General features: G+C 40.0%; 2 protein-coding genes across 8 annotated transcripts; one reads left to right on the top strand and one right to left on the bottom strand.

The window, feature by feature from the left end:
* Positions 1 to 39,709: 39,709 nt before the first annotated feature.
* Positions 39,710 to 70,667, bottom strand: ZNF658 (zinc finger protein 658). 6 transcript variants are annotated; one of them, XM_037128696.2, is made up of 7 exons: positions 70,453 to 70,667; positions 62,269 to 62,295; positions 57,376 to 57,502; positions 56,983 to 57,078; positions 52,397 to 52,452; positions 51,025 to 51,094; positions 39,718 to 46,201 (listed from the first exon to the last, which is right to left on the bottom strand). In XM_037128696.2, exons 2-7 carry the CDS (start codon positions 62,281 to 62,283, stop codon positions 43,206 to 43,208), a joined length of 3,360 nt encoding a protein of 1,119 aa, XP_036984591.2. In that variant the 5' UTR covers positions 62,284 to 62,295; positions 70,453 to 70,667; the 3' UTR covers positions 39,718 to 43,205. The 6 variants fall into 6 exon arrangements, with proteins under 6 accessions (XP_053512447.1, XP_053512446.1, XP_036984593.2 ...); XM_053656469.1 differs by having other exon boundaries at positions 62,269 to 62,328; positions 70,581 to 70,667; XM_053656471.1 differs by lacking the exon at positions 62,269 to 62,295 and having other exon boundaries at positions 39,717 to 46,201.
* Positions 70,668 to 133,740: 63,073 nt separating this feature from the next.
* On the top strand, positions 133,741 to 275,072 carry FAM120A (family with sequence similarity 120A). Of its 2 annotated transcripts, XM_037128694.2 has the most exons (18): positions 133,741 to 134,443; positions 153,566 to 153,812; positions 157,608 to 157,690; positions 189,266 to 189,394; positions 190,144 to 190,240; positions 210,114 to 210,211; positions 210,447 to 210,727; positions 225,660 to 225,747; positions 227,585 to 227,812; positions 231,504 to 231,678; positions 242,922 to 243,171; positions 252,177 to 252,291; positions 257,576 to 257,785; positions 259,543 to 259,726; positions 260,259 to 260,396; positions 262,444 to 262,585; positions 263,239 to 263,335; positions 273,186 to 275,072. In XM_037128694.2, the coding sequence occupies exons 1-18, from the start codon at positions 133,970 to 133,972 to the stop codon at positions 273,492 to 273,494; spliced, it is 3,345 nt and encodes a 1,114-aa protein (XP_036984589.1). In that variant the 5' UTR covers positions 133,741 to 133,969; the 3' UTR covers positions 273,495 to 275,072. The 2 variants fall into 2 exon arrangements, with proteins under 2 accessions (XP_036984589.1, XP_036984590.1); XM_037128695.2 differs by lacking the exon at positions 260,259 to 260,396.
* Positions 275,073 to 288,358: the final 13,286 nt, after the last annotated feature.

The raw sequence follows: 288,358 nt of genomic DNA, 5'->3' as shown, positions 1-288,358 counted from the left end.
AGGACAAGCTCTCCCAACAGTCACAGTTATAGCACTTGATAGATTTTAACTTTAAACTGGAGCTTTTAATAGACTTTTAATAGTTCCAAAATGTCTTTTAATTTAATTTTGTAACAAGGCATTATCTCCTTTATTTTACTTTTTCAGGGAAACTAATTAGCTCTTTAAATATTTATTTTAAATTTCTACTTTCCCTTCAGACAACAGTCATGACACCAACACCCCTGCCTCCCAAAGCATCTCTGGGTCTTTCTGATGACCACTCAGACAACTGTCGTGAGGACCTGTGCCAGTGGTTTTCAGTGTTTACACAGAGACTCTGAGGGTTTCTGTCCCCCTCTCTCCCCTCCACCCTGAGACTCCCAAGGGCTGTGGGCTACACTTTGGTTTGAGTGGAGCAAGCTTCAAAGGGGATGAAAATTTTCTGAAAGACATCAACAGATATTTGCAGCCCTTTATGAATCTCTTGCATGGTCATCAAATAAAAACAAATCAGAACTTAGATAAGGCGAGACTCTATCCAAAGACTATTGCAATAGGAAAAATGTTCCAGTCTCAAAAATATGCAAACATTTCAAGATCAAACACAATATAGCTTTTGTTTTATAAAGTAAAGAGGATGGAGCACTAAGAAGAAAGTTGGGCAAAAGAGGAAAAGTAAACAGACTACATGACCAGAGAGATTTGACTGATGTGTCTTCCTGTGACCAGCTGATTTTCATTCCTAGGAATATGCTGATAACAAGGCAGGCTCCACATTTTAGTGTTTGACGAGGCTTGGGGGTATGCTGAAGAAACCTGTGGGGAGGCGAGAAGCCTAAACAAGTTTGGGCAAGGCAAAGCAGAGGGTAAGAAATGGGCATTGAGTACTTGTTCATGGAATCTACAGAACTTTTAACACATAACAAGTCTATCCAAACTCTTGTCCTGAGATACCACCAAACTCTAGCATGATTTCTACCAGAATGTGGCCATATTCCTGGAATAAACTCAATCCCACTTAAAATTCCTGCCTTAAAAAACTCCATACTGTCAGGAGAATTTTACTGTTTGTATCAGCCAAAACCTGCTGATTGGGAAATAGACCCTGGAACCTCCAGCTCAGAACAGTTACTTTAGATAACTTGCAATTATAAATCCTTTATCTGCCTTTTGAGATGTAAATACACAACCTAGTGCTTTCTCATCTGGAACTCTAAAACTGTCTATTCGAAATTCAGGAATTCTGGGAGATAACTCTCAAAAAAAATATGAAGGATGCTTTGCTCCATCTGGCACCACTGTCTCCTTTTATGCTGTCAAAATCAATACATACTTTTTTTTCAAACCCAATGACAACCCATGATTATAGAGGTTACAGCATTTGAAGTCTATAATTACAAGAAGGTTGTAGAACAGCTTCCTAATAACAGGTAGACTACATCCTGAAGATTATGTGCAATAAAAGTATTGCTGGGAGATTACACTCATATTTCAGCTATCTATGGTCTTTATTTATCTCTCTTCTCATCCCAATCATTTATAGAGCCTTTAAAGGCAAAGGCCACACACTAATCTAAGTAAGGCATACTGTTTTTAACTTCTCTGGAGAAACTATTTAAAATGTTGAGGACAATCAGGTGAATATGGCACAAAAACTACAGAACTAAGAGATAAAGTGTTGGATGGCACACCTTTCTATGTCAATAACTGGTCATGTGACTTGGGGTAGGTCTTCTAACACTAAGTTCACCTGATAATGTGTGTCTCATTCTACAGGATCTCAGGACATTTTCCATGGGATTCCAACAACAACAACAACAACAACAACAACAAAATACACTCTATATAATTGTGGTTTCCAGATGGCCCTTCTCATCCTTTTTTAAAGATTTTATTTATTTCTTTAGAGAGAGGGGAAGAGAGGGAGAAAGAAAGGGAGAGAAACATTGATGTCCCAGAAAACAGATTGGTTACCTCTCACACATCCCCAGCTGGGGACCTAGCTTGAAACCCAGCCACGTGTCCTTCCTGGAAATCAAACTGGAGACACTTCAGTTAGCAGGACAGTGCTCAATCCACTGAGACACACATCCAGAACCCATCTTACTCCTTATGGCCTTTCTTTCTCACCACAGAAGCATAGTGCAGAAATGGACCCTGATGCTCAGCTGAGCTTTAGGTGGTTAGGTGCTGTTGATTTACAACCCTCAGCATCTATGTTTTGCTACAAGAAGCTCCACTCAACATAAACGAAAAATGTTTGCTTCCTCATTGTGTTCACTGATCTTAAGCAAAGTGGATCCAGATTCAGGGGCTTTTCCCCCTTTTAATTTACTTTATATTCAAACACAGTGAACCTCAACTGAAGCGAGTCTTACCCCTTCCCTTGTGTGTTCATAGGGCAGCTGCTATGCGAGAAAAATTGCTATAGGTGTACAAAGGTGAACTAAAAGACTGAAAGTATTAATTTACAAAAATGCTCCCTCCCCCCAGAACTCACTGTCTGGGAGAGAACTCAGACAGATAGAGACAAAACTTAACTGAACAACTGATCATAGGTGATTTAATAGAAGTTGGAGGATAAATTCAAGATAATAGTGGAATAGGTGAAAACTACACTCACCTCCCGGGACCAAACTGAAATTACAACTAAATTATAGGACAATCATCCTGAATAGCCAATTGAAGACTAGCTAAGCCTTACAATGAAAGATTTACAGATTAACCCATATTGAGACTGCCCCCAACAGGGTGCCCAGGACCAGTCACAGGCAACATGTAATGTTGATCTGAACCAGAGTCCTTCTCAAGAGGCCCAGAACCATACAATAACAAATAACAAATTCAAATAATAACAAATCAGGATCCAAGAAGCTTCACAAGCAACACATCAAAATGGAGATTTCAGCAAGCACCAAACCCTGCAGGGATGAATTTTGCTTCATGTGGTCAGAACCTGCACAGCAGTTTATACACTGTGGTCAGGATTGAGAATCACAGTCATCCAGCCCAGGGTTGATCCCACCCACAAGCAATCCAATAGAAATCAAGACTCAGTTACAATGGAGAGCCCATGTAACCCACACAAAGGACATTCCTGGAGCACCTGGCATAGATGATCAAGGAGAAAGCACCACAAGATCCCACAAAACACCTACATTGTACTAGACCGCTCTGCCTAGTTTTAGGAATTGTATCTCTACCCCTTGTGGCTAAGGGTGAGAGACAACCTTTGGAATGCCAGTCGCAGGAGACAAAGTCTGTCTCTGGTAGCAAAGGCTGCCTCAGTTCCTCTCCCTGCCCCCAAAGCTTGGTTGGAAGTCAATGAGAGGTAAGACCCCTCACAGCAGGGGGCAACCTAAGCCAGACTCGATCACTTGGGAGGCCTTCATGGAAGGAGTCTGGGTGGGGGCTGCAACAAAGGAAACAATGGACTCTCACCTCCTAGCTTTGACAAAGCCTGAGTCCCCATGTTCTCTGGAAGAAGCGCTTTCTGGCTCTAATCCCCTTAAGCCTGAATACCTGTTGGGGAGAGGTGCAGCTCCTTGCCTTGCTAGAGCATGTCCTAGGGGGAAATCTGGCATCACAAAGACTTCCTGAAAAACCTGTGAAATCTGCTCTGCTAAGAGTGTTTTCATTCATATGATAAGGGTCCAAAAGGAAATGAGTATGTCTCCCAAAGTTTCTGCAACTCTCTTCCTGACAGATACTGACTCAGACTCTGAAGCCCTCAGATATGTTTGAAATGTTATCTACTGTTTGATCCTTGCTGCCCTGTGTTCCTGTGTATTACAACCCAATAAAAGGCTATGGAAGAGGGCACTCAGGGCCTTTTTCTCCTCAAAGAAACTGGCTGCTGCTTGCCTTTGTCTCTCCTGAGAAACTGGCCACAGCCCACTCCTCCTCCCTAAACAGATCTCATCTTGTCTCAGCCATATTTATTCATTCACATGTGTCCATGGCACTGGGGGGACTTGTGAAGAAGTTGCCCCCACATTACATAAGGCAATCTTACCAAGACTGCAAATCATAGCATATCTACCTAATACATAAAAACGAACATAAAGATGTAGCCAAAATGGAGAGAGAAAGAAACAGGACCCAAATAAAAGAATAGAAGAATTTTCCAGAAAAAAATAAGAGCTAAATGAAATGGAGGCAAGCAACTTATTGGATATAGATTTCAAAGTAATTGTTATAAAGATGCTCAACAGCATAAAACAGGAGAGAGATACTATGAAAAGGCACCAAGCAGAAATGAAGAACAAATTAACTGAAATAAAGAATACACTTAAAGAAATAAACAGTAGGTTAGACAAAGCATAAGTTCAAATAAGGGATTTGGATGACAAAGTAGAAAACAAAACACCAAATCAGAGCACCAAAAGTGAGGAACAAATTAAAAAACATAATTTAAAGGACTTTTAAGACAACATAAAGTATAACAACATCTACATCATAGGGGTACCAGAAGCAGAAAAGAGAGAGCAAGGAATAGAAAACTTAGTTGAAGAAATAATGATGTCCCTGACAGGTGTGGCTCAGTGAGTTGGGTATCATCTTGTAAACCATAAAAAAAAGTTTGGGAGTCTGCTCTCTTCTTATATTTGAGCTGCTAGCCACAGCAATCAGACAAGAAAAAGAAATAAAAGGCATTCAAATTGGAAAAGAGGGAGTGAATTCATTATTGTTTGCAGATGATATAACAGTGTACATGGAAAACCCTATATACCCCCACCAAAAAACTACTTGCTTTAATAAGTGAATTTGGCAAAACAGCAGGATACAAGTCAATATTCAGAAACAAAAGGCATTTTTATACATCAACAATGAAATAACAGAATCAGAAAAAAATGCCCCTTTGGATATAGCAAGAGAAATATAAAATACCTAGGAATAAATCTTACCAGTAAGGTAAAAGACCTGTACTTAGAAAACTACACAACATTGAAGAAAGAAATTAAGGAAGACACAAATAAATGAAAGCATATACTGTGTTCATGAATTGGAAGAATTAACATCATCAAAATGTCCACACTACCCAAAGCAATTTACAGATTCAACACCATTCCTATTAAAATGCCAATGACATGTTTCATAGATATAAAACAAATATTTTAAAAATTTATATGGAACCATAAATGACCCTGAATAACCACAGCAACTTTGAGAAAAAAGAACAAAGTAGGGGGATCATAATACCTGATATAAAACTATACTACAGGGCCACTGTAATCAAAACAGTCTCGTACTGGCATAAGACAGACACATAAACCAATGGAACAGAATAGAGAGCTCAGAACTAAATCCATATCTTTATAGTTAATTAATATTTTACAAAGGAACTTCTGGCCAAGATGGAGGCATAGGTGGAAACACTGCATCTCCTTACACAACCAAATTTAAGGACAACAAAAATTAAAAAAAAAAACAGACAGAAAATTGAACTGTACAGAAGTCTGACAATGAACTATTCATACAAACTGGTAAGAGGGGTGGAGTCAGCGGCAGTGGAAGACGGTCACAGCAGGAGAAATCAGTGGTTGGGAGACACGGGCTGGGGAGGAAATGAGCAGACCCAACCCACTGAGGTGACCAAGGCAGCTGGCTGACTGAGGACACAAATTCATGTGTAGATAAACCAGGCAAAAACTGACAGTGAAACAAACCATGCAACCCAGGGCCCCAGCACCAGGAAATAAAGCCTAAAAGCACCAATTGAAAAAACTTGCTGGGTTGAGGTGCCAGGAGAGATTCCCAGTCTCACAGGAGAGTTCAATGGAGAGACCCACAGGGTCCTAGAACACACACAAGTCCACCCACCCAGGAACCAGCACCAGAAGAGCACAATTTGTTTGTGGGAACTGGCAGAGAGGACTGAAATCCGAGAGAGTGGAGCAAGCGCCATTGTTACCTCTCTGACTCTGCCCCCACATACAGCATCACATCCCAGCAACTGGGTTGCCCTGCCCTGGTAAACACCTAAGGCTCTGCCCCTCACTACATAACAGGCAGGACCAGAACCCCCCCAAAAATGGCTCAAATGGAAGAACAGATCAAAGCCCCAGAGCCACCCTGGCTGGTGTAGCTCAGTGGATTGAGCACAAGCCTGTGAAGCAAAGGGTCACTGGTTTGATTCCCAGTCAGGGCACATGCCTGGGTTGCAGGCGAGGTCCCCAGTAGGGGACACATGAGAGTCAACCACACATTGATGTTTCTCTCCCACTCTTTCTCCTTCCCATCCCCTCTCTCTAAAAATAAATAAATAAATATTTTTAAAAGCCCCAGAGCCAATACATCTAAGTGACCAAGAGCCAGCCAACCTATCAGATGCACAGTTCAAAACACTGGTGATCAGGATGCTCAAAAAATTGGTTGATTTTTGGTTACAATTAGATGAAAAAATGAAGGCTACGCTAAGTGAAATGAAGGAAAATGAACAGGGAACCAATAGTGATGGAAAGGAACTGGGACTCAAATCAATGGAGTGGACCAGAAAAAAAGAAAGAAACAACCAAACAGAAAAGAATGAAGAAACAAGAATTCAAAAAAATGAGGAGAGGCTTAGGAACCTCCATGACATCTTTAGACATTCCAATATCCAAATTATAGGTGTACCAGAAGGAGAAGAGGAAGAGCAACAAGTGGAAAACTTATCTGAATAAATAATAAAGGAGAACTTCCCCAATCTGCCAAAGGCAATAGACTTCCAGGAAGTCCAGGAAGCTCAGAGAGTCCCAAAGAAGGTGGACCCAAGGAGGAACACACCAAGACACATCATAACTACATTACCCAAGATTAAAATAAAGGAGAGAATCCTAGAAGTAGCAAGAGATAAGGGGATAGTAACCTACAAAGGAGTTCCCATCAGACTGTCAGCTGATTTCTCAAAAGATACCTTGAAGGCAGGAAGAGGCTGGAAAGAAGCATTCCATATTATGAAAGGCAAGAACTTACCTCCAAGAATACTCTATCTACCAAAGCTTTCATTTAGAATGGAAGTGCAGATAAAGTGCTTCTCATATAGGGTCCAGTTAAAAGAGTTCATCACCAAGCTCTTATTATGTAAAATATTAAAGGGACTTATATAAGAAAAACAAGATAAAAAATATAAACAGTAAAAAGACAGCAAATTCACAGTTATTAACAACCACATCTAAACAAAAGCAAACTAAGCAAACAGCTAGAACAGGAACAGAACCACAGAAATAAAGATCACATGGAGGGAGTGAAAGGAGGAGTGGGGGAAAAGGTACAGAGAATAAGTAGCATAGACAGTAGGTATAAAATAGACCGAAGGAGGGCAAGAATAGTATGGGAAATGTAGAAGCTAAAGAACTTATGACACATGGACATCAACTAAGGGGAGGGGGAATGGTGGGGGAGGGGTTGTACAGGGTTGAGGGGAATGAAGGGGGGAAATGGGACAACTGTAATAGCATAATCAGTAAAATATATTTTTTAAAAAGAAAATGAAGTCAATCTACTTAAAAGATATTAATATTTCCAGGCTCTATGTTCATTTTAATTTTGTTTTTAATAAGATGTACCTAGTGCAAACTGTATAATTTTTTACTCTTTATATATGCACAAAGGTAGGTATCAAAAATTAGAGAAAATGAAAACAAATATGCTTTATATTTTTTTAATTTACACCAAAACATTTGCTAAAAACTTTTAATCTGTAGACAAAAGAGTCTCTACATGATTAGGGATATATTACAAATTTTGATCTAAAATAAAACTTTGTTTAAAACAGATCTCACACTGATTTTAATAAAATGTGCACTGTAGAACACAATGTGGGGGGAGGCAATTATGTGATGACTTTTTAACACTTCAAAGGGTAGAGGTCATTTCCAAAGTCACTGTCTGCAGTGTTAACCCTAAGAGTGACTCTCCTTGATGAGTTACAATATTATTTTCAGTTTCATACACTTTAAACAAAATCCAACAAAAAAATTCCAAAGTTTCCCGGATACATACAGCTATACCATGAGCCCAGGAGGGAAGACTCACTTTTCAAATAACACAGGGTTTTCATAGCTGTGGCCATATCTTTAAGGTCAGGCAGATTCATGGCCATTCCTGGAGCAGGATCAGTCTATATGATTGTGCCCTTGGACATTTGAATTGTTGCATTTCCCAAATGAGCAAAAACTGTCTTCCTTGCTCAGGTCTGCCAGCAACCCCTCAGTCTTCACCCAGCTGATTCCACAGCTCTAGTGACCACAAGAGCCACTTCCCCAGGAATACACACTCCGTACCCTCCATAGCCAAGTCATCCCACAAACATGAAAGTAGTACTGATAGAACTTCCAGAAAGCTGTAAAATAAGATGAGGCTTTTGGACATGTTAACATCTTTTATAGAAAATATTGATAACACAATGCTCTAGTTCTAAGTATTTTTGTCTGTTAGCTGACTCCCTGGATCCAGCTGGGGAAATGCAGCAAATTTTAGAATTTCTCATCCTTCTTCACTGTAGTAATGAAATCTGCAGCTCTTCCTTCCTTCTCTTGGTCCAAAAGCTGGAGTTGACTCCATGTACTCCCTGTGATTTCACAATCTCCACCATTTGTCTTAACATCAACTCAACAATCCCTAGGTTCAAGTATCACTCTTAAACTTCAGGAGGAAGACCACTGCCCTTTTTTATTTCTACCTCAACTTTACATACCTACTGACAGTGTCAATAAATTTATTTTGTAGAATGTGGCCCCTAGATGGCACCTACTAGTTCTGTTACTTGAGAAAGTCATTTGTTGCCTAGATTTATTTTTAAAAATTTAAATATTCACCCAAGGACACGTTTATTGATTGTAGAGCAAGATAAAGACAGAGAAGAAGAGAGAGAGAAAGGATGGGAGAGAGAGACGGGGAGAGAGAAACATGGATATAAGAGAGAAATGTCCATCCATTCCCTCCTGTATGCACCCTGATTGGGGGTTGAATCACAACCTAAGTATGTGCCCTGTCCAGGAATCAACCCCGCAGCCTTTTGATGTATCAGACAACACTCCAATCAACTGAGCCACCCAGCCAGGGCTGAATTCACCAATTTTATAAGAGTACATTATATAGGGTTGGAAGATGGCAATGGAGTAGGAGGGAGCAGATTCCACTCCCCCCCCCTACATACATGAGAAAAACCTGGCCAATCTACTAAGGAACAGAGCAAACAGCCAATAGTACCCCAGCATATATGAAGAGACCAGAAATTGTAGTGGGCACTGAAAAACCAGAAGGTAAGGAGACTACTGCAGGACAATAAAGTCCCAGGGACCAGCACAGGGACGCAGCTGTAGCCCCAGGCCGGGTGCCCCCAGCCTGGTAACCTGTGCTCAGAGCCCAGCGCTGGGTCTACCACAGACTCTTTGGGACAGAGTGCTTGGGAGAGAGCCAGGTCAACTGCTCCCTCCCTTCCTGGCCAAGCAGGGTTTGAGTAGCACCTGGAGAGACCTTGTTGCTTGAAGTTGCAGAGGGGAATAAGGACAAAAAGTCAAACACACAAGGGCCATGATCACCCAGGGAGTCTGTGATCACCAGTTTGGGAGTGTTGAGAGCCACAAAGTGACCAGCACTGACCCTGATACCGGTCTGGCTGTGGAATTAGGATGTACTGAGCAGCAGGCTTGAGTAGGAGGAATTTCTCAAGAAGTAAAACTGTTTGGGGGATTCCCCTGCTTCGGCTGCTTGGCTTACTCCCCACCTAATCAGGCAGCAATCCCAAGGTTTAAGTCCCTGTGTTTCCACATAGCACTGGTAAGGATTCGGGGAACCCCAAGCCTGTGGAACTCAGGCAGCTTGGCCGGCAAGTGCACCCACCTGCAATCCAGCCCATGCTGATGACCCCTGGGGAAAGAGCCTTCTAAATAAGACCTGGATACCCCACCTAAGGTGCTGGGGAGAGGCACCACACTAGCACTTGGGAGAGTGCTTGCAAAACTGGCTGAGTACATAAGAAAGGCCACACCAATAGCTTCTCAGCCTGCTGCAGCCAGCAAGACCAGAAAAAACAGTTTGGCCAGTTTGAAACCAACACAGGGTGTGTTTTGTTTTATTTTTGTGTGTTTGTTTAATTTTTGTGTTTTGTTTATTATTGTGTGTTTGTTTAATTTTTATTATTGTTTATCATGCAATACCTTCTTCCTTTCTTTCCTTCTTTCTTGTTTTCTTCCTCCTTCTTTTCTTTACAATTTTATCTCTTCTTCCTCCCTTCTCCTGCCCTTTTTTTTTTTAATACCCACAAGTGAGACAAAAAACTTGGAACTGTGGAAGGACCAGAGTTGGAACCAAAGAAGGGGTATCTCAACAGTTGAGACAGTGAGACTAATTTCACTTTGCTATTACAGAAAAACTATAAGCTACTGCATATTTGTATTATTTTTCATTATTCGTACATCTTTTATTTTAATAGTATTTGTCAATTTCTCTTCTTTCTTTATAGTCTTCTAAGCTTGGCTGGTTATATTGTATCATTTGAAAGGTTTCCCCTTTTCTCTCTTCCACAGTGTATTGCTAATGTACTATCCTTAACATCATTTGCATTCCCATAGCACACTACTGAAGTTCTATACCCCCTATTCATGTTATCCAGATCACATAGATTTGGTAATATCACTGTTGCTCTAATATTGTTGTAAATAATAGCTGTTCCATACAATTGTAATACTTCACATCACCCCTCCCAGATCTCAGCCCACTTCACAGTATCCTGAACTCTACTACTGTAGTGGTTAACTCCATTCTCTCACACACTACACCTATTTACTATTCTTTACTCTCACCTTACCTCAGAATCAGACCTCCCACAAGCAGATTGCTTTCTAGATCCAACTCACAAGCCTTCTCTTCCCAACAAGAGTCTTATCTTCTGTCCATCCTTTCTTAAAAGTGGCTAGTTGGGTTGACAATCACAGTTATCACTATACATACCCAAACGATCTCCGATCTCTTCTCTACTGCTGCTACTGTAAATATAAAATACTCTCCTGCTGTCATGAACCATTTTGCTTTTCCCTCCAACTAATCACAAAAAAAAAGACTAAATGAAAGTTGTGAATACCAGGATACCCAACAAAAGAACCACCAACACATAACAACAGAAGAAGGTGAAGGAGGGAGTGGAAACCACAAAAAACTCAATCCAAGACCTATCTGGAAATATGAAAAAAAAAACAGTGGAGAAACTATCCAGTACAAACAACTGAATGAGAGCAAAAGAGAATCCTCAAAGCCTTGTACACATGGAAGAATTACCTTCAACACAACTTGCCCTCAGCACTACAACAAATTAAAAGAGGTGGTGGACAGAGGGAACCTCAGTTAATCAGCTGGTGGGAAGGACCCGCAAAAGAAAGATGCAAAACAACCAAAACCCAAAGACAAACACAGAGCCAACTGAAAGGACAGCCCAAGACCAGTGAGCTTGGGAGATCAAGGCGAACACGCCACTAAATCTCACAGGTAATCTACCACAGAAGTTCACACCATAAACCCAGGAAGCCAGAACAAATCAATTTAAGAAGCTGAAGCTAACAAGAAGAGTCTCACAAAAAAGTGGGAAGACAAAGAAGCAATCCCCAAATGAAAGGAAAGGAGGAAGCCACCGAAAAAATACTAGAGAAATAGACACAATCAGCTATCAGATATTAAATTCCAAGCACTGGTTATCAGGAAGTTCAAAGAGCTCACAATGAGATACCAGAAACTATAGGGAACTACAATGAACTCACTGCAAACTATATCAACATAAAAAAGAAAATAGAAACTATCAACAAGGGCCAAGGGGAAATACAGAATAAAATATCTCAACTGAAGAAAAACAGTTGAAGGAATCAAAAGCAGGATTGATGAAGTAGAAGCTCAGAGCAGTAGGCTGGAAACATAGTGAAAAAAGAGACCCAGAAAGAGCAAGAAAAGGAAAATAGGCTCCAAAAGAATGAAAAGGGATTAAGAGAAATATAATACAATATGAAATGTAACAATATCTGAATAACAGAGATACCAGAAGGAGAAGAAGAGCAAGGGATAGAAAACCTATTTGAAAAAGTAATGAGGGAAAAATTCCCTAATTTGATTAGAGAAAAAGTCACACAAACCCACGAAACACAGAGTCCCAATCAAGAGGAACTCAAAGAGGCCCACTTCAAGACACATCATCATTAAAATGGCAAAATTCCAAGAAAAAGAGAGAATATTAAAGGCAGCAAGGGAGAAATAGGAAGTAACATACAAGGGAGCCCTGATAAGGTTAGCAGCTGACTTCTCAATAGAAATGCTCCAAGCAATAAGAGAATGGCAAGAAATAATCCAAGAAATGAGAACCAGAGGCCTGCAACCAAGGCTACTTTACCAGCAAGGCTCTCAATAAAGGTAGAAGGTCAAATAAAGAGCTTCCAAGACAAATGAACTCTAAAAGAACACACCTCCACCAAACCAGCTCTGCAAGAGATGCTGAAAGAACTGCTTGAAGGAAAGGAAGGAAAAGAGAGAGAAAGAGTGAGGAACAGAGGTATGAAAATGGCAATGAATAAGTACCTGTCAATAATAACCTTAAACATAACTGAATTAAATGCTCCAGTCAAAAGACAAAGAAGAGCTTAATGGATAAGAAAGCATGACCCACACATATGCTGCCTACAAGAGACCCACCTAAGGACAAAAGACCATCACAGACTAAAAGTGAAGGACTGGAAACAAATTTTCCAAGCAAACACACAGGAAAAAGAAGGCAGGGTAGCAATAGTCATATCAGACAAAATAGACTTCCAAAAAAAAGGGCCATAAAAAGAGACCCAGAAGGTCACTTCATAATACTCAAGGGAAGAATCCACCAAGAAGACATAAACATTGTAAACATATATGCACCAAACATAGGACCACCCAAATACATAAAGAAAATCTTAGAGGACTTCAAGAAAGATATTGACAGCAACACAATTACAGTAGGGGATTGTAACACCCCACTGTCAAAAATGTACAGATCTTCCAAACAAAGTATCAACAAAGATATTGTGGCACTGAACAATGCCCTAGATGAAATGAACTTAACTGATACATATAGAGCCCTTCATCCCAAAGAAGCTAAATAAACACTCTTCTCACATGCACATGGAACATTTTCAAAAATAGACCACATGATAGGACACAAATAAAACCTCAGCAAATTCAAGAAAATTGAAATAGATCAAGCATTTTCTCTGACAACAAGGGACTGAAACTAGAAACCAACACCAAGGGAAAAAACCCCAAACACTCAAGATCATAGAGATTGAATGGCATGCTATTAAACAATGAATGGGTCAAAAATCAAATTAGGAAAGAAGTCAAAAAGTTTCTAGAAACAAATGAAAATGAACTCACAACAACCCAAAACTTATGGGACACAGGGAAGGCAGTCCTGAGAGGGAAGTTCATAGTGGTACAGGCCTACCTAAGAAAGATAGAAACATTTCCAACAAACAACCTAACTCTAGGCCTACAAGAACTCGAGAAACAACAATAAAGACAGCCCAGAGCAAGTAGAAGGAAGGAAATAACCAAGATCAGAGCAGAATTAAACAACATTGAGACTAAAAGCACAATTCTAAGGATCAATGAATCCAGGAGCTGGTTTTTTTAAAAGATAAACAAAACTGACAAGCCTTTAAGCAGGCTCATCAAGAAAAAAAGAGAGAGGGCCCAAATAACCACAATCAGAAATGAAAAAGGAGAGATTACACCTGACACCTCAGAAATACAAACAATTGTAAGAAATTACTATGAAGAACAGTATGCCAAGAAATTTAAAAACCTAGGTGAAATGGACAAATTTCTAGAAAAATGTAATCTTCCAAAACTCAATGAAGAAGAAGCAGAAAGCCTCAATAGATCAATAACAGTAGATGAACTGGAAGCAGGAATCAAAAAACTCCTGACACACACAGGCCCTGGACCACATGGTTTCACAGGAGAATTCTACAAAGCTTTTGCGGAAGAGCTAACACTATCCTTCCCAGACTATTCCAAAAAATCCTAAATGATGGAAGACTCCCAAACTTCTTTTATGAAGCCAGCATCATCCTAATCCCAAAACCAGACAAAGACACAACAAAGAAAGAAAACTTCAGGCCAATATCACTGATGAACATAGACGCTAAAATCCTTAACAATATATTGGCAAACTACATCCAACAATACATTAAAAAGATCATACACCATGATCTAGTGGGATTCATCCCAGGGATGCAAGGATGGTTCAATATTCACAAATCAGTAAATGTAATACACCACACAAACAAAAGCAAAGACAAAAAACAAATAATCATATCAAAAGACGAGAATAAAGCATTTCATAATGCACAGCACCCATTTCTGATAAAAACACTCAGCAAAGTGGGAATAGAGAGAGCATTCCTCAACATAATAAAGGCCATATATGAGACACCTACAGCCGAAATCATACTCAATGGGCAAAAACTAAAAGCTTTTACACTAAGATCAGGAACAAGACAAGGTTGTCCACTTTCACCATTTCTGTTCAATATAGTATTGGAAGTTTTAGTTACAAAGATCAGAAAATAAAATAAAATAAAATATAAAATAAAATAAAATAAAATGCATCCAAATCAGAAAGGAGGAAGCAAAATGTCACTGTTCGCAGATAATGTGATAAGGTACATAGAAAATTCTATACACTCCACCCAAAACTGCTTGACCTAATAAATGAATTTGGCAAAACAGAGAAATACATAGTCAATATTCAGAAATCAAAAGTGTTTTTGTATACCAACAATGAAGCAGAAATCAAGAAAAAATCCCATTTGATATTACGAAAAGAAAAATAAAATACCTAGGAATAAACCTAACCAAGGAAGTAAAAGACCTGTATGCAGAAAACTACACAACACTGAAGAAAAAAATCAAAGAAGACACAAACAAATGGAAATATATACCGTGTTCATGAATCAGAAGAATTAACATCATTAAAATGTCATACTATCCAAAGCAATTTATACATTCAATCAATCTCTATTAAGGTACCAATGGCATGTTTCACAGACATAGAACAAACACTTCAAAAATTTATGTGGAACCATAAATGACCCCAAATAGCTGCTTCAAGTTTGAGAAAGAAGAACAAAGTAGGAGGGATCACAATACCTGGTACCAAACTGTATTACAAGGCCACTGTAGTCAGAATAGCTTGGTACTGGCATAAAAACAGGCACACGGACCAGTGGAACAGAACAGAGAGCCCAGAAGTAAACCCAAGTCTCTACAGTCAATTAATATATGGCAAAGGGGGGCAGCAACATAAAATGGAGTAAAAATAGGCTCTTCAACAAATGATGTTGGGAGAACTGGACAGCTACATGCAAAAAAATGAAACTCAAGCACCAACTTACACCATACACCAAAATAAATTCAAGGTGGATAAAACATATAAATATAAGCCATGACACCATTAAAGTTTTAGAGGAAAACATAAGCAGGAAAATCTCAGATATTTCACACAGCAACATTTTTACTGATATGTCCCCTAGAGCAATGGACACCAAGGAAAGAATAAACAAGTGGGATTCATCAAAATAAAAAGTTTCTGCATGGCTATAGAAAACAGTATTAAAATAAAAAGAGAATCAACTGTATTGGGAAAACATATTTGCCAATGATACCTCAGACAAGGGTCTCATCTCCAAAATATATAAAGAACTTACACGACTCCACTCTAAGAAGACAAGCAGCCAATTAAAAAGTGGGTAAAGGGCTTGAACAGACACTTCTCCAAGGAAAACATACAGAGGATCCAGAAACACATGAAAAGATGCTCAGTATCACTAGCTATCAGAGTTGCAAATTAAAACCACCTGAGATAGTACTTTACACCTGTCAGAATGGCCATCCTAAACAAAGCAACAAACAACAAGTGTTGGAGAGGTTGTAGAGAAAAGGGGACCTGTGTACACTGTTGGTGTGATTGTAGACTGGTACAACCACTATGGAAAACAGTATGGAATTTTCTTAGAAAACTAAAAATGAATCTGCCTTTTGACCCAGCAATTCCACTGCTAGGATTATACCCTAAGAACCCCGAAACATCAATCCAAAGAAACCTATGCACCCCAATATTCACAGCAGCACAATTTACAATAGCTAAGTCCTGGAAGCAACCTAGGTGTTTATCAGTAAATGAATGGATCTAAAAACTATGCTACATTTACACAATGGAATTCTCTGCAGCAGAGAAGAAGAAAGAAGGAGCTCCTACCCTATGCAACAGCATGGATGGAACTGGAAAGCATTATGCTGAGTGAAATAAGCCAGGCGGTGAAAGACAAATACCATATGATCTCACCTTTAACAGGAACCCGAACAACAAAAGAAACAAACAAGCAAAATATAACCAAAGACACTGAAATATAGAACAGGCTGGCAGGGACCAGAGGGGAGAGGGGAAGGAATTTCAGGGTAGAAGAGAAGAATGGTTTATAGGAACAAGTATAAAGGACACATGGACAAAAACTAATAAAGGTAGAAATGGGAGGGAGGTGGGGAGCACTGAGGGGGTGATCTGGAATGGGAGTAAAAAACAGAAAACTTTACTTGAACAACCATGAAAATAAATATATATTTTTTTAAATATATAAATGTTCCCTGTATAAAATGGTATTTTCTTATTTTATAAAGTTGGCTGCTATTCTTTCAATATTGGAACTTATCTCAAATTTGCATATATACATATATACACACACACACATGCACACACACACACACACACATACATATATATATTGGAAATATGTTAAGAATTCAGATGTGGCCCTGACAGGTGTACCTCACTTTGTTGAGTGTCATCCCACAAAGCAAAAGGTAGTCCATTGATTCCCAGTCAGGGCACATGCCTGGGTTTCTGACTAGGCCCCCATTTGGAGTATTTGTGCAAGAGGCACCAAGTTATGTTTCTCTCTCTCATTGATATTTTTTTCCTTTCTTTCTCCCTCCCTTCCCCTATTTCTAAAAATAAATAAATGAATCTCTAAGAAAGAAGAATTCAGCTGTGAAGATACCAAAATTTTTGTTATTTTTCACTTTTATACTTATTTTTATATCAAACCTCTATTATTTCACAGCAAAGAATAAAGCTTTTTCCTTGGAAAACATCAGTCTTAAGGACTTACTAGGTTAAAACTTGTTATAGCTGAGGGTCACCTTATTTTTTTTTAAGCTCTTTTTCATGTATTGGTTAAAAAGCCATATAAGCATAGGAACAAAAACAAATTAGAATTAAAAGCCAAATCATTAAAATGAAGTTTGTCAGAACATTTTCTGTGTGGAGATGATGACTTCAGAGAAACCAGCAGGTCAGAATGTGCCCGGAATTTAGAATAGCTAACACCTTACAGGGTCCCTCACAGAGATGCTTTTACCCTGAGAGGTGACCACATTTCATTGGGGCACCAGGGAGAAGATGCAGAACATTAAATCATATTCAACCACTTGTTTACCTGGGTGGTGAATTTCTTGATATTTGTGGGCCAGACATTTTAAGGGACACTGGTGAAGGAGCGGTATGGGAAGAATGCATTGTTTTCTGAGTGACTTTGCAACCATGAAAGTGTTTCCAATCACAATGCTAGAAAAACCTATTTCCTATAAAATTCCTAGTAGAAAATATCCTACAGTGTATTTTGGGACAAAAACATGTATATGGAAGAATTTTTCACAAAACAGCAGTGATGGGAGGAAACGATGCATCTGGGCCTGGCTGGTAACATTATTCTTTTACAACTTTGTTGAGGTCTCTGCAGATCTTGTGTGGCTGTTGCCATCCCAGTCCCCAAGCTGTGGTCCTCACTCTCAGGCTCAGGGCAACCCAGTAAGCTGTTTGGCTAAAGGCAAGTCCTCCCTTCCACGCCTGCCCCCTTGCTGTCCAGATGGACATACGCTGTCATGTATAGCTGAGTGGTGTTTATTAACTACCTTTGTTACAAAAATACAATTCATATACTCTACAGTAATGTCTATCACTGCCTTTTATAATATCAAGGTAGAAGTAACAAATGTTAAAATCATCCTTCTTAAATAACAAAGCATGCAATCTTCATTAGCTATCGAAGAGATAGGTTAGCTATCTCTTCGTCACTTAGATTTATTGGTTCCGGGGGTTTGAGCTGTTCTTGAGCCATGATGTTTTGGTCTCTTTGCACCCATTATGTATGAGGGGCAGAACCTTAGGTGTTTACTAGGCACAGCAACCCAGGTCGCTGGGTTGTGACACTATGTGTGGGGGCAGGGTCAGAGAGGGGCAATGGCATTTGTTCCACTCTTTCTCAGATTTCTGTCCCCTCTGCCACTTCCCACAAACAAATTGGGCCCTTCTGGGGCTGGTTCCCAGGTGTGTGGGCCTGTGCACCCTCCAGGACCCTGTGGGTCTCTCCAATGAACTCTCTGTGAGCCTGGGAGCTTCTCCCGGCACCTCAACACCAAAAGTCTTTCCAATTGGTGCTTTCAGGCTCTTATTCCCGTCCCTGGGGCCCTGGCCTGAGCAGTCTGTCTCACTGCTCACTCCTTCGATTGGTTTATCTGTGTGCGAATGTGTGACCTTGGTCAGCCAGCCACTTTGCACCCTCACTGGGTCTGCCCATTGCCACCCCACACTTGGGATCCGCCAACCGCTGTCTGTGCTCCTGCTCTCCTGAGCTCCTGGGTCCGTCTGGCTGATCTTTCCTGCCTAGTCCTGCTCCGCTGCTGACCCTGCCCCTCTTACTGGTCTGGATGAATGGTTCGTTGTTGTTGGGTTTCCATACAGTTCAATTTTCTATGTTTTGGCTGCATTTTTGTTACTAAAACTTTGTTGTCTTTAAATTTGGTTGTGCGAGGAGGCAGTGTTTCCACCTATGCCTCCATCTTGGCCGGAAGTGTCTTTTTGTTTGTTTCTATGCATTAGACTGATCTGCTTAGTCTCCCTGTCTTTATGGGGTGAACTTCTGTAGTAGGAGTCCTGTGGAATTCAGTGATGCACTCTCCTCAATGTCCTGGACTGGATGCTTGAGGAATGGCCTTTATGCAGTTTATGTGGGCTCTCCTGTTGTGATTGCTCATTTGATTGTTATTGGTCCATTTGTTCATATGTTCTCCCCTCTGGCTGGCTGACAAAAGTCTCAAGCCTTGCTACATCTCGTATGCTGTCAGGTACAGATGCTGACAAAACAAAACAATACAGAATACAAAATCTACACAGCAAAACTACCCCCAACAACAAAAGCAATATCAATGACAAGTGAACATATATTATTAAGAGTGGAAATAAAATGAGAATATTATAAGAAAAAAAGAATACAAAATGACTAAAGGAAAGAAAGATGATTGTGAGAGGATTGAGGGAGGAGAAATGAGAGTAAGGACAAGGAACAAGAAATTGCCACAAAAGGTCAAAGAAAGGGAAAAATAAAATTTTTTAAATATTTTATTTTTTTATTTTTAGAGAGAGGAGAAGAAAAGAAGAGAGGAAGAGAAACATCAATGTGTGGTTGCCTCTCACATGCCCCCTATGGGCACCTGACCTGGCCCACAACCCAGGCATGTGCCCCAACTGAGGATCAAACCAGTGACCCTTTGATTTCTAGACTGGCCATCAATCCTAGCCACACCAGCCGGGCAGAAAAATAAAATTTAAAATGAAAATAAGAAAAGAAAGGAAGAAGGTAAAATAAAATTGAAGAAAAAGAAAAAATGTTAAAAAGGTATGCAAAAGAAAAAACAATGTAAATAATGCAAAAGAACAGAATGAAATTTGTCTCAGCAGAGTTTAGTGTTTGCCTCCTAGGTTCTACTCCTAGGTATGATGTTGGTGTTGTCTGAAGCTGGTGTAAGCCAAGGTCAGATGCTGTCCCCCTTTAGCTCTAGGCAGCCTGTGTGAAGTTACAAATGATCTCCAGTCTGTGACTGTGTCCTTCAGGCTTGGCTGCATCCAGGATGGTCCTCACCGTTCTTCATGGCTGGCTTTTTATCAGCCCAAGGCCCAGTGTTGGATCAATTAATGACCAAACTATCAGAGGTTATCACCTCCACCTGCCTCTGTCTGTGATCCTGCCATTAGTTTTAGCCTAGTTGCTGACCCATCTGTTTCTGAGAGGGCTTCTGGTGCACTTGGGAGGATGGGACCCCTGGATCTCCTTGGGAGGAGCTGTTCAGACTTTAGGGAAGATGGAGTGTGTGTTCCCCTGTCCTTGTGCCATATGTCTTGGTCTGACACTAATTTCTAATAGTGAATATTTTATAAAGAGTTAGCTGTCCATTTCATGAGAGAGGCCAATCTGTGTAAAATAGTCAGCTCTTTCCTGCATGGAGCTGACAACAGCTCTGTATAAGAGCTAAGGCTCCTGGGGTTAGCCTACTCCCTTCAGCTTCTCTGCCCTTTCCTGAGGCTGCCTGGTTTCCCTCTAGAGCTTTTTAGTGAGGGTCTATAAGTTGAGACCAGGTCTGCTGAGATAATGCTAGCAGGTTTCCACTTTGTTGGTTCTGCAGTCTGTACTGCACTCAGTGACAAGACAGTAGCCCCTATTTGGAGCCAACCTCTTCAGTCTTTGCCAGAGATTTGCACACTTGCTTCCTCAGGGGGACTCACTGCTGGTTCAGAATGGGTATATTCAACTGGTTCATTTGCAGGAATGAGCTCAGCAGCTCTGGACTTCAGGGAATAGATCAAGGGAGCCTCCCACTGATGTTGGGGCAAGTCCAGACTGCAGGTGGGGGCTAAACTCTCTTTCTCTTTCCCAGGCCTCAGTAGGAGGCTAAGTTCTCTGTCCTACATCCTGGCTCTATCCTCCCAAATTTTCATACTTTGAAAGTCTCTGTTTGGAGTTTTTCTTTCATCCTCCTGCAGAAATGCACCCAGAATGGAAATCTTGGACCTGGCAGGATTATTCTGAAGTTTCCCATTAGAAGTGATGCCTGCAACCCTGCAGGAGTTGGGTGGTCACTCCATTTCTTTCCCAGGGATTTTTTGACTATGAGGCGGCTTGCCTCCCTGCAAAGTTTCCCAGCTGCTCAACTGTCATCTGCCTAGCTGCCAGCCTACAACCTTTGCAAGCAACACAGATGAGAACTCCCTGTTCCACATAGACCATAGTTTGCCTTCAAGCTGAGCTGGGCAGGGCCCATAAAACCCCTCATTGCACAAATTTCTGATCTCTCTGCACAGATGTTCTCAGTAGGAAAGGACCCTCAGATCCAGCATGGTTTGGCATGGCTGAGAAAAGTTCAGAAAGGGCCAAAACACAGTGTTTCCATTCTACTAGGCTCCTCTCTGTAGCCTCAGTCCAACAGCAGGAGAAGTTCATGCCGGAAGGTTCAGTAGGCTCTGTTCACAGACTTGAGGATGGAGAAGCTGGCTTTTCTTTCCCTGTACACTGAGCAAGTTTTCTGTTTTGGTCTTGCCCCCTGCATTGCACAGATTTCCAAACTCTGCTCTTCTGGTCTCAGTGGGAAAGGACCCATTGCATGGCTTGTCTCATCCTTTCCCATGCATGGCTTGGCATGGGTGAGACAAATTCAGAATGGGTCAACAAACAATGCTCCCATTCTTCTAGGTTCCTTCCCTGAAACCAAAGCAGCAGCAGGTGTTCTTCACGTTAGGGGGTGGGGCACCATCCACAGACTTGTCAGTGGAAAAAATATGGGTTTTTTTCCCAATCCACTCAGCAACTTCTCTGCTTTTTTTTCTTTTGCTCCTGTGCCTCCCTTGCTGTCAGTGATTCCCTTTATGCAGCTGCTCTCTGACCCTCTCAGAAGCCCTGTTGCATCAGTGAAGGTTCTTTCTTAGTCTGAATTTATACAGTGAACTCTTCAGCCTGGTGCTCCAATTATAGAAACACTTCATGCTGAATTAAGATTTTTGATTTTCACAGATGTGGAGGAATCTCACTTCATCCAGCCACCAGAGATCCCTAGTCTCTCCTTCCCTCACTATTGCTGTATTTTTATGCAAAGTGGCGGGGTGCAGAGGGGGGGGACTCTATACCTGCAATTTCAATCTGGTCTCTTTGCTGGCAGAGCCACTAAGCAGGGGTCCTTGCCCAGCCACAATTCAATTTCTTTTAAAAAGTCTCTAAGTGGTATCCCCTCAGCCGTATTGAGTCATTGTCTGGATCTCTGCACATGCATCCTCCCCCAAAAAGCAAAATGCCTAGCAAAGTCATAGCTGTCTGCAGCCTGCAGGTGTGGCACCTGATCACCTTAGCAGTCTGCATCCCTCTCTGGAGCTCTCCAAGTTGGTGTTTCAGCTATGGAGGTGCTGCAAAGTGTGGTTCTTTGGGTCTCACAGACTCGGTAAAATCCTCCAGTTCAACCCTGGTTAGTGTTGGTGGGGGTCTCTGCTGGGACTGAGGAACCCTATTCTGGGAATAGAAAGAGCCCCAAAGCTGCAATTTCTGTCTGGTCATTCAGTTGCTACCAGAGCCAATCGCAGGGTATTTCCCCTTCATCTTACAAAATCCACTTTCTGAGGCCCAGGCCAGATAACTCAGTTGGTTAGAGCATCATCCCAATATGACAAGATCGTGGGTTTGATCCCGGGTCAGAGCACAGACAAGAACCAACTAATGAATGTGTGAACAAGTAGAACAATACATCAGTGTTTCTCTCTCTCTCTCTCTTTCAAATCAATAAATAAAATTTTTAAATAAAATGAAATCCACTTACTAGATGGTATGAAGCACCTTCTGTATTCCTTGGCTTCAAAACTTCATATCAGCTAAAATTCCATTGATTGTTCAGATTAATTATCCAAAGATCAGCGGAAAGTCTGGGTTGAAGGCATGAGCAAGTGGACTCAGCTTCCACCTACTCAGCTACTATCTTCGGTAGTCATCAGTGTTAACCTTTATTTAAAATTTATCTCCAATAAAGGTCACCAAGTACTCAATTGATGCAACTCTTGGATGGTGTTTCAAAATATATTGATTATATTTTCTTTTTAAAATATATTTTATTAATTATGCCATTACAGTTGTTCTATTTCCCTCCTTCATTCCCCTCCACCCTGCACACCCCCTCCCCACCATTCCCCCCTTTACTTCATGAACACGTGTCTCAAGTTCTTTAGATTCTATATTTCCCATACTATTCTTGCCCTCCCCCCTATTTTCTACCTACCATCTATGCTGCTTATTTTCTGTACCTTTTCCCCCCTTCTCCTCCTCCCACTTCCCTGTTGCTAACCCTCCATGTGATCTTTATTTCTATGGTTCTGCTCCTGATCTAGCTGTCCTCTTAGTTTGCTTTTGTTTTAGGTGTGGTTGTTAATAACTGTGAGTTTGCTGTCCTTTCACTGTTCATCTTTTTTATCTTCTTTTTCTTAGGTAAGTCCCTTTAACATTTCATACAATAAGGGCTTGGCGATGATGAGCTCTTTGTATTTGATCTTATCTGAGAAGCACTTTATCTGCCCTCCCATTCTAAATGAAAGCTTTGCTAGATAGAGCAATCTTGGATGTAGGTCTTTGGATTTCATGACTTGGAATACTTCTTTCTAGCCCCTTCTTGCCTGTAAGGTCTCTTTTGAGAAATCTCCTGACAGTCTGATGGGAACTCCTTTGTAGATGACTGTCCCCTTATGTCTTGCTGCTTCTAGGATTCTCTCCTTCATTTTAATCTTAGCTAATATAATGATGATGTGCCTTGGTATGTTCCCTCTTGCACCCAACTTCTTTGGGACTCTCTGAGCTTCCTGGCTTTCCTGGAAGTCTATTGCCTTTGCCAGATTTGGGAAGTTCTCTTTTATTATTTGTTCAAAGAAGTTTTCCACTTGTGGTTGTTCCTCTTCCCCTTCTGGTACCCCTATAATTCAGATGTTGGAATGTTTAAAGATATCCTGAAGGTTCCTAAGCCTCTCCTAATTTTGTTGAATTCTTGTTTCTTCATCCTTTTCTGTTTGGTTATTTTTTTCTTCCTTCTGGTCCACTCCATTGATTTGAGTCCCAGTTTCCTTTCCATTACTATTGGTTTCCTGTGCATTTCCATTCATTTCATTTAGTTCAGCCTTCATATGTTCCTCTAATTTGTGACTAAAATCAACCAGTTCTGTGAGCATCCTGATCACCAGTGTATTGAACTGTGCATCTGAAAGTTTTGTTATTTCTTCATCACTTAGATTTATCGGCTCTGCGGCTCTGAGTTGTTCTTGAGCCATGTTTTGATCTGTTCGTGCCTGTTATGTATGAGGAGCAGAGCCTTAGTTGTTCACCAGGGTAGGGCCACCCAGGTTGCTGTTTTGTGACTTGTATGTGGGGGCGGGGTCAGAGAGGGACAATAGTGGTTCCCTCTGCTGCTTCCTCCCACTGGGGCCTGCGCAGCCCATCTCACTGCTTGCTCCTTCACCAGTTTCTCTGCGTGCGAATGTGTGACCTTGATCAGCCCTCAGCGGGTCCGTGGCCTTGCTCCCTCAGTGGGCCCACCACCTTGCGCCCTCAGTGGGTCTGCCTGCTTCTCCACACCTGGGATCTTCCCACGGCTGCTGGCGCACCTGGGTCTTGTGCCCGGTCGGTCCGGTGGAGCTTTCCTGCCCGACTCCGCTCTGCTGCTGGCTCTGCCCCTCTTACCGGTTTGGCTGAAGGGTTAGTTGTTGTCAGACTTCCGTGTAGTTTGACTTTCTGTGGTCTGGCTGTGTTTTTGGTGCTAAAACTTTGTTTTCATTTTTTTTTCATTTTTTAAAAATATATTGTATTGATTATGCCATTACAGTTGTTCTATTTCCCCCTTCATTCCTCTCCACCCTGCACACCACCTCCCCCACCATTCCCCCCCACTTTAGTTTAAACTTGGTTGTGCAAGAAGAGTCAGTGCTTCCACCTACACCTCCATCTTGGTGGAAGTCCTCTGATTACATTTTCTAATAAAGAATATTGCACCAATGTTTCAAACAAAGAATCCCTTGAAGCATTTTTTAATCAATAAATTTGTCTAGATTGGAAATATTATCACAAACATAATTGACTTGGGGAGTATAAAACTGTTATCTTTACAGGTAAGATACAAGTGTACAACATCTTTTTTTAGAGTCTTATATATTTCTCCAGCCTAAAGGAACAATTTTCCATACTTTCAGTTCAGTTCACAGATAGTATGACACCCAGAACAGTTCACAGATAGTATGACATAGCAAATTATCCCCATATATTTCTTCTTATTCACCTAAGACAATGTGAGATTAATCAAATGACCATTCTCAAATCTAAAGATATACAACATCCCAAGGTATTTCTTAATCTTTATTCTCTTTTTAAAGTAAAAAAGAGAAAAGTAAAAAAATGCATTATTTGCATTTTTCTTTTTATAAACTTCTTTTGCAATGTTTTGAGAAATAAATGTTAGTAGAATTAGTATTTATAATTTTTTCTCACATTTTACCAAATGATAAAACAAAAAAAGGATGGCACATTTTATTAAACAGTGTGGGTGTGTCAACAAGTCAAGGCATGAAGTCTTTTTTAGGTGATAATTATTGTGGTTGTAACGTACTGGTAGTTGCTAATTTAGAGAGAGGGACAGTGAATGTTTATTTAAATATTTTATATCCAATCTTTTAAGAATATCACTGTTACTGGACAATTTACATAGGGCTATAAACATGAAACTGGTTCATGTAGATAAGTAAAATTAATATTGCATTTTTAGTTATTTTGAAATTGTTACAAGAGAACAATTTTTTCTTGGTTATAAATTTTAATATCATGCATTTTTAAAAGATTTAATTTATTTCTCTTAGAGAGAGGGGAAGGGAGGGAGAAAGACAGGGAGAGAAATATCAGTGTGTGGTTGCCTCTTGCATGCCCCCTTCTGGGGACCTGGCCCACAGCTTAGGCATGTGCCCTAACTGAGAATTGAACTGGCAACCCTTTGGTTCTCAGGCTGGCACTCAATCCACTGAGCCACATCAACCAGGGCTCGTGCATGGTTTATATTCTACATATATATAAGCTTCCAATTTTGTACACAAAACCAATTACATTCATTAGAAACTCAACCACTTAGGGTCAAAGACAGTAGTTTACCCTTGGAGTTGCCCAACCCCACAGCCTTTCTGTGCTTCAGGCTACCTAGTTCTTCTCCATAAATCATTCCTTTTTCTAAAAAATATGAGTCATTTAGATCCATGCCTTTCCCTAGATACACAATCAACACCTCAATCCCCATCCTTTTTATAAATATTTTATTTATTTATCTTTAGTGGGAATAGGAGGGAGGGAGAAAGAGAGGGAGAGAAACATCAATATGAGAGAGAAGTATCAATCATTTGCCTCCTATACTTCCCCATCAGGGTAAAAAATCCACAACCCAGGTATGTGCCATGACAGGAAATCAAACGGGTGACATTTTGGTTTGTGGAACAACACTCAGCCAAGCCATACCAGTCAGGGCCATCCTTATCCCTTTATAAGAACCCAGGTATAAACTGAGAGAGGATGGATACTGTCTTCCTCCTCTGCCTTTTTGAGTTAGAAGCCCTGAGAGTATAGGGTCATAATTTAACTCTGTGGTCCCAGTAGCATTAGGCATAGTTTCATTATTCTAAAGCTTTCTCTGATAAACTATTTTTCCTCAGATCTGAATTTTTATTATTTTTATTATTTTAATCATTGTTCAAGTACAGTTTGCTGTCTTTTACTCCCATCCCAGTCCACCCCCGTAGTGCTACCCACCTCCCTCCCATTTCCACACCCCCCCCCAGTATATGTCCATGGGTCTTTTATACTTGTTTCTACAAATCCTTTTCCCTTGAAATTTCCTCCCCTCTCCGCTCTGGACACTGTCAGCCTGTTCTCTATTTCAGTGTCTTTGGTTTTACTTTGCTTGTTTGTTTCCTTTGTCGTTTAGGTTCCTGTTAAAGGTAAGATCAAATGGCATTTGTCTTTCACCACCTGGCTTATTTCACTCAGCATAATGCTTTCCAGTTCCATCCATGCTGTTGCAAAGGGTAGGAGTCCTTTTTTCTTCTTCTCTGCTGCAGAGAATTTCATTGTGTAAATGTACCAAAATTTTTAGATCCATTCATTTACTGATGGGCACCTAGGTTGCTTCCAGCACTTGGCTAGTGTAAATTGTGCTGCTGTGAATATTGGGGTGCATAGGTTCCTTTGGATTGGTGTTTCGGGGTTCTTAGGGTATAATCCTAGCAGTGGAATTGCTGGGTCAAAAGGCAGATCCATTTTTAGTTTTCTAAGAAAATTCCATACTGTTTTCCATAGTGGTTGTACCAGTCTGCATTCCCACCAACAGTGCACTAGGGTCCCCTTTTCTCCACAACCTCTCCAACACTTGTTGTTTGTTGCTTTGTTTAGGATGGCCATTCTGACTGGTGTGAAGTGGTATCTCATTGTGGTTTCAATTTTCATGTCTCTGACAGCTAGCGATATTGAGCAACTTTACATTTGTCTCTGGATCCTCTTTGGAGAAGTGTCTGTTCAAGTTCTTTTACTATTTTTTATTGGGTTGTTTGTCTTCTTAAAAAGTAGAGTCCTGTGAGTTCTTTATGTACTTTGGAGATTAAACCCTGGTCTGAAGTATTATTGGCAAATATGTTTTCCCATACAGTTGGTTATCTTTTTTTTTTTAACACTGTTTTCTTCAGTTGTGCAGAAGCTTTTTATTTTGATGAGATCCCATTTGTTTATTCTTTCCTTGGTGTCCATTGCTCTAGGGGACATACCAGTAAAAATGTTGCTGAAATATCTGAGATTTTTCTGCCTATGTTCTCCTCTAGGACTTTAATGGTGTCATGGCTTATATTTAAATGTTTTATCCACCTTGAATTTCTTTTTGTGAATGGTGTAAGTTGGTGCTCAAGTTTCATTTTTTTGCATGTAGCTGTCCAGTTCTCCCAACACCATTTGTTGAAGAGGCTATTTTTACTCCATTTAATGTTGCTGCTCCTTTGTCAAATATTAATTGACTGTAGAGACTTGGGTTTATACCTGGGCTCTCTGTTCTGTTACATTGGTTTATATGCTTGTTTTTATGCCAGTACCAGGCTGTTTTGATTACAGTGGCCTTGTAATACAGTTTGGTATCAGGTATTGTGATCCCTCCTACTTTGCTCTTCTTTCTCAAAATTGCAGCAGCTATCTGGAGTACTTTGTGGTTCCATATAAATTTTTGAAGTGTTTGTTCTATGTCTGTGAAGTATGTCATTGGTACTTTAATAGGTATTGCATAGAATCTGTGAATTGCTTTAGGTAGTGTGGACATTTTGATTATGTTAATTCTACTGATCCATGAACATGGTATATAGTTCTATTTGTTCGTGTCTTCCTTGATTTCTTCAGTGTTGTGTAGTTTTCTGCATATAAGCCTTTTACTTCCGTGGTTAGGTTTATTCCTAGATACTTTTTTTTGCTATATAAAATAGGATTTTTTATTGATTTCTGCTTTTGCTGTTTCATTGTTGTTCTACAAATATGCCTTTGAATTCTGGATATTGACTTTGTATCCTGCTGTTTTGCCAAATTCATTTATTAGGTAGAGCAGTTTTGGGGTGGACTCTAAGATTTTCTATGTACACTGTCATGTCATCTTCAAATAGTGACAGTGTTGTTTCCTCCTTTCCAACTTGGATGTCTTTTATTTCCTTTTCTTGTCTGATCACTGTGGCTAAGACTTCCAACAGTACATTGAAAGAAGTTGCGAAAGTGGACAATCTTGTCTTGTTCCTGTTCTTAGTGGAAAAGCTTTTAGTTTTTGCCCATTTAGTATGATATTGGCTATGGGTCTCTCATATATGGCCTTTATTATGTTGAGGAATGCTCCTTCTATTCCCACTTTGTTGAGTGTTTTTAACCCACTTTTGCTGTACATTATCAAATGACTTTTCTGCATCTATTGATATGATTATTTGTCTTTGCTTTTGTTTATGTGGTGCATTACATTTCCTGATTTGTGAATACAGAACCATACCTGCATCCCTGGAATGAATCCCACTTGATCATGGTGTATGATTTTTTTTAATGTATTGTTGGATGTGGTTTGCCAATATTTTGCTGAGGATTTTACCATCTATGTTCATCAGCAATATTGACCTGAAGTTTTCTTTCTTTGTGGTGTTTTTGTCTGGTTTTGGGATTAGGATGATGCTGGCTTCATAAAAAAAAAGGTTAGGGAGTCTTTCAACATTTAAAATTTTTTTGAATAATTTGTGAATGATAGGGGTTAGCTCTTCCTTAAATTCTTCATAGAATTCTCCTATGAAACCATCCAGCCCAGGGCTATTGTGTGTCAGGGGTTTTTTGATTACTGTTTCAATTTTGTCTGCTGTCATTGTTCTGTTCAGGCTTTCTTCTTCTTCATTGAGTTTTGGAAGATTACATTTTTTTTGAAATTTGTCCATTTCACCTAGGTTTTCAAATTTCTTGCCATGCAGTTCTTCTTAGTAATTTCTTATAATCTTTTGTATTTTTGTGGTGTCCGTTGTAATCTCTCCTCTTTCATTTCTGATTGTGTTTATTTGTGTCTTCTCTTTTTTTTTTTTTTTTTTTTTTTTTTTTTTTTGATGAGCCTGCTTAAAGGCTTGTCAGTTTTGTTTATCTTTTAAAAAAACCAGCTCCTGGATTCATTGATCCTTAGAATTGTGCTTTTAGTCTCAATGTTGTTCAATTCTACTCTGATCTTGGTTATTTCCTTCCTTCTACTTGCTCTGGGCTCTTTGTAGTTGTTCCTCGAGTTCTTGTAGGCCTAGAGTTAGGTTGTTTGTTGGAAATGTTTCTATCTTTCTTAGGTAGGCCTGTATCACTATGAACTTCCCTCTCAGGACTGCCTTCCCTGTGTCCCATAAGTTTTGGGTTGTTGTGAGTTCATTTTCATTTGTTTCTAGAAACTTTTTGACTTCTTTCCTAATTTGATTTTTGACCCATTCATTGTTTAATAGCATGCCATTCAATCTCCATGATCTTGAGTGTTTGGGGTTTTTTCCTTTGGTGTTGGTTTCTAGTTTCAGTCCCTTGTTGTCAGAGAAAATGCTTGATATATTTCAATTTTCTTGAATTTGCTGAGGTTTTATTTGTGTCCTATCATGTGGTCTATTTTTGAAAATGTTCCATGTGCATGTGAGAAGAGTGTTCATTTAGCTTCTTTGGGATGAAGGGCTCTATATGTATCAGTTAAGTTCATTTCATCTAGGGCATTGTTCAGTGCCACAATATCTTTGTTGATACTTTGTTTGGAAGATCTGTACATTTTTGACAGTGGGGTGTTACAATCCCCTACTGTAATTGTATTGCTGTCAATATTTTTCTTGAAGTCTTCTAAGATTTTTTTTTTATGTATTTGGGTGGTCCTATGTTGGGTGCATATATGTTTACAATGTTTATGTCTTCTTGATGGATTCTTCCCTTGAGTATTATGAAGTGACCTTCTGGGTCTCTTTTTATGGCCTTTTTTTTGGAAGTCTATTTTGTCTGATATGACTATTGCTACCCTGCCTTCTTTTTCCTGTGTGTTTGCTTGGAAAATTTGTTTCCAGTCCTTCACTTTTAGTCTGTGATGGTCTTTTGTCCTTAGGTGGGTCTCTTGTAGGCAGCATATGTGTGGGTCATGCTTTCTTATCCATTAAGCTCTTCTTTGTCTTTTGACTGGAGCATTTAATTCAGTTATGTTTAAGGTTATTATTGACAGGTACTTATTCATTGCCATTTTCATACCTCTGTTCGTCACTCTTTCTCTCTCTTTTCCTTCCTTTTCTTCAAGCAGTTCTTTCAGCATCTCTTGCAGAGCTGGTTTGGTGGAGGTGTGTTCTTTTAGAGTTCATTTGTCTTGGAAGCTCTTTATTTGACCTTCTACCTTTATTGAGAGCCTTGCTGGTTAAGTAGCCTTGGTTGCAGGCCTCTGGTTCTCATTTCTTGGATTATTTCTTGCCATTCTCTTATTGCTTGGAGCATTTCTATTGAGAAGTCAGCTGCTAACCTTATCAGGGCTCCCTTGTATGTTACTTCCTATTTCTCCCTTGCTGCCTTTAATATTCTCTCTTTTTCTTGGAATTTTGCCATTTTAATGATGATGTGTCTTGAAGTGGGCCTCTTTGAGTTCCTCTTGATTGGGACTCTGTGTTTCGTGGGTTTGTATGACTTTTTCTCTAATCAAATTAGGGAATTTTTCCCTCATTACTTTTTCAAATAGGTTTTCTATCCCTTGATCTTCTTCTCCTTCTGGTATCCCTTTTATTCGGATATTGTTACATTTCATATTGTATTGCATTTCTCTTAATCCCTTTTCATTCTTTCGGAGCCTCTTTTCCTTTTCTTGCTCTTTCTGGGTCTCTTTTTTCACTATGTTTCCAGCTCACTGCTCCGAGTTTCTACTTCATCAATCCTGCTTTTGATTCCTTCTACTGTTTTCTTCAGTTCAGATATTGTATTCTGTATTTCCCCTTGGCCCTTGTTGATAGTTTCTATTTTCTTTTTCATATTAATATAGTTTGCAGTGAGTTCATTGTAGTTCCCCTGTAGTTTCTGGTAGCATTTTGAGCTCATTGAGCTTCCTGATAATCATTGCTTTGAATTCAGTATCTGATAGTTGAGTTGCTTCTATTTCATGTAGCATTCTTTCTGAGTCTTCCTCCTTTCCTTTCATTTGGGGATTGTTTCCTTGTCTTCCCATTGTTTGTGAGACTCTTCTTGTTACCCCAGCTTCTTAAACTGCTCTGTTTTGGCTCCCTGGGTTTTGGGTGTGACATTCTGTGGTAGAATACCTGTGAGATTCAGTGGTGCAGTCTCCTTTGAGTATCCTGGTGTTCGCAGCTTCCATCTACTCTTTTTTGTGATCAGTTGGAGGGGGAAGGCAAAATGGTTTAATACAGCAAGAGAATATTCAATGATATTTACAGTATCAGCCAGTAGAGAAGAGATAGTATATCCTTTGTCTATGTATAGTGTTAACCGTGATCCTGCACCCGACTACCCACTTTTTAGAAAGAATGGAAAGAAGGTAAGACTCTTGTTGGGGAGGGAAGGATTATGAGTTTGATCTAGAAAGCAGTGAGGTTGTGGGAGGTCAGAATCCGAGGTAAAGTGAGAATAAAGGATAGTAAATAGGTGTAGTGTGTGAGAGGATAGAGTTAACCACTACAGTAATAGATTTCAGGAAACTCCGAAGTGTTTCCTGAAACATTAAGACCTGGAAAGGGTGTTATATAGTATTTACAATTGTATGGAACAGCTATTATTTAGAATAATATTAGAGCAACAATCATATGACAAAATCTATGAGATCTAGATAACAAGAATAGGGATATAGGACCTTGAGTAGTGTGCTAATGGAACATAAGTAACATGAAGGACAGTAAATTACTTGTGGGTATGTAAGAAGAAAAAAGAAAACAAGGGGGAAACAGTATAAGAAGGAAGGAAGAAGAGACAAAATTGGAAAGAAAGGAAGAACAAATAAAACAAGAAAAGAAAGCAAAAGGAATTGAGAGTTAAACAATAATACAAAATTTTTTAATTAAAAATTAAAAATACTGAGAAATGAAAAGAAAAACAAAACCAAAAAACAACCTCTTGCTGGTTTAAAACTGGCCAGACCAATTTTTCTGGTCTTGCTGTCTGCAACAGGCTGAGGGACGATTGGGATCACTGTTCTCTCTTCCTGTTCAGCACTCAGTCATACTCCTGCCTACTCTCTCCAGAGCAAGCCTGGTACCTTTCTGCAGAGCTTTGGGCCCAGCCTTCCTCAGAGTTTAGTCTCCCAGGGTTTATGGTTTAAGGCTCTGGGCCTTCTGTGGAGCACCCTGTCTCCAGTTTATGAGTGTGGTCTCTGGGCCTTCCACAGAGAGCAAGCTCTCCACCTGTTGTAGGAGTGTGCTTGGCTAGGCCGCCTCTGGTTTCATGGGTTTATGCACTCTTCCCAGGGTTATGCATGGGTGTCCACAGCCCCAGTGTGTTTGCCACTTAGTCCTTCTTCCCCTCTCTGCAACTTCAAGCAACTAGGTCTCTCCTGGTGCTGCTCAAACCTTGTTTGGCAGGGGAGGGAGCAATTGACCCAGCTCTCTTCCAAGAGCCCTGTGGCAGTCCCAGAGTGCACCAGGCCTGGGGCTGTAGCGTCTCTGGTCCCCATGCTGATCCCCGGGCCCTTATTATCCTGAAGCATTCTCATTACTGCCTGGTTTGTCAATGTCTGCTACAATTTCTGGTCTCCTATTTTCATATATGCTGGGATACTATTGGCTGCTTGGTCTGTTCCTCCATAGATTGGCTAAGTTTTTCTCCCATGTGTATGTGGAAGTGGAATCCACTCCCTCCTACCTAGCGCCATCTTTCCCTCCTCTCTGATAAACTATTGATTGCTTCTAAACTGTTTCAAAATTTAATGTCATGGTGGATAAAGACATAAATAGAAATTATATTCAAAATATTTAACCCTTAATATGGAACAAGCAACAACCAATGAAAGAGACAGTGATGTGGGCTGGAGTAGAATGCTAGAGAAATTTAGCTACCTAGAGAATAGAAGGTGATAGATAGAGTCAGGTGAGAGAATAGAGTAACAGAGTGGCAGGAAGCACTTAAAGCTCAGGGAAGAAGCTGTTTACCAACCAGTATGAAGGTGTTGTAATTTTGTACAACTGGTACAGCCTCACCTCTGTGTGCCAACTACATATCAACCCTGGTAATATAGACATTGTTCACACTGTTTTATAATTTGCTAAAGGGTTTTACTGGAAATAGATATGAAGTTCTGTCAAATAATTTTTGTGTATCTATTCAGATTGATTTTTTTTCTTTTCAATCTATTTGTAAGTCTAATTTCAGTGATTTTTGAAGATCAAAGCAACCTGGCATTCCTAGGATAAAAACCACTTGTATATGTACTAGCCTTTTTAGTTACATATTGTTGGATTTGATTTGCTAAAATTGTGTAAATAATTTTTTCATTTATACAAAGATGGGCAAATGCAGCTTTACACTTGTTTGTATAGAAAGACAAATAATGCAAATATGAGAATGATAAAATAATTAATAAATAAATAATACAAGAATAAACCGTAAGCCTATTTTTGTACACCCCTGTATTCATGAGGGGCATTGGTCTGCAGCTTTCTTTTCTTTTAATGTTTTTAGGTTTTAGAGTCTGGGAAATGCTGGCCCCATAAATTGAGAGTAGTCACATGTCTTCCAGCTTTCTCTTTAATTACATGTAATTAGCATTATTTCTTCCTAAATATTTGGTAGAATTCTTCAGTGAAGCCATCCGGACCTAGAATTTTCTTTGTGGGAAGGTTTTAAACTATACATTTAATTTCTTTAATAGACACGAGGCTGGTCTGGCTATTTCTTATTGAATGAAATGAGGCAGTATTGTCTTTTGAGGAATTAGTTCATCCCAGTTATCAAGTCTGTAGGCATAATGGGTTTATAAGTATCTTATTTTTTAATATTTGTAGAACCTACTATGTTACTTATTACAGATATGCTAGTTTTTACATCATCTTTTCTGATCAGCCTGAGATGCTTATAAACAATATGGAATTTCTCCAAAAAAAGATTTACATTATTTTGTTTTTGCTTTTCTATTTTGTTGATTTCCACACTGATATTTTCTTTGTCAATATGACCCTACCTTAGTTTTATTTTTCATTAAATATATTGAGATATTGGTTAATAAAATTTTGTTTCAAGTGTACAATAATATATAATCAGTATACTTCACTATGTGACTACCACCCAAAGTCAAATCTTCCATCACCGTATACTTGACTCCCTTTACCCTTTACTACCCCCCACTCCTTCCCTCTGGTAACCACCATACCGTTGTCTGTGTTTATGGGTTTTTGTTTATTTTTATTTGTTCATATGCTTTTAGTAATTTGTGACAACATAGATAGGTGTTGACAATATTATGCTAAGCAAAATAAGTCAGAAGCCAAGAACCATATGATTTCACTCATATATGAAATATACTTATTTTTTCACTTCCTTCATATGCATCCTTTTGGTTATATCTGCTCTTCTTTTTTGGTTTTTAAGGCAGAAGCTAAGGTTGTTGACTCAAAATCTTCTACTGTACTATATTTCCCTCTAAGTACTCAATGAGGAAGATCCCACTAATCTTTTTTTTAATTACCTATTGTTCAATTACAGTCATCTGCATTCCCCCCCACCATCCCCCCCCAACCCCAGACAAACCCACCTCCCTCCCTTGCTTCCACTCCCCCCCACCGGATTTGTCCATGTGTCCTTTATAGTAGTTCCTGAAAACCCTTCCCCCCATTATTCCCCCAAATCTCCCCTCTGGTTACTGTCAGATTGTTCTTAATTTCAATGTCTCTGGTTATATTTTGCTTGCTTTTTTCTTTTGTTGATTATGTTCCAGTTAAAGGTGAGATCATAAAGTATTTGTCCCTCACCACCTGGCTTATTTCACTTGGCATAATGCTCTCCAGTTCCATCCATGCTGTCACAAAGGGTAGGAGCTCCTTCTTTCTCTCTGCTGTGTAGTATTCCATTGTGAAAATGTACCATAGTTTTTTGACCCACTCATTTACTGTGGGCACTTAGGTTGCTTGCAGTACTTGGCTATTGTAAATTGTGCTGCTATGAACATTGGGTGCATGCATAGGTTCTCATGGATTGGTGTTTCAGGGTTCTTTGTTGGAGAGGATGTGGAGAAAAGGAACCCTAATGCACTGTTGGTGGAAATGCAGACTGGTGCAGCTACTGTGGAAAACGGTATGGAATTTTCTCAGAAAACTAAAAATGGAACTGCCTTTTGACCCAGCAATTCCACTACTGAGATCCCACTAATCTTGAAATGCATATATTTTATTTTCATTCGGCTGAAAATACTTCTTAATTGTTTGGCTTTATTTCAACTCATGAGTTATTTATAAGTGTTTTACTTGGTTTTCAAGTTTGTGAAGAAATTTTGGAGATCTTTCTGTTATTGGCTTTTAATTTAACTCCTTAACTCCATTGTTGTTGCACTGAAATATAACCAATCTGATTAAATTTGGAGAAGTATTCCTTCCACTGTGACAACCAGCACATACATTGATACTGTTGTTCCAAGTAGATTATAAACTCAACAAGACATACTCCCAATACCTGGTATGATGTCTGCTATGTATGTGTTTAATAAGTGCTCATTATTTTAAATATTCAAAGGTCCCACATTTCAAATACCATTACATTGGGGACTAGAGCTTCAAAATATGGATATTGGGGAAATACAAACATTCAGTCTATAGGACAGGGGATGAAAAATGAATTCACATGCAAATCATTCCTACTTCCAACAATTTTCTTTTTCAATAGCAGATCTGAAAATCCCTATAATGGGGCTAAAATTAAGGCCCAAGAGTTCAAAACATTCCAAAACCAGAGACTATGTCTATTACTTACTTTGACTAATGTCAAGAATTCCAAAGGGACTGATCAGATGAACAGTCTCCTGTATTCCACCAAGTTGGACCTAACTGTACAAATGTTTTGTTACCTAGTGGGTAGGAGAGCCATATTTCACTGTACTTATCCAACCCAACCCTGTATGACTGGGGATGAGCCAGAGGAAGCCCTGACCATTTCATTGTGCTACCATCATGATCAGTGACTTCAAGAGGAAAGGCTGATTTTTACATTAATGGTAAATGCGGGCAATGTGAGATTGTTGTTCAATGGAGGGGAGCCAATAAATGGATGTCATACAAACAAATAATCTAAGATAGCATTGGTGCCTTAAGAGAGACTTAGAACAAATGAAAAATATACTGTTAGTTTAGACTCAAATGCCTCTTAGGACAAAAGACTGTGAAAATGTCCTCCACTTTTAATTAAATGAAAAACGAGCAATACAATGGCCAATCTAATGAACATACTTTCAGGATTGATCTATGTCCTCCTTCCTAACCAATAAACAGATGAGAGCTCAGATGATAACTATGTGGAAGAATACCAATGTGGTTTTCTTTTGAATCTCATTTCACAAAACATAATTATTAAACAGAATATGCTTAAAGAAGATTTAGACTTAAATGACAGGTTGATTAGAATTCTTAACTATTCAGATGTATACCATAAAGTTCAGATAGCTATAGATCAGGGAGCCCCCCCCCCAGAAAGGAAAATGTAAAAACATAAAACATGAGACAATTTGTGCCAGTATTATAAGATAGTTAAAATTACACAAGCCCTCACTGGTTACTACAACTCTCCACAATGTATATGTGTATTTTGATCATCTATTAGATTATATGTTGTTGAAAGGCAAATGACTGCTGTCAAACAAGAGTGGTGGGGTTTTTTGGTTGTTGTTTGTTTGTTTTTTGATAAAAGGCTTTAATCAAAATTCAGGGGGATTAAGTCCAGCATTCCTGGAACAGGCCTGAGCTGAAGTATCTGTACATCACCATTCATTAGTCAAGGAATGAAACACTAGTGTTTCTTTGTAACCATGGACTGAAGATATTCTGGGACAGGTTTTAACACCTTATCAGCAGTGTTTATTAAGAGTACAGTTGGTAATTTACACCCATTCTCATCAAGACCTCAGAGTCCTCTGCTGTTGTGGCTGGTTACCTAGCAAGAATATGCCTTCTATATTCTACATGCCTTCTATATTCCAACACAATAGAAGAAACCTCAGCAGTAAACCAATTTGTCGCTTCTGGGGAGTCCTATGCACATGTTTGGTTACCTGACAGTAAAATCATGTCTGTCCAGTGAAAGAAAATGAGAGCTTATGAGTGGCCCTTACCCAAATCCTTTGCTGTGTGGCAGCCTTTGGCTAGGATACAATGCACCCTTCTTTCTTAATAAATTGTAAATTTGTAAGTGTTGCCATTTTGGGACCTGAGTCTTCTTTAGCAACTTAACTCCACTTAACTGTCACTGGTAGTGCACCACATTTCTTGGAATTTGGCAGTTCTAGAGTTTTGGCCTTGTGGCCACTTCTTAATGTATAATCTTTTTCTCTCTCATGAGTATCTATCTGTCCACAAGGCATGTAAAATCTAGGTTTTCTTGTGTTGTTTATTCAGTGGTCTCTTGTTCCTTCCCTTATTTCCTATGCTTTTTCAGTATGCTTTTTGGTTTCTATTTCTCTTGGATTCACAGTGCACTCTGACCACCAACAATCTTCTTTGGCTCCCTGAGCAGTCTAACAGTGAAATCTTACTCCTGTTTATCACAGTAGGGACATGATTACATTCTTCTATCAGAGGGGCATGCCTGTTTTGAAAGCATGTTATCAATAAAGCTGTTTTCCACATGTACTCCAATTAATATAGTCCTCTTTCAGAGGCATTGCTTTTACAGTTCATATTAGATTTTCATCCACACTTCTATCTGATCGTATGCATTGTATGTGTGCAATAACATATGCCCATGTGTTCTTGCTTCATTAGTAATTTTTGCTGCTCTATAATCCTTCCATAGTTTATCTATTAAGCTATTATTTGGGAATGACCACCTGCTCCTAATCTTTTCTCTATCTATCTCATTATCTTCTGCTCATGGTCTATAGGCCCAAACTTAACTTTATAATAATAACGCACACATTCCTTTTAAAATCTTCATTCTAGTACCATACAATTTATGAATGCTTGAGAAAAAAGACCCTATGCAGGCATTTGGCTTTTGATACCCCATCTTACTCTCAAGCCTGACTTATTTGTCCTATAAGGACAAGTAAGTTATCATGGCTGGTCATTCTTTGTATCATGGCTGGTCATTCTTTGTATCTACTGTTATTTTGGGGGTTAATGTTATAGCCTCTGGGTTGATTGGCTAAAAAAATTGCAAACTTCCAGTCCTTTCATCACTCAAAGTCCAAATTCCAAGGATTAAGAGGTATAGAAGAGGTTGGTACCACTTCCATAATGAGCTGTAAGGATAAATAAAATCCTGAAGTTAAATCCTGCGGAACAAAGAAAAGGGCAATAATTCATCCATATTCCAATAAACACTAAAAACCAAAATGTGGGAGTATAAACTGGGTCAGCTTGAGGGTATTTTTAAATTCTGGATGTTTTAGGTTTTAAACCTACTTATACTGTTTCCAACATGAAAATTCAGAAGCATATAAAAAGGATTTTAAACTTATTTTATGTACAATTTGATAAACTAATCATTTATTACAGAAATTTTTACCAAGTAGCAAGCATGGACTTACATACATGCTTTTAAATTGGAGGACTCTACCTCAACCAGATGATCAAGCTTAGCATTGTAAGTGATCATTCAGGCCAACAGCATTTGCTATTAATATGATTAGAATGGTATTTTTTACCTCTGTAATCTTCCTGTAAAATAAACAAATCTGTAACACCAAACATAAAAAGATATCAGATACCAAAACTGAGGTAGTCTGCAAAACACTTGACAACTACTTCTCAAAACTGTCAAGTTAATCAAAAACATGTAAGGTATGGGAAATTGTCACACACCAGTAGAAGCTAAGGAGGCATGAAAATTAAATGTAATGCATATCCTGGATGAAATTTTGGAATAAACACTAGAGAAAAATTAGTGAAATCTGAAAAATAATGTGTTTTTAATGTTACTTATCATCAATGTGACATATTTATTATAGGGAACCAGTTTACCTGGCAATGGGAAATGTAGCCCATCCTTATTAGAAAACCAACAGGCGCGAGTCAGCACACAGGAGCCAAACCCACAGATTGGCTTTCTCGTGGGAAACCAGACCAGCATTATACCGAGGCTGCTTTGAGGCTTGCTCTTGCTAAAACTCCCTCACTCTGAGTTGAAGCAGTAAATGTTTACTATGTAAAGTAACTTCCTAAAGTCTGTGCTTATTCTCACAAGGACAGAGTGTAACCAGACCAATCACTCATCGTTCCTTTGCATTTGCAACATTTTTTCCTTCTTAATCTGTAAGAAATAATCAGTAACATCCTTTCCTTTGTTATCTGTAAAAGTAATCACCTAAAGCAAACCTGAACATAATGAAAACCTTCTTTACTGTATGCTATTAGAAAGCAATAAAAGCCTGTCCAGGCAAGGGTCGAGGCGCCCTGAGAGTAGCCCTGCCATCCCTTTTTCTCCACAGGACTTCTGTAGTCCGTATGAATTTGTCCATTGCATCCACAACATAAACACCCCACTGGACAAAGTCCGCATCCATTTATGACAAATGTACCAGAGTAACAAAAGATATTAACAAGGGGAACTGTGTCAGGAATATATAGGAATTATTGTTTTAGCTTTTCTTTAAATCTACAACCATTTTAGACTGAAGTTAACTTTTTTAAAACATAAAGTTCTCCAGGTTAGATAATTTCCACTAGCATTCTATAAATCAATAGTTTTTTTAAAAAATCAAGCATGTAGAAAAGAGATGTCTTTTCACTCATTTCCCTTTTGGCACCATGCAATTAAGTTTACATTAAATCAAAGTGTCAGGCTAGGGAGAGGCAAGCACATTCTTTTAGCTTTTATAACTCTCCTGCCACCAGAAGTACTGATCAAATCTCTGGTGTGATAGCCCTAGTAGTACTATGATATAGCCTTACCTAATGGTGACCTGGCCCTTTTCTGTGGCAGTAATGCCACTAAGGTAAGCAATAAGCCTGTATCAAAGAAATATCTGTTCTCCGATCTATGCTGGAAACATACCATTAATTTCCTTCACACAGTATCAATATAAGATAGGGAACAGAGGATTTACTTAGGTAATCAACTAATTTGTTGTCCACATACTCAATCTACCAGATTGCACTTTCAGAAAGCAACATGCCCAGTTGAAATTTTTAGTGTTCCAAGTTTTAAAAATAAGAATCTCACTTACTTCCTTCTCTATGCTGACCAAATCATGTAGCCTAAAATTATGGTAGATTTTCCAAATATTATGTTGGCTGAGACTACACTATACTGCTTCCCCAAAGAATTTTTCTTTTTCTAATACCAATGTGATGCTCCTGATAGGAAAGTAGCCCTGACTTCATTCCAACTCTAAAATCTGCTTTCCATGCAGGATAGAAATTCACTAGTTTGCAATGCTGCAGGATCATGGGGTTGGGAAAAGATCCTATACAGGATGCTCAGGGTACAGACATACAAGAGAGATAAGACTTGATTTATAGTTAGTGCAAAATGAACCACTAAAACAGCATAAAATGAAGTCAAAAAGAGCATATAAGCATCAACATTCACCACACATACACAAAGAATCCTTGGGAAATCTTATGGTCCTAGAAAAACAGGGCCAGACCGATATTCAGACATACCAGATAGGCAAAAATTTAACATCATCAAGCTGAGAGAAGCCAACAGAAGCAGCATGTCAATGGTCACTCAAAAAGTGAACAGGTCATAGCAGGCTTGGAAACTGCCTTCTACTGTTACATACTCACATGGGTACCACATAGCTCAGAAACTAGTCACAAAAATTTATTGGTGTTGTCTACACAATTCAAGTTATTCTTCCATCTTTAAAATTTCTACAATGAGTTTGTGTATACACCCATATATTTTCTATAAAACTTATAAACAAGTTTTTTTCTTTTTTTAATGTTTTATTTATTTATTTTCAGAGAGAGGGGAAGGGACGGAGAGAGGGAAATATCAATGTGTGGTTGCCTCGTGTGTCCCCCACTGGGAACTGGCCTGTAACCCAGGCATGTGCCCTGACTGGGAATTGAACCATGATCCTTTGTTCACAGGCCTGCGCTCAATCCATTGAGCTACACCAGCCAGGGCTATAAACAATTTTTAGTACATCAGTTCTGGTTGAAGATTTTACCTAAAATTCTGAAACTGATACATTTCCTTAGAAAATAATTATCTGATACAAATTCAATGTATTAAAATGTCATTTATCAAAATATATTTTAGTATAATATTATTTGATGTTTGATGAAGTTCACTTGGAAGTAAAGGCTTTTGTGGATTTCCCTGAGATTTCTCTCTTTTATGGTCATCAGCTCCTTTAGGACATTGACAGAAGTTGCCTTCATCATGTGAATGATGTCTCTGATGTACTGGTTCAATCCCGATAGGTCTTCTAATATTCATTATATTTAATATTGTTAGTGAACCCAGGAAGGGCAAAAGAACGAGATTCCAATAAACAAATAAAGTAAAAATAAACAGTAGAGTCTAGCAGCCATTTCTGCCCAGTGGTCTCCCACACTACACTGCATGGAGAAGCCTCTGCATTGAACTGCCTGCCTACACTGTGTTTCTGCCATCTGAGCAAACACTTACAAAGGTTTCCTAAAATCCTATTTCAACTAATAGGGCTGAGGCTTTCCCTATTCAATGAGAACAGCTCTATTCTGCCCAATAGGACAGTGCCTTTGTACCAAACTGTATCTGGACTCATTTGCATGAGGACCAATGAGGGACCAGGGGCAGAAACTTATGCCCATATAAGCCAGCTTCCCTCTGGCTTAGAGAGCATACTTTCCACCAAAGAATGAAGACCGTATTTCATGGCTAAGGCTGAAACATCAAAGATATCTCCCTGGTGCAAAGTGGAGAAGGTTGGCATGGAGTGGAGCAAAGCAGAACAGATCAGCAGACCACTGTGGGGGGCAGACTGGAGCTGCCTAGCCAAAGAAGGGCCTGGCCCCATGGCAGCCTCACAGCCAGGCTATTTTCACAGCTGTGCTGCTGCACAACTGAGCTGTTCCACAGCAGTGTTGTCTTCACAGCCACATTGTATTATCACTTGCACTGAATAAAGTTTCCTTCTTCACCACATCCCAAATTGAGGATTGCTGTTGCACTAAATTGATACTAACAACCCTGGGTTGACAGGTTTCACCCCTCTAATAGAGTTTGCTAAACTGTATGACTTAACCAGTAGACCAAAATCTGTAAGAACTCAACATAGTACAAATTAAATTCCTGTTAAAAAAAAAACAAAACAAAACTGGGAAAGAGGTCTTTCCTGTTAGTGGAGAATTGTTTCAGTTATTCAGATTCTAACTTCTTTCTCTCTGTGCTCTATTCAGAGCACCCAAGTCTGCCATGGAAATTTCCCCACTACAGTATTAACACAGAATAGGAGGAATGTAAGGTGACTCTTTAAAGCCAAATTTAGCTGAAATTTAATAGTGTTATTTCATGACCAGCCCCACCCAGATGAAGGACAAAAAGAGAATTTAGACAAGCTTGTGCCTACTAGAAAAATAAAATTTAAAAAAAAAGACAAAATTTGCAGTCTATGTGACATGAACTTATCCACTGTGTTACCTAATAATGAATAGGCTTCTTTAGGACTTCCCAAATTCATGACACGAAAGTTTTATCTCTGGTGTGTATTCTGTTGTGATGTACCTGAAGGGCTGCCTTCCGGACAAAAGTTTTCCCACATTCATCACATTCATATGGTTTCTCCCCTGTGTGAATTCTCTGGTGTATTCTGAGAGTTGAATTTTGGGCAAAAGCTTTCCCACATTCATTACACTTATAAGGTTTCTCCCCTGTGTGAATTCTCTGGTGTGCAATAAGGTGCGACTTCTGGAAGAAAGTTTTCTCACATTCTTTACACTCATAGGATTTTACACCTGTGTGAATTCTCTGATGTACTCTGAGTGTCGAATTATGGGTAAAAGGTTTCCCACATATACTGCATTCATAGGGTTTCTCCCCTGTATGAATTCTCTGATGTGCATTAACATATGACTTCTGGGAGAAAGTTTTCCCACAGTCATTACATTCATAGGGTTTCTCCCCTGCACGAGTCCTCTGATGTGCTCTGAGGTGTGAGGTCTTGGAGAAAGTTTTCCCACATTCATTACATTTGTAAGGCTTCTCCCCTGTGTGAATTCTCTGATGTGCCCTGAAGGCTGAATTATCTCCAAAAGCCTTCCCACATTCATTACATTCATAAGGTTTTTCACCTGTGTGAATTCTCTGATGTGCACAGAGGTGTGTCTTCTGGGAAAAAGCTTTCCCACACTCATTACATTCATAGGGTTTCTCTCCTGTGTGAATTCTTTGATGGACTATGAGGGCTGCTTTATAAACAAAGGTTTTCCCACATTCTTTACATTCATAAGGCTTTTCCCCTTTGTGAATTCTCTCATGCCCACTGAGGTATGACTTCTGGGAAAAAGTTTTCCCACATAAATTACATTCATAAGGTTTCTCACCTGTGTGAATTCTCTGGTGTGTACTGAGGTGTGTCTTCTGGGAAAAAGTTTTCCCACACTCATTACATTCATAGGGTTTCTCTCCTGTGTGAATTCTTTGATGGACTATGAGGGCTGCTTTATAAACAAAGGTTTTCCCACATTCTTTACATTCATAAGGTTTTTCCCCTTTATGAACTCTCTCGTGTCCACTGTAGTATGATTTCTTGGGGAAACTTTTCCCACATTCATTACGTCCATAGGGTTTCTCACCTGTATGAATTCGCTGATGTGCTCTAAGGGCTGAATTATGTGTGAAAGTTTTTTCACAGCCATTACATTGATAGGGTTTCTCTCCTGTGTGAATCCTTTGATGTGCTCTGAGGGCTGAATTATGGGCAAAAGATCTCCCACAATCATTACATTCATAAGGTTTCTCTCCTGTGTGAATTTTCTGATGTGATCTGAGATCAAATATATGGGCAAAAGACCTCCCACATTCGTTACACTCATAGGGTTTTTCCTCTGTGTGGATTCTCTGATGTGTCCTGAGGGTTGAATTATCAGCAAAAGTTTTCACACATTCATTACGCTCATACTGTTTCCCCCCTGTATGAATTCTCTGATGTGCACTGAAGTGTGTCTTATTAGAGAAACTTTTCCCACATGTCATACATTCATAGGTTTTTTTGCCTGTGTGAATTCTCTGATGTGCTCTGAGATGTGGTGTCTTGGAGAAAGTTTTCCCACATTCAGTGCATTCATATGGTTTATCCTCTGTGTGACTTCTCTGATATTCTTTGTATTGTGCTATCCTGGAGAATGAGTTCCCATATCCATTACTTTGATAGAGTTTAATCTGTGCGTATGTTCTCTGGAGTACTAAGAGTGCAGACTTCTTATAAGACTTCTCAAATCCACTGTTCTCATACAATTTTTCCTTTTGGTGAACTGTCAGATGTTCACTGAGGTTTGACATCTGACAGAAAGTTTTCCCACATTCATTACATTCATAGAGACTCACCCCCATATGAGCACCAGGATAATGACTAATGTATGAATTTGAACAAAAGGATTTCCTGCATTCCTCACATTCATAGGTTTTCTCTTCTGAGTGGGTCCTCTGATGGTAAATATGTGCTTTCTGGTAAAATAACTTACTGCATTCATTACTTTCAAATGATTTCTTAACTGTGTCACTTCCCTGGTGTACACTGAGGAGTGAGTTTTGATGTAAAGATTTCCCACATTTACAACACTGGTAGAATTTCTCTTCTGTCTGAGTTCTCTGATGTACTGTAAGGTCTAAGTTCTGGTAGGAGGAACTTGTACATCCACTAAAAACACAGGGTTTATCACCAGTTTGTATCTTCTGATATACTAGATGGGCTGAGCTTTGGCTCAAGTTTTCTTCACATTTACTGCTTTCAAAAGAACCCTGTCCTCTAACAGTTCCCTGAGGCTGAATGAGGGGTGAAATCCTGTTGAAGTTATTTCCACTTTCATTAAATTCACTGTGTGTCAAAGCCATGTGAACTTTATTGTATTCCACAATGGTGGTTTTGCCACGGTCATTAAGATCAAAGCATTTTTTCCTTGTGCCAGTTCTTATGTGGTTAAATAGAGTTGTCTTATCACAGTTTTTCCCAAATTCATCATCCTTACAGGATTCCTGTCCTATGGGAGAACTCTTAGCAGTAACACAGACAGCAATGTTATCATGTAGAACTTTTCCAAATTCATTACATTCAAAAGGTTGCTCCAGAGTTTGAAATTTCTGATGACCTTTCTTATGACTGAGAGCTTTCACATTTTTGCTATATTTGTAAGACCTCTCTCCAGTATGGGTTTTCTCATGTTTAACATCAAGCTGTAACTTTTCACATACATTTATATTATCGGTCTTCTTTCTTGAATAGTTCCTATCACTAACAATTAAGTCAGAAACAAGTGGCAAATTCATTCTACATGAGTCACATTTATAAGGCATTTTCCCTGAAAAATCTGGAGTTATTTCCAGATTAACTGGTTTTCCTAAAATTTTCTGTCCTTCTTCACTCGATATTTTTCTATCAATGAATATTACTTGCCACAGAGGTTTCTCTTGTTTTTCCTGGTTCTCTTCTATATGAAAATCAACTTTGCAATATCCTAAAATGAGAAAAATGGAAAACATCTTATGACTCTTACATTTCTTATTGGGAGGAGTTTAATGTTATGCATTGTATTGTTTCTGGTCATATTTCCAAAGATTAACAACTCATGCATACAGACAGAAAGACAGACACACATTCTCTCTCGGCTTATCCAAGTTGTCTAAAAAAAAACAAAAAACAAAACAGGTATTATTTACAGTGCTAACCAAGATGGAGCAGCCCCATTCTTCCAGCTCCTCCCCCTCTAGCAATTAAAATTTTCTGGGGGGAAAAAAGGATGCTACAAAATAAAAAGAAGCTAGGCTTTGACCCTTAAAAATTTTATGGCAGATAATTCCCAGATTTTCTTTCTGCTTCCCACATATCTTATATGAGTGGTTGGATTGCTGGAGAAGCCTGCAGTCGAAAGTGAATAATAGGCAAAGACAAAAGAGTGCCAACCTTTACCTAAAGACTAAGGAAAAGGTGATCTAACAGATAAGCTTTCTGACAATATCCATCATACTCAAGCCTCCCCCAACCCCCTCATCAAAGAAGGGGAAAAAAAAACATTTCTTTATACTCCGACTACAGATATAAAGCATCTGGACATTTCCCTCCATGAGCCAAACCAAGAGTTCATAGGAAAGATCAGACAGTATTTTGAGAAATTTCTGTTCATAAGATATTTTGGGAGATGGAAGCAGTGGCCACTGCCAAAATTCCACCTAGAACCATATTCCTATCTATTCTATAAAATCTAGGTGGACAAGAGCAACAAATGTGTTGGCTCAAGGTATTGGTAGCCAACTCAAAACAAGCAGGAGGAAAAAAGAGAAAACAAGAAGCACAGAAATAAGGAGCAGGGGACAGGAATACACTGTAGCCCAATACTACAGCTAGGAGAGATGAAACAGCACTACTTCAAAAGCATACTCTAAAAGATGAAGTGTGCTTTTGATGGTAAAAAGCATACAAAACCCATATACAAAAAACTAAAAAGCAGCTTAATTCACCTTATTCTCAAATGTACACAAGCACTTGTCAAGACAGACTACATTACAGGCTATAAGATGAATCCTTATAAATATAAAAGAAGTCATATAAAGTATAATCTCAAGCAAAAGAAAAACAGTACTAGAAATTAGTAATACAATATTATTTTGAAAAATACATTTATAAATTAATATGCTTATAATTAGACCATGGGTCAAAGAGGATGTCTCACAGAAAATTAAGGTATTTTGAAGTGAATGAAAATGAAAACTGTTCAAAACATAAAAATTTGTGGGATATAGTTATAGTAGTACTAAGAGATAAATTCATACCTTAAAATTTTTATATTACAAAAAAATTTTTTAAACCCACCCATCAGTTGCCTAAACTTCCACTTTAAGAAACTATACATGGGGGTTGGAAATGGGAGGGAGGTGGGGAGCACTGGTGGGTGGACTAGGATGGGAGTAAAAGACAGAAAACTGTACTTGAACAACAATTAAAATAAAAATTTTTTTAAAAAGAAAATATACAAAGAGAAGGTAAATCTAAACAAAGAACAAAATAATAAAAGTCAGAGAATATAATGAAATTGAAAATACCAGAAAAATCAATCAAACCAAAGCTCAATTCTTTGAAAAGATTTTTAACAATAAAAACCAACTGAGGAAAACAAGACACATTACTGATATCAAAAATAAATGCAAGAGAAGATATAACTACAGATACAGCAGACATTAAAGATAATACAAAAGTACTGAAATTCTATGCCCATAAATTTGACAATCTACATAAAATGGATCAATTTCTTCCTTTTTAAAAAAAGATTTTATTTATTTACTTTTAGAGAGAAGAAATGGGAGGGAGAAAGAAAGGGAGAGAAACAGCAGTGTGTGAGATACATGGCTCTGTTGGCTCTCACACACCCCCAACAAGCAACCTGGTACACAACCCAGGCATTTGCCCTAACCAGGAATCAAACCCTGACCTTTCTGTTCATAGGCCAGAACTCAATCCACTGAGCCACACCAGCCAGGGAAAAATGGACCAATTTCTTGAAAACAAGAACTACCAAACTCACCATGAAGAAATAAAAAACCTAAATAAATCTATTTAAGAACTCTAATATGTGGTGAAAAAATATGTAGCTCAAAAAAACAGTTCCAGGAACAGATGGTGTTAACTAGTGAATTCTACCAAATAGTTAAAGAAATAATACCAAGTTTACATAATCTCTTCAAGAAAATATAAGATATGGAAATATTTCCTAAATCATTTTATGAGGTCTGCATCATCCTCATAGCAAAACCAAGCACAGACATTCAAGAAAAGAAACCTACAGACCAATATTCCTCATGGCATAAATGTAAATGCAACACTGAAAAACAGTAGCTAATAAATCAAGATCAAGTGGGATTTCTCCCAAGAACACAAACTGTTGCAATATTCAAAAATCATATTGTCTAAGAGCTAGAAGCAACCGAGGTACCCATCAGTAAATGAATGGATAAAAAAATTATGGTACATGTACACAATGGAATTCTATGCAGCAGAAAGAAAGAAGGAGCTCCTACCCTTTGCAACAGCATGGATGGAACTGGAAAGCATTATGCTGAGTGAATAGGCCAGGTGTTGAAAGACAAATACCATATGATCTCACCTTTAACAGGGAGCTAAACAACAAAACAAACAAGCAAGCAAAATAAAAACAATGACAGAGGGGAAAAAGGGGAGGGATCTGGAGGAACAAGTATGAAGGACACAGGGATGAGGACTGGGGGGGAGGAAATGGGAGGGAGGTGGGGAGCATGGGGCAGGGGGGGCTGGGATGGGAGAAATAGACAAAAAACTGTACTTGAAAAATAACTAAATAAAATTTAAAAAAAAAACAATGACACTGAAATAGAGAACAGGGGGACAGCGACCAGAGGGGAGAGGGGAGGGAATTTCAGGGGAAAAAGGGAAAGGATTCACAGGAACAAGTATAAAGGACACATGGACAACAACTAAGGGGGGTGGAAATGGGAGGGAGGTGGGGAGCACAGGGGGTGGGCAGGCTGGGATGGGAGTAAAAGACAGAATACTGTACTTGAAAAATAATTTTTAAAAAAAATTTTTAAGAAAAAAAAATATTGTCTAAATAATCAATATCACACAACCACATCAATTAAAGTAAAATATTTCACTAAATTCAAAATCTACTCATTAACCTAATATAAAAGGAATCTATAAAAAGTGTATAGTTAACATCATACTTAATAAAGACTGAATGCTTTCATCCTAAGATTAGGTGGGAGAAGGTGTTTACTCTCAAAAGTAAACAGTTTTTGGAGTAGAAAAAGGTATTGGCTTCTACTCAAGATTGTAATGGAAGTTCCAATCAATGCATGAGGCTAAAATTAAAAAATACAGAGTAAGTCTACACAGAAAAATCACAAAATGAGCTTTAAAAAAAATCTCCTTGAACTAATAGGTGTTTTCAGCAAATGCAAAATACAAAGCCAATATACAAAAGCCGGTAATATACAAATAATAATTAACTGGAATTTGAAATCAGATACATAACATAATTTACCATTGTGCTAATACCCCCACACATACACACAAACTGGTATCTGTAGGCTGAAAACTAATTAAATAAATCCTAAATAGAGATGTAAATATTATTTATAGATTAGAATGCTCTGTATCTTATACATGTCAATTCTCTTTAATTTGATCTACAGATTTAATGCAATCCAAGCTGAAATGCCAGCGTGCTTTTTAAAAAATATCAAGAAATGGACTTCTGGCCAAGATGGAGGCATAGGTAGACACACTGCCTCCTTACACATCCAAAAGGACAACAACAAATTTAAACACAAAAAAACCCACAACTTCCAGAAAATCAAACTGAATGGAAGTCCAACAATCAAGGAGTTGAAGAAGAAACATTCATCCAGACCGGGAGGAGGGGCAGAGAGAGGCAGCTGGATGGAGGGAACTTGCAGCAAGGCAGTGGCTAGAGGACTGGGGTGGGCAAGGTGGCTGGTGAACTAGATAAGGCAGCAGCTGGCAGAGTGGGTGGTCCCACATTTGCGTGCAGATAAACAGGGAGGAACAACTATGGAGCGAGACAGATGACACAACCCAGGGTTCCAGTGTGGAGAAATAAAACCTCAAAACCTCTGACTGAAAAAACACATGAGGGTTGAAGTGGCAGGAGAAACTCCCAACCTCACAGGAGAGTTCAATGGAGAGACCCACAGGGTCCTAGAACATACCCCAAACCACACACCTGGTAGCAACATAAGTGACCCCCCCACCCCCCAAAAAAAGCCAACAGAGAGCTGACCAAGTGACACTGTTCCCTCTCTGACCCCTTCGCCACATATGGTGCTGTGGTTGCCCAGTCCTGGTGAACACCAAACTATGTAAGGGGCTCTGCTCCTTACTATGTAATACACATGCAGAGACAAAAAATGAAAAGACCAGATCAAAGTTCCATAAAAAATACAACTAAGTGACACAGAGATAGCCAACCTATCAGATGCACAGTTCAAAATACTGGTAATCAGGATGCTCACAGAATTAGTTCAGTATGGTCACAAAACAGAGAAAAAAGTAAAAGCTATGAACAGTGAAATAAAGGAAAAGGTACAGGGAACCAACAGTGACGGGAAGGAAACCATGACACAAATCAATGATTTGGACCAGAAGGAAGAAATAAACAGTCAACCAGAACGGAATGAAGAAACAAGAATTCCAAAAAATGAGAAGAGTCTTAGGAACCTATACTGGCTATATTAATACTGGCCAGGGGTAAGAGAGATCAGGCTCCCACCAGCCTTCTGTAATACTAACCACCCTGTATTTTATCAGGTGCCAGTGTACATAGTTCATCTTCATTCTTCTTTCCATCTGCACTTAGTGACTAAGAAGGAAGGAACATATTTACTACATCATTCCTCTGGTTAATGCTTTTTATATCTTATTAACTCCTTCCCTAAGCACAGTCATGAACATATTTTCCTTATCATCATTTAGAATATTTCTACTTTTGCTTTGAAAATCAGGTTTAAGCCACCTAAATCCTACTTTTTGTTTTGATCCATATGGTTACTTCAGGACTCTTTCCCCCCTGTTCTGTGGGGATAGTGCCATCTGCCAAAAACCAATTGTCTATAAAGCATGTTTTTTCTCGAGCTCTCTTTCACTAATTTATTAAACTATCTCAAAGCCCATCCCCACCCCCTCGCATTGCATATTACTTAACTACTCCAAGCTTTACACATATCCCTGATATCTGGTAGAGCAAGTCCTCCCACATCACTCTTTATGAATGGGATCTTGGTTTGATATTAAATCTTTATTAAGAATTTCCACTTGAACTTTTACATAAATTTCACTATATTTTCCTTTGTCTTTGTTAGGATTAGCTAAAGTTTCATCTACTTTATTGTTTTATTTTTCAGTTTTCCAGTTTATTACTACTTTCATTAGTATATTCTTATTATTATTCTTAGGTAATTAATTCATATAATATTTATCTCTGTTCACTAATTTACCTGTATCCTAAGGTTTCTAATATATGCATTTATTTTTAGCATTTTATAAGTGTCATGCAATTTTGGATTTCATTTCTTTTTATACATTATTTAAAAGAGACACTTTGAAAAATTTCCCTATCAATGTTTTTGTTTACTCATTTTACCATTAACATCTACATTTATCAAATAAACTATGTTGAGAGAATATTATTTGTGATGATGCTAACTTGGTGAATTTATTGGTGCTTTTTTTTTTATAAACTAAAACTGTATTTATACTACCCCATGATTATTTGATGGGAACCTGAAAGACTTGTCCTTTGATTTCAGCATACTTATACACAAACATATGGTTCACTTTAATACATATATCATTTATGTCCAATACAGGCATAGTTATTTAGTATCCACAGTGCTTATTATTTTATCAGATGAGGTACAGAAGGTCCTCAAATAACTTCCTTTCATTAAATGTCATTTCGTTATAAACTGATGAGAAAAAAAATCAATTCTGGGCCAGGGCCACTGTCTGTGTGCAGTTGGTATGTTCTCCTCTGTCTGTGTGGTTTCATCAGGGTATTCTGGTTTTCTTTCACATCTGAAGATGTGCATATTAGGTGAACTGAAGCATCTACCCTGCCCCCAGTTTGTGTAGTGTGTAAGTACACCCTACGATGGCATCTCACCTTAAGCTGCCTGGTTAAGCTTCGGCCACCTGCAACAGTGAACTGGAATGAGCAGGCTGAAAAACAATGATTAATTTTTCTTAAATGTATGTACAGCTCACATATCAATTTTTAATACAGAAAGTATTTTAGATCTTTATTTAGAGTTTGGTAATGTTTTTGCTGTAGGAATTTAACTCTTGTTTATATCAATTAGTCTATAATAAAGGTGGTTTCATTTTAGGTCATTACACTTAAAATCAGTATCCAAAACCCTATCAACGATGTTAATAAACACTTACTGTATAATATGATCTCCTAACCCAAGTGAATTTTATGTTCTTAGACATCTATTTGGGGTTTTATGATCATTGATATCATTATTTGGTGCAGCCATTCAAATGCTTAAAGGTTTACATTAACCTGTGCTCTTGCACAAGAGGGCCTTCTTTTAAGTTAAGGAATTTATTATCTATATTAAAATCTGAATAATACAAGATTAAACCCTAAATTATTTTATTTTTATTGCATTAATAACTTTACCATTCTTTTATTGTAATTTTTTCTAAGATACTTATTTAGGGATATCTGTTTTAGCCGATCAGTATGATCAAACTGTTTACATTTAGTGATTGGGAAATATGCTTGATCTAAATTATGTCAACCTTTATGTTAAACTACCTGTTTAAATGAATTCACAACAGAAACTTTCAGTGAAAACACAGAAAATGATTTTACTTTTTTTCTTGAGGAATTATACTGAAATTATGACTTCTGAAATTTCTGGAATTATTTATTAATTTAGACAAAGGCCAATAAGCACATGAAAAAATGGTTGGTGTTATGAGTCATCAGAGAAACTCTTTAGGGACTAAATTGCACCCCCCCTAAAAATTTGTATTTTGAAGCCTTAATCCCCAATGTAACTGTATTTAGAGATAAGTCCCTTAAAAGGGTGATTAAGATTAAATGAGGTCATAAAGGTGGGCCCTAATTCTATAGAACTACTATCCTAATAAAAATAGGAAGAGACATCATAGCTCTTTCTCTCTCCATGGGAGCACAGAAGAAAGGCCATGTGAGAAGGTGCTCATCTATAAGTCAGGAAGAGGGGCGTCACCAGAAATCAACCTTGCTGGCACCCTGATCTTGAACTTTCAGCCTCCAGAACTGTGAGAAGTAGCCTGGCCAGGTGGCTCAGTTGGTTGGAGTACTGTCCCACACATCAAAAATTTGCAGGTTTGATCCCCTGTCTGGGCACATACCTAGGTTGCAGGTTTGATCACCAACTGGGGCACATACAAGAAGGCAACTAATGGATGTTTCTCTCTCACATCAATGTTTCTCTCTCTCTCTTGCTCTAATATCAATAAACATATCCTTAGGTAAGGATTAAAAAAAAAGAACAGTAAGAAATACATTACTTAAGCCACCTAGGCTGTGGTATTTTGTTATGCCAGCCTAGCTAATACAGAAATGCATATCAAAGCCTCAATGATTAAGCACTTCACACTCATTCACCAGGATGGCTGCAATCAAAAAGTCAGATATTAAGTGCTGGTGAAGATGTGGAGAAATCAAGAGTCCTCAAGTGTTACCATTAGGAATGTAATATGGTACAGCAACTTTGGAAAACAGTCTGGCAATTTCACAGATCTACCATAAAACCCAGCAGTTCCGCTCCTATCTATAAACTCAAGAGAAATAAAAACATACATCCCTATGAATACTTGTAAATGGCCCTGGCTTGTGAGGCTTGGTGGACTGAGTGGCACCCTATGAACCCAAAGGCCACCAGTTCAATCAACCCAGGACACATGCCTGGCTTGCAGACCAGGTCCCCAGGTGGGGGCACATGAGAGGCAGCTGATCAATGCTTCTCTCATACACCCATGTTTCTCTCCCTCTGTTTCTCCCTCCCTTCCCTAAAAATAAAAAATAAAATCCTAAAAAACCCACAAAACTGTAAATGAGTGATTATATCAGCATTACTCAGTAACAGCCAAAAGGTAGGATCCCATATGTCCACTGAATGATGAATGAACAAAATGTGGTATAGCCAGACAATGAAATATTATTTTTCCATAAAAAGTATGAAATGCTAATATATGCTACAATATTAACCTTATAATCACAAAAAACATATAATGTGTGATTCCATTTACATGAAATGTCCAGAATGGCCCAATCTATGGAGACAGAAAGTAAATTAATGGTTGCTGAAAATGGACAGGCCAGAAGATAGGGAGGTAATAATAGCTAAATGAGATGGGGTTTCTCTGAGTTAAAGAAAACTGACTGTGGTGTTTACATATATATATGAATATAATAAGAGCCACTGAATTGTATACTTTAAATAGGTGAAATATATGTTATGTGAATTATATCCCAATAAAACTGTTTAAAAGGGAAAACAACTGCCCTGGCTGGTGTAGCTCAGTGGACTGAGCACAGGCCTGTGAAACAAAAGGTCGCTGGTTCGATTCCCAGTCAGGGCACATGCCTGGGTTGCAGGCCAGGTCCCCAGTAGGGGACACATGAGAGGCAGCCACACATTGATTTTTCTTTCCCACTGTTTCTTCTTCCCTTCCCCTTTCTCTAAAAAATAAAGAAAGAAAATATTTTTTTAAAAGGAAAAACAACTATCAAAGTACTTCCCTCTGGACTTCCGCCAAGATGGAGGTATAGGTGGATGTGCCGTGCCTTCTCACACAACCAAGTATAGGGACAACTAAATATTAGCATCAGAAAACACAACCAGAACACGGAAAATTGAACTTTTCGGAAGTCCGTTAACAACAAATTCTTCAGCCCGACCGGTAAGGGGCGAAACCGGCGTCTCGTGAGGAGTTGCACAGGACTCCGGTCGGACGGACCCAGGCGCGGAATCCAGACACGCGAATCCAGACGCACGGGTTCCAAACGCAGGATTGGACCTAGCGAGCGACCGAGCAACCCACCGGGTGAGCGACTGCTGAGGAGACAGTGGGGAGGCGGTGCTGCGTGTTGACTGTGGTTGCCTGTCTGCGGGCGAGCGGACAGGCGAGGGAGTGGGCGGTTGGACCGGGCCCTGCGGTCTCCGGTCGCCGTGGCGCGCGGCGCCGCCATTTCCCCGCTCTGACCACGCCCCCACATACAGCGTCACAACCCAGCGACCTGGGAGTCCAAGGCGCTGCTTCTCACATTTAAAGGGCCAGAACAGACCAAAAATGTCTCAGGAAGACCTCAAAGCCCCAGAGATAAATCTAAGCGACGAAGAAATAGCAAAACTCTCAGACGCACAGTTTAAAACACTGGTCATCAGGATCCTCACAGATCTGGTGGATTATAGCCACAAATTAGAGAAACATATGAAGGCTAAACTAAGGGAAATGAATGGAATTCCACAGGAAACCCATAGAGATGAAAAAGAAACTGGGACTCAAACGCTCCAATATCCGAATTATAGGGGTACCAGAAGGGGGAAAGACACAACCACCAGTGGAAAAATTATTTGAACAAATAATAAAAGAAAATTTCCCCAATCTGGCAAAGGAAATAGACTTCCAAGAAATCCAAGAAGCTCAGAGAGTACCAAAAAAGTTGGACTCAAGAAGAAACACACCAAGGCATATCATAATTACATTAGCCAAAATTAAAATGAAGGAGAGAATCCTAGAAGCAGCAAGAGCTAAGGGGATAATCACCTACAAAGAAGTCCCCATCAGACTGTCAGCAGATTTCTCAAAAGAGACCTTACAGGCAAGAAGGGGCTGGAAAGAAATATTCCAAGTCATGAAATCTAAAGATCTACAACCAAGATTGCTCTATCCAGCAAAACTTTCATTTAAAATGGAAGGACAGATAAGGTGCTTCTCAGATAAGATCAAATTCAAGGAGTTCATCATCACCAAGCCCTTATTATATGAAATGTTAAAGGGACTTATCTAAGAAAAAGAAGTTAAAGAAACATGAACAGTGAAAGAACAACAAGCTCACAGTTATTAACAACCACACCTAAAACGAAAGCAAACTAAAAGAACAGCTAGATCAGGAGTGGAAACATAGAAATGAAGATCTCAAGGAGGGTTAGCAACAGGGGAGTGGGAGGAGGAGATGGGGGGGAGAAGGTACAGAAAATAAGTAGCATAGACAGTAGATAGAAAATAGATGGGGGGGGGGCAAGAATAGCATGGGAAATATAGAATCTAAAGGACTTGAGACACATGGACATAAACTAAAGGGGGGTAATGGTGGGGATGGGGGGCAGGGTGGAGGGGAATGAAGGGGGGAATAGAACAACTGTAACAGCATAATCAATTTAAAAAAAAAAATGTATCTATTGGCCCTGGCTGGTGTAGCTCAGTGGATTGAGCACAGGCCTGCGAACCAAAGAATCACGGTTCGATTCCCAGTCAGGGCACATGCCTGGGTTGCAAGCCAGTTCCCAGCATGGGATGCATGAGAGGAAACCATACACTGATATTTCTCTCCCTCTTTCCTTCCCTTCCCCTCTAAACATAAATAAATAAAATCTCTAAAAATATATAAATTTAAAAAAAAAAAAAAAGTACTTCCCTCTGTGGGCTAAGTACCCCAGGAGGTTCCTTCTGTCTGAGCTCACTCACCTGGGTTTCTCTGGTTTAGGAATTCTTCCTCTAAGGACCAGGGATCTTCACCTTGCTCCAACTTGAAGATCACCTGGGGTTTGATAACACAATACCCTGTGGACATAACAATCGAAGGTACATATGGACCAGATTCATGGGCTTTTTAGTTTTTGAAGGTAGAGAAAGATACAATAGCAAGAGCAAAAAGTACCTGTTTGCAGTTTTTAATGGGAAAGTAATGATACAAAAATTGTTTCTATTTCTCTAAAGGTTTGTTACTCAGGACTCTTAATCAAAAGCCTAAACATTCATCTCTATAAAGGGTCTAGGTGTTCTGATAATTTTTTTAAAAAGGAAATGTATTACAGAGGGAAACACAGGATAAGGTCTCACAGGGTAAGGTCAGCTCACCCACAGAGATGAGGTGGCTATAGGTCTCCAGCATCACTTCTCTGTACAGGGTCCTCTGGGTAGAGTCCATCCATTGCCACTCTTCCTGGGTGACCTCCACAGTCACGTCCTTGAATGACACTGGTCCCTGTAATAACATATTTTGTTCAAAAGTTCAGAATTATGTGACAAATAAAATATCTTTGAGAACAACTCTTTTTCTACATACTCTTAAGGCTTTAAAACAGATATAAAGAATGTCATATTTTGACCTAATTTATCTTTAACTTTGGGGTTATATAGTTAGTTAAAAAGGTTTTTAATGTGCCATAATTCATTTGTATTTATGAATTATAGTTTTTAAGACAAAAGAATTCAGTGTAAAGACACTTCCTACAATTCTTTTTCTACATCCCAAGGAATTATTCTAATTATTCTAGAATTCTAGGATGTTCAATCTCGCCTTGGACATTATTACCATAAATAATGGCAGCAAGGAAGAATACATGTAAGCTGTGAACTTACATATAAATAAATGTATAAGACAGATAAATCTGGAACTCATGCAAAGAACAACTTACCAAAGAGTTGGAATCAGAGAGACCAGTATAAGAGAATACTATCTACACTAAAGTAACAACAAAGGCTACAGTGATAGGACAGAAGCAGCAACCAGTTTAATAACTTCTTTATTATATAGCTACCCAGTCTAGCAATATTGGGCTGTTTCTCGAATGCTGGTACCAAATACTGGTATTTGGGACAAAAAAGGAAAAAAGTATATTAGAATTTCTAGTGTGACACATCTGTTCATATTGCTACTGAAAGTTCTATGGAATGTAAAGTTGGAATAGTCCCTTAAACTAATATACACATAGTATTAAAACACAAAAAGGAGCTCTAGGATGAAGACAACCCTAAGGAATTACTAACAATATAGGAGGTTAACTGAAATTTCAGAGGCAGTCAGACAGCAATTTGAGCACGCAGAAATTGAGCAAGTAGTAAAAACAGCATTTGAGAAAGCATGAATACTAAAGAGGATGGCAATAAAAGTACTGGCCACAAAGCCAGGGAACTTTTTTAAAAAGTAAGAATAGAACCATGAAGAGCAGAATCTTGGAAAACAAAAAAAAGGGAAAGTTTCTACAACAAAAGATCTCAAAGGGACTGGGAAGGAGAAGTGGAGAGTTGCTATTCAAGGAGTATAAAGTTCCCCTTGTGAGAAATATTAAGCTCTAGAGATCTGCTGTACAATATTGTGCCTCTAGTTAGCAATACTGAATGTACACACAAAAACTGGTTAAAAGAGTAGATCTCATGGTGTGTTCTTATCACAATTAAAAAATAGAATCTGAAGTAGATTAAGAGGTAAGAGGACAGAAACAAGTTTTCTCCCACTATTTTGTATCCAGTTATAATCTCATTCATGTCTTCAGCATTACTGAGTAAATACCACCTCTATATGAAGCTTAGTACTAGTACCTGTGAATTAAAACAAATAAATAAAAGAACAGAAACACCTCTCATTAAATTTATTTTAATCTAAAAATTATAAATGAAATTTAACTGGGACTTCCGCCAAGATGGAGGCATAGGTGGATGTGCCGTGCCTTCTCACACAACCAAGATTAGAGAAAACTAAATATTAGCAACAGAAAACACAGCCAGAACACGGAAAATTGAACTTTTCGCATGTCCGTTAACAACAAATTCTTCAGCCTGACCGGTAAGGGGCGAAACCAGCGGCTGGCGGAGCAGGGTTGCACAGGAGGACTCGGCCAGACACACTCAGGCCCGCGGAATCCAGGCCCAGGGTCAGACCTAGCGAGCGACCCAGCGAGCAACCAGGCAAGCGACCGCAGGGGAGACAGCCGGGCCCAGGGCTGCGTGTTGACTGAGGTCGCGCATTTGTGCGAGGGTGGACAGGCGAGGGAGTGGGCGATTGGACCGGGCGGGCAGGTCCCCACAGCAAGCAGCAGTGGAGGGCGCCGCCATTTCCCTGCTCTGACCCCACCTCCACATACAGCGTCATAACCCAGTGACTCTGAGTGGCCCAGCCCAGGTGAACCACCTAAGGCACTGCTCCTCCGCACCCAGCTGTGAGAAGCGGCAGAGGGGGTCGCCATTTCCCCGCTCTGGCCACACCCCCACATACAGCGTCACAACCCAGCGACCTGGGAATCCAAGGCGCCCCTTCTCACACTTAAAGGGCCCGAACAGACCAAGAATGGCGCAGATGGATCTCAGAGCCCCAGAGCCAATAGATCTAAGCGATGAAGAAATAGCAAAATTCACAGACGCACAGTTTAAAACATTGGTGATCAGGATCCTCACAGAACTGGTTGATTATACCGACAAATTAGACAAATATATGAAGGCGAAACTAATTGAAATGAATGGAATTGCACAGGACACCAATAGCAATGAAAAGGAAACTGGGACTCAAATCAATGGAGTGGACCAGAAGAAAGCAAATAATGGCCAAACAGAAAAGAGTCAAGAAGCAAGAATTCAAAGAAATGAGGAGAGTCTTAGGAACCTCCAGGACATCTTTAAACGCTCCAACATCCGAATTATAGGGGTACCAGAAGGGGGAAAGACACAACCACCAGTGGAAAAATTATTTGAACAAATAATAAAGGAGAATTTCTCCAATCTGGCAAAGGAAATAGACTTCCAGGAAATCCAGGAAGCTCAGAGAGTACCAAAGAAGTTGGACCCAAGAAGAAACACACCAAGGCACATCGTAATTACATTAGCCAAGATTAAAATGAAGGAGAAAATCCTAGAAGCAGCAAGAGCTAAGGGGACAGTCACCTACAAAGGAGTCCCCATCAGACTGTCAGCTGATTTCTCAAAAGAGACCTTACAGGCAAGAAGGGGCTGGAAAGAGGTATTCCAAGTCATGAAATCTAAAGACCTACAACCAAGATTGCTCTATCCAGCAAAACTTTCATTTAAAATGGAAGGACAGATAAAGTGCTTCTCAGATAAGATCAAATTCAAGGAGTTCATCATCACCAAGCCCTTATTATATGAAATGTTAAAGGGACTTATCTAAGAAAAAGAAGTTAAAGAAACATGAACAGTGAAAGGACAACAAACTCACAGTTATTAACAACCACACCTAAAACGAAAGCAAACTAAAAGGACAGCTAGATCAGGAGTGGAAACATAGAAATGAAGATCTCAGGGAGGGTTAGCAACAGGGGAGTGGGAGGAGGAGAAGGGGGTAGAAGGTACAGAAAATAAGTAGCATAGACAGTAGATAGAAAATAGGGGGGGGCAAGAATAGCATGGGAAATATAGAATCTAAAGGACTTGAGACACATGGTCATAAACTAAAGGGGGGGTAATGGTGGGGATGAGGGGTAGGGTGGAGGGGAATAAAGGGGGAATAGAACAACTGTAACAGCATAATCAATTAAAAAAATAAATTAGAAAAAAAAGAAATTTAACTATATTTTGTAAAACTAAAACATTACTGAGAAAATTGGCTTTTCCCCCTATTTTTTGGCCAATTTCTTTAATATCTGATTTAATAAAAATCAGCTGGATTTTTTTAAATTAAGCTAACAAGTGATGTAGGTGAAAATGTTAAAACACAGATCTCAGAAAATTCTCTCCTCCACAAAAGCAAAGAAAAAACTGGCAAAAATGATACAAGTTAACAAATGCCCCCTGTGGAAATATACAGGAAAAACAGCTACATTGTGTCTGTATAATTTACCCTATTCCTATCCCTCTCTCTCCAGCTCTGATGTAGTTTGACAACCAACAGTCTGCAACCAGCATCCTGGCAACTACAAGCGGGTTGGAGTTCCATCAAAACCTCATTCCCATACTGTGGCCAGTGTGGCTCACTTGGTTGGTGCATTGTGCTGTAAACTGAAAATGTCTGTCGCAGTTTCAGTATCTGGTCAGGGCACATGCCTGGGTTGTGGATTCAGTCCCTGGTCAGGGCACATAGAAGAGGTAACCAATAAATGTTTCTAACACTGATGTTGCTCTCCCTCCCTTCCCATCTCTCTAAAATCAATAAGCATGTCCTCAGGTTAGAATTAAAAAAAAAAAAAACCACCTCATTCCCAGAAAACGGTCATCATTTGGCCCACTTAGAGGTTCTCTAAAAGACCCCACTTACAAGGATGTCTTTATTTGAACTATAGTTGACTTGGAGCTTACATGGTGCAAATAGTCTATACTCAGAGGCATTTGTCAAAACATTTAAAAACATTGGTTTAACTTAGTGGCTACCTGAGGTAATGGATAATAGCTGGGGCAAACAATGGTCAATAAAGAACCTTAAAAGGAAATGCTGGGGAATATTCCTGATAATCTAGAAGGCCACATACATGCATAGGTACTCAACATATATATTAATGCAGAGTAATTTTAAGGATACTTAGTCGATTCATCAGCAAAATATCTTAACCTCTGTGTTTGAGTTTCTGAAAAATAGTAGTGACTAAATTTACATATAGCATTAAGTTTTCTACTTTCATTGAAGAATGAGTAGAGGCAGCACTCTATATTACTTTAGGGTTATTACTGGAAAAATTTTAACTAAATCACCTACTCGGAAACAACAAAGGTTATTTTTATCTTCAATTGTCTTTAAATTCTCTGATGAATTAGTTTGCTTTATCTTCTCACCCATGTCAGCCTTTAAAGAAGCATTGTCTGACACTGTGACACAGACACTGGAAACCTAAGAAATAAATTTGGTAAATTTGTAGTACCAGAAAATCTGCATATATCCACATGTCAACTCTGCTATTCATTTGTATTTCTGTATCTTCTCTGAATGTATCTGATCCATTTCTATTTCTATTTCCATGTTAACAGAAACACACTTAAGCCCTTATAAAATCCATTGTAAAATAAAGTTTATTAAAAAAATAAACTCACCTGAGCTATGTTCATTTTCTGCTGCTCCTACAAAAAGGAAAAAAAAATGTGAAGGTCCAGCTGGGGAGGGGGAAAGAGAAATTGGGTCATGAGAAAGAAACCTGGTCTGCCTTACGCATCCTATATTCATCTGCCTAAAAACTTCAAAACACCAGGTGGAGAAAAGGCTTCCCTATGGAAGAATGGCCCTTTGACATTTTTGAGAAGGAAAAGGAAGAACCACACAGAGGTAGCACCACCTGAACACGAGCATCTCTAATATGATCATGTGTGCTTAACCTTGCATTTTCACTAAGGTAAATTGCTTTCTGTCAATGAATTAACAATTTACGCTCCCTTCTGACAAATTAAAACAAAAGAAATTTTTCATAAGTAAATAAAACAGATGATTTGTTAAATAAATTCAGGTACACCAGAGGTGAAACCCTCTACCTTTGTTAAAACTAATGTCGAGGACTTCCAGCCAAGATGGAGGTGTAGGTGGAAACACTGTTCCTCCTTGCACAACCAAATTTGAGGACAACAAAGATGTACAAACAAAAACACAACCAGAACAGACAGAAAATTGAACTGTATGGAAGCCCAATAATGAGCCATTCATCCAGATCGGTAAGAGGGGCAGAGTCAGTGGCAGGTGGAGAGGGGTCGCAGCAGGGAAAAGTGGTGGTTGGGAGACCTGGGCAGGGGGAGGAATCGAGCAGACCCAGTGAGGCGTGCAAGACAGCTGGCTGACCGGGGTCACACATTGGCAAGCAGATAAGCCAGGCAAAAAGTGGGCAGTGAGACAGACCGAGCAACCCAGGGCCCCAGAGAAAGGAAATAAAGCCTAAAAGCACCAATTGAAAAAACTTGCTGGGTTGAGGTGCCAGGAGAGACTCCCAGCCCCAAGGGAGAGTTTGCTGGGGAGACCCACAGGGTCCTACAATGTACACAAGCTCACACACCCAGGAACCAGCACCAGAAGGGCTCAATTTGCTTATAGGAAGGGGCAGAGGGGACTGAAATCCAAGAGAGAGCAGAGCAAGCACAACTGTTCCCTCTCTGACCCCACCCCCACATACAGCATCACAACCCAGCTACTGGGTTGCCCTGCCCTGGTGAACACCGAAGGCTCCACCCCTCACTACATAACAGACCAAAACTTTATGGCTCAAGCAGAAGAACAAATCAAAGGCCCAGAGCCAATACTTTTAAGCAACCAAGAGAGAGCCAACCTATCAGATGCAAAGTTCAAAGCACTGGTGATCAGGATGCTCACAGAATTGGTTGATTTTGGTTGTAAATTAGATGAAAAAAATGAAGGCTACACTAAGTGAAATGAAGGAAAATGCACAGGGAACCAATAGTGATGGAAAGGAAACTGGAACTCTAAACAATGGAGTGGACCAAAAGGAAGAAAGAAACAACCAAACAGAAAAGAATGAAGACAGAAGAATTCAAAAAAATGAGGAGAGGCTTAGGAACCTCCAGGACATCTTAAACATTCCAACATCTGAATAGGGGTACCAGAGGGGAATAGGAAGAGCAACAAGTAGAAAACTTATTTGAACAAATAATAAAGGAGAACTTCCCCAATCTGACGAAGGAAATAGACTTCCAGGAAGCTCGGAGAGTCCTAAAAAAAGTGGACCCAAGAAAAAACACACCAAGGAACATCATAATTATATTACCAAAGATTAAAATGAAGGAGAGAATTCTAGAAGCAGCAAGAGATAAGGGGACAGTCACCTACAAAGGAGTTCCCATCAAACTGTCAGCTGATTTCTCAAAAGAGACCATACAGGCAAGAAGGGGCTGGAAAGAACTATGCCAAGTCATGAAATGCAAGGACCTACATCCAAGATGACTCTATACAGCAAAGCTTTCATTTAGAATGGAAGGGCAGATAAAGTGCTTCTCAGATAAGGTCAGGTTCAAGGAGTTCATCATCACCAAGTGCTTTTTATATGAAATACTAAAGGGATTTATCTAAGAAAAAGAAGATAAAAATATGAACAGTGAAAGGACAACAAACTGACAGCTATTAACAACCACACCTAAAACAAAAGCAAACCAAACCAACAGCTAGATCAGGAGCAGAGCCACAGAAATGGAGATCACATGGAGGATTAGCAACAGGGTAGTGGGAGGAGGAGAGAGGGGGAGAAGATACAGAGAATAAGTAGCATAGATGGTGGGGAGAAAATGGGGTAGGGCAAGAGTAGTGTGGGAAATGTAGAAGCTAAAGAACTTATGACACATAGACATGAACTAAAGGGGGGGAATGTGGGAGGGGAGGGAATGTGCAGGGTGGAAGGGAATTAAGGGGCGTAATGGAACAACTGTCATGACATAATCGATAAAATATATTTAAAAAAGAAAAAAATGCTAATGTCAAAAAACTACTTGGATTAAATCAAGTTCTTGTATTTACATCTTGAGTTAGTTTCCACAGAAAACTCTGCAATAAAGATGGAACACTTTATGTAAGAAATGTATTTGTTTGAATATTTGTTCTTAACTGGTTGTAGTTTCTAAAAAAGACCTTTTTATAAGATGTTTATAGAACTTATCCATGTGAGTAAACAGTACTGCACTGCTGCTGTTTGGTTTCGCCCTGGGTGACTACAAAAATCATTCATTTTTGGCCCAGCATTTTTAGGCTTCCAAAGATGTCCAATATAGAAAACCCTTCTACTATCATTTTGGTATCCCTATGTTCAGGAAAGAGGGAGCATTGGCATAACTCTAGATGCCATATGTGGTGATGAACAAGGTGTTAGAGCAGCTCAGAATCTGGAGGGCAGAATAAAAAACCCAACACATTGTTTAGAATTTTCTCAGCTCTGGCTGGTTACACCTTCCCCAGACACCTGTACTCACCAGCCATCCACTGAAGTGCCTTTTCCTGTGCAGCCTAACGGTAACCCATCCCTCTAAACTCCAAGTTCCCTTCTGCAGGTTTCTACTGTCACACAATCTGTGATGGCTTCTGGATGTGGCAACATCACCAAGTGTGACTCATGCCACCCAGGGATTAAGAACTTCTTTTAGTGGGGCAAATCAAGATCGATTCCTTTCTAGAAACTTCTGCCTCTGCACTGAAGCTCTGGTGAGGGGTCTGTCAGAAAGGTGGTTCTTCCCAGGGGCAATTGTTCCTGGGGCTCCCTCTTTCCTGACTTTGAAGAGTTACTTTCCTCCAGAGGGACTGGGACCTGAGCCTGAGAAACAAGTTCACATTATTTGAAACTTTCATCTAACATTAGAAACCTGACCCTTTTGCATGCAACTACTGCACCTGAAGTGCGGCTACTGTATTAAATTAAATGCATCATTAAAATTAACTTCACTCCAAAAGAGCTGTACTTAAAAAACTATACAACACTGAAGAAATCAAGGAAGACATACAAACAAATGGAAACATATACCATGTTCAAGGATCAGAAGAAGTACATCATCAAAATGTCCATACTACCCAAAGCAATTTACAGATTAAATGCAATATCTACTAAAGTACCAATGGCATACTTCACAGACATAGAACAAACACTTCAAAAATTTATATGGAATCATAAATGACCCCAAATAGCTGCTTCAAGTTTGAGAAAGAAGAACAAAGTAGGAGGGATCACAATACCTGGTACCAAACTGTATTACAAGGCCACTGTAGTCAGAACAGCTTGGTACTGGCATAAAAACAGGCACACGGACCAGTGGAACAGAACAGAGAGCCCAGAAGTAAACCCAAGTCTCTACAGTCAATTAATATATGGCAAAGGGGGCAGCAACATAAAATGGAGTAAAAATAGGCTCTTCAACAAATGATGTTGGGAGAACTGGACAGCTACATGCAAAAAAATGAAACTCAAGCACCAACTTACACCATACACCAAAATAAATTCAAGGTGGATAAAAGATTTAAATATGACTTCCACCAAGATGGAGAAGTAGGTGGAGGATCCACCTCACCTCTGTGCACAACCAAATCTAAGAACAACTATTTTTAACAGCAGTCACAACCAAGCCACACGGAAAATCGACAATACGGAGTCCAAAGGACAACTAGATACTCAGCTGGACCGGTACGAGGAGCGAGGCCAGCAGCGGAGCAGGTTAGCAAGAAAAAATTCCCGGGGCGGTGCGCGGTGCATGCAGGCAACCGAGGGCGCTGATTGCCAGCGAGCTGGCTGCCGGAGCGCACAGGGAAGAGGTGCGGTGGGTCAGTCGGTCGTGCGCATTTACGTGCGGAGAAACCAGTGAGAAGGGAAACCCGCGCGGTGCAGCAGGCTCGCACAATTAGGATCGGATAAGCAAGCCCGAGGCGAGTGAGTGACTGGATGCGCTGGGCTAGCGGAGAGGAACGCCATTGCTCCCTCTCTGACCCCGCCCCCACACACAGCGTCACAAACCAGCAACCTGGGTCGCCCCGTCCTGGTAAACAACTAAGGCTTCGCTCCGCTCACTTAACAGCACGAATAGACCAAAAATGGCTCTAGGACAACTCAGAGCCCCAGAACCGATAGACCTAAGTGATGAAGAAATAGCCAGTCTTTCAGATGCACAGTTCAAAACACTGGTTATAAAGATCCTTACAGAACTGGTGGATTTTAGTCACAAATTAGAGAAACATATGGAAGCTAAATTAATTGAAATGAATGCTGATACAAAAGATACCAATAGTAATGGAAAGAAAATTGGGACTCAAATCAAGGGAGAGGTCCAGACGGAAGAAAAAAATGATCAAACAGAAAGGAATGAAGAAATAAGAATTCAGAAAAATGAGGAGAAGCTTAGGAACCTCCAGGACATCTTTAAACGTTCCAACATCCGAATTATAGGGGTACCAGAAGGGGGGAAAGGCACAACCACCAGTTGAAAAATTATTTGAACAAATAATAAAGGAGAATTTCCCCAAGATGGCAAAGGAAATAGACTTCCGAGAAATCCAGGAAGCTCAGAGAGTCCCAAAGAAGTTGGACTCAAGAAGGAACACACCAAGGCACATCATAATTACATTAGCCAAGATTAAAATGAAGGAGAGAATCCTAGAAGCAGCAAGAGCAAAGGGGACAGTCACCTACAAAGGAGTTCCCATCAGACTGTCAGCTGATTTCTCAAAAGAGACCTTACAGGCAAGAAGGGGCTGGACAGAGGTATTCCAAGTCATGAAAACCAAAGATCTACAACCAAGATTGCTCTATCCAGCAAAACTTTCATTTAGAATGGAAGGACAGATAAAGTGCTTCTCAGATAAGATCAAATTCAAGGAGTTCATCATCACCAAGCCCTTACTATATGAAATGTTAAAGGGACTTACCTAAGAAAAAAAAGATAAAAAAGATGAACAGTGAAAGGACAGCAAACTCACAGTTATTAAGAACCACACCTAAAACAAAAGCAAACTAAGAGGATAGCTAGATCAGGAGCAGAACCATAGAAATGAAGATCTCATGGAGGGTTAGCAACAGGGGAGTGGGAGGAGGGGAAGGGGGGAGAAGGTACAGAAAATAAGTAGCATAGACAGTAGATAGAAAATAGATAGGGGGAGGGTAAGAATAGTAGGGGAAATACAGAATCTAAAGAATTTGAGACACATGTTCATGAACTAAAGGGGGAAATGGTGGGGGAGGGGTATGCAGGGTGGAGGGGAAGGGAGGGGGGAATAGAGCAAATGTAATGGCATAATCAATAAAAATAAATAAAGAAAGAAAGAAAGAAAGAAAGAAAGAAAAAAGAAAAAAAAAGATTTAAATATAAGTTGTGACACCATTAAAGCCCTAGAGGAGAACATTGGCAGGAAAATCTCAGATATTCTATGCAGCAATATTTTCACTGATATGTCCCCTAGAGCAAGGGACACCAAGGAAAGAATAAACAAATGGGATCTCATTAAAATAAAAAGCTTCTGCGTGGCTAAAGAAAACAGTATTAACATGAAAAGAGAAACAACTGTATGGGAAAACATATTTGCCAATGATACCTCAGACCAGGGCTTAATATCCAAAACATACAAAAAACTCACACAACTCCTTTCTAAAAAGACAATTAAAAATGGGCAAAGGACTTGAACAGACACTTTTCCAAGGAAGACATACAGAGGGTCCAGAGACATGTGAAAAGATGCTCAGCATCGATAGCTATCAGAGAAATGCAAAATAAAACCACAATGAGATACCACTTCACACCTGTCAGAATGGCCATTGTAAACAAATCAACAAACAACAAGTGTTGGAGAGGGTGTGGAGAAAAGGGAACCCTAGTGACACTGTTGGTGGGATTGCAGACTGGCACAACCACTGTAGGAGACCATTCTGGGTGGCATGGGCCCAGCTCCTAGTGGAAAGCAAGGTCTGATGTACAGGACCCACGCCCACGGAGAGGTTCTCCCGTGGGGAATCAAGCCTACAATGTACCTAGGCCACTTTGAAACTTGCTTTTGCTACACTCCCTCACCCTGAATTGAGGCAGAAAAACATTTACTGCAAAGTAACTTCCTAAAATCTATGCTAAACCTTCCAAGGATGAGTGTAACCAGTTCAACTACTTTTCCCTTTTCATTTGCAAATATCCATCTTCTGTGATGTGATTGGTGGCATTGGCTTCTTTGCTTTCTGTAAAAGGTAACCACCTAAAGCAAACCTGTGCATAGTAAATGAGGACCCTCACGTAATGTGCTGAGAAACCCAATAAAGGCCGGTCATGGCAAGGGCTGCAGTTTTTTCTCCCCTTGAGAGAAGAGCCATGCTCGCCCATTTCCTCCACAGGACTCAGTAATCCATGTGACTGCCGCACATCTCATCCACAATGTGGCGGACCCCACAAGCTGGGGTCCGCTCAAACCATTATGGAATTTTCTAAGAAAACTAAAAATGGATCTGCATTTTGACCCAGCAATTCCACTTCTAGGTTTATATCCTAATAATGCTGAAACACCAATCCAAAAGAACCTATGCACCCCAATGATCATAGCAGCACAATTTACAATAGCCAAGTGCTGGAAGCAACCTAGGTGCCATCAGTAAATGAATGGATAAAAAACTACGGTACATTTACACAATGGAATTCTATGCCTCAGAAAGAAAGAAGGAGGTCCTACCCTTCGCAACAGCATAGATGGAACTGGAAAAGATTATGCTAAGCAAAATAAGGCAGGCAGCGAAAGACAAATACCATATGATCTCACCCTTAACAGGTACTTAATCAACAAAACAAACAAGCAAGCAAAATATAACGAAAGACACTGAAATTGAGAATGGATTGACAATGACCAGAAGGGAGAGGGGAAGGAATTTCAGGGGAAAAGGGGAAGGGTTTGCAGGAACAAGTATAAAGGACACATGGACAAAAACAAGGGTGGGGGGCAAGGGAGGGGGTGGAAACAGGAGGGAGGTGGGGAGGGCTGGGGGTGGGCTGGGATGGGCATAAAAGGCAGAAAACTGTATTTGAACAACAATTAAAAATTAATTAATTAATTAAATTTACCTCCTTTTCTTTTTACTGTTACTACTGAAAATTTTTTAATTTTATTTTTATATTCTATTTGCATTATCTTTCTATCGGCCAGCACTGCATTAGATGATCAGACTAGGCCTTTGAGCATGGAGACAGCCTGGATAGTGCAGGAAGGCACAAGAACCTCAGTCTGACCCAGAGACTCTGGAGAAAACCTGCAAGTCCCACATAATCTTGCTAAATGGTGAGATTCTGTCCTCATTCACTTCACTATCATAACTCTGGGAATTTGGGGACAGCCCCCTTTGCTGAGTGCGCCAAAGGTTGCAACCCTGTGTTTGGGGCCGGGATAATTATTAGGAAGAGCAAGAGATAGGGAGTAAAATCTGTATTTGAGTCCTACCCCTCTCATCTAAGACCAGCTTGTGAGCCCGAATGTATTAGTCCGCCCCCATGAAAGTTCTTTCACTTTTTAAAGTGGCCTGTTTATACCGACAAGTAGGCTTGTTGGTTAAATGAAATAAACAAAGGGAACAAAGTGTCTTTTGATAGTAGCTTACACAGTGATTAACACAAACATTTAACAAAATCTTTTGCAGATGACACCTTTTTTAATTCTCAGAAAAACTGCACGTACTATTAGTAGCCTTAAGTTCACCGTGAGCGTCACAAAGGTGCATTCCCCTCTAGTCGCCCGCAGTCCCCACACCGGGCCTCACGGAAAACGTTTTCCTAAATAGGACTCAGCCCCACCTGAGCCGCGGGAGCCGACGTGGGGAACTTCGCAGCACCAGCCGCCAGGAAAGAGGACTGCCCGCTCCCGCTCCCCAGACACGCGCCTACGTGACCTGCAAGGACCTACAAGGACCCAGTGCTCTCACCCCGGGTTCACAGCCTCTGCTTCCACACAGACCGTAAGGACCGCGAGTCTCTTTCAGGCCCCGGAGGGCGGAGGGTCGGGCAGGATCGACGTGCACATGCGCAGAGTGACCCCGTTCTCAGAGGCTGAGCGGTTGGTCTACACATTCAAGACTACAGTTCCCATGAAATCTTGAGACCAAAGAAAGTAATTTTTGAAACGTTTCCGCTTCATTACCCAATTGGACCTGACCCCTAGAAACTACCGGAATTCACAGAGTTTTGGGATTAGAGTTAGGTCCAGACAGCACATTGAGAAGCGTGGTTCTTTGATCTGTTCCGGATCAGAAAGACAACAGATGCAAGAGACGATTTGGGAAACACGAATATGAACTAGATATTAGAAGTACTGAGAAAAATTACCATTACCTTGGTTAGTGTGATTATACGGAGTGGGCAAAAACAGGTTAATAATAGCAAATAATAAATAAATAAGCAACGATACAAGAATAAAATCTGTGTTTCCCATACTCACAACTATAAACCTATTTTTGTTCACCCTTGTATTTGGATGATGTAAGAAATTGTTATTTTTTAAAGATACATACTAATATATTTACAATTATAAAGTAATGTATTTATAATTTACTTTTTTAAAAATTAAGAAAAACAGAGAAGGCAAATATGGCAAAAGGTTAAGAATCATTAAATCTATACAGTGTGTGTTATGATACTCATTTTACTATTCCTGCTGTTCAGAGTGTTTGAATTTATTTTAATACACAGTAACAGACCTGGCGTGGGGTGGGATGGAGGCAGATTAAGATGTTTACTGCCAAGAGACACTAATCAAGCTACCAAGAGAAGTAAAGGTACACATAAGAATCTTTTTCACAATTGTGAAATAGATCAAAACCAGAAAATTGAGCCAGCATTAACATAAAAGAGTAACATCTGTGACCAGCAGGATTGGGGTGAAAGAGGAGGCAATAATCTAGCTGTTCAAATACATGAAAATAGTACAAAGTCTGCCCCGGGAAAGTCCTACTATTGTTAAAGGTTTGCACAACATTGATGGAACCTGGCAGCCAAGGTGAGTGGACTGTAGTGTACATGCCTGAACAATGACAATTTCACTGTACTAATCACTGGGGGTGGTAGATGCCAATGAGTGAGCATGTGTACTGAGTGGCTATCGCATTCAAAATGAGCAAGTAGAGCAATGAGTTTGCATCACATTTTGCATTAAGCTTGAGCATTTCTCTTCAGAAATTATTGGGATGATTCAGGAGGCCAGAGCCACGGACAACTGGTGATTGGCCCCTTCATCACAACAACATGCTGACACATGAATCATGTCCTGTGCAGAGTTTTTTGGCAAAACATCAAATCACCCAGGTGACTCAGACCCCCTATAGCCCAGATTTGGTGCCTTGCAACTTCTGGCTTTTCAGAAAACTAAAATCACCTTTGAAAGGGAAGAGACTTCAGACCATGGATGAAATTCAGGAAAATTTAACAGGACAACTGATGGTGATTGGGAGAACTGTGTGAGGTCTCAAAAGTGCCTACTTTGAAGAGGACTAAGGCTTCATTGTCTTATGAGGCTTCATTGTACAAAACATTGTACAGTGTTTCTTGTATCTTATATCTTCAATAAATGTCAAAATTTTTCATATTACATGGCTGGATACCTTATGGACAAATCTCATACAACCCCACTAAGAAAATGATTAATATATCGATTTTTCATTTTCATAAGTAAACCTAAATTGAAACTTAATGTGTTCCTACATATGGACACAATAACATAATTTTTATTTTCAATAGATTTTTTAGAGCAGTTTTAGGTTTACAGAGTAATTCATCAGAGAGCACAAAGAGTTTCCATATACCCCCCTCTCATCATCCCCAAAACAGTTTCTCCTATCACTAACATCTTACATCAGTATGGTATTTTTTGTACAATTAATGAATTATTAATAACTAAATCCCATAGTTTACATTAGCAATCACTTTTTGTGTTGTACAGTTTTATGGGTTTTACAAAACATATAATGTCATCTGGCGTAATATCCAGCATTACATTATCATACAGAACAGTTTCACTGCCCTAAAATTTTTCTATGCTCTTGGTAGCCACTCATCTCACTGTCTCAATAATTTTACCTTTTCCAGAATGTCATAGAGTTAAAATCATATAATAAGTGGCTTTTTTAGACTGGCTTCTTTCACTTGAATATGAATTTAAATTTTTTCCATATGTTTTCTTGGCTTGATAGCTCGTTTTTTTTTATCAATGAATAATATTCCATTGTATAGATGTACACAGTTTGTTTATTCAGTCACCTATTAAAGGACATCTTAGTTGCTTCCAAGTGTTTGAAACTAAGAATAAAATGGCTATATTTCATGCAGGCTTTTTGTGTGCACATAAGTTTTTAAATCAGTAGAGACCAAAAAGTGCAATTGCTGAATTGTACAGTGGAGATTAGGTTCTATAAGAAACTCTGTCTTCCAAAAGTGGATGTATTGTTTTACCATCTCACCACAGTGAAATGAGGTTCTCTTGCTCCATATCCTCACCCCATAAAGTATTGGTAGTGTTTTGGGTTTTGGCCATTCTAAAAGGTATGTACTGGTATCTCATAGTTTGTAATTCTGTAGTAACATCTTATGCTGGGCTTCTTTTCATATGCCTATTTGCCAGAAGTAGTTGTATACCTACTTTTGTAGGTATACAAAAGAGGTATGTTTCTGTTTAACTCATTCACCCATTTTTATTGGGTTCTTCAATTTCTTATTGTTGAGTTTTAAGAATTTTTCCATATTTTGGATAAAATTTCTTCACCAGAGATGTCTTCTGCAAATAGTTTCTCTCAGGAGTTGATTGTCTTTTTGTTCTCTTCACATTCTTTTTTTAAGCATTTTTTATTGTTGTTCAAGTGAGTTTTCTCCATTTTTACCCCATAATGCCCCCTTGCTCCAGCCATCCCCACCTCCCACCCTCGAACCTACCCCCTTTGGCTTTGTCTATGCATCCTTTGTACATGTTCCTTGATCACCCTCCCTCTATTATTCCTGATTAGCCCTCTCCCCCTCCTCTCTCTTGCACAGAGCAAAAGTTTTTATTTTTACTAAAATCAAATTGATCAATTTGCTCCTTCTTGAATTACACTTCTGATGTTATCTAAAAACTCAGTGCCAAATTCAAGGTCACCTGGGTTTTCTTCTACATTATCTTTGAGAAGTTTTATACTTTTGCATTTTATTTCTAAGTTTGTTGTGATACATTTTGAGTTAAGATTTGTAAGACATGTAAAGTCTGTGTCTATGTTTATGTATTTGCTTTAATATTTTTAACTCAAGAAAATGCCTTAAACTATCATCAAATATTCCCATTTCTCAGCAGAATATAAATATAATGCCTATTTTGCAATTATTTCATGATTTCCCTTTGCTATATATTTCTATTCCTATTGGAATTGTAATAAAATATCCAAAATAGCCACACACTCTTCACTTAACATGTCATATTACAATATTTTTGTATATCTGCTTATTCAAAAATTTGGTAATTTATAATTGAACAGAGATGTAATCTTACTGCATATCAATTCCATTCCCCTTGAGATAATATATCCAACGTGCTTAGCATTGTCCCTGTTACTAAATATTACAAATATAAACATAAAATTTTATTTCCCCTTGCATTTCATCTTGCTACATAGCACAATAAAATAATTTTCTCAGAAACAAGGGTTGTAGTTCTGGCCTGTCTCAGTAAATGCAGCAAAGTTATTTAAATTTTTTGAGTTACATTTTCCATATTCGGTCAGTGAGGAAACTGATCTAGGTGATACTTAAAGACTGACAGTCTATTATTCCAGCCAGTTTAATCTTGGCTTTTAGATTTTTACAGCCAATATCCAGGAACAGCTATTATCCTAACCTTTTACTGAAATCTGTTTTTATTTTCAGCAAGACTATTCACTTTGATTAGTGGCAAAAAAGATGTCATCTGGGAAAGAGCTTAAGACATTCTATGAAAGAGCAGTGCAGTAAACCTGCTTCAAGCATTTATACATTTTCCTTTTTGAAAAAATTAGTAAGAATTTTGCATCACTATGCATCCCCTACACCAAATCATACAAGCTATAGGCCTTATTTTCTCCTAAAATCTATAAAAACCTAAGCCAGAGCAATGTCCATAAGAAGGAGGAGAAACTTTTTCCAAACAGAGGGAATCATGTTTGACAATGACCAAAGAGTAGTTGGTGTAGGTCATATATGCCTTTCCTAAGACATTCTGACTTTTGAAATTATGTTATTTTTCTGTAAATAAGTATCTCCTAATGGAAATGGCCACAAAGCATAAATACACAGATGCCACATATATTTGACAATCTCATGTTTTCAAAGAGGAGAGAATAATTTAATTTTGAACTACTGTTTCTGAGCAATGAAAGGATACATCTCACAAACCACCCATTTAAATGTAATGTGCTTATAGGAGTGTTTTCCTCCACTTCGCCTGGAGTCTTTTTGCTTTTCTTTATTGTACATGCATTTCTAACCAGGTTACTTATTTGTCTAAAAGAACAATTTTAAAATTCATATCATTGTGACCACATGATAATGTGTTATTTTTTCTGTCAAAATCTTGTAATTCTGTCAAATCTTATAATTTAACCTTGTTAAAGTAAATTGTAAGGTTTGTGTGTAAAAGTAAAGTGTCTGTTTATCAACATAACTTGGCACTTTGTAAAGAATAAAATACTTATGTGAATAAAAATGAGTAAGTGGATAACTGAAACTGAATAAAGTAACATTTGCATGCATTGAATGAATGAATGAAAATGTAACTTCCCAAATAAGCAGGCACAGGAAAACTAGAAAAATAGAGTTAAAATAAAAATAAATCTATATAAAGTATGAAGTAAAAAGCCATGGTACCATGGTCTGCTGACATGTATTCTATAGAATGTTTTCTAAAACAATGTAAATTGAATGTGTGGCTTAGGGACATAATTTACTAAGAAACTAAAATTGATTACCATGGGCAGATTTGAAAAACAGTCACTTGTGTAACAATTTGTCACAACAAGAGTATTATGAGTAAGACGTTTGTGATAAGTGACAGCATGAACAATAAAAGAAACGCTGAGGTACATTTACTCAGTGGAATTCTATGCAGCAGACAGAAAGAAGGGGCTCCTACCCTTTGTAACAGCATGGATGGAACTGGAAAGCATTATACTAAGTGAAATGAGCCAGGCGGTGAAAGACAAATACCATATGATCTCACCTTTAACCTGAACCTAAACAACAAAACAAACAAGCAAAATATAACCAAAGACACTGAAATAGAGAACAGGTTGACAGTGACCAGAGGGGAGAAGGGAGAGAATTTCAGGGGAGAAGGGGAAGGGTTTACAGGAACAAGTATAAAGAACACATGGACAAAAACTAGGGGGGGTGGAAATGAGAGGGAGGTGGGGAGGGCTGGGTGGGTGGGCTAGGATGGGAGTAAAAGACAGAAAACTGTACTTGAACAACAATTAAAATAAAATTTGAAAAAAAAAGAAATGTGTAAGAACTCCTATTAGAGTTTTTAAGCAAATTTAATGTAAGGCCAAAAGTTATATAGCATACATAACCCATTGCAAGTACTCAATAAATACTTTTAATTTCTTGAAAGAAAAAAAGAAACTGAAATAATGCATGATTTTTACTCTACTTGTACAACACAGAAGCAGCTTCATAAAAGAAAATTTACACTCTCTGTGGTTGTTAGATTATCTGAGCATGAAAGAGATGCACATAAGATATTTTAGTGATATGTACACATACATACAATTATGAGTTTTTATCAAAACTATAGATATAGATATATAGACTAACAGAGACATAAATAAGATACACCAATCTTATTAAGCCTTCTATATTTGAAAAAAGCAGGAATGTTAAAGTAATTCTTGCTTTCTCAGCAATATAGTACCTACACTTTGTTTCCAAATATATGTGTGCCCTCACAACCATTTTATTTTACTTTTAATTTTTAAATGTATTTTTTCATTACCATTTATTCCCACTATACCCCTCACTATACCCCTTCTCTCCCCCTCAATCACCAGACTGTTGTCCATGTCCATGAGTCCTTTTTCCTTTTGGCTCAATCCCTTCACAATTATTTTAAATATTAAGTACCAATTTTCCAAAAAAAATAAAATGATTTGACTTACCAAAAATTCACAACTGTGCAAGAGCATATTTATAACACAAATAAGGGTACATATTCATCACACATATTTTTATTCTTTATATAAATGTATATAATTAAAGATTTCCAAAAGTGAATGCTTTCATGTACTTAAAATTAAATATTAGTCTAAGACTGTCACATTTATTGAACTGATCAGAGAAAATTAAGTTTCTTTTTTGTTTCAGAAGATTATGCAAAGCTTCTATTAGCCACTCCACAAATACAATACAACAGTAAATAATGGCATAATTTTGAATTAATCAGTTTTAAAATCACAATCACATCTTCAATTATGTAAATTGCTCCTGCTTTATTATGATCATGTGTATAAAGAGCAGATATATAGACACAAAAACTGGCCCTGACCAGTGTGGCTCAGTTGGTTTAGTGTCATCCTACAGGGCAAAATGTTGCCAGTTTAATTCCCAGTCAGGGCACACGTCTGGGTTGAGGATTCAGTCCCCAGTCCAGGAACATACAAGAGGCAGCCAATTGATGTTTCTCTCTCACATCAATGTTTCTCTCCCTCTTTTCCTCCTTCCCTTCCTATCTCTCTAAAAATAAGTAAACAAAATCTTTTTAAAAAGTTATTAACATAGCTGTCATACTGTAGTATACAGAAAATGGTTTCGTGGTTACTTCTACCTACATGGATATAAGTAAAGCACTGAAAAATTCCCTCTGTGCATGTGGTCTTCTCAATATTGCTAATAGGGACCTATAGAAGAACATCATCCATCAGAAAGGGAGAAAATAGAATAAATTCATCAGTATTTTCAATTAGTGGTAAAATATTTAAATTGTGAATTACTAGTAGGTAATAATACATATTACCTACTAAGAGAATTCCTGAACATAACTTAAAACATAAAACTCAATTTTTATTAATGTGCATAAAATTAGATTTCATTGTCTAGAAGAAAAAATAACACATTTTTATGAAACTTTATTTTTATCACTAAAGGAAAATGAAATTACCTAGTCAAATCAAGTGTGGCTCACTTTAATATTATGAGGAAAAAGGCAGTGTTGCAGTATTTAAATGTGAAGTCATTGTTACAAGAATAATGTGATTCTTTTACCCAATGACATTCATTTTGCAGTACTTGTATTATATTTTCTTTAGGTAAATATTTATATCAGAGACAAGAGCATTCTGAAATATAGAGTAAATGATCTCAAGGAGTAAAACAAGAAAATGAGATCTGAATCCTACTTGCTACAGAAATATATAATTTTCTTTAAAACCAAAACAATTGAGCTTCAGAATTAAAATATAAAATTAAATTAGGCCGTGGCTGGTGTAGCTCAGTGCATTGAGCTCAGGCTGTAAATCAAAGGGTCACCAGTTCAACTCCTAGTCAGGACACATGCCTGGGTTGCAAGCCAGGTCCCCAGTGGGGGCCACGTGAGAGGCAACCACATATTGATGTTTCTCTCCCTCTCTTTCTCCCACCCCTCCCCTCTAAAAATAAATAATTTAAAAAATATATTTAAAAAAATTAAATTAGAAACTCTTTTATTAGTATCAGCTCAAAAAAACTAACCATTTGAAATATACTAATTTAACCTCCCTAAATGATGTTATTACCTAATAATTATGCTGTAAAACATTTGCAAATTTTACAGAAATTAACCCTTTTCTGACTCAAAATAATTAACATAAAAGCACATTCAAAAAAATGAGTGATTTTATAAACCAACAACTATTCTTAAGAAAATTTTAAAGTTGAAATTTTAAACCCTTAAACGCTCTGCAAACAAGAATAAAAAATAAATTCAAAGCAAGAAAATAAATATTTATAAAATTATGTTCTTACATCATTTTAATTTGTTCCGATTCATACTGTGAACTGTGAGGGAAAAGATTAAAAAGATACCACTAAGAGGGGTTTCTGGTGGCTAACTGGGCTAAAATTTTTTTTAAAACACAGCCTAGTAGCCATTTCTGCACAGAGTCCTCTCATGCAAACTGCACTTCATGGAGAAGACTGTGTTGAACTGCCTGCCTCTGCACTAAACTGCCTGACTGCTGTATTTCTGCCACTTAGGAGCCAGGCATTGTAGAGGTGTCCTGAACTTTATTTCAACCAGTAGGATTGAGGCTTTCCCCACCCAATCAGAGCTGCGCAGCTCTGACCAATTAGACAGTGCCTTTGGGCCAATCAAAGTAAGAGGATTCTGAGCGCTTATCCGCCTCAGCAACCACAGGTGGGGACTTCTGTTCATACAAGCCAGCTCCCCTCTGACTGGAGACCACACTTTCCCTGTCCATAGAAGAGCGGAGAATCGGACTCCCTGGCTGAAATATGTCTCGGCAGAGCAGAGCAGAACTGTCTAGCTGGAGAGGGGCCTGGCCCCAGAGCTGTTCCATAGCTGTGCTGTTTTCACAGCTGTGTTGTACCGTAATTGAGCTGTTTTGCACTGAATAAAGTTTTTGTCTTCACCACACCGCAAATTGGGAATTCTTGTTGGTGTTGAATTGGCGCCAATGACCATCACTTGACAATAACCACTGCTTTCATTTGTACAATGAAGTGGTTTGTACTTGTATACAAAGTATGTGATTAACATCTGCAAAGGATGGTCTTCCTTAATCTTCAGAATAATTTTAAATGGAAAAGGGACAGGGTGACATTTTGAATTGATAGAAAACTCTAATAAAGAAACAAAAGAACTCTGCTCTTACTGTTTTACAATGCAGTGTCTTTCACACACGCACAATACGTATAGTGTAACAGAAGGGAAAACAGAGCTTGAGCACAAGAGCAAGCGAATGTATGAGTCTTATGAAAAGGTCATGCCCATGTAACTTGTGTCTTTTCAGTCTCAGGAGTAGGTGTCCCAACACTTGGAGCATTCACTCCTATTTTATATATCATCTAAGATGTCATTCTGGTAAATGTGTCAGTCTCATGAGCTTTGTCAATATGAGTTCACTCCTGAAAAATGAAATCTGTCATAATGTGTTGAGAAATAACTTTTCTGAAGATTTAAAAATAAAAGCCAGATCACCCAAACTAGTTTTGACTTCTTTTCCGGGCAAGCAAAAATGTATGTTTTACATAGATTAAGTTATACCCGTACTTTAAGAAACACACTTGGGATCAAGTTTGCATAATCAAGATAAGTAAAAAAAAGTTTTGGGTGTAGGTGAACTTGAGACAAATGTTGCTAGGTGGAAAGAAGAAGATCTGGCTAGCATGAAAGTAGGGAATGTTCTTGTTCACTGTTGTATCATCATGACTAGCTCAGAGCCTGGAAAATAGTAGCCATCAAATTCCTGTTAGATGAAATTATATTCAGTTTTCTTTGCTAATGTTAAGAAGTAAAGATATAGTTTTGCATAAAAGACAAGTAAAGGCTTTCCAACTATATTAATGGTTAAATACTGCTATAAGATACATGTCATAAGATGTCTTAGGCCAGAGCTCATCTATAGTTGCCAGACAAGCAGAAAATACCCATTTGGCATTTTGAGAATGGTGGGTGGGCACAGAGAAAGTTGTTGCATCAGTAGCCCACTCATCAGGTAAAGTCTAAGTGGGTCACAGTGATGTGGACACTGGGCTGCAACAGGATCTGGAAGCTTGCTGAGGGACTCTGTACTCTGGCACAGCTGGGGAAGAACACCTCTGGAAGTTATGTAATAGAATCAAGAAGAAAACAAAATGAAACTACCAACACCAGGAAGAGAAGTTTCTTTTATTTGTAGTCTCCCTACAGCAATGTTCCTCTACTGACAAGCTCAGCATTTTCCTTGCTTAAAGAATCCAGTCCATTATCACAAAGCAGATAATGTACAGGTAGATTTGGAGCTGAGTGGTAATAAATTTATAACTAGTACAGTAATTATATAACTGTGATAAAAGAAGCACACTTTACCTTTGGCAGGTAGTTCATTTGGTTAGAGAGTCATCCCGACATGCCAAGGTTGCAAGTTTGATCCCCGGTCAGGGTACATATAAGAATCACTAATTAATGCTAAAATAAGTGGAACAACAAGCCCCTCACTCTCTCATCAATAATTTTTTTAAAATTTAGAGAAGCACACTTAAGAGAATGAAATGGGCCATTGTTAATAAATATAACAGGATATAACACATGAACCAGGATTGCCTCATCAAAACTCGGATGTGGAAGCACCCTAATTAGAATGCACTATTATAAGAGTGATGATTATATTCTGGTTCAGGATAGTTTCTAGAATATGGTTTGGTTATTGTAAGAGAGGTCTACTTACAAAATAACATATAACATTATTTATTATGTACTCTCAAGTATCTATTTTTACTTTTTCACTTCTTAGTCTAAACTTTCTTGGGAATTATCCATTAACAGCAGCTTGGCTGCAGCATCTTATTCACAGATTTCTGACATTTTTGTTATTGATACCTACTATTAAGTCTAGTTGAAACATTTAACATTCATGTTTGTGAAATCCATGTGCTATTCAATAACATACTTGCGCAACAGGTTGGGAATACTACCTTATGTTCAGACATTATCTTCTTTCAATGTTATGCTTTGTTTTGGAAGTCCTTTTCTCAGTTTTCTAGTGTAGGGTCCAAGAGAATTAATACTAGCCCAGGATGGTATGACCCAGTAGATTGAGAGCTGGCCTGTGAACTGAAAGGTCACAGGTTCAATCCCCTGCCAGGGCACGTGCCTGGATTGCCGGCCTGGTCCCTCCCTACTTAGGGGCAAACAAGAGGCAACCAATCTATGTTTCTTTCCCTCTCTTTCTCCCTCCCTTCTCCTCTCTCTGAAAATAAATAAACAAAATCATTTTAAAAATAAATAAATGAGTTAATTAATGCTTTTCTTTCCACCTTCTCAGTCTTCTAGCTGGGTTAATAATCAAATTAACACAACTTCTGGCCAAGAGGGAGGCATAGGTGGATACACTCTACCTCCTTGCATAACCAAAAACTGATAACAAATTTAAAAACAAAAAACAACCAGTGACCAGAGGGGAGAGGGGAGGGAATTTCAGGGGAAAAAAGGGGGGGGGAGAGGATTTACAGGAACTAGTATAAAGGACACATGGACAACAACTAAGGGGGGTGGAAATGGGAGAGAGGTGGAGAGCACTGGGGGGGGGGGGGGTGAACTGGAATGGGAGTAAAAAACAGAAAATTGTACTTGAACAATAATTAAATAAATTTAAAAAACAACCAGAACTGCCAGAAAATTAAACTGTATGTGTGTTGCAATCATTCAAAGCCTGATGGTTTCATGAGATTTGGGCAGACAGAAGTATCACAGAGCCATGGGAATGTCTAAAATACCTTTATTTAAGGGTGGGCAATCCATGCACACTGCAACCTGCATGTCCCCCTGCATGTCTCTGTGTGTCTTTGCATGTCATCTATCCCCCTGCATGTCACCCAGCAGGGAGCTCTTGCACACTTAAACACCAAAGACAAACAAAGTCAGAAGAAAGCCAAGAGATATTATGCAATAGAGCTTCATACTACTCATGCCAGCCCACTCAAGGCTATAGGAACAGTTTATCAGACCCAGTATCAGGGCTATGAGGACACTACTTCTCAGATCCATTCTCAAGGTTATGAGAAACTGCTTCCCTGAGTCACCCAGACACCTGGGTAAGGAAGCCAGATTGCCTCAATATATGCTACAGTATAAAAGTGTGACAACCAAGGAGTTAAAGAAGAAACATTCATCCAGACTGGTAGGAGGGGCGGAGATGGGCAGCCAGTACAGAGAGGACCTGTGGCAAGGCAGCGCCTGGAGGACTGGGAGGGTGAAGTGGCGGCTGGTGGTTCCATACTTGCGTGTGTATAAATCAGAAGGGACAGCTGGAGATGGGACAATCCAGGGTTCCGGTGCAGAGAAATAATGCCTCAAAACCTCTAGATGTAAAAACCTGTGGGGGTTGCAGCAGCAGGAGAAACTCACAGCCTCACAGTAGCACAGGAGAATTCATTAGAGAGACCAATGGGGTACTAAAGTGCACACAAACCCATCTACTTGGGAATCAGCACCAGAAGGGCCCGATTTGCTTGTGGGTAGCAAGGAAACTGATGGAAAATTAGCTGAGAGCCAAGCAAGTAGCATTGTTTCCTCTCTGACCCCTCCCCAACATATATCACCACAAGGCAGCAGCCTGGGCCACCTTGGCCTGGTGAATACTTAAGACTCAGCCCCTTACAGTGTAACAGGTGCTCTGAAACAAAGAAATATGGCCCAAATGAAAGAACAGATCAAAACTCCAGAAAAAGAACTAAGGAACAAAGAGATAGCCAACCTAGCTGATACATAGTTCAAAACACTGGCAATCAGGATGCTCACAGAAATGACTGAGTATGGTCACAAAATACAGAAAAAAGAGAAGGCTATACAAAGTGAAATAAGGAAAAATGTACAGGGAACACACAGTAAAGGGAAGGAAAACTGGGACTCAAATCAACAATTTGGAACAAAAGGAAGAAATAAGCATCTAACCAGAACAGAATAAAGAAACAAGAATGCAAAAAAAGAAAATGAGGAGAGGCTTAGGAACCTATGGGATGACTTTAACCCTTCAACATCTGATTCATGGGGTTGCCAGAAAGAGAAGAGAAAGAGCAAGAAATGCAAAACGTCCCCAATCTGGTGAAGGAAATAGACTTCCAGGAAGTCCAGGAAGCTCTGAGAGTCCCAAAGAGGTTGGACCTAAGGAAGCACACACCAAGGCACATCATAATTACATTACCCAAGATTAAAAATAAGGAGAGAATCTTAAAAGTAGCAAGAGAAAAGGAGACAGTTACCTACAAAAGACTTCCCACAAGCCTATCAGCTGATTTCTAAAAAGAAACCTTATAGGCTAAGAAGGGGCTGGAAAGAAGTATTCAAAGTCATGAAAGGCAACGACCTACATCCAAGATTACTCTCTCCAGCAAAGCTATCATTTAGAATGGGAGGGCAGATAAAGTGCTTCCCAGATAAGATCAAGTTAAAGGAGTTCATCATCACCAAGCCCTTACTGTATGAAATGTTAAAGGGACTTATCTAAGAAAAAGAAGAAGATCAAAATCATGAACAGTAAAATGACAACAGACTCATAACTATCAACAACCAAACCTAAAAACAAACTAACTAACTAAGCAAACAACTAGAACAGGAACAGAATCACAGAAATGGAGATCACATGGAGGGTTATCAGCAGGGAGTCTGGGGTGGACAGAATGGGGGAAAAGGTACAGGGAATAAGAAGCATAAATGGTAGGTACAAAATAGACAGGGGGTGGTTAAGAATAGCATAGGAAACATAGAAGCCAAGGAACTTATATGTACGACCCATCGACATGAACTAAGGGGCAGAATGTGGATGGGAGAGGTGGTACAAGGAAAAGGGAAATAAAGAGGATGAAAGTATAAAGTCTCAACTAGGAAATATATTTACAAATCACATATTTGACAAAGGGAAACTCAAAACTCAACAGTAAAAACACAAATAATCCAATTACAAAATGGACAGTGGACATGAGCATACATTTCTCTGAGGAAGATATATGGGAGGGAAGCAAATAAATGAGCACACAGAAAGAGGATTTATATAAGTAGCTATTAGGAAAATGCAAATTAAGACCACAGTGAAATATCAACACACACCAACAAGAACAGCTAAAATCAGTAATAATGACAACACAAAATAATGGTGGTGATGCAAAGAATCTGGGTCTCTCATACATTGCTGGTGGAAGTGTAAAATGGTATAACCACTCTAAAAATTTGTTTTCACAGTTTCTTAGAAAACAAAATATATATTTATCATATGACTCAGTTCTTGCACTCCAGGACATTTATCCTAGAGAAATGAAGTTATATTCATACAAAACTTATATATAGTAAGTTTATTTGCGTTTTCCTGAAACTGAAAAGAACCAAAATGTCTTTCAGTAGGTGAGTGGTTAAACAAACTGTGGTATGTGCATACAATGGGATACTACATAGCCACAAACAAGCAAACTTTTAATACATGCAACAACTTGGATGGATCTTGAAAGTGCACTGGTGAGTGTAAAGAGTGTCTCTGGAGACTACATATTGTATGAGTCCATTTATATAAGATTCTTGATGTGACAAAGTTACAGTGATGGAAAACAAGTTAGTGGTTTTCAGGAGTTAGGGGATGGTGGGGAAAAGGGAGGGGTAGCATGAGGGAGAGCTTTGTGGTGATGGAATGGTTCTGTATTTAAATCATACTGGTAGTTACATGAACCTGTGATAAAATACCAGCGAGGATATACACAAGTGCTGAACCCAATTTCCTATCATTATTATTGTACTAAAGTTATGTAACATACAACCATTGAGGAAAAAAGCTGAAAAGAATTCAAACCAATTTTTAAATTTTAAATGTAAATATAAATACTTCATTGTAAACAACAGAAAAAGGAGAGAGGAAAGCAGAGAAGAGAGATATGCTGTGTTTTTTCTTTGTTTTACCATCAAGAGTTTGAAAATAGGCATGCTATAATAAAGGATTTATATAGCCCTTGCCTGTCTGTGATGCTCAGAGTCTATCTAGAGGTCGTTAATACTACCCAGCGCCCTGGGCTGTACTAAAGTGAGACCCACTACTTTGTTGCCAATGGAGATCAGCCTACATTGAAATCACCTCAGAGGATTTCAATCTTAAGAGCCAGAGCTGTTGTCATGACAGCATGGCATGACAAAAAGCTGCTTCTCTGTGTTTCTAGTGAAAGAAACCAAAGTTTTGCCACTATATAGCTTCCTTTTGGGGATACTGATTTCAAACTGTTTATTAAGAAATAAAACTTAAAGGGAGCCTTTGACCCTCACCCCTTTCCTGTCCAAGAGATTCAGACAGAGAAAACTGCTACAGGAAAAAGATTTTTGGATGTTCACCTTAACCTAATTTGAATAAGATATGGTAAATAAGAGGGCTTCAGGCACGTGCCAGTTAGCTAGATACTGCTGTATGTCCCATTGTTTCTGAGTTGTCTAGAAGGAATTTTCCTGCTACGTATGTTCCTTCTTCAAGTACCTGTAAATCGCCGATTCTCTGAAATCTAATACCTTGTTGCCTCTCTTTTCTTCTCCTTTGCCCCCAAAATGTCTTATATACCCAATTTTGCATTGCTGTCTTTGGAATTTTCAGCCTATCTGAATTCCCCATGTGCATGTATTAACATTTGATTTTCCCTTATTAATCTGTCTCTGTTAATTTGATTATTAAGTATATTTTATTGATTATGACATTACAGTTGTCCCATTTTTTTCTCCCTTTTATTCCCTTTGCCCCTGCAACCTCCTGCCACCAGTATTCCCCCTCCCCTTAGTTCATGTCGATGGGTCGTACATATAAGTTCCTTGGCTTCTATGTTTCCTATGCTATTCTTAACCACCCCCTGTCTATTTTGTACCTACCAGTTATGCTTCTTATTCCCTGTACCTTTTCCCCATTCTCACCCCACCCACTCCCTGCTGATAACCCTCCATGTGATCTCCATTTCTGTGATTCTGTTCCTGTTCTAGTTGTTTGCTTAGTTAGTTAGTTTGTTTTTAGGTTTGGTTGTTGATAGTTATGAGTCTGTTGTCATTTTACTGTTCATGATTTTGATCTTCTTCTTTTTCTTAGATAAGTCCCTTTAACATTTCATACAGTAAGGGCTTGGTGATGATGAACTCCTTTAACTTGATCTTATCTGGGAAGCACTTTATCTGCCCTCCCATTCTAAATGATAGCTTTGCTGGAGAGAGTAATCTTGGATGTAGGTCGTTGCCTTTCATGACTTTGAATACTTCTTTCCAGCCCCTTCTTAGCCTATAAGGTTTCTTTTAGAAATCAGCTGATAGGCTTGTGGGAAGTCTTTTGTAGGTAACTGTCTCCTTTTCTCTTGCTACTTTTAAGATTCTCTCCTTATTTTTAATCTTGGGTAATGTAATTATGATGTGCCTTGGTGTGTGCTTCCTTAGGTCCAACCTCTTTGGGACTCTCAGAGCTTCCTGGACTTCCTGGAAGTCTATTTCCTTCACCAGATTGGGGACGTTTTGCATTTCTTGCTCTTTCTCTTCTCTTTCTGGCAACCCCATGAATCAGATGTTGAAGGGTTAAAGTCATCCCATAGGTTCCTAAGCCTCTCCTCATTTTCTTTTTTTTGCATTCTTGTTTCTTTATTCTGTTCTGGTTAGATGCTTATTTCTTCCTTTTGTTCCAAATTGTTGATTTGAGTCCCAGTTTTCCCTCCCTTTACTGTGTGTTCCCTGTACATTTTTCCTTATTTCACTTTGTATAGCCTTCTCTTTTTTCTGTATTTTGTGACCATACTCAGTCATTTCTGTGAGCATCCTGATTGCCAGTGTTTTGAACTATGTATCAGCTAGGTTGGCTATCTCTTTGTTCCTTAGTTCTTTTTCTGGAGTTTTGATCTGTTCTTTCATTTGGGCCATATTTCTTTGTCTCAGCGCACCTATTACATTGTAAGGGGGCAGGCCTTAGCTATCTGCTATGGCAGGGCAACCCTGTTTGAGGTCTGTCTTGCTCCCCCATTGTTCCGCCTGGCTTATCTGCGCAGGAATGTGGGATGACCTGAGAAGTCTTTCACCTTGTGTTGCCTCTCTGCCCTGGCTGCCCATCTTGCCCCTCCTACCAGTCTGGATGAAGGTTTCTTTAACTCCTTAGTTGTTGGACTTCCATGCAAATGATTTTCTGGCAGTTCTGGTTGTTTTTTTTTCCAAATTGGTTGTTATCCTTCTTTTTGGTTATGCAAGAAGCAAAGCATTTCTGTCTACATCCTAATTTTTATTTTTCTTCAAACAATTTTCTTTTTCAAAAACTCATCTCCTTATTGACCTCATGCAATGTCATGGCTTTAATGGTATTTTGATGTGGACACTGGCTCGAAGTGTCTGTGTCATTATGGATGAAATGAGACATTCACATGGACTACTGAGTCCGGTGGAGGAAAAGGGCGAATATGGCTTTTTCTCTCAAAGGGAGCAAAAACCACAGCCCTTGCCATGACCGGCCTTTATTGGGTTTCTCAGCACATTACATGAGGGTCCTCATTTACTATGCACAGGTTGCTTTAGGTGGTTACCTTTAACAGAAAACAAAGAAGCCAATGCCACTAATCACATCACAGAAGAGGGATATTTGCAAATGAAAAGGGCAAAAGTGGTTGGACCAGTTACGCTGGTCCTAGGAAGGTTTAGCATAGATTTTAGGAAGTTATATTGCAGTAAATGTTTGCCACAAATCTGGGTGAGGGAGTTTTTTTTTAGCAAAAAGCAAGACTCAAAACAGCCTAGGCACAGTGCAGGCCTGATTCCTCACAGGAGAACCTATCCATGGGTGCGGGTCTAGTGCATTTCCAAGTGGGAGCTGGGCCCATGCCATGCAGAACAGTCTCCTATAATATTTATGCTGTCATGACTTCTACATTTATTTTTCCACTACAAATCTTCCCATTCAGTCTAGATTCACACCCACCTGTCAATGTGACATTTCCATGTGGATGCCTAATGTGCCAAAACCAACCAGACTTCCCCTTGACCTGCTCTCCCTTGGCCTCCTCCTTTTCCATGACAGCAACTCCATCCTAATAGGGTGCTCAGGCCCCCCAGCTTTGTGGTCTTTTGTGACTTCTCCCCATCAGCAAAACCTTTGTATCCAGCTTCTGAATCTGCCCTCATCTGACCCTTTGTTTGCCTCCTCTCACTCTATCTGCACAGACTTGCCATCACCACTGTGGCTTCCTCTAGCCATGCCCTCTTCCTGTCCTCACCCCTGTGAAGCAGGAGACAGCATAGGAAGAACTCCTACATTGCAATACTGTTACTAGCCAGCATTTAGCCAGGAAACACCTTTTACAAATTAGGTAGAATAAATAGTAAACCGAGGCAGGGAGGAGGAAGGAGACAAGTCTCACATGCTAATTAAGCAGTCCTGATCCTGGTCTGATAATATTGCCAGGTGCTCCAACATCATAAGAAACACTATGTTAGCAAGAAAGAAGGGAAGTCCTTGAAATTCTTTGTAGCATTTCCACTATCTAGGAAAGGAGACCTTGAAGCTGTGCTTTCAACCCAAGGCCTGAATGTGGGAGAGGGTCCCCAGTGAGCAAAGAAAGAGCCCATAAAACAGCTTTGGTTAATTGCCTATCTCTGGTTTTACAAGGGAGTCCCTGATGCTTACAGAAAGAGTCCATAAATAACTTTGGAAAGTGCCCCAATTTTAATTAACTCCCCACTGTCACATATTTGTTTTACAACAAGATGAACAAATGAAGTCTGGAGCATGATAAGAATTCGGGCTAACAGACCCTCACGCATACCTAAGTTTGGGTGGTCACATTCCCCCAGGAAAGCTGGCACCACATTACCTGTTAATCAATATGTAACTTTTTTCCCTCCTATCCCACCAACTATATAGGTCTTGAGAACAAAGGACTCTCTCCCTCTCTCTCTCTCTCTCTCTCTCTCTCTTTCTCTCTCGGGGGCTCAGGGTGCTCTTGGCTCTCGGGCCATTGGGCGTCTGGCCGCCTGGCTTCAGGCTGCCCCAGGGGCTTGCTACCCTGGTCTTCAGCTGTTCTTGCTCATGTCACCCTGCTTTGCCCTGAAACTTTGCCTTTCACTCCTACTCTACCCAGTCTTGTTCTCTTCGATGGGAATGGATCACTAATAAACTTATTTCATACTACTAGATTTGCTGATATGTAATCCTTTACGTGCATCAGCAAGAAGAACCAGGTCTCTCCCGTCAACACCTGCACTGTGTTCTCCATCCAGCACCAGATGATCCACTCGACTCATTCTTCAGCTTAAACCCCCAACAGCATTTCATTCATCAGAGTTCAAAACAAAATATGTGCATTTCCTGTGAGTCTTAAATGATCTGACCCATGGTCATTCCTCTGATCTAACTCCACAGCTGGGCCCTTGCCCCTCTGCTCCAAATCACAGGGTTCCATGCTGGTTCTCAAATGTGCCAAGATTTTCCTGCCTTAGTGAGGAAAGATACTAAGAAGCTGGGAAAACTCCTGGGCAAGTGGAATAAGTAATCTGAGACAAGAAAAGCAAACAGGAGAAACAGTTTGAGCAATTTATAACCAGCAAGAACTTACCTCCCTTAAACAAGGATACTTGAGAGTGAATGGCTTGTATCTCTCCTCCCTAACTAAAGATTACATAGCTTAAATCTTTCTGGCCTGAGAAAATAAAGAACAAAGGCCTAAATAATGTCTTTTGTGCCAGCTAAGCCCAAGGACAAATTAAGTCTGGGGAACAAATAACAAAAACCCCATTAAAAGCCAGACAGACCCAAGATAAAAGTAAAACAGTATAACGGACCAAAGAATATTCCCTAAACCTATGTGCTTGTTGCGATGCATCAGCGTATTTTAAAAATGCAACTGAAAAGTTGATGAATATTCTGCTAAAACCCTCCTCTAAGATTCTCACCTGAAGAAAAAAAAAGAAAGAAAGCCCTCAGAATGAAGATGCAGCATGGGCTCACTCTGGAGCATGTCTGTGCTCCTTCCTGGGCATGAACTTTTTCTTTCCACCTAAATTCTAAGGGTCGCGAGGAGACTTGCAGCTAGTGGAGCAGTGGGCTATGGCAGCTTGGCCTGGGGTTACCCCCTTATCCTGTTTCCAAGGACCTTTTTCTCTGACTTCCCAGGTGAGCTAACAGCAGAATACCTCCTGGCTTACTACAATTTTCCAAGGGAGCCAAAGCAGAATACCACTTACACTCTCTCTATCCTGTTACTTCTTGTACCCTAAATCTTTCCTTTGTTTCACTGCTCCCAGCATTAATAAATAAATTCTTATTTATTAATAAGAATTAATCCTTATTAATTAAGACCCAGGAACGGGTCTGCCTGGAATCTTTCCTTCAAGAAGTCAAGAACTCACACACAATAGGCTGGCCTGAGGCAGACTCACTCCAGTCTGGTGGCTGTCTGGTAACACCAGGACTTTACATTTTTTGTTTCTTCACCTTGAATCCCTGCCCATGACAGACTCGTGATGGTATCCATCCTTTCCTTCAGGTCTCAACTCAAATGCTTCCCTGTCAATGAGGTATCCCAGATCCCTTGCAATGATCACGCAGTAGCAACATACCCGGGGTCTGGAGCTGGAATTCTCTTTTCGTGCTTGTCACCTCTACTCTCAATATTTCACTACACCATCACTCACTTCAGAAACCAAACATGTGGATTTTCCACACACTAAGTGATTCTGTGATACAAGTTTGGTGTCCTGCATTTTAAACTCAATTCTGACACAAGATTGTCCTTCACCCACCTCAGATGCTAATCATACTTCCAAGTTGTCACCTGTGCTTCTGACTGTTGGAGATTCTTACAAACCTTTCCTGAGATTCAATTAATTTTTTAGAGGAGCTCATAAACCTCAGGAAAATAGTTTACTTTCTAGATTATTCAGCTGTACAAAAAAAGTCTTCCATTTTTACAACATGGGTGAAACTGGAGGGCATTATACTAAGTAAAAAGCCAGGCAGAGAAAGACCAACAGTGTATAGTATGGCTTACATATAAAATCTTAAAAAAAAAAAGTTGAATTCATAGAAGCAAAGAGTAGATTGGTGGTTACCAGGTGCTGGAGGGGTGGGGTAAATGGAGATAAATTGGTAAAAGACTGCAAACTCAGTTATAAGATGAATAAGTTCTGAGAATCTAATATATAGCATATGACTGCAATTGATAATACTGCATTATATAACTAGAATTTGCAAGACAGTAATCTTCAGCATTATCACACCAACCACCCTCCAAACCCACAAAAGGTAACTATGTGAGGTGATGGATGTGATTAAGGGAATCCTTCCACAGTGTATATGTAGTATATCATATTATCAAATCATCATGTTGAACACTGAATATATTACAACTTTATCTGTCAATTTTACCTAAATAAAGCTGCAAAAAAATTAAATAAAATCACAAAAAATGGAAAGAAAATTATTTGGTAACCATAGGATTTGAGATAATGGTGTCTCCCATTCCAACTATTCTCCTGGTTTTCAACTCAATATTTTCTCCAGGTTTAGAAACACAATGGACCTAAGACTACTTGATGATTCTGCTTGAAAACCATCTCTATTTACATAATTAAGATTTTCTAAAGAGAAATAAAAATTGTAATTTCTTCACAACTGAGGTAAAACAGGAGTGTTCATTTTTCTTTAAATACTTTCTATAGTGTTAGCAATTTAATTGCAAAGTAAATCCAATTTGAAAATCTATAAAAATGCTAATCTTTTCATTTGATTTTGCTGATTCTTTGTGCTTCAGATTTGAAAGTCAACAACCTCAGTGAAATTTTAGTGTTGATTTTCTTTTACTTCTTATGACAGGCATCATTTTTAGAGAAGCGCCCTAAGTGTGACAGTAAAAATTCACTTTATTATCATGTTTTGCTTTAATTTTATCGAGCTATTTTGCGGTTAACCTGTTGGCCCTTATACATGCAGAACTCCTTAGAGTTCAGAGCATGTTGTATGCATGGAGCAACTTGAGAACTGGGCCTTTGGTTTATTTCTCAAATACTTACTTGAATTGCCTTTGCTTACTTTTCAAAAGGTAGTTTCCCAGATCTCTATTCATTTGTATACTGCACCCTTTTTTTCTCTTTGTGAATTTGGACAATTCATACCAGTATCCCTCTCTTTGGTTTCCAGAAGTTCTGGTCCATGAGGCATTGTTGCTTAGCAACAGGTTAACTAGCTCTTCCTTTCTATAGCGTACTAAAAAAAGAGCTGACCAGAACTTCCACACACTCTTAGTCTTCAAATGACTAAAGATACCATTTCTTATGCTGTATTACTGGCCAGCTGTTTAATTTTGTCTGTATTTAAACTGTAGCAAGATATAAAATATGTTTTTAAATCAAACATTTCTTATTAAACTTTGCATACTTGTTTGATTTGACTTTAAACCAATCTTTTCTTATGAAGATTCCTTTTAATTGAAATAAGCTAAATCTTTTTCCCAACATTTAAACCAAAGAAGATAGACATGATTTTAAGCTGATTATGAAAACTCCCCCCAAATATTTTTTTAATAAGGTTTGCTTCATATAAATAGTGTTTTGAATTGAGTAGTGACAAGTTTATGTTTATAACCTCATGCCAAATTTAAATATACAGCAGAAGTCAATTTGGGGTTCAAAAATACAGTAGTGTAATACTTTGAGAAATCAAAAAAAATTTCAAAAACATCTTTAAGAAATGCTGAAGTTAAGTTCTGTTAAATCAGGGAGCAAGTGAAGTGAAGTTACAGTTTGGGAGTTTCTCATTTGGTAATAAAAGACCATAATGCATGGTCTTCATTTGCCAAACAAAGTGTTCTAAAACTCCCTGTTGCTAGGGAAGGAAATAAAAAAGAATGCTAAACCCACTCACAAAAAGAAACAATTGATTACCTTAAAATATAAAATAAACTTAAGCTTATGTTTTATAAGATTTTTAAAGTATTAGGATTTCTTGTGCCGACCAAGATAAGAGTTAGTTAGCACAATGAGTTATTCCACTCATTACATCTCAAATTTCTGGACAAAATTATATATTAGCTCTCTGGGGACTCTGAAAAGTAAATAATGGCAGGCATATTATTGGGGAAGTCAAAATTAGAAGCGATGTACACAAGAATGAGTTTTCCAGATTTTTGTTCTCTTAACTCTTCTAGCTTTGACCTGAAAGTGGCCCCGTCACAGAACTCCCCAGTTGGCACATGCAACAAAAACTTGTCTTTCTGGCCCGAGGAGACCAGGAAATGGGGCTTTTGTGAGCTTAAGAGATTGAAGAGGGAAAATTCCTGTATATTCTCCCTCTCTCTCTCTCTCTCTCTCTCTCTCTCTCTGTCTCTCTCATAACAGAATGGAAATAAAGAAGAGTCAGTAAATTAAAGGCAGATCAGTAAAAATTAACCAACCTTAGGAACACTGACAAAAAGGATAAAACAAAGTGAACAGAGTCAGGGATCTGTAAGACAACATCAAATGGCCTACACTGTGTAAACGGACTATGGAGGGGGCCTGATGCAAAGACCTGAGAACAGCCTCCAGGAACTGAGGCTAATCCAAAACCAGTAGCAAGCAAGAATGCCCAGATGTCAGTCTTTCAGCTTTGAGAACATACCGTAAATTCTGCCAGCAGAAACTGAGAGAGCTTGGAAGTGGATCTTTCCCTCACGAATTCCAGATATGTGCTCAACAGTTACATGCTTAAACATGTTTAATTCTCACATCTACTCCATGAGCTTAAGGTGAAATTGTAAGCCTAAAGACTGAGTACAGAATCTGAATCTGTTTGCAGGGACAAACAATCTTATAGGTGTGAGGAGATTACTGAGGCAGCTGAGACAGCAAGGGCATCAGAAAGGAAATTGCTAGGGACACTTCACATTTCACAGGAGAGAAAGAATCCATTTTCAATGCAATTTGGAATAGAAGCAAGCATGGCCTCATTCTCTCACTGAGCCCCTCCAAATTCCTCCCTTCCAACAACACCAGAGTTTGACAGTAAGGAGACTGTCAGCCACAGAAAGAGTAACTGAAGTCTGTATTTGGCAGTGGCTTCTCCTCTGCTGTGGTTCCTGCTATCAACACTTTGATCTAGGAGACTCAGGTAACCACCCAGCCCCCACTCCTTTGGGCCTCATTGCACCCCAACAGTTGCCTCAGGCTGCTTGTGTACCTGCTTTTCTCCAAACTTGAGACCACCTTCCCTCACTGACTATCTGCAACCTGACACTTCAGCAGTTGGCAGCTTGACCTAGTACTTTTTATCTAGAAGTTTTGTTCAAGCATGACTGTTACCTAAATCAGTTATTTCATTTGGGGGTTGAAAAATGGGATTTTTAAAATTCTACCACTTGGTGAATTCAACTATCTGATTCTACTATCCTGACTCCAAAGGAGGAAATGTTAGAAGCTGACATAAAAAAGGAATATGAGACATATAGTCAAATGATGATAAAACATGAAGAAGGTAAGCACTGTTAAATGACTTTTGATAAGTTTTTCACAAAGATGAAAAACATTTTAATTCTCTAATGATTTGCTAATGTGTTGCTAATGTTTTCAATTACAGTGTACAAAAGAAATTTTAATTTTACTATTTTGCTCATTTTCCTGTACATTTATAACTGCCAGTATGAATTTTTAATGTTTTGATGAAACTCTAAAAGTGACAGAAAATCATATTTTTACCCATTGATTATTCAGATAGCATGGCACAGTTTTAGCTTGCATAATCACTTTTTATGGTTTCATGCTGCTGTGCAAAGCAAAGACTATTTGGTGTATGTTGGGAGATTCTGTGTGCTAAACTTCTAAATAAAGCACTCTGGTAGAAGTTGATTTTCCTGGTTTAGCAGGCAATCATCCTAGTTAGTCTCATATGGTAAATCCTGTCTTGCCCTCTGTTGGTGGTTCTTCCAATGTTAGTTCCTTTTCTTTTTTCTTTTTCTTCTTACCTTTCATCTCAATTCACCGATTTTTTTTATTGCTTACACCACTACAGTTGTCTCCACTTTTTCCCCTTTTCCCACCTCCACCCTGCTCCCCACCTCTCTCAGGCCATCACATCACCATTGTCCGTGTCCATGGGTCATGCATATAGTGAGGTCTGTCCAGATAAAGTCAAACCATTGTTAATATAATGAGAATAGTTTGTGTGACATTAATGTAACCTGGAAGCTGAAGAAAGTGAACTGGAATGCCCATGAGTGAATAATGATGACTTCACTGTAGTAGTCAGTGGGGGTGGTAGATGCCACTGAGTGAGCATGTGTACTGTGTGGCCATTGCATCCAAAACGACTAAGCAAGTACAGAAATAAATCTGCATCAAATTTTGTGTTAAGCTTGAAACATTCCTCTGTGGAAACTATTTGGATGACTCAGGAGGCTGCAATTGAGTTACCACAATGCGCCCTCTCATGCATCACTTCTTGTGCAGAATTTTTTGGTGAAACATCAAATCATCCAGGTGATTCAGCCTCCTACAGCTCAGATTTGGCACCCTGCAACTTCTGGCTTTACTCAAAATTCAAATCACCTCTGAAAGGGAAGAAATTTCAGAAAGTAGATGGGATTCAGTCAAATATGACAGGGCAGCTTGTGGCGATGGGGAGAACTGTATGAGGTCCCAAGGTGCCTACTTTGTATGGGACTGAGGCAACATTGTCCTGTGTACAATGTTTCCTGTATCTTGTATCTTCTTCAATAAATGTCTTTATTTTTCATATTCAGGCTTGATGCCTTCTAGACAAATCTTGTATATATTTTTGACTAATACCTTTACCTACTTTCTTCCAGTCGGCTTCTCTCTTCCTCCCCTCTGACAGCTGTCGGTCTGTTCCATACATCTATTCCAGTGCTGGTTCATTTTCAAAGTGCTATTAAGCAGCACTGAGCTAAGCACAAACATGTGTTGGTTCATACACAAAATTGGGGGGATCCCTTTCCAGTTCTTTCCTCTCCATAATTGTGGGGAGGCTCTGCCTGCAGAGCCCGCTGGCCACCATGGATGAGAATAAGTCTTCCAAAAGGTGATCAGCAAGGTGGCTGATCTTTCAAAGGAGAAGGGCTAAGAGCCTTTTCCTCAGTGGGCTTTTATTGGGATCATTGTTGGGAACCACCCTGCCTGGTTTCAGGAGCTATAAACCCCCCATGGATAAGGCTGAGTGAGCGACCTTCAGACTGTGAGCCACTAAGGAGACAAAGCTTATCTCCCTGGCAGGAGCGCTGCTTCTGCTTCATCCATCTCTGGCCCCCAGTGCTTGGTTGGTTAGTCAATGATGGGTCAGACTCCTCAAAGGGGGGCCAACCTAAGCCAGACAAGATCACTTGGGAGGCCCTCAAGGAAGGTATTGGGGGGTTTGCAGCAAAGAGAGGGTGATGGACCCTCACTCCCGGCTATTCTGACATAGCCTGAGTACACATTTCCATCTGGGAGAAGCGCTTTCTGGCTTTAATCCTCTTAAGCCTAAAAACCTATGACGGGGAGGGCGGTGCAACCAGGGTGATCAGGCATAAGAAAGAATTCGTAAAGTCCTGTGAAGCCTGCTTTGCTAAGAGTGCTTTCATTCATACGATAAGGGTCTGAACAGAAAATGAGTAGGTCTCTCAAAGTTTTTGCAACCAACCCCCTTACCTGATAAACACTGACTCATATTAAGCCCTCAGATTTCTTTGAAATGTTATCTATTGTTTGATCCTTGCCGCCTGACATTGATTGATGAGCTTTACCTGTATTCCTGTGTGTTACGAATCTAATAAAAGCTATTGAAGAAGGGGCTCTTGGTCCTTCGCCTTTGAGAGATTGACCACCTCTCCTCCCCAAGCAGATCATGTCTTGGTAGTTTTATTTTCATCCATGGGGGACTGAAAATCACCAGGGAGACTTGTGCGCAAAGTTTCCCCCACAGATCATTTTGAACAAGAATGCAGGTAAAGCTCACTAATCCTTATCAGGCAGTAAGGCTCAAACAATAGATACAGACAAAGAACTCTGATGGCTTATTCTGAGTCAGGGTCAGATAATTAAAGAGCCATAAAACTTTGAGGAACAAGCTCACTTCCTGCTTCAACCCTTATAATTTAATTGAGAGCATTCTAAACAAAGCAGATTTCACAGGGTTTTATGCATTCTTTCTTAGGTCTGATCACCCCGGGGAACCTGCCCTTTCCAGCACAGGGCTTCACCACCCTCTGTCATTATTTCAGGCATAAGTCAGGCTGGAGAAGTAAGGCAGCCAAGAGATTAGGAGACTTTCCACAGACAGAATGAGGACTCAGGCTATGTCAAAGCTGAGGGGCGAGGGCCCATCACCCCCTTTTGCTATAGCCCACCAAGTCCTTCCCTGGGGCCTCCCCATAATTGTGCCTGTCTTAGGTCATTCCCCCCTTGAGGAATCTTACCCATCATTGGGTAACTGATCAAGCATTGGGGGCCAGGCAGGATGAAGTAAAAGGAGCAGAGGCAGCCCTCCTGCCAGGGAGATAAGCCTTGTCTCCTTAGTGGCTTATGGTCCAAAGGTCACTTACTCAGCCTTAGCCATGGGGTGGGGTTACAGCTTCTGAAACCAGGCAGGGTGGTTCCCAACACATAATGTCCCTCAAACTCTCTGGCACCCAGGAGCCCCTTTTCCTGTTGCTCTGGCTAAAAAGATGGGGTTTCTTTCTCTTACATACTAACATGCCTAATGATTTTGCCAAAAGGAACTGTTATCAGGCAAAGAGAAGAGAGAACAAGGAAAAAATTAACATGAATTTCTTCCACACTCTTCAGACCACAGGGTCACTTCTTCTGCCTCTGCAGGCTGGAAAGACAGGTTTTCTCTCTGGGTTAAGTTGACTGTGTTATTGTGTTGGCCTCTGCAGTGCTTCTCTGTGACTAGGGTCAACTTCAGGTCAAGGCTGAGACAGGACAAAGATTAGGGGTAAAAAAAAAACCCAGGAATTACTGCCACACCCTCTGGCTTTCAGTGACCCCATTTTCCAGACATTTTAAAGAAAGTATCAGACTGTTTTCTCATAAGGAAAGTTAGAGTTCCACTTCCTCAACATCCTCTTCAGCACTTGGTAATAAGCACTCTCACTTTTAGCCATTCTAATAGGTATAGAGTAGGATCTCATGATTATTTAAAAAGCTTTATAGAAACATAATTTATATATAGTTCATTTACTTAAACTATACAAATCAATTATTTTTGGTATATTACAGTATTAATTTTTCAATTGTATTAAACATATATCACATAAAATTTCTCAATTAAACATTTTTAAGTGTATAACTAAGTAACATTTATTACATTCACGTTGTGTTGTGCAATCATCACAGCTATGTAGTTCTAAACGTTTTTATAGCCTCAAGCAGAAACTCTGTACCATTAAGCAAAAATTCCTAATTTCTCCCTCCCCATACTTTTGGTAAACTCTGATCTAACTTCTCTCTATGAATTTGTCTACTCTTCAAATTTCATGTAAGAAAAGTTTTCTAATATTTATCCTTTTGTGTCTAGCTTGTTTCACTTAGAATAATGTTATCTAGGTTCAACTATATCCTAGCATGTAGCACTTCATTCCTTTTTATGACTAAATAATATTCCATTTTATTCATATACTACATTTTATAAATCTGCTCATCTATTGATGGACACTTGAGTGGTTTCTAACTTTTATCTATTGTAAATAATGTTGCTATGAACATTGGAATACCTGTTTCAGTTCATACTTTGAATTCCTTTTGGTAAACACTTTGGAGTGGAGTGCTGAGTCGTATGGCAAGTCTACTTTTAGCCTTCTGAAGAATTGAAAAACTGTTTCCATAGTGGCTTCTAGTATTTTACATTCCTAGCAGCATTATGTGAGAGTTTAAACTTCTCCACATCCTCATTGACACTTGTTATTTTCCAATTTTTTTATTCTAGCCATTCTAGTGAGTGTATTTCACTTGGTTTCAAATTGCATTTCCATGATGACTAAGATATTGAGTAATCTTTTCATGGTTATTGGCTATTAGTATACACATTTATCTTCTTTGGAGAAATGTCTATTCAAATCCTTTATACACCTTTGAATTGCATTTCTATATTTTGTTGTTGAGTATAGGAATTTTATATATATCCTAAATATTAATCCCTTATCAGGTGTATGATTTGCAAATACTACCACATTCCATGAGTTGTCTACACTCTCCTGATACTGTCCTTTGTTGTACAAGTTTTTTATTGTTGTTCAAGTACATTTGTCTCCATTTTCACACCACCACACCTCCCACCCTTGAACCCAGCCCCCTTGGCTTTGTCCATGTTGTACAAAATTTTTTAATTTAACTTAATTTTATATTTTTAAAGATTTTATTTATTTTTAGACAGAAGGGAAGGGAGGGAGGGAGGGAGAGAGGGAAACATCAATGTGTGGTTGCCTCTCATGCACCCTCCACTGGGGACCTGGCCTACAACCCAGGCTTGTGCACTGATCTGAGGAATGAACCAGTGACTCTTTGGTTTGAATGCTGGCACTCAATCCACTGAGCCACACCAGCAGGGCAGGGGTTGGTGGGGACGTGGTTTAAGAAATTTAAAATGTTAATGAAGTTCAATTTCATTGTCTCTGTTTTTGCTTTCATATTTAAGAAATTAATGCCTAATTCAAGGTCATAGATTTTTAACTATTTTCTTCTAAGAGTTTTATAGATTCACTTCTTAAGTTTAGGTCTTTGATCCATTTTGAATTAATTTTTTCACACTGTATGAGGTAAGGATCCAACTTAATATTTTGCATGTGGACACAGTTTTCTCAGCAACATTTTGTTTGTTTGTTTGTTTTGTTCTGTTTTCAATTACAGATAACATTAAATATTACATTAGTTTCAGGCTACAACAGCATAGTGGTTACAAAATGCTGTTAAGTCCAGTACACACCCGACACCACACATGGCTATTACAATATTATTGATTTTATGCTGTCCTTTACACCCCTGTGACTATCTTATAATTGCCAACTTGTATGTCTTAATCCCTTTACTTTTTTCACCCAGTCCCCCAACCACCCTTCCATCTGGCAACCATCAGTTTCTTTCCTATATCTATGAGTTTGTTTCTGTTTTGTTCGTTCAGGTATTTTGTTTTTTAAATTCCACATATAGAGGGGAACTTCCACCAAGATGGAGGCAGAGGTGGAAACATTGTGCCTTTTCGCACAACCAAGTTTATAAACAACAAATTTTTAGCAACAAAAACGCAGCCAAACCACAGAAAATTGAACTATACGGAAGTTCGACAGCAATGAACCATTCAGCCAGACCAGTAAAAGGGGCAGAGCCAGGAGCGGAAGGGGGTTGGGCAGGAAAGATCCATGGAACCAACCCAGGCCCACTACCCAGGCACGCAGGCAGCTGTGGGCAGATTCCAGGTGTGGTGTAGCAACGGGTGGACTCACTGAAGGCGCAAGGCGGCAGGCTGACCACAGTCCCACATTTGCGCGCAGATAAACCAGGTGAAGGAGCCAGCAGTGAGACAGACCACACAAGCCCCAGCGGTGAGAAGCAGCAGAGGGGACCGCTATTGTACCTCTCTGACCCCACCCCCACATATAGCGTCACAACCCAGCAACCTGGAAGGCCCCGCCCTGGTGATCATATAAGACTCCCCTCATACGTAACAGGTGGGAACAGACCAAAACATGGCTCGGGAAGAACTCAAAGCCCCAGAGCCAATAACTCTAAGCAACCAAGAACTTGCCAACCTATCTGATGCATAGTTCAAAACACTGGTGATCAGGATGCTCACAGAACTGACTTGATTTTAGTCACAAATTAGAGGAACATATGAAGGCTAAACTAGTTGAAATGAAGGGAAATGCACAGGAAACCAATAGTGATAGAAAGGGAACTGGGACTCAAATCAAGGGAGTGGACCAGAAGGAAGAAAAAAATGACCAAATAGAAAAATATGAAAAAATAAGAATTCAAAAAAATGAGGAGGGGCTTAGGAACCTCCAGGACATCTTTAAACACTCCAACATCTGAATTATAGGGGTACCAGAAGGGTAAGAGGAAGAGCAACAACCGGAAAACTTATTTGAACAAATAATAAAAGAGAACTTCCCAAATCTGGCAAAGGCAATAGACTTCCAGGAAAGCCAGGAAGCTCAGAGAGTCCCAAAGAAGTTGGACCCAAGAAGGAACACACCAAGGCACATCATAATTAAATTAGCCAAGATTAAAATGAAGGGGAGAATACTTGAAGCAGCAAGAGATAAGGGGACAGTCACCTGCAGAGGAGTTCCCATCAGACTGTCAGCTGATTTCTCAAAAGAGACCTTACAGGCAAGAAGGGGCTGGAAAGAGGTATTCCAAGTCATGAAATCCAAAGACCTACAACCAAGATTGCTCTATCCAGCAAAACTTTCATTTAGAATGGAAGGACAGATAAAGTGCTTCTCAGATAAGGTCAAATTCAAGGAGTTCTCATCACCAAGCCCTTATTATATGAAATGTTAAAGGGACTTACTTACCTAAGAAAAAGATAAAAAAGATGAACAGTGAAAGGACAGCAAACTCAGTTATTAAGAACCACACCTAAAACAAAAGCAAACTAACAGCTAAATCAGGAACAGAACCATAGAAATGAAGATCACATGGAGGGTTAGCAACAGGGGAGTGGGAGGAGAAGGGGGGAGAAGGTACAGAAAACAAGTAGCATAGATGGTAGGTAGAAAATAGGGGGGAGGGCAAGAATAGTAGGGGAAATATAGAATCTAAAGAACTTGAGACATGTGGTCATAAACTAAAGGGGGGAATGGTGGGGGAGGGGGTGCGCAGGGTGGAGGGGAATAAAGGAGGGAAATAGAACAACTGTAATGGCATAATCAGTAAAATATATATTTTAAAAAATAAATAAATTCCACATATAAATGAAATCACAGGGTATTTGTCTTTTTCTGTCTGGTTTATTTCACTTAGCATAATACACTCTAGGTTTATCAATGCTGTTGAAAATGGTAAATTTTTACTCTTTTGTGGCCAAATAATATTCCATTACATATATGTCTACCACTTCTTTATATGGAGTTGGGGGTGCAAATGTAGCTTTACCACTGTGAGTATGAAAAACACAGAGTTAATCAAGCTATTGTAATAATCAAATCTGCATATTTTCCCACACAAGCAACTGTAAACCTGCTTTTGCCCACCCCTTTACAATCATATATGATGAAACTCAGGTTTCTTCCAAATTTTGGCTATTGTAAATACTGCTGCTATGAACATAGAGATGCATATATAAATTAGTGTTATGAATTTCTTTGCTAAATACCCAGAAGTAAGATTGCTAGGTTGTATGGAAGTTTCTTTTTAGTTTTTCTGAAGAATTTTCCATGCTGCTTTTCATAGTGGCTGCCCAATTTACAATGCCCCCAACAATGTATGGGGATTGCCTTTTTTACACATCTTCACCAACACTTGTTGTTTGTTGATTTATTGATGATAGCCATCCTGACTGATGTGAGGTAATATTTCATTGTGGTTTTCATTTACACTTTTATGATGGGTAGTGACACTGAACATTTTTATATGTCTACTGGATGTCTGTATGTCCTGTTTGAAGAAATGCCTATTCAGGTCTTCTTCCCATATTTAATTAAATTGTGGGGTGAGATTTTGGTGTTAAGTGTTTTATTTATTTCAGATATTAACCTCTTATTGGATTGTGAAATATTTTCTTACATTCAATAGTCTGCCTTTTGGTTTTGTTGATGATTCCCTTTGCTGTATAAAAATTTTTAGTTGATGTAGTTCCATTTATTTAATTTTTTTGTTTTGTTTCCCTTGTCTGACGTGATGTAACAGAAAAATTATTACCAAGAGGAATGCCAGAAAGTTTACTGCTTGTGTTTTCATCTGGAAGTTTTAAGGTTTTCAGCCATATATTTAAGTCATTAAAATATTTTTATTTTATTCTTGTATATGGTATAGGAAGTTTTTTTAATTTTAATTTTTGCATGTATCTGACAAATTTCCCCAATACTGTTTATTGAAGAGACTGCTTTTACCCCATTGTACATTGTCTCCTCTGCATTATGTTAATTGACTACATAGGTGAGCGTTTATTTCTGAGTTTTCTGTTCTGTTCATTAATCTATGTATCTGTTTTTATGCCATACCATGCTGTTTTGATTATAGTAGCCTTGTAGTATTCTTTGTTTGATGTTAGATAGTGGAGAACCTCCAATTTTGTTCTTTCGCAAGGTTGCATTTGTGGTTCCATGCAAATTTTAGGATTATTTGTTCTAGTTCTTTGAAAAATGTCATTGGTATGCAATTGTAAATTAGATTGTTTTCTTAATATCTCTTTCTGTTAGTTTATTATTGGTGTAAAAATGCAACAGATTTCTAAACTTTATATCCTGATACTTTATTGAATTCATGGATATGTTTTATTGTTTTTCTTGTCTAATTGCTGTGGTTAAAACTTTCAATACTATGTTGAATAGAGGTTGTGAAAGTAAACATCCTTGTCATGTTCCTAATCTTAAGGAAAATCTTTTAGCTTTTCATTGCCGAGTATGATGTTAGCTATGAGTTGTCTCATATGGCCTTATTATAGTGAGGCATTGTGGGAGAACTCCATCCCACAGAGCTCCTCCCAGCCACTGAGAATGAGAATAAGTTGTCCTGGACACAATCTTGTTGTTCCAGTGAGAAAGGGGGTTGGCAATTTGCTCTAGTGGGGAACACCCTGAGCCCTTCTCTGAAACAGCTTTTGTTATGATCAGAATGTGCAGGGGTACAGCATGCATGCATAGCACATGAGACAATGTCAAAAGGCTATAGTCATACAAAAACAGGTATTATCTATAGATAACAATTGAAGGAACACAGAGATTTGTCACAGCATGTGAGACATGCTGACACCAGATGGTCTTTAAGATGTATTTCATGAGATAAGGAGTTTATTCCTTATGCCTTGAACTTAAACATCTGGTTTATACCAACACAGCTATCACTAGCCAGAGCAAGTTTCAAAGGATAAAATGTACATTTCAGGCCTGATTCCCATGGGAATGCTTAGTGTTAGAGTCGTGTCATGCTTGCTACCTGCATTACCTGATTTTCCAGGGCGACTTACTAACCCCTTTCAGGGCTTGCTCTTGTGGGGCTACAGTCTCCAAAACCACACAGAGTAGTCCCCAACAAGATATGTTCCCTCTAGTCTTACCTTTTTTGAGAATTTTCAAATAAGAATGAGTATTACATTTTGTCATATGATTTTTCCTTGTCTATTAATACGATTATATGATTTATATTCTCTATAAGAATTTTGTCCAGGACTTCCACCAAGATGGAGGTGGAAACACCTTGCATCCATGCACAACCAAATCTAAAAACAACAAAGTTTTAACAACAATAAACGCAACCAAACCACACAGAAAATCGACAATACGGAGTCCAAAAACAACGAAATGCTCAGCTAAACCGGTAGGAGGAGCGAAGCCAGCAGAGGAGCGGATTGGCCAAAAAGATCCCCAACAGAGGTGGTGCGCAGGCAGCCGAAGGCGCGAATCCCAGGTGCGAATCCCAGGTGCAGGCTAGCTACGGGTGGACACAGGGAAGAGGCACGGCTGGCTGTCTGTGGTCAGTGGAGCATTTGCATGCAGATAAACCAGTGAAGAGGCGAGCATTGAGACCACATAGCACAGGGTGGCGGGCTTGCACATTTCCACTCAGATAAACAGGCGGGGGTGAGCAGTGGGATGGACTAGGCGAGCGGAGAGGACCGCCATTACTCCCTCTCTGACCCTGCCCCCACATACAGTGTCACAAACCAGCGACCTGGGTGGCCCGCCCTGGTAAACAACTAAGGTTCCGCTCCTCATATGTAACAGGCGCAAACAGATAAAAACATGGCTCAAGAACAACTCAGAGCCCCAGAGCCGATAAATTTAAGTGATGAAGAAATAGCCAAACTTTCAGATGCACAGTTCAAAATACTGGTGATCAGGATCCTCACAGAACTGGTTGATTTTAGTCACAAATTAGAGGAACATATGAAGGCTAAACTAATTGAAATGAATGGAAATGCACAGGAAACCAATAGTAATAATGGAAAGGAGACTGGGACTCAAATCAAGGGAGCAGACCAGAAGGAGGGAAAAAATGACCAAACAGAAAAATATGAAGAAATAAGAATTCAAAAAAATGAGGAGAGGCTTAGGAACCTCCAGGACATCTTGAAATGCTGCAACATCCGAATTATAGGAGTACCAGAAGGGGAAGAGGAACAGTCATGAGTGGAAACCTTATGTGAACAAATAATAAAAGAGAATTTCCCCAATCTGGCAAAGGAAATAGACTTCCAGAAAATCCAGGGAGCTCAGAGAGTCCCAAAGAAGTTGGACCCAAGAAGGAACATACCAAGGCACATCATCATTATATTAGCCAAGATTAAAATGAAGGAGAGAATCCTAGAAGCAGCAAAAGATAAGGGGACTGTCACCTTCAAAGGAGTTCCCATCAGATTGTCAGCTGATTTCTCAAAAGAGGCCTTACAGGCAAGAAGGGGCTGGAAAGAGGTATTCCAAGTCATGAAAACCAAAGACCTACAACCAAGATTGCTCTATCCAGCAAAGTTTTCATTTAGAATGGAAGGACAGATAAAGTGCTTCTCAGATAAGACCAAATTCAAGGGGTTCATCATCACCAAGCCCTTATTATATGAAATGTTAAAGGGACTTACCTAAGAAAGAGAAGATAAAAAAGATGAACAGTGAAAGGACAGCAAACTCACAGTTATTAAGAACCACACCTAAAACAAAAGCAAATTAAGATGACAGCTAGATCAGGAGTGAACCATAGAAAGGAAGATCACGTGGAGGATTAGCAACAGGGGAGTGGGAGGAGGAGAAGGGGGGAGAAGGTACAGAAAATAAGTAGCATAGACAGTAGATAGAAAATAGATAGGGGGGAGGGTAAGAATAGTAGGGGAAATACAAAATCTAAAGAACTTGAGACACGTGTTCATGAACTAAAGGGGGGGAATGGTGGGGGAGGGGTGTGCAGGGTGGAGGGGAAAGAAGGGGGGAAATAGAACAAATGTAATGGCATAATCAATTAAAAAATGAAAAAAGAAGAATTTTGTCCTATAATTTTCATTTTTGTAATGTCGCAATGTCTGGTTTTAGAATCAGGATAATGCTGTTCTTGTAAAATGAGTGTGAAAGCCTTCCCAACTCTTCAATTGTTTTTAATTGTTTGAGAAAGATAGGTGTTAATTCCTCTTTGATTTGTAAAATTTATCTGGAAGCTATCTTGTCTGGTGCTTTTCTTTGTGTGGAGTTATTTGATTACTGATTTGATTTTGTTAGCAGTTATCACTCTATTCAGATTTTCTGTTTTTTCTTAATTCAGTCTTGGAAAGTATGTTTCTAGGTATTTGTCCATTTTTTCCCCAAATTTGTTCACTTTGTTAGCATATAATTATTCATAATATTTTCTTTTTTTTTTAAAATAAATTTATTTATTTTTTTGAATTAATTATGCTGTTACAGTTGTTCTATTCCCCCCTTCATTCCCCTCCACCCTGCCCCCCCAACCCCACCATTACCCCCCTTTAGTTTATGTCCATGTGTCTCAAGTCCTTTAGGTTCTATATTTCCCATACTATTCTTGCCCCCCCCCCATCTATTTTCTATCTACTGTCTATGCTACTTGTTTTCTGTACCTTCTCCCCCCGTCTCCTCCTCCCACTCCCCTGTTGCTAACCCTCCTTGAGATCTTCATTTCTATGTTTCCACTCCTGATCTAGCTGTCCTTTTAGTTTGCTTTCGTTTTAGGTGTGGTTGTTAATAACTGTGAGTTTGTTGTCCTTTCACTGTTCATGTTTCTTTAACTTCTTTTTCTTAGATAAGTCCCTTTAACATTTCATATAATAAGGGCTTGGTGATGATGAACCCCTTGAATTTGGTCTTATCTGAGAAGCACCTTATCTGTCCTTCCATTCTAAATGAAAGTTTTGCTGGGTAGAGCAATCTTGGTTGTAGGTCTTTAGATTTCATGACTTGGAATATTTCTTTCCAGCCCCTTCTTGCCTGTAAGGTCTCTTTTGAGAAATCTGCTGACAGCCTGATGGGGACTCCTTTGTAGGTGATTGTCCCCTTACCTCTTGCTGCTTCCAGGATTCTTTCCTTCATTTTAATTTTGGCTAATGTAATTATCATATGCCTTGGTGTGTTTCTTCTTGAGTCCAACTTTTTTGGTACTCTCTGAGCTTCTTGGATTTCTTGGAAGTCTATTTCCTTTGCCAGATTGGGGAAATTTTCTTTTATTATTTGTTCAAATAGTTTTTCCACTGGTGGTTGTGTCTTTCCCCCTTCTGGTACCCCTATAATTCGGATATTGGAGCGTTTATAGATGTCCTGGAGGTTCCTAAGCTTCTCCTCATTTTTCTGAATTCTTATTTCTTCATTCCTTTTTGTTTGATGATTTTTTTCTTCTTCCTTCTGGTCCACTCCATTGATTTGAGTCCCAGTTTTTTTTTCATCTCTATGGTTTTCCTGTGGAATTCCATTCATTTCCCTTAATTTAGCCTTCATATGTTTCTCTAATTTGTGGCTATAGTCCACCAGATCTGTGAGGAAGCTGATGACCAGTGTTTTAAACTGTGCGTCTGAGAGATTTGCTATTTCTTCGTCACTTAGATTTATCTGTGGGGCTTTGAGGTCTTCCTGCGACATTTTTGGTCTGTTCTGGCCCTTTAAGTGGGAGGAGCGGCGCCTTGGATTCCCAGGTCGCTGGGTTGTGACGCTGTATGTGGGGGCGTGGTCAGCGCGGGGAAATGGCAATGGCGCCGCCGCCGGGTCCAAGCGCTCACTCCCTCACCGGCGTGCAATCATGCAACCTCAGTCAACTCGCTGCCACCGCCTCCCCACTGACTCCTCCGTAGTCGCTCACCCGGTGGGCCGCTCGGTTGCTCACTAGGTCCAATCCTGGGTTTGGAACCCGTGCGACTGGATTCGCGCGTCTGGATTCCGCGCCCGGGTCGACTCCTTTGTAACTCCTCACCGGATGCCGGTTTCGCCCCTTACCGGTCGGGCCGAAGAATTTGTTGTTAGCGGACTTCCGAAAAGTTCAGTTTTCCGTGTTCTGGTTGTGTTTTCTGATGCTAATATTTAGTTGTCCCTCAACTTGGTTGTGTGAGGAGGCAGGCACATCCACCTTAAACCTCCATCTTGGCGGAAGTCCATAATATTTTCTTATAATCGTTTGTATTTCTCTGGTGTCAGTTGTCACTTCTTGTATTTTACTACTGATTTTATTTATTTGGGCCCTCTTGCTTTTTTCTTGGTTAGACTGGGTAAAGGTTTATTAATTTTATTTATTTTTTTAAAAAAACCAGTCTTGGTCACTTTGACATTTTCTTTTGCTTTTAAGACTCTATTTTGCTTGTTTCCACTTTGATTTTATTATTTGCTTCTTTCCACCCACTTTGGACTTTTTTTGTTTGTTTTTTAGTTGCTTTAGGTGTAAGTTTAGATTGTTTACTTCAGAGTTTTCTTGTTTCTTTTTTAAATTTTTTTATTTTTATTTTTAGAAGGGAAGGGAAGGATAGAAGGAGAGAAATATCAATGTATGGTTGCTTCTGGTGCATCTCCTGCTGGGAACTGGCCCCTGCTGGGAACTGGCCTGGGTTGTGCCCTGACAGGGAATCGAACTGCGATCTTTTGGTTCACAGGCCTGTGCTCAATCCACTGAGCTACACCAGCCAGGGCTCTTGTTTCTTGATATAGGCCTTATTGCTATGAATTTTTCTCTGAAACTGCTTTGGCTGTGTTGCATAGATTTGTGGTCATGGTGTTTTCATTTTCATTTGTATCTAGAAATATTTTGGTTTTTTCCTTGATAGCATTGTTAACCCATTCATTGTTTAGTAACATATAATCTACATGCATTTGTGTGTTTTTCGGTTTTCTTCTTGTACTTGCTTTTTCAGTTTCATACCATTGTGATTAAGAAAGATGCTCATTATGGCCACAATCCTCTTAAATTTATTGAGACTTTCTTTGTGGCCTCACATGTAGTCTGTCCTCAAAAATGTTCCATGTGCACATGAAAAGTTCCAGAAATAAAGCACTTATGCTAAAATTTAAATGGAATCTCAAAGAACTCCAAACTGTCATATCAATCTTGAAAAAAAAAGGCTTACTTCTCAATTTCACAATTTACTACAGAGCTGCAGTAATTAAACAGTGTGGTAGTGGCATAACCCAAAACACATGGAACAATGAAATATAATGGAAAACCCTAAAACTAAATCTCGTGTAGGTAGCAACTGATTTTTTACAAGCATGCCAAAACCATTCAATGGGGAAAACACAGTCTTTAACAATTGGTACTGGGACTTCTGGTCAAGATGGTGGAGTAGATAAATGCTGTGTTTTCCTCCTCCTATAACCACATCAAAATTACTAAGTTATAAAACAACTACCCATGAGAACTACATGACGATGAGTTGAACAGAACTTCTATAGCTAAAGGTAGAAAGAGGAATCCACATTCAGACTAGTAGGAGGAGTGGAGATGTGAATTGTGCTGGTTCCAACCTAAGTGTGCAGTTAATAATCAAGAGGAGCCCTAGCTGGTGTGGCTCAGTGTGCTGAATGTGAGCCTATGAACCAAAGGGTCACCGGTTCAATTCCTAGTCAGTGCACGTGCCTGGGTTGTGGGACAGGTTCCCAGTAAAGGGTGTGTGAGAGGCAACCACACATTGATGTTTCTCTCTTTCTCTTCTTCCCTATCTTTCTCTCTAAAAATAAATAAATAGAAAATATTTTTTCAAAAGATTCAGGAGTCTTACTGTAGAAAGGTCTTCAATGAGGGTTGAGGGGGTCCCAGAAAAATATTAAGCTCCTCAGCCCAGAGCATCAGTGCCAGAAAGAGTAGTCCCCACGACATATGGTAGTGAAAATTAGCAGGGATTCTGTCTGAGTGAGACACGGCTGCTGTAGACCCAGGTGTCTTCTTAAAGGGTTCTAGCAAAATATTCATTCATAAATACTCTCTTTAAGGTCTAACAAAAGGACAGATATTCAAAAACTTTCAGTTTTTCACTTACTAAGCATTCTCACCACACAGCCAATAAGAAGACACCAACAGTCCCTTTGTTGAGCCCTCCCCTATTCCAGCCAGCAGGCAGAGACACATGCCAAATTGGTACATCAAACTGGCTGATGCCAGTCCTTTAGGCCAGTGATTCCTTGATACCTGTGTTCCACTCAATATGTGCATTGCCCCAAACCTCTTTTAGTGATTGTTCCTCTCCAGCTCCTGGCATCAGCCCATAAACTTCAGACTTTCCTAAAGTCCAAAAACCCTAAACAAGGAACAGCTGATCTAAGTGCATTATATTTCTCTTGCTAAATGCCCCAAATCAAGCACTAGTGATAACTGCCACTGATGTGAAGCACAGTTTTCTGAGGCATCCTCAAACCCAGCAAAGATAGGTACTAATTACAAATTACTTTGTAGTTCCTACCAGGCAGCCCTGGGCTAGACACAGGAAGCAGCTGACCATGGTCTGCACCACAGCTTCTTCCAAGAGGCCCTACAACCAACACACACATTGGCCAACACCTAACCACCTCCACAAAAGACACATCCAAAGGGTTTACTCAGCAGGCAACAGAGCCCCATTAAAACAAATATTTTTTCGTGCGCCAGCTCCCACACAACAGCACATGCCTACTGCAGATACAGCCAGTCCTCTCAGTCAGTCAACCCCACTCACTGATGTATCAATAGCAATCAAGTCTCAACTACAATAGGAGGGCACACGCAAATTGCACAAGGGATACCCCTGGAACACCTGGCTCAGAAGACCAGAAAGACTGTGCCACCAGGCCTCATAAGGCACCTACAATACAAGTCTACCCTGCAAAGACTGAGTGATGTAGTAGGCTTACCTAACACATAAAAACAAACACAGGGAGGCAGCAAAAATTAGGAGACTAAGAAATATATCCCAAATGAAAGAACAGGACCAAACTGCAGAAAAATAACTAAATTAAATGGGGGCAATCAATCTACCAGATGCAGAGTTTAAAATAGTAGTTATAAAGATAGTCAGTGTACTTATGGGAAACATAGAAGAACTCAATGACAACTTACACAAAAAGACAGAAATCATAAAAAAGAACCAGTCAGAAATGAACACAATAATTGAAATGGAGTATACATTAGGTAAAATCAATGGTAGATTAGATAAAGCAGAGAAACGAATCAGCAATCTGGGAATTGAGGTAGCAGAAAACTTCTAATAGGAACAGCAAAAAGAAAAAAATAAAAAATGAGGCCAGTTTAAAGGACTTCTGTTAAATCAAGCATAAGAAGATTCACAACATAGGGATACCAGAAGGAAGAGAGAGAGAGAGAGCAAGGAAGTGAAAAACTATTAGTAGGACTAATGACTGAAAACTTCCCTAACTTGGTGAAGGAAATAGACATACAAGTCCAGGAAGCACAGAGAACACCAAACAAAAGGAACCCAAAGAAGCCCAAACCAAGACACATCATAATTAAAAGCCAAAGTTTAAAGACAAAGAGAAAATCTTAAAAACCGCAAGATAAAAATAGCTAGTTACATACAAGGGAACTGCCATAAGACTGTAAGCTGATTTCTCAAAAGAAACCTGACAGGAAGCCCTGGCTGGTGTGCCTCAGTGGATTGAGCATTGACCTGGGAACCAAAGGGTTGCTGGTTTGATTCCCAGTTGGGGCCCTTTCCTGGGTTGTGAACCAAGTCTCTGGTAAGGGGTGCTCGAGAGGCAACCACACATTAATATTTCTCTCACTCATTCTCCTTCCCTTCCCCTCTTTCTAAAAGTCAATAAATAAAATTTTTAAAAAAGAAACCTTACAGGGCAGAAAGGTCTGGAAAGAAGTATTCAAAGTCATGAAAAGACAAGACCTACAACCTACATTAGTCTATCCAGCAAAGCTATCATTCAGAATAGAGGGGCAGATAAAGTGCTTCCCAGATAAGGTCAAGTTAAAGGAGCTCATCATTACTAAGCCCTTATTATATGAAATGTTAATTTCATATAATATAATTATATGTTAATTTCATGTAAAAAGATTATCAAAACTATCATGAATCAAAAGATTATCATGAACAGTTAAATGACAACAAACAACTATCAACAACTAAACCTTAAAAAAACATAAACATAAACAAACTAAGCAAACAACTAGAAAAAGAACAGAATCACAGAAATGGAGATCACATAGGGGGTTTTCAGGGGAAGGGGTTGGGGGAGAATGGGAGGAAAAGGCACAGGAAATAAGAAGCATAATTGGTAGGGATCAGGTAGATAGGGGTAGGTTAAGAACAGTATAGGAAATGGAGAAACCAAAGAACTTACATATATGACCCATGGACATGAACTACGGGGGTGGGGAATGCTGGTAGGTGGGGAATGCTGGTAGGGTGCAGGGCAGAGGGGATTAAGTGGAGCAAAAAGGGGACAACTACAATAGCATAATCAATAAAATATACTTAAAAAAAGAAGTGAAGGGAAGATAAAGAGCTTCACAGGTAAGAAAAAACTGAAGTAGTTCATCATCACCAAACCATTATAATATGAAAAGTTAAAGGTACTTATTTAAGAAAATGATCAAAACTATGAACAATAAAATGGGAATAAACACATATCTATCTACAATTGAATCAAAACAACAAACAAAAAAATCCCAGAAGTACAGAGAAAGAATCATGGATACAGAGAGCATTTTAATGGTTGCCAGATGGGAGGGGGGCTTGGGAGAATGGGTGAAGAGGTGAAGGGATTAAGAAGAACAAATAGGTAGTTACAAAATAGCGTTGGGGATGTAAAATTTGGCATAGGAAATGGAGTTGCTAAAGAACTTATACACATGACCCACGGACATGAACGAAGGGGATTGCCTGAAGAATAAGGGGTACTGGGTGGTGAGGGTAAAGGAGGGAAATTGGGACAGTTGTAACAGCATAATCAATAAAATATAATAAAAATAAAATAAAAACAAAACCACACTGATGTGATATCTGGAAAGATAACAGAACAGAAAGCTCTAGGAATTCATTTATCTACAGATAAAAACATCTTAGCTCTCAGGGACTGAGCAACTATTTTGCAACTTTGGTCTAATGGAGCTCTTGGAGCATCTGGGGAGTGCTTGATGAAGAGGTAGATAAACTTCCTTAAATTTTGGTGAATTTCAGCTTTGGTTGGTATAGCTCAGTGGATTGTGTGCAGGCTTGGGAACCAAAGTGTCACTAGTTTGATTTCCAGTAGGGGCACATGCTTGGGTTGCAGGCCAGGTCTCCAGTAGGGAGTGAACTAGCGGCAAGCACACATTGATGTTTCACTCACCCTCTTTCTCCCTCCCTTCCTCTCTCTCTAAAAATAAGTAAAGCCTTTTAAAATTTTTTGGTGAATTTCAGCTACTACGTATCCCAGCATCCCACTTTCTAGTGCAGCTTGCTAGAGCTAGGGTGAAAAATAAAGTTCTTGTTCTTTAAAAACTGGGATCACAGCTTTTGATCACTGAGGTACTGGTATGGAAGTTAACCATTGTTTTAATCTCAAGGGAGTGAAATATCTTCCTTGTTGGAAGAATATGTAAAAAAAGTGCCTGCAATGAACATAGGGGTGCATATATTCACCCATTAGTAAATAAGTAGATAAGAAAGCTGTGGTACATTTACACAATGGAATGCTACTGGTGGTAAAAAAGAAGGAAACCTTACCTTTTGCAACAGCATGGATAGACCTAGAGATTATTATGAGTTGAAATAAGTCAGTCAGTCAAAGACAAATACCATATGAGTTCACTGATTATGTGGAATCTAGCGAAAAAATAAACAAACGAAATAGAAAACACATACATACAAAGAACAGACTGACAGTTGTCAGAGTGGATGAGGGCTGGGAGGCTGGGTGAAAAGGTGAAAGGATTAAGAAAAACAAATTCTTAGGCACTGACAACAGTATGATGACTACCAGAGTGAAAGGAGCAGCAGAAGAGGTGATAGAAGGAAACTTTACTTTGGGTGGTGAACACACAACACAATATACAGGTGATATATCATAGAATAGTACACTTAAAACCTATATAATTTTATTAACTAATGTCATCCCAATAAATTCAGTTAAAAAAAAAGAGAGCACTTTATTGTTTTCCTTTTGGGAGCCAGCTGTTTAAAGAAATTTTTGTCATGATGCTGAAACTCAAATTGCTGACAGAAGAAAAAGAAAGAAAGAAAGAAATGAAAGAAAGAAAGAAAGAAGGAAGGAAGGAAGGAAGGAAGGAAGGAAGGAAGGAAGGAAGGAAGGAAGGAAGGAAGGAAGGAAGGAAGGAAGGAAAAGAGAGAAAGGAAGGAAGGAAACAGAGAGAGAGAAGGAAATTTTTGTCAGATTGCTGGTTCACTGCAAGGACAATGGAACAGAAACTTCAGTGACCATGCAAAACAAGAAGTGTGTACTTCCCAAAAATAGTTAGGGAAAGTTGCAACTGCATGCCTTCAGCCTTCAACAAGCAAAACCCAGCAATCCCTGACGAGAATTAGAATTTCAAAAATTTAAAAATATTGTAATTTGAGTTATCACATTCAAAAACTCCAGTTTTCAACAAAAAATTACAAAATATACAAATAAACAGTGAAGTATAGCTACTTCATAAAAACAAAAGAACTGGACAGAAACTATTCAATTCTCAAGTATCTCAGCTTCCTCTGGAATTTTGATTCCAGAAATTTGATTTAGTGTCTTTGACTAACAATTTAAATGACTAACATTTAAATTGTTAGTCAAAGACACTAAATCAAATTTCTTAAATATGTTAACTGAGTTCAAGGAAATCATGAACAAATAAGTGAAATCAGAAAAGCAATGTCTGTACAAAGTGAGAATACAAATTAGAATAAACAATAAAGAGATAGAAATTATTTTAAAAATGAACAGAAATTCCTGGAGCTGGAAAGTACAATATCTAGAGGTGTTCAACAGCAGATTTGATATGAACTTTCTGCTTTAATTTTTCAAGGTTATTTTGACGACTGTAGGTTCTTTGCATTTTAATTTTTAATATTTATTTATTTATTTTAAAGTAAGGGGATGGGAGGGAGAAAAACAGGGCAAAAAACATCGATGTGACAGCGAAACAGCAATTGGTTGTCTCTCACAAGTGCCTGGACCAGAATCAAACCCACAGCCCACACACGTTCCCAAACTAGGAGTTCAACCAGTGACCCCTGGATTTGTGGAATGACACCCAACCAACTGAGCCACACCTGTCAGAGTGATTCTTTGCATTTTTATATGAATATGGTATAGTTCTGCTTATTTAGATTTTTTCATGATGTCTTTCATTAGCGTTTTGAAGGATTAAGAATATAAATTGTGTACTTGTTATGTTAGATTTACACATAAGTATTTTATTTTTGTAATTGTAAGTAGTATTTTTTAACTTTTGGTGTCTGTGTGTTTATTGCTAAGTATATGAAAATACCATTAATTTTTATATGTTCATTTTGTATTCTGTGACCTTGCTGCAATCACTTTTTAGTTCTAGGAAATTTTAGTAGATCCTAAGTATTTTCTATGTAAATAATTATGTTATCTGCAAATAGTGACACTTTTATTTCCCCTTTCCTATCTATATGCCTTTTATTTCTTTTATTGTCTTATCTTGCTGGCCAGAACAGCCAGTGTTATTTTGAATAGAGGTTAGAATGAATATACTTGCCTTGTTCTCAATCTTAAGGGAAAAGCATTCAGTCTTTCACCTTTAAATACAATGGTAACTGTATGGTTTATTTGTTTGTTTTGTAGATTATCTTTATCGGATAAAAAATTCACCTATATTCCTATTTTTTGAGAATTTTTCTCATGAATTAGTGCTTAATTTGTCAAATACTTTCTTGCATCAATTGATATGATTATATAATTTTTTTCTTTTAGCTTATTTTGATTTCACAATATTGAATTAATCTATTTCTGGAAAAACATGCTTGGTCACAATGTATGTCTTTTTTATGTTATTGGCTTCTATTTGCTAATATTTTATTAAGTATTTTTATATCTCTATTTATGAGGTATACTGGTCTGTGGTTTCTTATTTTTGTATGGCTTTTGATTTTTTCTGAGCATAATAATGCTGATTGTAAAGCTAATTGGGAAGTTATTCCTTCTCTTTTATACTCTGGAAAAGACTGTTGGAATTGGTGTTACTTTTTTTTTAATGTTTAGTGGAATTCTATAGTTAAACCATCTGGGCCCATGGATTTTATTTTAAGCACTTTTAAAGTTATTCCCAATAATTATCAGGATATTTAAACTATCTGTTTCACAGTGGGTAAGATGTGATAGTTTATGCTTTTTAAGACTGCATCTAAATTTTCAAATTTAGTCCATAGTTTTTATAGCATTCCTTTGTAATTTTTTGATGTGTGTAGGGGCAATAGTGATATCTTGTTGCATTTATGATATCAGTAATTTTTGTCCTCCCTCTTAGTAACCTTCATAGAAATTTGTCAATTTTATTGATCTTTAAAAAAAAACAGTTTTTGTTTTATTGATTATCTCTGTTTTTTCTGTTGTAAATATCATTGCCTCTTGTTCCTTTTTATTATTTCTCTACTTCTGCCACTCCGGATTTACTTAGATCTAGTTTGTTTGTTTTGTTTTGTTTCTGGGGATGTGAGCTTAGATTTGAGAATTTTCCATTTGCCTAATGCAAAAATTTAGTGTTGTAGGTTTTCCTCTCAGCGCTGCCTTGGATGACTCCCATACATGTTGACATGTTGTGTTTTCTTTTTCTTTTAGTTCTATGTATTTTTAAATTTCCTTTGAGACTTCTTTGACCCATGTATTATTGAGAATTTGCTCTTTAGTTTTCAAGTGTACAGAGATTTTCCTGTTATCTTTATAGGTTATTTCATTGTCATTGAAGAGCACATCCTATGTGTTTTCATTTTTCAGTTTGTTGAGGTTTGCTTTATGGCTCAGGATATGGCCAATTTAGATATACGTTCTCTCAATACTTGAAGAAAAACGTGTATTCAGTTGTTCAATAAATGTTGATTAGATCCTGTTGGTTGATGATGTTGTTGAGTTGGTCTATATGCTTGCTGATTTTCTGTCTAGTTTGTCAAATTGTTGAGAGGTATTGTAGTCTCTGATTATAACTGCATATTTGTCTATTTCTCCTTTCTATGCTATCAATTTTGGGTTCACATATTTTGTAACTTTGTTGTTTACTTATGTGTCACATTTAGATTGCTATGTCTTCTTGGTGGATTAACCCTTATAGCATTGTCTAATGTTCCCTTCCTCTGAAAATTTTATTTCTTAAATCTACTTTGCTAGTAAAATAGCAACTCTTGCTTTATCTGATGACTGCATGGTATATTTTACATCCTTTAACTTTCACTCTACTTATATTATTCCATTTGAAATGAGTTGCTTCTAGATAGCAGATAGTTGTCATATTTTTAGAACTATTTGGCCAATTTCTCTTTTATTTGGTGTGTTCAAACCCTTTAAATATGATGTAATTATTGATATGTTAAGGCTGAAGTTATCCATTTTGGTTTTTATTTTCTGTTTGTTCTGATTTTCATTTTTTGTTTTATTTTTCTTGCCTTCCCATGGCATACTGACAATTTTTAGCAGGCTATTTTGGTTTATTTAAAGTGTTTTGATAAATGAAGTTCTGTCCAGAAGGTATCCAGCCTTGTAATATGAAAATATAAACATTTATTTAGGAAGATACAAGATGTAAGAAACACTGCCTAGAACAATGATGCCTCAGTCCCCTTCAAAGTAGGCACCTTGGGACCTCACACACTTCTCCCTATCGCCACAAGCTGCCCTGTCATATTTTCCTGAATCTCATTGATGATCAGAAACCTCTTCCCTTTCAAAGGTAATTTTAGTTTTGGGAAAATCCAGAAGTTGCAAGGTGCCAAATCTGGGCTGTATGGAGTCTGAGTCACCTGGGTGATTGATGTTTTGCTAAAACTTGCATGAGATGTGATATATGAGCAGGAGTGTTATATGAGTAGAAGCTGCCATATCACCAGTGGCCCACAGCTGCGGCCTTCTGAATTATCCCACTAGTTTTCACAGAGAAATGTTAAAACTTAACACAAATTTGACTCATACGTTGTTCTACTCACTCAGTTATTTTGAATGTGACAGCCACACAGTACACATGCTCACTCAATGGCATCTACCTCCACCTCTGACTAGTACAGTGAAGTCATCCTTGTTCACACATGGGCATTCCAGTACACTTCCTTGGCTGCCAGGCTACATGGATGTCATGCAAACCACTCTTATTATATTAACAATGGCTGGACTTTTTCTGAACAGATCTTGTGTATATATTGTATTTTTTCTGTGTATAATGCACTTTTTTTTGCCCAAATTTTTGACAGAAAAATGAGGATGCACATTGTACATGAGTATAATGGTTACTTACCGTGGGTATAATAATGGGTATAAAAATCCCAAGTATGTGCATCAAAATGTGGGTACACCTTATACACAGCAAAATATGGTAATATTTGAAGGTTAAGTTCCATTTAACAGGAGAAATAGTGAAAATTACTTCTACTCTATTTTTCTTGCAGTAAATGTCCATGACCATTTACATTCAATGTGATTATTGACACAATTTGATTTAAATCTACCATCTTGATATTTTTTCCAATTTGTTCCATTTAGTCTTTCTTTTTACCTCTTTTCCTACTTTTGCTTGGATCAAATGAATATTTTGAATGACTCTCTTTCTTTTGTTGTTTTAGTAGCTGTTATTCTTTGTCATTTAATTTAGTGGATGCTTTAGTATATCTTTAACGCATCTCAGTCTAACTTCAAGTGATATTATACTACTTCATACATAGTAAAAGAACCATATGACAGTGTACTTTTATTTCTCTTCCCTAAGATTTTTTTTTTATGCTGCTGTTTATACATGTAGAAAGTTTACTTCTATACATATTATAAACTATACAGTACACGGTGTAATGGACAGAATTGTGCCCCTCCCCCTGCAAAACTCATATATTGAATCATTAATACCCAATATGACTCTACTTGGATATAGGGCCTATAAAGACATAATCAAGGTTAAATGAGGTCAAAAGGGTAGGGCTTTGAAAAAAGATTAGTGTCCTTATAAGAAGAGAAACCAGACAGAGTGCACACTCTTTCTCTCTTTCTGTCTCTGTCTCTGTCTCTCTCCCATATGAGGACACAGTGAGAAGGTGGAATTCTGAAAGCCATGAAGACAGCCCTCACCACAACCTAACCATACTGGAACCCTAGTCTTGAATTCTCAGGTCCCAGAACTGTGATGAAATAGATGTCCATTGTTTAAGCTATCCAATCTATGGTATTTTGTTACGGTGATCCCAACTAACTAATGTATGTAGTTACTACTTTGCTTTATACTTTCAATAAACACTTGCCAAATAATTTATCATTTCTTAGAGGTTTAAATGAGAAAATTACATCTAACTACATAGTGATAATTTCTGGTGAACTTCAATCATTGTGTAGGTCTAGTCTTTTGTCTGGTAAAGACATTATTTGACATTTCTTAAAGATTCTTTAATCTTTTCTATGTCTGGACACCCTTATTTTGCCTTCATTCTGTAAATATTTTTTTTCTGGGTAATAATTCTTGATTGATAGTCTTTTTTTTTCTTGGTTTTTAGTATTTTAAGGAAGTTTCTCCACTGTCTCTTAGCTTCCATTGTTTATGGTGGGAAGTCTGATGTAATTTCTATCTTTTGGTAATGTATACCTTGGGGAAAACATCTCTAAAATTTTCAGGTTTTTTCATGATTTTAAACAATTTGTATTGTGTGAATGTATGGTATAGTTTTATGCATAATTTTTATATATGGGGGTCGTTTCAAATTTTAAATCTGTGGGTTTATAATTTTCATCAAATTTGAAAAATAATTTTTAAAAAATATTTTCCAGTCCATCTCATTTAGGGAGACCACTTGCATGTATACTTATCAACCTGATAAATTGCTTCACACATTGATGCTATATTATTTTAATGTCTTCTAATCATTTGCTGCTCTCTGTTTCACTATGGAGAATTTTTATTGCAAAGACTCTAAGTTTTGTAATGCTTAATTCATTAATTTCATTGTGAATCTTTTTTTGTGTGTGAATTTTTCATTTTACACATTTCCTTTACCTTCTCAAACATATGAAATATACCATAACTGTCATCATTTTTTCCTATTTATAAATGTTACCATTGTTCCATTTCTGAGTCAGTGCCATTGCTCAATTTTTCTCTTTGTAGTAGGTAGACTAATGCCCCTTACCAAAGATGTCCATGTCTGCATTCTGAACCTGTGCTATCTGAGTGGGCCATATGTAATCATAAGAATTTTTATAAGAGGGAGGCAGGAAGATCAAAGTAAAAGTGACAGAAATGTTATGATGGAGACAGGGGTAAAGTATAATGTGGAGCTATCAACCAAGAAATGTGGGAAGCCTCTAGAACCTGGAAAAGACAAGGAAACACACTCCCCCTTAGAGCCTCTAGAAAGAATGCAGCCCTGATGACCCAAGGTAGGCTTCTGATCTTCAGGACTGTAAAATAATAAAGTTGTGTAATTTTAAGCCACTGAGTTTGTCCCAATTTGTTACAAAAGCAACATAAAACTAGTACATTCCTCATTCAGGCTGTGTTTTCAAGCTTCTCATGCCTGTAATTTTTTATTGGATGCCAGACATTGCATATTTTACCTTGTCAGGTACCATATAGTTTTGTATTCTTACAAATATTTTTGAGTTTGTTGTTAGGCTTTCTTAGGCAGGTCCAGAGCTGTGTTTTTGTCTAGGGTTAATTTTTTTTGTGTGTTAAATACACATAACATAAGACTATTTTAACCATTTTAAATGTACAGCTTAGTAATATTAAATACATTCACATTGTTGTGCAACCATCATCACCATGCAACCCCATATATTTTTTCATCTTGCAAAATTGAAACTCCTTACTTATTAAGCAATAACTCCCCATTCTCTTATTTCCCCAGCCCAATAAATCACCATTATTTCTATCTTTGTGGTTTTGACTATTCTAAGTACCTCATATAAGTGGAATCATATATTTGTGATTTTGTGACTACTTATTTTACTTAGTATAATGTTCTCAAGTTTCATCCATGTTGTAGCATATTGCAGAATTTCTTTTTAAGGTTATATACTATTCCATTGTACTTATATAGCACATTTTGCTTATCCATTCATCCATTGATGGACACTTTGATTGCTTCCACATTTTAACTAAGTGAACAATACTGGTATGAACATGGGTGGCTAAAACATCTCTTCAAGACTCTGCTTTCAACTCTTTGGGTATAACCATGTGGAACTTCTTGGTCATATAATAATTCTATTTTTAATTTTAAAGAAGCCTTCATAGTATTATCTACAATAGCTGCACTGTTTCACATCCCCACTAACAGTACATAAGGGTTCCAATTTCTCCACTCCTGAACCAGCACTTGTTGATTTCTGTTATTTGACAGTAGACATCCTTATGGGCATAAAGTGGTATCTCCTTGCAGTAAGTTTTGAAATCAGGAAGTGGAGTCGACCAAATTTATTCTTGTTCAGGACTGCTTTTGGCTATTCAGAGTCCTTGAGATTCCATGTGAATTTTACGATGGGTTTCCTATTTCTGAAAAAAAAAAAAAAAAAAAAAAAAAAACTTCTTGGGATTGTGATAGAGATTGCATTGAATCTGTAAGCCACTTTGGGTAACATTGACATTTTAACAATATGAAGTCTTAATTCATGAACATGGGCTGTGTTTCCATTTATTTATGTCTAATTTCTTTCAGCAATATTTTGTAGTTCTCGCTGTATAAGTTTTTACATTCTTGGTTAAGTTAATTCTTAAGTACTTTATTGTATTCGACACTATTGCAAATGGAGTCATATTTGTAATTTCCTTTTCAGACTGGTCATTGTTTTTATATAAAATACAAATGATTTTTGTGTGTTGACTTTGTATCCTGCTACTTTGCTGAATTCACTTATTAGCGCTAAAAGCATTTTTGGTGGAATCTTTAGGTTTTTCTACATGAGTTAATATCTACAAAGATAATTTTAATTGTTCCTTTCCAGTTTGGGTGCCTCTATTTCTTTTTCTTGCCTATTTTCTCTGGCTAGAACTTCCAATACGATGTTGAATATATGTGGTGAAAGGGGCATCTTTGCCTTGTTCTTGATCTTAAAGAAAAAGCTTTTAGTATTTCACTGCTGAGCATTATGCTTGCTGCAGTTATTTTACATATGGCTTTCATTATGTAGAGGTAGTTTTCTTCTAGTCTTATTTTTGTCAAGTGTTTTTTTAACATGAAAGGGTATTGGATTTTGTCAAATGCTTTTCTGCATTTGATACTGTGGTTTTTCTTTTCACTTTGTTGATGTGGCTTATAATGTTGATCCATTTTCAATGTATGGTGAATAAATCCTTTGTATTCTGGAAATAACTCTCACTTTGTCAGGTACAACCCTTTTACTATGCTGCTGAGTTCTGCTTGCTATATTTTGTTGAAGATTTTTGCATCAATGTTTATAAGGGATAGTTTTCTTTTCTTGTCTTTATCTGGCTTTGGTATCGGTATTATGCTGGTTTCAAAGAATGAGTTATAAAGTATTCTCTTCCCTTTAATTTTTGGGAAAAATTTGGAAAGTACTGGTTTTAGTTCTTTTTAAATGTTTGGAAGAATCAGTAAAGCTGTCAGGTCCAGGGCTTTTTTGTTGTGAGATTTTTCATAACTGATTCAGTATCCTTAGTAGTAGGTCTGTTTAGATTTTGTAGCACTTCATGATTTAGTTTTGGTAAGTTTTGTGTTTCTAAAATTTGTTTATAAAATCTAAGTTATCCAGTTTTTATTGTAGTTATTCATAATATGCTATTTTTTAATTTCTGCAGAATCAGTATAATGTCCTTACTTTCATTTCTGATTTTAGTAATTTGAGTCTTTTTTTTTTCTTAATCCATCTGGCTAAAGATTTGTCAACTATGTTTATCTTTTTCAAAGTTGCAACTTTTGGTTCCATTGATTTTCTTTATTGGCTTTTTGATTTCTATTTCACTGTCTCTGTTTTAATCTTCATTACTTCTTTCTGGTAGCTTTGGACTTAGTGTGTTTCTTATATAGTCCCTTAAATTGTCAAGTTAGTTGTTGACTTGGGATCTTTCTTTTTTAGTAAATGTATTGCAGTGACATTGGTTAATAAGATCATATGGGTTTCAGCCCTGGTTGGTGTGGCTCAGTGGATTGAGTGCCAGCCCAGGAGCCAAAACTGGCTGGTTCAATTCCCAGGCAAGACACATGTCTGGATTGCAGGTTAGGTCTCCAGTAGAGGGTATGTGTGAGGCAATCAGTACATTGATGTTTCTCTCCCTCTCTTCCCACCTCTCTAAAAATAAATAAAGTCTTTTTAAGAAGATTATATAGGTTTCAAGTGTAGATTTCTATATGATCTGTATATTTCACTTTGTGCCCACCACCCAAAGTCAAATCATCTTCCATTACCATATATTTGGTTCCCTTTAAGATTTACAGCTCCCCCACCCTGTTTTCTTGTTTTTTAATGTCAGCATTCATAGCTATAAATTTCCCCCTTAGTACCTCTTTCACTGTACCCCTTAAGCTTTAGTGTACTGTATTTTCGTTTTCATTTATCTGTAAGTATTTTTTACTTTTCCTTATAATTTCTTCTTTGGTCCATTTGTTGCTTAAAAGTATGTTGTTTAATTTCCACAATTTTGTAAATTTTCCCATTTTTCTTATGTTATTGATTTTTAATTTCATCTAGTTCTGGTCAGAGAAGATACTTTGCATGATACCTATCTTTTAAAATCTACTAAGAATTTATCACTTACATGTTCTGTTCTGAAAAATGTCCCATGTTCATTTGAAGAAAATGTATATGCTGTGTATATATGTATGTCTATTAGATACAGTGGGTTTATTGTGTTAAATCTTGATTTCCTTTCTTATCTTCTGTCTGGTTGTTTTGTCCATTATTGTGAGTGGGAAATTGAAGTTTCCAACTAGTATTGTAGAAACTCTGTATTTCTCCCTTCAATTCTGTCAGCTTCTAATCTATATATTTTGATGTTGTCATTAGTTACATAAATGATTATAATTGTTATATCTTCTCACTACATTGAACCTTTTAATAAAAGGTAGTATTTAATGTCCTTTGTCTTTTCTAGACTTTGACTTAAAGTCTATTTTGTTTGATATTGGCATAGTTATTTCTGCTCTCTTTTGGTTCCTGTTGCAGAAAACACTTTTTGCATCAGCTCACTTAAAAAATACTTTATTTATTTGCGGAGAGGAGGTAGAACGAGAGGAAGAGAAGCATAGACCTGTTGTCTCTCCCACGCCCCCAGCTGGGGACATGGTCTACAACCCAAGCATGTGCACTGACTGGGAACTGAACTGGTCACCTATCGCTTTGCAGAGTGATGCCCAATCAACCGAGCCACACCAGTCAGGGCTCTGCCCTTTCACTTTTAACTTACTTGTATATTTAGATCTCCAGAATCTAGTTGGATTGTGTGTGTTAATCTATTTTGTCTATCTCTGTTTGACTAGAAGGATTAATTCATTTACAGTTTAAGCAACTATTGATAAGAAGGAACTTAGTTCTGTCATTGTCTTGTTTTCAATTTGCACTATAGCTTTCTTTTTTTTTTTTTGTCTGTATTTCCTGTATGCCTGCTGTCTTTTGTGTTTAGTTGGTTAAATGTTTAAATTATTCTGAATTTTTTACTTTATTTTATTTATTTTTAGAGAGAAGGGAAGGGAAAGAGAGAGTGGGAGAGAAATATCAATGTATGGTTGCCTCTCTTATGTCCCCTGCTGGGGACCTGGCCTGCAACCCAGTCATGTGCCCTGACTGGGAATTGAACTGGCAACCCTTTGCTTCACAGGCCCGTGCTCAATACACTGAGCTATACCAGCCAGGGCTTAATTTTTTGTGTGTATATTTTACATCTACTTTTTGTGTTACTATGAAGATTACACTTAACATTTTAAAGCTGTAACATTCTCATTTAAATTTTTAACCACTTATAGTTCTATTCCCAGTCAGCTCACATGCCTGGGTTGTAGGGCAGGTCCCCAGTGAGGGCCATTTGAGAGGAAACCACACATTGATGTTTGTCTGCCTCTCTTTCTTCCTCCCTTCCCCTCTCTAAAAATAAATAAATAAAATCTTTAAAAAAAGATAACCACTTAATCTCAATAACATACAAAACTCTGCTCCTTTATAGCTCCATTCCCGTTTTAGTTGATGTCACAAAATTACATTTTTATATATTATGTACCCCAAAACATAGACTAATAATTCTTTTTAAATACATTAGTCTCCTAAGTTATGTAGAAAACAAGATTTGGAGTTTCTAGTCCATGTTACAGTAATACTGTTTTTTACACTAATTTTTCCTTTAAATGTATTAGTCTCTGAAATCATGTAGGAAATAAAAAAGTTACAAACCATGATTACAATAATAGTAGCTTTTTAAATTGCCCATGTGCCTACCTTTATTGAGATCTTCATTTCTCCATGACTTTGAGTTTCTGTTGAGCACCCTTCCATTTCATCTTGCAGGATTCCCCTGAGCATTTCTTGCAAAAAAGATTCAGTGGTCACGAACTCTCTTGACTTTTGTTAATTTGGGAATTTCTTGATTTCTATCTCACTTTTGGACAGTTTTGCCAGATTTGGGATTCTTGGTTGACAGTTATTTTCTTTTAATACTTTTAATATATAGGCTTTCTTCTGGCCTCTAAGGTTTTTGTTTTGTTTTGTTTTTTAAGATTTTCTCTATTTATTTTTAGAGAAAGAGAGAGGGAGAGGGAGAGAACCACCAATGTGTGGTTGCCTCTCACACATCCCCAGCTGGGGACCTGGCTTGCACCAGGCATGAACCCTGAGTGGGAACAGAACCAGTGACCCTTTGGTTTGCAGGCTAGTGCTCAATCTACTGAGTCATACCAGCCAGGGCTGGCCTCTATAGTTTTTAATGAGAGATTTGCAGATAATCATATTGGAAATCCCTTGCATGTAATAATTTGCTTCTCTCTTGCTGCTTTCAAGGTTTGCTTTTCATCTTTGTCACCTGAAAGTTTGAGTACAGTGTTTCTCAGTGTCTCTTTGAGTTCATCTTACTTGAAGTTTATTGAGCTTCTTGGATATTTATATTTATCTTTCACCAAATTTTGGATGTTTTCAGCCATTCTTTCTTCAGATGTTCTCACTGCTTCTTTCTTTCCCTTCTGCTTCTGGGACTCCCATGATAAATATGTTTTATGGTGTCCCACATTTCCCATAAGCCCCATTTCTTGTCTTCAATCTTTTCTCTTTTTACCCTCAGCCTGGATAATTTCCATTGTCCTATCTTCAAGTTCATTGACTGTTTCATTTGCTGCTCAAATCTGCCTTTGAATCCCTATAGTGGATTTCTCAATTATTGAACATTTCCACTCCAGAATTTTGGTTTACTTTTATGTCTTTATTGATATTTTAATTTTATTAACACTTCATTTTCTTGACTTTTTTCATGTCTTCCTGTGGTTATTTGAGCACCTTAAGAGTCACTTTAAGGTCTTTGGTAATATGTCTTCCATTAACTGTATTTCAGGAGTAGATTCTGTTGAATTTCACTTTCCTTTGAATGGGCCATATATTCCTGATTCTTTGTATGCCTTATGTGATTTTTTTTATTTGTTTAACACTGGGCACTTAAATTTAATGTTAATAATTTTAATTAACTTTGGAAATCAGATTCTCTTTACTCACCAGGGTTTGCTGTTTTTGTTATTTTTCTTTATTGTTGTAGTCTGTCTCTGTGCCAAAGGTCAGTATGAGGTACAAATGAAATTTCTTAGGACTTTTCTGAGCCTGTCTTTGGGCATTGCAGTCACTTTCTAATTTTTCCCAAACATGCAGCTGTTTTTTTAATGTCCCGTCTTTAATGTATGACTTTCGAAAGGGGAAATGAGAAAAACTGAAAGGAGAAAAGGCCACTGGCCTTTTAAATCTTCTGGAAGTCAGTTGGGAGTCTTTTGCAATAATGGGTGCAGTGGTGGGGTAGGTGGGGGCAGGAGAGAAGTGCAACAATGGCTACCCGCCCATTTTGTCTACATCTCTGTGACCAGAAAGAAGCTGTGAATGGAAGATTCCCAATATTTGGAAGACAGGGTTCTTTTTGCACACTGGCTCCTGTGAGCTGTTTGCAAGCTGTTCCAGGAACACATGTGTAAGTGCTCAACACATGTCTAGTGTTGGGATAGGTAGCTGCCACTGCCTTCAGCTGAAATAAATCAAAACTTACCAACAAAGCCCTTCCCTGGAAGTTGTGAGCCTTCTGCAGACTCTAGTTCTAAAATAGTTACCTCAGGCCCTGGCTACTGAGGCTCAGTGGACTGAGCGCTGGCCTGTGAACCAGGTCACTGGTTCAATTTCCAGTCAGGGCACATGCCTGGATTGTGGGTCAGGTCCCCAGTAGGGGGCATGCAAGCTGATCTATGCTTCTCTCACATTGATCTTTCTCTCCCTCTCTTTCTCCCTTCCCCTTTCTCTATAAATAAATAAATAAATAAAATCTTAAAAAAAAAAAAGTTCCCTTGGATTCTGCCAGTACCATTTTTGTCTACTTGAGAGACAGATTCCCGATGCTTCCTACTTCGTCATTGTTCCAGAATCTTTGTAAATTTTATCTCACTACTGAGGGCAAGTCCTTTCTAGTACTCCAGCCAACTTTTAAATTATGTGATTATTTTCCGATCTGTTAGGAATAGTTATTACTTCTGGCTATATGAGCTTCAGGCACTGTACCTTCTCATCCTTCCCTCTGCCTTGAGTAGCTTGTTCACATTCATGCATTAATCCTCAGCTAAAGATTTGAGGAGCAGCCTCTGCAGATACCTGGAGTCCTCTCTGTACAGAATTTCTCTCTCTAGTACTCTGCTTTGTGAATTCTAGCCACCTTACTCAACCCAGATTCCATTTCATTTCCTTAATTTGGGGAGGCTGCCAAGATCTGTAGGTTCCCTTGCTCAATCATGGCCTGGAGATTTTCACCAGGCAGTGAGCTGGCTCGATTGTAGGGCTCATCTCCTGTTTCCCATCTCTCAGGGATCTCTGTCCTTGACTGATGGTCACTGTCATAAGAACCATTGTTCGACATACTTTGTCTTTTGTTATTTAGGTGGGAGGGCAATCAGTCTGTTACTACATCTTGACTGAAAGTGAAAAGGTAAAACTCCAATATAAAATTAGTTTCTTTCTCATATGATCCCTCATAATATATTACATAAGATCTGTAAACTGACAATTTTTCTTGGTAATACATTATATATGCACATATTGTTTTCTTGGTAGACTGTAAGCTTCTGGAGAGGAAGACGTAAGTTTGAGTTTCAATATGCACTTTACAAATATGAAAAACATGAATGCTTAGTAAGCATCTACTTAATGGATTAACTTATTGAAAATTAATTTTATTTGGCATAGGATATCTAGAGTTATACATCATGAAAATGTCATAGTGTAAGTATGTTGATAGCTGTGAGTTCCATGTTTCTTATGAGAATCTTTGTGTAAACAAAGATTTTGGTTTCTTAGAGTAGTTAAGTATGTGGAGAGTTAAATAAATGCAAGAGATAAATGGATCAAGTTAAAACAGTATAGTTCTTTAAGTATGTGGTTCAGCTGTGATTCAACATATAATCAATGGCTCAAGATTTATAAGGCATGGCTCAAGTGTTTATACCTCTGAAGGACAGGGTACAGACATGCTTTTATCGTGTATGTCATGACCATATGTCTGTTTGGACATTAAGCATTCCTTCTCCCTTTCTGAAGGTACCCACATCTTGGTTGTATACAGTCTGGTGAGTTGCCAATTCAGGTACTTGCTTCCCTGTACTAAAATGAAAGCAATCATATTCTTTTCACTACCTGGTTAGATACATTTTACCTACTTTTTGTTCATTCAATTCTTTTCAACAACCCTGACCTGTTCTTTTGGCAACAGTCTGTGTAGGGAGACTCAGTTCCATTTCCATTGAATGGTATGACCTGTGTCTGAGACTGTAGACTCCCTGGAGGCCAGGTTCATGTGTTTCAGAATGGTCAGGCCTGGGTGCTTTTCGTTTTTGGTGTGAGAGAACTGCTTCTTCCAGAAACATTTTTTATGGTTTGCACAAGTGTAATAGATCATTTAATAGCAATCTCTAAATGATTAAATCTTAAAATAATTTTGTACTTATGAATGGGAATTCCTGGTTAAAAAATAAATCTAATAAATTCTCATTAGATTTCTATCAAATTTAAAAATAAAATTTAGTTTACTAAAAAAGTCTTGAAGACTCCATCAGGCAGTGCCTTAGGGATAACTATAAAGTTTTTCTACCCAAAGAATATATACCCAACTGAGTATTGTCTTCCAAAGCACCCTTGTGGGTGTTTGTTAGGTGGGTCCTCAGCAGCTCTCAGTGGTGAGGGTGAGAGCCAAGACAGAGTCTGATGCCTGAGTCTCTTGTGACAGTCATTAAGGATAAATGGAGAAGGAAGAGTTCTTGGATATTCAAGAAATGTTAGGAGAGACTCTGGGAATTCCAACAAGTGGTAGAGAGGGTATGCAGACTTCAGAAAGAATGGGCACCAAAGAACCCCCAACTCATGTATATAGGGAAGGAAAAAATATAATGATCAAGGAGTGAACCGTCTCTTCAGCCAAAATGATAAGCAATTGATTATAGAGTGTTTGTCAGCCATGCATTTGAGTTGCCTCTATTCTTGAAAAGTCCCAGAAATGTGAAAGTATAGAAATTAGCTCATATTTTTCCCATTTAACTCTTTACTTTATAACTGTACCTGTTTGAAGAAGAAAATTAATTCATACCTGTGAACAGGACTTTAATTCACATAAAGACAGAAAGCACTAATTCCAGAATACCAAAACAAAAAACAACATGTTCAAGACTGTAGATATATCTGTGTGGTCATCCTGGTAATTTAAGTTGACAATCAATTAACAGATTAGAGTCTACTTCTAAGTAAACATTACAGGTTCAAATCCCAACCGGGAATTAATTTGCTCTCTTCCAGGGTCACAGATACCAAGCTTAGCCCCAGCCTGCTGTTCTCCCCAATATGTGCCAATGACTATGTGGGTGAGAGCAAGGGTCTTTATCACCTTACTTGAAACAATGAAAATGACCTTTTATTATTGCTGATGGATAAGAACTCTCAAGTAGAATATTAATTAAAAGTATCATTCTATCACGAAACACTTAAGTTTGAAAAAAAATCACATAAGATGGACAATTATTTTCCTACTTTGTGTTAGAGGTAAATTGATTAAAAAAAAAAACCCCTAATTGGTTAAAATGTGAAAGAGCAGAAAATAAGTATTTCTGTTCTTGATTTTCTACACATTGCTAATTTCTGCACACCATGGGTTGGCTCTCTTTGTCTATTAATCAACTTTTTTTCTGAGATTTCTTTCTGTAATTTTTGTGAAGCATAGGGACATGTTCCTTCTAGCATTTTTGTGGTATTTTTTCAGATTTTTTTTCTCATTTGTATGACAATCCCTTGGTGAAATTAAAAGTTTTCTCATATGCTTTAAGTGAATTATCCAAAAATTAAGTGGTTGGAAATGAAAATTCCGAGCTATTAGTTGTCAGATGTTGAGAATGCAAGAAGATACTAAAATTTTTAACTAATTTTTAAATATAGATGTTTACTTTTATCTTGATATTTTAAAAACTTAACTTCAACCAACCTCTAAATTTGAGCTAAGGATGCAACTTATATAAAGTATTTCTGAGCCACACATTTGCTAGCCATTAATAATGTTGCTCAAAAAAATAAAAATTAGTTATTTTTAAAGGTGAACACATAAAATAGGGAAAATAAGGATAAATAAATTGTTTCATACTCACAAAAATTCATTTTAAAATTTCAAAAAGTAACTGGTCCATGTTCTCAAGTCTATATAATTATAGTATGTGGAAGTAATAATTACAAAACCTGGTGTTTATGGATCATTTGTTGTGTTGTAAGCACATAATTATCTCATTTAAACCTTAAAACAATTTGAGAGGTAAGTACTATTATTACCACCCTCACTGTATAGACAATAAAAAACAAACAAGCTTTGAAAATATTAAGTAACTTTCTCAAGAGCACAGAGTTAGGGCAACATAGATTTGGTAGTCTGACACCAGAACCTTTGTATTCCATACTGTCTTAAGGTAAAAATAAATTTATTTCCAAAATCCCAGATACTGACACTAAAGCATTTAACAAATTTAAAGCAAGTGCATTTTAAAAGAAAAAAAAACAGTACATAGTGAAGGTAAATATATGGAATGAATGCTAAAAATTAAAATACAATGATTAAAACTCCTACCCAATCTTGTGAACCTGCAGTGGGTTATACAAGGATGTCTGGGTACTTCTGGGGTGTCAATATTTAATGTGGCTTTAAATGACTAATTGAATTTCTATATAAGTCTGCTTCGTCATTAATTTTGTGCATGGGTAAGTGGCTTAACATGCTAGTTTATTTTTTAAAAAGTAAATGTACTTATCAAAATACTAAAAGCATTTTATTTATGCATATATCAAACTGGCCTGTATTTGAGGTGATATTATAAGAAACTAAAAAATTAAACTTGCCTTTTCAGAGATAGAGAATATGGGAACTTTTTGTAGCCAACACCTGCTCAGGCTCCATCTGCTCTGCATCTGCTGTCTGGGCCCGCTCGTCTAAAGAGTTTTCTCCAGAAAAAAAAAAAAAACCACATGGGAGAGGGCTGGAGGTAAGTAAAAACGCCACTTCCAAACTAAAAAATGAAGAGTTCTGAGTTTCTAAATGCTTCATTCTGCAAAGATCTGTTGTTACAAATCTTTTATTGAAGCATAATATATTTACAGTATTAACCTCACTTTAAAAGCCATTAGGGCAGCGCTCTGGGACATAAGTCATGAATGGCTCTCCTTTCAGAAGACGTGGCTAGAGCAAGAAAGATTTAATTCCCTCTCCTTAGCTGGGGCTGAACATCCTCAGGAAAGATAGTGAGGGAAGATGGTTTTTCACAGTGGCAATAAAACAGGAGGCATTTCAAATGCTGTAACAGACCTGCTTTTAAAGTCTCATCTGTGATTATCTGACACTAAGGTTTCTTGCATACTCAGACATTATAGAATATCTGTCATTGCAGAGTCTGGCCCAGGAAACCTGTCAGCAATGTGAAAACAATAAAGGGAAGACTCAGGCTCCTGCAGGCAGTAAACCCAGAGTGGCTTCAGTCAGAACTACTTGTAGGGAACCCTGTTCCCCAACAGGGAGCTCCAGTGGGCCCCTCGCCGCTCCCCAAAGCCCCCTATTTCACCCAGGAGAGCCGTAAATCCAGCAAGATGGGGTCAGTCCGACACCTTTTCAATTTCCCCTCATTAAGGACTTCATCTCCCTGTGAAGAACTGGAAGTTTGGAGAGTGGTTTCTAAGTTAAAATACCATCACGATTAAGGTTGAGGAAGCAAGTGATCATTTCCAAAACTAGGTACCCACACCCAGTGGCAAAAGCGCAGCTATGTGATCTTTCTCCACTTGGGACAGTGGATTCTGCTCGGTCCTCCCTTCCAAGGGCACCCAACTTCCAAGCTCCTGAGCAGCCTGCCCACCTTTCCTTCCGCAGTCACTCCGGCCAGGACACTAGTCCCGCCTATAGAGGTACCAGCTTTCTCCAGTCTACGGGGACAGGGCTGGGCCTCCTCAGGGTGACCAGGGACGAGACACGGCCTCCTTGGGACGACCAGACCCCAGAAAGGGAAACGGCTTCCTCAGGGCGATCAGCTCCCGGGGACGGGCCCCATCAGGGTGGCCGGATCCAGAGACCCTCCTCGGAGTGACTGGATCCGGGGCAGTAAAGGGTTTCCTCGGGGTGACCGGATCTGGGGGGCAAAAAGGGACTGCCAGAGTGACGACCCGAGGACGAGAAAGGGCTTCCTTGGGGTGACCAGCTCTCGGGTGGGGATGGGGAGAGGGAAGCCTGACCGGTCTGGGGAACTGGGATGGGAACTCAGCCGCCTCTTCCAGAGAGCGCAGGCAGGGTGCAGAGCCGGCGCGGCCGAGGTGCCTTTCTTCCAGGGTTGTCTTCTTCCGCCCGGCCGGCAGCAGGAAGGGGCCCCTGCTCTCTCTCGCCTGGTTCAGCAGGCCTCGGCACCGCCCCTTCCGCCGGCCGTGTACGTCAGCTCGTCCCGCCCCGCCCCCGCCCCCGGCCGCCAGCCCGCGAGAGGCCGCCTCTGCCTGGCCTGGGCCTGGAGCGGCGCACCGCGCAGTCCCTCCCCGCCATGGCCCTGGGAGGCAGCAGCACATGGCGGTCGCAGCGGCCATGAGCACGCCCGCGGCCCGCCCCGGCCCCCCCTAGAACCCGCCGCCGCCCGGCCGCGCCACGGCCCCGCCGCCCCCGGCCCCGCCGCCCCGCCGCCCCGCGCCCGCCGCCGCCGCCGCCATGGGCGTGCAGGGCTTCCAGGACTACATCGAGAAGCACTGCCCGAGCGCCGTGGTGCCGGTGGAGCTGCAGAAGCTGGCCCGGGGCAGCTTGGTGGGCGGCGGGCGGCAGCGGCCCCCGCACACTCCGCTGCGCCTGCTGGTGGACGCCGACAACTGCTTGCACCGCCTCTACGGCGGCTTCTACACCGACTGGGTGAGCGGCGGCCAGTGGAACCACATGCTTGGCTACCTGGCCGCGCTGGCTAAGGCCTGCTTCGGCGGCAACATCGAGCTCTTCGTGTTCTTCAACGGCGCGCTCGAGAAGGCGCGGCTGCATGAGTGGGTCAAGCGGCAGGGCAACGAGCGCCAGACGGCTCAGCAGATCGTCAGCCATGTCCAAAACAAGGGCACCCCGCCGCCCAAGGTCTGGTTCCTACCGCCCGTCTGCATGGCGCACTGCATCCGCCTGGCGCTCATCCGCTTCCACGTCAAGGTGCGGCCGGCCGGCAGGCGCGCGGCGGGGGCCCCAGGTCGGGCTGGGCGGGAGTCCGGGCGTGCTGGGGTCGGTTGGGCCGGGGTTTGGGCCCGGGACGGCGTCGGACTAGGTTCTGGGAGTCCGGGGGCGGGGCAGGCCGGGGTTTGGGGGTGGGGTCTGCGCAGGGGTCGGGGTCGCCGGGGTTCCGGGGTCCTGGGCGACCAAGATCAGAGTGTGCTGGGACAGGTGTCGACCGGGGTTTGGGGACTCAGGGTCAAGCGAGCAGGAGTCACTGTATGCTAGGGTCACTGGATCCCGGGATGTAGGGTTGTCGGGGTCTGGGCCGCAGACCCTTCCTGTCTTCCGGGCCTCAAGATGGACGCGCTACCTGGAACCCGACTGGCGGCTGCGAGTGCCCGGGGGTTCGAGGCCCTCAGGACCTCAGGGTGGGTGCAGATCAGGCTCGCAAGGTGCAGCGCCCCCCTCTTTGAGATCCTCGAGTGCTCGCTCCCCCACACTTTGAGGCTGGTTGGTGACTAGCCTGAACTTTGACGAGGTACCCGTTTCGGACTAGCACTGCTTGGACAGCAACAGGTTTTTCGTTGGGGCAGGTGGGCTAGATGGCAACAGGAAGGGGTCCCCAGCCAGTGGGGGTGGGTGAAAACCGCCAGCTGTTTGTTACCGTGTCTAAGCCAGGCAGTGACCTGGATAAGGCCTAAGGAGTTAGCCTTCCTTGAGAACCTAGGGTAGTGCCCAGGCTTCCTGTAAGATGACAGTTTTAGAGAAATTGCCTGATTTTTGTGTGTTAGATTTCGCAGTATAGGAACATTTGACACAATGAAGTTTCATCAGTTCTGTGATTTAAAGTCTATATGAACTAAGTCTTGGGTTGTGTGTGACTGCTGTGAAAGGAGTAGTTCTGAGTCAGGGAGAAGAGCATGTAGTAATCAGTTTCCAGGATTTACTTCTCTCTGCACAGTGGGGACTCTGCCACTTTGGGCCGGGCACTCAGGTAATTAGATCTCTGGCCGTGGCTTCTCTACTGTCCTTTGGCAGAGCACCTAGCTGAACCTGGGCCACGAATAGCTTCAGGACCAGCATTGAGGGCAGAGATAACATGCAAATCACTGATCCTTGACTTGAGTTTTGCTTTCTTTTTCACTGTTTTTCTTGAAAGTTGTCTTTTTTTCTTTTGTAGGCTGTGTTAGTTTTCTGGATCTTGCTACTCTTTCCAATTTGTTTTCCCTTCTTTCATTTCTACCTGAAATTGCTGAAGGCCAAAGTTTGAGAAATTCAGACTCTTTACTGTCCCTTACCGCCTGCACTGAGATGGTGGTGGCTAAGCCTAAAGTGATAGCGGAAGTCCCACCCCATCCTGTTGTAATTGGTGACAAGGTTTCTAAGCCTGCGGGTCGAGGCTGCTGGCAGAACAGCTATTGGTCTGTAAGCATGGCACAGACACAGCGTTCCTCTCTGAGGAAGTTCGGGTGAGAGCCAGGGTCTCCTGCTGGCATTTTCTGCTCTGGAGCCTGGGCTCTCCTAGAAGTAAGGCAGGTTACCAGAGGTAATCAGCTCTACATGTCATAAGTGTGAACAATTTTATCTTGTTCAGAGGTGGAAACTACTACTGGAAAGACAGATGAGCTTTCTAATCAAGTGATTTTCAGAGGAGCACTGTAAACATCAGGATTAAAATCAGTATATGTACAGTCACTGTATCTTTTGAAAGATTTTTAAAAATTGTAATATTTCTTTATATTTATGATAGTGCCCTGTGAATGTCTCACCTTCTAGGCACTCAGAATTTTGACCATTGTGTGAATAAGTGCTTGAAAACTTTAAATTATATGTAAGATTGTTTTTTCCACTTAGGTTTCTGGACACAAGATAATATTGTCTATAATTACTTTGCTTTAGATAAACTTTTAACTCCTAATATAAATCACAGTATAGTGTTAATTGCATGGATTAATATGGTAATGACACTAATCTGGTGCCTACCTATCTGGCAGCCTCACCTTTTTGGAAATACCAAAGAAAATTAACTACTATGCTAGACATTTGTCAGCAACCAAAGGAGAGATCAGGAAGTTTGGGTACAGTGACCCAAAAAGAAAAAGGAAAAAAAAAGCTTTCTCTTTCCTCAGTGAAGAATCAAGTTCTCTTCCTCATATGCTCCCATCTCCTTTTCAGATATAATTCTGATAAGCTGTTATCTAAACTCAGCTTGAGAAGGGGTGCAGAGGAAAGTGCCAACAGGAGCACCATTAATAACAAGAAGTGACACCTCACAAGGGAGATTAAAAAAACTATTAAAAAAGGTATAATCCGGGGGGTTACTTTAGAAAAGCAACCCTATGTACTTCCATAGCCCCTTTATAAAGGGCTGATTTTGAGTCAGAAAAATTTTTACTGGAAGGGAGTGAGGTGGTATGTACCATTTTTCAAAGCTGCCCATTAAAATGGTTAAATTAAAAAAATGATGACGTATCATCATATACCTGTTAGAAAAGCGGAGATAAACAACACCAACAATACCAAGTGCTGACAAGAGTGCTTACCACCTGGAATCCCCCCATCCCTATGTAGATGTGGCTAGTGGGAATGCAAGAGTGCACCACACCCCTGGAGAAAGGCTCAGTGGTTTCTTATAGAGTGCAGCATACACATTTATGATATGATCCAGCAATCCTACCTCTGGGTATTTACCTAATGAAGTTTTTGTTCACACCAAAACAATACAAGAATGCTCACAGTGGTATTACTCATAATAGCCCAAACTTGAAACAACCAAAATCTCCTTTAATAGATAAATAGTTAAACTGTGGTACATCTGTACTCTGCAGTACTATTTAGCAGTAAAAAGGGAGGAACTTTGGTATTTGCAACAACTTGGGTGAATCTCTAAGGTTTTATGTTGAGTGAAAGAAGCCAGGCTCAAAAGATAGGATTGTATTGGTATGATATTCTTGTAAGGATAAGACTATGGTGATGTGGATAGATCAGTGGTTTCCCGAGGGGAAGGGCAAAGGAGGGTGTGGATATAAAGGGACAGCAGGAGGTAGTTTTCTGCGGTGATGAGGCTGCTCTGTACCCTGCTGCTAGTGGTGGTAACATATTTTAAAATCCTAGAACTACACATCAAAAGGAAATTTTAGTGTATGAAATCAGTCCTTTTTTTAAAGCTTAAATAAAACAAACATGTTTGGTATATGAGGCATTTCTGTTATTAAAATCTACCATCTTATTTTTTAGGCTTCTGTAAATTGACAGAAAGGTTTTACTTTCCCAACAGCTTTGCTTAAAGAAATCTTTTTTTTTACTTAGAAGAGTATGTAATAATTATTTAACCATTAGAAGTTGGCCTACATATCAGTTAATTTTGTTTAGGTAACTAAAGTGCCTGGCCTGAATTTGGCTTCTGCTGGTTAATAGGAGCATTTCCTCTTGTGTACCTTGAGTCATCATAACCTTTGACACTTAGTGAAGGACTCATGTTATTTAAAAATCTTAGTGGCATTAAATCCCTGGAGTGTTCCTAACTGTTTCTATGTACATTTATGATGAGGTTCTTCAGTTCTTATCCTGAATCAGTGCTCTTGTGTATTTACTTATATCTTACATAGAGCACTGCTGTTTCAAGTCATCAGAAGAATATGAAATTTGACTGTGGCCTGAGATTTTGGGATAATGGTCTCTTTTCTTATGTAGTTGATGGGGGCAGGAGGACTAATTTGTAGGGTGCCAGGCCCTTGCTAGGTCCTGTCTCACAGAACTGTCTGTCATTTAACCCCCCAGCATTTATATGGTAAGAAATGGGCTTGCTGATTGATACCTGGGGACAGGTAACCAGTAAGCTTTTCAAAGAGGGAAATGCCTTGCTGAAGTCAAAGGTCAGTTTCATTGTGTAAGAATGCTTGGGTGGGGGTGCCTACTCTCAGTTCACTTTCAGGTAAGATTTGGTAACAAAACACCTCTACTGCTTTTTCTACTTAGAATGGGAGTGGCATAGTTCGTATCCAGGAGACACTGAAAACTGGCAGGATACTTTATTCTTAAACACTTCCAATTGACCAGGAAAAACTTAGGGTTCAAAATTGACCATATTATAACTCATACCAGTCATCCATTTAAAATACTTATTTTCTTTCAGTGTACCAGTTTTGTGCTTGGCTTATTTCAGTTACCTAAATGTCTTCAAGGTTCATCCATGTTGTAAAATTGTGTTATAATTTCCTTCCTTTTTTAGGTTTGATAAAACACCATTGTATGGATGTACCACATTTGGTTTATCCATCCAGCCCTTCATAGATGCTTGAGTTGCTTTTCCTTTTGGGTATTGTGAATAATGAATAATGTTGCCGTGAACATGGGTATACAGAATCTGTTCAAGTGTCTGCTTTCAGTTCTTTGGGTTTATACCCAGAAGTGGAATTGCTGGGTCATTTGGTAATTTTATGTTTAATTTCTGAAGGAATTACTGGTTTCCACAGCAGCTGCCTATGTATATTTTATATTTTATATTATACATTATGCAATATATTGTCACAATATTATTCTGAGAAAGGGAAAGGGGGGAAGAAAGAGAGGGAGAGAAACATCAGTGTGTGGTTGCTGTTGTGCGTCCCCTACTGGGGACCTGGCCTGCAACCCAGGCATGTGCCCCAGACTGGGAATTGAATTGGGATCCTTTGGTTCAGAGGCTGGCACTCAATCCACTGAGCCACACCAACCAGGGCAAGTTTTTAATTTTTTAAGGTTAATGTGATTATATAATATATTATTTAGGAATTTGAGTTTTTAAAGTATGTGGGAAAAAGTCTTTCCATATTTATGCTTACAGTTCTAATACATTTTAATGGCTGCATAATATTCCATAATTTATCCAACCCCTACAAAGTATATACAAATGTACCTACTAGATCACTGCCACCCTAGAGTCATCCTTGCCATTTCATTTTCCCATCCTGCCAGTCCCTACAGTGTGTCATGTCAGTTCTAGCCCAGCAGTCTCTCCTTACGCTCTTCCTCATTTCTAGTACCCAACCTGTGAACTCACCAAGTATACCCAAAAGGTCTAACAAATGATTTGAAAACCCATTGGTGGATTGTGACATCAAATTATAGGATGTTTACTAGCACCTAGAAAAAATGATAAAGAATAAAATAGAATAAAATGTAGAATGCAAGACATATGCTAAGGGTAAATACCATTTCATTAAACCATGTCTTCCTATGGGGAGTAGTCAGAATTGCCTCTGGTCTGACTGGGCTCCCACATGTGCTGTCTCACCAGTGAACTTCAATTCATCTCAGGTGGGTCACTCACCTGCCGGTGACTTAAACAAACCATTAATTGAGACTTTTAGATTAGACACCCCCTGCAATATGAACCCATTCCACCTTCCTTTTTATTTTACAATTTTCTACTGTACTTTTAAATGCTCCCAAACTCCTGTTTCCCCATGAAATGTGTGACTTCTGCTTATGTTGCTCCCTCTTGTCTACCCCATTTTTGCTTGTCAGAATTTTACTTACACTTCAAAGCCCATATCAAATGCCAAACTTCACAGAGTCTCTTCTGATGTTTGGAGAGGTGAAGCAGAGAAACACAAGCAGTGTCATCTGTATTTGCAGTGGTAGTTCCTGCAGTCTGCTTATGTATCTCCCCCACTAAACTATAAACCATCTGAAGCCAGGGACTAATTTTGCTCTTTGTATCTGTTCAATGTTTAGTGTAGGCACTCAACTTCTCAATCAGATACTTGCTTTGTTCTATCTCTATACCCAGGCAAATTATTTCCTTTCAACACCTGGACCAATGGGCATTATGTAAGAATGTATTTATTTATTTAGATTTTATTTATTTACATTTAGAGAGAGGGGAAGGGAGGGAGAAAGAGGGTGAGAAGCACCACTGTGGGGCTGCCTCTTGAGTGCCCCCTACTGAGGACCTGCCCTGCAACCCAGGCATGTGCCTTGACTGAGAATCAAACCAGTGACCCTTTGGTCACAGGCTGGTGCTCAATTGAGCCACACCAGCCAGTGCACACTGTTTCTTATCTTAAATTTATTACACTCTGTTTTCTGACTGGTTCCCAGTAATGATTTCGTCTTCCTTTAGCAAACATTAAAGACCTATCACTGGCAAGGCATGAGGAGTGACTGTAACAGGAAAGAGGACTTCAAGGAGCTTAGTCTAGTGAGGGCAGGAAACTAGCTGTCGTCCTCGTGTCAACATTTGGAACTTACCTTGATGCCATAGGACAATCTAGTCATTGAAGACCAATGTGTGATTCTCACTGGAGGGTGTTTTGACAATGTATGTCTAGAAACATTTTTACTGTTCAGAACTTGAGGGCGTCTAGTGTACAGATGCCCAGGATGTTACTGAACATCCTACAATGTATAGGACAGCCCCACAGCAAAAAAGTACCACCTTCAAATATCAGCAGTGCAGAGGCTAGGAAATCATGGTGTAAACAAAAGAATTCTAAGTTGGGTCTTTAGTAAAGCTATATAAATGTTCAAAATAGAGATTTCTAAGTATATGAAGAAGAGAAGTAATAAAAAATACAACTTAGTTTTCTGAATTAAAATATGTACATATACACATCCCATTTCTTAAATGTTTCTAGACCCGCATTCTTCATTTTGTTTTGTACAGTGGGGATTTATACAATGGAAGGAAACAAATTAGCACATAGTATACATTCCAGCCTTAGTAAGCAACCAGCCATAGAATAACTGCCAAATACCATGTAATAAGAGGAGGTCCTTTATTTTTTTTTTAGTATATTTTATTGATTATGCCATTACAGTTGTTCTGTTTCCCTCCTTCATTCCCCTCCACCCTGCACATCCCTCCCCCACCGTTCCCTCCTTTAGTTTATGACCACATGTCTCAAGTTCTTCAGACTCTATATTTCCCATACTATTACCCTCCCCCCTATCTATTTTCTGTACCTTCTCCCCGCTTCTCCTCCTCCCACTCACCTGTTGCTAACCCTCCATGTGATCTTCATTTCTATGGTTCTGCTCCTGATCTAGCTGTCCTCTTGGTTTGCTTTTGTTTTAGGTGGGGTTGTTAATAACTGTGAGTTTGCTGTCCTTTCACTGTTCATCTTTTTTATCTTCTTTTTCTTAGGTAAGTTCCTTTAACATTTCATATAATAAGGGCTTGGTGATGATGAACTCCTTGAATTTGATCTTATCTGAGAAGCAGTTTGTCTGCCCTTCCATTCTAAATGAAAGTTTTGCTGGATAGATCAATCTTGGATGTAGGTCTTTGGATTTCATGACTTGGAATACTTCTTTCCAGCCCCTTCTTGCCTGTAAGGTCTCTTTTGAGAAATCCGCTGAGTCTGATGGGAACTCCTTTGTAGGTGACTGTCCCCTTGTGTCTTGCTGCTTCTAGGATTCTCTCCTTCATTTGAATCTTGGCTAATGTAATGATGATGTGCCTTGGTGTGTTCCTTCTTGGGTCCAACTTCTTTGGGACTCTCTGAGCTTCCTGGATTTCCTGGAAGTCTATTTCCTTTGCCAGATTGGGAAAGTTCTCCTTTATTATTTGCTCAGATAAGTTTTCCACTCATGGCTGTTCCTCTTCCCCTTCTGGTACCCCTATAATTCAGATGTTGAAATGTTTTAAGATGTCCTGAAGGTTCCTAAGCCTCTCCTCATTTTTCTGAATTCTTGTTTCTTCATCCTTTTCTGTTTGGTCATTTTTTTCCTCTTTCTGGTCCACTCCATTGATTTGAGTTCCAGTTTCCTTTCCATTACTATTGGTTTCCTGTGCATTTCCATTCATTTCAATTAGTTTAGTCACCTTATGTTCCTCTAATTTGTGACTAAAATCAACCAGTTCTGTGAGCATCCTGATCACCAGTGTTTTGAACTGTGCATCTGAAAGTTTAGCTATTTCTTCATTGCTTAGATTTATTGGCTCAGGGGCTCTGAGTTGTTCTTGAGCCATGTTTTGATCTGTTTGTGCCTGTTATGTATGAGGAGCGGAGCCTTAGTTGTTCACCAGGGCGGGACCCCCAGGTTGCTGGTTTGTGACACTGTATGTGGGTGCGGGTCAGAGAGGGACAATGGGGATTCCCTCTGCAGCTTCCCGCCACTGGGGCCTGCGAGGTCCGTCTCACTGCTGGCTCCTTCACCTATTTATCTGCGCTTGAATATGTGACTGTGGTCAGCCCTCAGTGGGTCCGCTCACCCAATACTCCACACCTGGGATCCGCCCACGGCTTCCTGCGCACCTGGGTTGGGTGCCGGGGTAGGCCCGTGGGTCTTTCCTGCCCGACCCCACCCTGCTGCTGGCTCTGCTCCTCTTACCTGTTTGGCTGAAGGGTTCGTTGTTGTCAGACTTCCGTATAGTTCAATTTTCTGTGGTTTGGCTGCGTTTTTGTTGCTAAAACTTTGTTGTTTTTAAACTTGGTTGTGTGAGAAGGCACAATGCTTCCACCTACGCCTCCATCTTGGCGGAAGACCCCAAGAGGAGGTACTTTATTTAAAAAAATGTTTTTTGAGATATGATTGACATACAGCATTATATCACTTTCAGGTATGCAACATAATGATTTGATGTTTGTATATATTGTGAAATGATCACCGTTGTAAGTCTAGTTAACACCTTGCATAGTTATAAGTTTTTTACTTATGAGAACCTTTAAAATCTATTTTTTAACACCTTTCAAATATACAGTAACTATATTTGCTAACTATAGTTGCCATGCTATATATTACATCTCCAAGACTTACTTATTTCATAACTGGATAACACCTTCAACCCATTTTGCCTATCCCTTACTCTGAAGAGGAGATAATTAGCAGGGGTGTCTAATCCGTGGCTGCTGACCACATGTGGCCCAGGATGGCTACGAATGCAGCTCAACACCAAAGCATAAATTTACTTAAACCCTTTTTTCTTTTTAGCTTGTTACATTTTGTTAGTATTTGTGTATTTAATGTGTGGCCCAAGATAACTCTTCTAGTTCCAGTGTGACCCACAGATGCCAGAAAGTTGGACACCCCTGGACTTTAGAATTTGAAAAATTAGATTATTTTCCAATGGCTTTATAGACAAAACTTTAAAAGTATACCAATTAGGCCCTGGCTGGTGTAGTTCAGTGGATTGAGCAAGGGCCTGGGACCCAAAGGATCATGGTTCAGTTCCTGTTCAGGGCACGTGCCTGGCTTGCGGGCCAGTTCCCCAGCAGGGGAAGCACAAGAGGCAACCATACATTGATATTTCTCTCCCTTTCTCCTTCCTTCCCCCTCTAAAGATAAATAAATAAAAATGTTTAAAAATATATACCAATTAGGCATAAATGAATCAGTTTAGATAAAAGTATTCTAAAATTCTCCAAATGTCTCTATATAGCTGGTACCATTTAAAAAAAATTTAATTGTGTTTGTTTTCTGTAGAAAATCCTATGATGACCTTACCTGTTATCTAACACTTAGAACATTACCTGGTTGTCCTGTGGGTCTTTTACAATGCATGTGATAAATGGGTATGTAAACCAGTTGGAGACTTACCAGCTACTCAGACCCTCTGTGCAAAGCAGTATTATGGCAGAAGATGGTAGAAAGTTTGTGTTCAAACCCAGTGGCCACCTGACATAGAGGTGACACCTAAGTTATGCTGCTTTTTTTAGGAGATGTGCTGAAGACATAAAAGAGGTGAATGCTTAGGGAAGTTGGCTGAAGTTAGCCATTTTCCTTGTTTTGCCTGATTCTGTCAAACATTGTTTTTAGGCATCTCAGGGCCAGTATAGAGTTGAACTTGACACACTAAATTATCTGTAAAGGTGACGGTAAGTCTGCAGTAGTTAAGGATCTTTGATCTGGAAACATGATCCTTTTGTGCCCCAGTCATTTGGCATTTCCTACTTGTCTCTGGAATAAATTGGCTTCCTTACAAAGACTAAATCTACCATGCTTTTGTTGTTTTGCCATTTAGTGTAGAAAAGTAGACTGGAGTGTATATTGCTGGAGGATTGACTTTTTGTTGTGCAGTGCCTTGTTCATACCAGGAGCAGGAGTGCCAGCCAGCCCAGACTGGGGAGGGCTGCCTCACTGCACTGCTTAGATGAACATGAACACTATGGTGTTTCACTTGCCTGTACCTATGTAAGTCATAAAATATTCCAGTAAAGAGTTTTCAAATGTCACCAACTTGAAATAAATGGTATCAATCTGAGATTCTGTAAATTATGGAACTTAAAAAATTTTTGCATTGTTTAATTAATTTATTTTTACAATTAAAAAATTGTTTTTTAAGTATAGTTTTCTGCCTTTTGGAACTTAAATTTTAATGTATTGTATTTTGGAATTAGATTTTCAACAATGATGTTACTGTTAGGAGTTTGCAGAGTTATAAAATTAATATAGTATGAGTATACTAAAACAAATATTGTTGGTCTTTTCTATTTTTTCTGTCATTTTTATATTTTCACTTTTAAAGTTTATAAAGTTTAATTTGCTTTTTTATGAAATCTGTCTTATTAATTTTTTTGGCAGAGAAAGAAAAGTTTTATTATTGAGTAAGTATATGACCCCTTCTACTATCACATCACAGTCTGCTTAAGAGATTGCAAAGGAAAAAAAAGAAGTCACACTCTTTTATATAGTGTGGCAGATACAGTCCATTACATGCATGCCAATGTCATTACCCAAAGGAAAAATAAAATTTCTATCTTTTGACAAGTTGAACATTATATCATGGAGCCAAGTGACTGAGAATCCTGAGAAGATGGAGAGGGTGGTTGTCACTCTTCATTATAAATTTTTATTTTTAAAATTGTGGTAAACTATACATAACAAAAATTGTACAGTTGTTCAGTGGAAATTAAATACGTGCTCACTGTTGTGCAGTTTTCACCACCATCCCTCTCCAGAACTTGCACTTTCATATTTCCCCGAATCTCATCCATGGTTTGAAATCTCTTCCCTTTCAAAGGTGATTTCAGTTTTTGGAAAAGCCAGAAGTCAAGGGTGCCAAATTTGGACGGTAGAGGGGTGGAGTCGCCTGGATGATGACTTGATGTTTTGCCAGAAAACTGTGTAAGATGTGAAGTCTGAGCCGGTGCACTGTTGTGATGAAGCTGCCAATCATCAGTTGCATAGCTGCAGCCTTCTGAATCATCTGAATACTTTTGAGGAGGAACATTCAAGCTGAATGCTAAATTTGATACAGATTTGTTGTTGTTTGCTCAGTCATTTTTAATGTGACAACCACACAGTATACATGCTTGCTCAATGGGGTCTACTGCCCCAACTGACTAGTGCAGTGAAGTCGTCATTGTTCACACATCTGCATTCTAGTCCACTCTCCTTGGCTGCCAGGTTATGTGGCTGATGCGCAAAACCATTCTCATTATATTAACACTGGCTTGATTTTTTTTCTGGACAGACCTCATACAGAACCTTTTGCATATTCATTGCTTTCGCCTTTTGACCTCTATGAATAATGCTATGAAAATGGGTACCCATATATCTGTTTGACCGCTTGCTTTCAATTGTTTTGGATGTATACCCAGCAATGGAATTGCTTGGTCATGTAGTAATTCTATGTTAAATTTTTTGAGAAAGCACCATACTATTTTCCATAGTATGCACTAGTAGCTGTACCATTTTACATTCTCACCAGCAATGTGTGGTGGTTCCCACTTAACATTCTTATTAACACTTATTTCTGTTTTTTGGCTTTATTTTTATTATTATTATTTTTTGGTAGTAGCTAGCTCATTGTGGTTTTGATTTACATTTCCCTTACAATTAATGAAGCCAAGGGTCTTTTTCTGTGTCACACCTTTATTTTAAAAGGACTTTTTTTCCCTTGCTTTTAATGACTGCCGCAACCAGTTTTTATCAGCAAGAGAGATATGTAAGGTAGGAAGCTTATTAAACTTGATTTCAGACTTACTGTGAAGGAGAGATTCTCTTTTAGAGACATAGCTAATATGGATTATAACATTTAAATTGCCTTTTGAAAGTACGTGTCAACAATAAACATCTTCCATCAAATTAGAGTTGACTTTTATGTTCTCATTCTTCTGAACTTGAGTAGTGAGTAAGTAGCTTCAGTTTTACCCACTTATACCTAGTGACCACAGTTCTGCTGGATAAAAGTGAACACCTGATAAACAAAAACCCCCAGATATTTAGGTCAACTAATTCTCTTTTGTTCAGATTGACTTGTATCTTTTAAATCTGGTAGCTGGTTGGGGGATGTGTCCCATTATTGAGCTGATATAAAATTATTCTAAAGAAAAACCATATGTATTTTTTTCTTTGTGTCAGAAAAATCTGTATATGACAACTCATAATGTTTCAGGTCTGGTATCAGAGGTATGAAGAAGCAGATCCCTTTTCACATAGCTTCCTTAAAAATTAATAAAAGCTGACATTTATCAAGCACTTCTTATTTATGAATGATTCTGAGCTGTTTACATAGTAACTCATTTAATCATCACAGCTACCCTGTGAGGTAGGGGAGTACTATTATCTTTGCAGATGAAGAAATGGAAGTACAGAAAATATTAAAGTAGGCAGTAGAGTTCACTCACCTGATGCCAGAGACAAAACCTCACTGTGCAAGTGCTTCTTCACTGGAGATTAGGAGTAAGTAACTTTGTTACCTTTTCATTTTATGGGACTGTCCCATAGCTGCTTTCAGCATTGATAAATAATTTTACTTGCAAAGTAAGCTTGGGAATATTCCTTGTAAAAACAAAAATTTTGATGTAGCTGCCTTTTTAATGATGAAACTTAAATCTATTGAGATAAAAATTTACCTAGGGTTTTTGGTAAATATATAGTAGAATAAAAATTTTCCCCTTCTAAGTACAAAGTCCTTCATTGAGACGAGAAATAGGGCATTTTACTAGCTATTGAAGCTCTGTAATGCTGACTGCATTCACTATATTTCTTGTGGACAGATGTGTGGAGAAGGGAGGCAAGGTGTTTAGTGGTTCCAAGGTGTTGGTTGTAGCTCCTATGCTCTATGCAGGGTGGTAGGATTTTACCTCTTTGATCTGAAGCTGCATTCTGATACGGTGTGATGGCAGCCACAGCAAAAATAAATCATGGTCTTCTACCTTTAAGGTGGTAGGGGTCTCTGGTTACCAGCATAGCGGCGGCATTTTCTGTAAGGAGGCCACTCATGATTTTAAGTCTGGTTCACTCTGTAGGGAGAATTTTTCTCCTTCTGTTAGTTGTAGGTAAATAAGTCAGGCTTAATGTTCTAGGTTGCTATATACTTTTTGAGAGTTCAAATTGAAATAATTTTTCCAACACTGTATCTAATAGTTTTGCTCACTTCTAGAATTAAGTAGACTAACCAATTTCATTATACTGTGCCTAGTTTAAGCCAGGATTTGGAAGGCCAGGGAACTGGAGAACAAAACGCAGGTGACATTATAGATTAGACAAGATGGGAAATGGGAGTAAAGGAATTCAGACCAGAAAACATACTTGAAGGAAAAAACAGCTGATGTGTCAGACCCTGCTAACCAAAGGTGTTAACTATCCTCTACATTTAATTTTTATTTTTAATTAAATAATTGCCTCTCAAGTTCTGTTTTGACACAACCCAGACCTTTTCCTATACCTACCCAAACTGCAGCTAGCCTTTATACCCTACCTCATCCTCTGCACCCAGTTCTTTATCAGGCTCTTTGACTTTTGGTTGTTGGACTTCCTTCATTCGTTCACTCACTCACTCACAGGTCTGTTAACCCAGTCCCATCTGTGGGAGGCCTTCTCATTCCCTTAGTCTAGTTGTCCCTGGAGAGTTGTGTTTTCTTTTGTAGGCTCTTAGAGACATTGCCCACTCACCTGATGAAGTAGCTAAAAAGTCTTTTAGCTGATGTCTTTTAGCTGTATATTATTGAAATTTTTCTTTTCTCTCTTTATTTTGTAAAATATTTTATTTATTTATCTGTAGAGAGAGGGGAAGGGAGGGAGAGACACATCGATCGGTTGCCTCGCGAACACCCCCAGTTCAGGCCTACAACATAGGCAGTGAATTGAACCATGAATTGAACCTGGAGGGAACCTTTTGATTTGCAGGATGATGCCCAACCTACTGAGCTACACCAGTCAGGGCAAAATTTTTCTTTAAAATAAACTTTTTGGAAAAATTTTTGGTTTATAGAAAAGTTGCAGAGATGGTTCAGAGTTCTCAAGTATCCTTCACTCAGTTTCCATGCATATCCTAGGAGCTGGTATAATTGTTAAAACTGAAAAATCAGCATTGGTGAACACTGAACTGCATTGTATACTTCATTCAGATTTTATCTGTTTCTTGCCTATGTCCTTTTTGGCTCTAAGACCCAATCCTAGGTACCCTGTTCTTAAAGCTGACTCAACTCATTGGTCCACTCTGGTCTAAAACAGCTCAGCCTCTGTTCCTCTTGACACTTTGGAGGACTGATCAGGTATTTGTAGGCTGGCCTCAGATTTTGGCTCTCTGATGTTTTCTTATGATTTGGGGGAAGTACGCAGGGGCACAGTGCCCGTCTCATCACACTGTACCACAGGGTGCATGATGTCAGCAGGACTTAGTTGATCATGACCCTGGTCACTTGGTGAAGGGGGTGTCTGGCAGGCCTTTGCTCTGTGATATGACTGTCATCTCATTTGTTGGTTTAGTTCCTGTAAGTTGTTACTCAGTGCAGCTCACATTCAAAGGTAGGGGAGGTATCCTACATTATTATTTGAATTCTTTAGGGAAGATTTGTACCTGTCCTCTTTATTTCATCATTTATGTATATCAGTATGGACTTGTGTATTCATTTTGTACTTCGGGTTATAACCCAATACATATTATGTCATTTTGTTACACAAATTGTTCTAGCTTTGGTCATTGGGTATCTTTCAGGTGGGCTCCTGTGTCCCTCTGACACGCCCCATCCTTCGTTTACGAACACTGCCTTTCTTTTTGGCACTAAAAAGTAGATGCTCCAGGCTCACCTTGGATTTTTTTTTGTCTCAGCATCACCCATTTTTCTCAAAGGTTGTCCCTTTTAATGGACCAGACCCGGGTTCAGGTGTTCATACTTCTGAGTGTTGCTGCTTCTCAAGCCTCAGCTGACAATTGAGAGATGTATATGTGTAGGCTAACTTATATGTACACACTTAACTCCACTGATTTCTGTGCTACCTGTCTTGTCACTTACCTACCAGTCCTTAGAGATGTCTCCACGGTTAATGCAACAGCACAGGGTCATGTTGGCCTCTTTTCTTTGCACATTTTAAATCCCCTTCTCTGACAGGGAGGCACCAGCTTACCCACCAACCTTACACACACAAGTGGTTTCAGCATTGCTGACCTGCAACCCTGGGAGACAGATTACCAACACGGATTTAGTGTCTGTGTGCCAGTCTCTGTCCTCAGACCTCACAGCTTCAACTCAAAACTTGTTTTCTAAAGTTAGCTTGGGGAGTTTCCCCCACCCTGCTCAGTTAGGTTATTTCAGAAATTTTATAATACAATTTGATATATTTATCAGTCTGCATTCTATCCTGGTATCCCTGACATCGTAGCAGATATTTAAAAAATTTGTGTACATTGAAGTTCATTCTCTCTGTGAGATGTATAATCATTTGAGTTTGGAGAGATACACACAGTCATGTTGTGTCCACCACCCAGACAGCCCTTAACTTTTTCAGGGTTTTCTTTTTCTTAAGTGAGTACTGTTGCACCCCACTTCCATTGCTTGCCCATTAGGAGGTATCACATCTCTGTTACCTTGTGGTTTTTAATGCCATGTTGCCTTTCTCTGCATAAAGGTGCAAGGGATTTAAAGTTGGGGAAGGATTTAAGAAGTTGAAGGAACCTAAAATATCCACTAATTTTATATTCCTAGCTGGGCAGGTTGGGCATCAAGCCAGAATTGGAAACTAGAAATTTTGGTTCTCTCCCCCATCCCCGTAACTGTCATTCTGGGTGTATGAGACAGAAAAGATGAGCAAGACCAGGGCACATACTGCCTCACTTTGCTTTAATTCAGGTTTGAAGTCTGTGCCTTTGGGTGTGGTTTCTTTATTTTTTGTTTTAGGAGGTTAATTCTAGCAGGCAAGTATTTGTTTAATGTTGAGTGAGCTTTGGGGGAGGATTTAAGGTGTTGTTAATCATTTGTAAATTCGTATTGTAATAAGTTATTAACAGTTCATTCACTTTGTTTTTAATGCCAGTCTGAAACCAAATGCTTTGAAAGAACACAGAATTGTATTTGGGGAACAGGTGATTTTGGAGTGCTCCACTTTGCACCGCCTAGAGGCGGATGAAAACACCACCTAGAGGCAGATAAAAACTTTGGAATTCTCTACCGGATGTTGGCTTCTGCTGAACAGAGTATATCTTACTAATCTTTATAGGTAGTTTAAAGACTCTTAGAGGGATCCCAAAATGGGACCATCAGTGTTTTTCATTCTTTTGGTGCTTCCTGGGTGCTAGGTACCTAGGCTTTGATATACAAATGAGTACTGTTCATTGTCATCTGGCATAAGAGAGACATGTGAAAGGGGGAGCATTTGTCTCCACTTTGGTGGCACAGAGGTGGCCAGTATTGGTATGGCTTATACTAGTGCTCCTTAGCTTTTTATGTGATTTTTTTAAAGGTCTTTCATAAGCATAATTGTACTGCCTTAATACAACTATGGTTGTTTTTGCTTTTTCCCTTCCTATCTTTTGCCACAGTTTTGCATGGTTGAATGTATAGGATATCGTATTCTGAAATGTATTTAGTCTTTTGTCTTAAGCTTTTCCCAAGTTTCTCCACAATGTCATGTAGCTTCTGTATTTTCCTAGTTTCTTAATGTTAACTTATTTTTTCCCCCAGGAGTCTACCCTGACCCTTTTTAGGTTTCCGATCTTTTTTTTTTTTATTGGGTGTGTTGGTTTCTTAGGCTCTATTTCCTGTTGTAAGATTACTGGGTCAGAGAGCAAGACCATTTTACAACTCTGGAACTACATTGCCTATTGTTTTACAACCCAGCAGCCTTTTTGAAACCATGCCAGAGTAGACTGATAAACTGCCTACTCTGCCTCTATCACCTGCTGCTTTCTCCACGGTCAGTGGGGTGGGGCTGTACACACACCACACTCACCTCTGGGCTTTGCACCTGGCTCTTCCCCTTATCGAACACCCATGTGGACAATCCTGGAAGGACTGATCCCTTCCCTTACCTCTAGGTGGTTGTGTGGATGATGTGGTAGTAATGGCATGAGACATGGCACTGATGGGCAGCAAATAGGCTCTCAGGGAATATAAGCCACGTCATCTCTGGGCTTCTTTTCTGGAGGTAGGCAGGGCCAGGCTCTGAACTACTTATAGCCTCGGTTTCCCAGAAGAATGGGTTAGTCAACTCTCACAAAATACAAATATTGAGTATTGCAATACTGAACTCATGCATTCAGTTCTGCCTCATCTGTACAAGCCGTCTGATCTATGGAGCAAGCAGCCATGCTGTCTTTTCTAGAACTCCTTGGAGGGGTGGGGAGCAAGGGTATGGTAGCTCACATCCTTTCATTTCATGGACTTTTAGAGATTGTGCAGACCTACAATTGTCAAAACAGCCAGGAATTACTGGTTATTTTTAAGTGATTTAAGATGTTGCAAATACGAAGTTCTGTGTAATAAGTGATTTGAGGTAGGGAACTTGGACTTGAAGGTTATCCTTTTTAGAGTGAAAAGATGAAGCTGGCCTAATTTTAGAAAAAGTTTTTAACTATACTTTTCTATTTTAGTGGATGTATAGTGTTTTTAGATTTAAGAGATGATGAAACAAGATTCTCCTATTCTGAGAAATGGAACATTAGATAACTAATTGCATGTTTTATTTTTTCTTACAAAATCTTTTTGTCAAAAACTTTATTTCAGGAATGCAAGAAATTATGTTTCCTTTAAATATGTATTTTTAAAAGGTTTGCTTTGCCTCTAAATGAAATTTCATTGTAACTAATTTTCCATCAAAATTTGGTGACTGATTCTGTTAGGAGAACCAGTGAGAAATTAGAGTAATTCCACAGTGATACATAGCAGATGACCAGTGAACATTAAAACTTAATTTCTAATGTAATTTAATTTTAATTCATATAGCCATATATTGGACATCATAGTTGTAGAAATGTACATTTAAGGGCAGGTGATTTTCAGTTTTAACGTTCTATGGAGAGTAAATTTTCCACAGGAGCTGAATGACCTGATTTAGTTTAAAATTATGTTTACCTTATTGTAGAAACAACCAAAAAAAAAAACCTACAGATTTTAATGAGTTTGGTGAATGAGTTTGGGAAACAGCAGGAGAGGAATCAATGGTCTTTAACTTTATATATTTTAGGAAAATGTTTTTCAATGCCTTTTGGTATATGTTTAAGATCAAAGAGGCTTTGGGCACCTTTTACTTGAGGTAGGTTGGGGAACTGTTTGCAGTGTGAGAGCCAGCAGAGTAAAGAGGCTTTGGCTATAGTTTTCATCACTAAAAAGGCATAAATTTAGCCTTAGTCTCCATGGTGGTCCTGAACCTGATGCTGCACCACCAGGCCTGGTCTTTGCACAGAATAAGCATGTGACAATTACTTGAGGGTAAATGTGTTTATTCTTATTAATATCACCATATGCTGAATGCTTTGGTATATACAACTAGTATATGAATATACTTAACTTTTTAAAAAAATCCTTCTGATTATTTCGCCTATTTGACAACATTTGATCTACTTTGAAGAAATTATTCTGGTTTCACTGAGGGTGGCTGGCTTCTCTCTGTTACATTCCTTTGCACTTTATTTTCCTGTTCTGTCTCTTTTGTCCCAACACCCCTTTTTCCTTCAAAATACTGTATTTTGTTGGGGCTTGGCATTGTGTAAGCAAGGTGATCTTTGAACTTGACAAGAAACCGGAAGTTAATTTTCAGTGTTTAGGAGATCATATGTTACTGATCGGGACATGATTTCCCATTCGAGCAGTGTGCTGCACACTTTTATCGATGGAACTTTGGACTGTTTGGTTCTCTTGGGTCTTTTCCATATATGGGGTTTGCGGATTCTGTACAGACATGTCTGCACATTGAGCATGTGTGCTGCTGTGGTGCCCAGCCTCTGACCAAGTGTCCTTCTCACTTGCACAGGTTGCGCAGAGCATCGAGGACCATCATCAAGAAGTGATTGGTTTCTGCAGAGAAAACGGCTTTCATGGCTTGGTTGCATACGATTCTGATTACGCACTGTGCAACATCCCCTACTATTTCAGTGCCCATGCCCTAAAACTGAGCCGGAATGGGAAAAGTCTCACCACAAGCCAATACCTGATGCATGAGGTGGCCAAGCAGCTGGACCTGAACCCAAACCGCTTCCCTATCTTTGCCGCTCTCTTAGGTAGGTGGGCAATGTGAAAACTGTCTCAAGTCATAAAGGACTCCTATACAGAGAACATAGTGATATTTTAAATTTTAGGTCTGGAGTGTTTTGAATTCTATCTTAAATTTAAAAGAACCAAGGAAGGGCTCCTCCGCAAAAACAATTGTTAGTATTATTTTGGTGTTGCTGGTAATGTGCCTCTTTTGTTCTGTTGTGTTCATTTATGTATTTTGCTGTCTGGGCCAAAAAACTAATTTTGTGAATAAATTTATTTAAAGTTTGGGGAAAGTAACATTTTTCAAAATCACACATATTAACACAGTCCCACTATGAAAATTAGACATTTAAACCTTTGGCATAAATTATATTTGTTATAGAAGAAAATATGCTGTGGAGTTAGTACTGTACTATTGGGTTTCTCCCCTCATTTTAGGACATTTACTACTTTAAAAGAAAAACAACAAAAATAAACTATCTTATCTTGTTTTATATTTTAAGTAAGTATATAAATGTCTTTAAATTTCCCTTGGAGGAATTTCTTATGTTGAATACTTAGAAAGAATGGAACTTTTTTTTTTTTAATAATCACTTCTCAGCCTTTTTTTTTTTTTTTTTTTTTTTAAGATTTTATTTATTTATCTTTAGAGGGGAAGGAGAGAGGGAGAGAAACATCAATGTATGGTGGCCTTTCGTGCGTCCCCTGCTGGGAACTGGCCTTCAGGGAAGCAGCCTGCAACCCAGGCATGTGCCCACTGAGCTACACCATCCAGGCAGAATGAAACTTGTTTTAACTAAGGTTTTATATACTGTATTTAATTTTTTTGCTTAAAAATGACTTTACAGTAGTTAATAGTCATGTGTCAGTTTATGTCTGCATTTTATGATTATTTTCTTTTTTCCCTCTTTTGTCAGCTCCGTCTTCATGTCTGTAGCCACTTGAATATCCAGCTCTAGGTTGTTGTGAGTTTATGAGAATTGTGTCCACAGTAGAAGTAAACATGTTTTTTTTTTTTTTTTAAATATTTTATTTATTTATCTTTAGAGGGGAAAGGAAGGAGAGAAGGAGAGAACTGGCCTGCAACCCAGGCATGTGCCCTGACTGGGAATCGAACCGTGGTTGCTTGGTTCCCAGGCCCGCGCTCAATCCACTGAGCTACACCAGCCAGGGCAGTAAACATGTTTTGAACGAGGCCCTCCTTCCTGAATGAACCACAGTTCAATGGGTTTCATTAAAATGGGTTTTAATGAAACCCATTGAACTGTGGTGATGGGATTGAAAGCTGTTTGTAACACACCAAGTCTTACTGAAAAACATGTGGCCTCAAGATAGTGAAATCACATTGTACTTTCTCAGTTTGTAGTAGTCTGTGGAGGTTAGCAGCCCAATCTGGTTGTATTAAGAAGGGGATATATTGTGGATTACTTTTAGAAATTTCTAGTTAACGGATTTTTATAAATATTCCCAAAAAAGTTCTACACAATTAGATATTATTGTAAGCAAGCCACAGTTTTTCAGTTTATTTGGTGATAGCATTTCAAATTGTATCACTACCAGTCACAAAATTTCCTAACTTTTTTTGTTTATTTGAATCTAATCTTAAATATGTGTCTTTAGCTTGGCTGTTTTCTGTACATCTTCTTAAGCAAAAGTTTCATATTTACTTAAATGCTATGCAAAACAACTTGGGGATATTAATTGACTTTATTTTTTTTTAAGATTTCATTTATTTATTTTTAGAGAGAGGGGAAGGGAGGGAGAAAGAAAGGGAGAGAAACATTGATTGGTTGCCTCTCCTACGCACCTGACTGGGGAACCGAACTGGCAACCTTTGGCTTTGTGGAACAATGCCAAACCAACTCAGCCACACAGGTCAACACAGCTAATTGACTTTTCATGGTCTAGAAAATTATATGCTTTTTAGAATATGAATACCTTAGTTAGTTTGAGATACAGAAGATATTTATTTTATTTCAGAAACACTGAGTATATTTCTTGGGATTTAATGACAACTCATACTCTTAGCTAAATTATTTTGTGAAATTTTAAAATACACAGGAAACAATCAGTAATATTTTGAAAAGTTAGTAATGAATTACTGTGTTTTTCAGACTATAAGACTGCACTTTCTCTCCACCTGCCCCAATGTGGAGGGAAAGGTGGTGCCGTCTTATAGTCTGAATGTAGAGTGCCTGGCTCACTGTGGGGGGGGGGTGGAGTGGGGTCACAGGTTTTTAATATTTTACCACATTTTTTGCTTCAAAAAGTTTTTTCCTATTTTCCTCCTCTAAAACCTAGGTGTGTCTTATGGCCTAATGCATCTTATAGTCCTAAAAATACAGTAATTTAGGGCTTGGAATTTCTTCAGAAAGTTTAAACAAGTTATGGGCAAACTCTTAATTGGATGAGCATATTTTAGATTTTGTTTAAAAAGATTATTATTTTTTTCCATTTTATAGTAGAAGGTATAGCTTTATAAGTTGTATTTTAGAAAAGTTGAGTGGAGTCCTGGCTGGTCTGGCTCAGTGGATTGAGTGCTGGCTTGCAAATCAGAGGGTCACTGGATTGATTCCCAGTCAGGGCACATACCTGGGTTGTGGGCCGGGTCCCCAGTTGGGGGTGTGTGAGAGGCAGTCACACATTGATGTTTCTCTCCCTCTCTTTTTGCCTCCCTTTCTCTCTCTAAAAATAGAGGAATAAAATCTTTTATAAAAAGAAAAGTTGAGTGGAATATTCATCTAAAATGTGTTTAACTCATGTTTTAATAGACTGTTACTGAGGTTGGAATTGGAAATAGTTTTTCATGTAGAAGCTTAAACAAATCTCAGACACTTCATACTTCACAGTGAAGTTCTGTGCAGTCCATAAACAGGAAAGCAGTGCAAAGTAGTGACTACGTGCAGTTACGACGTAGCCCTGCTTCTCTGGATATCATGGCAGTTCAGTACTTTTATATTGTGATTTTGTGTGCTAGAATATTATGATTAGGAATATTGCAAATGATCTCACCTTGTTTTGCTTTCTATTAGCAGCTAATTAATGAATGTATTATCTCCATGTGGTGGTGACTGAATTATGATAGAAAAATCACAGAATTATTTAGGAAATTACTGCTTTTAAATTGCATCCGGATAACTACATACTGAAGATGTCAGTATATCGGGCATGGAGCATTACAGTGAAGGGAGAATGTTTCCTCAAAATGTAGCTTCTCCACTGAATACAGTTCTTATTTGTAACATACCCTGTTGGTAGGGTGCACAACTGAATGACACTGCTTGATGGTGTTGTGGTCTTTTCTTTGTCACATCTATTTGTAGGTGGTGGTGGAAATTGCAGGAGGAGGGTAGGTAGTTGATCCATGCCACAAGAAATAGTTGTTGTCACTTAAACCTTGTTGCAGATTCCACCTTTGCTATTGAACTAGTTCACAGTGTGCAGTGGTTTCATGAACCAATGAAAACTTGTATCAGGTGAGCATTATCAGGCTGACCTTAGTCTTGTGCTGGGAAGTTGCCTAGGTTGTTACACAATGTATCCACTGTAAATGCTGTTGGAAGTGTACTACAAATTCATGTTGTACTTGAGGCAGCTGCAAGAAGTCTGCCTGCTATATGCTGTTTTATATTTAAAAAATATTCCCCATTTCTGTGTGGAAGTTTTATGTGGTTACCAAGTGAGTTGGTCCTAAAAAGTCATATTATAAAGTCTAAAGCAAAGAAATAAAGGTAATTTTCAGATTATAACATGCAGTGATGAGTTTCCCTGTGTCACTCATGGTGATAGCTTTTATAGTATCCATGTTTGCGTTCCAGGAAATCACATTCTACCTGATGAAGACCTGGCTTCCTTTCATTGGAGTTTACTTGGTCCAGAACACCCACTAGCCTCACTTAAGGTACAAATTAATTTCATTTCTAACTTTGGTAATCATCAACTGTTGACTTTGCTATACTTTAATATAAATAATGACCCTTACTGTAGAAGGAACTGTACCACAAAGTTAACAATGTCATGCTTTCCCCTAAATTCAGGATTAGTATTGCCTTAAAAAACAATCTGCCTTGTCTTATTTCTAAAACCTATATTGTAGAGAAATTATAAATGTTCTTAAAAAATTCCTTAAGCCCAATTGTGTGTCAGTAGATGAGTGGATAAAACAACTATGGGACATTTACACAATGGCATACTACTCAGCTATAAAAAAGAAGAAAATTTTACCCTTTGTGACAGCATGGTTGGACCTGGGCAACATCATGTCAAGGAAATCCAGTCAGAGAAAGACAAATACCATATGACTTCACTTATGGAGTCTAATGAACAAACTGAACTAACAAGGAAAATAGAGACAGACTCATAGATGGGGAGCAGGCTGACAGCTCTGAGAGGGTGGTTAGGGGATGCAGCAATGGAGCAAAACAGAAAAAGGACTCATGGATATGGAAAACAGTGTGGTGATTGCAGGGGGCCAGGTATAAGGGGATAAATTTTAATGGAAAAAAATACAATAAAAAATAAATTTTAAAAATATCCTTAGAGAAATTCTTCATGCCTTGCATCTAGAAGATGGAATTCTTTCAGCTAAAAATTTTAAATGTTAATTTTCTTATTTACAAATACTAACTTTTAATATGTAATACAGTCATCTGTTACTTATATATCAGTGTCTTGATACATTTCGTAACTTTCTTACACATTTTCTAAAACTGCAAAAGTCTATTTAAGACTTTAATGCTTTTTAGATGATGGAGACCAAAGTTCATTAGAGAAATGGTCCATTTGTACTTAATTTTGTTCAGAGAAAGTATTTTATTAACATAATATTTATTATCTTTCTCCCCTTCCTGTTTGTGAAAGTTATGAACATCTGAGAAGATGCACTAACTTTGGTTTTCTAAAATGGGAAGGTTTATGGTTTGATGTGTGCACAGTAGTGGAATTGATATGAGCCACTGGGAAGCTTGGAGTTGTACATGTGAGTGGCTTCTTGTGGTTTTTCCAGTTCCCTGTGCTGGGTAAATTGGCTGTGGCATTCTGTACTATTAGTGTTAAAATCACATTTGCAGTTTGTTAGGTGGGGAATTAAGAAATCGGGATGTAGACTAGCTGGCAGTTTGGTTCTCACTTCCTTGTAGTGAAGGGGAAGTTGTATGGAATAGTTTCCGAAGGTACTTTTTCTGTAAAAGTCTGAGTTCTGTCAGAATTACTTCCCTCCAGAAGATGGGTTAGTTTCAAATTAGAGTTTTTGTGTTTTGTTTTTTTTAAATTTTTTTAAATTTATTTTTTATTGATTATGCCATTACAGTTGTTCTATTACCCCCCTTCACTCCCCTCCACCCTACCCCTCCGTCCCCACCATTACCCCCCTTTAGTTTATGACCATGTGTCTCAAGTTCTTTAGATTCTATATTTCCCATACTATTCTTGCCTCCCCCATCTATTTTCTATCTATTGTCTATGCTACTTATTTTCTGTACCTTCTCCCCCCTTCTCCTCCTCCCACTCCCCTGTTGCTAACCCTCCTTGAGATCTTCATTTCTATGTTTCACCCCTGATCTAGCTGTCCGCTTAATTTGCTTTTGTTTTAGGTGTGGTTCTTAATAACTGTGAGTTTGCTGTCCTTTCACTGTTCATGTTTTTTTAACTTCTTTTTCTTAGGTAAGTCCCTTTAGCATTTCATATAATAAGGGCTTGGTGATGATGAACTCCTTGAATTTGATCTTATCTGAGAAGCACTTTATCTATCCCTCCATTCTAAATGAAAGTTTTGCTGGATAGAGCAATCTTGGTTGTAGGTCTTTGGATTTCATGACTTGGAATACCTCTTTCCAGCCCCTTCTTGCCTGTAAGGTCTCTTTTGAGGAATCCTCTGACAGTCTGATGGGGACTCCTTTGTAGGTGACAGTCCCCTTATCTCTTGCTCCTTCTAGGATTCTCTTCTCCATTTTAATCTTGGCTAATGTAATGATAATGTGCCTTGGTGTGTTTCTTCTTGGGTCCAACTTCTTTGGGACTCTCTGAGCTTCCTGGATTTCCTGGAAGTCTATTTCCTTTGCCAGATTGGGGAAATTCTCCTTTATTATTTGTTCAAATAAGTTTTCCACTGGTGGCTGTTCCTTTCCCCCTCTGGTACCCCTATAATTCGGATGTTGGAGCATTTAAAGATGTCCTGGAGGTTCCTAAGACTCTCCTCATTTTTTTGAATTCTTGCTTCTTCACTCTTTTCTGTTTGGCCATTATTTGGTTTCTTCTGGTCCACTCCATTGATTTGAGTCCCAGTTTCCTTTTCATTGGTATTGGTGTCCTGTGCAATTCCATTCATTTCAATTAGTTTCGCCTTCATATATTTGTCTAATTTGTGGCTATAATCAACCAGTTCTGTGAGGATCCTGATCACCAGTGTTTTAAATTGTGCGTCTGAGAGTTTTGCTATTTCTTCATTGCTTAGATTTATAGGCTCTGGGGCTTTGAGATCTTCTTGAGCCATTTTTGGTCTGTTTGCGCCCGTTAAGTATGAGGAGCGGAAACCTCGGACTCCCAGGTAGCTGGTTTGTGATTCTGTATGTGGACATGTGGTCAGAGCGGGGAAATGGCGGCCCCCTCTGCTGTTTCTTGCCGCTGGGTGAGGAGCAGAGCTTTAGGTGGTTCACCAGGGCGGGGCCATTCAGAGTCGCTGGGTTATGACTCTGTATGTGGAGGTGGGGTCAGAGCGGGAAAATGGCAGTGCCCTCTGCTGCCGCTTGCAGCGGGGACCCACTGGGTCCCGTCCAATCGCCCACTCCCTCGCTTGTCTATCCATGCACACGAATGCACGACCACAGTCAACCCGCAGCCCTGCTCCCTCGCTGTTTCCCCGAGGTCGCTCGCTGTGTCTCTCACTAGGTCCAACCCTGCGCCTGGATTCCTCGCGCCTGAGTCCGTCTCACTAAGTTGCCCTGTGCTACCCTGCTCCACCAGCTGCTGGTTTCGCCCCTCTTACTGGTCAGGCTGAAGAATTTGTTGTTAACAGACTTCCAAAAAGTTCAATTTTTCGTGTTCTGGCTGTGTTTTCTGTTGCTAATATTTAGTTGTCCCTAAACTCGGTTGTGTGAGAAAGCACGGCGTCTCCACCTATGCCTCCATCTTGGCGGGAGTTTGAGTTTTTGTGTTTTAACTGAGAGTGAACTTTGGTGATACTTGAAAGTTAAGTGGAATTCCTTCCCCATCTCTTGTTTTGTTCTTTGCCACCCAGAACCCACTTTTTGTCCCCTCTTACTAGCATGACACGGTGTTTTCAGTCCTAATAGTTCTTGGTGTGGAGTTTTTCAACTTCTGTCCCAAAGTCAATCAACCTTTTTCCTCTTGTTAGAAATGACTTGTTTTCTTTCCCGTTTTTTGTCCTTGAAGGACAACAGCTTTTTAACTGCTGTTTACATTTATGAAGTGCTATAAATTTGTAGTCTTCATTCTAAATTCCTAATGATTCCATTATTTAAATGCAGATTTGGAAAAGGAGAATGTTAAATTGGGTAAACTTAAAGATATTGTGCTCATTACATTTAAGTAGTATACTTTCATAAGTTGAGACAAAATGAAGACTTGTTTCTTACAAGGTTTAAGTGTTTTTGGGTAATGGACTGAGAGGCTCCCAGGGTCCTAGGCCCGATGCACATATCTAAGTTGAGCTAGCCTTACTTCATTTTCAGAGGTTAAAAGCAAGGAGCTGTTTGAAGAATTATTTAAAAACTAATTTATCTGTTTGGTTACTAACATCATTGTGTCATGTGTTTTTCCTTAGTATTTTTGTTAAGAAAAATATTATATGTGAAAAGTTGAAATAGAAAATGTCTATCAATATAGCCATCATCTTGGTTCAACAATTAACATTTTGCCTTGAAGTATTTATATTTATATCTTTGTTTTTTAATTCAACTATTTAGAAGTTGTAGCTTCATAACACTTCACCTGTGAAAACTTCCATTTATACAATCTTCACCTAAAAATAAGGGTGATCTCTAACTTATTCATACTAGTATCATCACATCAACTAAATTAGGAATAATTCCCTAATGCCATTGAATATTAAGTCTGTATTTAAATATTTCCAGTTGCTCCCTGAAAATCATTTATAGCATCATTGCTTTTTTAAATTAGGATCCAATCAAGTTTTATGCATTATTATCATTGCATATTTTAAATATTATGTGTGTTTTTATGGCATAATAAAGAAGCAATCCAAAATAATTTTTCAGTGACTTGATAAGTTGTAGGACTTTTAAAGTCACATTTCAAAATTACAAGCACATCGGACTTTGAGTTAAAAAAGAAAAAAATTCCAGTACTTTTTAAAAAAGATTTTATTTATTTATTTTTAAGTATGGGGAAGGGAGGGAGAGAGAGAAACATCAATGTGTGGTTGCCTCCCATGCAGCCCCCACTGGTGACCTGGCCCACAACCCAGGCATGTGCCCTAGGCGGGGAATAGAACTAGTAATCCCCTGATTCTCAGGCTGATACTCAGTCCACTGAGCCACACCAGTCAGGGCTTTTTAAAAATTCCAATCCTTTTATGTTTTGACCTTATATACACATTTTCTGTGTGTACCATTATTTCAGTCATCTTAAAATAGATGCTGGGCGATTGAATGTGATCATTTTTCCCCCCCATGAACATTGCTGTTATATAGCATCCTATCTGCTTTTTAGTTTCTTCTTTTTTCCAGTTATTAAAGTAACCTGCATCTTTTGAAAATTTGGTTAGTTGTCACTTATGAAACTTTCTCATGAGTTCTGTTAGTCCTTTTAACACTGTATATTGTATATACACAGCTTTTAAAAATATGTGATTTTGGCCTTAGCTAGTGTAGCTCAATGGACTGAGCGTGGGCCTGCAAACCTTAACGTTGCCGGTTCCGTTCCCAGTCAAGGCACACGCCTGGGTTGCAGACCAGTTCCCCAGTTGGGGGCCTGTAAAAGGCAACCAGTTTATGTGCGCTTGCACTTTGGTCTCTTTCTCTTTCTCTTTCTCCCTTTCTTCTCTAATTGTAAATAAATAAAGTCTTTGAAAAAACAATATCTGATTTTGCATCCCCCAGTTCAAGTTGTCTTTGGTCTATTCTGTTTATCCTACTGTATTTGTAGCATTTTGCCAAAGTCAGATCAACTTGATTATTGTTCATAAGGGGTTGGTGTTATGTGAACTCTTTATCTAATAAATTCAAAGCACTCCTTAACGTGTATTACCATCACCTACATGCTCTCAACATTTTAACCTCACTGTCCACAGTGCTGGTTGAGTTAAGAGGAGAGCATGTCTAGGGTGGGCCTAAAGGTTAGGGACTATGAGAAGAACCTGCAGGGTCAGGAGGAACATGAAATGATTAGCTCATGGGATGGCATCCACAAAGAGGAAGTTGGGAAGGAAACACAATTCTGTTATGTGCTGTCTTACTTAATCATTAGGGATCATGCTCACTAGGAGCATGAATGCAAAGCTAGACATACTTAGAACCTGAAATCACTTGAGGGTTGTAGGAAAGGGGAAGTAAGGTGGCCAGTTAGGTTTTAAGATTTTTCAATACTTCAGTTGATCTTAAAAGCTGCGAGTAAGATGATATTAAGTTTCTTGGATTTGGGAGTAAAGAATACATATTTCTTTTGTATTCAGAACAGCGGGAAGCCTTTGGGGGTGTGGAGCAGCCAACTCTGATGAGATCACTTGGCCATAAGCACAAGCTAAATGAGCACCCTTTTTAAAATGGGTTTTCTGAGGATTTTATTGTTTTATTTTGAGTTCTGAGTTGTGGGATTTCTTGTTTGTAGGTGTAGGTATTTAGCTGTTTTAATTTTAAAATGTTTTTAACTGGACCATTACTTACAGTTCTTTGTATGGTTTTTGTGTTCTCAAAGCTCATGCATTTCTAGTTTTTATTTCCATCAGTTGTTCATGACCCCCTCCCACCATCTTCTTTGTATTGGACAAATCTTGCAAGTTTTATTCTGGCCTTTTCCTCTTCCAGACGTTCTGCAAGCATTGTTCTGTACAGTTACTCGGTCTCCGTATTGCTCTCCCTATATCACAGCTCAGTTGTGGTGAGCAGGCAGAGAAAACCCTCCCCAGTTCATCTCTGTCCATCAACTAGGGCCAGGCCTATACTGTGCTGCCAGTTGACATACCTCTTCCAGAACCCCTTGCTTCTGCCTCTTCTCAGAGCTCCATCCAAGACCCAGACTTTGCACATCTTCCTTTCTGATTTAAATATTCTGTAGTGTTTATAACCCTACCTTCCAATGAACTGATTTTCAGTCATTCACCTTCCTTTGAGAGCATTGCTTTTTCCTTATACAGCTGGATACTGGGGCGGTCTATCAGGTTACATCAAGAATAATACTTTGGTTTAAATTTTAAATTTACATAGATTTTACCCAAAGTTATCCCTAACTTTATACTTTTTAATGTCTTATTGTTTGCCATCAAAAGTCACTAAGTAGTCTTTTTTTACAAGTGTGTATAGGAATAGTGTGGTATTCAACCCCAGGGAAGAGGAATCTAGGCTGGTTCTAAGAGAGTAGCATATTAGGGTCCCAGGAACATGGAGTGGACACAAGGGTGAGGTTGGGGCACATGGCAAGGCTCTCTCAGTAGACCTCAGGATGAAGTGCCAGCACAGCCATTCTCCTCCCTCTCAGCTTGCCTGATAAGGTGCCGTGGGCTATGGCTGAACCTGTTGCCCAGTGTTTAGCTAGCCCACGGTCCACACACACAGTGGGCCTGAGCCCTATCTGGTTTTTATGTCATGTAGAGCCAGCTTTCAGAGGGAAAACAGCATAATTCCAGGTACTTTGAGTTTAGGTGGAGTTTCTGACACACTGTACAACCTTATTGGAGTGAGGTAGGCCATCATTTCTGGACTCCTTTTTCAAAATAAATTGGGTATAAATTGTACATAAATAGAAAGATGGGCTTCATTTATTCTGAGTTCTACCTTTTAAGGCATTTTAGGAGGTAGCAGTTTGGGTACCATAGAGCTTCCAAAGAAGAAGTTCCTGCTTGCATATTAGTATTTATTGAAGTTAACTCAATATATTCTCTTCTCCAGAAATCATCTATAGTTCTATAAGAGCTAAGCAGCACTTCCAAAATCTAAGGACATTTTGGGCTCTAGAGGAAATAATATTAGGGGCCTGGAAGGTTGAGAAAAAAACAAACCATTATGCAACATGGAGGTGAATGCTACTTAGAATCTTACTGCTGGAATATACCCACTATTAACAGACTGATATTTGATCCTCCAGAATTTTTTAAAATAGTACATCCTATTAATTTGTCATTGTAATGTCACCATCATTACACACACGAGCTGCACATTCTTAACAGTCCCTGTGGAAATTTAAGTGCACAGATTCACTACACTGGGCTCTCAGCTTTTATGTTGTGTAAACCTATTTTTAGTTAAGAAGTTTTATTTTATTTTACAATTTTAAAAATATATTTCATTGGTTATGGTATTACAGTTATGCCATTTTCCCCCCTTCACTCCCCTCCACCCTGCACACCCTCTCCCACTCACATTCCCCCCTTTAGTTCATGTCCATGTGTCATACTTACAAGTTCTTGGCTTCTACATTTCCCACACTATTCTTACCCTCCCCCTGTCTATTTTCTCCCTACCATCTATGCTACTTATTCTCTGTACCTTTTCCCCCTCCCACTCCCCTGTTGATAACCCTCCACGTGACCTCCATTTCTGTGGTTCTGTTCCTGCTCAAGTTGTTTGCTTAGTTTATTTTAATTTTTTTAGTTTTGGTTGTTGATAGTTGTGAGTTTATTGTCATTTTACTGTTCATAGTTTTTCATCTTTTTCTCCTTAGATAAATCCCTTTAACATTTCATATAATAAGAGCTTCGTGATGATGAACTCCTTTAACTTGACCATATCTGAGAAGTGCTTTATCTGCCCTTCCATTCTAAATGAAAGCTTTGCTGGATAGAGCAATCTTGGATGTAGGTCCTTGCATTTCATGACTTGGAATACTTCTTTCCAGCCCCTTCCTGCCTGTAAGGCCTCATTTGAGAAATCAGCTGACAGTCTGATGGGAACTCCTTTGTAGGTGACTGTCCCCTTATCGCTTGCTGCTTCTAGAATTCTCTCCTTCATTTGAATCTTGGCTAATGTAATGATGATGTGCCTTGGTGCGTTCCTTCTTGGGCCCACCTTCTTTGGGACTCTGAGCTTCCTGGACTTCCTGGAAGTCTATTTCCTTTGCCAGATTGGATAAGTTCTCCTTTATTATTTGTTTAAATAAGTTTTCCATGTGTTGCTCTTCCTCTTCTCCTTCTGATACCCCTGTAATTCGGATGTTGGAATGTTTAAGCCTCTTCTCATTTTTTTGAATTCTTGTTTCTTCATTCTTTTCTGGTTGGATGTTTCTTCTAGTCCACTTCATTGATTTTAGTCCCAGTTTCCTTCCCATCACTGTTGGATCCCTGTGCATTTTCCTTTATTTCACTTAGTGTAGCCATCATTTTTTCATCTAATTTGTGACCAAATTCAACCAGTTCTGGGAGCATCCTGATCACCAGTGTTTTGAACTGTGCATCTGATAGGTTGGTTATCTCTTTGTCACTTAGTTGTGTTTTTTTCTGGAGCTTTGATCTATTCTTTTGTTTGGGCCTTTTAAAATTTTTTTTGGTCTTGACATGCCTGTTATGTAGTGAGGGGTAGGGCCTTAGGTGTTCACTGGGTTGGGGCAACCCAGTAGCTGTGTTGTGGTGCTGTATGTGGGGCAGGGGTTCAAGAGGGAACAGTGGTCCTTGCTCCACTCTTTGCTGGATTTCATTCACTTCCCCCGCTTCCCCCAAGCAAACTGGGCCCTTCTGGTACTGGTTCCCGGGTGGGTGAGCTTGGGTACATTGTAGGACCCTGTGGGTCTCTCCAAGGAGCTTTCTTGTGAGTCTGGGATTCTCTCTCGCCACCTCAACCCCCGCAGGTGTTTTCAGTTGGTGTTTTGAGGCTTTATTTCCTCCAGTTGGAACCCTGGGTTGTGCAGTCTGTCTCGCTCCCTAGTTTTGCCTGTTTATTTGCATGTGAATGTGGGACCCTATGTCCCACCAGCCTCCTTGTGCGCCACCCCCCTCCACAATCCACCACCTTACTAGGCCCATCAGCCACCGCTTTTTTCTTTTAGCTGTGACCCCTGTCTGCCCAGTGGCAGGACTCCACCTCTCCTGCTAGTCTGGATGAATGTGTCTACTTTAACTCTTTGGTTGTCAGGCTTCCATACAGTTCAATTTTCTGTCAGTACTAGTTGTTTCTTTTATTCTGAATTGTTGTTGTCCTTATTTCGGTTGTGTGAGGAGGCACCGTGTGTCTCCATCTTGGCCAGAAATCTGCTTTTCTTTTTTTTTATGACAGCTTCATTGAGATATAATTTGCATATCACATAATCTGCCTCTTTAAAAGTATACAGTTCATTGGTTTTCTGTATTCATAGAGTTACACAACCATCATCACTATCTAATTTTAGAGTGTTTTATCACCCCCAAAAGAAATGCTGTGCCTCTTGGAGGCTGTGCCTCACTGCCCACCTCTCCACCAGTACCCCCAGTGGCAGCCACTAATCTGCTATGGATGTGCCTCCTCTAGACAATTTATATAAGTGGAATTATGTGAATTCTTGTGTCTAGTAGCTTTTTTTAAGGAGCATAGTGTTTCAAGGTTCCTCCGTGTTGTAGCATGTGTCAGCACTTCATTCCTTTTTATGGCTAAATAATATTTCACGGTGTAAGTTGTATCTGCCACACTTCCATCTGTTCATCAAGCAATTGACATTGAAGTTGTTTTCACCTTTTGGCTGTTGTAAATATTTGTGTACAAGTCTGTCTGTGGAGCTATGTTTTCATTTCTCTCAGGAATATGAGGGGGGACACAAAAATGGAATTTATTTATAAAAAATTATGTATTCTTATATTTTTAAACTTCATTCACCTTCAAAGTACTTTCCATTTGATGCATTACACCAATTGAGATGTTTTCTTCACTGCTCAAAACAGTTTTTGCACTGTTTGATTTTGATGCCTTTTAGTGCGTCTACTATTGTTTTGTTCTACCTCTTCCACATCAGTAAAACATTTTCCTTTGAGGACTTTTTCACCTGGGGAAACAAAAAATCGTTGCTCAGGGTGAGATCTGGTGAATAGGGAGGGTGGAGCATGGGGGTCATGCTGTTTTTGGTCAGCAAGTACTGAACACTCAGCTAGGTGTGGGCAATTGCATCCATAAATCACCCATCATGAAATGGGCAAATGGATTGAAAGAGTCTTCAGAAAAAAAAATCACTGAAGCCGAATGCAGCCTCTTACAACAATGCTATTTGGTACATTGATACAGATGGGTTCCTACAACACTCACCTAGAGAGTGAAGCCTGTACTAAGAGGGGCCTACTCTCTAGAAGATAATTCTAGGGTCTTTTGGGTCCCTCCCCCTTATATACCTGGAACTGGAATTGCTCGTCAGGTGGTAACTATTGTGCTTAAAATTTTGAGGAAAACAGCAATTCCTAGCATTGTGTGAGGGCTCTGATTTGTGCACATCTTCATGAACATATGTTATCATTTGTTGTTTTGTCTTTAGCCATCCTGGGGGTATGATGTGGTTTTGTTTACTTGTCTTTGATGACTGGTGATCCTAAGTGTCTTTCCTATGCCCACTGGCCATTTGTATGTCTTCTTTGGATAAGTATCTATTCAGATCCTTTATCTATTTTTAAGTTAGGTTGTCTTTTTATTATTGAGCTGTAAAAGTGTTTTTTAAAAAAATAGATTCTAGATCTACATCTCTTATCAGATGTAGGATTTGCAGGTACTGTCTCATTCTGTTTGTCTCTACTTTCTTCTTTTTCTTTCTTTCTCTATTGTGATTCTATTACAGTTGCCCCAGTTTTCACCCATTGCTGTCACCTGCCCCATTCATGCTGACCCTGGTCCCACAGTCCACCCTACTGTGTTGGAGGATTATCCTCCCTCCTATCACTTTGGTCCTTGTCATTCTGTTCCTTTTTTCCATGCCTCTCGTTATATTTTTCTTGCTAGCCTGTTTTGTTTATTAGATTACTTTTATAGATGAGAGCATATGGTATTTGTCTTTTGCCATCTGACTTATTTCACTTAGCATAATACTCTCAGGTTCCATCTATGCTGTTGCAAAAGGTAGGATTTCCTTCTTTCTGCTGAGTAGTATTTCATTGTGTAAATGTACCACACTCCTTTTATCCATTTGATCCACAGTCTAGTGATCCACCAATGGGCACATAGGCTGTTTCCAGCACTTGGCTATTGTAAATAGCACTGCTATGAACATAGGGATGCATAGGTTCTTTTGAATTCATGTTTTCGGATTCTTATGCTATAATCCCAGCAGTGGATTCCTGGGTCAGAAGGTTTCAAGGTTCCTCCGTGTTGTAGCATGTGTCAGCACTTCAGACGAGATTGGGCGCATTCAGGGTGGTATGGCCGTAGACTGTCAGCACTTCATTACTGGGTCTTTTAGTACTAAAAAAGTACTAAAGCAGGTAGTTCCACTTTTAGTTTTTGAGGAAATTCCATACCATTTCCCACAGTAGCTGCACCAGTCTGCATTGTCACTAACAGTGCACGAAGTCCACTTTACTCCACATCCTTGCTACCATTTGTTTGTGCACTTGTTAATGATGGCCATTCTGATCCCTGTGAACTGATATGTCATTGTGGTTTTAATTTGCATTTCTCTGTTGGCTAGTGATGCTGAGTATCCTTTCATGTCTCTGGGCCCTGTATGTCCTCCTTGAAGAAGTGTCTGTTCAGGTCTTTTGCCCATTTTTTAAATTGGATTCTTTGTCTTCTTGGCATGGAGTCATATAAGTTTTTCATATATTTTTGAGATCAAACCTTTGTCTGAGATGTCATTGGCAGGTATGTTTTAACCATATGGTTGGTTCCCTTTTTATTTTGTTGATGTTTTATGTAGCCACGCAGAAGCTTTTTAATTTGATGTAGTTCCATTTGTTTATTCTTCCTTTATTCCCTTGCTCTAGAGGATATATCAGTGAAAATATTGCAGTATGATCTTTTTACTCCTGTTTGCCAATATTTTATTGAGGATATTAGCATCTATGTTCATTATTGATACTGGCCTGTAGTTTTCTTTTTGTATTGTGTCTACCTGGTTTTGGAATTAGGATAATACTGGCCTCATAAAAAGGGTATGGGACTCTTCCCTGTTCTTGAATTTTGGGGAATAATTTAAGAAGGATAGGAGTTAGCTGTTCCCTAAGTGTTTGGTAAAATTAGCCTGTGAAGCCATCCCATCTAGGGGTTTTGTATGCTGGGAGTTTTTTGGTTATTGCTTCAATTTCACTAGTTGTTACTGGTCCATTCAGGCTTTCTGCTTCTCAGTTCAGGGTTGGAAGAGTATATTTCTACAAATTTGTCTATTCGGCTCAGGTTTTCAACATTTTTTGCATAAAGTTTGTAGTAATTTCCAAAATCCTTTGTATTTCTGTGGTATAGGTTGTAACTTTTCCTCTTTCATTTCTGATTTTATTTGGGTCCTCTTCTCTTTTTGATGTGTCTGGTTAAAGGCTTGTTGATTCTGTTTATCTTTTGAAAGAATCAGCTCCTGGATTTATTGATCCTTAGAATTGTTCTTTTAGTGTCTATGTCATTTAATTCTGCTCTGATCTTGATTATCTCCTCCCTTTTACTCTCTCTGGGCTTTGTTTGTTTTGGTTCCTCCAGTTCTTGTAGATGTGAGGTTAGGTTGTTTATTTGAAGTGTTTCTATCTTCTTTAAGTAGGCCTGTATTGCTATGAAATTCCCTCCCAGGACTGCCTTCCTGTGTCTTATAGGTTTTGGACTGTTGTGAGTTCATTTTCATCTGTTTCCACAAACTTTTTGATTTTTTTCTTAATCTCATTGTTAACCCATTCATTGTTTAATTGTATGCTATTCAGTCTGCATTAATTTGCCTGGTTTTGAGTTTTTTCCTTGAGGTTGGTTTCTAGTTTCAAGTCACTGTGGTCCAAGAAGATGCTTGATACGATTTCAATTTTCTTGAATTTGTTGAGGTTTATTTTGTGTCCTACCATGTAGTCTGTCTTTGAAAATGTTCCATATGCGTTTGAAAAGAATGTTGTATCCCTATGATACAAAATTTATTCCTTTTCAAAAAAAAGAAGCATTTTGCTTCTTTGGCATGGAAGGTTCTGTGGATATCAGTTAAGTGTATTTGATCTAGAGTGTTGTTCAATGCCAAAATATTGTTGTTGATTCTTTGTTTGGAAGATCTATCCATTGTTAAAATCCCCTACTATCAATGTGTGGTTGTCAACATTTTTCTTGAAGTCCTTCAAGATTTTCCTTATATATTTGGGTGCTCCTATGTTGGATGGATGTTTACAAGGGTTATATCTTGGTGGTGGATTATTCCCTTAAGTATTATGTAGTGTCCCTGTTTGTCTCTTTTTTATGGCCTTTGTTTTAAAATTTATTTTGTCTGATGTAAGTATTGCGACCCTAGATTTTTTTTATGTCCCTTTGCTTGGAACATTTTTTTCCATCCCTTTGCTTTCAGTTTGTGTAGAAGACTTTTTGTTCTGAGCTCGGTCTCTTGTAGACAGCATATAGGTGATTCAGGTGTTCTTATCCATTCAGCTAACCTTTGTCTTTTGATTGGAGGGTTTAATTCATTTACAGTTAAGATTATTATTGATAGGTACTTAATTATTGCTTTTTCCCCCTTTGTACCTGCGTTCCTCTTTCTTTCTCCCCCTGCCACCCAGCTTCTTAAAGCAGTCCCTTTAGCATCTTTTGGAAATCTTATTTGGTGGAGACGTATTCTTCTAGTCTTTTTTTTTTTTGGTCTGGGATACTTTTTATTTCCCCTCCCATGTTAAATGGTAGTCTTGCTAGAGTAATCTTGGTTGCAGGCCTGTGCTTTTCATTACTGGGAATATTTTCTGGTATGCCCTTGTGGCATGCAGTGTTTCAGTTGAGTAATCAGTTAATAGCCTTATCAAGGCTCCCTTTTATGTTACTAGCTGTTTCTCCCTTGCCATCTTTACTATTCTCTCTCTTTGAATTTTGCCATTTTTACCATGCTACTTCTTGGAGTGGGCCTCTTTGGGTTCATCTTGATTGGGATCGTCTGTGGTTCCTGGACTTGCATGACTTTTTCTGTCATCAAGTCAGGGAAATTTTCTGTCATTACTTTTTTAAACAGATTTTTCGATCCCTTGCACCTTTTCTTCTCATTCTGATATCCCTGTGATACAGAATTTATTCCGTTTCATGTTGCCATGTAGCTCCTTTAAACCCTCTTCTTTTTTTAAGGCTTTTTCCATTTTGTTGCTCTGTCTGGAAATTCTTTTCTACTTTGTCCTCCAGCTGGCTGATTCATTCTTTCCTTCATCTAGCTTGCTTTTAATTCCTTCTGCTGTGTTCTTCATGTCAGGTATTGTATTCTTCATATTTTCCTGGCTCTAACTGGTAGTTTCTATGTCCCTTTTCATGGTGGTATAGTTTGCAGTAATTTCCTTGTAGCTTCCCTGGAGTTCTTTGTAGTTCTCACTGAGCTCATTGAGCATCCTCATAACCATTATGTTGAACTCAGTGTCTGACAGTTTGCTTGCCTTAGTTTCATTTAGCACTGTTTCTGGAAATTCTTCCTTTCCTTTCAATTGGATGGTGTTTCTTTTTCTCTTCATTTTAGTTGACTCTCGTTTGTTTCTGCCCCTTAGATTGATCTGCTTTCACTTACTGTTTTCGTGATGTGACCTTCTGTGGTAGGGGACCTGTGGGATTCAGCAGTGCAGTCTCCTTGATCTCCTGAACTTACTGCCCTTGGGATGACCGTTATGTAGTTTATGTTGGTTCTCTGATTGTAATTTTGTTTTGGCTGTCATTGGGTTGGTTTTCAGTAGGTTCTTCTCTCTGGCTGGCTGACTGAGAGTTATTCCACGGACCACATCTTGGATGCTGTCGTACAGGTGCTTCCAGAACGAAACCACACAGCCCAGGAAACAAATGCACACCCACAAAAATAACCCCCACCCACAATTGCATGAGGTAATATTAATAAAGGTGTAAAGAGATTGAGATTGTTAGAAGAAAGGAAAATGAATATGAGTTGACTAACTGAAAGAAAAATGATTTCGAAAGGGTGGTTGGAGGAGCAATAATGAGAACAAGGCGAAGAGAGAAATAATGTAAAATTTACATAATAAATAAAGGCAGGGAAGAAGGCAGAAGGGAGTAAAAGAAGAGAAACATATAGTATTAGGTTTTAACAGAAATTTTGAAAGTATGTATAATGAGAGGAGGAGTGGGAAGGAAAAATAAGGAACAAAATTGTAGAAAAAGATCTACCATAGCACTATCAACAATAAATGATCTAAGATTAATAGAGGTGGGGTGGGAATAAGAGGGAAAAAAGAAAGAAATGCTTAAGAGACACCTAGAGGAAAGAGAAGTGATTTTTGAGAGGATAGAGGGAGAAGGAATACTAAGAGTAAGGAATGAAAAGCAGGCTAAGACAGGGAAAAACTAAAATTTGAAATGAAACAAATAGAGGACAGGAGGAAGGCAAAATGAAGTAGGAGAGGGGAATGGTAAATTTGAAGTTTGAAATACAAAAATAGGGAAGATCTAGAAATAAAATTGAAGAAGTGAAACAACAACCACCATATTCACAACCAATGAACAAAGACTGATAGAGGTGGAGAGAAAATAAGGGTATTTTAAGAATGGGGAAAAGAAGTGAGAAAGTCATGAAAAATAGTTTTGAGAGGCTGGATAGGGGAGAAATAGTAAGAACATGGAATGTTAACAAGTTGTAGCAACAGACTAAATAAGTTTTAAAATGAAAAGAAAAGAAAAAGGTAAAATGAAGTAAAAGAAAGAAGGAACAAAATATGAGATTTGAAATAAACTATAATATAAACTAGTGATGTAATAGCCAGAAACTTGAAGGACAAGAAATGAATCTTAACAGGAAGGAAAATAACACAAATCATGAGGAAGACAGTGGTGGGATTTGTCTCAGTAGAATCTAGTGTTTACCACTGTTTTTTCTTTATGGATCTATCCTTGGTGATGTCAGATGGTGTCTCAATCTGGCCCTAGGTAGCCTGTTCGAGACTACCATCGATCCACAGTCTGGGGCTGTATCTCTTTCCATTGTTAATCTACTCACTTTGTAATCAGGAGTCAGATTTAAGCACCACAGGGTGAGGCAAGTAATTCCTGTGGGCATGGCTGTTGCTCCCCCCCTTAGGCTGATGCCACTTGGAGGGGAGTGGTCTGCCCAAGAGAGATGTCTTCTGCAATTTGGGGAATGATTCAGCACAGGGGGTCCTGGCAGCTGTTCCCACAGTTCTCTCCCCAGAGCCATCTGCCCCAGACTCTCCTCAAGTGTCTGTAGTCCACTCTGTCCGCCTTTTCTTGGAGCCCAGGGTAAGTGGCTGCAAACAAAATTTTATGTGTTAGCCCTTTAAGAGGGGCTTTGTGTCTCTAGCTGAATTTCCCTGGCAGACAAATCCACCATTTTTCACAACTGACTGATATCTGGGTTCCTTTGAGGCTCCATTGCTGTAGGCTGGGGATCCCAGCTTGGGGTTTCTAACCTCATACTTCTCAGAAGGAACCCTGGCTGCTGAAATTTCCCTCCAATACTTCAGCTGCTACCCATGGGAGCCCTCTTATGTCTCCTCTATACTCCCTACCAGTCACGTTGTCGTGAAATGGTTTCTTCTGCTTGTCTGTGGTCATAAGGCCTCTCACCAGCTGTTGTTCAGTTGATTATCCAGGGTGATTTCTCTACAATTTAGTTATAATTCCAGATGGATACTGGCAGGAGGTTAGTGTAGCTTTTACTTACTCCTCCACCATCTTGGATCTCTTTCTCTACTTTCTTAATGGGGTCCTTGTGTTAACTCTTTTGAGACTCAGGCCATCTAAATGTACTTTTCAGTGCTTCTAGTCACTCCATTCATATCACTTTTGTCATTTATTATAGCTTTGAGGACCTTAGTCTTTCCCTGTTTTCTTCCAGAATCTTCTGTGACTTCATTGTACTGGCGATTGTCCAGAGACAACTTATTCTTTGTTTCCCTTAACTTTAGTGGTCTACCCTCTATTAATACCTTATGGCCTTCTAGGCCCAAAGTCATACATTGGCTCTTCTCCTATCTTAAATTTTAATATCACTTCTGCCCTCTGTCACCACTGCATTCTACCTTTAGTACTCTTAAGCTCACACTCTGCTCTTTAGCTCTCCTGGGGACCCTTTGCCCATTTTCTCATAGTTTCTCTTTCCCTAACCAGCCTGGAACCTCCTGATGAGTCATCTTGACTGGTTGTACCAGCATCACTCTTCTGTTGCTTTTTCTTCCATTTCACCAGCTTAGCAAACCCCTCTAGCCTAGATAGGTTCTATAGTTGACATCTTCTCATCTTGAGAAGCACATGGCTGAACAGATGGGTGCCACTACAGATTTATAGTTTAAGTTAAAAAAGGACCTAAATAAATGGAGGGAGGTACTGTGTTCATGGATCAAAGACTGTTGATATAAGGGGGGACCCTAAAAACCCTAGAATTATCTTGTGGAGGGTGGGCCCCTCATAGTACAGTCTTCCCCCTCTAGGTGAGTGTTCTGGGAACCCGTCTGTATCTGTGTACCAGCTAGCATTGTTGTGAGATGCTGCATTCGTCTTCTTGGAGACGTTTTCAGTGCATATGCCCATCTCATGATGGGTGATTTATGAATGCACCTGCCCACACCTAGCTGAGTGTTCGGCAGATTTTGACCAAAAATAGCATGACCCCTGTGTTCCACCCTTCCTATTCACCCAATCCCACCCTGAACAACATTTTTTTTTGATTCACTGGATGAACAAAGACCTCAGAGGGAAACGTTTTGCCAATGTGGAAGAGGTGAAACAAAACAATAGCAGAAACACTAAAAGGCATCAAAATCAAACAGTTCAAAAACTGTTTTGAGCAGTGGAAGAAAGTCTCGATAGGTGTAATGCATTAAATAGAGAGTACTTTGAGGTGACTGAAGTTTAAATGTGTAAGAATAAATACACAATTTTTATAAACAAAATCTAGATTTTTGGGGTCCCCCCATATACATTTCTATATCTTAAAATCCCAGCAAGTTTTTGTTTTCTTTCTTTTTCTTTTGTATGAATTTAAAAACTGATTTTAAAATTCCTGAGGAATTGCAAAGGACCTAGAATAGCTGCAGAAATGTTGAAAAGGAAGAACAGGTCTGTAGGACTTAATGTTAACCTAATTTTAAGACTCACTTTAAAGTATAATAATCAACTCAGTGTGAAGGTAGTCATGTAGATCAGTGGAGCAGAAGAGAGTCCAGAAATAGATCTACACATGTGTGCCTAAGTTATTTTTGCCACAGAACTCAAGGTAACTAAATAGGAAAGGATAGTTTTTACAACTGTGTATCTGATGTAAAACTAAGAGTATAAAATTAACCCTAGAAGAAAATGTAAGAGAAAATCTTCCTGACCTTAAGTTAGACAAAGGTTTCTTAGTTAAGAGAATGGAAAGCAAGCAATAGAATGAGAAGATACTCTGTTTGCAGGATATATTAGTAGTTGGGGATTTATATCTGGAGTATGTAAATGACAGCACAGTAAGAAGATACAGCCCAACAAAACAGATGGAGGAAAATTTTGAATAAACACTTTGCAGAATATTCAGTAAGCACATAAAGAGATGTTCCACGTCTTTTGGAATGCATGTTAAAACCACAATGAAATGTACTGTGACTACTAGAATAGACCAAATGAGGAGATAACAATGCACAGTGCTGGGAGATGTCAGCACCCGCATCTCTCAGACGGGTGGTGGGAGGGAATATGGCCACTTTGAAACAGTCTGGCAGTTCTTAAAAATATCAGTATATACCCACCATGTCACCCAGGAGACCCACTCTTGGACATTTATTCATGAGAAATGAAAACATATTCAAACAAGAACTTTAGTGTCCTAGCAGCTTTATTTATTGTAGCCTCAAAAAAAAAAAAAAAACCCAAGCCTTCCATATGTCTGTAAGCTTTGAAGTAGATGAATAAACTGTGAAGCAATCATATAGCAAAATGATGATGGCAATGAAAGGAACAAACTACTCATCTTGAGTATGACTCTCAAAAGCATTATCTTAAGTGAAAAGTCAAACACAAAGGAAATATCTAATTAACCTTTATGTAAAACCCTGGGAAAAGGCAGAACTATAGTGAGTGATAGACTGCAACTGTAGTGATAGTTGCCTGGGGCTGAGATGGGAAGATGCACAAAAGAACTGTTTGGGGTGATGGAGATGTTACATTTCATGTTTGTGGTGGTGGTCACACCAGTTTATGCATGTGTCAGAACTCAGTGAATTGTGTGCTTAAAATTGATGGACTTTCTTGCATGTAAAATAATCTCACACTGATTTACAAAATTATGTTCTCTGACTTGAACCAGGCTATCAGTGTCAGCAGAATCCTTTTATTCTCCTTAATGTCTGTCTTAAGTTATCAGTCTCTTGAGACCATTCCTCAGTTGCACATTGCTTTCTGATACAGACCTTTTGTCCCAGGATGGGGAAACCTTCCTCAGCTTATCCCTGCACCCTTCCCTACTTGCATTCTTCTTCATCCATGCTCATTTTTCCAGCCTGAGACTTGGCCATCTTGATATTCTGGAGCTATTGTCATTGACTGTACTCTGTATGCCTCACCCCATTGGCCCCTTTGCACTTCCAGTGTGGTGCCCTCTCTCTCACCTCTTGGCCCTCGCTTTATAAATGCAATCCTGTTCTTCTGAGGTTTCCTGGGTTCCTTCTTACTTAGAAATCTACCAGGAGCAGCTGGCTTCTCCTAATGTCCCCAGTAGCTTAACCTCTGCACTGAATTTGGGCTGACACAGTGGACCTTTGTCCAGGGCTGCTGGACAAAGTTAACAGGTTCAACAAATGGCTTTCACCCTACCTGGGCCACTCAGTACTGTCACTTGTCCTGTTCTCACTCTGCCTTGCTCCTCAGACCAAAGCATTGTTTGTCATGTGTCTCATCCTTTTCTTGACTTACATGTCAGCTGGCTTCTTCTGGTTGTGTGTACATCACCAGAGTCCATTTGTACCTTTCTGCAGTCCTCATGCTTTCTTTTTGGCCCGTAAGGTTTTAACTACCACCTCTGTGTTGATGACTCTCCAGTATACTTCTCCCAGCGAAACCCCTTCCCTGAACTACAGGGTGCATCTCACTGTCCCAGGCATCTCCAGTTAGGCAGTCTACCTGTACACCAAATTTGACATCGTTAACTTAGAAAGGTCATCTTTTCAAATGGGTTTATTCTCCCGTATTTTGTTTCTTCACTAGTGGTACTACTGTCCTTCCAATCACCCAGGGTAGAACTTGAGAGTGGTCTGGAAAGCTTCCTGTCCCTATAGCTAGTCTGACCTTTCCTGAGTCACCCATTCTCTCCAGTCCCAACCACCCGTGTTGTCCCAGGAGCAGTATATGGTCCCTCTCTTTTGGTTCTCTGGCCTCATGCCCATCTTCCCCATGTCTGACACTCAGGCTTAACTTCACATCTCCCTTGTTGGCAGTCTTTTTGGAGTTCCCTTCATAGACAACATGGATTTGAGTTTCATGGATTTGTTTTTGTTTTTTAAATAAGTTGGGAGTACTACTGTAGTGTTGCCAACTTTTAATTGTTTAAATAAGAATATGAGAAAAAAATCATCATTTCATAGAAAAGGACAATTCAACATTAAAAGAGGCATAATTTAGAAAATAGCATTAGGGTGTCCTCGCCAAGTGTGCAGTCTGTCTGCAGGTCTGGGCGGTGGCCCAGCCACTTACCTGGTTGTCTCTTACGAGTGCCTTAGTAAGCTCCTCTGTCAAATGTGGACGTTCGGAGCGTACCCCATGGCGGCTTTGTAAGGATTAAATGAAGTGGTGCATTGCTGAGAGCAGTACCTGGCACATAGTACTAGAAAAATATTAAAATATTCCCCCGGGAGAGGAATGCCACCACAGGACTCTGCAGCTCCATCTGGGTGTGGACATCCTGCAGGATGGAGCGAAGTCCCACCTGCCTTTCCATCAGACCTGCTGGGGCTCCTGGCCTGGATATTGTGATAACCTCTTTGGGGTTAGTTTTAATACATCAAATACTTCAAATTTCTGCAAAGTACTTCAGTATATTTGCATAGCTGTTTCCATCTGCAGAGCTATTATATTCAGCATTATTTGTGATTAATTGCATTTTAGTAGCTTTTTCATAGCTTTACTTAGACAAATGTGTCATATTGATACCACTGCTAACTTTTCAAGAATCTCAATGGTGTGGCAGTTTGTGGTTACCTAACAGCTATGGTATCTATTAAATGCTTTCCTCACTGTTGACTTTAGTAGAAAACAGTGGGCCTCTGGGTGTGCTCAGCGATTCCCAGGTGGAAGAACCCTTTGCACAGTTCCTTGGGTTGGTTTGGCAGGCAGAGCTGACCTGAGAACCACTGCCACTGAGGATGACATGAAAACCTTTCTCCCTTCTTGGCTGGGCTGAGATCTTCTTTTACAGGGTCCTTTGAGGAGCTCTGTTGGAGTCTGTCAGCACTTTTTCTCCAACAAGTTATCTGAGCCTCCTGAAGTCAGGATGCTAGGAAGGTGCTGCATGCATTCCTGTGCAAATGTTGACCAAATCAGGGCTCTCTTTCTTTCTCTGGAATTGCCAAGATTCAGAGTATTTATAATGATCACACTTTGCTGTTACCTGAGTGAAAGTGAAGTGGATCATGCTGTTTTCCTTTAGTAGCATATTTGTATTCACATGTGTTTAAATGAGCAGCCAAAAGATAGTCTGGGAGCAGCTGCACCGGTAGTCTCAGAATCATGATTTTGCATGGTGTTTTCAATGAACCCATGAACTCCCATAGGAACTGTGTGACCAAGTGGATTTTAGAGATCAAGCCAGATGTGTACTGCACAGAATCAGCATGGGGAAGGACTGCAAGTGACTGTGTTATTCATGCTTTGGGATTCTGTGCTTTCCTTATTGTTGTAGTATAACTTTATATCAAGTAGTTTTGATATGATAAGAAATTAAATAACTATGGTACTTGAAAAAATGTACATGATGTACACTTGACATTTATGTGAAGTTTGGATGCAACTGGGAGAGATCAGCAAGGAGCTTTTTGTTCTTGTTTTTTCACTACTGCAAAATTTATTTCAGGGTAATCAAAATGGTAGTACTGCAATTTCTTACAATATATAAATTTTATGTAAAACTTGAAAATGTAGAAACTATTACCTACATGATTTTCAAAGGCAAAAATGAAATACCAACGAACTCTGACATAATTAACAATAAGAAAATTGGTATATAACTACAATACTATCCAGATACAAATCTTTTTTTACACTTTGCATGTTTAATTTTAACTCTGCTTCATTTCATTCTTTTAAGTTTTTGAATTCTAACATTGTTGTATTTTCTAAGATTTTTTATAAAGCCCTGGCCAAGTGGCTCAGTTGGTTGGAATGTCATCCCATAATCCCAAAGGTTGGGGGTTCGATCCTGGTCAGGGCACATACTTGGGTTGTGGGTTCAGTCATTGGTCAGGGGATGTACAGGAAGCAACTGATCAGTGTTTCTTTCTCACATCAGTCTGAGTGTGTGTGTCTCTCCCTCCCTTTCTCTCTTGCCCCTTTCCTCTCTCTCTAAAATCAATAAAAAACATAATCCTTGGGTGAGAATTAATTTTTTTTAAGTTTTAAATTCTTTATAAAGAAGATATTTTAGGTCACAAACTATATTGTCTACTATATATTAGTGTGCCATAAAGCAGAACATAGTCCAACTAAATGCACCCATCTTCCCTACTACAATGTGAGTTCTAGACCACTTTTAAAATGTACTTTATAATTCTTTTTATTAAATCAGATCTCTAACTCACTTATGCAGATTGGGGAAAAATGATCCATAATGAATTGTCATCACCTCTGAAGTTACCTCCTGCATACCTCAACTCTTATACCCAATCTGGTGAGCAGTGATGCAGTTTGTTCTTTTAGGAGCTTAATTCGTGCCTTTAGTTTCCTGAATATTTAAGGATTTCAGATTTCTACCAATATAAAGAAAAAAAGATTTTAGTAGCCAAAATTACATATTTTATAGAGGAAAAATGCATAGGATAAGGATTATTTGAGAAATAAGTAGAACTTGATTATCTATATCTTCCCAGCTACAAGCCCTGTTTAGCCTGATACTAAATTACATGTGTGCACACACTTCTACAACATTGTTTAATCCACTCTTAAATATTTTTGTTTCCTGGGTGTGGGGGTGGTAGCTAACTGTTGTATTAAGAAACCAGTGTTCATCTAAAACATGTGGCAAAACTGATGTTGATGTTCTTTTCCTAAAGATGCAACATAGATGTACTTACTGGCCCCCTTTTCTAGAACAACAGACACAGAACAGTACAGATAGTTTCAGACTTGTGTCAGCGCCCATGTGTAAAGTTTAAAGGAGAAGAGAAATGAAGTAAAAAAAAAATAGATTTGAACAAGTTTCTTCTTAGAGGAAAAGTATTTTGCAACACAAAAAATATAATACGTATAGATTTGGCAAATGCTCCTTTTCTTTGGCTTAAAAAACAAACAAAAAATGTTCTGAATTGGGTTCTGAAAGAATTGGAATAGAGTCTAAGAAATAATAGACCATAATACAGTGGCTTGACGTCATCAAAATAAATGACTAATTACTTTAAAACAGAATTTCACAGGTGTTCATGTCTGTAGTCCAGTATATTAATGCATGGTATAACAGCAATACAATAGCTTGATTTTTCTCTAAGTCTATAATAAACCAGCAAGTCTGTTGAATGTGTTTCCTCCTGTGAGCCAACATATGCTGTAAACATCTTTTTTTTAATCCCCACCTGAGCATATGTTTCTTTTAGAAAGAAGGGAAGGGAGGGAGAGAGAGAGACATCAATGTGAGAGAGAAACATTGATTGGCTATCTGTATGCGCCCTGCCTGGGAATCAGACCTGTAGACTTTAGGTGTACAGGACAGTGCTCCAACCAAGTGAGCAACCCAGCCAGGGAGAGCCGGCACGGATTTCGATGTTCAGACCTGGGCATTTACTGGGGAAGTGAGCTTCGCACTTCAGATGGGGACCTGCCATTTTATTAGAGACATTTCATTTCCATCATGCAACGGTTAAGAATCTGTCAAATTACTCTTTCTTGTGGTACATTTTTGAAGGTTTTGAATCAACATATCACATGCAAGAGAATCTTGTATTTTAATTGAATCCTTTCCCTTTGTAGCATGGTGGGTATAATTTGATTGAAATATAATATCACTACTTTGTACTATTTAAATGATTCACAGCTATAGATGAGACTGCAGAACTATAAGTAGTGAAATAGGAGAAAATAGTAAAATTTGATTTTTAGTAGGGACGCTTCATTATTTTGCTGCTAGGAATATGGAAGAGGGTTTTTTGTTGTGTTGTGTTTTGTTTTGTTTTTAGTTTTAGACTTTTTCTTTTTAAAGGTTTTATTTGTTTTTAGAGGGGAAGGGAGAGAGAAAGAAAGAGAGGGAGAAAAACATCAATGTGTGGTTGCCTCTCGCACATCTGCTACCAGGGACCTGGCCGCCACCCAGGCATGTGCCCTGAAAGGGAATTGAACTGGCGACCCTTTTGTTCATAGGCCTGTGCTCAGTCCACTAAGCTACACCACCAGCCAGGGCACAGGCATTCTTATAATGCAGATGTTCCTTAGCTCCTGTGTTTCATCCCTTGAATTGCTGAATTAATGGGTAGAAATCATGGAAAGACTCTAATGCAGTGGTCACCAACCCCTGGGCCACTGATTGGTACCAGTCTATGGCCAGTTAGGAACTGGGCTGCACAGCAGCAGGTGAGCAGCAGGTGAGCAAGCAAAGCTTCATCTTTATTTACAGCTGCTCTGCATTGCTTGCATTACCACCTGAGCTCCACCTCCTGTCAGATCACCAGTGGCATTAGATTCTCATAGGAGTGTGAACCCTACTGTGAACTGTGGGTGTGAGGGGTCTAAGTTATGCGCTGCCTATGAGAATCTAATGCCTGATGAGCTGAGGTGGTGATGCTAGCCCTGGGGAGTGGCTGCAAACACAGATTATCGTCAGCAGACAGTTTTTACTGCACAGAGACCATAATCTTTTGCTAGCAGATTCATATCAAAACCCTAATAGTGAGTTGCAGGTGACAATTAAGGTGCATCTGGTAGCAGGCTTTATAGTGGCAAGTGAGTTGATATACTTCAATTGTACAGCTGCATCTGGTGGCAGACTTTAAGTCAGAGTCCAACACTTTAGTCTGTGTGTAGCCCACCCATTTAATTTACCACTTCCATCTGTGCCTCTTTCCTGCACTACATACGTACTTTTGGTAAGCCCACAAGCTGACTGACCCTAGCCAAAATAAGTAAAAAACAAATGTTACTGGAGAGCTTTGAAAAGGGGGAAAGACCCAATGATGAGACAACAGAAGATTCTAAGGTGCCATAAAAAAAAAGTTGCATTTAAGAAAAAATACCAAGAGTCCTACTTAAATTGCAGGTTCATTGTAACAGATGATTCACATTTTCCAAGCCCACTTTGAATAATATGTGGCAACCAGCTGTCCAGTGAAGCCATGAAACCTTCAAAACTGCTTTGCCACATGGAGACCAAGTACCCTGCATGAAAAGACAAGTCTTTTCATGAAAAAGAAAGTCAAGTTTTTCCAAAGAAAAATGTGAGCATGAAGAACAGAAGCAATTATTGAAGGCCAGCACTTCATCAAATCTGTCTGCACTGAGAGTATCATTCTTAGTGACTAACCACATTTCTAAAGCTGAGAAGCCCTTTATTATTGGTGAAGAGTTGATCCTGCCTCTTGCTAAGGATATTTGTTGTGAACTTTTAGAGAGTCTGAAGTTCAAAAGGTGGCATGTGCTCCTTTTTTAGCTATGACCATAACTAGACAAACTGATGAAATAGCAGAGGATATTGAGGCATGATTTGTTAGAAAGGATTAATGAGTCACCATGGTAAGCAATCCAGGTCAGGTCTACTGATGCTGACAACAAGGTAGCGATGCTTGTTTTTGTGCAATGTATTTTTTCAGGAGGATGCGCGTGAGGGTATGTTATGTGTACTTCTGTTGCTAAATAACACCACATCTACAGAACTATTCAAGTCTTTGATTACATATCAGGAAAACTGAATTGTGTCAGTATAGTCATGGGCAGAGTGGCTGCCATGACTGGACAGCTTTCTGGTTTTACTACTCGGGCCAAAGAGGTCCCTTATGAATGTGAATCAACACACTGTGTCATCTATAGAGAAATGCTGGCTACCCGAAAAACGTCACCTGAATTTAACAGTGTTTTGCAGGATGCAATTAAAATTATCAAACACAGTAAAGTACATGCCCTTAACTCAACATCTGCTTGTGCAGCTCTGTGAGATGAACACAGAGCACACATGTCCTTTGTTATACATGGAAGTTAGATGGTTTTCCAAAAGGTAGATCACTGGCCAGAGTTTCTGAGTTATGAGAGCTGTTCCAGAGATTACTTTTAGAAAAACAGTCACCACTGGCAGCATGTCAGTGACACAGAATGGGTTGCAAAACTTGCTTATTTGTGTGACATAATCAACACGCCCAACAATCTCAGTCTGTCACTTTGGGGAGAACAACTGTGTTCAAGTTGGCAGATAAAGTGGCTGAATTCAAAGCCAAACTGGAATTATGGGGGCGACCAGTGAACAGTGGGATTTTTGACAAGTTTCAAACATTAGCAGAGATTTTGAAAGAGACTGAGCCAGGGCCTTCTTTCTCCCAGCTGGTGCATGGTCACCTGTCTCAGCTTTCAAAAGAGTTTGAGCATTAGTGCCCAACCACAAAAGACCCCAAACTGGGAAGGAATGGGTCTGCTTACCCATTTGTGAATAAGCCAGGTGAATTGAGTTTGTCTGTGCTAGAAGAGGATCAACTGCTTGAGACTGCAAATGATGGTGACCTCAAAAGTATTTTTGAGACTTCAAATCTCCATATGTTCTGGATAAAAGTCAAGGCGGGATATCCTGTGATTGTCACAAAAGCAGTGAAAAGTCTGCTTCCATTTCCAGTGTCCTCTCAATGTGAAGCAGGGTTTTCTGCAGTGACAGCAACCAAAATGAGATTACAGAGTAGACTGGACACAAGTTTCCTGTCACCCCCTCCCCCCAGATGGGACCATCTAGTTGCAGGAAAACAAGCTCAGGGTTCCCACTGATTCTGCATTATGGTGAGTTGTATAATATTTCATTATGTATTACTTTTGTAATAATAACAAATAACGTGCATAGTAAATGTAATGTACTAGAATCACCCCAAAACCATTCGCCACCCCGGTCCATGGAAAAATTGTCTTCCACAAAACCGGCCCCCTAGTGCCCAAAATGTTGGGGACCACTGCTGTAAAGAATCAGATTGCCCCTGTTTATGGTAGCTGGCACTGGCTACAGTGAAGACTGCTCATGGCAGTTCTCTTTGAGGGTGTGTGTGACAGGGCTTCTGAGGACTCTCTTGGTGTTCCGATAGTGGGGGTCTGCCCTGTGCTCATATAGCTTGGGGGCATTTCCCCTCAGCACTGGTGCTAAGGATAAAGGGCTGTATCAACCTCTTGTTCAGATTAGCCCTGTTGTCCCAGTGCTTGGAGACAGGTGAGGCCCACGCTGCTTGCCTAGGGCAAAAGTGCGCCAGGTATCTGGGCAGGCCTGGGAGGATGGCTGACGAGGTGACTGCAGGCATGTATGCCCTGGGCCCCTGCTCCAATTCAGTCCTGGCTCTTTGGAGGGGTTCAGAACTAAATACAAAGTAGAGGCTATCAAGAGTGTCAAAAGGAACAGGGGATTTTCATATATGGCGGAGGAGGGTGCCTGCTGGCTTAGGGAGCCTGGCAGAGAAGCAAGGTCTGTGGCGCCCAAGCCCCAGGTGGACCTGTCTTCATTAAGTGCCTTCCACACCATTCCCACCTGACTCATGAGAGATAGCAGTAGACATTTTTCCGTAGGAAATGGGAAATTAGAGGAAAGATGATGCTAACCGTGAAAATCTGTCATGTGAGAGGATACTTTGTGTGGAGGCAGTTAGAAGTTTCCAATCAAACAGTATCTATTCTTTGATTATTCTGCCTGGAGGCAAAGGGGTGAGTTTGCTCTTCAAGATCTTTTCCAGCTCCAAATTTTTATTTTTTTTATAAAGCAAGTGACTAAGAAATATTGAAATTGCCACCACATACCAATTTGATCATAAACATTTGCTTTTTAATTAAACAGAATTTACTGTCTGTCTTTGGAGATAGAAAGTACATGTTTTCAACTTTAATTTAGGTATGTTGCAATTTGACTTAATTTTTCCTAACCTTAAACTTTTGAGCTAAAATAAAAATAATTCAAAAGTGCTTTAAGAAAAGAAAAATGGAGAAGGGATTTCCATTAAAGTATTTTGAAGCCTGTCTTGAAGCAGGAAGCACTTATTTGGTGTGTTAATTTTGTTTTTGTGAATAGACAAAGAGAGATTACTGTAACTCTTGTGTAGTTACTGCTGCAACAGGATGAACCAGATACTGTTCTCTAGCATCTTGGGGAAGAGTTAACAATATAAGGTGATGGTTCTTTGTGTGGATTAACAGGTCTCAGTGTGTTTTTTTTCAGTTGAAAAGTATAGTAGGTAGATAAGTGCCTTTATGTATATGGGTGTGTGTACGTGTACAGACAGATAGATACAGAGAGTTGTTAGTTAAGGTAGTCAGGATTTTTAGGGTTTTTCTTTCTCCATTTAATTGGTTCTGATGACACTTAGTTTGTAACAGGAATGGTGGTTTCCCTTATACATGCAATGACAAGGATTTTAAAGAAAATACAAATTAAAAGTTGTTAAGAGTTTCAAAAGTTGAGTAAATTGCATGTTTGTAAATATAGCCATACTAAAACGTACCAGGCATTTTACTACTAAATGGAATTCTATGGTCAATCGTTTTGGTAAAACTTAGGGCTATCTGAATTTTAGAAGTTATTTATGTGCTCTTCCTTCCTAAGTGAAAGCCTCTTAATGTGCAGTGAAGCCATTGCATGCAGTCACTCTGCATTCCTGGGGCAGTTTGGGGTGGGGCCACTATGTAATCACCACCAAGTTCTCCCCTGAGTGTAAGGAATACTGAAGTTCACCCTGAGTTAGATTTGGAAGGCTGTATTACCGATGAAGTGGGGGAGGGTGAGAGGTAGGTGGGGATGAGGAAGGAGTCTAGGCCACGGGGAAATTTTTAAGGATTAGGTTTACGGTCGTCTTAATTACTTACTCGGATGGATTTGGGGGCTCTTTAATTATAGGATCTGTTCACTTCAAGGATCTTTTAGCTACAGTGTTTTGGGGATGATAATGAAGACAAGGATATCTGCAAGAGCAAAAGCAACACGCTGTCATTTTTACTTGAAGTGGGTGGGATAGTGAGTGTCTGCCCATTTGTCTGTGGTGTCCTGGTGTCGATGTGTGCTCCCCTAGGAGAGGCAGCTTGCAGCACCCCAGTAGCTCCCTACCCCTCAGGGAAAGCCTTTTCATGTTTTGCCCTTTTTATGTCCAGCAAATTTGTGTTCTTAACATGTTAACTGTCATTTGTTTTTTCTGTATATAAAATTCTTCTAAAACGACCAGCCATTCTAGTATTGTATACCACATAATTACAAAATCCTAGGCTTTTAGAGCCTCACCAAACATGTGAGGCCAACTAGCCCTCCAACTAGCCCTCAGCTGCAGTTGGAGCCGCAGGCATACCTGTCCCTGTCCCTGTGCTGTGCACTTGTTGAGGGGTGAATGCTGTGTTCTGCTGAGTGTAGGACACTCGATCCTGGTTCCCATTTCTGGGACTGCCAGCAGCTGACCCTCCTACCTGCCCTGCTATGGGACTGAATACCCTGAAGGTGGAGAGTGATTAGAACTTCCATGCCTTCCAGACCGGCTGGAACGCACTGTTCCAAGGACTTCCTCATAGAGGAGCAGGTGTGTGTCAGACATTTTTCATTTTTGCGTGGGGAGAGCTAGGTTTCTGGGAATGGGTTTCTGATCCATATCCACAGACCTTTCAGTGGTTCTCTGCAGTCCATTATGTGGGGTTTACCTTCCTAGGAGAGTAGAACAGCTGCTTAAACATGTGAAACAGTGTTTCAAGAAGAAGCTATTGCTTTTTCTAAAGAAAATTGTGCTCTTTTGCATGTGAAAATTTTCATGATAATAACTTAAAAGTGTAAATATCTATTTTACCAGAGGTTTCTTCTATTCCATTTGATTAGGCTGAGTTTTTCTAATTTTCTTTTGTTGGTGGTGTCTCAAAACAACACAAATTTATTATCTTACAGTTCTAGAAGTCACAAATCCAAAATGGGTCTCACTGAACTAAATTCAAGGTGTCAGCAGGACCACGTTGCCTCTGGAGGCTCAGGGAGAATATTTCCTACCTTTTCTGTCTTGTAGAGGCCACCACACACTGTGGCTCTTTTTCCTCTGTCAAAGCGAGTAATGGCTGCTGAGTCCTCCTCACATTTCATCTCTGAAACCAGCTTTTCCGCTGCCCTTTCCACAGTAGAGGACCCCATAATGACATTGGGCCCATCTGAATAATTCAGGGTAACAGGCTTGGCCTGAGGTCAGCTGGATGCCATGAAACAGACCACATTCACGTGAGTGGCAGGCAGGCGTGCAGAGCTCTGGGGGCACAAAGCTGTTAGATCTTTTTGCCCTTTTTTTAACTTTATGCTTTTCATGACTAACTAGAAAATAAAGACATCATTTTGTGCTATCATTCAAATTTTTTTAGTTGCTGGAAACATTAGTACGTGATTCATCTTTGTTTCCAAGAACACAAGGGCATAGCTATAATTATATCTCTGTTTACTTATATTTTCCTGGTATCAACTATTCCAGGACGGTAAAATACTCCTATACTTTATTCCATATGTCTTTCATCAGGCATGTCCCTCAGCAGGAAGAGAGATAAGTTTCCCCCCTTGTCTTTCTGAAGTGGACTTGGGTGCTTGAAGAAAGGATGCATCTGTGGCCCATGGCTTCTCCATAGCTGTGTGCTGGCTGTTACGGGGCTCAGGGTCTCAGGCTTGGAACTGATCACGAGCAGGTCACAGACCTGGGCAGAGAAGTAATGAAAACCTGTTGGATGCTTCTTAACCTAACCAGGCTGTATTTTAACAACTGAAAGAGAGATCCACGACTTGAATCTCAGAGCACCAGATTCTTGGGCCCCAAAACTCACAGATAATAATTGGGCCCTCAGAAAGAAGCACTTGGAATTTCTGGGCCCTGTTTTTGGAATTAACACATCGACATATATGCTTGTTTTCTCAGGTCCGGGCCCACCAGCTGGTCTTGCCGCCATGTGATGTGGTGATCAAGGCTGTGGCTGACTACGTCCGCAACATCCAGGACACCTCGGACTTGGATGCCATAGCTAAAGATGTTTTCCAGCATTCTCAGGTAGAAATTCAGGTGCCTGGGTAGTACTGGACAGTGGCGTGTGCTAGGTTTAGAAGGGGCTTGAGAGGCATATGCCGGCTGGCCGTGACCAGGAGCACTTGCCCAGCTGACAGGCCTACATGCTGGCCCAGAGGGCTAGCACCTCACCTAGCTCCTCCAGCTTCCCTTCTGGCCTGAACAGAGGAGTAATTGAGGGAGGTGAGTGGTAATGTCTTTGTTGTTCCTGAAGTCTTCATCATGACTTCATAGGATTTCCACTAAGAAGACAGACACATCAAGTGTGGGTCAAGTAGAATTGTGAGTCTCTAACTTGTCCTTCCTTCAGGTGATGGTCAGGGGGTTCTTCTTCCCTTTGGGGAAAGTAAGGGATTTGAAGGGTCAGGATTAGTAAAAGAGGTAAAGTTTATGTGACTTCTCTCTGTTCTCTGAAGAATTAAAATAGGTGCTCTGCTTGCTAGACATGGAAAGTAAAACCTTTTCTGGCAGTACCAGGGAACTGGCTAAGGAGAAGTTGGAGAAGTTGAGGGCTACATCCTGGAACCGAGGTCTCTTGATTGCCGCTTCAGATTTTGTGTTAACTGCCGTGCTGTCTTGATTATGCTTGAAGATTTTTAATATCATTCTAAACTCTTATCGAGCTTGGAAGTCTACAGATTATTTATATATATATATACTGAATTATAAAAATATGTTGAAACACATGACCGGTGACATGCTAATTTACAAAGGTTTTCCTATGTTTATTTCAGTCTAGAACAGATGACAAAGTTATTCGATTTAAGAGAGCAATTGGATATTATTCAGCAACTAGTAAGCCTGTGGCATTTCACCCACAACACTACGTAGGTAAGTAAGTCAAGGCCTCTGTGATGCACGCTGACCATGCTGTAACCAAGGAGATTAAATATTTACCTGATAACCTTGTAGGCTTCTTCTTCCAGAGGAGGTTTCTTCAGTTATACAGATAAGTATAGCAGAACCTCCTGGGCAGATTCATTAGTAATTCCTGAAAATACTGAGGAACGAAAGAAAACTTAAGACACTTGATGAAAGTAGAGGAGAAAAGTAAGGCCATGAGGACAAAGGTCGTAGATGGTGGTGATGATGAAGTCTCTGTGTCCCTGAGGTATCCTGTTGCAGAATATGCTGAGGACATAGAAGACCCTCCAGATCTATAAATGCTTTCACGAATGTATGAATGTGTGTTTCCTCTTTTGTTGCCTTTATTTTTTTTGCAAAAGACTGAATTTAACTCAGATTTGAAATTGCAGAATAAAAACAGTTATAAACTGTTTGCCTGAAGCTTGCTTGGTAGTGATTATCTCCTGAAAGGCTGTAAAATACTAGCCTCCTTCTGAGTCAGATTGTCTTTCTTTGGGGTACAAAGCAGGAAAGCTATGAGAAATCATGCTGTCAGTTATTCCAGTGTTACTTATTTCATATATGAGAGGTAGCATGTTTCTGAAAATCAGAGGAATTAGACTTTTTTACTGGTTTCAGAAGATTAATCCCAGTGTTGAAAAATGTCTTTAATACTCGTCCTTTACATTCATTCACTTGTTCAGACACAGTGCTAATGTGTGCTGTGTACAAGGTGGGCACAGAGATAAAAAGAAAGTGCTGGTTGTTGATGGCTGTGTCTACGGGTGGGTGATGGACTAGTGAGTATCAGTGGTCCTCATGCCATGGGACCAAGGAGGGTGGGGGCAGTGGGGGCAGGTCATGTCCTCTGCTGGCTCAGCCCCTTGTTGAGACCGTGGTTGTCACAGAGGCCTCCTTATGATACAGGTTTTGCTGTTCTGTTGCCTGCCCCTACCACCACCATTTTCTTTCTGGCAGTCAGAGTAGTGTTTAAAAATGTGTGGGTCCCTGCCACTCCCATCTCATTTGGAACCAGCTCCTAGCTGCCTGCCTGCTTCCTTATAGTCTGACTCCTGTTGCACGCTTCCTCTCACTCTCCAGACCCTGGCTTCATTCCTGCTTGGAATGTGTCACACTGGCTCAGGCCAAGGGTCTTCTGCACCAGCTGTGGGCCTAGAGCTCTTTGGACATTCCAGTTTCTAGGCTTCACTGTCACTTCTCTGGGGTCTTTTGTCTATATCAGTCCACCAGGCCATCATCATATCACTTATCTTTAATTCTCTTTACACTTTCTCACACCTACCTTCCAACCCCAAGAATGTCAAGCCTGGGGAGCCAGGACCTCACCTGCCACCTTCACTCTTGTACCTGCAGTGGGCAAGTATTTGACTGAATGACTTAATTCGTGAAAATTTGTTGAATAAGGAGAGTGAAATGATTTGATGTGATTCATGAATACCCTTGGAAAGGGAGACAGAGGGTATTGGAAGGAAGGAGACTTGATACCACGTATTACTTTACTTTGGTTAAGGAAGGACATGATGGGACAGATACCATGATGGTGTTTAGGTTTTATTCCTGGCACAGGGAATGTCCAGTAGCTGCAGGTGAGACAGGTGAGAGACTGGGTTCTAAGGCTGTGGGCATCCTGATTCCTATGTGACTATGAAAAGAGAAACTATATATATAGTGCTTTCATGAATGCTTATTACATAGAAGGTACTGTCACTGTTTTAGGAAGAACAGCTGGAAAAGGCAGTGAATGATTAATGTTGAATGAATGATAAGAAACCCTGAAAGGAGCAGCTCATAGGACATACTTTGCACTTCCTGTATTTAAGTGATATCTGGTCCTCCTGTGACAGTTGTGGTTTAAACAATCATTGTTGTGTACCTGAGACTTGAACGTTTATTCAAGAGGAAGAGGGCATTAGTGTATAGAGTGCATTCATATTTTATTAGATCATGAAACAATGTGTTTTATTAATGAAGTGGACACTCCTGAATTTTCACGTTCACTTTTCAGTGTTTTGTGGAAAACAGCAGTCTAATGGGTAAAGAATTTGGGATGTTTAGAGTGACATTTTGAGGGAGGTTAATATAGGCAATAAGACCTGTAAATCCTTCTATAAACATTTTCTTTTTCTTTCTTTTTTCCAAAGTATATTTTGTTGGTTACACTATTACAGTGGTGCCATTTTTTTCTGCTCTTTATCCCGCCTCTGCCCTGCACCCATCTCCCAACAGCATTCCCAACACTTCTTAGTTTTGTGTCCATGAGTCGTACATATAAGTTCTTTGACTTTTCCATTTCCCATACAGTTCTTAACTCCCCCTATCTATTTTGTACCTACCATTTATGCTTTTTATTCTTTGTACCTTTTCCCCCATTCTCCTCCCGCTCCCTCCCCACTGACACCCTCCATGTAAAGTCCATTTCTTTGATTCCGTTCCTGTTGCAGATATTTGCTTAGTTTGTTTCTGTCTTTATTTATTTTAGGTTCGGTTGTTGATAGTTATGAGTTTGTTGTCATTTCTCTGTTCATATTTTTGATTGTCTTCTTTTTCTTAGACAAGTCTCTTTAACATTTCATATAATAATAAGGGCTTGGTGATAATCAGCTCATTTAACTTGACCTTATCTAGGTCAAGGAAGAGCACTGTATCTGCCCTTCTGTTCTAAATGATAGTTTTACTGGCTTGAGTAAATTTTGGATGTAGGTCCTTGCCTTTCAGGGCTTGGAATACTTCTTTCCAGCCCTTTTTTGCCTATAAGGTTTCTTTTGAGAAATCAGCTGATAGCCTTATGGGAATTCCTTTGTAGGTAGGTGTCTCCATTTCTCATGCTAGATTCTCCCCTTATCTTTAATTTTGGGTAATGTAATTGTGATGTGCCTTCGTGTGTGCTTCCTTGGGTCCAACTTCTTTGGGACTCTGGGCTTTCTGGACTTCCTGGAAGTCTATTCCCTTTGCCAGATTGGGGAAGTTCTCCATTATTTTTCCCAGTAAGTTTTCAAATTCTTACTCTTTCTCTTCTTCTGGCATCCCCTATGATTCAGTGTCGGAATGTTTAAAGTTGTCCCAGAGGTTCCTAAGCCTCTAATTTTTTTGAATTTTTGTTTCTTCATTCAGTTCTGGTTGAATGTTTCTTCCCTCTGCTCCAAATCATTGATTTGAGTCCCAGTTTCTTTCCTGTTACTGTTTGTTTCCAGTATATCTTCCTTTATTTCACTTTGCATAGACTTCACTTCTTCCTGTATTTTGCGACCATATTCAACCATTTCTGTGAGCACCCTGATTACCACTGTTTTGAACTCTGCATCTGATAGGTTGGCTATCTTTTTGTAGCTTTGTTCTTTTTTTTTTTTTTTTTAAGTTTTGATCTGTTCTTTTATTTGGGCGATATTTCTTTGTCTCAGCTCTCTGGTTATGTGGTAAGGGATGGAGCCTTAGATACCTGCCAGGGCAGGGCATGTTGCTGCTTTGTGGTGCTACACATTGGGGAGGGATTAGAGAGGGAATAATACCTCTTGCTCAGCCCTTACCCTGGTTTCAAGTAATTTCCCTGCTACCCACAATCAAATTGGGCCCTTCTGGTGCTGATTCCCAGTTGAGTGGGTTTGTGTACATTCTAGGACCCTGTGGTTCTTTCCAGTGAACTCTCCTGTGAGCTGGGAGTTTCTCCTGCTACTGCAACCCCCACAGGTTTTATAGCCAGAGGTTTTGAAGCTTTCTTTTCCTGCACTAGAACCCTGGGTTCTGCATTCTGTGTTCGTTCCCAAGTTGTTCCTCCTGGTTTATGCACAGGCAAATGTGGGACCATCCGGTCTGCGAGCCTCCTCCTTTCCTGCCTGGTCCAACAGCCGTTGCCTTGCCACATGCCCTCTCCACTCCAGCTGCCTGTCTCCCCCACTCATACCAGTCTGAATGAATGTTTTGTGGTTGTTGGACTTCCATAGTGTTCAATTTTTCTGGCAGATCTGGTTATTTGGGGGGGGGGTGTTGTTTTTAATTTTTTAAAATTGTTCAGGTACAGTTTTCTGTAATTTTTGTTTTTAAACTTGTCCTTAATTTTGTTGTACAAGGAGACAAAGGGTATATATATACCTATGTCTCCACCTTGGCCGGAAGTCTCACAAAGCACCAGCACAGAAGCACAAAAGTAGGAAGTGTGGGGAAGAGTTCAGGGTGGCCTGTGTGTGGTCTGGAATGTCAGAATGAGATTGGAGAGACGTTGGTGCAAGATTTGGAGGGTACGTTTACATGAAGTTACTTACACACAATTTGGAGTCAGCAGAGAGGGATCGTGTAAAAATCACTTTTGTTGTTTTTCTTCTGATAAGTATAGATAGAAACAAAAGTAGTCTGGAGATGTAGCACTCATTGGTTTTTGCCTTTATGTGCTAATGAGGTCCCACTGTGAAACTAAGTGGACAGTAGGGACTGAAATGGAAATTGAGAGTCAAGAAACAACATTGGAATGGGGGAAATGCTTTCTTGGTATTTCGAGTTACACCCAAGATACATAGTGCATAAAAATATTATCAGTAGTAGAGGCCATCAGTAGTCTTTGCCCAGTGTAGTCCATTATATATTTTTTAAAAATTTGATGTACTTATTTTTTAAGAGAGGGGAAGGGGGTGAGAAAGAGAGAAAAACATCAATGTGTGGTTGCCTGTCATGTGCCTTCTACTGGGGACTTGGTGCACAACCCAGGCATGTGCCCTGACTGGGAATCAATCTGGTGACCCTTTGGTTTGCCAGCCAGTGCTCAATCCGCTGAGCCACACCAGCTAGGGCTATAGTCCATTATATTATTTTACAGAAGAAAGCATTCAGAATTTTGAACAACCAGTATTGGAACATTACTTTCCTGTTCATTATAATCTGTATTAATAGAATTGGAATATTTAGGAAATTGGAATATTATAGTGTTTTAAAGAAATTTTAAAGAATCATACTATAAGCTTTAAAGTTTGACTAAACAGGAATAAAAGTTGGGAGAGCTGACTATACCCAGAGTTTTCTAAACTTGTCCGGAATTTTAGGTTGTACCCTAGAACTGCTATATCAGAGTCATATTCAGATAAGCCTCAGAATTCTATATTTTCTAAAGAAAAGCCTTCTTGGCCTTCTGGGCTGGATTGCTCTTGGGGAGTGACTGCTTTGTCTTCATGATTTCCTTCTGAGCCTGTAGTCCTCTGCAACACTGAGAAAACCTCAAATCTCGGGGCAGAGGTGCGTGGTAGGGTGGAAGTGGAGACGAGTGGGCTTAAATAAATGAATATGGAAAAAAGAAAAATACATTACAATTTAAAAATACATTACAATTTAACAAAAAATAGGAGATGTCTACATAGTTATCTGTCTGGTGGTGTGGAATTTACAGAGGGAAACACAAAGGTTCCCGGTCCCATTGTTATGAGACTTAATCTGCACAGTGTGTAGTCCTTTTCAGGGTGAAAAGAATGTTTCAATCCATGCTGTGTGAGAAACGCTAACTGGAGGTCTAGATTATAATTTTGTTTATTCCATCACAGCACTTAACATCCATCTCATCTCACCAGAGAATCTCTAGTCTAAATGAAAGCACAAATAATATATTTCAAAATTGATCTGTTAGCAGTGTTTGGTTTCCCGGTAGAGTCAGTAGTTCTCAAATCCTAGCTGTGCTTCAGAATCATTGGAAGAATTGTAAAAATAACAGATGCTAGAGGCTACCTCAGGTCTACGGAATGCAGGCACAAGCTAATCCTACTATATTTGTAAAAAGCTGTCCACTTGAAAATAAGGTCCAGTGAATCTGAAAAAACATGTACAGTGGCTTCCTGGCCTTTCTCAGTGGAAAGGAGATGAACTCCCACTATTTATTTAATTGAATGGCCAAAATCTGAAACATGGACACCACCAAATGCTGATAAGGTTATGGAGCACAAGGAACTCTTGTTCATTGCTGGTGGGAATGTAAAATGGTACAGCCAACTGGAACACAATTTGACAATTTCTTTTAAAACCAAACATACTTTTTCCGTAGGATCTAGTAATTATGTTCCTTGGTATTTATCCAAAGGAGTTGAAAACTTAAGACCACATAAAAACCTGCACACAGATATTTAGAGCAGTTTTATTCATGGTTGCCAAAACTCGGAAGCAACCAAGATGTCCTTCTGTAGGTGAATGGATTCGTAAACCGTGGTATGTCCGGATAGTGGAATATTGTTCAACACAAAAAAGAAATTAGCTGTCAAGCCATGAAAAGACATGGAGTAAGCTTCAATGCAATTACTAAGTTAAAGAAACCAGTCTGGAAAGGCTACTGTATGATTGCAGTCATAGGACATTCTGGAAATGGAAAACTATGAAGAAAGTAAAAACATCAGGGGTTGCCAAGGCTTAAAGGGAGGGAGGGCCCTGGCTTGTGTAGCTCAGTGGATTGAGCGTGGGCCTGCGAACCAGAGGATCACAGTTCAATGGGTTGCCGGCCAGTTCCCAGCAGGGGACTCATGAGAAGTAGCCATACATTGATATTTCTCTCCCTCTCTCCTTCCCTTCCCCTTTAAAGATAAATAAATAAACTATTTTAAAAAATAATAAAGGGGAAGGAGAGATGAATTGGAGGAACACAGTATTTTTAGGATAGTAAAACTGTTTCATAATATAATATGATAAAGTAAATACATAATCTATGTAAATTTGTCCAAACTTATAGAATGCACAGCACTGAGTGAACTCTAATATAAACTATGGGCTTTAGTTAATAATAATGTATTGATACTGGCTTATCAGTTATAACAAATGTACTAAAATAATTCAAGTTGTACTTCCTGCCAAATTTTCTGTAAACTAAAACCGATTTTAAAAAAAGTCAGTTAATTAAACAAAGAAAGAGTACATAAGCTCCTTAATGTGTTCAGTTAGTTAGTTCATGGCAGGCACTGTGCTGGACAGTGTGATACACCAGACAGATGTTGTCCTTACCCTTGTAGAGTCATGAGAAGAGACAGGAACGTGAAAAGGAAGACCAGCCCCATTACCTAATTAGAGTTTGTTTCTGATTATAGTTTGGGGCGAGGTTTGGAGGTAGGGTAGAAATTTTGCAAGGCGACAATAGGGAGGAAATATATGCTAAGGAGATAGCATGCGCAGAGGTGTTGAGGTGAGAGGACAGGGTATGGAAGAAACAGAAGAATGTGATTGGAGCACTGGAAGCAGGGAAAAGTGGTCAGGAGATGCTTGTTAGTCTGGGTTCAGTGACCATGCATAGCCTTAGGGTTTTAGACTTATAGGACCACCTAAGTCATTGACGGATTTTTCATTAGAAAAACATAAGTTATTTTGAAACTATCATACACACAATATATTTATACAGGAAATAAAAATCAGAGGAACATTAACTAATACCACAGCCCTGTCCCCAATCTCTCACTTCCACATTCCTCATCCAGAACTGTGAATTTTGTAGTATTTGTCTCCTTGCTTGTTTCTATTGTGTTTCCTCCCCAAGTACTAATTGAAGCTGTGCAAGTAGGTGGGCTTCCCTGGGGAGGTTTTTTATGGAAGGCAAATTCTGTGGAGACATCCTGAAACAGACACCTCACATGGGGCAGAGGAGGTAGAGCAATGTGGCCAGAAGAGGAATCCTTGCAAGAACAGTTGTCAGTGAGGAGGAGTCTTCTGAGTACTCAAAGCTCCCAAAAGAGGTTTTAACTTTGTAACTCCTTCTGTACTGAAGGACATGAAAAAGGGCAGGATGAGTGGCCCACACCAGTCCACCAACTCTACCCATGATCCTTTCCATAAAGGGCAGGGCTTGACGTGGTAGGGGGGATTGAACAGGCTTAACTAGTTACGATAAAAGCCAAGGGAGGCTGCTAGGCAGCAGGACTCCGTGGCAAACAGAAAGAATTGTGCAAAGAGGACCATATTGAAATAGGAGCTATTGCCACTGGGCAAAGAACAGACTACATAGTGACCATAAAGAAAGGCCCTCTGGCTTTCACAACTGCTAAGATACTGGCAGGGGTACCCCACATCCTGACAGGCCCCCATGGCTGGCCATGCTTTACCAGACCAAGTTAGAGGATGCCAGTTCACAAAATGCCAAACATTGGTGATTGATGTACAAAGAACAGAAATGACTGCCGTCCTAACTACAGTGATGGGACCCTGACTCTCAGGGTCAAGGCTCAAAAAGGGTCCTGTGCAAATGGGAGTGAGAGACTAGGGCTAGTCAGTGGGCTCTCATCTGGGCCCTTGCTTTGCTGAAGGGTGTGGCTTTCTGGTGACTGAGAAGGTGGATTCTTATAGCTGCACAGTCTGCATATCTGGTACTCACCAGACTATCCATCAACTGTCATTGTTAATAGTCTTCTTGAAAGTAAGGCTAACCTGCCAACAACATGTCCTACCATAATGTAAGGCAATGACTAGGACACATCACTCCTGAACGAGAAGACAGTCTGTGAAGAATGGTGTGGCACCTATGGGGCTTCCTCTTTGGGAAACCAGGTTGCCTAGTTGGGACCATGATGGGACATGTACAGAATCCACAGTGTGACCTGCTGAGAATAGAAGGCAGTGACTTGTACACATGTTTCAGGGTATGGGTAGGGTACATGTGAGCTGGAGTGAGAGAGAATGTAACTGCCCATGCTGCTTCTGCAGCTCAAACTGACTGTGAGCCAACTGACCCTCAGGATCTCATCCACTTGCCCCTTGCTGATATAGCCAGGTTCACCATGTAGGGGCAGCACCGTGTGAGTCTGCACAATAACTTTCCCTGTTCCCACACAGCAATGTACTTTTGAGATTCCCCATAACATCATGTAGATTTGCTTTCTTATTTTCAAAACTTGCCTGATGTTCCACCCTGCAGATGTACTGTAATCTACTTACCCATGTCCTGTGGTCATTATCTAGAATATTTTCCTTTTGATTTTTCTATAGCATGTAAGAATTTTTTTTTACCAGGCATTCAATATTATACTGCTGATACACTTTACTAATAAGTTTTTGAAATTTAATTCTTTTAAAATTTATGTAATATTCAGTCATAGCTTTGCTAACTAATTAAACTCACCCATTCCAAGATTTTTACTTAATTTCTTAATTAAGAAAAGCTTTGTAACTGACAGTGACTAGAGAGGAGATGGGGAGGGATAATGGGGGAAAATAGGATAGGGCCATCAAAGAACATGTAAAAAAGACACATGGACAAAGCCAAAGAGGGTAGGTTCAAGGGTGGGAGACAGAGATGGGTGGGTGAAACTGGAGACAAATATACTTGAACAACAATAAAAATAAACAAATAAATAAAATGGCTACTCTAAGGAAACGCAGGGGAAAAAAAAGCTTTGTAACAGAGTACAAAAGATAGTATCACAAGCAGTAGTGTGTCCACTGAAAAGATTTAACAAATGTTTGTTTCACATCTTTCTTTAAAGAAATACATTAGGCTTTTCTAAATCACGTGTTTTCCCTCAAACAGGTTTTTATGTTTTCTAACTTCACAATATAGAATAAAGAGTGCTTTGACTTTTTTTGTAATTTTTTAATGAAGTGCTGTGTTGTTCATGTCATTCTACACTTGTTTTTTTCAAGATGTGTTCATGTTCATCTTTTTTCCATTTTTGTCTTTTTAAAACTAATGAAAATAATGTTGATGTCAGCCCTCAGGTACTGACAGGGTAGATTCTGCCAGAGGAAAGTGAAGATGTTATCATGTTGAGTAGAAGGACATGAAAAAGGGCGTGATAACATGATACCATCCTCTTCTTTTTCCCAGATCCCCAAGCAGATCATTTGGGGATTATTGGATTATCTCAGTCTGTTCCTATGACCTTTCATTCAGTTTTTAGTGAGTTTATTTTAGTTGATGTGGTATGAAATAATATAGACTGCCTGGTCTTGTGGCTTTTTGAAAGGTTTTTTTTTAAGCCTAAAAATTAGTCATTTTGGAAGAAGTGAAAATAAAAGGTATATCCTCCTTTCAGCTGCTCTGTGTTTTAAAAGGCTGCAAAGTGTCTTCCTGAGCGGAAGAATGTTGATTCAACTCACCAGTGACTTCCACATAGATTGTTGTTTTGTGTTGTGCTTTTCTGAAATACAGAGATTGACAGAAACAGATTTATCCTGTTTTATCATAGACTTAGGAAACCATGTAGGTGGCTAAACAAGAGTTGTGTCCTTTTCTATTTTCTGGATCTATTCAGAGTAAGTGCAAGAATCCTTTGCCATTAAACACCTATGATTCAAACTCAGATTCAGTGAACCCTGGAATAGAAAGGATTTGGAAAAAATTTGGGATTAATCTATCACTACCCAGACTCTTGCTATTTCAAGATTCAGGCACTAAGTGGTCCTGTGAGGTTCACATGTGCGCTACCCAGACTCAGGGTCAGAAGATGCAAGGGGTGCTTATATGGCCATGGAATATCCCCGTGCCCACAGTCGAGCAGCCAAAGCAGCTGTTGTCATTGTCAACTCACCGTAGTTCTCAGAAAGTTCTTATTTACACAGATCTATAATGTTTTCCTGGATTAATTTTTCTCCCTGCTTGTCGTTCTTTCAGGTGTCACCTAGAATATGCCTGCTTGCTTTCTCATGATTTTACTTTTCTCAGCCTTGTAATGAGGCTTCCATTTTGAAGGTTTCTCTCTGGTCATTGGCCTAGGGCTCTTCTGGTGGGGCCTGGCTGGCACTGCAGTCCTGAATAGCTATCAGTTGCCTCAGCTCTGGGCTTCTGAGAGTTGCTGCTCACTGGAAATCAACAAGTTTCAGTCCTTTAAAAGCTGGGGTCGATTTCTGAGTCCTCCTGCCCAAAAGCCTCTTAACCTCCCTGCCTCTGCCTTCCCTCCTGGCCTTGAGTCTGGCTCGACCTGCCAAACTGAACTCCGTAGGCCACAGCAGCCTCCTGTTGGTTCCCACTGTGCCCTTATTCCCAGCCAGCCTTCAGAAGCTATTTATCTATGAAAGGATGGAAACAATTACATGAAATTCTCCTTTATATTGAGACAGCATGGGGTCTCGGGTCCAGGACCCGAAGGACACCATATGGCCAGAAGGGATGCTGGACCATAAAAATATCACCACCCTTTTACTTTCTACTCAAGTGTAGAAGTAGCTGATTTTATCTCTCATTTAACTGCCTGTTTAAGCTACTGACCCAAATGTGCATTGGATCAAGGTTTGACCACTATTCGCCCTTGTTGGGGTGGCAGTTGTGAGCAGTATTTCAGCCTGCCCCCACAGCCCAGGTGTGAAGTAGTTACCAGGCAAAGCAGATGGAAAAGTTGTTCACCTGAATGTTGAAATGGAAAAATCCACAAGCCCATCTTTTCAAAAGCACCTCCTTTTCCTGCAAGCCCACTTTGCCCCCAGCTCATAAAAGGAGACAAGCAGCTCTTGGTTAGGTGGCTCTGTTGGAGCATCGTCCTGAGTCAGGGCACAGACGGGAGACAACCAGTCAGTGTTTCCCTCTCACATTGATGTTTCTCTCTCCTTTCTGCTTTAAAGTCAATAAACATATCTGTGTGAGGATTAATACAATTTTTTAAAAATGAAGCAGAGTCAGACCCCAAGCCAATTAAAAGGACCTTTCCTCTTTGCTGCCTCCCTTGGATTCAGGCATAAGCTTAATAAAATTTGTCCAGGAATTTGGGGGTTTCCTTTCACCTTCTATCTTGGGGAACCCAAGAACCCCAATGCCAGTAACAGTATCATTTTATGTGTGCCTTCTATAGAATATTGAGGTTGAGTAAATACATTTGACCCCTGCATGTAAGTGGACCCACACAATTCAAGCCTGTGTTTAAGGATCAAATGTACATCCATTTCAATGTGGTTAGTGTAGTTGGAAAATTCTCCACTGTTTTAGGAAACATGGAGAACTAGGATTGGTTGGGAATATGCTGATTTATTTAATCTTTGAATTTTCAAAGCTATATTTTTTGAGTAACATTTGGAAATCATACATCAGCACCCATCTGCATTATAGAATATTTTAAAAAATATTATTTTCTGTAACTTCCGCCAAGATTGAGGCATAGGTGGAGATGCCGTGCTTTCTCACATGACCAAGTTTAGAGACAACAAAATATTAGCAACATAAAACATAACCAGAACACAGAAAATTGAACTTTTTGGAAGTCTGATAACAAATTCTTCAGCCTGACCAATAAGAGGGGCGAAACCAGCAGCTGGCGGAGCAGGGTTGCACAGGAAAACTCGGTCAGATGGACTCAGGCGCGCGGATCCCAGGCGTGGGATTGCAAAGGGCGGGCTCAGTGAGGGACTCAGTGAGTGACCCAGTGAGCGACCCACGGATCTGGCAAGGGCGCAGGGTGGCGCGTTGACTGTGGTGGCTCATTCCTGAGCAGATAGACCGGCGAGGGAGTGGGCAGTGAGATGGGACCCAGCAGGCCCCAAAGGCAGGAGGCAGCAGAGAGGGCCGCCATTTCCCCACTCTGACACTGCCCCCACATACAGCGTCACAACCCAGCGACCTCGCCCTGGTGGCCCCGCCCCGCTCCTAAGGCTCCACTCCTCATACTTAACAGGTGCGAACAGACCAAAAATGGCTCAAGAAGATCTCAAAGCCCCAGAGCCCATAACTCTAAGCGATGAAGAAATATCAAAACTTTCAGATGTGCAGTTCAAAACACTGGTGATCAGGATGCTCACAGAACTGGTTGATTATAGCCACAAATTAGAGGAACATATGAAGGCTAAAATAATTGAGATGAATGGAATTGCACAGGAAACCAATACTGATGAAAAGGAAACTGGGAATCAAATCAATGGAGTGGACCAGAAGAAAGCAAATAATGGCCAAACAGAAAAGAGTGAAGAAGCAAGAATTCAAAAAAATGAGGAGAGTCTTAAGAACCTCCAGGACATCTTTAAACGCTCCAACATCCGAATTATAGGGGTACCAGAAGGGGAAGAGAAAGAACAAGGGGAAAACTTATTTGAGCAAATAATAAAGCAGAACTTCCCCAATCTGGCAAAGGAAATAGACATCCAGGAAATCCAGGAAGCTCAGAGAGTCCCAAAGAAGTTGGACCCAAGAAAAAACACACCAAGGTACATCATCATTACATTAGCCAAAATTGAAATGCAGGAGAGAATCCTAGAAGCAGCAAGAGCTAAGGGGACAGTCACCTACAAAGGAGTCCCCATCAGACTGTCAGCTGATTTCTCAAAAGAGACCTTACAGGCAAGAAGGGGCTGGAAAGAAGTATTCCAAGTCATGAAATCCAAAGACCTACAACCAAGATTGCTCTATCCAGCAAAACTTTCATTTAGGATGGAAGGACAGATAAAGTGCTTCTCAGATAAGATCAAATTCAAGGAGTTCATCATCACCAAGCCTTTATTATATGAAATGCTAAAGGGACTTATCTAAGAAAAAGAAGATAAAAAAGATGAACAGTGAAAGGACAGCAAACTCACAGTTATTAACAACCACATCTAAAACAAAAGCAAACTAAAAGGACAGCTAGATGAGGAACAGAACCATAGAAATGAAGATTTCATGGAGGTTAGCAACAGGGGAGTAGGAGGAGGAGAAGGGGGGAGAAGGTACAGAAAATAAGTAGCATACATGGTAGGTAGAAAATAGATGGGGGGGAGGGCAAGAATAGTATGGGAAATACAGAATCTAAAGAACTTGAGACACATGGTCATAAACTAAAGGGGGAAATGGTGGGTGTGGGGGGGCTGCAGGGTAGAGGGGAATGAAGGGGGAGAATAGAACAACTGTAATGGCATAATAAAATAAAAATTAAAAAATATTATTTTTTCACTATTTGTTTAATGTAAAATCTCTAGTAATATGCCTAGTAATAGATGAATATTTGTTAGGTTGGGGTAGGACTAGCAGTAGAGCTTGTTCTTGGTTAACATCCTTCTTTTTAAAAATCTATTTTATTTTAATTTGGAGTAAAACTGGACAACCTCATGCAAGCATAGAAAGTAATCTGAGGTAGTGGGTACGGAATGGTGTACAGCTTACTGAGCACAGCTGTAAGGGTTGTAATGGATACTTATTTTCTCTTCATTTTCAAAGTGGTCTTTAATATTTAAAAGGTAAGTTTTGAATTATGAAAGTATTTTTCATTAAACACTTCTGTCTTAAGTTCATGTTCTTTTCTAACAAAATCCTGCCTCTCTGGTGTTTGTGAAAGGAGGACAAGAAACTATGGCGTTGGTCTCTGCTCCATGAGTTGGTGTCAATTCTGAGAAAGATACCCTTGTCATATAGAAGACACATCACAATTCTTAGCCACACAGGAGCTTTGAGAACAAAAACTGATACAAAAAATATGAAGTATGCACAGATAGGCCCTGGCTTTTTAGACATTTCTGCATCTTTAAGAGAAATGTAGACAAATTTATTCACTAGTTAGACTAGGTTATGATAGAGTAGGAATTAGTTCTCTGCATTCTCAAAGGTTTATATGAAGTCAATGATTATAGTATTTTAGAAAATGTTCTTTTGTTGGAAATCATTACTTTTAAGTGTTAATATAGTTCAAGGTTTTTTGTTGTGTTTTGTTTTAAGGTAAGTCTGTGCTTTTCATGAAGTTTGTAGCCTAATGGTAAAAAAAGTGAGACAAAAATGCTCATCTTCATTTGAATGCTGATACTGAATTCAGCATTTGATTTTTGTTACTCAGAAGTTAAGTGTGGTAGGTCAGCTACAAGAGATTGAAGACTAGATGTTTTTACAGTGATTCAAATAGCAGTATTAAAACATGAATGTTCTTGATGTTCTGGATTTCATGATGTTCTTTGCTCCCAAACCTGGCCATGATTCAGAATTACCTGAGAAGGGACTTTAGCAGTTGAAGGGTCTTGTATCTTATACTTGGGGGTTTGGATCTTTACAGACTTGTATTTGATCAGGAATGTCTTGATTAGGAATGACTCGGAGTGCCAGCCAAGATGGAGGCATGGGTATAAACCCTTTGCTTTCTCACATAACCAAAAGGAGGATACCAATCTAAAGTCAATCAATACCAGAATCACCAGAAAATCAAACTGCATGGAATTCTGACAACCAAGGAGTTAAAGAAAAAAATCAATCAGAACAACCAGATTGGCACGGTAAGACAAAGAAATATGGCCCAGATGGAAGAACAGAGCAAAGCTTCAGAAAGAGAACTAAGTGAAGAGGAGGTAGCTAACCTATCTGATGGAGAATTTAAAGCCCTGGTAACCAAAATGCTCACACATCTGATTGAGCTTGGTTGAAAAATGAGGGGTGGGGGGAGTATATCCAAAGTGAAATACAACAAAATTATTCAGGGAACCAATCAGTAGGATGGGAAGGAAACTGGGACTCAGAGCAACGATTTGGAACAAAAGGAAAAAATAAACATCCATCTAGATCAAAATGAAGAAACAAGAAATCGAAAAAGCAAAGAGGCACTTGTACACCTTTGGGGCAACCTGAAACATTCTAATATCTGAATTATAGGGGTGCCAGAAGGAGATGAACAACAGCAAGAAATTAAAAGCTTTTTTGAACAAATAATAAAGGAAAACTTCCCCAATATGACAGAGGAAATAGACTTCCATGAAGCCCAGAGAGTCCCAAGGAAGTTGTACCCAAAGAGGAACACACCACGGCACATCAGCATTAAGTTACCCAAGATTAAAGATAAGGAGCGGAGGACTTCTGCCAAGATGGAGGGGTAGGTGGAAGCAGTGTGCCTTCTCCCACAATGAAGTTTAAATACAACAAAGTTTGAACAACAAAAACACAGCGAAACCACAGAAAATTGAACTATATGGAAGTTTGACAGCAATGAACCATTCAGCCAGACCAGTAAAACGGGCGGAGCCAGCAGCAGAGCAGGGTCAGGCAGGGAAGATCCACAGGACCAACCCAGGCGCGAGACCCAGGTGCGCAGACAGCCATGGGTGGATCCCAGGTGTGGAGTAGCAACGGGCGGACCCACTGAGGGTGCAAGGCGGCAGGCTGACCACAGTCACACATTCGTGCGCAGATAAACTGGGTGAAGGAGTGAGCAGTGAGACAGACCTAGCAGGCCCCAGAGGCGAGAAGCAGCAGAGGGGACCACTATTGTCCCTCTCTGACCCTGCCCCACATACAGCGTCACAACCCAGCGACCCGGGTGGCTCTGCCCTGGTGAACACGTAGGCTCCCCTCCTCACACATAACAGGTGCGAACAGACCAAAACATGGCACAGGAAGAACTCATAGCCCCAGAGCCGATAACTCTAAGCTACCGACAAATTGCCAACCTATCAGATGCACAGTTCAAAACACTGGTGATCAGGATGCTCACAGAACTGGTTGAGTTTAGTCACAAATTAGAGGAACATATGAAGGCTAAGGTAATTGAAATGAAGGGAAATGCACAGGAAACCAATAGTGATGGAAAGAAAACTGGGACTCAAATCAAGGGAGTGGACCAGAAGGAAGAAAAAAATGGCCAAACAGAAAAATATGAAGAAACAAGAATTCAACAAAATGAGGAGAGGCTTAGGAAACTCCAGGACGTCTCTAAACATTCCAACATCCAAATTATAGGGGTACCAGAAGGGGAAGAGAAAGAGCAAGGGGAAAACTTATTTGAACAAATAATAAAGCAGAACTTCCCCAATCTGGCAAAGGAAATAGACTTCCAGGAAATCCAGGAAGCTCAGAGAGTCCCAAAGAACTTGGACCCAAGAAGAAACACACCAAGGAACATCATCATTACATTAGCCAAGATTAAAATGAAGGAGAGAATCCTAGAAGCAGCAAGAGCTAAAGGGACAGTCACCTACAAAGGAGTTCTCATCAGACTGTCAGCTGATTTCTCAAAAGAGACCTTACAGGCAAGAAGGGGCTGGAAAGAAGTATTCCAAGTCATGAAATCCAAAGACCTACAACCAAGATTGCTCTATCCAGCAAAACTTTCATTTAGAATGGAAGGACAGATAAAGTGCTTCTCAGATAAGATCAAATTCAAGGAGTTCATCATCACCAAACCCTTATTATATGAAATGTTAAAGGAACTTATCTAAGAAAAAGAAGATGAAAAACATGAACAGTGAAAGGACAGCAAACTCACAGTTATTAACAACCACATCTAAAACAAAAGCAAATTAAGAGGACAGCTAGATCAGGAGTGAAACCATAGAAATGAAGATCACATGGAGGGTTAGCAACAGGGGAGTGGGAGGAGGTGAAGGGGGGGAGAAGGTACAGAGAATAAATAGCATAGATGGTAGGTAGAAAATAGGCGGGCAAGAATAGTATGGGAAATATAGAATCTAAAGAACTTGAGACACGTCATAAACTAAAGGGGTATGGTGGTGGAGGGGGTGTGCAGGGTGGAGGGGAATGAAGGGGGTAGTAGAACAACTGTAATGGCATAATCAATAAAATAAAAAAATAGTTATTTAAAAAAAAAGACAAGGAGAGAATCTTAAAAGCTGCAAGAGAAAAGGAAAGAGTTACCTACAAAGGAGTTTCCATAAGAGTATCAGCTGATTTCTCAAAAGAGACCTTATAGCCAAGAAGGGGCTGGAAAGTAGTATTCCAAGTCATGAAAGGCAAGGACCTACATCTAAGATTGCTCTGTCCAGCAAAGCTCTCATTTAGAATGGAAGGAGAGATACAGTGTTTCCCAGATAAGGTGAAATTAAATGAGTTCATCATCACCAAGCTTTCATTATGTGAAACGTTAAAGGGATTTATTTAAGAAATTGAAGATCAAAAATATGAACAGTATTTTTGATCAAACTCACAACTATCAACAGATGAACCTAAAAGAAAAGAGAAACAATGAAAACAAAAACTAAGGAGACAACTAGAACAGGAACAGAATCAGAAATGGACATCACATGGAGGGTTTTTAGTGGAGGGGGGAAGGGAGGATTAGGGGAAGGTATAGGGAAGAAAAGCATAATTGGTAGGCATAAAATAGATGGGGAGAGATAAAAAGTATAGGAAACAGGACTCAGAAGTTATATGTACAACCCATGGACATGAACTAGGGCGGTGGCAATACTGGAGGGTTGGGGAGGCAGGGCAAAGGGGGGATAAAGGGCGGAAAATTGGGAAAAATATCATAATCACTAAAAAATACTTTAAAAAAGGGATTTCTCATGTATGTGTGTGTGATGCAAGTGTTTATGTGTGGTGAACGTCTGGCATGTGTGTACACGTGCTACCAGCCCCATGTGTTGACATGCCAGTGTAATCATCCCCAGCTGCTTGTCCACAGTCATCCCTGGTGGGAAAGAAAAGCCGTGTTGAGCTTTGTCTTCCTGTGAGCTGGGTTCACAGGACTAGGGCCTCCCTGACCCTGAGTGCCAGGGCACTTGGAAATGAGATCTTCCAAAAGACTGTGATTCCAAGGCTCATGAGTCCTTGTGTGTGGGAAGAAGGGAGCACTGGCCTGAGCCCCAGTTCTCCGTGACAGGGTGAGCCTTCCTGGGCTCTACTAGGACTAGATTCACCCAGACAGCTGGGTTAGGCATCAGTGGAAGTTTTCTTTCAGGGAATGAAAGGGAGTATTTTCGGTGGTTTATTATTATAGTTAGGTAAATTTAATATGTTTATTTATTTTGGCAAGTTGGTGGGGTGGGTTGTGTTTCTTGCCTGGTGCCACTCAGATTCCAAGGTTGGAGAAACACTCTTCATAGTAAAGGACATTGACATTCAGATGTTTTTAGGTTTGGTTTTGTTCTGCTTTAAAAATCAGAAACCAGAACCTAGGGAAGATTGTGTGGCTATGAGGGCTCCAGTGCAGTCTGTTGTGTGTTCTCTTACAAGTGTGTGTTTTTCTCTCTATCTCTGACTCCTAACACCCCCAGGCCTGTCCTTATAGTACCTTGTAGGCACCCCTTACCAAGTTGTTTAGTGAGTGAACAAAGACCTTACGAGTCTTCTTCCTATTTTATTGTATTGTTAAATAATTAATTCCTAATATTTTGAAATGGTTTTGACATTGGGCCACACTCATTCCATGTCATCAAATGTCTGGGTGCAGATCACTCTGCTCACTTTACTTGTATGGCCAACTGCACCCACCCAGACCCCTCCCCTCAGACCCTCGGGGAGTGAGGGTTGTGAACGTGGAGTTACGCAGGCTGCTGGCCAGGTTGACTGTTCTGTTGTTATATCTTATAGTTGGCATGGAACCCAGTCCTGAGTCCTTGTGGCTTCACTTCTGTGCTTTACTGTGACAGCATGAGGATAATGAGTGAATGCTAGGGTACATCAGAAAAGGTTTATAAAATCATGCTCTAAAAAAATACAGAACCCTACATTACTGATCTAATGTGTGTTAAACTGTGTCACTTGATCCTGGTTTTCTAACAATGAAAAAGAAACCAAAAGTATAGGCAGTAGTAACCACATTTCATTTTTTATACTTAAAAGCTTACTAGTAGCTAAGAACCTACTTTGAATTTAAACACAGAGAAATTCTGTTGCTTCACAAATGGAAGGAGAAGTGTTCTGTCCCTATTTTGTTCCTTAGAGATCAAGCTTTGTCATCAGTAAGCGTAGACCAAATGGCCAAGAATGCCTGTCCAGTTAAAGACCAACAATCTAGGCATTTAAGGAAACAAACAAAAACACAACACTATCAGAAGTTAACTGAAAATTCTTGGAAGTTAAAATTCCAGCCCCAGAGTATAAAATTGATCATTATCACATATTTTTTAATGTTAAACATGATCTTCCAAAGGTTTCTGAGAATTCAGGCCAGTGGTGTATTCTCCTTTGAAAGGCGCAGGACAGATGGAACACGTGCTAGCTACCATAGTGTCCTGGGGAAGTGTTCTCTGCTCACAGTTGCTTTATTGTTTTCTCTTTGTGTTGATGAAACAGCCAGACCAAATCCGTTTGGAATGCCTGGGATAGTGCCACCGTATGTCCCCCCCCAGATGCTCAACATTCCACAGACCTCTCTGCAAGCCAAGCCCATGGTAAGGCCTTTCCTTTCCTTCTGCAGCTAGTCTGCCCTGGCTTGAGGAACAGCTGCATATGCATCAAATCTTAATGAACACTAAAATAATGTCTTAATCTTTTGAATTGATTTGTGAAGCAGGTGCCATTGTTTGTTGAATTGAAACTTAGCCAAGACTAAGAATGCTATTGGGAGCCAGGTCCTATGGACAGCTTGTTGCACGAGTGACCTGTGCCCTCTGCCCTCTGTTTCAGGCTCCACAGGGGCCCAGCCCAGGTGCTCCGGGTCAGGGTCCACACCCATACAGCCTCGCTGAGCCGGCCCTCACTTTGGAAACAAGTGGAAAGAATCTGACTGAGCAGAACAACTACAGTAACATTCCTCATGAAGGAAAACATACTCCACTGTATGAAAGGTCCTCCCCAATCAACCCAGCTCCAAGCAGCAGCCCCAATCACGTGGACTCAGCGTACTTTCCTGGTTCTTCTACGTCGTCATCCTCAGACAATGATGAAGGCAGTGGAGGAGCTGCAAAGTGAGTGGTTTCTTATGTAGCTTGTTCTTTGGGAAGCCACCTGCTGGCTGCCTACCTGGCTGGCTGGCCTGTAGCACTGAGTGTTGTGCTCAGAGATGCTGTTTGTTGCAGGTAGGTGAGGGTCACTTTGTGCCAGGACTGGGGTTCCGCAGGCATGGAAGAGGGAGGCCATTAGACATTTCCACAGGGCTTCTTAGGCTGAAAGTTTGCTCTGCCAGTCTCTGGCCTTGGCCCGTTCCTCTGCTGGAGTGGAGTTTTAGGAAAATTGGTCTATGTACGTGATCACCAAATGTGGTGAAGTTGTCTGGTCAAGTGCTGCTAACCTTGACTGTTCCTGTCTCTTGCTGTTTTTCCCTAACCTCCATGCCAGAAAGCATTTTAAGATGCCTGTGGCTTTCAGTCTCTCAGCTCCTGGACCAAGGAGAACTCTCAATTTCCTTTGCCTTTTTTTCCTCCTGAGTTTAACAGCTCATAGGACTATTCTTGAAATTACACTGTTCACCCAACCAAAACCCTAGAAAGCTGCCAAACCCAGGCTGGAGTTCTCCCAGAAAGGAGTATTTAAAAAAAAAACAAAACTGTTTTTAAAGATTTTATTTATTTACTTTTAGAGAGAGGGGAAGGGAGGAAGAGAGGGGGAGAAACAGTGTGTGAGAGACACATGGATAAGTTCCCTCCCACATGCCACCACCCGGGAACCTGGCCCTGACTGGGAATTGAACCTGCGACGTTTAGGTTTGCAGGCTGGCACTCAATCCACTGAGCCACATCAGCCAGGGCAGAAAGAAGTATTTTAAATGTGTGCCCCTAAAGTAAATGAATTTTCAAGTACTTAATTTGTTATAATCTGGTTGAGGAAGTCTTAAATAAATGTACAATCTTCTTCCTCCTTTTAAAATACCTTCTGTGTCTTAGAAACCTGATTTAAATAAAAGAAAAAAGGAAAAGAAAGAGTCTTTATATCTGCAACTCCTTTTCCTAGGTTTGAACTCTAGTTAACGAGGTAGATGCCCCTGGCTAGTTAGCACTACATTGAATTTCTGTTGTAAGAAATCTGAGACAGTTTCCATTCTTCCTGCAAGTTCTTACTGGGTGTGTCACCTGATGCTGGATGTTTTTCCTCTCTTGTCCTCTTTTACTCCTATAAAATGGGCTCTAATGTCTGCTGACCTCAAGTGGCAGTTACCATAGGAGTTTGCTAACATCCAGAGGTTGTGAGATGTCAGAAGTAGAGAAATGTAAAATTCATAAACTCTTACTCGCTCTATGTATAATCCTAAAATGAAGTCAAGTCATCATATCGCAGTAAAATTTTTAAATTAACCTTTTGGAAAGAAAATATGAAAGACCTACTGAGTAGAATTTCTGGATTGGGGTTCACATTCATTCCAAACTCTGAAGCACAGGTAGACAGGAAGCAGAAGTATGTGCCTGTGGCGCAGAGTCTGTGTGGTGAGGGGTGTGGAAGCCAGCAGAGAGGCCTGGGATAGGGAGTTTTGGTTGCACCTCCTTCCTTCAGGTAGAGAATCAAAGGTAATGGAAATTGTCAGCCTAATTTGGCGAACTGCCCTGTTAGGATATTAGTTGAACTTGGGTGGGGTGACATTGTTTGAGAGCTCCTCCATTCTCTGGTGCAGATTCAGCTCTACTCTGTTGTGGAAGGTTCTGATCAACATTGCTTTCCCTGGAACTGTCCTCCTTTCCCACTTCTGAGCTCTGTCACTCGTCTACACTCCCTGCGTTTTCTGGAGGAGCTTCTGGAAGGTGGACTTGGTATAGGGTCTAAGAGGATGCCTCACCCTTGTGGTGATATGACATGTGGTGAAACAGGTGGAGCACATCCACTACTAGGAATTGAAAGATTGGATCAAGTTGTGTAGCCTAGCAAGGTCTTAATTTCTTTGACTCTGCTTCTCCATTTATTTAAACAATTGAGATATAGAACAGTTAAAACTGAGAGGAAGGAGGGAGAGAAGAAGAAATAGGGCACATGTGCCTTGAAGCTTCAGGGTCATAAGCCAGGCAGAATAGGAGCTGGTATCAGCCCTGGTCATAGGCATCCCTTGCTTATGGCAGATGCCAATACCAGGTGGTGTTCTTGGTTTCAGGGCAAGGATTCTAGTCTATTGATCAAGTTGTGTGTGTGCAATTGAGGGTCACCCTTCTAGTTCAAAACCCAGTGAGATGTAAGTCAAATTTAGATGTGAATTAGGATGCCTGGACCTGCAACGTGCTCTTGAGGATAATCTCTTGAGGGAAAGAAATCATCCATTCATTCAGCCAAGCAACATTTGAGCACTTGTGTGTGCCAGTGAGCATGCTGGCCCGCAGTACAGACAAGGTTTGGTGCAGATAATCTGCAAAGAGGTGAACACTGATGAGTGTCTGAAGAAAACACCAGATAAGAGGGAATAGAGGTGGGAGCCCTTCTCTGAGAGGTGAGATTTGAGCTGTGGCAGCAGGGTCAGAGCTGGACAGATACAGGGTAGAAGAGGGGGTAGCCTGACCCGCAAGAGGTCTAGCAAGGTAGAGCCTGGGCGATAAGGAGTCTGATCTCTATTCTCAGTGTGACATGAAACATCCACAGTGTTTACTTAGAATGGCTGATTTTGGTGTCATTGTCCCCGGGACGGACACGTATCTGGGTGGCTGGACCATTTAGTTGGGCAGTTACTCCATAGTCGGACTCCAGTACCTCTCATAATAGCTTCTGCAAGCTGAATATAGAAATGTTTGTAATTGCTGTACTTACAATCTTGATTTGTGCAATAGCAGGGGAGGGAGTTTGCCACCACCCCAGCTGGGTATGTCCCTCTCTGTCACTTTATTACCTCTCATCGTTCTTCCCTGTTTGATTCCCTCAGGCATTTGATTCCCTCAGGCATTTGCACTTACTCCACCGTGTTTTACATGGATGGGTGAAAAATACCGGAATGTGGAGAATCCACAAAATAAGTAACAGTGTTTCCCCAACAGAAATCTGTAATTTTTCTTAAAGCATGGTACTAATGGGTGATGGGACCTTTACAGAATAAAAGAGAACTTTCTCTGTCTCCACCAATAAAAGCTTCCTACAAATTAAAAAGCTAAGTGTTTTGAATGACAAAGAATATAAATATGCAGTTCACAGAGGTAACACAGGTGGTCAATAAAATATGAAATGATGTTCTTGTTCATAAAGATAATCAAAGGAATGCAACTTAAAACATACCTTTTTTAGCCTATGAAATCGTCAAACATTTGTTTTTAAAGATAAGTTCAGTGGGGCAAATGGGTAGAATTGGTGGGACACAGTCTTGACTCTCCTGGCAAGTCCTCGGTATTTGTGGTATTTCAGAGCCATGGGCACTCCTTCCAGAATGTTAGCACCATTTGAGCTCAAAGGTAGGCGTAGGGATGCATTGCAGCCATGTTGGCAAGAGCAGAAACATGCCCAACCCCGAAGAACGTTCTTATGTGAAAGGAAGTGTATGCTGAAGTATTCTGTGGAGCATCTGGGTATAAAAGTGCCTCTTGACTGGACTGGTCTTCAGGTTCAGACAGTAGCACTTATGCTATGGGTGTGCATATATATACAAATACATGTACACAGGTATATGTGTGTGCTGGGCAGGTCCTGTCCTGTATCTATCTCACCCCCTTTTTTAAATACCTAAGCCAGGATTTTAGCCTCTTCAGCTGGAAGTGTTCAGATATTTTTCCCACCACCCTGCTGGAATGGACACCCTGGATTGGTAGTGTCTTGAAATGGACACTTTGCAGGTCTGTGTTGGACAAGGAGTCTTAGGCTGTGAGAGGCCCCCTGTACATAGGTGGGTGAGTTGGGTGGCCCACCAGGACTGAGATGAGCTGCATGGGTGCCACTGGAGTTATCCTGAGTGTCCCTTCACTCCTTCTATTGCAGTGGCTCTGTGTCTGTCAAGACTATGCGGTGCCTGGGCAGTTACTCCAGACACATGACCGTTATTTTGAAGCAAATCAAAAGAAGTGCTGCTTTCTAACTATATAATGTTTTTCTCCTATTCTTCTCCCTTAGTATAGTCAGCATATACTTCTTGCTCTATTTTTGGCAGTGTTTTTGTTTTTCTTTTTTTCCTAGCCTTTGTCAAATCTTTATAATCCTCTTTTGGTTGAATTAAGAATTACAGTTGAATCCTTGTGGAGATGTTTATTTTATTGGCATTTAGAGTATGACTATGGCTTTTAGAATTTGAATTTGATCTGAGTTGATAATTCAAAGATTTTAGTTCTTTGATTTTTTCTAATTAATATCTCAATACAAAGTTACATAATTGAAACATTAATAAAATATAATATAGGAATTTCCCCATAATTCCACATCTAGAGATAAAACAGTTTTTGAAAGATTGGCAAATATTCAAACATCTTATTTTTTGCTACATAACTAACATGATTTTTACAGTAATGGGGTCTTAGGAATAACAATGTGCCTTTTTTCTTCTCTGCCTTTTTCATACTCTGTAAGCATATATCCTGATTTGTGTATGAATATAACTGACTATGTACACTGACTATCATTTGTGTTTTTGCATGTCATTACTGACATTTCTAAATGGATATTTAAAAGTCCTATTAGGAAGCAAGACAGACTTAAATTTTCTCCACTTTGTTGACTTAATTTGTGTAGAGTTGTTCCATTTTCTTATACAGTTACATACGCATTGATATTAAGGTATTGTGTCAAGGTGGTGTCTGTGGTATCAGCTTTGCAAGGCCCCCACATGACTTTTGTGGGACTAGGTCTGGGCTATTAACAGTCACCACAGTCTCCAAAGGACTGTAGACCCATTCTGTCAGGGCCCAGTCCTCCTAATGTCTCCTGGCTGGTCCTGCCGGGTCCTGTTGCCACTTGTGCTATGTGACCCGGAGGTCACTGGCTTGTTTATGAATTAAATCAGGTGATGAGTAACCATGCTAAGTGATAGTTATTATTATTATTTTAAAAATAACTGTGTGAAATAAAACCAAACCATTTTTTAAGTAGCACTTGTTATTTGAAGTTTTAGAAATTTTTTCAATTACAGTTGACATGCTGATACTATATTAGTTTCAGGTGTACAACATAGTGATTAGACATTTATATAATTTATGAAGTGATCACCCTGGTAAGTCTAGTACCCCTCTGACACCATACATAGTTATTATACCTGAAGAATTTCATTCATTGCCTTTGACCTGGTGTCCCAGGAAATAGGCTTCTAATGCACCTTTTTTCCTTCAAGTGGTGTTGGTGTTTTTCTTCTACTTTGAGTCTTCTCAGGCTCCCATTCCAGAGAAACCACGTGATTCATGAAGAATTTTATTTTACCTTTCCTAGGATACCTGGTTCCAGACAGCCTGCAGGCTTTTTCTTTCAGAGTGTTACACTGTTGTGCCAGACAGATCCTGACTTTACATTTATATTTGACTTTTTAACACAAGGCTAGATTTCTAACATCTCATAAAAATGAATCTGAATTACTTGTAATCATCTGTGCCTATATGTGTTCTGGCTGTCCACTGACCCATGTAGGCACTTTATGTTCATTTCCTCTGACTCAGTTGGGTGTCTCTGAACCCTCCCTCGTGGGCAGGAAAGGGATGGCTTCATGGCCTGTGTGGTGCAGGGAGTCCTAACAAGCTCTAGAGAAAAGCCCTGTCTGACTGCTGTGTAGGAAATCATTCAGAACCAGGACTTTCTCTGTACCAACTTTTTATGTAGGAACCTCAGTGTGTGGCATTAGCTTTATACAGAAGCCTAAGGAGGCCGTGGCTACAGGGAAACTCGGATATTTATGCTCTGTAGTAGGAGCCACGGGGTCCATCCGTCAGAACTCTGGTAGAGCTGGGGACCTGCTGAGTGAGAACAGCTGTTGGGGAGCAGACAGGAAAATGGATGCATACCTGGTGAAAGTCATTGTCACCCAATTTGACCATTATCTGTGACCTTATGCACACACACTAGGTAATGCTGCTGTGGATTTGATCTTTTACCAGTCTTTCATGTGTTTTTGTTCTCTTGTGGTTTTTTTTGCCTTTGCTCTTTCTTTCCTATTGACAGGTAAGTCAGCTGTGGTCAGTGCTATCTTTCTTTTCTGCACCATCAAGGCATACCGCACCCATTGCCATAGAGACAGGAGTGAGAAATCACTGTGATAGGTCAGACACCTTTACACTTGGTGTAAATGCACACCAGTCCATTTCCATCCTGGCATCACTGACCTGCTGACTAGAAAAATGTGCAGGAGAGAGAATACAGTGGTTAGAGCAGTTACTGTCTTTAACCAGCTTTAGTGTAGAAAAAGCCCCGTTTCATGGAGTGAGATGAAGCCTTGCAGTTTGTCTCTGAAAGCCCACAGATTCCAATGGTATGGTGCTAGCCTTTCTACTGTCACTGTTCCTGGATGGTGAGAATCATTTTCTGTTGATTGCCTGGTGCATCAAGTATGTCTGTGTAAAACACCCCCGGAGCTGACTTTTCTTGTAACAGCATGTGATAATGTCTGGGATGATGGGTAAGGGTCTCAGTCTAGTCAGTGTTGCTACGGCTGTGAAGGGGTTTCTTCTCTCTGATCCCGAGTTTTATGCCCTGGTGTGAACAGGAGAATGCAACAGAGAGGTCATGGTGGCTTCCTGCCTGGGCCACCCAACTGGGCCACCCAACTGGGCCCAGGTCTCACCAGGGCATGGCCAGTGAAACTTCATGTCTGTGTATAAGTGGTTTCAGGTGTGATTGTAAGGCGTGAGTAGTCATGTAGAATGAATTGTTATGTAGAAATATTCCAAAATCATTTGTTTCGAATTCATTTGTTCTTCAAGGCAAGGCATTTGCTTTCATATTCAAAATTTTGTTTTCTTAAGTTGTGAAGTAATATAATATCTTATTGAAATATTCTGGGTTTAAAAAAATGGACTCATGTCAAGATGCTTTTCATGCAGAATCTTAGATTTTATAGTAGAATTATTAGAAGGTTATATGAGCATCTTAATTATGGTATTTTATTTTTAACTTGTGGTAATCTATATAGAACAAAACTAAGGTTTATAAATTCTGTGTAATCTTTTTTTAAAAAATATTTTATTTATTTATTTTTAGAGAGAGGGGACGGGAAGGAGAAAGAGTGGGAGAGAAACATCAATGTGTGGTTGACTGTCATGTGTCCCCTACCAGGGACCTGGCCCGCAACCCAGGCCTGTGCCCTGACTGGGAATCAAACCAGTGACCTTTTGCTTCACAGACCCGTGCTCAATCCACTGAGCCACACCAGCCAGGGAAGTTCTTTTTAATCTTAGGTGGGACAAGCTTTCTGCTTTAGTAGCAGGCCCCTCCACCTCCCCACTAACAACACACAGTGCTCTTTGTGTTTGCTGATTGACGGTGGGGCTGATAACTAAGGTTGTCACATCTGCAGGCTGCAAGTTTAATGAGTATTCCTTTGTTGTGCTTTATGTCACATAAAAGAGATGCCTTCTTTGCCTTTTATCTTTAGGCTATGGTTATGTGATTTATTCGTATAGTAATTGGTTACTTCCTTGATGATGGCTATGAAGTCTTATCTTCACAGAGTTTATAATTAGTTATAAAGACAGATAATAATTACAAACAGTGATGAAATGATGCATGCCATGAAGGAAACAGTAATGAGAATAGCAGGGATGGGGGGGGCTGGTCAGGGAAGCCTGCACTAAGATGACGTTGCAGCCAAGGACCTTCAAGATGGGGTGTCACATATAAAAACTTCAGTCTGCCATAAAGAGGGGGGGTAATTCAACAGAGTATGAAAGATACTTGTAATCCTTATACCTGACCAAGAATTTGCATTCAGAACATATAATGATTTCCTATAAGTCTGTAAGAATCAGTATCAGGTAGAAAATGTATCAGGTAGTATCAGGTAGAAAATGTGCAGAATATTTGAAGAGGCTTGCCACCAAAAATGTCACCAATGGAGAGGTGCTTATCTTTATTGTTACCAGAGAAGTGCATGTCAGACCTGCTGAAGTTCAGTGCCTTCCCTCTCAAAGGTTATCTTGAGAGTAAAAGCACTAAGTGTGTCAAGGAGGGGCCTGGGGTCTCCTGCAGGGCTATAGACCCCACTGTGGAGTTCTCCCATGTGCATGATGGGATGTATACAGTGATGTATCTGAACCAGTGTGTGAGCCAAAACCATTGGACATGAAAAGCACGTGATTGCATCATTCCATTATATGGTGTTCAAAACCAGATGAAGGTATTGTTGCTGTCAGAAGTCAAAATAACTACTGACCTTGAGGAAGGAAGTCACTAGAGTAGATCCAGGAGGGGCTGCATCCCTGGTTGCTTATGTGGCATATTCAGTTCCTGGGCACTTAATAAGTTGTTCACTTGTAACTGGTGTATTTTTTTGTAGTTTTATTATATTTAAATCTTTAAAATTATAAGTAATAGATTGTTACATCTATTTCTGTATAAAGTCTTTAAGTATCCAAGTAATTCTCTTCTTTTACTGAATAAATGTTATTGATTTTTTTATTAAAAAGTACACGAGCAGCTCTATTTATACCACATTCTAGATTATTTCAGAGCTACTAGCCTTTCCTCTTCATTTCTTGGAATACTCACTCTGGTCATGTGCGTGTGTGTGATAAAGTTGTCCACCCTCTATTTCTCTGTTTTACAGGCCATGGGACACTTAAACTACATAATGGGTTTACTGATTCATGTCCTGACTGGGAAACGATTAGTGAATAATTGACTAAGATTCATTTCTCAAACTTCTTACCTCCCCTACCCCCCGGCCAATAGTAGCAACTCTTCTCTTTGGTTTTATTCACTTATGTATTTATATTCACCCGAGGACGTGCTAATTGGTTTTAGAAAGCAAGGGCAGAAAGGAGAGAGGAGAGAAACACTGACCGATTGCCCCTGTACAAACCTCAACCCAGGGCCGAACCTGCAACCTGGGCATGTACCCTGACTGGGAATCAAACCACAGCTTTTCAGTTTATGGAACAACATTTCAAACAACTGAGCCACACCAGCTAGGGCTGTTCTCTTTGATTTTAAACTGAACTGAACTGATTACTTTGTTCTTGGAATACTTGCATTTATTTTGATGCTTCCTTTTCACTAGTGTCTCCTCTAGTTTTGTAAAATTGTAGCTTGAGATTGCACACATGAATAGCACACTGGGACAGAGCAGTGGTTTCTCTGAGTCTTCATTGGAGACTGGACAGCTGGGCAGCTGGGCTGCTCCCATTTTGTGTGGAGGCACCTCCTGTATCTCAACCTGGTGTCCCCATTCCATGACTGGGATCAAGGAGCTAGAACAAGGCTCTAAGATATCACAACATGGGGCACAATTCTTGGTTTAAGATGGGATAGACTTCTTACCTCTACTTTTAGCATTTTTTAAAAATATTAGAACTAAAATGAAGTCGGTTGGAAGATAGGAGGATTAGTGGTAAGAAGCTGTCACATGGGTCAGTTAGAAAGGCGACCCAGTGAAAAGCTCTCTTCTGGCATGTCTGTATCCAGCACTGGTTTTAGAAGACACTTTTGGCTGAGAGCCTTGCAAGGGAGGGATAAGTAAAATGAGTGGGTGCCTGGAGCTGTCCTGGTTGTCCCCACAGTGGCATTGTACTTCTCTGTGCTGAGGGCTGCAGCTCAGGCTCTAGGGTCTTTGCTCCCTCCAGAATGATTCTCTTCACAAAGCTTACCCACATAAATAAGTTTTCTCTTACATTGTGACTCGTGCACTAGCCTGCAGTGCCCACGGCATCATGGATGAGACATGAGACAAATTCACACGGACTACCGAGTCCTGTGGAGAAAAAGGAACGGCACGGCCACTCCCTCAAGGGGGGAGCGCCTCAGAGTGGCCTGGCCACTCTCAAGGGGAGAGTGTGCTGAGCCTTGCCTAGGCAGGCTTTCATGGGGGTTTATTTGCGCAGGAATACAGGTACAGCTCATTAATCATTGTCAGTCAGTGAGGATCAAACAGTAGATAGCATACAAAGAACTATTAGGGCTTCTTCTGAGTCAGGTCTATCAGCTAAAAGGCTACAAAACTTTGGGAAACAAACTCATTTCCTGCTTGGGCCTTTATCATTTAAGAGTATTCTTAGCAAAGCAGGTTTCACGGGAGTTTATGTATTCTTTCTTAGGTCTGATCACCCAGGGAGCCCGCCCTTTTCAGCACAGGGCTGCATACGCCCTCTGTCATTGTTTCAGGCTTAAGTCAGGCAGAGGAGGCAAGATAGCCAAGAAATTTGGGAGACTTCTTGCAGACAGAATGAGGACTTGGGCTATGTCAAAGCAGAGGGGTGAGGGTCTATCACCCCCTTTCTCCATAGCCCCCCAAGTCCTTCCCTGGGGCCTCCCCGTGATCCTGCCTGTCTTAGGTCATTCCCCCCTGGGGGAATCTTACCCGTCATTGGCTAACTAATCAAGCACTGGGGGCCAGTTATGGATGGAAGTAAAAGGAGCAGAAGTGGCGCTCCTGCCAGGGAGATAAGCTTTGTCTCCTTAGTGGCTTTTGGTCTGAAGGTTGCTCACTCAGCCTTAGCCTTGGGGGGAGGCTCCTGAAACCAGGCAGGGTGTGGTTCCCAATAACTTTGTGGCCTGTAACAAACAAATAAACAAATACTTTAGAAATAATATTATTTATACAACACTCACTGCGTTCTGTTCCATTTTAGTGTTTAAAAATGCTGGTTAAACCCACTAAATTGTTCTTGATGGGTCACAATCCACAGTTTTTTTTTAAATGCTGATTGAAACACCTTATTCTGCCATATTAGATACCCTGTAATCTTCCCCATCTCTTTTCCTTACCCTCTTTGTGTTTTTTTTTACTACTTTGCCAAATAATTTTCTTTTTTTTTTAATATAAATTTTATTTAGTTACTTTTCAAGTACATTTTTTTTTATCTATTTCTCCCATCCCCCCCAGTCCTCATCTCTGTGTCTTTCATACTTGTTCCTCAAAATCCCTCCCCCTTTTTCCCCTTAAGTTCCCTTCTCTCTCCCCTCTGGTCGCTGCCCACTTGTTCTCTATTTCAGCATCTTTGTTTTTGTTCTGTTTGCTTGTTTGTTTTATTCTTTAGCTTCCTGTCAAAGGTGAGATCATATGGTATTTGTCCTTCAATGCCTGGCCTATTTCACTCAGCATAATGCTTTCCAGTTCCATCCATGTTGTTGCAAAAGGTAGTAGCTCCTTCTTTCTCTCTGCTGCATAGAATTCCATTGTGTATATGTACCACAGTTTTTTGATCCATTCGTTTACTGATGGGCACCTAGGTTGCTTCCAACTCTTGGCTATTGTAAATTGTGCTGCTATGAACATTGTGGTGCATAGGTTCTTTGAAATTGATGTTTTAGGATTCTTGGGGTATAATCCTAGCAGTGGAATTGCTGGGTCAAAAGGCAGGTCGATTTTTATTTTTTTGAGAAAATTCCATACTGTTTTCCATAATGGTTGTACCAGTCTGCAATCCCACCAACAGTGAACTAAGGTCCCCTTTTCCCCACACCCTCTCCAACATTTGTTGTTTGTTGCTTTGTCTATTATAGCCATCCTGACTGGTGTAAAGTGGTATCTCATTGTGGTTTTAATTTGCATCTCTCTGATAGCTAACGATATTGAGCATCTCTTCATGTGTCTCTGGATATTCTGTATGTCCTCTTTAGAGAAGTGTCTGTTCAAGTCCTTTTCCCATTTTTTAATTGGGTTCGATGTCTTCCTAGAGTGGAGTTGTGTAAGTTCTTTGTATATTTTGGAAATTAAACCTTTGTCTGAGGTATCATTGGCAAATATGTTTTCCCATACAGTTGGTTGTCTTTTTAATTTAATACTGTTTTCTTTAGCCATGCAGAAGCTTTTTATTTTGATGAGATCCCATTTGTTTATTCTTTCCTTTATATTCCTTGCTCTAGGGCACATATCCGTAAAAATGTTGCTGCGTGGAATATCTGAGATTTTCTTGCCAATGTTCTCCTCTAGGACTTTAATGGTGTCATGGCTTATATTTAAGTCTTTTATCCACCTTGAATTTATTTTGGTGTATGGTGTAAGTTGGTGCTCAAGTTTCATTTTTTTGCACGTAGCTGTCCAGTTCTCCCAACACCATTTGCTGAAGAGGCTATCTTTACTCCATTTTATGTTATTGCCCCCTTTGTCAAATATTAATTGACTGTAGAGAGTTGGGTTGATTTCTGGGCTCTCTGTTCTGTTCCATTGGTCTATGTGCCTGTTTTTATGCCAGTACCAGGCTGTTTTGATTACAGTGGCTTTGTAATAGTTTGATATCAGGTATTGTGATTCCCTCCTACTTTGTTTTTCTTTCTCAAAAGAGCAGCTGCTATTCGGGCTCATTTATGATTCCATATAAATTTTTGAAGTGTTTGTTCTATGTCTGTGAAATACGCCATTGGTACTTTAATAGGTATTGCATTGAATCTGTATATTGCTTTGGGTAGTATGGACATTTTGATGATGTTAATTCTTCCAATCCATGAACACGGTATATGTTTCCATTTGTTTGTGTCCTCGCTGATTTCTTTCTTCAGTGCTGTGTAGTTTTCTGCATACAGGTCTTTTACCTCTTTGGTTAGGTTTATTCCCAGATATTTTATTTTTCTTTTTGCTATATCGAATGGGATTTTTTCCTTGATTTCTGCTTCTGCTGATTCATTGTTTGTATACAAAAATGCCTTTGATTTCTGGATATTGACTTTGTATCCTGCTGTTTTGCCAAATTCATTAATTAGTTTGAGCAGTTTTTGGGTAGAGTCTATAGGATTTTCCATGTACACTATCATGTCATCTGCAAACAGTGACAGTTTTGTTTCCTCCTTTCCTATTTGGATGCCTTTTATTTCCTTTTCCTGCCTGATTGCTGTGGCCAAAACTTCTAATACTATATTGAATAGAAGTGGTGAAAGTGGACATCCTTGTCTTGTTCCTGATCTTAGTGGAAAAGCTTTTAGTTTTTGCCCATTGAGTATGATATTGGCTGTAGGTCTCTCATAAATGGCCTTTATTATATTGAGGAATGTTCCCTCTATTCCCATTTTGCTGAGTGTTTTTATCATAAATGGGTGTTGTACCTTATCGAAAGCTTTTTCTGCGTCTATTGATATGATCATGTGGTTTTTGTCTTTGCTTTTGTTTATGTGATGAATTACATTTACTGTTTTGCGAATGTTGAACCATCCTTGCATCCCTGGGATGAATCCCACTTGGTCATGGTGTATAATCTTTTGGATATATTGTTGGATGCGATTTGCCAATATTTTGTTGAGGATTTTAGCGTCTATGTTCATCAGCAATATTGGCCTGAAGTTTTCTTTCTTTGTTGTATCTCTATCTGGTTTTGGAATTAGGATGTTGCTGGCTTCATAAAAGGAGTTTGGGAGTTTTCCATCCTTTTGGATTTTTTGGAATAGTCTGTGAAGAATGGGGGTTAGCTCTTCCTTAAATGCTTTGTAGAGAATTCTCCTGTGAATCCATCTGGTCCGGGGCTTTTGTGTGATGGGAGTTTTTTGATTACTGCTTCAATTTCTTTTGCTGTTATTGGTCTATTCAGGTGTTCTACTTCTTTTTCATTGAGTTTTGGGAGATTATATTTTTCTAGAAATGTGTCTATTTCCCCTAGGTTCTCAAATTTCTTGGCATACAGTTCTTCATAGTAATTTCTTACAATCCTCTCTATTTCTGTGGTATCAGTTGTAATCTCTCCTCTTTCATTTCTGATTGTGTTTATTTGTGTCCGTTCCCTTCTTTTCTTGATGAGCCTACTTAAAGGCTTGTCTATTTTGTTTATTTTTTCAAAGAACCAACTCCTGGATTCATTGATCTTTAGAATTGTACTTTTAGTCTCTATGTCATTTAGTTCTGCTCTGATCTTAGTTATTTCCTTCCTTCTACTTGCTTTGGGCTGTTTTTGTTGTTGTTCCTCGAGTTCTTGCAGGCATAGAGTAAGGTCATTTGTTTGAAATGTTTCTGTTTTTTTTTAGGTAGGCCTGTATTGCTATAAACTTCCCTCTCAGGACTGCCTTGGCTGTATCCCATAAGTTTTGGGTTGTTGTGAGATCATTTTCATTTGTTTCCAGAAACTTTTTGATTTCTTCCCTAATTTCATTCTTGACCCATTCATTGTTCAATAGCATACCATTCAGTCTCCATGATTTTGAGTGTTTTGGGTATTTTCCTTTGGGGTTGGTTTCCAGTTTCAGTCCCTTATGGTCAGAGAAAATGCTTGGTATGATTTCAATATTCTTGAATTTGTTGAGGCTTGTTTTGTGCCCTATCATGTGGTCTCAAATAAAGTTATTTTCTAATAAGATTTCGTTAACTCCCTGTTCTCTGAGCTCACAAACCCATGCTCTCTCCTGGAGCCTTCCCACGAGCAGGCTGTAACTCCCTGTGTTGCCACTTGGAACAGAATATACCTTACATTTATTTATAAATTATGAGTAACGTGATTCAGACAATATTTAATATTCCATTGCCTGATAATTGTCCATTAAATGGGGTTTTTGGTGGGGTTTTTGTTTTTGTTTTTGTTTTTTTTTGAAATCCTGTTTCTCCAAGACAACTGAGTTCCTTAAAGGAAAGGAAAGACCACATTTGTGTCTTCTATACCTCGTGCTGCTAGCTTATCCTAGACCATCACTAAGCTGAGCGGTCAGCATGGGCTAGGCAGCTCATGTTTTCTCTTCTACAGTGAGTAGTTATCACCTATCCATTGGAAGTAGGCAGAAAGTGCTCCTGTGTAGGGTTCTCTGTGGAGATGGTTTGTTGGGGGCAGCAAGATAAGTAAAGCACAAAGGTATCCTTGAGTCTATAGCACAGGCCCTTCTTATCATCGTGTGTGTGTGTGTGTGTGTGTGTGTGTGTGTGTGTGTGAAGTGGTTGACGCAAACAGTAATTGTGTGTTTTATGTTCAGCCATATCAGTGGGAACAAAGTTGCCTGGGAGAAGACAGGAAGCCATTCAGAGCCTCAAGCGCGGGGAGACCCAGGAGACCAAACAAAGGTAGGAGGTCTATACCTTTTATTCTCTCAAGTCCTGACTGTTTCCCCATGAGGTGTTAGGGATTGCTTGAAAGTAAAACGCTCTCTCTCTTTTTAAGCATGTCGTGAATAATACAGACATGGGTGGGGAGTGGGGGAATCGCAGTCGTGGGGAGTCAGGGCAAGGAGGGATCCCAGGGGCGGGCGGGGGCCTTGTGGAAATCCAGCCCTGTCTGCTGGCTGTGTGGTCTCGACACGCACTTGGAGCCTTCCAGAGCCTTATGTCTTGTAGAGTCTATGTAGGATGTGAAATAAAAACTAAATAAACCACATTACATTTCTGCTTTTACCTATTAATAGCGATTTATAGAAATTTTTTTTAACTGAAAAGCCACATGTATCCCTACAGTTGGTCACTGGGTCTCTGGCTGGAAGAAGCTCATATTATACAAGGTGACAAAATATCAGAAATCCATTTAAACTCCGAAATGCTGTCACTGTTGAACAATTATCCTATAAGTAACCTTTACGGATACCTACTGTTTTGCAAGTACCTTCCAGTGGTTTATGTATACATGCAAAATAGAGGGGATATAGAAAATACTGGTGAATTATCCATGAGTTACTCTTCTTAAGACTAATCTTGGCACCTGGTGATTCGAGGAGTAAATTAAGCACTTAAGTACATACCATTGTAAAGAATACATTTTTTTAAAAATATTTTATTTATTTATTTTTATAGAGAGGGAATGGGAAGGAGAAAGAGTGGGAGAGAAACATCAGTGTGTGGTTGCCTCTCATATGCCCCCGACTGGGGACCTGGCCTGCAACCCAGGCATGTGCCCTGACTGGGAATTGAACCAGTGACCCTTTGCTTTACAGGCCCGTGCTTAATCCACTGAGCCACACCAGCCAGGGCAAGAATACATTTTTTTTCATAGCAGAAAAATATATATGTAGAGTGGCACAAAATCAAACAGTAAGCAGTATTATTTCCAACATTTATTGTGAGAAAGGTAAAAATAGTTTATTATGCAAATAATAATTGCTTTTGGTAAAAAATCAAACTTTGTTAGAAAGTTCATAAAGAAAAAAACTAAGGGTCCCCTCTGCCTTTCTTTCCCTTGGTCCTACTGCCTTGACGTTCCCTACTCTTGTTCCTATTTATGTACATACATTTCTTATTTTGGCACTTGACTGTTATAGAATGGATATTTTTTACCTAATGATATACCAAGCACAGATTTCTGTCATTATATATAGATATGACTCATCATTTTTAATGAAATTAGCTTGCTTTAATTTTTCATGAACACTTTCATGTGTGTAATTAATTTGGGGCTTTATAATGACCAAAGAGAATGCGAGTTTGGGCTTTTGTTTATCCTTTAGATACCAGCTGTGATGGTAAAGAACAGACCTGAGTCATGCTGAGTTTGAGTCCTAGTTCTACAAGTTATTGGCCGTATACCATGGACAAGTGACGTGTCCTCCCTGAGCATTAGTTTCCTCATCTGTAGAGAGGACCATGCCTGCTTGGTGTTAGGCAGGGTCTCCAAGGAAAGTGTAAACACAGGTATTGACTACCAGGGGTTAGCAAGCACAGAAAGCCACTGTCAACCCACAGGGGCCCCCAAGGGAGGAGCCACGGATGGGGACACAACAGTAGGATCTGCAAGTCCTCCAGGCTCCCACTCCCCATCTGCTCATCACTCTCTCTGTCCAAGCATGGGTGGGTCAGTGCTCCCTTGGACTCAGTGGTAAAGGTGTTCATCGTGTCTTTCTGGATGGAACTGTGTCATGCGTGAACTGACAGCATGACATGAACCCATTTTCCCCTCTTACTCATTGCTCTGTAGGCAGAAGGTTCGTCCACTGCCTCTTCAGGCAGCCAGCTTGCTGAAGGAAAGGGAAGCCAGATCGGCACTGTCCAGCCAATTCCGTGCCTCCTGTCCATGCCTACGAGGAACCACATGGACATCACCACCCCACCTCTGCCTCCTGTCGCGCCTGAGGTGCTGAGAGTAGCTGAGCACCGTCACAAGAAGGGGCTGATGTACCCGTACATCTTCCATGTCCTGACGAAGGTATGTGCAGTGGTCACTCCTGGGGTATGGCTCCTTGTTAGGAACTGTTCTGTCTTCTAAATTATTTGAAACAAAGTTTATTTTCCCCTTTCTAAACTTTGAGAAAAATGATGAAAATTTATACTTGTAAATACAATAAAAGAACTTGGGAAAAGTTTCATTTTCCCCTTCAATGTAGTATAAAATATGTTTTAAACTTCTAATTAATGACAGCACATTATTTTCTGATTTGTAATTTTATTCTATTTTTATTTTATTTTTAATTTTTTTTAAAAGATGGGATGTCAGCTTTATTTTTTTTTTTAAGTTTATGTATTTACTTTTAGAGAGAGGAGAAGGGAAGGAGAAAGAGGGAGAGAAATATCAATGTGTGGTTGCCTCTTGCAAGTTCTCTACTGGGGACCTGGCCTGCAACCCAGGCATGTGCCAATTGGGAATTGAACCAACGATTCTTTGGTTTGCAGTCCACTGAGCTCCGCCAGCCAAGGCTATTCTCTTTATTTTTAACTCAAAGTTTCCTACACCTCATTTGTGCCATAATGTCAAGTTTAATTCCAGTGTCACATAATGGTTATCCATCCCAGAAATACCTCCTTGTGGGTAGCTTAGAGCACTTTGTGTGCTTTGTGCTTTGTGCTTTGTTCCTCTGCCTCATTGAGTACAATTTTTAAAAAAAAATTTAAAGATTTTTTTTTTAATTTATCTTTAGAGGAGAAGGGAAGGAGAGAGGAAGAGAAACATCAATGTATGGTTGTGTCTCATGCATCCCCTGCTGGGAACTGGCCTGCAACCCAGGCATGTACCTTGACTGGCAATCGAACCCTGGTTGTTTGGTTCAAAGGCCCATGCTCTGTCTCCTGAGCTATACCAGGCAGGGCTGATTGAGTACAATCTTTGTAGCACTTACAGCAAAAAGTGGAATACACAAGTTGTAACGTGTAGTCAGAAGTCAGAAAATGCAATTTACCTTTTTATACAGAGTAATAATTTCACATTACCAGTCTTACCAAATATATGCCTAATAGTTATATAGTGTGGCATGAGTTGGTTTTGCATCTTGGTGTCTTGAATGGATCTGTATGTATTTAAATTTCTTCAGTAATTTGTAGTCTTTTATCACAGACTCAGTCTTTAACAAGTTACCTTGATGATCAGATTTCTCATGCAGAATTGGTTTATTGCTGTGTGTATTTTTAATATGTTTTCATCAGCATCTGTACCACCATATATAATCAGACTTTTTTCTTTCTGTTTTCTGCAATCCACCTGTGGTTTGTAGAAGGGAGGCAATGAATGCAAAAGTTACTCCTGTTCCATAGCACTCCCACCCCAGCTGGACTTCAACTGCTGATTTGAGCATTACTTACTTTTACAAATTAAAAGATATGAAGAATATTTAGACCGGGGCTATTTTCTCAGCTCCTTTATTTTTAAATTGTAATCTCCTCCAGATTTCATCTGTTATTTAATATGGATATGCATGTATGGTATCACTTTTGAAATTATGATTGTAAGGTAAACATTTTATTTTTCAGGTTCAACATAAATTGTAAGGGTAAGTGAAAAGTTACTGTTGCTGAAAAAGGATTTTGCTAAGATTAAAAGGACAAGGTTTTGAGAAGATTGTGCCTTTTTCCCATGGGGTGTTTGGGATGCAAAGTCCCTAGGTCCCAGTTATTTCTTCCCTGCCTCACTGGTGGGTATGACTGGGGCAGTCTGATCAGTATGAGTGTGCAAACTGCTTGTCTTCTTCATTACTCACTGATTTCAAAGGCAAATTTTGATAAAATGACTGTGGTTAAGAAAAGTAAACTTGACTGTCTTCAGATTTTAAAATGTCATCTAAAATTTTTCAGTGTATTAAGGAAAAGATTAGACTTGTAAGACCTGCTGCTTCCTGTGAGCTAAGCACTTCTGGTATCACATTGTCCATACTGAGACTTTTGCACTGGGCTGAAGCTTCATAGGAATGTAGAGTTATCAAATCTTCATTGTATTAAGGCAGTAAATACTCCCTAGATGAGAGTGTTAACCATAGAGAGCTACTACATTATGAAGGTATCAAGGAGAGGGGAAAGACTAATTTTGAAATTAAGTTTGTGTTAAACAGCAAATGTTATGAAATTATTATTAAAAAGGACATATTATTAAAAACACCTTATATATATGAGGTCTGTCCAGAAGGTATCCAGCCATGAACTATGAAAAATAGAGACGTTATTTGAAGAAGATACAAGAAACATTGTACAGAGGACAATGACACCTCAGTTCCCTTCAAAGTAGGCACCTTGGGACCTCACACAGTTCTCCCAATCACCATCAGCTGCCCTGTAGTATTTTCTTGAATTTCACCCACAGTCTGAAATCTCTTCCCTTTCAAAGGTGGCTTTAGTTTTGGGAAAAGTCAGAAGTCACAGGGTGCCAAATCTAGGCTGTAGGGGGCTGAGTCACGTGGGTAATTTGATGTTTCACCAAAAAAACTCTGCAGGAGACTTGAGTCATGTGCGGGCACATTGTCTTGATGAAGCTGCCAGTCATCCATCAGTTGCCCATAGCTGCAGCCTTCTGACATACAAATAGTTTCCACGGAGAAATGTTCAAGCTTAATGCAAAATTAGATATAGATTCGTTTCTGTACTTGCTCAGTCATTTTGAATGCAATGACCACACAGTACACATGCTCACTCAACAGTGTCTGCCATCCCCACTGACTAGTACAAATGAAGTCATTGTTCACTTGTGCACATTCCATTCTCCTTGGCTGACAGGATACATGAATATTGCACAAACTGTTCCTATATTAACAATGGCTGGACTTATTCTGGACAGACCTTGTATTAATAAATTTCATAGACATTGAAGGTCATAAATATATTTTTGTGTTATAAATATATGTAAATAAAATTTCTTGCAAAATCTCTTGAGATGTACCTTGATGCCACAAAATACCCAATACAGACCAGAAGTTTTGTAGTTGGTCGGTCGCTATATGCAGTTGTCCTGGAGGCATGGTCCTGTACTATAAGGAAGCCCCTGCCATGCTACCTCGGATGATGAACAGAATAGCACTCCCTTCATTGTTTGCCAGCTGCCATGCCCTCTCATTTAGTGAGATACGTCTTTTGAGTACTGCTGTGTTAGGGTAGAGGCTTGATACATACCAAAAACTTGACAGTTAACACATGAGAAAGTACTCTTGGCTAGATTATCTTGTATGTGGTAATTTTTAATGGAAGAGCTTGATAAAGAAGAAAATGACCGTTTTATATTGAGTACTAGTCTCATGGATTTCATATAGATCATTAAAATTATGAATTTCACTACATATGACCATCTTGACTCATAAATAAAATTTTCAAGTTCTTAGCATTTTCTGTTTTATTTGTTACCTGATGTTATCTGTATGGGTTATTTCAAAGACTTTGGGATTATCTATGTGGTTTTCTTTTGTTCTTGGTTTCAGATTGAATAAAACCTTATAAATTTTATTTTGACTCTGAGCATATGTTTTGACTACAGCATACTAAGTGAACTCTCCCTAAACATCTTGATGTAGGCAAGTTGTTAAGTAGTTGATTTGGGATAGAATTGCAATGTCATTAACTGGAGATAATACAGTATATTTCTTTGAATTTATTGTAAATTCAACATGAAAAATGTGCAATATTATTCTGCTTTCTTCCATGCAAAGGGTGAAATCAAAATTGCTGTTTCTATTGAAGATGAAGCCAGCAAAGACCTGCCTCCCGCCGCCCTGCTCTATAGGCCAGTTCGTCAATATGTTTACGGAGTCCTGTTTAGCTTGGCAGAAAGCAGAAAGAAAACTGAGAGACTTGCTTTTAGAAAGAACAGACTTCCACCAGAATGTATGTACTGTAAAATCCATTGTTTGTTTTCCTCGGTTCCTCATAATCTCATGTGCATTTTCTAAAGCCTTAGAAGGACTGTGACTGAGATCACCCTGAGTGCCCCGACGTAAAGAAGGTGGGCTTCATCCGGGCTCTTAGGGAAGGAGGACAGCAATGGGCATCCCCCCACCCCGATAATGGTGATTATTTTAGTAAAATGATAAAAACTGCAGGTTTATGCTTTAAACTGATCTGCAAACGGTCCTGATGATCACTGTCCTCCTGTGGTTAGCATGTCCCAGGCAGTGTCTACTCTCCAGAAGTCAGTGTTCCTGGGAGGTTCCACCAGCTGTCCGCTCACCACCTGTGTGTGGCTAGTGTGTTGCTGCGCATAGCTTCATGCCAAATGGGCATGTGTGTGTAATGGTTTCCCTCAGAGATCCCAGCCATTTGTGTCTGGGGGTGGAGGGGGAAGTGGAAAGACAAAAAGTAATGTTTCACATGTTGGCAAACACTGGGGTCAAAGCAGGTTTTGTCTTCTAGTAAGCCATTGTAATATTTTGGGGAAACCGTGCCTTTCTATTTTAGGTAGGTTTATCTACTGATGTAGGGAAAACAGAAGTCACTGTATATTTAGTAGGACATACAGAAAAGTTTCCCAAAACCTAGTCTGAAATAAGAATATTATGAACCGTGGAAGTTGCAGCTTAATATCTCATCCTCTTAACTAAAGATATATAGGGAAAGGTCACCTGCATGCAGTAAGTCAGTGTAGGCTTGGGAGGCAGGTGGAGGTCACCACCTCAGGGACAAATGTACGAGTGGGACTTACCTTTGGAATTATAAATCACAGAGATTCTAGCGATCTCTCTTAAAAACTCAGTTTTGTAGGTTCTTAAGTTTTCTGTTTTTGATGCTATATAACACAATTATGATTTTACAAGCCCTTAAAATGAAGCATCTGTCTGTCACTATCTTTGCTTGAGGACAGCTGTACTGAGAGTGGAGCTGAGCTGTTTGAGTGCCTATAGCTGCAGACGGTGGTGCCACCCCCGAAGGGCCTCCATAGCTCATGCCTCCGTCTAGACCAGGGCCAGAGATTCAGTGTAAACACTGAGTTTTGCTAGCGGGCACTCATTTTAGAGGCCCAGTGTGTTCCTGAAGTACATGCTCTCACTTTTTTCTCTCATGGTATGATTCATTTTCTCAAAAAAGATGGACCTTTCTGACTTAGCAGAAGGTTGGTCATTTTTTTGGTGTTGTATATGCACCCCACCCCCCCAACCCACCTTGGCTCCATAGCTCTAACCGCCCTTTGGTTCTCTGCTGCCCTGAGTGGCTGAGCCATGTGGCTCGCTTGGTTCTCTCCTGGAGGCCATGGTTCAGTGCAGCCCCCTTCCTGCCATACCATCATTTTGGCTTTCATAGTGAAAGGCTATTCCTTTTTTTTTTTTAATGTGTTCCAGAACATAGTTCTTTATGCAGCAGACTCCTCAGGAGTTTTCAGTGACCACAACCTGGGATCCCTTGGATGAATCCCAGGACAACTCTCCTTAGCAGTGTTCACAGCAGTCTGAAGTTTTAAAATGCTGTGGTATGCACAGCTAGCCACATGGAACATATTCATTTCCTTCTCATCAGTTATTTTGTATGTGGTGGTACAGGTGTGTTACTGGCCTGGGAGAAGCTATCCTGTTAGCATACATTAGGGGAAGCGTAGGGCAGGGCTGAGTATTCATTGAATGGACTGCCATCCTCTGAGCATAAGCAGGAGAGAAGCAGAACGTGGTGAAGGGCTGAATGCAGACCACACAACAGGCCCAGCACTGTCTCACAGAAAAGTGCCAGGTCGGCTTGCTGGTGGCAGGCCAGCTCTAGCTGGAGATGGAGAAGGGAGAAGGATGGTATGGTTGGGATGACTGAGACGGGCTCTGTGAAGCTCTGGATCAGGTGGGGGAGGCACAGGAGAATACAAAGAAAAGGGAAAGGAAGGCACAGGGGTATTCTCTGTTGGACCTGACAGAGGTGAGTGAAAGAGGTCTTAGTCTCAGAGACTACTCAGCAGGTGTCACTCTTACCTTTCCTTCCTGCTTCCATGTCTCATCACACTCCTCTGACTTGTTTTTAAGCTCAGGATATGAAGTTGTTATTGCTTTGTTACTTTTGGCCAGTGGGAAGTATTGAGTGAGAAAGTAAAGATTTATCAGGCAGATTAGAAATCTGGAAGAGGGTTAGGTAGGAAGGAGGGTGGGAGTGGAGTCTGTACTCAGGCTACCTTTCTTATGCGGGCAAGAACTAGAGTGAAGATATGGCACTCATAGTATCTTCTAGTGAAGATATGTGTGGTTTGGTTTGGTTTGGTTTGGAAAAGGGAGCCAGCTGTTACAAGGAAAAGGAACTGGACTTAGGGGTGACATTGGGATGGGGTGTTCCTTCCTCATGGAGGAGGGCCAAGGCTACAACTGGCCTAGTTAGTTTAACATTTAATACTTCTTAAATAGCAAGTAGGATATATGTCTGTAACTGCCGTGTATCCCTCTCTTAGAGGAGTGAGTATACAGCCAGCAGTAAAAAAGTGAATGAATTAACTGATGAAGATACAAAGCTTGTTGGAATGGAGACCCAAAGTGTAGGGTGTAGAGAATGACGCTCATGTGTGAATGGCCTCATAGTTGCTGAGGATCTGTGAAATGTCGGCACTAAATACACTGTAGTCTTTTCTGCTCAGGTGGCTTAGGAATTTAGGTTTTGACTTTTCTATAGGTAGGGAAGAACCATTGAAGGTTGCATAAGAGTGATATTTCTGTTTAGAAGATGGGTTGAGTAGGGACTGTGGCTCAATTGAAGTAGAGATAACACCTTGAAATGGGAAAATAAGAGTGATTCAGATGCCCATTACCTAGACAAAGCTGAATTAGCCCCTGGAACTTAAAAGTTTTTTTGAGAAATGTAGTATTAACAGTGCTGTTACAAATAAAAATTTACCTCTAGATAGAAAGATATATAAATTTGACCTTGGAATTTGCAAGTTGAGAGACCCTAGTTAACTCTATAATTTTGGTGGGTGAGATAGTCATAAGGGGCTTTAGAATCTTGGTCTTTTGGTGGAGCTGATAAAAGTGAACTTTTTTCATGCATTGGTTGTTAATAAGGTAGAAACAGCCTGTAGAAAAGGCTTGCATGTAATAGTACATGTCCACTGATTTATCTCACTAACTTGAACACCAAGTCTCCACAGGGTTGACTTTGGCCTTGGAATCTTCAGTGCTCTCAACTTGCTCATACCAAACCTGTGCACTCTAAGACCTTATATCCTCAGTAGTGCATTAAGATTACTTCATGGGACCCTTCAGTAGATTCCAGCTGGCTCTAAACACTGACTCTGAAGATGCCGTGGCTTTAGGTGTCCATGCCTAGAATACCTAAGTGACAGCACATTTTATATTATTAAGGGGGAAGGGTATGTTGTAGCTTCTTGATGCTCTGGATAAGATGGGAGAATGACAATGTCTGGTCATGCTGAAAAGAGGTTGACCTTGAATGGTTTCTTAGGAGTTCTTGGTTGACAAGATTTGAAAGGCGAATCTGTTGAAATTTTGTTTTAACTGTGGTCATTCTTAGACCATATGTAGATGAAATAAAGTCAGTGGCACAGATTTATAAACCAAATGAAAGTACACTGTGTAGGTCTTAGGACAGATTTGTTCTTCAAATACCCACTAGCTTTGCCATCCACTTGGGTGGTCTGGTAACCAAAACCACCCTCGTGGGTTCCAGTGAATTTGCCTCAAAGTGGACGATGCAGCCACTTTTGAATGTGAGGGTTTTCCTCTAACACAGCTTCAGAACACTACATATGCAGACGCATGCTCCTGGTGTGGTCACCGTGACACTCAGGAATTCCCTGAGAGGACTTTGTTATCAGGAAGAACTGGTCAAAGGTGTGTTGAGTCTAAAGGGTTGTTTTAAAATATTTAACTTTCACTAGATTTAATACATCTCTTCATTAGGATATATTGATCATGATCTATAATGAATTTTTGTATGATTGGTCAATGTTTCATTTTAAAATCATTATATGGGTAAAGTAGGATATCTATAATCAGGTCCTCAAAAAATTATAGTCTTTAAAAATTATATCAAAGTACGTGCTAGCAGTTTATCATCTATTGTCTCTGTCCCTAGGTTCTGTAAGTTTGCTTTTAAGAAATATTTCTGAATACGTGTTTGTGGTGGCAGTATGGTACTGAAGTCACTGTTGTGGAATTCCATCTCCCACCGGTGGGGTCACCCAAAGACTACTAACCCCACTCAGGCGGATTTGCCCAGATGTGCTGGGTGGTGGCAGAGGCAGTGGCAGCTGCTTTGGGAGAAGGTGGGATCAGGGCACTGTCTCTATAGCTGCTAGAATAAAGGCTGGGTCTGGAGACAGTCGTCTGGTCTCAGTCAACCCTGGAGGCCTTCATGTGTGAAATCCAGATGAGGTAGCTGCTTTGAAGACGTGTTGCTGCTCTGGAAGTAGCTCTGGACTTGGGTGCCTTAGTAGCTATTCTCCCTGGGAGCACCGTGTAGCCACTGGGCACTGGGGTTCTCTCATGTGCTCCCCAAGGGTGAATGGGAGGGACAAAAAGAAAAGGCTCAGGGTCTAAAAAGACATCAGGACGATGATTTGCTTCAGTTATAGTTGAAGAATTAAAAATCCGAGGAGTAAAGCTTAGTGATTTGCACATTTTAAAATTATTGTCCTCTTAATAAAACTGGCCTCCTTTTTCTATAACAAGTCATCTTAGAACCTCCAAATTAGGTAAGTAAAAGAAACAGGCTTGTAGACAGTATATATACATAAATTATAAACATATGAGATAAATTTATAGAAATAAGAAATAAATTTATATACTATGAGTACTATTTTTATAAAAGGTTTTCTATATTTATTCTCTACTTATTAAGCTATTAAGAAAAGCCAAAAGGAACGTTGGTTTTTCCTTGTCCAATTTGCTTTGAAATTTTTATTTGTGCCAAATAATTGGGACTGATTTTTAAAATAATTAAATTTGCTCACTGTGTGTTACATTTCAAAATAGAATGCTTTAACATGACAAATATTAGTGTGCTGTTTTAATATATATGAAAATTGGTTGTCATAAACATTTTCCCTGTGATTTTATGAAGACCGCATATATATATATATTAATCTGACTTTCTTTATTCTACAGAGCTTTCTAGGATGAGCATTAGCTAATTGCCTCTTCCTCTCAGAACTTTGAGAAGCTGAGCTCCAGAGTCATAGGAAGGCAACCTGGCTCAGAGGGCACCCTTGGATTAATATTTACATCGTAGATCCTCAAACTGGAGTTTACAGTACACTAGGAATGCTGTTGATAGGGAAAGTGAAAAACAGAATAGCAGTTATGACGTGTCTATAACACCATATTCTTCTCTGTACCCTGTGGCCTGCCAAACATGTATCTTTTTGTGGACAGAGGGCTGCCCAGCTTCAGACATAAAAAGGTTTAAGGGAAAAATTCACAGTCTTTTACCTCCGAGAATCATGGAGGGTGTATGCACAGATATGTTGTGAATATAAGGAGATGGAGAGCCAGCTGGATCCCGCCTGCACACGGACTCCTGGGAAGTTCACTGGCAGTTTTCCCGTTACAAGGGAATAGGTGCCGAGCCATCACTGCAGCAGTGTTCCTGTTTCTCTGTTTCTGCCCTGATATAAAGGGAGGAGTTTTGTTGTTCTTTCTTTGTTTGATGTGGTTGTTTTTAGTACAACCCCAGGAAACCTCAGCAAGTAGAAGACTAACTCCTTTCCAAATACATACATGCATGTGCAGGCACACCAGTGTGTGCGCACACTCACACTTAGGTGCCCACGTGCACGGTCACAGACCAAGGGTCCAACTGGCCACAGTATTTGATGTTGTATATCTCTTTCTTTTTCCTCTGACTTGTGATAACTTTGCATGCATGCTACAGCTGCCACTCCTTAGCCCCCAGCAGGCACTGGTGTTGCTTGCGTTGTCTTGGCACTGAGTTTAGAGACATGCTTCATCATGTGTCACTACAGGCAGACACTGTCAATCAGCTGGAATCGGCTTACCAAATGAAGTATGTTCATTGTTTCTGGTCTGGGATCCATCCGAAAATCAGTATCTATTTTTAGATACTGATTTTTTAGAGATCAGTATCAGATCTCTAAAAGTTCGGTTGTTTACAGCTACACACATGATAAAAATAGAGCAATAGATTTCCAAGGTAGAAGATGATTAATGTCTGCTGATAAACATTGGTTTTTACTGAGAGGTGAGGTATAATAGTGTTTTATGTACTGAAATTATATTTGGAAGAGGTTATTTCTGTAAAGAAAGTATGTTATGAATTTAGCTTCTGGTAGCAAGAAGGCTCTTCCCCTGAAGTTGTTGCCAAGGTAAGGAAGACGAACTAACATTGTTTTTTAGAAACAGCCTGCTTCTTGCAGTTGTCAGTTTTCCTGTCAATAGGAAAGACAAGATGAGTGTTTGTTGGTGACGCACAACGTTTTTCGTGGCCAGCAGCTGGATCAGCCAACTCTTCTGCTTTAATGAGGCAGCATGAACTTGCCTTTCTAAAGTGGTGCCATCATAGAGATAGTTTCATACCACAGTGCTCTTGCCTAAGGCCCTGATGGTCTTGAAAAGTGCTCGGGATGTTCTTAAAATCCAATTGCCTCATTTGATCCAGATAACCCGTGCATAACCAGTGGTTTTTGCAGAAATGGTAAGAGCCCAGATGACTTCTTGTTAGCTGGCTCCTTTGCATCTGCTTGTTTCTATGAGCTGCATCACAGAGATTAAGCCCTCCTGAACAACAGTGACTCAGGAAGAGGCCAGGAGTCATAGGAAGAGGAAGTGCTATGTGCGTACCAGCCACCCCATCTTGGGGAGCTTGTAAAGCAGAGGGTACCACATATCAACCCCAAAATGGGGTTTCCCTTGGAATTCATTAATGTATAAAACACTAACCTTCAATTAGTTAATCTAGTGTAATGAATCCATTGTAACCATATAACAAGGGTGTGTAAGGTTAACGCACCTTTGTATACACCTTCATCAGGGTTGTGTTGCAGAGTGAGTCTTCGGCCCTTTTATTACTACCTGGTTCCATGACTGAGGGCGGTGTGATGGGAAGGCTGGCAAGGGGCCCAGGCCTCAGAATTTAAGGAAACCCTCATTCTCACAGGGGCACATGGGAGGTGTGTCTCAGCCCTAGGTACCTCACCTGCCTCACCCCAATTTCAGCTATCAGGTACATAGTAGATAATCAGTAATTATCCGTTAGGTAATTGGCCAAAGGTTCCACAGCTATTAAGTAGAGACACACACAAAAGATCTCTACAAGTTTAGTTGTTTACAAACAGATACACACATGATAAAAATAGAGCAAGCCAGAAATAGCCTTGCTTTTGAAACAGAACTTTGTGTTACTACACGTTTATTTTGTCTGATAAAGACATGTACAAGGGGGAACCAAAAAAAAGAAAACCCCGGAATTTATTTATAAAAAATTATGTATTTGTTCTTACATATTTAAACTTCAGCCACCTTCAAATACTCTCCATTTGATGCAATATGCCTGTTAAGACTTTTTTTCCACTGCTCAAAACAGTTTTTCAAATCCTTGATTTTGATGCCTTTTAATGCTTCTGCCTTGTTTTGTTTTGCCTGTCCCACTCAGTGTGGTCCAGTCAGGTGCACTCATAAATCGCCCATCATGAAGTGGGCAAACACATTGAAAGAGCTTTAAAAAAAAATTAACTTAAGCCAAACATAGCCTCTCATTACCCACCAGCTGGTACACTGATACAGATGGGTTCCTAGAACACTTACCTAGCAGGGGGAACCTGTACTACAAGGGGCCCGCCCTTTATAAGATAATTCTGGGGTTTTTTTGAGGGGGTCCCCCCTCTTATTTCCTAAATTTGATTTGAGCCAGCCTTTCTTTTCTTATTTGTTTGTTTGTTTGTTTGTTTGTTTTAGAGAGGGAAAGAAACATCAGTGTGTGGTTGCCCCCACTGGGGAACTGGCCCCCACTGGGGAACTGGCCTGCAACCCAGACATGTGCCCTGACTCGGAGTCGAACCAGCAACCCTTTGGTTCACAGCCCAGGCTCAATCCACTGAGCTACACCAGCCAGGGCTGATTTGAGCCATTCTTATCATGAATAGTGCATCTGGGCAACAAAAATGCGTGTACGATTGAGAGGAAATTAATACATCAATACCTTCACAGCTGCAGTCTCTCTTGCCCTGTTCTATGCTCCTAGTGGACACTGACTGCATGTCCCTGCTAGGATTTTGCAGTTCTTTCATAAGCATCAGCTGGCTGTCCTGGGTGCTAGTGTGTACAGAGGCTCATCTGTAGCCATGTAGGATCGGAGTACACAGCTTCATGCCAGAACAATTTGGGCACACTTTGGGCCCTCAAAGCTTGAGCTAGCACAGACAGCTGTTCTCGGGCAGCTTCAGGAAAGGTTCGAGTGGAACAGCCACTTATGAGAGGTATCTCTGATCTCCACTTGCCTTTGATGTAGGTAGGACCTTGGAAAATAAAGTATGAAGAGTTCCAAGCATTCTGAACTTGAGAATGAAAATCATCCACCAAAAACTTATTTCTAGAATAAAAACAAGACATAAAAAATAAAATGATTGCTAAAAAAATTTAGTAAAGACAGGCAAGGTTGATTTAATAAGAATGCCTCTTGAGAAAACTCAAAGAAGACTCCTGACATTATAATCTGAGTTTTTTAAGATTCAGGAAACTCATGCTTTGTGTGCATGTGTATGTTTTGTGGGAGCTGTGAAGAGAACCTAGATTAAGTGGTCCTACAACTAAACATAAAATCCATTCAGTTTCTTTAAATAAATCTTTGCCACCAAAATGAAAGCATTACTCAGAAAAAAAGAATCACGCATTTTTGCGGGTTTTTTTTTTTTTTTTTTTGGCATGATAATGAACCTTGTGGAGTAACCTAATGGCTCATTTTGTAGAGTCACACTCTGCATGTGAGAGTTCCTCAGGAATGGGGCCGGGCCGGGGCGGGGGGGGGGGGTTGGCTAGATTGTGAGTCCGAGGACAGGGTCTGCTGGATGGTGAGGGCTTAATGGGTTTGTGCCTGGCACCTAATAATATCGATGAGTATAAAGATGCATGTACTTTCTTATGTATACCTCTGTTTTGACTTAATAGACTTTGAAATAAGCATTTTAAGTGTTTTAAGTTTTCTTTTAACATTTAAACACACATTAAAATGTGAATAAAAGGGATTTTCCCGATGAGGTAACAGTGATTCTTTTGTAAGAGGAAGATTTTCTATAATTACCTTGACTTGCACCCCTCTTCAGGTAGCTTCTGGGTGGTAGGTCAACACAGGAGGGTTGCTCCAGCACCTCTCTGCAGCACGTGCCTTACCTGGCTACTGGGGATCAAATGTGCTTAGTTTGCTTTCCTGTTGCTTACACAGTTTGGGTAGCCAAATACCTGACTCCTAGTGATCTTCCTAACCTTTGAAGAGATTGTTTAACCTTTACTCTGTTTAGACATGGAATGGAGCTAGAGATGACCCACTTAATCATTTAACTTGGTCAGGATTTGGGTTCTTCAGTTTCTCAACTGCCACAAGCATTATTTTAGGGAAAATAAGTCCCAGTGGGGTACCGTTCCTTGGAAAGAATTTAGGTGTGGAAGATCTCACTAGATTGAATCAGTGCCCTCCTGGCTTTTCTGTCGGCCACTGGCAGCTCACTGGGTTCTGCTTTAGTTCTGATATTTATTGTTCCTTGTGAAACGGACACCCAGGTTTTACCATTGGATTGTTAAGTCAGTTAAGTTGGTATGAAATTGTAACACTTCACTATAGTATATCTTGTCTTCATTGCATTCCCCTGTCATAGGTAATAGTTTTCCTTAAATTTATTTGGAAATTATGTGGAAGAATGTGCAGATTTGTGTTTTAAGAGTTAATGGTACTAACAGTGGTAAAACAACTGTGGATAAAGGTCATTGTTTTATGTTACATCAACTTTGATTAATAGAATTACTATATGCTGGCGTCACCTAGGATTTCCTAACATGGACTGTTGCTTCTGCTTTGCAGCCTTACTGGGCTTTTGGGATCTCACTATGTGGTAGTTTGCCTTTCCTAATCCTTAAAATAGAATTTAACATTTTGTTACATTTGTTAAAGTAAGGGCTCCTTAAGTAAAGTAGCTACCATATACAAATTCTTTTTCAGGTCTAACGAATAGAAGTATTTATGTAGAAAAAGATTAGCTATGTGCATTGGATTTTCCATGGATTTCTGTGATAATCACATACTTCTGTGAATTATACCAATTGTTTTTACTGAAACTATTAATGGATTTTTATATTAAAACAAATTTGTCTAACATCTTTGATTTACTGTATTTTGCTATGTATAATGTGCACTTTTTGCCTAAATTTTTGAGGGAAAAATGAGGATCCTCATTATACATGGGTAGTACTGATTCCATATCTATATAAATGTTTTTAATTCTTTTTTTAAATATTTTTAAAAAGATTTTATTTATTTATTTTTAGAGAGGGGAAAGGGAAGGAGAAAGGGAAAGAAACATCAGTGTGTGGTTGCCTCTCGCATGTCCCCTACTGGGGACCTGACCCACAACCCAAGCATGTGCTCTGACTGGGACTCAAACCAGTAACCTTTTGGTTCACAGGCCTGTGCTCAATCCACTGAGCTCCACCAGCCAGGTGTTTTTTTAATTCTTTTACTTATGCTTATACGTTAAAAGTGTAACTCTAGAAAGCAATAACAATATCCATATGAAAAATAATACTCTGAAATATGGTAATAGTTTTTGTTTCTAAAATATAAATAAATAATTGAATTACAAAACTAAAAGATCTTTTTTCCTGAAATTCTGGGCCAAAAATGTTAGTGTGCATTATACATGGCAAAATACAGTATACATATTAGTTATGTTGGGAAATCAGGTCACGATTTCATTGAGAAATTTATTGCTGGCCTGACAAAATATAAATGAGCACTTTAAGTGCAGAGAGTAAGAGAACAAATATCTTGGATGTATGGTCTGGTGACCAGTAGCTTGCTAATTAGAGGATACATTGTTACATGAGAGGTGACATCTTCACACTGTAAATTACTCGAGAAGTTTGTTTTTGTTCGGCTTAAAGGAGCTAAGATGGACTATAAATGGTTCTCTGTTTTCCTTCCTATAGTTTCACCAGTGATCATTAAGGAGTGGGCAGCTTATAAAGGGAAATCTCCACAAACCCCAGAACTGGTGGAAGCACTTGCCTTCAGGGAGTGGACCTGCCCCAATCTGAAGAGGCTCTGGTTGGGGAAGGCAGTAGAAGACAAGAACCGCAGGATGAGAGCATTCCTGGCCTGCATGAGGTCAGACACTCCAGCCATGCTCAACCCAGCCAGCGTGCCCACTCATCTCACGGTGCTGTGCTGTGTCCTACGGTAGGTGCAGCATGGACAGGTGCTTCTCAGAGGTGTGTGTATGAAGCAGGGGGCATGGCAGGGTGAGGGGTTATTCTGAGTCAATTGTGTTTGTTGAAATTTCTCCATACGCCCTCCCCCCAAAAAAACGGAATTTATAAAAAATTGTGTGTTCTCACATGTTTAAATTTCAGTCACCTTCAGAGTACTCACCATTTGATGTAATACACTTATTGAGACATTTTTTATACTGTTCAAAACAGTTTTCAGCTCCTCAATTTTGAAGCCTTTTAGTACTTCTACCATTTCTTGTTTCACCTCTACCACATGGACAAAATGTTTCCCTGTGAGGACTTTTACCATTCAGGGAAACAAAAGAAAGTTGCTCAGGTTGAGACTGGATGAATAGGGAATGTGGGCACAAGGGTCATGCCGCTTTTGGTCAAAAACTGCTGAATGCTCAGCTAGGTGTGGGCAGGTGCACTTGTAAATCACCCATCATGAAATAGGCAAGTGTGTTGAAAGAATCTTCAAAAGAAATTTACTGAAGCTGAATGCAGCCTCTCACAACAACTCCAGCTGGTACACTGATACAGATGGGTTCCTAGAACACTGACCTAATGGGGTAGCCTTTAAACTACAGGGGTCCAGTCCTCTAGAATAAATTCTGGGTTTTTTTAGGGTCCCCCTCTTATATTACAGAAATGTAAGCCATATAAACACAATGTGGACTTGAATTGATGCTAATAGTATGTTTATAATATAGGTATATTTGGTGAATATGTAAGTATGACTTTAAACAGTTTATTTTTTAAATATTAAAGATTTTGAAGGCTGTCAGGAAGGATTACATTATATATTATTTGGGATTGCTCTATAAGGGAAATGAGTCTCTTCTCTCTCATTCGTTTAACCATGTGTAGATCAGTGCAGACTTGTGGTTATCTGATTTATTCCTAGAGTTATATAGTCTGCTATATCCTTGCTTGTTCGGTTGCTCAAATTGTTCCACCTCAGGCCTTGGAGCCCATTCAGTGAGTTCCTGTGTCCTTTGTCCCCCACAGTATATTCTTGCTTTTTTGGTATCACATGGTGCTTGGGTTCATATGTATCTTCCCTGCCCTGGAACCTGTCTCTAAGGCACCAGTGCCTCTCCTTGGACAGAGTGATTGAAGACCCAGGTCTGGGCAGTCTGTGGTTCTAGGCACTCTCATCTGATGGGTCAGGAATGCCTGTGTAGACGCTGTTTGGCATTCATTTCATTTGGCATACGTACCTGAATCAGGTTTATTAGTTTTTGGTTTTTTTTGTTTTTTTTTTAATATTTTATTTATTTTTCGAGAGAGGGGAAGGGAAGGAGAAAGAGTGGGAGAGAAACATCAGTGTGTGGTTGCCTCTTGTGAGTCCCCTGCTGGGAACTGGCCTGCAACCCAGGCATGTGCCCTGACTGGGAATCGAACCTCGACACTCTGGTTCGCAGGCCCGCGCTCAATCCATTGTTTTTGTTTTTTTTAAACAGTTTCAAACTCAGGAAAAGTTTTAAGTACAATATAAAGGGCTTTTTTTTTTTTTAACCCAGATACTTGAGTGTGATTTTTCCATCAAAGATACTTTCCTATATAATCACAAGATAGACATTGAAGTCAATCAACATCCATACTTTACTTCTATCTTCGTTTCAGAGTCTACTTCGCAGTCTGTTCTAGACCCCCCTCTCTGTGAAATCCCATAGGTTTACAGAGGGCAGAGGCTGGTGGAGCAGCGCAACCATCTCTCTGTTCCTTGTGGTCCTGTCTGGACTGGGGGTCTGCCCTCTTTACCACTTGGTGAAGGGAGTGTCTGCAAGACATCTCCAGCAAGGCCCCTCTGTCCCCTTTATAACTAATCGTATTTCACAGGAGGCATTTTTAAATTGTGTAAACTGTCCAGTGTGGACTCACAGCTTCTGTCTTCTTCAATAGCTTCTAGTCTGTTCCTGTTTAATTTGGTGCTTTGTTGTCAGTGTTTGGACCAGTAGGGGTCTGGTCAGGCTGGCCCTCCATAGTTGTCTTTGCCATTCTTTGAGCACTTCCTCAGTTGTGCAGGTATTCTGGCCCCACCTAGATGCCACATTCTCCCCGCAGCCCTGTCCTTCTGGCGGTGGGAAGGGTGTTGGACGTCAGACCTTCCTAGTGTGTTTACAGGTACAGATACCCTCAGGCTTGTGGACTTCTATTTCTGTACCTCCGGCCTTCCTGCTTCAGCTCTCTCTCCCCAAGTGTGGGGCCTGTGACCCTGATAGACAGTAAAAGCCTGGGGCCCAGCTGCCTGCTAGGCCCTCACCTGCCCTAGTCATCCTGTCCCTCCGGATTGGCACCTCCTCCTCAGGACCCTGATCCCTAGTGGGTCTCACCTTCTTAACTGAGGATAGAGGACAGAGCTTTAGTCAGGTGTTTATTTCCTGAAGTTTCTTAAATTCAGACTTTCAGGTCAATAACTTACTTAGAAGCCTTTCCTTAATTAAATTGCAGTTGACTAAAATTGAGTATAGTGTGTCAGTTTCTTATCTTTGTCTCCATTGAGAATTAGCTAGTGAGAAAGACTAGGCCTATGTTTGGTTTTTGAATCTTCTGGATTCCTCTGATGGAAATTTCATTTATGGACCTGTTTTTATCAATAAAAACCTTATATTAGCTGAAAATTTAAGGTTAAGACTTGGAGTACTGTAAAATCTAATTAGCAATAATGAGTTTGGCTACTTTGTATTTCTCTGCTTTAAATTTAAAAAATATGTGTGGTCTTTAGTGGGGCAACTGACTGTCCACCGTATACCTGACCTAAAGAGCCTGCTGGACCCGGGCTCCTGGGGCTGCCCCGTGGACAGAGGTGGCCATGCATCAGTGCAGGATGAGCTGTTCCTGTTGGGAGTACAGCACTCCCCTTGTTTTGTGATGCCCACGCTCCTTTTCACATGTCTTGGTTCTCATGGACTTTCCTCTGCCATTACCCCAGGAAAGGCCTTCATAAAGTCTCTCTTGATTTCAGGACTGTCCTGGTCCCTGTGTTTAAGACAATGTTTATTATTGTTTGTGTGTGTGTGGTTGTTTATTTCATACTTATTTTAGACCTTGAAAATATTAATAAATGTAACTAATAATCTTAGGTGTGAACAAACTTCTTCCTCTGTTTACTTTGGTGGCTTCGAGAAACTGGAGTGAATGCAGTGCAGCCCCCTGTACTTTGGCAGAAGCCAGATAATTTGCTTGGTGTGAAGAGACTGTCATGTGTCGAGTAGGTGCTTGGGACCAGGGGGTTTCTCACTTGGACAGACTGTTTCAGATCCTGGAGTAGGAGCAGTGCATTGGGTGGGGCGGGTTGGTTAGGGAGAGATGAGGGATACTGTCTCTTGGGTCAAGTCCCCAGGACTTGGGGCTAAGACATCATAAATGGGTTGGTCCACTTCCACTAAGAGATTCTGTACTACCTTCTATATTTGGGGCCCCAGGATAGCGGAGGAAGGACACCTTGAGTGGCCACTGTCTGGTCAGGGTGTGGCCTACTAAGAACTTTTGGAGTGGGCTGAGTAGGAGATCTGAAGTCTTGGGGTGCAGAGAGTAGGGGCACAGGAGGGGCCTGGTTGAAGAGAGTAACAAGAGCCCCCCCAGACAACATCCTGTGGGCTGAGGTTGGTAGTCCAGGGGTCATCATCTGGAGAAATTGAGGCTGTGTAATAGGAGAGGTACTGCTGAGCTCAGACTCAGGCTGGGAGGGCTGGGGGTTGTGGACAAAGGGCAAGATCTGTGTCCTGGATAAGATGAGACCCTGCAGCAAGACCTGTGGCCTTGATAACTAAAGGTGGAAGAAAGGTCAGTTATCCCAAGGCCTGGCTGTCATCAGCAAAGACTTCTTTCTTTTACCTTTTTCATAACTTCAAACTGAAAGAAATTGTGAGATTAATACAAAGATGTCATGGCTGTCCTCCATCAGATTCCCCACTTGTTAATGTTCTACTGCTGTTGCTTTTTCCTCCTCTCTGACTGCGTGTTAGTCCTCAGTCCCTTGAATGAATTTGTGGATATGATGTTCCTTCAGTATTTTTTTCTTGAAAAACAAGATCATTATCAAAATCACAAAAATAATACTGATACATCTTCCATACAGGTCTTAGATTTCACCATTTGTTCCAATAACATCCTTTATTAGCAACAGAAAATCTTGGCTCATTCTTGTGTTCAGTTGCCATATCTCCTCCAGTCTCAACTGCCTCTCTTGTTCTTCTGGGTTGATGCAGAAATGTGTCTGAAGAGTGAGCCCTGGTTTTCTGCACACTGGAATTTGCAGACAGTCATCTTAGATGCACATGAACAGATGGAAACAGTGTTGATACACAGGTGGCAGCCCCCAGCTTCAGTTTATCAACCTTTGGAGAGGCTGCTTCTCAGTCTAGGTTTGCCGGTGTTCCTTTGTGCTGAGATTCCATTTCTGTGTCTGGGACAGGCATACCTCCTCAGGGAGGTGGTGGTCCTTTTGATGCTTTCACTGGTGTTGTTAGCACTCATATATTACATATGTCCAAACGTGATGCCGGGACACAATTGGGAGGATGGGGCAAGGACAGCAGGCAAATACTTAGAATACTTATAACAGAGACCAGGAGAGGCCAGTGTCTGAGCAGATGTTCGGCACAAGGGTGAAGTGGGTGTTCAGAAAAGAACAGAGGGCCTTTTCTGTGGTGCAGCCTGGAAAAATAGGCGAGGCCCTTACCCAAGAGAACTCATGCTCTTCTAAGGGGTCAGACTAGGTTATGTCTTGGAAGAACCTAAATCAATAAATGAAATAAGGGGATGGAGGGCTTGAGCTCCAAGCAGGACTCAAGAGAACCAATGGAGCCTGTTCCAACACCCAAGGAGCACAGCCATGGTCCAGCTCCTCCTCTGTGTGGCAAAGGCATTATTCAAGAGATGAAGGGACCTGCTTCTGCCCCAGGTCCCAGCTCTCAGCTCCTGCACTTCTAAAAGGCATTGAGAAGAAAGTGAGAAAAGGGGAACTGCAGATAACCTCATACCACCATAGTAGGAAACTTGAGACCCTACAAGTGATGGAAAAGAATGTCTAGAGAAAACTGAGTGATGTCAAAGGAGCTGAGAGCACTGGCAGTGCACAGCTGGTATACTGTGTGGACATATGAGATAACCAAGGGAATAAGTGTTAGCTTCTGCCGAGGGTACCATTTTATTTATGCCATTTAAGGTGTGTGTTTTTGTACCTGTTTATCTTTATGTGCGTTTCATACTCTTTCTGCATCTAGAAATAGATGCAGGACATAGAGTGAGAAAGAAGTAAGTGCTAACTTTGTTAAAATGTAGTAAGAAGCCAAATGGAGGAAATAGCAGGTATTCTAACCAAAAAGATTATTTGTTGCTGCAGCTAAACTGAGGCCTGGGAGTCCTTGCTGCCAGGAAAACCAGGAAAGCTCTTCAGAAAACCAACCTGCCCTCAAGCCAGTTTTTTATTCTGATTCATAATCTTTAATATCTTGCTAAGGATTGGGGAGTCGGGGAAGTTAGTGTTTCATAGGTTTGAGATGCAAAGAGTTGTGGGGATGGATGATGTGGTTGGCTGCATAATACTGTGTGTACTTAATATCACTGCACTGTCCACCTAAAGATGGTTAAAATGGTAAATTTTATCACAGCTTAAAAAAAATAAAAATAAAAGGGATGCATGGCATGGATACTTAGGCAAAGAACATTGTGCATTGAGCACAGTCTTTTCCACAATAGTTTTCTTCAGACAAAAGTAGGGGGACTTTGTCCATGTTTGCTAGTTTTTGCATCGAGCCCTGATTAAAACTCAGTAAGATCATTGTATTTAAGATTTGTGGCACTCAAACTATTACAAAGGATGTTATTTTTGTAATTGTAGATACTGACAATTCAATGAAATAAAACTTTTACATCGTTATTTTAAATATATCTGATTGGATTAAATACCATAGAGAGTTGACATGCATTGTTCATTTACTGTGAAATTCACTTCTTCCCTACTAAGGCTACATAAGTTTACCATGAAATACATAAGCTCTGTGCTTCCATCTCCCCGTCTCTCAAATGGGACACTGATGGTTCCTCCTCAGAGTTTCTGTGATCGTGTGGGGAGCCAGTATGTATAAATACTCAGATCAGTGGCTGGCACCTAGTGAGCACTGTTGGGATTTTTACTTGAAATACCTCTCTTAATTATCTGGATGGAACCTCCTCCTTTACCCATTAGTTCATGTTCCTCTGGATGAATACTAATTATTATAAAAAAGAGATAGACTTCCGCCAAGATGGAGGTGTAGGTGGAAACACTTTACCTTCGCGCACAACCAAGTTTAAAAACAACAAAGTATTAGCAACAAAAACGCAGCTGGACTACAGAAAATCAAACTATATGGAAGTCTGACAACAATGAACCCTTCAGCCAAACCGGTAAGAGGGGCAGAGCCAACAGCAGAGCAGGGTCGGGGGGGCAGGAAAGACCCACCGGACAGACCCAGGTGCACGACCCAGGCACACCAGCAGCCGTAGCAACGGGCCGACCCACTGAGGGCTGACCACGGTCACACATTCGCGCGCAGATAAACTGTAAACTGGTGAAGGAGCCAGCAGTGAGACGGACCTCGCAGGCCCCAGCTGCAGGAAGCAGCAGAGGGGACCACTATTGTCCCTCTCTGACCCCACCCCCCACATACAGCATCACAAACCAGCGACCTGGGTGGCCCCGCCCTGGTGAACAACTAAGGCTCCTCTCCTCATACATAACAGGCGCAAACAGACCAAAACGTGGCTCAAGAAGAACTCAGAGCCCCAGAGCCGATAAATCTAAGCGATGAAGAAATAGCCAAACTTTCAGATGCACAGTTCAAAACACTGGTGATCAGGATGCTTACAGAACTGGTTGATTTTAGTCACAAATTAGACGACCATATGAAAGCTAAACTAATTGAAATGAAGGGAAATGTACAGGAAACCAATAGTAATGGAAAGGAGACTGGGACTCAAATCAAAGGAGTGGACCAGAAGGAGGAAAAAAATGACCAAACAGAAAAATATGAAGAAACAAGAATTCAAAAAAAGGAGAGGCTTAGGAACCTTCAGGACATCTTTAAACATTTCAACATCTGAATTATAGGGGTACCAGAAGGGGAAGAGAAACAGCAACAAGTGGAACACTTATTTGAACAAATAATAAAGGAGAACTTCCCCAATTTGGCAAAGGAAATAGACTTCCAGGAAGCTCAGAGAGTCCCAAAGAAGTTGGACCCAAGAAGGAACACACCAAGGCACATCATCATTACATTACCCAAGATTGAAATGAAGGAGAGAATCCTAGAAGCAGCAAGAGATAAGGGGACAGTCACCTACAAAGGCGTTCCCATCAGACTGTCAGCAGATTTTTCAAAAGAGACCTTACAGGCAAGAAGGGGCTGGAAAGAAGTATTCCAAGTCATGAAATCCAAAGACCTACAACCAAGATTGCTCTATCCAGCGAAGTTTTCATTTAGAATGGAAGGACAGATAAAGTGCTTCTCAGATAAGATCAAATTCAAGGAGTTCATCATCACCAAGCCCTTATTATATGAAATGTTAAAGGGACTTACATAAGGAAAAGAAGATAAAAAAGATGAACAGTGAAAGGACAGCAAACTCACAGTTATTAAGAACCACACCTAAAACAAAAGCAAACTAAGAGGACAGCTAGATCAGGAGCAGAACCATAGAAATGAAGATCACATGGAGGGTTAGCAACAGGGGAGTGGGAGAAGGAGAAGGGGGGAGAAGGTACAGAAAATAAGTAGCATAGACAGTAGATAGAAAATAAATGGGGGGGGCAAGAATAGCATGGGAAATATAGAATCTAAAGAACTTGAGACACATGGTCATAAACTAAAGGGGAATGGTGGGGGAGGGGTGAGCAGGATGGAGGGGAATGAAGGGGGAAAATGGGACAACTGTAATGGCATAATCAATAAAATATATTTTTTAAAAAAGATAGAGATAGGGCTTTGCGCCAATTCTGATTCTTATTTTTGTTGACTTAGATTTTAAGAACTTCCTCAGTAGATGGAACTGGAAAAAGCTATGTGAGGCATGTCACATCAGAGATGACATGAATCTATAACCAAAAGTTATTTTTAGTGATCAGCTGGCAGCTTGATTAGGTCATCCTTCAAGTTTGCTGGGTGCCGGGTATTAGGAACTGTTGGACTTAAACAGGACTTATGACTAAGTTCTTAGTAGTTTAGTCCCTCATACTCTTACCCCAAACACTGTCTGTGGTTGTGCCTCTGCTTAGTGCCCCAGGGTTGTCACTGCTGCTGTGTGCATTCCAAGATGATTAAGAGAGAGGGTGTTGATGGGAAAAAAAGGTAACGTGGATACCTGGTGGTTCTCAGGCAGATAGTACAAACTGAAGTTGTCAATTTAGAAATTTATTTCCCATCAGCCGCTCACACCAAAGTGACCCCCAGGAATCTGTGGTCCCGGAGACTGTAGAAACTCATTCTGAAGACTGCAGTTTTAATTCTCTTCTGGGGTCCCTTTCCACTTCATCCCTATATATTGCCAGCTGGAGCCCCTTGGTACAGATGATTCACACAATACTCGATCTTCATCAAAGGATTTCTTATTTGAACCTAGGTTCTGCCTTCCAGGTATCCTGTATAGAATTAAAATAGATAAATCATATATTTGGTACATATAACATGTTTTCAGGATTTAAATACTTCACAAGATAGAAGTTGTATCGGAAACCAACCAGCTGATTTGCAGTATATATAAGTTTAGAGTGCTCTTTTTAATTACTCTAAAATGCTGACTGGCCCAGCCCAGGTGATGATTGGCATCATCCAGTGAAAATAGAAAAGCTGTGTAAGAAATCTGTATAAGTCTCCTTTGCTTGTGTTACGCGAGTCTCCTTATAACCTGAACACCAGGTTACGCATGTGCCTGGTGACTACTGTGTCCTAATTCCAGGCCCTCTCTGTCTGTCTACCCATGCAGATATATGGTGCAGTGGCCTGGAGCACGAATATTGCGTCGCCAGGAGTTGGATGCCTTCCTGGCTCAGGCGTTGTCCCCCAAACTCTATGAACCTGATCAGCTGCAGGAGCTCAAGGTAACTGGCACCTCCTTCCTGGTCCTGGAGCGTTGCTCTGGCGCTCAAGGGACAGCTCACCTCACCTGGTAGCTGCTCAGTATACCAAACTAGTAATAGTGATGCTAAGGACAAGAACTTGAGAGCCTTCAGGGCTTAAGAGAGTTTCCTTCCCAGTTATTGAAACGGTCAAATCTACTTTTGGGTGTTTATTCTTGTTTTTCACATCAGGAGATAAACTTACCTTTTATTTCAGGTGGGGATTCCAAACCCTGGGAGGGCTTGGTCTAAAGAATTTTCTAACATCTGGCCAGGATCTTTTTCTTATTTTGTTCTATTATTCCTAATTACAACATTCATTTTCTCTAAAAAAAAAAAAAAAAAAGTCTTTGTCCTTCTAGTATTGTAACTCCTTTTTAAAAAACCACTTGAAGAACAACGTTATATCATCATTCCTGTGCCCTTTTAGTCAGCATTTAACATCGTATTCCTTTTAATTTTCCCTTCAGTAACTCCTTTTATTCTTTGTTTTTACAATGTTAATTTTCTCCACATTGTCACCTGGTTTTTCAGTGCTTGTCTTTTCAGTGCACTTTTATTAGTTGCTGTGTTCGCATGGCTGTGCTTGCTTTCTAATTTCCACACTAAATTTTAGAAAGTTCAAGACTTTTCAGAGTTAGCTTAATTTAGTGAATCTGCCTTTTCTTTTTAATGCATAGGGTTTTGGATTTTTCTTTGCTGTTGGTTATTTATTTATTTATTTTACAAAATTTTATTTGTAATCAAGTAATCTCTTTTGACAAAATTGCCTTCACCTTTAGATCTTTTTTCTATTCTTTATGAAGGTGTTCTTTCTGGGTTTTAGGCTTACTGTATAGATTTTTAGAATTCTACGCTTGGGACTCAATAAATTTCTGGGTTGCCCTATATTATTGAGTTAAATTCAGTAATTTTGTGTTGAGTGCCCCTTGAGTGTGGACAGCTCATGTCATTTGTGGTCACCTTAGGCTTCTGGTGACTTTGAAGCAAGCTAAATAAGACAACAAATCTTAGGAAGATCTACCTCAAATTGTATTCTTTAGTTTGTAGATTAAGCTTTTCTGTTTGTTAGACAGAAATGATTATTTTAATGGTTTTGAATTTAATGGTTTTGAATTTGAAGTTTTTGATTTAGACTGTCTGGCCGGGTATCCCCGAGAGGCTGTATTAAGCACAGGCTTTCCCTCCTGTGTCCTAGAGTGTGGTGCCATCACCACCATCTTCATCACCAGACTGTGCTCAGGGGTGTTGTAAATACTTTTACCAGAGTGTGGTGCCATCCCTCTACCTCTACTTCCTGTTTCTCTTATTTAGATTATTACATCAGTATTGACATTCCAGTTCTGAAAATCAGACCGCCAGGTATCAGGTATGCCCACCAAGCCTTATTCACCATCAAGTTGCTTTTACTCAAAGTTCATCTTTTCTCCCATATCCTTTTCATTTTTGGATCAACACATAGGATATAACTTTTGAAAGACAATCACACTCTAAGCTTTCATTTTGGTTCTTTTGAAGTCTCAGTACTTTCATGATTTTCTCCTGATTCTTCGTCTAAAGCCAGGCGTTTCTAGAGCTGTGTTAGAAAGTGCAGGTACTTCAGGCCCACCCCTGTCCCTTTGACTCTTGTGGTCTGGAGGTCTGTGTTCCTGTCACCCAAGGCAGCCTGCACTTTAGCACTCTGTTCATGAGTAGCTTAGATTCTGAAACAACCAAAAGAAAAAATAACAGCTTTCCTTGGGGGAAGAGATAGTTGGTTTTTTATTTAAGATTGAAGATCCTCTCAGCTATCAGATTGAGAACTGATAAGATTAATCATTATTTAAATGCTACAAAAATTTCTATGTAGACCTGAGAGAAGGTCCCAAAATTCAGTGATGGAAAAGTAAATTTTAAAACTACTTTTTCATTTAACCATTAAAAGTTGTTTTGAAATACCAAAATCAATGACAGTGGTTTTCTATAAAACAACCATTTCACTGTTTAGGATATAGTCAACTCTTGATATTTGGTGGTGTTTTAGGGGCCATTATCCAGTTTGTGGATTGCCCAGACCCTGTTTTTCTTCTCCCACTTCTGTCTATGTGCTTTGAGAATAAAGGGAAGAAAGAAAGAAAAGACTCAAATTTGACAGTTTGGCCTCTGGTTGGCTTTTCTGGGGAGATGTCTGATGGGGAAGTATGTTGAAACCATAAGTTACAGTGACTTTATAATAGTTTCACCTGGTCTGTGCTCTGTCTACCCACTGCAGCCATGAACAATTGAGTGTTCTGGGTGGCTCATTGAGGACCAGGGACAGTGACTGACACCCTCACCTTTCTCTGGTATATTAGGAATATGAATGGAATTGCTAAGGTAGAGTCAGCATTGCCACTGTGTTTGGAGGAGAGCAGGTAAAGGATGAGGAGAAGGACTTCCGTACAGATTTAATTTGTATCTAGTTTCTTTCTCCTTGCTCTTGACATCTCTGTAATTGTCTTACATTCTTTTAATGTTTTCACATGCCAAGTGGAAAATATAAAGATGGAAAGTGAAGAGCTTTAAGGGTAGTACTATGGGCTGTAGCATGTCTGTGGTGCCTGTAGCAATGATTGTGCATGTAGGTAAATAGGACAGATCAGAGTAAGAATCTTAGAAGTAATTAGAAGTCAGGGAAGCTCATTTTACTGACATTTGGTTCTTGAGCTTAATTGGGCAGAGATTAAATTCCATGTTTGTATTTCCTATAAAGTCAGAAAATTTTGTCAGCATTTTTCTAGTTGAGGAACTTTGGATAATGTTGACTATTTTATGCTACTTGGTATAAGAAAATGAGGTTGAAGTGTGAATATTTTGGCCATTTCTGTGGTCAGAGATTCAGATTCTGGTGCTACCAGTTACCAGTGTTGTGACCTTGAGCTCTGTGGGACATAGTTTCTTCATTTATTAAATGGAGTGCTAAGGGCAGTACCTGTATCATACTGTCGTTGAGATGTAAATGAGACAATGTATGTAAAAATATTTAGTGTGGTGTCTAATAAATATTTAAGTTACCCATAAATATTAGACAGTGTTCTTTGTATAATTAATATCTAGGGACAGAAATATAAGCTGCTATGTAAAGTAATTTTTAAAATTGTGAAGCCAAATCTACACAGCAATTGAGATTTTATTCCCATTATTTAAACAACTTTTAAGAATTTTTCTTTAATTAAATTGATCGTAGTTTTCATTACTGAAACTAAGTGACTTGAAAATCACTTTTTAAATGCATAAAAACAATTCCTCAACTAATGGTGAGGCTATTTCAAATAAGTGATGTATATGGATAGTACAGGCTTCTCCATTCCTCTCAGCTCACAAGATTACTACGTTTTTTCAGACTATAAGACACACCCCCCCACCCCACCCACCTGCTATTTGTGAGGAATAATGGTTGTTAAGGCTGCTGTTGAGTTCTGTTTTCATTTACATTGGTGAAATATTATGTTATTTATGTTATTAAATATTTTACTATATTTTTTGCTTCAAAAAATTTTCCCCTATTTTTCTCCTCTAAAACTTAGGTGCGTCTCATGGTCAGAAAAATACAGTACTCTTTCCAACTAAGGTACTTCTGTGCTCCACACGCTGGCTGGTCTTTCTTAGTTTCAGCACTCAGATAGCCACCTGCCCAGAGTAGTTTTGAGCTTTATTAGTCAAGTAAGGGTTTGTTGTCAATATGACCAACACTACCAGTGACTAAGAAATGAGAGCAGCATTATGCTTCCACAGAGGCTGCTGGTGGCACCTATCACTGATTTGAATGTGAGCAGACATCTTTAGCGCAGCACCAGCAGTATCGTTGCCTCTCCCTCAGCCTTGACCTGGCCCAGAGGCCATAGCAGCAGTGAGAGAATGGCTGGAGGCCAGGCTGCTGCTATGCCATGTTCCCACAATGTCAGCTTTTAGGGAGGAGAACCCCCCCCCTTAATTAGTACCTCTTAAGATTCTCAGAGAAGGCAGTCTCTACTTCCTAATTGCCCGCCATTTCTGCTCATAAATATAGAGATACATCTAATTCTGTCATCCGAACCCCACCTGCCCTCACCTGAGCATGCTTTGTTCCCATTCCCCACATCTCACAGGAGAAGCAGGAGCCGGCGTGGTAGGTCATTTGGGGTGGACAGACTTCTCCAGGTTCAGGAAGTTCTGAAGTGCATTGACTTACAATTTATTTTTTAAAAAAAAGATTGGGAAACACTATTAGCTGTTAATGGGGACTGACAGCACAAAACAGAAGATATTCATACATTCATCAGTATTTGGCACTAGAGTGATCTCTTTTTTTTTCTCTTTAATGAAAAGTCAGTTTACCTGCCACCATTATGTATTGCTTAGGTTGATACCCATAAAGATAACATTCCTGAGACTCCACCACCTTAAAGAATAAGGTGCCAGGTGGGAAGGCAGAAACCAGGGCAGCTAAAACTCAGTCCCGGATAATCCACAAACTAGGTCCTTCACAGACAGATAATCAAGAGTTGACTGTATTTGTCAGTGTTTCTCACACTGTGCATCAGATGCTAGAAGAGGGAGAGCTGTGTGCACATAGGAGAGCTCCCAGCACTAATGACCAAGCGAGAGGACCAGGGAAACAGTCTCTAGATTCTGGTAGTCTGCATGGTTTAGATACAGTGTTTCTGTTGTTGCGTTCTTTCATTTATAGCTATCCATTTCTCCTAAAACATTTTGACAGTCTCATTAATAAGTTGCTATCTAAAACATTAACATATAAAATAATGTAAACAATTACAAGTTTTAGAATGAAATTGTACCAAGTAGTTTTTTAATATAACTATTTTTAAAATGCATAGTCTTATTAGAATGTTCCGTTTTATACTTACTCTATACCAGTGTATAGAATCTGAAGTGTAAAGTTTATTTCATAAATGAGTTGTGGGCTTCTTAACTGCTAAGAAGACTATTAAATAATTTGTTACTTTATCATGTTTCAACCTTAAATATAGTACTACTTTATGCTTGTCTTACATGTCACAAATTCCAAACTGAACTATTGTATTTTAGTATGTTATTAAAGTGTCTTAAATTTAAATTTGTTAAATAACATAAAAAGCCTTTGTGTTGAAACAGGCCAGTGCCAGGTCACCGTACAGTGTTAACAGATCTGCTCAGGGTGTCTGGTTGAGGGGTGTCCTTGTTAACCATGAGAGTTGTAGTCAGATGTTGAGAGAACTTCATAATGCAGTACTCTTACTCCATAGAGATCACTCTTTTCCATTTAAAGATTGAGAACCTCGACCCTAGAGGCATTCAGCTGTCAGCTCTCTTCATGAGTGGCGTGGACATGGCCCTGTTTGCAAACGACGCATGTGGCCAGCCCGTGCCCTGGGAACACTGCTGTCCTTGGATGTATTTTGATGGGAAGCTCTTCCAGTCCAAGCTCCTGAAAGCAAGCCGGGAAAAGACCCCACTCATCGACCTCTGTGATGGTCAGGTCAGTTGCAAAGATGCAGGCTTAGAGGTGGGGAGGAGCAGCTGGCCACCTTTAACCAGAGGGAAATACCACTCACTGGTTAATTGATCATCTTTCATACCAAATTTGTAATGACCTCACGCGACAGGATACTGTTTTTAGATTGGGCCCAGTCATTGTTTGAATTAATGTCCGTTCCATGCTCACGTGAGCTGAGCTCTGGATACATAGTACACTTGATTCTCATTAATCACTGCAATTATGTTCTATGAATTTGCCTCAAATGTAGAATTAGCAGATACTGAACCTCGCCTCTTAGGGGAAATACAAGGCCAGGTACCTTCTTCACTCCTCCAGTTACAACACCTTTGTCAGCGGATCAACATATAACCCTGTTTGTATGTGTTTCTGTTTGAAGACGTCTTAAAGAATATATGTTGTCAATTTGCTCACATTGAACTCAGGGCCAGCAGTGCTATAACTCAGCCTGAACACAGTTCAATCTAACACACATATTTTCTCCATCACAGCCTTGTAATTAGGAACATAGCCCTCAGCACTGCGCTTGCAGCCATGTCAAATAGGAAAGTCACCCACAAAACTTTTAAAAATGGCTCTAGGTAGACAGTGAATAGGATACTTGTTTACAGTATAAAAGCTGAAGCAAAAGTCAGAGCCTCTCCGCCTTAAGTGTCCACTGCTCTGCCCATGTCTACCAATTACCATAAAAATGCCACAGTATTGATTTCAAGGTTACAAATACATTTTAGCAAGTAGATGAATTCACAAATGGGGAGCTTGTAAATTTTGAGGATCGGCTGTACTTATTTAAAATCCTGGTTTAAAAATAAAGTGAAGTCAGTTATCAGGTTATTTTGTCTTATTACCTGAAAGAGACTCAAATTGGCTTGAAGCCTTTAAACTGTAAACTACAAAATATGCGATCCCTAGGACTGATTTATTATGGAGTAAGCAGATTTTCAGGTTCTCTGATTAAAGACTGGTTGTTAAAAGACTCCAGTTATATATTTTGGACATTAGGTAAGCTTTGTTCAGGCTGAGTTATAGTGCTGCTGTCCCTAAGTTCAGTGAAATTTGACACACACACAAGTTGTATAATCTACATTTGTGCAGGTTGTATTGTTTTTCATAATGTAATTAATGTAAAATGACAGAATAGTCATCTCAAAGGCAGCTTTACAGAGAGGTCCAGTCTTGTCCTGAATAGAGAACTCCAGGCTTCCTTTAGGAAGCATCTGTTCCTCTGTGCCTCAGTTTGCTTTCTACAAAATGCAGTGAATACCTGACCTGATACTAAAACATTAGGAAAGTAAACTTCAGAGATGTAAACTAGGCATCATCGACCCTGTGGTGCATGAATGGAAGGCAGCTATGCTCACCACTCTGCCACCAGTGCTTCATAAATGGAAAGAAGAAAAACTGGGTGAGATCTGTCTCGACTTAACCATTGATTTTGAGAACCAAATTCACAGTTCAGAAATAACTTTAGAATAAATGGTTCTTACCTGAAGATACACTGAGACAGTAGGAATTCATATTCGTTTATGAAATTAAGAGGTACCTTAGGTTTTTTTGCATTTTTGTTCATGCGGTCATGTTTGCATTCTGTAAACAAGTACTGCTGAGCAGACTTACTGTTTACAGTTAAGTAACTAGACATGGCACAGCAGCCCATGTGTCATTTCTTTCCTCGTCATTCTAATTCAGCTCGGAGACCTTGTGAATCAGGGTTTTACATGCTGGTGCTTGATTTGCAGGCCGAGCAAGCTGCCAAGGTAGAAAAGATGCGGCAGAGCATCCTGGAAGGGCTGAACTTCTCCCGGCAGAGCCTCCCACTCCCCTTCCCACCGCCCTCAGCACTGCCTTTCTACCCAACTTCTGTGTACCCGCGGCACTTTGGGCCTGTACCCCCAGCTCAGGGCCGAGGGCGGGGCTTTGCAGGTGAGTATGCCCACCACCACAAGCAGGGCCTTGCTGGTGTGGGCCAGTAGATGCACACGCAGGCCTTAGTGGGCCATATCTTGCCACATTAAGACTTTGTAATTAACTGTTGGGTTTAGTTATGAAAGGGGCAAATTGAGTCCAGAAGAGATTCTGTGAAAGGGAGAAAGGGAGCTACAGAAGCTGTGGCAGAGATGAGATTTTAAAATCAGTATCGCTGGAAATTCTGCTCACACGTATGATTTAAGATTCTCACGTGAGGTTCAGGGAGCCCTCCTCCACTAAGGCCACCTCCCAACCACTGACTGGGCCACAGGATAGTCCCAGGTTGCAGGAGGCTCCTTTAGTATCAGCGGATCTGTGTTCTGGTGTTGACAAGAGAGGCTGGGAAACCCCTTCCTGGCAGTTGATGGCGTAAGAACAAAAACTGGAGGACACGGGGATCACTCTGCCTGAAAGCCCACCCGGGGGGCTCTCCCCTGAACCCGGTTCCTCATGGCTTCTTCCATCTCTTTCCTCCCGGGTCCCACAGGAGTCTGTGGCTTTGGAGGCCCCTATGGGGAAACTGTAGCAACAGGCGCTTACCGTGCCTTCCGCGTGGCGACGGCAGCAGGACACTGTGGAGCCTTCTCAGGCAGTGACGGCAGCAGGACTAGCAAGTCGCAGGGCGGTAATTATGCCATGCCTCCTCCTAGAGCTTCTGGCTGCCAGCAGCTTCCTTGCTCCTCTGGCTCCCTTCTCCTTTTCCTGACTCTAGCAGCACATTCTTTCTATGAGGCCCCTGCCCTGGCATTTGTTTCTGCTCCTATCCTCCAAGCCTGTCTGCCCCCAGGTCTCTGCAGTAGCTTTGCTGTGGGCCATCTCTGCCTTACTTCTGGGCTATTCTGTGTCCATATACAGCCAGCTCCCTAACTATCACCTGTGATAGAACCAGCTGCCCATTAACATCCAGCGATGTGTCTTTCCTACCTTATTCCCCAAACATTCTTCTCTTGGTAAAGAGGAGTTTATATGTATAGAAGAGTCTAAGGCTGCAGTAGAATTCCTGGCATAAAATCTCACCTCAATTTGAAACATTTTAAAAGAAAAGGCTGATATTAGATATATAAATCAGTTAGTTTATTTTAAATTCCCATGGCTTCTCTTCTCATTTGTATTAGGCTTAAAAGAGATTAAAAAAAGTCTAATGTTTAGTTTTGAAATAATGTCTTGTGATTTTGCTGTAATTTGAAGCCTGCAACTGTGGCTTTGTCACAAATCCTGCATTTTGGGGATGCAGATTTAAATGTGGCCATCAAGTCTACATTACAGGGTTATTCAAATATATTTTTAAGTAACCTTGAGGATAGCAGTCCTTTCTTAACCAGGAATGCTTTTTCAGCTCAGTTACAGAGGCTTGCAACAGAAATCTTGTGTAGCAGTGAGACCCTCGCAGATTAATGCAGCCCCTCTGTGGCTACAGGGGCATTTATCCCCTCCCCACTTAACTTGCATGCCCCTATCTTGCCTCCCAAGGGTTCTCCAGCTGTTGAGCGCTTTTTTCTTCCTGTCCCTATGTCATTTGGTGCACAGTGAGGTGTGCTATATGTTTGCAGCCCCAGGCTGAGAACACATAGTAGCCTGCAGTTGGGGTAAAACATGGGAGTCTGGGGGAGTCTTAAGGTGAAATCACAAGAGAAACCTGCTTCCTAACTTCCCCCAAATTGTGTCTGGAACTCAAATCTGTGCTGTCCAGCATACTAGCCAGTGGCCACATGTGGCCCTCAAGCACTTTAACTATAACTCATCTAACCTGAGCTGTGTCCTAAATGAAAAGTACACTTTGAAAGGACATAATATGGTGGGGGGAATGCAAAATATCTTATTAATAGTTTTTTATATTGATTACATGTTGAAATAATATTTTGGATACATTGAGTTAAATAAAGTAAGTGCTATTAATACTTATTTCATATGTTTCTTTGTATTTTTGTAATGTGGCTACTAGATAATGTAAGGCTTATTCCAGACTTTATTGGACAGCATTGAGCAGCTGCTAAATCATTGTGGCTAACAACTGGATGATGAGAGTTTATTATAGTCCACTCCATCTTCCAGAAAATAAGATGCTTGAAGTTCTGTTTCGTTGTATTTTTATCAGAAATTTTACTGAGAGTTAACAGAGAATTTTCTTGGGTAAACATGTCAGAAAACCTTAGAATATGCAGGCTACTGATAATTTAATAGAAGTTGCACATACAGTGAATTTGTGACCCAGCATAAGGGGATTCTAATTTAACAGTACAATGAGAAATAACAGGCTCTGTTTACTGATAAATTTCCATAATGTTTGATGAAGGTATTAAACTTGAAAGTAATTATCCTAACAGAAAATAATATATAAGCCATCTGCACCAAGGACAGTATATGATGGAATGTATTTCTATCTTGCACACTTTGTAGTTGTGACCCATTTTAGTTGTCATGGGTTATTTGAGTAGTCATCACATTTGTCTTGCTTTCAGGTGTATTTTTAACAACAGTTAAAACCATTAAAATCAAATAATGTGCACATAGATACTCCACATAATTCACAAGTTATCACAAAGCAAGAGAAAGGGCTTCATAGGAAATATAAACCATAATTAAAAAGAAAATGCTCTTCTGTTTCTCTTTGCCATTTTTAAATCTGGGATTGGCGTAATAAGGATTTTTTTTTTTTTCTATTTTTCATGTAGGAATCCAACCTATACCTTCTCAGGGAGGGAAGCTAGAAATAGCTGGCACCGTAGTCGGCCACTGGGCTGGGAGCAGACGGGGCCGTGGGGGCCGTGGGCCTTTTCCCCTACAGGTCGTTTCTGTCGGAGGACCAGCAAGAGGGTAAGTACTCAACAATGAAAATATATTTATATAAATTTAAAAATGGCCTCTTACTTGCTTTTTTTCAGTGACGAGTTTATTAAAAACATTTTTATATCATTAAATACACTCTGTATAATATTCTCAATAGTTGCATAGGATTGTATTATATGTACCATTATATAATTATTTAAATCATTAAATAATTATTCATACATTATTTAGTTAACCAATTTTTAATATTTTAAACAGCATTTTTGAAGTGTATTTTTCAAATTGCATGTGCTGGATATGGACCAAAAAATAAGATTGACCCCTTGGAATCCATCTTTGGCATGTCCATGATTTAATACACTCAATACTTGCTATAGCATAAGATTAAATACAAGATCCATTTCATAATGTTTTATTTTATTTTTTGTCTTTATTGATCTTGGAGGGCCAGGGGGTGAGAAACAATATCAGTTTGTCATTCCACTTGCTGATGACATCAGCAAGTGGTTGATTTTTGGTGTCCTGACCAGTTATGGAACCCACCTCCTTGGTATATCAGGATGACACTCTAACCAACTGAGCTATTCAGCCTGGGCCCATTTGTTGTTATTTTAAATATGTTAAATGATGTTTAAAAGAGATTCAAGTCTTTCTGCTTTTGTCTTCTTTTATTCACTCAGGCGTCCAAGAGGAGTTATTTCCACCCCAGTGATCAGAACATTTGGAAGAGGTGGGAGGTACTATGGCAGAGGTTACAAAAACCAGGGTGCGATTCAGGTAATAACATGACATAATGCTGGTGCTGGTTCACTCCCTAGTGTCTCGTCTTCCAGGCTAGTGTTTTCATTCCAGATGAGGATATTGTTGGGATGTGCTTATGGAACATCTAACTTGGTAGTGGTGTGTGGTGCTCACCAGCTATAAAGTCCCTGGACTGAAATCATGTCCATGAGGTTTGTGCTCATGTTCTGCTTGTAGGAATTTACTGGGGAGAACCAAGGGTTGTTAATGTTGTTTATATTAAAAAATATGTCTTGGCTGGCTGGCGTAGTTTAGTGGATTGAGCATAGGCCTGTGAACCAAAGGATTGAGGTTCAATTCCCAGTCAGGGCACATGCCTGGGTTGCAGGCCAGTTCCCAGCAGGGGATGCACCAGAGGCAACCATACATTGATTTTTTTTTTTTCTCTCTCTCCTTCTCTTCCCCTCTAAAGATAAATAAATAAAATCTTAAAAAATATATTATTAGTAAGTAACATTTAGGATTTAAAAAGAAAATCATGACTTTTAGTGCTGGGAGAGCACTATGTTTCTCCTCCTGGACCATCTTGACTAACTTCTCCCAGAAACCATCAGCCAAAGAGGAAACAAGTCATGTGCCTGTCTTCAGAAAAGAGCTAGAACTTTTCTTCCACTTTGGAATGACCTTTTTAAAACATCAGTTAGCTTAACTGTAGTATATTGTCTCACTTCTTGAATTATATTTAACCAGGGTATACAGTTTAGTTTGATGCTATTCACATGTATATTAACAGGAGTACACTCTTGCAACTCATATTAATAATAACCCATATTTAGAAACTTAATTGGCCAAGAGAAGATAAACTGCTTTTACCAGGTGATCTTAGCATCTTGGTAACTTGTTATAATGAATTACATCAAACATCGGGTACAAAGGCAGTCCCTTCCCTGAAAGTGGGGCACAGACCACCCTTCTTTGCAGCACAGCATCCATCAAAGGGAGGAACATGGCTAAATATGCCCCCGATTCCGCCAGTCCCACCCTGACCTTCATCTGCCTTCACATAGATGCATTTTTAGCCAAAGGCACTTAACCACCCAACAGATTTAGGAGAGGGAGTCACAGCCTTACTGTAAAAAGGATCCTTGTGGTATGTTACTGTGCAGGGCTGTCAAAACTCATTTTCACCAGGGGCCACATCAGATTTGAGGTTGCCTTCAAAGGGCCCAATGTAATTTTAAGACTGTATAAATGTAACTACTCCTTAACTACAGGCAAGGATCTCAGTGCTTTCGCATGGTAGAAACAAGGGGTGGGGCTAGATAAAACAAGGTGGAGGGTTGGATTCGGCTTGTAGGCCTTGTGTTTGCCACCTGTGCTTTAGTGGATAATGGGGCATTTCCTGAGCTGGTGGTGGTAGGGAATATGTGTCCCCATATTGCTTAAAAACTTTAATGTAAAATATAGACCAAAAACCACACAAAACGGTTGTGTAGCTTTATTAGTTATAAGCCAAATACCCATATGCCACCACTACATGATGAGTAACATCACCAGCCATACCAAGGGCCACTCCCTCCATATCCCAACACCTCCCTCTTCCCTCTGCCCAAAATAACCACGACCCAGAACTGATGCTGTTTTCAGTTATCTTGTCCTCTCTGTGGTTTTATCATTCAGGTGTGTTGTTCCTACACATGGTAGAGTTTTGTTCATTTTATTTTAGTTTGCTATGTCATTCATTAGTTTGCTCCCTTTCTTGTCCTTTATCTATTAAAGAACATCCCAGGCATTTCATGACAGACTTCTAGATTCTGCTGAGTACACACTCATGGTACTGTTCCCCCATGTTGGTCTCTTTATGTCTTTTGCACGCTGGTAGCTGGATCTGGGTGCTCCCTTCTTCTTGGGTTTGTCCCTGTGGCTAGACTGGAGTGCACCTGTGTGCTTCCATGTCTGCTTATCTATTTTTATGTGTTGGACCCATTGGCACCTCAATAACTAGACCCATTCACTCATTAGGGGTTGCAGAATGAAGATGTTCTTAAGCCATCATTTCCTTTTCCTTTATTTTTTAGGGTGTTTTAAAATAAATAGATACTTCCCATTGTCTCCTTTTTGGTGTCCAAGTATTACAGCCCTTACAAGAAAGGAAAGGTTTGCATGTGGTGCTGAAGTCTCACCTTGCTCATCCTAGGCTGCTGGGCCCTTTCACTATGACCTCAGGTCCTCTGTAGCTTTCTGTCTGGGGTGTCACCCAGCCCAGCAGACCTGCAACAGCCACTTCTCTTAGTTTCTTGGTTTCTTCAGTGGGAAACAGCTTTTCAAGACCACAGACTAGGCACCAATGTACTCTGACTACCATGAAGTTAGTGGTTAGTCACTGTTCCTAGTTCTCTGTATATACACAGCTCCATCTCTTTATACATGATAATGCTTTTTACTATATATATATTTTTTTTAAAGATAGAATCCTCATGAATTCATACCAGTATTTTCAATTCATACTGAGGACTATGGTGCTTTCACTTGATTTCTCCGTTGTTATGTCTGTCCTTTCTTCTACACCAAGTCACAACTTCTGGGCTTTACTTGTGGACAGAGCTAGAGGGAAAGAAGTTATACATATGCACATTGTACATGCTGGGTGCAGAAATGTAAACACTTACACTGATGCCATTTTCTTTTTTTTTAATATATTTTATTGATTATGCCATTATAGTTGTCCCATTTCCCCCCTTCATTCCCCTCCATTCTGTACACCCTCTCCCATCCACATCCCCCCTTTAGTTCATGTCCATGTGTCATAAGTTCTTTAGCTTCTACATTTCCCATACTGTTCTTGCCCTTCTCCCTGTCTATTTTCTACCTACCATCTATGCTACTTATTCTCTGTACCTTTTTTCCCCTCTCTGCTCCTCCTACTTCCCTGTTGCTAACCCTCCATGTGATCTCCATTTCTGTGGTTCCATTCCTGTTCTAGTTGTTGGCTTAGTTGGTTTCTGTTTTTGTTTTAGGTGTGGTTGTTAGTAATTGTGAGTTTGCTCTCATTTTACTGTACATGTTTTTTATCATCTTTTTCTTAGATAAGTCCCTTTAACATTGCATAAAATAAGGCCTTGGTGATGATGAACTCCTTTAACTTGACCTTATCTGAGAAGCGCTTTATCTGCCCTCCCATTCTAAATGAAAGCTTTCCTAGATAGAGTAATCTTGGGTGTAGGTCCTTGCCTTTATTAACTTGGAATACTTCTTTCCAGCCCCTTCTTGCCTGCAAGGTCTCTTTTGAGAAATCAGCTGACAATCTGAGGGTAACTCCTTTGTAGGTGACTGTCTCTTAATCTCTTGCTGCTTCTAGGATTCTCTCCTTCATTTTTATCTTGGCTAATGTAATGATGATGTGCCTTGGTGTGTTCCTTCTTGGGTCCAACTTCTTTGGGACTCTGAGCTTCCTGGATTTCCTGGAAGTCTATTTCCTTTGCCAGATTGGGGAAATTCTCTTTTATTATTTGTTACAAATAAGTTTTCCACTTGTTGCTCTTCCTCTTCTCCTTCTGGTACCCCTGTAATTCAGATGTTGGAACATTTAAAGATGTCTTAGAGGTTCCTAAGCCTCTCCTCATTTTTTTGAATTCTTTCTTCATTCTTTTCTGGCTGGATGTTTCTTTCTTCCTTCTGGCCCACTCCATTCGAGTCCCAGTTTTTTTTCTTCCCATCATTATTGGATCCCTGTGCATTTTCCTTCATTTCACTTAGCATAGCCTTCATTTTTTCATCTAATTTGCGACCAAAATCAACCAATTCTGTGAGCATCCTGATCATCAGTGCTTTGATCTGTGCATCTAATAGGTTGGCTCTCTGTTCATCGCTTAGTTGTATTTTCTGTGAAACTTTGATCTGTTCTTCTGTTTGGGCTTTTTTTGTCTTGTCTTGTCTTATCTTGTCTTGTCTTGTCTTACCCGTTAGGTATGAGGGGCAGAACCTTAGGTGTTTGCCCAGGAGGGGCAACCCAGTCCCTGGGTTGTAATGCTGTATGTGGGGGCGGGCTCCAAGAGGGAACAATGGCGCTTGCTCATCTCTCTCTCTCCCTCCCTCTCTCTCTCTCTTTCTCTCTCTCTTTCGGATCTCAGCCCCCTCCACCACTTTCCCCAAGCAAACTGGGCCTTTCTAGTGTTGATTCCTGTGTGGGTGGGCTTGTATAAGTTCTAGGACCCTGTGGGTCTCTCCAGTGAACTCTCTTGTGAGGCTGGTAGTCTCTCCTGGCACCACACCCCCCCCCACAGGTGTTTTTAATCAGTGTTTTGAGGCTTTATTTCCAGGCCTTGGGACGCCGGGTTGTGCGGTCTTATCTGTCTGTCCAATTTCGCCTGGTTTATCTGTATGCTAATGTGGGGCTGCCCTGTCAGTCGCCTAGCGCATAGTGCTTCACTTCACAATCGCCTCCTTGCTGGGTCTGCCAAGTGCCACCTGTGCACCCAGGATCTACCTGCTGCTATCTTGCGCGCCTGAGGTGCCTTTTGTGCCTGGTGCCACCGCTTTTTGTGCTGTGACCCCTCTCTGTCTGGCTGCCAGACCCCACCCCTCTTACCAGTCTGGATGAATGTATCTATTTTATGTCCTTGGTTGTCCAGTGTCCGTACAGTTCAGTTTTCTGTCAGTTCTTGTTGTTACTTTGTTTCTAAATTGATGTCCTTATTTTGGTTGTATGAAGAGGCACAGTGTGTCTGCCTATGCCTCCATCTTGGCTGGAAGTCTGCCTTTTTTTTTTTTTCAGTGAAAAACCTTAAGAGTTTATATTGATTCTTTCAGTTCAAATTTAGAGCTTCCGAAATCTTACTTAACCTTTACTGTTTATATCTGTATATCTTCCCATCCTGAGAATCTTGGTTCCTAAGAACCTAGGGGATGATTAACTTGGAATGTACCATAACTCGTATTTACTTTATCCCATATTGCACACACAGGCAGCTCAGAACAGTTAATACTGCCGTCACCAGCACCATCACTGAGAACAGGTAAAATGTTGGCATATGCTTCCCTGCTCCTGCCATCTTGAAATTTAAAAACAAAATAGCTGTGCTGTTACCATCTGCATGATTTGAACATATAGGAGTGACCTGCTTCTCACTTCCTTTAGCCTCATCTGTCCAGATTCTGTACATCTCTGTCCCACCAGCCCGTGGGACACCAGCAGCGTGTCTACAGGCCCATTTTATTCTTCCGAGGCTCTTTCTTCAGTACATTCTTCAGGGAGGACTTATGGAAAAAACACTCAATTTGAAAGGGGTTGTTTTCCTAACTAAGACATACCTTGTAGATACTGTAGGTTTATTTCCAGACCACTGCAATAAAGTAAGTACTTCAATAAAGAGAGTTGTAATCTTTTTTGCTCCTGGAGTGTCTTGCCTTTGATTGCTGAAATTGTAACATCTGTGAAGCACAATAAAGTGGAAAGTAATAAAGCAAGGTATACGTGTACTTGAAAACATGGACTCACGTCTCCTCCCCAAGTATCTTACATCTGTGCTATCATTTTCTTCTCTCATAAAGCTTTGCTGTCAAGGCTGGTAATAGTCAAATTGGCCCTGACTGGTGTAGCTCAGTGGATTGAGCACGGGCCTGTGAAGCAAAGGGTCACCAGTTCGATCCCCAGACAGGGCACATGCGTGGGGTGCAGGCCAGGTCCCCAGTAGGGGACACATGAGAGGCAACCAAACATTGATGTTTCTCTCCCACTTTTTCTCCTTCCCATCTCTCTACAAATAAGTAAACCAAATATTTAAAAAATAGTGAAATTGTTTCCCTGGCTGGTATGGCTCAGTGGATTGAGTGCCAGCCTGCGAAACCAAAGGGTCTCTGGTTCAGTTCCCACTCAGGGCATATGTTTGGGTTGTGGGGCAGGTCCCCAGTATGGGGCGAGTGAGAGGCAACCACACTGGCTGTTTCTCTCTTTTCTCCCTCCCTTCCCCTCTAAGAATGAATGAATGAATGAATTTTTTTGTGGGCTGTGATGGTCTGCATGTAAAGAACTTAAAAAAAAAAAAATGATCTAATTGTCTTTCCCTCTGAAGTCATTTGCTGTTTTGGCTTAAATGTCCAAATTGTTTTTTGGTTTTTGTTTTTCTATCAGCGTTTAGTGATACACATTGATACTGGTTGCTTGGGTCAATGCTTTTTCAAACACAATTTTAAATCTTGTTTTACGTCAGAAAGTTTTCTCGAATTTACTAGATTTTCATTTCTGTTTTTTTTTCCTTGCTTGTTTTAATCTCTGGTGCTTCTGTAGTCCTTGTCCTTCAGGGTTTCTTTTCAGTATTTGTCATATTCTTGATGTTTTTTTATCTTTCCTTTCTTTTTTTGAGATGTAACTCACATACCATACAATTTATTTGTTTATAGTATATAGTTCTCTCCCTGGCTGGTGTTGCTCAGTGGATTGAGTCCTGGCCTATAAACTAAAGGGTCGCTGGTTCAATTCCTAATCTAGGGCACATGCCTGGGTTGCAGGCCAGGTTCCCAATAGGGCACACGAGAGGCAACCACACTGATGTTTTCCTTCCTTTCTTTCTCCCTCCATCCCCTCTAAAAATAAATAAAATCTTACAAAATAAATAAAGTATACAGTTCTCAAGGGCATGCAGTAGTTACTACTAATTCCAAAATATTCATCACTCCAAGAAGAAACCACATACTCATGATCAATCCACTGCATGTACTGCACGTACTACCCCACCCCAGCCCAACAACCATGCATCTGCGTTATGTCTCAGTGGACATGCTGTCTGTACCTTTCATGTAAATAAATACATGTGTGGCACGTACCAATGCTTCATTCCTTTTAATTGTTGATTACTCAACAGTTCTGTGGTGTGGATGGACCACACTCTGTATCCGTTGGTTGATAGACATTTAGGTTGTTTTTATTTGGGGGCTATTATGAATAATGCTACTTTGAACATATATGTACAATTTTGTTTTTTTTCCACCAGTTTTTTTGAGATATAATAAACATAATGTTAAATTAGTTTCAGATATATAACATTCGATATTTGTATATTTGCAAAATGATCACCTCATTAAGTCTAGTTATAATCCATCACCTTACATAATTTAAAAAGTCTCTCTTTGTGACGAGGACTTTTAAGATCTTCTTTCTCATACACAACCATCAAATACGCAGGGTAGTGCAAAAGTAGATTCATAGTTCGTATGGGAAGAAATACAAAAATTAATAAATATTAAGAATAAACTGTTTCATATACAACTGTAAGCCTACTTTTGCCCCACCCTGTACAATAGAGCATTGTTAACTGTAATCATCATGTGCAAGTGTTTGTGTACACACACGTTTTCAGGTCTCTTGGGTATATGATGGGAGTGAATTATCATGTGGTTATTCAGTTTAACTAACTGAGGAACTGCCAAACTTTTTCCACAGTGGCTGCACCATTTTCCATTCCTACCAGCAGTGTCTGAGGGTTCTGATTCCTCTGCATTCTCAATAACATTGTTTGTTATTTTTGTCTTTGAGTTTAGCCATCCAAGTAGGTATGAAGTAGTATCAAATATAGTTTTGATTTGCATTTGCCTATCCTTGATTCTTTCTGATTATAAAAATTTTCTTCCTTTTTACTTTGTTCATTTATTTGGTGTATTTCTCCTGGTTTAGTCTTGATTTTTGGAACAATCTTTTCATTTTGAATTCTTTTCTAAGATTTTCACCTCACTTTCTTGCTTTTCTTGGTTTCATCTGTGTATTTCCTGTCCTGTCACAGCCTATTTTGAAATCAGAGGAGCAGTCTTGGGACTTTATGGACATGCCTTTGAAATATTTCATTGCCTGTAAGGCTGTTGTTACATCCCTGACTTCCCTGTAATGACATCACATGTAGTTCCACCTTGGTACTTTCTGTTGCTCATTTTTAGGTGACAGTAGTCTTTTTGAATCTTGAGGACAGATACTGAAGGGCAGCTTGTACCTGAGAGTGTCGTGTCTCTCCCATCTCTGTCGTTGCCATCCTGGTGGGGCTGGTTCTAAGAGTATGTGTGCAGAAGAGGCAGTGCTGCCCTGTTCTTGTGGTCAGTCACTTAGTGGGGGGACACCTCACATTGGCCAAGGCTTACTGGAAGAATTGGCTCTAGAGAGAGAGGTACAAGCTGACTTTCCTTCTCATTCCTTTTACATCCTCCATGCACACTTCCATATCCCTGATCCCATACCAGCGTGTGATTGTGGGTAGGTTCCCTAACAAATGGGGCCCTTGATGCAGTTCCTGCAGCAGGCCTCGTGAGGGGGCCACCCTGTCACCACCGCCAGTACCGTACGCTGCAGGTGTTTGTTTAGTCCAGTGAGTGGACTGTTTCCTGAGAGAGTTTGGGCTTTGAAGTTTGAAAGCATGTACTTAAGATCTTCAGTATTGTTTTTTGCCCCTTCTTGGCCCTCCTATATTTTCTTTCTGTAGTTTTATATTATTTATTTCAAGGTTCCAAAAAAATGACAGTAGTATGACTTCTGGAGAAGTTTACATTAAAGTTTCTGAACTCTAAGATTGAAAACTAAAATGAGAAGACAGTGTAGGACACGGAGCCCAGAGGGGTACATGGTAGCCACTGGTATAGGAGAAGACGTCCCCAAGGGGAGGGTGATGGGCACTTTCAGCCCCACTTTGGGCTGAGGAGATGGCCTTTATTTTCAACCAAGCAAACACCCTGATTCCCAAAGTAGCAAGAACTAGAAGACTAGATGCATCACCATCTTATGTTGAAGGGGATGGGATGTGGAGCTGGAAGATCTGTAAGCAGCTACCTGTTCTAGGCCTGAGTTTTCTCATCTTAAAAGTGACCATTTGAATGTAAAGACCATTAATGTTTTCTTCAGCAACAAGTCAGTCTCTTGACAGTGGTTCTCAGCCCTGGCAATGTCACTCTTAGGGGACACTAGATTGTTTGGAGACATGGTTGATTGTCACAACTTGGGCTGCAAGTGCTCCTGCCTTCTACAGGCAGAGGCCAGTAACGCTTATAACCCCCCTACAGTGTACCAGATGGTCCATGACAGAATTATGAGGTCTGAAAACCTGGCATCAGGTTGAGAAACCGTGGTCTAAGAAGATGTGAGCAACTGACAGATCTTAGTCATCTTTACAGATCCTTACAGGGAGATCTTGTCTTTTCAGGAAATGTGCTGAATCAGTCTCAATGTTCATTTTTTCTAGAGAATTGCTTTTAAATCTGTTAAGAGGGACAGGCCCATTCAGAAGAGATAAGCCACAGATATGTTGCAGTTACCAGTGCAGACTTGCTTCTTCCTGAAGTTGCCCAGTAATAATTGCTTCATCTTTTCATTTCTTAGTAGAAATGGGCATCCTGCTGCCTGTTACCGGCAGATGTGTCAGTTGTTGGTCATGTGGAGCACGCGCATAGTCTGAAACTTCAGAGTAGACTTAGGGGTGTTTGTTATAATACTTTAAATGGCTTGACGCTATACAAAAGGATTACTTAGGACTCTTGAAGTGGGGATCTCCCTCATCAGTCATTGTCGCGACTTTAACTACAGGGAAGTTGAGAGAATCGGACACAGAAAGAAACCACTGAAACAGGAAAAGCTTCCACCAGATGAAGGTCAATCAGAAGCAAAGACATAGTGTGTTATTGCATACATAGAGAATATAGAGAGTATATAGGATAGAGAGTATATAATAGAATGTGTAGAGTGTATGTAGACTTATAGCATGTTTGGAGTATGTATAGAGTAGAGAGTACATGCACTGTTTTATATTCTATTCTTGAATGTGTAGCGAGTACCATCAAACCTCAGTTAGCACCCCTTTTTTCCCACTGTTTATCAAAAGCTGCCCTATCACTTGTTGTAATTTATTTTAAACAGGGCAAGCCTCCTTATGCTGCTTCAGCAGAAGAAGTGGCCAAAGAACTGAAGTCGAGATCCGGGGAATCCAAGTCCTCCGCCGTGTCTTCAGATGGGTCCCTGGCCGAAAACGGAGCAGTGGCTGAGAAGCTGGCTTCCCAGATGAACGGGAGTGCAGGCGACGCCAGGGCCCCCAGCCACTCGGAAAGTGCCTTGAACAATGACTCTAAGACGTGCAATACAAATCCTCACTTAAATGCACTAAGCACAGACAGTGCTTGCCGTGGAGCTGATGCTCTGGAGGCAGCTGTCTTAAAGCAAGAAGAATAAACTTATTTTTTATAGAGGGTGAAGGATGCTGGAAGGGTAAGGATTTAGGAATACCTGGAGAGAAAGAGAGCCTACAGTTATGTACATTTTTTCCTTTCCGTAAGAGAAAAATGAGGACTTTGGAAATTCGGATCCCTCTTTGATATCAGAGATTTAAAAAACACATTTTTAGTTTTAACCAGTTGTAGTCAAAATGCTACAATAAAACAAAAAGAGAGAAAGAAAATGAAGAGCATTTGACTCCCACACTTAAAATGAAGTACACACAGTTTAAACTGGTTACGACAAAAGCCTATAGTTGTGTTTCTTAAACTATAAAGAAAACAAATTTTGGCAGTCTTTATATATAGCTTAAAATATCATTTTTAGCATTTGGCACCATATGTATGCCATTATCTTTGATTTTGCATTACTGTTCACAAGAAAGCTTTGTTTAAGGCTTTGATTTTATGATTATGAAAGAAATAAGGCACAACCACAGTTATTTTTTCTTACTTAAATTTCATCACTGTTGATGTGGTTCTTTTGTGTTAAAAGAAAAAGTGCAACTATCAAAAGAAAAAATTATAGAGTAATATTGCCGTTCTGCTGATTTTCAATATACAGTACATCATACATACTTTACAAGCAAGTTAAATGGAGATAAAGTTGAAATCATAGAAGATGCAAATGACCTTTCAAAATCAACACAATGTGTTCTGAAACTTTTTGTGACTTAAATACCATGCATCTGTGATCAATGAACTATGTGGTTTTGAATTGAACGTAGACCATTAGTGCTACTACTTGAGCTAAACTTCTGCATGGTTCATAATTTTTAAAGTGTGTAGTTAATATTATGCATGTTATTGTCCTTTCTTCCATTCTTACCAGTATGTGCCCATTTGCAAAACAAAAATGCTAATAATCAGTAATAGTCCTATAAAAGATGTTAACTCTGTTTAGTCATTGACTGATCTTGCTCTAACCTTAAAATTTTGTGATTATTGACCTCTGTTGCATTTATTCTAAAAAACCCCCAAAATTATCTAGCTGTTTCGAATATCAACATTACCCTGGTGTACTCACTGCTGTATGCATTCTTGTTCTTTGTTGCTGTTTTTATGCCTTCATATTAGCAAAATATGGAATTCTGTGAAAAACAAAAAAAAAATCCCTTTGATCTTAAAAAAAAAAAACCTTCTGTAGCAGGAATCAAATTGCTTGTTCTTGAGAACTTTCCCATCAAGAATTTAGTAGAAGCAGGTATACTTATATCATTTTGATGTTTTTGTTAATGTTTCCAAACAATGTACTTTGAAATCAGAATCACTTCTTATTCGTTTTCATATAATTCTCCTGATGCTCTTCATCACACATTAGTGATCAGAAATGAGATGTAATTCCCCATCCCTGCCCGCAAGACCTGAGTAGGATCTTACTGTAAGTTGAAGGGAGTTTTGCCCTAACTCATGGATTGTGCAAGAATGAACTGCTGTTGGGTTTGACTGATTGTAGATGGGTTGTGGTGTGGTGTATTGAAGGCTATTGAATGCAACTTACAATGCTTAATAAAAATCTTTATTCTTTTAGTATAAAGTATGGTGTGGCTTTTAAATTCCTTGAATTTTACTGAGATTTAATTTGAATTTAAACAGCTACTTAAGAGTTGGTCAAATAAGCAAGATTTATAAATATTTTGTCCTTTGCAAATAATTCCAGGTTTCCAGCTCTTTATAAAGGAACTTACTTACATGCATGGTTAATACGAAAATTATGTTGATGTCTGAATTTCATAGTTACAAAAAAGACATTCTTTCTGATACAGCAGGTTTAGAAATAGGAATTTTTTAATAATAAAAGCCCAAAGGAAGAAATAAACTTGATCTTAATTAAACCACTTTTTAAAAAACTAGCCAAATCCATACTTTATTCGGATTTGTCTATTTTTCACCTAATGTCCCTTTTTGTTCTGGGATCCACTACATTTAGTTGTCATGTGTCCTCAGACTCCTTTAGTCTGTGGCAGCTTCTCCAACTTTCCTTGTTTTTGACAACCTTTACAGTTTTGAGGAGTGCTGATAAAGTATTTTGTTGACTGTCCCTCAGCTGGAATTGGTCTGATTTTTTGCTCATGAGTCATCTGGGGGACATAGTTAACAAGACTTACAACTGTTGATTGACCTTGATCACTTGGTTGTGTTGATCAGGTTTCTTTACTGTAAAATTGCCTCCATCCCTTTCTGTCTGCTCTTCAGGAGTCACTCTACACAACCCACACTAGAAGTGGGGAGCTGTGCTTAAGTGTTTACATGAGTTCTTTGGAGTTATTGTGCATGGCAGGTTTGTGTCTTCTCCCCCATTTCAATGTACATTTTCATTGAAAATGAAATGAGTTCTGAGTGCTTAGCTCAAGATGGTAACAGTAGACACTGAACATGTTTTTACTGGTTCCTGTTCCGAGAATCCACTGTACATCTCTCATGTACAACCTTAATAATGATGCTAAAATACGAAATGCTACTTTAAGAGCACTAGTCTGGATGTGCTCTTTTAATCCTTCCAACAGTAATATCAGAAACGACACTATTATCACCATCAGAGACGCTTTTTTTTTTACCTCATCTGCGGTAACACAGCTAGAAAGCGGTAGAGACAGCCCTAAATCCGTGCTGCCTGACTCCAGTCCACACTCAGAACTGGGCCTCGCGCTTGCCTATCCCGTAGGCCTGGCCCGATGAGCTAGCGCTGCGGGATCCACCACTGCAAAAACTGCAAGCACCCGCTCAGCACATACAGCGCGGAAGCTGGGCTGGAATGGGACCTGGAAGAACCGGAGGGACGGTAAACAAACTTGCCTCGGCTCCACCCGCTACACAGTCTCAAGAGAAAGCAGCTTGGGTGGGCTCGCTGTCCGCCCATTTGCAAGAGCAAAGTCCTGCGTAGGATCCTGCGTAAGATAGGGCGGAGCCTTGTGCAGGGGGCAGCCAGGCCTTGCCTAAGGTGGGGCTGGTTTGTGTGAGGGACTGTGCGTAGACAGGGGCGGGGCCGTCGGGGTCCTTCACTGCGCGTGCGTGCACCCTCTCTAGCGTCAGCGTTTCTGCGCCTCTGGCGCTGCTGCCTAGGCGAGACAGGCTAAGGCAGTGGTGTACGTCTCGTAGGCATCCGGAAACGAGTTCAGCGTGCGGAGAATCGAGTTCACGGATGTTGGGGGTGGCAGGTGCTTTTCCTGCAGCGTCAGCTCTGAAGTTATGGTTCTCAGAACCCGACCACAGAAGACCCCGCTGGAGAGCATATCGCCCATCCTGGGCAGCGCGTGCCCACAATCCGGAGCTCCTTGGCCCTGCGGAAGTAACCAGTCTCCGGGAGCTCCCGCTCTGTGAGCGGACCTGAAGTGCTGTCCGGTGGCACCATCGAGGTTCCAGAGTGGCAGTTATATTTGGGAGGTGATGGGGACGCCTAGCTCACACTGTTACTCCAATGACCCTTCCGGTTACGTTGCTCGCGGATAAGGGTCACAGAACCGCAGCCTGGCTGGACAGCCACCTCCTCCATGGCGAACTGCTCCCAGTTCTGCTTGGTCCTGCTCCTGACAGGGCAGGCCCTCTGGGTCTCTGGGCAGGTCCACTGCCTGGAGAACAGTTAGCGCTTCGGCTGGGGGAAGGGATGAATGTGCAGACCTGGCGGGAAGCAGAGGGACATGGAGGCCACCATACCTGGCTGGAAACCCACTGGCTGTGCCACCTACGTCACCAGGACCACATCCTGAGAGTGGCAAGGGGCAAGAAACCCTGTGGGGCCTGGCTGGGGCTTGGATGAATTCTGACCCCGCATTGACCCTTTTTTAATTCCCTTTTAAAAAAATATAGCTGTCATTCTTTTTCTCATTGCAAAAGTAATGTTTATTGGCCCTGGCCAAGCAGCTCATTCAGTTAGTGTGTCCTCCTGATAGGCCGAGGTTGTTTGTTCTATTCCGTCAGGGCACATACAAGATGCGACCAGTGAATGCATAAATGAATGGAGTAACAAACTGTTTCTGCTTTCCTGACCCAGTGGTTCAGTTGGTTGGCGCATCGTACCCCTACACCAAAAAGCTTTCGGTTGGATTCACAGGACACATACTGGTCAGGCATGTATGGGGGTCAACCTATTGATGTTTCTCTCCCACCATCCCCTTCCTCTCTAATTTTAGTAAACATGATTTTTAAAAATCGATAATGTTTATTGTAATAACTTAAATATATAAGTAAACATAAAAGAAAAATCAGTAATTCTTCCATCCTGAAATACCCATTGATATTTGCTCTTTATCTTTCCTTTTTCCACGCACTATATAGGTGATTTTGTTTTCTTTGCATAAAATAATTTTGTCCATATTTTGTAACATTCTCCTCCTACCTGTTATCCTTTTTGGTTGTCTCTCCCTGTCATTCTGTATTATGCCACAGCTCCACAATTCCAGAGGTGGCTGCACCGACATGTACCTGCTCATCCAGTATTCATTGTCCATGTCAGGCTCAGCTCTAGGCCCCAAAGCACAGAGAATGGCAAGGGCCCTTCCTTCATGGTATGGGGGTCAGTGGGGACAATGTACATGTATACAAATAAGACTATTTCAGACAAGATGAAGGAAATCAAAGTGATAGGGCATTTGGCAGGGAAGACCTATGAGACCAGGGGCAACAAGGACAGTAGTCTGTACAGAGAGGGATTAGACTTGGGCCCAGGCCGGAAGCAATGGATGGAGAGAACCCACAAGTGAGGGTGAAACCACCACTGCAGGGTAAAGGTTCTGAACATGCTGGTGGCCCCTGGAAGGTTTATGGTCTCCAGGTGGTCATGGAAGGGAATGCATGCCCACCCTGCAGGGGATTAGTATTTTCACCAGAAGGAATTCATAAGAGTGGAAGGCATTGGAAAGGGCCTCAAGGTTCTCAGTGCTGACGATGCCCATCCCACCTCTTTGCCAAGGTGATGGGAAAATTACTTCTGGTTTACCTGTGCTTTCGTCGCCAGTGAGAGTGGTACTTCCTTTCTTATGTTTACTGTGCTTGCAGTTTCTCCATTTTTCAATCAACAGAGAATGCCCTGGGCTCTTTTATGATTCTGAAAATGCAGGCCAAGGCACTAATTTAAAGTAATTTACCATTTGTCCCCTCATCCATATCATCACCTGCAAGGACAAAGGGAGGGTGTCAGTCCTTTACTGATGTGGGTATCCAGTGATCTTATTCTACCCTTGATTCTGAGACTAAGATTGGCTCCCTTTACTCCTTCCATTCCGCTCAGTAGTGTGAACCTTGCAGAGGCTACTTCGCCTGGAGCTGCCTTAGCTCTCCCCACATGGGTCCCAGGGTGTGGGATCAAGGCTTCCTTCTTCATCCTGCTAGCTTCTCTAACACAGCCTGGGTCACAGACCCAGGGTCAAAGCAGGTTTTGCACCAGGCAACTCACCCTGTGCTGGAGGTTGGACTGTGTTTCCTCAGATTCATGTTGGAGTCCTTAATCTAGACTCTCAGAATGGGACTTTGACTAGGGTGTTGCAGGTGTGATTAGTTAGGCTAAAATCATGCTGGAATGGGGTGGGCCCTAATCCAACAGGACTTGTGTCTCTATAAAAGGGAAATTTGGACACAGACACGTACATTCAAAGAGACAAAACAGCCTTGTGGAGATTTGAGTGATGCTGCCACAAGCCAAGAAACTGCTGGAATCTAGAGAGGGGCCTGAAACAGACCCTTTCTTAGCACCTCTGGAGGGAGTGCTGCTCTGCTGGCACCTTGATCCAGACTTCTGGTCTCCAGAACCCTGAGAGAACATATGTCTGTTCTAAAGCACCTGGTCTGTGGTACCTTGTTACGACAGCCCCAGGAAGCTCATAGATACACCCTGCATGCCGCCATCCTGATAAGTGCAGATTGTGCTCTACCCAGTTGTCTCTGAACCCATGGGAAGACTGCTACAATTTAACTGGGTGTGACTTAGCTTTGGTTGCTTTTTTTGGGACAGCTAAGGGGTGACCAGAAGTGGCCTCAGCTGAGTTGAATGTGAACAGTCCCATCTGGAATGAACCTGCCTGGGTAGAAAGAAGAATGTGGCCCTGTTTCTACAACAGTAGAGGCTGACATCAGACTGAGGGTCTCATCCTCATCTGGTATTTGATCAAGCACTCCTAAACCCATGCATATGGAAAGAATGATCCCAGGTCTCCCCTGCATAAAGGTATTCCCAGATCTCCATTGGTTCCTTTGCCCACCTGTTGCTCACTTCATGGAGGGTCTACTAAGGCCAGCACTGTGCTTGCTGCTGAAGAGACAGCCATGAGGAGAACAGAGACCTCCCTGTGCTGTAGCATTTCAGCCACGCAGGAAAAGGAGAGTCACATGAAAATGCACAAAAAAGAAAATAAATTTACATGAAAATGCAACAGCAATGGCAACAAGTTCTATGAAGGAAAATGAACCAGAAAGAAGGAGCTTCCTAGGGGTGGGGGTAAAGGAAGATGTCAGGAAATCTCTTTGAGGAAAGACCTGAAGATTGGGTAAAAATTACCCATACAGAACTCAGCCTGTTGTTCCCAGTAGGCACCAGCAGCTCATGAAGCAAATAGCTGGAGGCACCCTTGGGAGACCTACCTAGACATCACGCTGTGCCCACTCCTGGGATTTGTGCATGTCCATCCCTACAGACATGACGGACTCCAGTATAGGCTGTGGGAGGGTCATACTGGTCCTAGTTTTTCTGGAAAAGCCTGTTTGCCTCTGTTCTGGTATTTTATTAACAGCACCCTTTTGGATAGTACATTATACGGTCACCTAGCTGAGAGGATTTTGTCAGCAAACTCAGTGCTTTCAAATACCACAGGGCCATCTAGAGCTGGTCAGCAAGAAAGGGCACACTTTCACACCTGTCAGAAACAACCAGAAGGCTTCCAAAGTTCCCATGGGTCACTGTTTATTTCAATCAGTTCTGGATCAGACCAGCTAGAACCTGGTATTCCAACAAGGGCCTGCTCTTAGAACTCTTTGTATTCTCTAAGTGGATTCACCTGTTACAAAAGCACACCTCCAGCACTGATCTAGTATTCCTCTTCTGAAACAACTCCCCCCACCTGGCCCGGCCCCGCTCCGCCCCGAGACATTTATTGGCTGGCTGTCTTCTGCTCTGGCATATGAACTCCTTGGAGATAGAAAATGTGTCTACCTTGTTTACTGCTATAAAACCTGCACTAGTTGCACACCAACACATTGGATAACTTAATGAAATGGAAAAATTCCTAGAAACAAACAACCTACCAAAACTGGTCATGAAGAAATAGAACATCTCAATAAACCTATAACTATTAAGAAGATTGAAGCAATAATAATAAAAAACACCCAATGAAGAAAAGCCCAGACCAGATGGCTTTACTGCTGAATTATACCACACACTTAAAGAAAAGTTAACACCAATTCTTCTTAAACTAGTCCAAAAAATCAAAGAGGAGGGCATTCCAACCTTTTTTATGAAGCTTACATTACCCTGACACAAAAGCCAGGGAAAGTTCTATAAGAAAAGAAAACTGCAAAACAATATGCCTTATGAATATGGATGCAAAATACCAGGAAACCAAGTTCGCATGCATATTAAAAGAATCATACACCATGACCAAATGGAATTTGTTCCTGGAATTCAAGGATGGTTCAACATCCTTTAAATCAGGGGTGTCAAACTCATTTTCCCTGGGGGCCACATCAGCCTTGCAGTTGACTTCAAAGAGCCAAATGTAATTTTAGGACTGTATATATGTAACTACTCCTTAACAGTTAAGTGAGAGCTCGTTGCTTCTGCCAGGTAGAAACAAGGTGACAGGCCAGATAAAACAAGGTGGAGGGTTGGATTCAGCCCGTGGGCCTTGTGTTTGCCATCTGTGCTTTAAATCATTAAAAATCTGTTAATACAATACACTGCATTAACAGAATGAAGAGAGGAAAAACATGATCATCTAAACTAATGAAGAAAAAGAATTTGACAAAATTCAATCAATATTCTTTCATGATAAAAATACTTAACAAAAATAGAAAAAAATAATCTTTCAACATAGTAGAGTCCATATATGAAAAACTCTAAGCAAATGTCATAATGATAAAGGTAAATAAAATTTTTAAAAAGCTTTTCCCCAAAAATCAGGAACAAGAGAAAGATGTCTTACTTCTGTCAATATAGTATTGAAAGTTCTACTCAAAATAACTGAGCAAGAAAAAGAAATAAAAGTTATTCAAATTTGGAAAGAAGTAAACTTTATTTATAAATGACATATTACATCACATAAAATCATTAAGATTTAGGTCACAGTCCACACACACACAAAAAAAAGACCTGCTAGAACTAGTAAACAAATTCAGCAGAGTTATAGGATACTATATCAACACACAAAAATCAGTTTTTGGTTCTGGCTAGTGTAGCTCAGCGGATTGAGCATGGGCTGCGAACCAAAGGGTTGCCAGTTTGATTCCCAGTCAGGGAACGTGCCTGGGTTGCGGGCCAGGTCCTCAGTGGGGGCCACGTGAGAGAAAACCAGGCACTGATGTTTCTTTTCCTCTCTTTCTTTCTCCCTTCCCCTCTCTCTAAAAATGAATAAATAAAACCTTTTTAAAAAATCAGTTTTGTTTCCACATACTAAATATGAACAATCCAGACTTCTGGCCAAGATGAAGATGTAGATAGACACACTGTGCCTCCTCACACAACCAAAAGAAGAACAACAACAATTTAAAAACAAAAAGCAACCAGAACTGACAGAAAATTGAACTGTATGAAAGTCCAACAACCAAGGAGTTAAAGTAGACGCATTCATCCAGACTGGTAGGAGGGGCGGAGTCGGGCTGCTGGAGTGGAGAGTACTTGTGGCAAGGCAGCAGCAGCTAGCAGACTGGGGTGTGCAAGGCGGCAGTTGGTGGACCCAGTGACCTGGTGGATTGTGGAGCAGGGCATGCAAAGCTGCAGTTGGCCGGCAAAGCAGCAGCAGACCAGGTGGTCCCACATTCACGTGCAGATAAAACAGGCAAAACAAAGGGGGAGTGAGAATTCCCAACCTTACAGAAGAGTTTGTTGGAGAGACCCACAGGGTCCTAGAATGTACACAAACCCACCCACATGGGAATCAGCACCAGAAGGGTCCAATTTGCTTGTGGGAAACAGGGGAAGTGACTGAAAACCGGCAGACAGAGGAACAAGCGCCATTGTTTCCTCTAGAACCCCTCCCCCACATACAGCATCACAACCCAGGGACTCAGGTTACCCCACCCTGGTGAACTTAAGGCTCCACCCCTCACAATGTAACAGGTGCATCAAGACAGAAAAAAATGGCCCAAATGAAAGAACAGATCAAAGCTCCAGAAAAAAATACAACTGAGTGATGAAGAGGTAGCCAACCTATCAGATACACTGTTCAAAGCACTGGCAATCAGGCTGCTCACAGAATTGGTTGAATGTGGTTGCAAATTAGATTAAAAAAATGAAGGTTATGTGAAGTGAAATAAAGGAAAATGTACAGGGAATCAATAATGAGGGAAGAAAACTGGGACTCAAATAAATGATTTGGAACAAAAGGAAGAAATAAACATTCAACCACAACAGAATGAAGAAAGCAAAATTCAAAAAAAAGTGAGGAGAGGCTTTGGAATCTCCAGGACATCTTTAAAAGTTCCAACATCCAAACCATAAGGGTGCCAGATGGAGAAGAGGAAGAGCAATAAATGGAAAACTTATTTGAAAAAATAATGAAGGAGAATGTCCCCAATATGGCAAAGGGAATAGACTTCCGGGAAGTCCAGGAAGCTCAGAAAGTCACAAAGAAGGTAGACCCAAGGAGGAAGACATATCATAATTACGTTACCAATATTAAAGATGAGGAGAGAATCCTAGAAGCAGCAAGAGAAAAGGAGACATTTACCTACAAAGGAGTTCCCATAAGCCTGTCAGCTGATTTCTCAAAAGAGACCTTGCAGGCAAGAAGGGGCTGGAAAGAAGTATTCCAAGTTAATAAAGGCAAGGATCTACACCCAAGATTACTCTATCTAGGAAAGCTTTCATTTAGAATGGGAGGGCAGATAGAGCGCTTCTCAGATAAGGTCAAGTTAAAGGAGTTCATCATCACCAAGGCCTTATTTTATGCAATGTTAAAGGGACTTATCTAAGAAAAAGATGATAAAAAACATGTACAGTAAAATGAGAGCAAACTCATAATTACTAACAACCACACCTAAAACAAAAGCAAGAACAAACTAAGCAAACCACTAGAACAGGAATGGAACCACAGAAATGGAGATCACATGGAGGGTTATTAACAGGGGAGTGGGAGGAGAAGAGAGGGGGAAAAATACAGAGAATAAGTAGCACAGATGGTAAGTAGAATATAGAAAGGGGGAGGGTAAGAACAGTATGGGAAAGTAGAAGTCAAAGAACTTATATGTAAAACACATGGACATGAACTAAAGGAATGGAATGTGGGTGGGAGGGGGTGTGCAGGGTGAAGGGGAGTAAAGGGGAGGACACGGGACAACTGTAATGGCATAATCAACAAAATATATTTAAGAAAAAAGAACGAACAATCCGAAAAGGAAATTAGGAACACAATTCCATTCACAATACAATAAAAAAATACTTATAAATAAAATTAACTAAGAGGATAAAAGATTTGTATACTGAAAACTACAAAATATTTCTGAGAGCAATTAAAGAAGACATAAGTGGAAAGACATCCCATGTTTATGAATCATGAAATTTAATATTTAAGATATCAATACTACCTAAAGCCATCTACCAGATCCAACATAATCCCTGTCAAAATTCCAGTAACTCCTTTTGCAGAAATGGAGAAGCCAATCCTTAAATTCATATGGAATTGCAAGCCAAAAAAATCTTCAAAAGAACAAAGCTGGAGAATTAGAGTTCTTGATTTCAAAACTTACTACAAAGCTAACATAAGCAAAAGTGTGGTACTGGCATAGAAGTAGACATACAGACCAATGAAATACAACAGAGAACCCCAAACTAAACATTGCCCATATGGTCAAATGCTTTTTGACAAGGATGTCATGATCATTCTGTGGGGAAAGGACAGTGTTTTCAAGTGGTGCTGGGAAACTCTATGTCCACATGCAAAAGAATGGAGTTGGACCCTTACCTCACAACATATACAAAAATTAATTCAAAATGGATTAAAGACCTAAATTTAAGAACTGAAACTATAAAACTCTTTGAAGGAAAGTAGGGAGAAGGGGAAGAAAATAAAAGAAGATATATAGATGGTCAATAAGCACATGAAAAGATTCTCAATATCACTAATCATGAGAGAAATGTAAATCAAAACAACAATAATTATGGAGCTTCAGTGAAACCAAAAGTCAAAACACAAACACCATAATGAGACACCACTTTCCACACATTAGGATGGTTATAGTAAAAAATAAACATACAAAAAATAAGTAGCATAGACAGTAGATAGAAAATAGATGGGGGGGCAAGAATAGTATGGGAAATATAGAATCTAAAGAACTTGAGACACATGGTCATAAACTAAAGGGGGGGTAATGGTGGGGACAGGGAGTAGGGTGGAGGGGAATGAATGGGGGAATAGAACAACTGTAATGGCATAATCAATAAAAAGATATATTAAAAAAACATACATAGGCACATAACTAAACATGAGAAAACAGTGAGTGTTGATGAAGATGCAGAGGAATGAGAACCCTTGTGCACCATTGGTGGGATGCAAAAAGGTGCAGCTGCTGTGGGAAACAATCCGTGGTTCCTCAGACAGTTAAAAATAGAACTACATATGATTCAGCACTTCCACTTTTTGGTCTATGTACGCACAAAAGAAGTGAAAGCTGGGACTTGAACAGATGTTTGTACACCCATGTTCTTGGAAGAAAAACTCAAGTGAAAACAATCCAACAATGAAAGGATAAACCAAATATTATTCACACACACACATACTATAGCATTATTCAGCCTTAAAAAAAAGTAAGTTCTGACATGTTACAACATGGATGAACCTTGAGGACATTAGGCTAAGTGAAAGCAGTCAGTCACAAAAGAACACATACTATATGGTTCCACTTCCATGAGGCAGCTAGTTTCATCAAATTTATAAAGACTGAGTAGAATGGCAGTTTTTAGGGTCTGAGGAAAGGGGTAATGATGAGTGCTTTTGTTAGTGTTTAATGGAAACAAAGTTTCAGTTTGGAAAGAATTCCTGGAGATGGATGATAATGATGACTGGCAACAATGTGAATGTTCTGAATGCCACAGAGCAATACACTTAAAATGGTTAAAATGGCAAAATTTATGGTGTGTTACCACCATAAAATAAATCCCTGCACTAGCATTCAGTGCACTTTGTTGTGTGACTGAATAAACGTGTACTGGAATGTATAGGAAACTTACTCTTTTCCTTGAAACCGTAAGGTGAATAACAGGTCTTGGTCTCAGATGCTTACAGCTGGATGCAGAGTAACTACCCTTGTGCTTCACTGGGACACCAGGGTGACGGGCAGAATGGGGGCCATGTTGATTGGGAGCCTACCTCCTGACCTTTGAAGCAGGCAAGGAAACTTTGGGGTGGGTGGGGAGGTCTCGATGCTCACAGACTCCTGAATGCCACGCCCTGGAGAATGGGGCAAACTTGGCAAATGGGTATTAAGGCAAACACAGACCGCATGGGGAGGTCACCAAATTCAGGACAGCAGAGTTCCGGGTATGCTTGTGCCCTGGACCTCTGAAGCCATCAGCTCTCTCCTTTCTGAGGAAGTTCCCTTTGCTGTCCTTCCCTTCCTTCTGTGGCCTCCCTCGCCCGGTCCAGGCCTCTGCTCCCAGTTCACCTCTGTCTGCCCCCCACCCTGGGCTGGTTTCCCCAGGATACTGTGGCACCCTGTCCACTAGTATTTGTACATGTGTCACAGTCTCCCCTTACTGCAATATGAGCTCTCGAGGACTAAGGACTCCTTAGTGCTCCCCAGAGACTACAAGCAGCTACAGCACTGCTGGGCACACAGTAGGTGCTAGTACCTGCTTAAGTGAATGAATCAGATGGAGGGTGGACATGGAGAAAAGACTTTCTGATGGGAGCAAACAGGGAAGTCATGAAGAGAAGCCCAGTCAGGAAGAGTTTGGGGGCAATATCAAGGTTTATTTTAGTCTATAGTCAGCAGGCAGCCATGGAAGAGCTCTGAATAACAGCAAAGTCTCAGTTGACACTTCCAGATGCAGGCAGATTCTCCAAGGTCAGCAGTGAATGACTGGGAGTGGGATTACAGGCTTCCGATCTATTCTTTCTGTGTGTTTAAGGTGCCCTGGTGGTGCTGTAGGCTCTGGATTTATCAGTCTGGATTCCTGGCTTGCTCCCCATCTCACCAGCCAGCTGACCTCCTTCATGAGGCATTTAATGCCTTGAGCCTCAGTTTCACTTCCGGAAATGGCACCAATCTACCCAACTATGACACCTATCTATATACTTATCTCTAAAGTGGCAGTACTAACACCTAAGGTGTCAATTTGAGTGTTGAGTATGTAATCACCACCCATGAAATATTCTAAGTGCTTTAGAAGCAGCTGAAGGAATGCTGGTCCTGGTCTGGGAAGAACTAAGCACAGTGCACTGTACCTACCTCATAAGCATTTCATAAATGCTGGGTAACTATCATCATTATTTGTAAACAAGGAAATGGAAGTGTCAGAGATGACTGCCCACAGTCAGGGTGCTTCCCCTGTACCACAGCGGCCTCCTGGTTTCTAGGGACCACACATGAGTGGATGTGGACCCTGCTGGTGTGAGCGCTTCAGTACTGCTGGAGGGGTAGGTAGCAGGGCCCAGGCAGGCCCTCTGGCTCTCCTTGCAGACTCTGACCAGCAGGCTGAGCACTGTTTATCTGCCCTAATTTACTCTAGGGTATCAATGATCCAACAGTTAGTCCCTCTTCAGAGCCATACAGGCTGTCTCCAGGAGGAAGACTCAGGAGGGGAGGGCGGTAGCTGGAATTCAGGTAAGAAGGCCTTAGCTCCAGATCCTGAGCAGCTCACCAAGGTGTGAAAAGGCTGGGGGAGAAATCTTATCCCTCTCCTGCCTTCCTCGTTCTCCAGCTTCTTTTCTTCACTCTCATCTTCCTCATGATTGTACCTCACAGCTAAGGCACTGCTGAGGTTGTGGTGGATGGGTCACCTGTTGGGGGAGGATGGCTGACTACATGAGGGCAGATTTTAACTCAGTTAGGAGTGAGAACTTCAACTGAGCTGACTGCAAGTGGAACCATTGGCTCTTTGAGGCCACTGGCCAAAGCAGAGGGCCTATCAAAGATGCTGCTGTGGTCTGGACCAGACTCCCTGCTCCAGGACTGTAATTCTGAGTTGGAATGGCCAAGATGGGACAGAGTAAAGGAGCACCTACAGGTTCCTTAGTCCAACTTATTTATTTATTTATTTTTAATTTTAAATATTTTATTTATTTATCTTTAGAGGGGAAGGGAAGGAGAGAGGGAGAGAAACATCAATGCATGGTTGCCTCTTATGAGTCCCCTGCTGGGAACTGGCCTGCAACCCAGGCATGTGCCCTGACTGGGAATCGAACCACGATCATGTGGTTCACAGGCCCTTGCTCAATCCACTGAGCTACACCAGCCAGGGCCTTAGTCCAATTTAGAACCTCACTCTGCTCTGGCCTCCTGAAATGGGCATGGAGGACACAGTATGCAACAGTTGGAGGGACAGGGAGGGTCTGCCAAGGGATGCCTTGAAAAAAGATGCCTGCTAGCTGAGCAGCCAGCCCATACCCATCAAAGACCCTCCCACGCAGCTACTAGTGGGGCTCCTTAGGTCGCCCGGGCTTGGGCCCTCTGACCTGTGCT

Source organism: Artibeus jamaicensis, unplaced genomic scaffold, assembly GCF_021234435.1.
Source record: "Artibeus jamaicensis isolate MK-2021 breed Jamaican fruit bat unplaced genomic scaffold, CSHL_Jam_final scaffold_1964, whole genome shotgun sequence".
Classification (NCBI taxonomy): Eukaryota; Metazoa; Chordata; class Mammalia; order Chiroptera; family Phyllostomidae; genus Artibeus; species Artibeus jamaicensis.
The sequence above is the reverse complement of the archived record's forward strand: the minus strand, read 5'-3'. Positions and strand labels throughout refer to the sequence as shown.

Coding starts and splice junctions, on each gene's coding strand:
- FAM120A (XM_037128694.2), top strand. CDS start 133,970: ATGGGCGTGCAGGGCTTCCAGGACTACATCGAGAAGCACTGCCCGAGC. Junction 134,444..153,565: donor TCATCCGCTTCCACGTCAAG/GTGCGGCCGGCC, acceptor TCACTTGCACAG/GTTGCGCAGAGCATCGAGGA. Junction 262,586..263,238: donor GTCGGAGGACCAGCAAGAGG/GTAAGTACTCAA, acceptor TTATTCACTCAG/GCGTCCAAGAGGAGTTATTT.
- ZNF658 (XM_037128698.2), bottom strand. CDS start 62,017: ATGGGTGAGAAGATAAAGCAAACTAATTCATCAGAGAATTTAAAGACA. Junction 57,503..61,936: donor ATAACCTTTGTTGTTTCCGA/GTAGGTGATTTA, acceptor ATGTTATTACAG/GGACCAGTGTCATTCAAGGA. Junction 51,095..52,396: donor GCTTAACCAGGCAGCTTAAG/GTGAGATGCCAT, acceptor CTTCCTTCTTAG/TCACTAAGTGCAGATGGAAA.